At 34.6% G+C, this 288,358-nt stretch overlaps 1 protein-coding gene across 9 annotated transcripts; it reads right to left on the bottom strand.

Annotated features, from left to right (window-relative positions):
• Positions 1–92,148: 92,148 nt before the first annotated feature.
• On the bottom strand, positions 92,149–237,275 carry LOC128677636 (zwei Ig domain protein zig-8-like). 9 transcript variants are annotated; one of them, XM_053758621.2, is made up of 11 exons: positions 237,076–237,275; positions 203,295–203,319; positions 183,639–183,664; positions 146,619–146,668; positions 122,533–122,632; positions 119,587–119,771; positions 112,968–113,084; positions 112,118–112,211; positions 109,400–109,527; positions 100,058–100,226; positions 92,149–96,775 (listed from the first exon to the last, which is right to left on the bottom strand). In XM_053758621.2, exons 5-11 carry the CDS (start codon positions 122,588–122,590, stop codon positions 96,675–96,677), a joined length of 852 nt encoding a protein of 283 aa, XP_053614596.1. In that variant the 5' UTR covers positions 122,591–122,632; positions 146,619–146,668; positions 183,639–183,664; positions 203,295–203,319; positions 237,076–237,275; the 3' UTR covers positions 92,149–96,674. The 9 variants fall into 9 exon arrangements, with proteins under 9 accessions (XP_053614596.1, XP_053614587.1, XP_053614593.1 ...); XM_053758612.1 differs by having other exon boundaries at positions 109,400–109,530; positions 237,076–237,262; XM_053758618.1 differs by lacking the exon at positions 146,619–146,668 and having other exon boundaries at positions 109,400–109,530; positions 237,076–237,262.
• Between the last annotated feature and the right edge of the window lie 51,083 nt (positions 237,276–288,358).

The raw sequence follows: 288,358 nt of genomic DNA, 5'->3' as shown, positions 1-288,358 counted from the left end.
GAAATTTCCACGGGAGCGAAGCCCCGGGCAACATCTGTTTCTTCAAGACGATGGCTATTATGTACTAGCTATAAAGCGCCAGTGTTAACCGCGTATAATTATTTTCAAAAAAAACTTGCTTATGTCGTCTACTTTATAAAGTGCCGTTGTCTATCATACTTTCTGATCAATTCCTACATACTTTCAGGATAAAAAGTATCTTACAACCAAATAATTTCTAAAAATACTTTAAAACCAAATTTTAAAAAATGTCCCAGCCGTTGGAGCTTGTAGACAAACATACTCACAAACTTTGTATGAGATAGACCTGGAAGTTGTTTAGAAATGTTTCAATCTTACTAAGGTACACTAGCTATAATATAACGCTAAGTAATATAACGATATTTAGTTTAATTTGTCTTTGAAACTTAGTTTTTGTTAATTCAACGGTTGCCAGAAACTCGACAAATGTTCGGACTAAATTTAATCGTGACCTCTAAGTTCACAGCAGTTAGAACAACAAATTATCATGCTATGCAACTCGTCAGTACTCTAATGTTTTGGTATCATATACACTGTCTTTACCTAAGCAATTTGAACCTTTTGTCTAAGCGTTACAGTGCATTTTAGAATAATAGATGCATTGACAATAATATACTAAGCAAAATTCTGGAGTTGGTACAATGTATATAATGATGTAATATTGCGTTTTGAGGATTTACTTCTTATTTTTACATGAAGATGAGATCATGAATGCGAGTTTTTTTATTACATATGCTTTGTCAGATAGCGATGTGTGATTTTTTTTTAATTTGAGACGTAGGTATGGTTTTAGGTTAATAAAATTTACTTATTAGACAGGTTTGGGTTATCTGCCCTCCACGAAATAAGTATACCAAACAATATTAAATAATTTACAAGTAAAATCTACAGCAAGAATAAGTTAAGAATAAGATTAGCTATAATTTTTGAGTACTTTTGATTTTTTTAATAAATAAAAAAAAATACAAACAAGAAAAGTGATAAATACTTGGAAAAAGAGGGAGGATATTTTTCCCACCAGTGGGACATGTTGTAGATGTTAAAGAAATACATACACCGCGAGAAATCAAAATTCATTATGTACTTATAATAATATTTATTTCGCAAATTTGGATATAATAAAATAAAATCGAAAAGAATACGTACGCAACTTCAAAAACAAATTTAATTATGCGTTTGCTACTAGTGTTTACTCATTGGCATCAACCGCAACTAGTAAATTTCCATGTAACAGTGTGAATATTAAGCCGTAGTCTGCCTGATTAAACTCCAACTCGCTCAGCTAAACAAATGTAGTGGACCACTCGGGCTCCAACTTTCCACTATAAATTCGGTTTAAAACAAAACACACCAAAACTTATAAAATTTAATTCTTTTTCATAGTTGTATTCCTCATGGCTGAGGGTCGTGGAATGAAACACACGTAACAACTTTCTTGGCATTATTAATGGAGTGGTTTGCCATTGCCTTTTCAGTTTCACACTCAAGATAATAATCAACCAGTGTGCAGGTTTATTCACGATGTTTTTCCTTCACCGGAAGCAAGTGGTGGTCGATGAAAACTACTATACTCGTACATGAGTCAGATTGGTATACAAACTCATGTGGCACAAGTAGGATACGAACCTGGGACCTTTCGATCCACAGGCGGGGGTCTTAATCATTCAATTTCAAATTCCGCTTCAAATTTACTTACCATTCCTTGTTTGTTCATTCGTTTTGCTGAAATTTTACGCGACTATCTAAAAAGTGATGTTATAGTTTCAGTGTAGCGTAGTCTAGCTAGCGCCCCGACTCGGCTTCGCACGGTATGTATATACCTTGTAAACCTTCCACTTGATGACTAACGGTATGTGTCTCAGTTCGGCGACATTGCCGCATTGTGTTTTGTACAAATATATTTGAAAACAATAAATATTATTCTACAGTAAAGTATTGTCCAATGACCTTTGACCCCAGATTACAATGGTCAAATCACCATATACATGAATCGTAAGGGTAAAGCAAGGGCATCAAAGCTAATTAAACCGCAGAGCCGGAGCCGGTATGTGATGATCGTGTCACTCTGATTGGTTACCGCTTTGATTACATGCTCGATTCTGTGCCCTTAGGATGAGTTGCACTGGACACACTCAAAGACATCTTATGAATTTTCAATCAGGTCACTGGTCCTGACGAGAGTTTAACATTTTTTACCCATCACAAAAAGTGCACAATGCAGCTAAAGATTTTTTTTACTTGTAAATGTTGTAAATAAATTTAAATACAATATCGTAAATACGTTGGGACACGACTCACTAGACAGACTCTAGCTAAAATTTTTTCGGAATAGAATTTTGCCACGGCCAGAGCATTACTTGTATCGTTCAAAAACTCGTCGCTATTACCGCGCTATAGAGGTTGCAATGCAGAGTAACGTGATGTGCAGTTGACTGTACATACAGGAAACGTTAAAGTGTTTCCGTGGTGTGGAAAAATGGCGCATTGTTACATGTAAAAGTAATAGAATTTCATGTAAGTGTAACTGAATAGTTGTGGTTTATATTGCGGTTGGTTTGTATTTTCAGTGTCGCACACATTCATTTTATTTTATTTATTTATTTATAATATTTTATTGTTCCAAGTAAAAACATACTTATAAACAAATGGCGAACTTAATGCTATAAGCATTCTCTCCCGGCTAACCATTAGGAGAAACAGAGAAAAGTTGTGCGGCGCAAAAATATCTTAAACACAAATATGTACTACCACATACTAAAATACAATAATAACTACATATATAAAATATAAATATAAATAGCAAAGCATATATACATAAGACTACATATATATCAATATATGAATAAATAAAAACCAAAATAATAAAAATTATGTCCAAGAAATACAGATAAAAGCTAAACAGAAAAGAGAAAATCAGGAGGAAAAGGAGTCCAAAAGATGAGCATGAACTCTTTTCTTGAAAGAAAATTTGCTGTTTAAGATGGTAATGTCAGCGGGCAAAGCATTCCAGAGCCGTGAAGATTGGAGGGCGAAGGAATTAGCCATGAACCATCATTTTCATACATATATTTATATATCATACATATAATTATAAATGTGTGTCTATAATAACTCTCGTGGATTATTATGTTTGTTTGGTTGGAATCTTGCAATTGAACTTTTGTGTACATTTCTTTAGATGACGATGTATGATATGCTTGACATGATGGTGGATCAGGATCGGCTTCCGACGAGGGAGCTCCTGTACGGTTTACTGCACGGACACTTTTTTTTGTATAAAAATTATTAGCGCTTACGTTTATTCCACTATATTCTACCCGTCTACCAAATTTTATAAAAACCTGTTTAGTAGAATTAGAGTGATCGAGTGAAAAACGTGCTCATGAACGTTCGTTTTGAAGTAACTTTATGATGACGACTGTATTTTAAATTAATAATGTTTGTTTCCCCGCCCTATAGGAGGACCATTCCAAATCCTCCCGCGAAAGTCACCCCAATAGCTGAGAGGCAACGACAACATTCCTAAAGGTAGTCTACTATTATAAACAGAAAATCTTCAAAATTTAAACCGCGGGCTTACATTACAGCAGACCAGCAGACCATTGACAGATAAGTTGACCAAATATACTGATTTATCAATAGAAATTAAAACACAATGGCGTGCAGAAATCGTTAAAACCATCCCTAAAATAATTTCGCCACTGGTGTCATACCCACATCCTTACACACAAGTCTCGATATATTAGATATACATCCATTAACTTTCACCCTACTGCAAAAAGCAGTTATACTAAACACATGTCGTATAGTTCGCAAATTTCAATATTCAGACTCATAATTTATTTTTTCTTTTCAATTGGTTACGTTAGGCCACGAGCTCGCGTATCCAATAATAAAACTCCTCAAAATTAATTTTGAGTGATATATAAAAATCCAATAAAATAAATAATAACAATATATCTTTATTCACTCCACAAGTTAAGGAATAATATTACACATAATACATATATAACAAACTGAGAGCTAATAAAATCTAACTTGCGCGAGCACAGACCAGGCTAGGCCGAAACCTGTATCTTGGCCCACCTGGTCGCCATTATAGTTTTAAAATATAAGCAATTATTATTACAATTACAGTGACTATCAGATACATAAATGCCATTATTTACTTTACAATTTCAAAATTTTTTTTCAGTTTCAATGTTAATAAAAATATTAGCGTTTCATAATGAATCTCTAGTATTTTTATGGTATTCTTCAATTGAAGTTTTAAATAGTTTATTGTCTGTGTAAATAGCACAAACTCTAATCCAAAGAAGTGCTGAGTTTTAATTGCATTGTTATCGGCATTTGCATTTTAAAATCGCCATTTAAATCCTATACTGTTGTGACGGTAAGCGCTTAATACCCTGGACATCCATTTCTGTTCACAGATAGGTGTGAATCCAAACAAAACTACTATTTTTACAAGCTTAAATAACATTATTTAAACGAAAATAATATATTTGGTTAGCTAAAATATTTAATTGGTCAGCAACTTATGGTCAGCAAATAATTGTAAAATGGTTTGCAATTTATATAATTTTGAGAAGCAGAATATTTATTTGGTCAGCCGAATAACTAATTGGGCAACAATTTATGGTAAGCAAATATGTCTAAATTGGTCTGCACCTTAAATAATTTTGAACAGCAAAATACTTATTTGCGCGGCAAGATATGGCCAGCAAAATAATTATTTGGGCAACAACAGTTGATGAGCAACATTTGGTAACATTTCGAAATGCGGAAACGTCGATTTGATTGGTTTCGTGGTGGCACGAGTGAATTAAGAATAAATTGAATAGTAACAGGTTGTGAGCGTGAGGTGATGAGCAACAAAAGCATCCCCAAAATGGGTTAATGTCAGGTAGGCATCCGGTCGTTTTTCATTGTGTTTCACATCGATATATATATATATATATTATAATCAGCACTCGGATCACAATCATAACCTGTTTTGATATACCTTTTGACTTTTATATATTATTTACTTTTATATATTATTAGAAAAAAAAAACATTGTAAGAAACAATAACGGTAAGCCAATCTGGCATGATAGGGACCAACACTGTTCAAATGAGTTTCTTTCGGCATTTCTTCTCAGCGGTGGTCGTTCCGAAATGCCAGTAGTTTGTAGCTTGTGAGAAATAACTATAAATATAAAAATTGACGAGAAAAAGTGCCAGTGAAGGTCTAATTTCTGAATAAATGATTTGAATTTGAATTTGTCGTAAAAGCATAGCAAAGTCTTTAAAATGCGAGGACGAGAGAGAGACTCCGATATACATTTGTAAACAGAAATCATGTTTCTCCATATAACGTTTGTAATTCTACCTGAGTGTGTGAATTATAATCTTAGCAACAAACTTCTTAGCCCTAGTCTTAAGGAATTTACCTACTTTGTTAAACGAGGCTATGTTATTTTGAGATTGCATTCCGTCCCCAACAACAAAGTTACTTTACTGACTTTTAGTTGAGCCGTGTTCCGCGTGTAGGTAAGGTCCCAGTTTCGAATCCTACTCGTGTCACATGAGTTTGCATACCAATCCGACTCAGGTGTAATAGTTTTCATAGACCACCACTTTATTCCGGTGAAGGAAAACATCGTGAGGAAACCTGCACACTGGTGGACAGTTTAGTTCACTAGTGTGTATCCGACTGACAACTGACACTAGATAGACTACGTACCCCATAGTCGTAAATATGTATGTTTGTTTGTATTATGCAAAAACAATTGGATATAATTAGACGCGGCTTCGCAGTTGTATAGCGTATGGTCTAACTTAAAATCTGGTATAGGTTTCATTGCGATACGTTGCTTAGAACACGAGATGTTGACAGTATGAGCGCAAAAAATTTATAGTAATATTTAAAAGAAATAAACAAAAAAAGCAACATTTTAATTTTGAAAAGCATAAGACATTCTTTCACAAAACAATTGTTAAATGGCAAAAGGAAATAAAATGCAAAACGGACGTTTAAACTGTTGCCAAGTAAAATTAATATCTCAGATTCTACGGCGTAGCGTCGTAGCGCTACGCCGTAGACGAGCTACGACAGACTATTAACCTGTCCGTTTTCGCCCTAAAGACGCTAAACGGTAGTTTAAATTTCGAAATTGTTACTGTGTCTGAAGGCTGACAGATTTATATTTTAAAATACGTTACTGGCCTGTTATAAAAGTAATTTTGAATTCAGAACTCAACAGACTGTTTTAAAGATGTTTAGAAAAATATCATTTATTAAATTTAAAGCAATTTTTTTAAACATTATTTTTAGTAAATTATATATTTTTATAAACTAAAAAATAATTAAATTGATATCAAGTCAGATGCTATACTTTTCGTAATTTATACATACTAATATCATAATTTATCTGTAAAGTAAATTATAAATCCAAGAAAGCAAAGAAAACGCGGGTGAAGCCGCGAGCGCAAACTAGTGACTAATTAAACTCTATAGAATCTGACAACTGGGTCAAGTCTTATAAAACTTGGGCTCGCGAACTTCGCCTATCTACTTACTTTAAATTTTAAGTAAAAGTATTCAAGCCTAGCTGTTTACCACAAACAAATTTCTTAAATACTTCGTTAATTTATTCACAGATAGTGTCAATAATGTACAGCGTGAATTAGCCAATGACTATTTTTTGTACAGTCAACAGCACATCAAGTTAGCCTGAATCAACTTCTATGGCGCGGTAATAGCGGCGATTTTGCAGTTTACTTGGGTAGTTAATGTTACTGTTGACAGTACTAGGTAGATTTGTTTTTTGTTTTTTATTTATTATTTATTATCAATATCATATTTGACGACCTCGATGGCGCAGTGGTAAAGTGCCTGCTTCTGAACCGAGAGATCCCGGGTTCGAACCCTGGTCGGGTCATGATGGAAAATGATCTTTTTCTGATTGGCCCGGGTCTTGGACATTTATCTATATATGTATTTGTTATAAAATATAGCATCGTTGAGTTCGTATCCCATAACACAAGTCTCGAACTTAGTTTGGGGCCAGCTCAATCTGTGTGATTTGTCCTGATATTTATTTATTTTTTTTTTATTTATTTTATATACCTATATGCATCAGCAGTCATATCAATTCTATCCAGATTCAGAACTTATTTATTGCAAGTGATAGTTTTGAAGTTATTACATAGATTTAAATTACCAATGAGCTTTTAGCTATAAATTATTATTATTATTTTTTACTATTAGTTTTTTTTATGTAGCTCTCAGGTCCCACTGCTGGGCAAAAGCCTCCCCTGTTTGTTTCCAACCACTTCTATTCCTCGCCAGTTGTTGCCAATCCTTATCGAAGGCCGACAGTCCGTCGGACCATCGCACCTTCGGCTTGCCTTGCGATCTTTTCCCATCAGTCGGGACCCAAGTAGTCACTCTTCTGGGCCATCTTTCCGGCGCCATGTGGCTCACATGACCCACCCAATCCCACTTCAGTCTCGCACTATTAACTATTAGCTTAAAAAGTTTACATTTCCCGAGCTAAAATGCTGTACAAATAAATATATAGGGACAAATCACACAGATTGAGCTAGCCCCAAAGTAAGTTCGAAACTTGTGTTATGGAATACTAACTCAAAGGTACTATATTTAATAACATATACATGTATATATAAACATGCAAGACTCAGATCAATCTGAAAAAGAACATTTTCCATATTGAGCTGACCGGGCCTCGAACCCGGGACCTCCAGTGTAGCAGTCCAGCGTGATGACCTTTAGGCAGGTCGTCAATGATAATATGACTTAATTGTTTAGTCAATGTTTCCTTTTTATATGTGTTATTATAACATACGTCACTTAGTTAAAAATGTAATTTTTAATTTATATTTTACTTTCATTTGAGTTAAAAGTAAATTAATCTTCATAATTGATACAAAATAACAATTTAACAGAGAATTTCACCACTTAACAGTAGTCCAACTCAAGTCGAACTTAACCGGCAATATTACATGGAAATTGTATGCGATTGAAACCGCAAACTTTGAGATGAAATGGTACTATATTATCATGAAGCAGTTATACTAAGAGTGGCTTGCATCAGTCAACTTTAACATTGAATTTAATTAACCAGCGCAGAAAAATGCAAAGCCATTCTGTCTAAACGTTATCGGCGCGCAGTTTCAACGTCAAAGTTGATTGGTGCAACTCACCCTAACATTACATATTCGTACAGTTACCCATTTTGAGACCACCTTACGCTTGTCCAGTATGTATGCCGTGGACTTGCTGTTACATAAATACAGATAAGATAAAAGATATTATATTTATAAAACACGTGTAAATTGATGAAGAAAATGTTAAAAAGCTTAAACTCAACACGCCTTATATCATAGAATGGTGTGCAAAATATAGTCACATAGTCACAAAAAAAAAACAATTTAAATACGATAAACACGAATGCCTTTGGATTTTTATGCCCACAAAACTAAACTTTACCCGTCAAAAAATCATTATTTTCATTTGCCAATTCAAAAAAATGTTTTAGTTCTTTATATTCCCTGGGAATTTTACATGGAACCAAATCAAATCAAAATAAACAAACGCTATTTCTCTGCGCGCTCGTGTAAAATTTACAAAAGCAATCTTTGAAGCAATATAATATGAGTAGTTCATTATAAGTTCAAAGTACGGTCTTATCAACAAATAGGGATGTCCCTTTAGGCTCAAATGTGGTGTAAAACCGTGAAGCGAGCCCGCATCGAATCTGCGGTGAGTTATGCAGACAATAGTTGTGTGGTTTATGGTACGCGAGACCGCGATTTTGCATCTATATTCTGTCTATCTATATTCTGTCTTTATCTATCTATTTACATATAATAAAACTATAGGTGGGCTATGTTTGTTCGCGCAAAACGCAAAAACTACTAGTTGGAATTTGATGCGATTTACACAGTTGTATAGCGGATGGTCGAACCTAAAGCCTGGTATTGGTTTCGTCGCGATACGTTGCTTAGAACCCCAGTAATTGACAGTAATAAGTTATGAGCGGATGCACATAATAAACGCGGGGCGAAGTCGCGGGCAAAAGCTTGTTAAATATAAGTTGAGTAAAAATAATCTTTGAGGTTTTACACAGGATGGTTTTTTTGATGATTTTTGTAGACAAACAAAAAGTTCTTCAATATGATAATATTGAAGAACTTTTCATATTTAAGTAGGTATTTAATTTGATATAGAACAGCTCAATTTTTTCGCGATTTCGGGGTTATTATTAGTATACAGTATTATGGAAAAAGCATATATATTAAAGCATATAAATTGAATTAAATAATTATAAATTTAATTAATGTTTAGCAAATATATATTTTTACTAGCTTTTGCCTGTGACTTCGCCCGGGAGCAGTCATTTTCCTATATAAAAAGATGCTTATGTCCTTCTCCGTATTTCAAATTATGTATGTAATGTATGCAAAATTTCAAGAAAATCAATTGAGTAGATAGAGTGTGAATATGTAACAAACAAATTTACTTTCGCATTTATAATATTAGTTAGAATATTCAATGGGATGCAAACAAAAGCAGTTTCAGTTTGTAACTTGCACCACGCCACCACTCTTCAAAGTTTCTCTCTCGCTGAGAACTTGTTGCTTTGACGGAATGCTAAATGCGTGCCTGAGTTAACAGCCAGGCTTTAACTTCGTTTAATTTCTAACTTTCAATTGATTCCTACCTTCTTCTTGTCTACATACTTGTTAGGGCTTCTTCGTCAGTAGCTGTGTGACTGCAGTGCATCTAGCGTGAGAATAATCTTTATTTGTGAGACATTTCAAGGGGTAGTGATATAATAGTGAAGACGCTCGCCTGTGAACCGAAAGGTGACAGGTTCTCTTCTCTTACTGGTGCTACATGAGTTTGTACACCAATCTGACTCATATCTAGTTTTCATAGACAACCACTTGCTGCTTCCGACACTTGCACCCGCACACTGGTTGATTATTAACTGTGTGTGAAATGGAGAAGGCAATGGTAAACCACTCGAATAATAGTGCCAAGAAATTTGTTGTGTCCGTTTCATTATTCGCAATTAAAACATTACTCTTAGCCATGATGCGACTATAAGTAGTAGACTAATAGTAGAAAATGATCTTTTTCTGATTGGCCTTACTACTTACTTTACTTAGTTACTTTATATATATATGTAAGTTCGAGGCAAGTATATATATATATATATGTATGTATTTGTTATAAAATATCGTTGAGTTAGTATCCTATAACACAAGTCTCGAACTTACTTTGGGGCTAGCTCAATCTGTGTGATTTGTCGTATTACATTTTAGCTTACATATTTTTCAATCAACTTATTTATCAAACATTGATATTACACGCTATTTTTTCTATATATAGCATACAAAAATAATGTTATAAATTTAAAATTTAGTGGCGTGGTCATGCTACAAGTTAAATCTTCAATATTCATAATATTACAGTAAAACTTTATCCCATTTTTTCGAATACATAACGCGAGTTCCCATAAAATTGAAATACGTTGGCCTGGTTCCGAGTTTAATGAGTAATTAACATTTAATTGGTCTCTGCCATCCACAGTAATTGAGCAATGGAAAACTTGTGACTACATTAGTTTGAAGTAAAGATTTAATAAGTAGCCGTTGTAACAAACTGTAGCTTTTCTGACGTTGATAACAAAACATTTAAAGACAGCGTTGTGATGATGACTCAAACTCGCTCCCAAGAGTATTAAACCTACTGAGGTTATAAATGCCAAATTTTGTGAGGGTGTATGTGTGTGCATGTGTGAAAGAGTACTTTCACGCAAAATCTACTAGACAGATTGTTGATATCTGGTACACGGGTAGATAGAATTTTTTTTTATTTTTTTATTTTTTATATTAGGACAAATCACACAGATTGAGCTAGCCCCAAAGTAAGTTCGAGACTTGTATTATGGGATGCTAACTCAACGATACTATATTTTATAACAAATACATATATAGATAAACACCCAAGAATATAACCTGGAATAATCCTATTAATATTATAAACACGAAAGTTTGTGAGTATCACCCTTGAATTCTTTGCTTCCCATCTGACTATAGAATTATGTCACTAAAATTATTAAAAAAGTTAAAGTTTTATTGTGATCTTATCTCTCTCAGAGAATTTCCATCGCTATACAGCGCGGCAATGCTGCCAGTGTCTTGGGGACTTTTAGCTTTTAGGGGAGCCAGGTACGATTAGATTTGGCCTTTTAGAGTAATATATCTTTTTTCTTTCGTTTTTAGGTATAGCAGCGAAATATATTAAAATAGAGCAACGATATTTGGATATATTTCAATATACGTTATGACGAAGCATCTTGTGAATATTCTTATGTAAATTTTTTTCAAATAAAGAATTACTGTGAATGTTTTTTTTTGCTTTGGGTCAGAAAATTTTCAAGATATCCAAAGTTTTCAGAATCAGAATTACTCGTTAATCTGCATTTTATACAATTCCCAGCTTTATCCTAGGGCCATAAAGAAGGCCATTTAATTTTTAGTCTCCAGACGCTAGGAGTAATGTGGTTCTAATGCCACTTGGGGTTCTATATTAAATACATAAATTTCCTCGGGTGCTAGTTATATGGCTTTTGAATTAGGTGAATTTTAAATCTTGAGCGACAAAATGCAAATAATTTACGACTTTCAAAGCTTTATTGTTGAGTGTGTTATTCAAATGCTGGTGTCGAATTTAGTGTGTATTATAGTCGCCTGAAGGCGTATGATATGACTTTTGAGGTGATTCATAACTGCACACTAGCGTCCATCACATTTTTACCAATTTATTTTGTTCATTATTAAAAACTAAAAAAATCCTCTTTCCAAATTATTCTACACTAGACAAAGGAATTTATTGCAAAGTATTATTGTTTTCCGTTACACAATTTAGGATTTTTCAACCTTTGGATTTGTCAATAGAATTTTGTAGGTAGCAACGTGTAGCAACATCAAATCGGTTAAGTCGTTTTTGAAATATTCACAATTTTGTAAAAATTCATCAGAAATTTATTGTGATCGCCGGATCTAAGTTCGCGGCGAACAACTTTTATTAGTCAGGTTTCTCAGTTATTGAATCTGTGGTGCTACGAGCTACGACATTTATATGAACGACGTCGTAGGCGCGCTACGAAGCTCGTAGATACACGACTACGAAATTGATGGGTGTTCAAACTGGCCACGAATACATTTGACGCGCAAGATATCGCTCCTTCTCACTCATTACCATTGATCCGAGTGAACTAGAACATCATTGATCTTCTCACTCATGTAATGGAATGATTCTTACTCGTAAGAAAATTTTATCCCATTTGGTTGTAAAATATAATTTACCATTTCAAAAATCATTGCATTTTTAGTTACCAGATTTTATTACTACTATGAAATAAAAAAATATATTATATGCTTCACTATATATTGTTAAGCAAAGCTTAGATCTTTTAAACTGTGACAACGGATTTTAATGCAGGTGATTCAAGAGAAAAGTTTAAGAGTATACTACTAATAATTATGGTTTTACCCAAGCGAAGCCCGGACGGGCCGCTAGTTATATGTATAAAAACTATTTGTACTAGTTTAAAATCTAATCTTTCTGTTTAAAATACGAGTATCATGTTTCAGATTGCATTTGAAATTGTCCCAAAATAACTCCTAACATATATTCACCCAGTAGTTTAGTTCCAACAGACATAAAAAAAAATCAAAAAGTCCCTACAATACACAATTCTAACCAAAAGCCATTCTCACAGACCTTTATGTCCATAGAAATAGAGCTCATTATGTATTAGTTTAAATCGCGTGCAAGCATTCAATGAAAGTAAAGTTCCTTGATATTTGGCCTTATCGCTGATTTCTATGGGCCCGTTTCACGGATCAAGCCGTATTACGAAATTGAACTTTAAATTGGACGTAGTAAAGTTTTTTATTGATTGTGTTTGTATCCACGAATGGATACAGATAAAAGTTGGTAAATTTGAAATGTAATATACACAATGTTTTCGGCCATTTTTGTTAATCGTGTTCTGAATTTATGTGTTTGTTTAATTTTTTTTTACAAAGGCTTTTAAGATTATATCTGAAATATTAATTAATTTTCATTGTTAGTTCTAGTACTTACAAATAAATGTTATGTTATACACATATTTTTAGACCAAAAATATATAGGGACAAATTCATAGTTGGTGTCGCGAACTTGGAACTAAATTTGTTTTTACAAAATTGTGAATATTTCAAAAACGACTGAAACGATTTTGATGCCACACGAACTTAAACATTCCATTGACAGATACTACATACCTTTTAAATTTCATCAAAATCAGACCAACGTTTCGGAAGTTATCGCGCTACAAACGTACATACATAAAATATATTTTTGCCCCAAGTTGACTTGTAGGTCTCGCTCGCTTCGCTCGCTCAGTCAATTATTATTAATCGAAAAGTCCGTATGTCTGTCTCAGCAGTTCCTTTACTGATAAGATTATATTTACTGGCAAAATAACATATTATGTCACTCTTGCTATACGATGAAAAGCTAGAGCGAGTCACATGGAGATATGGGAGTAGTATATGCTCCGTTTTGACGTGAGAGACGGACAAACAAACACTTCATTTGGTTATAAGTGTTCTTGATAGATAAAAAAACGTATATGACTTTTTTATATATATAAGCTAAAAAATTCTTATTGTATGACTTCGATAGTATGGCTTCGATCATTTCTTTTTGGTGCCTGAAAGAAATCCGAATAAAAAAGGAACGACAAATTCAAGCATTTCTATAGTCTGTCTATCAAAATTTTCCAAAAAATCCAGGTCTACTTTCTGGGGCAGTATGAATATAAAGCGGTGGTGGTGTAATGATTAAGACCTCCGCCTGTGGATCGAAAGGTTCGAATCCTACTCGTGCCACATGAGTTTGTATACCAATCTGACTCATGTATAGTAGTTTTCGTCGACCACCATTTGCTTCCGGTGAAGGAAAACATCGTGAGGAAACCTGCACACTGGTTGATTATTAACTTGTGTGTGATATGGAGAAGGCAATAGCAAACCACTCCATTAATAATGCCAAGAAAGTTGTTGTGTGTATTTCATTCCATTTAATAACCACGACCCTCAGCCATGAGGAATACGACTATGAAGATGAATATAAATTAAAATTCCTTTAAATAAACACTAATTGTGGCACATTTTGAAAACCATTAACAACTTTAATAACTTAATATTTCAACCCCCAGATATCTTATCTGGTGAGTAATTAATAAAAAACACATTACGTGTCAGCACGGCCATCTACACCCATTCGTAACATTCTGGAAATTTTTTATGAGACTTAAGTTCGCGGCGAACAACTTTTATTAGTCAGGTTTCTCAGTTATTGAATCTGTGGTGCTACGAGCTACGACATTTATATGAACGACGTCGTAGGCGCGCTACGAAGCTCGTAGATACACGACTACGAAATTGATGGGTGTTCAAACTGGCCATGAATACATTTGACGCGCAAGATATCGCTCCTTCTCACTCATTACCATTGATCCGAGTGAACTAGAACATCATTGATCTCACTCATGTAATGGAATGATACTCGTAAGAAAATTGTATCCCAACTGGTTGTAAAATATAATTTACCATTTCAAAAATCATTGCATTTTTAGTTACCAGTTTTTATTATTACTACGAAATAAAAAAAAATATATTATATGCTTCACTATATATTCTTAAGCAAAGCTTAGATCTTTTAAACTGTGACAACGGATTTTAATGCAGGTGATTCAAGAGAAAGGTTTAAGAGTATACTACTAATAATTTATTACGGTTTTACCCAAGCGAAGCCCGGACGGGCCGCTAGTTATATGTATAAAAACTATTTGTACAAGTTTAAAATGTAATCTTTCTGTTTAAAATACGAGTATCATGTTTTAGATTGCATTTGAAATTGTCCCAAAATAACTCCTAACATATATTCACCCAGTAGTTTAGTTCCAACAGACATAAAAAAAAAATCAAAAAGTCCCTATACACAATTCTAACCAAAAGCCATTCTCACAGACCTTTATGTCCATAGAAATAGAGCTCATTTTGTATTAGTTTAAATCGCGTGCAAGCATTCAATGAAAGTAAAGTTCCTTGATATTTGGCCTTATCGCTGATTTCTATGGGCCCGTTTCACGGATCAAGCCGTATTACGAAATTGAACTTTAAATTGGACGTAGTAAAGTTTTTTATTGATTGTGTTTGTATCCACGAATGGATACAGATAAAAGTTGGTAAATTTGAAATGTAATATACACAATGTTTTCGGCCATTTTTGTTAATCGTGTTCTGAATTTATGTGTTTGTTTAAATTTTTTTTTACAAAGGCTTTTAAGATTATATCTGAAATATTAATTAATTTTCATTGTTAGTTCTAGTACTTACAAATAAATGTTATGTTATACACATATTTTTAGACCAAAAATATATAGGGACAAATTCATAATGTTTATATAGTTGGTGCCGCGAACTTGGAACTAAATTTGTTTTTACAAAATTGTAAATATTTCAAAAACGACTGAAACGATTTTGATGCCACACGAACTTAAACATTCCATTGACAGATACTACATACCTTTTAAATTTCATCAAAATCAGACCAACGTTTCGGAAGTTATCGCGCTACAAACGTACATACATAAAATATATTTTTGCCCCAAGTTGACTTGTAGGTCTCGCTCGCTTCGCTCGCTCAGTCAATTATTATTAATCGAAAAGTCCGTATGTCTGTCTCAGCAGTTCCTTTACTGATAAGATTATATTTACTGGCAAAATAACATATTATGTCACTCTTGCTATACGATGAAAAGCTAGAGCGAGTCACATGGAGATATGGGAGTTGTATATGCTCCGTTTTGACGTGAGAGACGGACAAACAAACACTTCATTTGGTTATAAGTGTTCTTGATAGATAAAAAAACGTATATGACTTTTTTATATACATAAGCTAAAAAATGCATATTGTATGACTTCGATAGTATGGCTTCGATCATTTCTTTTTGGTGCCTGAAAGAAATCCGAATAAAAAAGGAACGACAACTTCAAGAATTTCTATAGTCTGTCTATCAAAATTTTCCAAAAAATCCAGGTCTACTTTCGGGGGCAGTATGAATATAAAGCGGTGGTGGTGTAATGATTAAGACCTCCGCCTGTGGATCGAAAGGTTCGAATCCTAATCGTGCCACATGAGTTTGTATACCAATCTGATTCATGTATAGTAGTTTTCATCGACCACCACTTGCTTCCGGTGAAGGAAAACATCGTGAGGAAACCTGCACACTGATTGATCTTATTAACTTGTGTGTGAAATGGAGAAGGCAATAGCAAACCACTCCATGAATAATGCCAAGAAAGTTATTGTGTGTATTTCATTCCATTTAATAACCACGACCCTCAGCCATGAGGAGAATATGAATTAAAATTCCTTTAAATAAACACTAATTGTGGCACATTTTGAAAACCATTAACAACTTTAATAACTTAATATTTCAACCCCCAGATATCTTATCTGGTGAGTAATTAATAAAAAACACATTACGTGTCAGCGCGGCCATCTACACCCATTCGTAACATTCTGGAAATTTTTTATGAGACTTAAAATGTATTTTTATAATTTACTGAACACAGGAATGCATTGAGTTGTAATTTTGTAGACAGTGAATTGTTTTCCTCGACCATTTATTTACATTAATAAATTTGATATATTATATCAAAATTATAAATGTATATGGTCTAGAAAAAATCAAATTAGGCAAACATTATATGTTTGCCTAATTTGATTAATCAGTTGGCTAAATAGTTTATGATATGTCGTAATGAGCGAGTATTTAAGTGTTTTCAATTTTTGTATATATTACGGCTAGCCGAACCTAGATTTACCCGAAGATGAGCAAGAACAAAATGAGGCTGGCTGTACCTAGTTTCAGCCGGGTAAACCTAGTTGTAGCTGCACTTTCGGGTTGAGCCGTAATATATATAAAGTTATACATACAAGATATAAACATTTCAGACTGAACTAGGCCTTCTCATCTGAAAAATATCTAAAAATCTGTCCGGTGATCAAACCCGGTGTGTCAGTTTGGTGATGAAAGATATTCTCTCTCTATCTCTCTCATCGGAGCCTTTTCGTTATATAAATACTATTTTGACCACAAACTGTTGTGAGTTTGTCAAAGTTTCTGTAATGCTAAGAACGAAAGAATGATATTATTGAAAAATGTTATTGTATCTATATAGAAATTAGTCACTGTTTTTAGCCTGTTTTTGGGCTGTAAATCAGTGTAATCAAGCTCTGTAATGCCTAGTCGTCACGCCATGTTTGTTTTACGAATTAAGACCTAAAGTTTTGAACTAGCACCTTCCTGTTGCAGTGTTCTTTTTTATTGTGTATAGCCAACAGCACATTGAGCTTCCCAAAATCATTGCAAATTCAGCACATGTTATACGACCAGTTTGACGTCAACTCTTTGGGAATGTCATTATTGCCTTAGTTGCCTCGTATTACAACCACGATACGAAACTGGCCTCATTTTAGGACGGGAAACTTGTACTTTCTATTTCCTATATCCATACCTACATCGATTATAAATGGCAAATATCTAAAACCCTTATTGACGACCTCAGCGGCACAGTGGTAAAGTGCTTGCCTCTGAACTGAGAGGGGTTCGATCCCCGCTCGGGTCATGATGGAAAATGATCTTTTTCAGATTGGCCCGGGTCTTGGATGTTTATCTATATGTGTATTTGTTATAAAATATAGTATCGTTGAGTTAGTATCCTATAACACAAGTCTCGAACTTACTTTGGGGCTAGCTCAATTTGTGTGATTTGTCCTAATATATTTATTTATTTTATTTTTTAATCTGAAAATCTCCTAAATATATCATAACTGACGTACAATTTTACAAAAGAATCGATAATTAATTTCTATGTGGGAAACCGCAAAAAAAATTTGACACATTGTGACACTGTGGACGTTTTCGGTCCGAACGCTATGGGACACTGGACCCTTGAATATACTTTTCCAGTACGAACGAATGTTTTCACAAAAGGAGTGGAACACAATTTTTGATACCAATTTTCATCTCCAATCGTGAACTCATAGTTTCAGCTTAGAATTGGTAATAACCGGAATTATATTCGACAAGCAAACGTGCTGATACCCAATGTTTATTGCGACTATAAACGTAGATATACACTTTACGATGCTGGAGATATCCAGTTTGGTATAAACTATGAATATTGTATTAATACTGACACCTGGATTCTGAGATGCAATAAATTTGAGCAGAAATCATGAGGTTTGATTAAAACTGACGTGACCATTGGATAGTTATTGATATGTGACGTTTCACCGGTAAAGGAACGTTATGGCAGCTTTTTAGCAATGCATATTTCTGTGATCTGCTACCCAAAAATTATTTAGTTCGGAAATAAAAACACATACAAAAAATCTGAACATAAGATATATTTTCCCATGCTACGTCACGTATAGCCTATAGTATCGCTAAATTTATTTATATAAAGCTTTGATAGCAGACTTCATAATTTTAGGTTAATTATTTACGCACAGGGCTAAATACGGGTTTGCGTTTCACTTCTCATTATCGAATCGATTCGAACGCAGCGAACCAATCACATTTCGATGTGGTTGTCGTTACGTCACAATGGGGCACTGTGATTGGTTAGCTGCGTCTCATTGCGAATCGACTCAATGGTGAGATGTATATAACAAAGTCGCACTATGCACACATATTTCAGGTGTCATAGTCAAGACTTAAAAAAAATCGTGTTAAATGCGTTTAGCCAAATTAAATTTGACGACCTCGGTGGCGCAGTGGTAAAGTTCTTGCTACTGAACCGAGAGGTCCCAGGTTCGATCCCCGGTCGGGTCATGATGGAAAATGATCTTTTTCTGATTGGCCCGGGTCTTGGATGTTTATCTATATATGTATATGTTATAAAATATAGTATCGTTGAGTTAGTATCCCATAACACAAGTCTCGAACTTACTTTGGGGCTAGCTCAATCTGTGTGATTTGTCCTAATATATTTATTTATATTTATTATTAAATTTACTTTATAACTAAGTAGTTGTTCGCCGGGAACTTAGACCTCGCGAACGCATTAAATTTTTGATGAGTTTTTACAATATTGTGAATATTTTCAAAACGACTGAACCGATTTGATGCTCTACGAACTTAAAAATTCAATTGACAAATATTACCTTGTAAATTTCATCACAATCAGAGCAACCGTTCGAATGTTACAAACATACAAAAAATTTGAATTTTGCCCCAAGTTGATTTGTAGAAAAAATGAAATAGAATGTAACCGATGAATGTAATGAAAAAAAAACAGTATCAATATTATAGATTTGAAAGTGTTTGTCCTTATTTCGTGTCAAATCGAATTACTGAATTGTGATGATTTTTGGTGTGGAGATAGTTGGATAGATCTGTATAGTGACATAGCCTACTTGCCGCGAGTGGGACCGTATGCAACAGCTAGTTCACCATAAACCCCGGAAGCGAGACGGGCGATATTTGAAACTTTATGAATATTTACATTAAAATTAGTGCTAGGAATACTTCAAGCATCTTAGTTGCGCAGTTTAAAATCCTCTTAAACGACTGCTCGGTCTTAAAACAACAGAAATAAGGTTTAAATTGAAAATTCCATATTAAATTTCGTCACAGTTTCCATCCGCGCAATATTTGAGTCGGGAATTCAATTTCGGATCCTCGCAAACTAACCGATAGCATTCGAATATTTTAATTCCGCGTCTAAAATTGAGTCGTGGAAATTTAAATATAAGCTGATTTTAATATATTAATTTATTTTATGCTTGCACCTGTTTCTATGCTGTAATGTCTTGTTCACACGGACCGAGTGACTGGCGATATAGTGATTCAGGACGTCGTTGAAGCATTACATTGTCGGGGAAATTTTCGAGATAGTTGTTCGCATTCTACTCTACAAGAGTTACTCTCGACATATATACTCGACATATAATATGGACTTTTAATTTAAAGTATAACCTGCCTGTGAAAGCCTAATTTCAAATTTGATTTGACTACTGCTTAATAAACCTGATGCTTCGGTCACAATGCTGAGTAAACACCCCACTCATAGACAGTGGAGCATGCTTGTTATAATTGTATCAGCACATTGTATCGTGAATTAGTTTTTGGTTTCCGAATTGTTTTAAATACAAGGTATAGCTTAATACTCGTATCAAATTCATCAAATAACTTGCAAGTGTACTTAGCGAAAACATAGCATGCACATTTGTTTGCACACGCTTTAAGTCGACTTTTTGACGACCTCGGTGGCGCAGTGGTTAAAGTTCTTGCCACTGAACCGATAGGTCCCGGGTTCGATCCCCGGTCGGGTCATGATGGAAAATGATCTTTTTCTGATTGGCCCGGGTCTTGGATGTTTATCTATATATGTATTTGTTATAAAAATATAGCATCGTTGAGCTAGTATCCTATAACACAAGTCTCGAACTTACTTTGGGGCTATCTCAATCTGTGTGATTTGTCCTAATATATTTATTTATTTATTTTATTGATTTAAGTCGTTCGAAATTCAAATGTATTTATTGACAATACGTTAATATGCTGAATATTTATTTTTAATCCCCGATGCAAAAAAGGGCACCGTAGCTCTTCAACGGGTGTACCGATTTGGATGCTGTTTTTTTATTTGATAGCTAATTTTTATGCGGTGATTCACAGATATGTTTGATCAAAATCGGTGTAGCTGTTAAAAGTTGTAGCGGAGAATATTGAAAGTCAGAGGTTTTTTAATTAGTCTAACAAATAAAACTTCTTGCACTAAATGTGTGAGTATCAAAATACGCGAAAAGTTACACGCCTATTTTACTGTATGTATATGGCGATAAAGCGATAAACATTCCACTGTCTCGATTACTCGATACTTGTGATCACGACATTACGTCTAAATAGATCCGATGAAATCTGATTTGGATTTGTCAAAAGTCTCGCGCACATTTTAAACTTATAACAGATCTCTTTGCATTTGAGTTAAAAAGACGTTGAAACATAAATGGAACTTTTGACAAATGGTAGTTTAAATGACGTTGGATTCGAGCAATTTCATTTGAGGAACTTTAGAGTTATAAGCGGATTCCTGGAAATTCAAGGAGCGGCGTGCATAAGTCTAGTTTCCTTATAAAAATGCGGCGCAAACGTTGAAGACGTTCAGTTTGTGTTGTTCAGTTAGCTAAGTGTTCGCAGATTTGAAGCAAGGAGGTAAAGGTGTAGTGCCAGTGTTGGCGTAATTTATTACTGGTATTCAACAAACTAATAGGTATGTATCTTCAAAAAATTAAGATTATAACATATTCTAGAGTTATTAAATTGTTATGTTAGACATGTCACACACGCTTTAATCACTCGACGTTATAGCTAGAAAATAAAATTGATAATACTAAAAATAAAAAAGACAAGCCCAAGGATTTATTTAAATTATTATGTTTGAAACGAAAATACATACAGAAAGTTTCATTTCAAGCATAACTCAGAAAAAATGTCTCAAATGCTTTTTATTTTAGTCTTTTTGCTTTCTAGCATGAACGTTCAAAGAAAAGTACAACAACTGATAAAATTTAGTTACTTTTATTTGTTCGATTTTGTTTTGTGTTATGATAGCATGCTCTCCATTTAAATTTGCATACTCGTGGACGGTGAAACATGTAGGATTAAGTTCTTCTTTTAACAACACATTGTAAAAAAAATGGAAACTCATGTTTTTGCAAATAAATAATCTTTGTCTTTGTCTTTGCAAAAAAAAAAAAAAACTATTTTTATCAAGATCCAAATGTTTGCTTGCCATAGCTTAGAACTTAAAAACATGTTTTCATACAAGGAGACGAAAAATCTTGTAATATCGCTGTAATAGAGTATCCGCGGGCAAGTTAAAAGATATGTAAGTAGGTCAGGCGGACGACATGACAAATAATGTAGGGCTCACATACACGTAACACGTTGTATAAGAACGTGCGAGCTTAATAGCGAGACAGCTGCACAGCAGCACTTCAACCAACATTTGTATAATCGTGTTTAGCTACACGTGGTTTAAGCTGAAACTAATTGACAAATTGAAAATCCCTTTATTCAACGTGAGATGATAAATAAATACGATTATTTTTAGTTTAGTTGTTAGACAAATTAAAACACCCCCGATTTTCAATTTTAATTTCGCTAGTACAACTTTTGAACGAATGAACCGATTTTGATCAGACATATCTAAGAACCATCGCATAAAAATTGGCTATCATATAAAAACCGCATCTAAATCGGTTGCCCCGTTGATGACGGAGTGACGGTGCCACGTACACAGACAGACAGACATACTTAGCGGTCAAACTTATAACACTCCTCTTTTTGCAGTCGCTTCCCGCTGTCTGAAAAAAATTACGCTAAAACTACGCAACGGATTTTGATGCGGTTTTAAATAGTGTGATTTCTGAGGAAGGTATAGGTGAGTGTATAATTTATTATGGTTCAACCGCCGGGACTGGTCGCTAGTTTAAAATATTAAGTTAACTAGTATTGAATGTCTATACGCCTTCATATGTGTAGGACCTTATTAAATTCAAATTCTTCACCAATACTTCGGCGGCTAACGTGGGATTCTCGATAAATTCTCTTCAAAATTGAGTCGGGAACTACTTGGAATACTTGTAAGAGTACTTAATGATCTCCATACATAAAGCTTGTTTGACTGAAGAATTTGAGGTTACTTTGATATACCGAATTTATGACAACTATAGCTTGTTTGGACTGACATCAAGCGTTATACATAATCATAAAAATATCATATTGTAATCTGATAAATCTGCCATAATCATGCTAATTGGCCAAACATATCAATGTTTGGCCAATTAGCCGTATCCAACAATTTTGAAACACAATTTTAACGCTCATCGTCATATCGGGTGTGTTATGGCATGGCGTACACTCGTGTTAGATTTTATTCCAGTCGCCTTCAAGGCTTCTGACATGACTTTTACGACTAACCACCGCCATCTAGCGGCAGGTACTCGCAAACAAACTAGTGAACTGTCAATCAGTGTGCAGGTTTCCTCACGATGTTTTCCATTACCTGAAGCCAGTGGCGGTAAAACAGGCCCTTAATATAATGGACTACTAAGAAAGAAAGACGCTGCTCAAATTCAAATTCAAATCATTTATTCAGAAATTAGACCTTCACAGGCACTTTATATTTATAGTTATTTCTCACAAGCTACAAACTACTTGCATTTCGGAACGACCACTGCTGAGAAGAAATGCCGAAATAAACTCATTTGAACAGTGTTGGTCCCTATCATGCCAGATCGGCTTAACAATAATGGTAAGCCGATCTGGCATGATAGGGACCAACACTGTTCAAATGAGTTTTTTTCGGCATTTCTATTATTTCTTTCTCACAACGTGACATATGCTGAGCGGAGACCGTTTTGCATTACATTTGTTTATATTTGTACTGTGCTGTATGTACTGTGTGCTGTAATATGTTAGGGCAAATAAACGTCTTTTCTTTCTAAATTAATCCGGTTGACGGTTTAAATGTGAATACTAATTAACACCTTTTCTTAATGTAATTGTTAGTTTTATTAAACTGTAACTGTATTTAAAAAAATGTAGCATTTATTGCTTATATGAAATAATTTTCAATTGTATTTTTTTTTAAATTTATTTTGGCACATAACAGTATATTTAACATACAGGATATTTAAATTCAACAAACAAATTTTATGTACTAGACAAAAACGGTGCCGAATCTTATTTACCTAAGTTATACATAGTATAATTACGTTAACACGGAATAGTAATACGGACATTTACCTATTTATATAAAGTAAATATAAAGCGGCGAGAGGTACAGACAATCGAAGAGAGAGCTATTGTATCGCTAACAATTTTGTATGGAAAAAAGTTGATAAGAACAATAGATGAGCATATTAGTTTTGGCAGTTTAAAACATAATATATATTAGAAAAGCTTGAAAAATAAACACGTGTTTGTGTGCGATACGATCTATAAAAGATTTACAAAAATAAACTTTTAAAATAATTATATTAGACCTTTCGACAATATATTATACTCGTTAGTCCAAAATCAATACATATAATAAAATTGAAGAAAGGTCAAATTTGTACATTGGATGTCTTTTTTTTTTAATTCTTCATGGAATATACTTAGTTACTGATATAGATGACGAAAATATAGTTTTGGAAATTTTTGTCTGTCTGTCTGTCTGTCTGTCTGTCTGAACGCGCATCACTCGAAATTTACTGAACCGATTTGCTTGAAATTTGGTATGTAGGTACCTTATATACCGGGTTAACATCTTGATACATTTCATCCTGGTAAATGGTCAGGTTCCCGTAGGATAATTGAAAAACTAATTATGAATCAAAAATGCCTCGGAATCCCGGGCTAACATCTTATAGACATTTCATCCCGGAAAATGAGGAGGGTCCTGTGAGAAAATGAAAATAACAATCCACGGAGCCGATTTACTTTAAAATTTTGTAGTAAGGTGTAAACAGAATATAAACAATTTTTTTTTTATCGATTAAAGTCTGATATAGATATAATTAGAAGCTATCAAGGTGGGCGCATTGTGGCCGCAGTATGTATCAGTATATAAGTGTATAAAACTCTTTCGTTACTGAGTGACTGACAGACTGACAGACAACGTACACCCGAAACTGCTGGGCGGGAAGCTGAAATTTGGCATGTAGGTGAGTGTAGGTGAGCACTAAGATTCTTTTTTATACTTTATTATACTTTTATATTTAAAAAATGGTAAGCCCTTCTGGCATAATAGGGACCAACACTGTTTGAATGAGTTTCTTTCGGCATTTCTTCTCAGCAGTGGTCGTTCCGAAATGCTAGTAGTTTGTAGCTTTGGTAAACATCATTTAATTTAGATTATGTCGTGAAAAAGTGCCTGTGAAGACCTAATTTCTGAATAAATGATTTGATTTTGATTTGATTTTGAAGAGGAGCTTTGGAAATTCTACTCCGAAGGGGGGGTGAAAAACTATAAATATGAAAGTTCTACACCGTTGAAGTTAGTGACTTGAAAATTTAGAGTTTAGTTGTCAACAACAAAGTAATGAACACGTGTTTCAGATTTTTCTGAAAATTAACCCTCAACCCCTTCAAAAGGGGGGTGAAAGATTGTATGGAACTTAATACAATTTTCAAGATAAAAACCTGAAAATTGGCACACTTAACTTTGACGACCTCGGTGGCGCAGTGGCAAAATTCTTGCCACTGAACCGAGAGGTCCCGGGTTCGATCCCCAGTCGGGTCATGATGGAAAATGATCTTTTTCTGATTGGCCCGGGTCTTGGATGTTTATCTATATATGTATTTGTTATAAAATATAGTATCGTTGAGTCAGTATCCCATAACACAAGTCTCGAACTTACTTTGGGGCTAACTCAATCTGTGTGATTCGTCCTAATATATTTATATTTATTTATATTATTTACTTACTTTTTGTAGTAAATAATAGTAATAGTAAATACAACAAATGTTTCATTTACGTTTGTGGTTAATAAAAAACTGGGACGTGAAACGTCATGGAAAATGCGGGAGTTGGAGTTGGAGCGGGAAATGGGAAGGAGACACGTGGTGGGAAACGGGACGGGACACATTGCGAAAAACATGATGGCACATAATATGTAGGAAACGGTACGGGATATCTACATTACAAGCAGGAAGCAGGATTGGACAAGTTTGCGGGACGAGACACGAAACGGGAAACAGGAAATTGAACTAAAGATGAGAAAAAATGAATTTGAATCATTTATGTTTACCAGTCTTACAGAGTACGCGATAAGAAAATTATTGAGATTTTGCTATGAAACTCACGCGGGCAAAGCCGCGGGCAAAAACTAGTAAAAAATAAAACAAAAATCTTTGTCTAAATTTTACAGGTAAGTACAAAGTTTCTTTGAAGATTTGGTTCGTTCAACTTTAGCTATTTACCTCAACGTTGTCACAGCCTTTATTAAAAATAGACATTAAAATCGGTGGTGTCTTCTACCGCCCTAAAATAGCACCACTCTATATGTTCCTAGCAATAGCAATATCAAGGAGAGTTGACGTCAGCCAATCTGCCAAGCAGTAAAAAGTATTGTAGAAAAATTTTAATTTTCTGATAAAATTCTTTATTTAGTGTGTCGTAATATGTTAAATGTTTATTTTTCGCCAAGAAGTTGATAAACATGTGATGGTGGCGCCAGTGTGCGGGCTCAAGGCTCCTTAACTAAACCAGCATTTTGAAATTTAATATCTCCATTGCCTAATTTGTCTATACCTCAACATAAATCTTCGGTAAAAATTGCGCTCATGTTTCTTAAGTAATTAAATTTGATTGGAGCGACCGACTTCAAAGGCTCTTTGAGATGTGTGTAGATAAGATTATATATATAACATTAATTAACACGACTCGAGCGGGAATGCGCTGAAGATCATTTTAATTAGGGGTTTTAGAGCATAATGCAAGAGGAATGGGGAGAAAGCCTTTGCCCAGCGTTGGGACAGTTGGCATATATGGATGAATTCATAGATAGATAGATAAATATTTTTTCTATTTATTAGGACTGAATACATACAGGCGACAAATTTGACAAATGTTTACACAAAGTTAAAATCTGTGGTTAAAACAAACATAACAGATATCAATACATACATATTACACTAGGTTTACACGAACTTATACCTAAAATTCAGGAGGTCAAATCCTCGTGTATGTGCTGCAGTAGTGCAAAAAGGCTAAACCTCAGTTTTCAAAAAGAAATCGCAGACAACTTTGACGTTTACTTTAACCTGCCGACGTTTAGACAAAATGGCGTACTTTGCGTTTTTAAGTTAAAATTAACGTCAAAGTTGACTAGTGCAATCTACTCTTTGTATTATTAGTATTTTATATATCTATTCATCGAATTTGTCTGTATTGCTCGTTTCATTTTCCGCTTTGACGTATGAAGCCATGAAGCCACGAAGCTGAAGATTCATCTGTGGTTTTACCTTGTTCACTTTTTGCCTGCTTTATGTATGGGAATGCGTTGATTCTTGTCTGCTATCAAATATTTTAATCCCTTAATCGCTTCGTACGATATAAAGTGGTCTTAACATACGACGCCACGTATATATAAATGTTTGATTTATCTCTTTTACTAAACATTTATTTTTATGTTAGAAGATTCATTTAGTTATATTGAAACGTCTGTCAGAAACATAAAGTCTAGAACACTTTTTAAATTCGCAATTTAAAGGAAGTATAGTATAGTAAGAATATTAACATAAAAAATGCGAAAGTCTTTCTGTCTGTTACGCTTTCACTTTCGGAAATGTTCAAGCTATTCAGTCTTGAAGCTTGTGGGACACACTGTATTAATTCATTTAATTCCAAATGGACTGTAGACATAGGTTATTGGGCGGCAAATAAAATATGCGATTCAACTTATCCAACTTTAATATTACATATATTAGCTATATTTGTATTACTCACAATATAAGTACAATTTTACGACGTGCAAAGTTGACCACAGGCAAGGGTTGGCGGAGAAATTTTCAATTATTGTGCGTCTTGCTAGACGACAAATTTAATGTTCTTCTAAACAAAAATTTCCGAAAATTTTCCACAAGTTTCATCTTTACTATCATCTGAGCATTTTCCCGAATGCTTTCTATCCTATTCTTATATATCAGTGCATCTCTTTTTCCTGACCATCCTTATGAGTTTTTATACAAGTTGACTGACCACAAACAAATGTAATGACAAAGAACAATGTTTCCTTAATGGTTAATTTATATTTTCTTAAAGTTCAACGACATTTTGTTAGCGCTTCCTAATTTTGTCTTTTACAAAGTACAATAACCCGGTTCGTCGTTGGTACAAGAAATTTAATTATCTCGTTATTCAATATCAAACGACTGAATGTTTTTGACGTCCGTCTAGCCTGTAGTTAAAGCTACAAACTTTTGTACCTGTTTGTAATTACTTACAAATACTTCCTGGTAAATAACCAACTAAAATCAAGAGTATTATATTTTCATTTTTCTGTCCGATTCGGAACACTCCCATGATTTTTAACAAGCGCTTTTGCTCTGATGAATTTCGTAGTGGAATTAAAATTCCACGCACGTGTCGAGCCGCCATATTAATATAGTTATTGCAAGTCACGGACGCACGTGATATATTGTTATAAATATAGATGTTGTGTAGTTTAGTGTGTGGTCGTGTTTGTCACTATAAAATAGCTTTTGACTTGCTATGTAATTAAGTATGCCTTTATAACTATTCGAGTGGAATCATACAACTCAATTTTAAAACAGTAATCTTCAACCGATCGAGCTGGAATTTTTACACACGTTTAGTTCGGATGACGATTCATTATTATGACAAGTATTGCCTGATGGTGCACCCAGGAACGGCTCCAAACGTTGGGGCTTCTCAACAGTTTACAGCACGAACATGATTTGTTTCACACATTGAATACAATAAGATCTTTCTGACAACAATAAAAGCCAAAGATGGTATTTATGTAAAAAACTTGGAATATGATGTACATTGGAATTACAAACGCGTTTACTCAGGGCAATATTGTGAGCGGGCTGAGAGGAGCACATACTAGCAAACTAAATCGTCAACCAGAGTACAGGTTTCCTTACGATATTCCTTCATCTATAAATAAATAAATATATTAGGACAAATCACATAGGATGAGCTAGCCCCAAAGTAAGTTCGAGACTTGTGTTATGAGATACTAACACAACGATACTATATTTTATAACAAGTATATATATAGATAAACATCCAAGACCCGGGTCAATCAGAAAAATATCATTTTCCATGATGACCCGACTGGGGATCGAACCCGGGACCTCTCGGTTCAGTGGCAAGAACTTTACCACTGCGCCACCGAGGTCGTCAAAGTAAAGTTAACATACACGAGTCAAATTGGTAAACGAAACTGAATTGTGGCACGACTAAGATTCAAACCTAGGGCCTTTTGATCACAGGTGGGCATCTTGACCACTGGATCACCACAGTTTCCATTTTCTGTGTCTAATCACTTAAATCTTAATATATATTAGTTCACAAGTGCGTATGTGACTATTTACCACTAGATATCGGTCTTAAAAGTCATATCAGATGCCTTTAGGCAAATTAAATAAAAGCAGCAGTATTAGTAATAACATAGGTATTCGATAAGAAAGAATGAATCCCCTTTAATTTATTAAATAGCATTATAAATATTTGAATTTGATTTCTATTCAAAAAGACAAAGGCCATGGAAACAATAACCGTACAGATACGGACAGGGATTCAGGACCTTTCCGGGTCATTTGTGGACAGAAATGGGCAACTGGACCTAAACTGGATTAAAACTGGACAATAATAAAGCGAACCGTGTGTCATTTTAACGGTCACGCTTGCGAAATGGAAATTTCTCGAAATGTCAATTTTGCAAAAGATTATGTTATTTAATTAATTAAATTACATATTTATAAAAAAACAATCGAATAATTGGCACTATATATATATATATATATATATATATATATATATATATATATATATATATATATATATATATATATATATATATATATATATATATATATATATATATATATATGTATATAGTGGTTAGTGTGAAAATTTAAAATGATGGCGTTATCCCAAATAATTGATGTCTTGATATATTAATTTATTATTCTGTAAAATTTTAATTAAGCAACTATTTTATCAGAACGACATTTTGCATTTCATTTATGATATCTTTTTTCCAAAATCATATTTTCATTTGGCAAAACTAGAATGATATTATTTTAACCATTTATTAACACCTATATGCTCCTATGCAGATTATTCATAGCGATAGGGGTATTGTATATGAAGTGATGCTCAGTGTTGGTGGAGTATTTGTTATACCTGTATTCTCAGCTTGTTATCAAGACCTGATACATTCGATGCCTGCCTTCTTTCAGTTAGTTCGTATAACCTTTTCTTGACCTCTCCCAGACCTTTTCTTCCCAATGGTCTGAAACAGGACAAAATGATCAGTCTGGCCGAGTCTGTACCATTAACAATTTGTAGGTTACCTTCGTCAAATTTCTGGTTGAATTGAAACCAATGTAGTTTTGGTCCCTGTATTTTCTTCGAGATATCTTTTATCATAACGTCTATGATTTTAGTATTTCGGATTTGGGTCGGGTAGTTTTAATATCACTGGAAGCAGTGGTAGTCTAGTGGTTAAAACGTTTGTCTGTGATCGAATAAACCAAGGTTCGTATCCTTCCATATGAGTATTTATATACGAATTTGAATGAGTATTTATATACGAATTTGAGTCATGTAATGTAGTTAGTTTTAATTCACCATAACTTGCTAGGAAATTATGAGGAAACTTGAACAGTGGCAGATAAATTTCACTAGTATAATGTATGCGACTGCTGTATATAAATGGCTGTACCCGAAAGTAATATCAGGTGCCTTCAGGCATTTTTACTAAAATGTCCTCTTTCTTAGGACTACATAAAAAAAGGCCGGATTTATTATCAAAGGGTTCCGTATCATATATTGCACGGCACGCATATGCATGCAAAACAAGTTTTTTGTTGCTACGGAACCCTTAAATTTTCAAAGTAAACGAAAACACAACCATAGCGACATGTAATTTGACGCGTGGCGCCATCTATTAGCAACAGATGGCAGCATTACATATTACTGTTTCTAATTTTCCTGTGGGAATTTCTTGTGTGAAACCTGATTTGTTTCGGAAATTAAATGCCTAAATTCTAATATAAAAAATTGAAGTTTTAATTCAGTATTTGCCATTCAATTGCTCAAAAACATAGGACCAAATATAATGGGACTGAATCTGGACGTGTAGAATTAATATTTGGCCCGATTCCCATCTTAAAACAGTGAGATTCAATTAATCAATAGGTCGACGCGCTGTTACAATCCAATTTTGAGATTTCATATTCAAATATACGGCTGGAGTTTAATTTATCAGCTATTGTGCTGGACATTTCGTTCTATTGCGGTCACGTATAGTTAAGGTTGGTGCAGATCAGCTGTGTATACAGGAGATATGTGTAATAATACGCATAGTGACCTTGATTATAATAATACTATCTGGGGCGTTGATTCCGTGGGAATACCGTATGTGTTAGTCCAAGTTATATTCTATCCGTGTACCAAATTTCATAACAATCCATCCAGTAGATTTTGTATGAAAGAGTAACAAATATAAAACATACGTACACACATGCTCACAAACTTTCGCATCACACAAACGAGCATTTTTTAATTAGTCTTTAGATAAAAGGATTGTAGCGCCGCGCCGCTTCTTCTTCAGGTGCACAATGGAATTCGGCATTCTTGGCGTATCGAGTCGGCGAATATGACGTCACCGATATAGCAGATTTTAATGTCAATAAGTGTTTTATGATGAGAGTTATCTCGAGTAACATGCCCTTTCCCTTGATTAACTTTAACAATAAACACGGGAATTTTCATTGGAACGGGATGTGAAGCAGCTGGCACACTTTATGCTTTTCTCATCTTTATAAATTCATAATAATGATAGATAGATAAATTATGTATAGCTATGATCAGTAAAATACAATTTGCATAATACGAAATATACAAAAAACACGAATAAAATATTTAAAACCGTTGTGTGGCATAGTGCACAAAGGGCCTTAGCTAAATGCTAACCACAAATGTTTACCACCTTCAGCTTAGTTTTAACCGACCTTAGGTGTGGTCGGGGCACCATGTCAAGTCTCCTCCACTTCTCCCTGTTTGATATTAACCTATCTGTTACTTCTTGGTTACAACTGATTTTCAGCTTGCATCCTGAATTTGCAAGTATGAGATTCCAGAAATGAAATTCTCAAATGAAACAAAATCGCAACCATAGCGACATGTAATTTGACGCGTGGCGCCATCTATTAGCATCAGAAGACAGCATTAAATCTTATTGTCTCTAACTTTCCTGTGGGAATTTCTTGTGAGAAACCTGATTGTTTTCTTTTAAATGCCTAAATCAATAGGTAGGTTTAAACATAGGTTCTAATATAAAATGTTGAAGTTTAATTCAATTATTTACATAGGCGGAATTTATAGTGACAAACATGTAAATATTAATATTCGACGACCTCGGTGGCACAGTGGTAAAGTTCTTGCTACTGAACTGAGAGGTCCCAGGTTCGATCCCCGGTCGGGTCATGATGGAAAATGATCTTTTTCGGATTGGCCCGGGTCTTGGATGTTTATCTATATACGTATTTGTTATAAAATTGACTTGAGTTAGTATCCCATAACACAAGTCTCGAACTTACTTTGGGGCTGACTCAATCTGTGTGATTTGTCCTAATATATTTATTTATTATTTCAGTTATTTTAAGCTAAGCTTTTAGAAAAATGCCTAAACCTTTCTCGTTTCTTAAAATTCCCTAATCGCAAGATAGGTGCCTCGTTATGAGCGCTCTGGGAGGACATTTTGTTAAGCTTTAGTCTCGATATTCTTTTATGCGAAGGCCAACGATCTGTCTGAGATGAGGGGATTATTCTGAAATTTTAGTGTTTAATAATTCGAAGTGGAAATAGCATATTTTAAAGTGAACACAATACTTGTCACAAATAATTATTTTGGAACATTTGCATGTATTCGTTGAAAATTATATAAGAATAAAAAGTAAATAAAAAATTAAAAGAAAACCCTCGACTCTGAACTTGCTGGCATCCTTTCATCTGCTAGAAATGAGTTGACAATTTCTTAATGGCTCAACACATTTTGCAAACATAGCTGAGAACGTGATCGATGAAATTCTCTTTCAAAGTAGAAAAAAAGCTATTTTCACTGCAAAACACTCGTGTTTTAAGTCTTAAAGTCACTTGTTTACATATAAGCGCTTGATTCCCTAGAGCGTCCTGTTCGCGATCAAACTCAAAAATACTTTTACGCTGTCAGTCCCTTGGGGAAATTATTGAAGAAAAATGCACAAAGTTTACCTTCTTGTCTCCCTTTCTAATTTGATACATATTCGCTCTTATTTATATGTATAGTAAATCACACAATTTGCTCAATGGGGGCACACAAAAAGGCTTATAAACTATTATAATAATTACTAGCGACCCGCTTCGGCATCGAACTAGTGCAATATTATGCATTTATATTCATATAAACCTTCCTCTTGAAACATTAAAAAACCCCGCATCAAAATCCATCGCCTATTAAAGATCTAAGCATACATAAGGACAAACAGACAGTGGGTAGCGACTTTGTTTTATACTATAAGTAATGATAATGTGTGACACATGCACTCTGTACTTAAATGTCTTGTGTCTACAGTTTCACATGAAAGCGCACAGCGTTACGCTACACGCTCATAAACTAAAGCTAATGTTCTTTTGGTACCGACGCAAGTTTAAACCAGCTACGTATGCTCCAGAGAACTTTCAGAAAAGTATAAAATAGATTTTTCATGAATAAATGAGTTGACGTTTTTTTTTATTCGTATATATTTCAACAAAAATAAAAGCAAGACTTAATGTTCACGTGTTGGTATGGCTAGTAGATAAATATTTTCTGGTTAAGAATATTTTTATTCATCTATACATATAATAATAAAACTATAAGTGGGTCTGTATATGTACTAATATTAAAGAAAATTAATAACGGGGATCTTTATGGGACTAATAGAATGCGAAACAGTTTTGTTTTAGAATGTTGTCCGTCTGTCTATATGCTTGTTCGCGCATTACAAGAATGAGAACTTAAAACTAGCTTAATTTATTAAAATTAACGATGTCGTTGCGTGCAAAACAAGTAAATATGAATAATTAAAGAAGTTTAATATCTGTCAGATTACAATATGATATATAAGAAAGTGATGAAACTGGCTCAAAATATTACCTACATAAATCTACTTGACGGATTTCGATGAAGTTTTTACATGGGTAAAATATAACCTAAAATATATACTCAAAACCTATTTATGTACCCAAACAAGCTTTTGCGCGCCTTCGCTCACGTGAATTCTCTTCCGAGAGAAAAAAATCCAAAGTAAATCTCCGTCATTCTTTTAACGCGTATCCTTAGTAGTGGTAAATTTAATTAAATTTGTATCGGCCTCTAGTTAATCGTTATATTTTGTATGTATTACCCCAAGGTTCGCTGTTTTCAACGAGCAGTTGCTTGTACTCATACACCTGAATCTAACTAGGTCGCCAATACGTCACTGTAAACCATAGCGACCGCTGTCCGAAGACGTTGCACGAAGGTTAATTTATTTTACCCTTATTTTCTATTGAAACCATGTCTTTTTTCTCTCATGTTCGTGTGTAGTATCCGGGGACGTCACCATCTCCAGCAATCATAATCTAAATCTTCACCGTTTATATTACTCAACCGATAAACATTATATTTCGCATGTAATATGTACTTTGAAGTGATGGTGTAATGGTTAAGACGCCCGTCTGTGGATCGAAAGGTCCCAGGTTCGAATTCTACTCGTACCACATGAGTTTGTATACCAATTATGGATCATGTATAGTAAATTTCACCGACCACCGCTTGCTTCTGGTGATAGTAAACATCGTGAGGAAACAAACTGGTTGATTATTAACTTGTGTGTGAAATGGAGAAGGCAGTGGCAAACCGTTCAACCTATCGGATGTTTTGGCTTGACTTTAAGCTATTAATTCTTCTTATTTGTTCTTTTCAGTCTTGCTCAACCAAACTCTACCCTTCAGACCCATATGGACGTTATGAATTATGAAGATTTTTGTTTATTCTCTTTATCCCTTTTCCTAGACCTCGATCCAACTAATGATGTTGAGCCTATTAGTTTAAAGGTCTTGGAACCGTTCGCAGTTGAAATTTACAATAAAGGTTTATTTATTGAAGTAATTTCGAAACGTAACAAATATTATCATGAATAATAAATTTCGTGACGAAGGGACGATTGTACCTACCCTACTAGACTGATGAGAATTTACGCCCTAATATGTCTGAATCTCTCGCTCAGTTTTCGTTTTGTTAACATAAAAGTGTGTCTTGTACAGACGAATTAAAACTCAATTTTCAATGAACGTTATCTTGCCGAGTGGGAACGGTCCGGTAGAAGCACAATATAATAAAAATTACTTTACAGTAGGGCTTTTCTCTATAAACGATATCCAGCCGCATAAATTCAGTCGGATTTCAGTTGATGTTTTAACTCACGCACACTAGCCCATTGCGTTTCTTACACAAGAACTTTGGCCATACGCATTGCTCATTCGCTTAATAAAAAAAAATCCTGGGTATCCGGTATGTGGTAGAAGTATGACCTTTAGTTGTGATAGCGGAAGAAATTATCTGAAAACATTTAGTATGATAATGTCTAGTCTCCTACAATGGCTAATGTATTAAAGCTATAACGTCCAGTCTCACAATGTCTAGTCTCCTACAATGTCTAATGTATTAAAGCTATAACGTCCAGTCTCACAATGTCTAGTCTCCTACTATGTCTAATGTATTAAAGCTATAACGTCCAGTCTCACAATGTCTAGTCTCCTATAATGTCTAATGTATTAAAGCTATAACGTCCAGTCTCACAATGTCTAGTCTCCTACAATGTCTAATGTATTAAAGCTATAACGTCCAGTCTCACAATGTCTAGTCTCCTACTATGTCTAATGTATTAAAGCTATAACGTCCAGTCTCACAATGTCTAGTCTCCTACAATGTCTAATGTATTAAAGCTATAACGTCCAGTCTCACAATGTCTAGTCTCCTACGATGTCTAATGTATTAAAGCTATAACGTCCAGTCTCACAATGTCTAGTCTCCAACGATGTCTAATGTGTTAAAGAGTCCAATATCCTATAACGTTCAGTCTCACAATGTCGAGTATCTCAGAAACCCCATATGGGGTTTGAAGGCTACTGTACCTAAGTTTAAGATGCCTTTAGTTTAAATCGGAGGTAATTCAGAAGTTCTCGTCGATACATCACCAGCTACCGTAACGGAAGCTGTCTCAAGATCCTGTCTATAAATAGTTAGTAACAGGGAAACTAGACACAGTGAATTAATGTTTTGTTTCACCTCTCCAACTAGTAATTCCACAGGAATATATTTTTTTAATACTCTGTTCTTAAATATTCTTGGGGTCCGTTTAAAAAATAGCTCCATTGCATTTTTAGTTATAATAAAAACACATACATGACTAGTTGTACGCATGGCTAGTTTTAAATAAGAACATTCAAATAAATGAGTAAACAAATGCTTGATTTTGAGTTTTATCCAAAGTTCTATAAAAAATCCAATAAGATTTATAGATTTATTGACTGCATCTACAATCAACAGCTCACATTAAGCTACTACATAAATTTATTTCAAATTCTTTGCTATTGTTGCTGCCGCATAGAACGAATTAAGGTTATATGATTATATACACTTGACAGTACAGTGATTGAAAAAATAGCGCACCGTTTTTTTTAATTCAAAGCGAATTTACTCTTTTTCACCTTATCTCTCAATTTCTAAAAAAGTACGCAGATTAAATCCGATGGTAGTTTAGAATTAAAATCTAGATACTAGGCTAAAATATTGGACGAATTTGAAATGTGAATAGAATAGAATTGGAAACCAAGTTTGTCGTTGGAAACCAGTCGATTTCATTGAAATATTTTTGCTATAGTTAAAATTTTAGCTGTATTTTAATAACGAATGCATGTTTTTTCTAACATAATGAAATTGACTTGAATATTTGTAAGACTAAAGGTCTGTGCACACCGAATCCCTTTGTAGGTGTTTTTTGGTCGTACAATAAAAATTTGATGTAAAATTAATCATAAACAACGCTTTCTCATTATTGTAGGAACTTATAAATGGTGAATGAACTTAAAAATATACTTATAAAGGTATAAATATTATAGCATATTTACTATTATTTTGTGACATTATCTATTTGTGTAACTATTGTCAGCGAAAACTTGAAATTGGCCATATTTTATCTCTTCTTAACCACCGACGCAAAAAGATATGTTAGTTTAACGTGTCTCTCTGTGTATCTGTGTGTGACGTCGTAACTCCCAAAATGATGAACCGATTTTCGTTTAGATTTTTTTTTGTGTCATAGATAATTTTATCCTGAGTGTTTTTAGCTATGTTTCATGAAAATCTGTGCAGCCGTTCAAAAGTTGTAGCGAAATTAATATTGAAAGTCGGGGGTTTTTCAATTTATCTAACAAATAAGTTACTTATTTGTTAGACAAATTGTTTGAAAAACTTACGTTTTTCAAACACAAAATAAGTAAGCACTTTTTCTGTACGGATCATGACGTATATTTGCGTATATTATGTATAAGCGCACGTTCTGTTCACAAATATTAATGCCATAAAATTATTTTGTGTCATAAAAACTGTCTTAGCTACAAAAAAAAAAGCAAAATCTATTAGGAAAATAAACAAAAACACTTCAGTAGATTTAATAAATAATTATTTAATTACACAGATTTAATAATAATTTCATAGATTCCGTTTATATGTTTTTGTATATATTTTTTCCATTTCATGATAAAAGACCACAACAGCTATCACAACGCGAAACAAATTGCCAGCAGTAAAGGTAATAGAAATAATAGCCATTTATCTAGTTACTGATGTATATCTTTTAATTAATTAAAGATAGATTTAACAAATTAAAGATCTTTATCGCGTTGGATTTGGTTAATTAAGTAACCGATATCAATTTACATATTAAAAGAATACAGATAGATTTTTATGTTGTCTTTCAGGGTGGGTTTCATCGACTTCATACTTAATTGTATTTTCGAAGGCTTTTCCCCACCAGTGGGACATGCTATAGCTACAAAAAATCTATACATAATTTACAGAGCTTATTAAAATTAATGACAGACCCACACTAGGTACATCAGATTATTCCCAAACCGAAATCCGTCTTAGAAATTGTAACTATATGCAAATAGAATTCTGAACTGGGCCAAGTCTCTATAGGAACTTGACGCTTGCTAATTGAATTGATGGCATTTGGAATCAGTGCACGATTCATTATGTAGCTACTACTGGTTTTGAAAGGATTTACACATATTATTATTATAAAGCAAAGTCCTCTTTCGCGTCTGTCTGTTCGCGATAAATTAAATAACTACCGCACGGATTTTCTTGTGGTTTTCGCGAATAGACGTTGACATTCACCTGCCTTAAGCCAAAATAGCGTACTTTACACTGGTGTACGCTGGTTAAAGTTAACGTCCACACTGATCGGTGCAACCCGCTCGAAGTCAAACATTCTAAACATCCCTTACTCAGCGTAAACTAACAACAGCGATTTTTAAAGCTGGCTATTTCTCAGAAACATCTGGCGATTGCCGCGTGTTCCCGGGAATATAGCGAGGCTTCTTTTTAAGTTTCATCCAACCCAAACTCGGCTTGTCAGTTCCGGATAAGTACCAAGTTTATTGAATTAGACTTCCAAGGTTTTTCTATTTTCCTTTTTAATCTGTAATAGGTATAAGCTTTTTCACATAACATGTGATTTTCGCACGGCCCTCGCTCGATTTGAACCTGTGATTTTCACACTTATACAGTACTAAGATATCAGCAAAGCCGCCTTCGTATCGATAAAAAATTTATAACAGTGTCAGGTCGCTTTGAAAATTTAGAATATAGGATCTATTATATTTTTTTAACAATTACGAGTATCTACTTTCCATCTGGTCAAATCAAATACTTTTTTCTAACGTCAAAAACAAAAATATATGGAGCTTGTACGATGCTTTTATAATCACATCCGACGGCCTCGGTGGCGCAGTGGTAAAGTGCTTGCCTCTGAACCGAGAGGTCCCGGGTTCGACCCCTGGTCGGGTAATGATGGAAAATGATCTTTTTCTGATTGGCCCCAGTCTTGGATGTTTATCTATATAATGTATTTATTATATAATATAGTATCGTTGAGTTAGTATCCCATAACACAAGTCTGGAACTTACTTTGGGGCTAGCTCAATCTGTACGATTTGTCCTAATATATATATTTATTTATATACTGTACCGTCACAATTTTGGGCTAAAAATCATTCCTAACACATTGATCAGATTAAAAAAATAGTATACTGCTTTATTAGTAAAGCGAATGGATTAATGTGACATTTAATTATCGTGTTTGAATATTTAAATACCATTGGGTACCCTGTCAAAAAGTCATTTATAAATCGTAACAAAAATTTATTTTATAAGCCTTATTATTCAATTGAATTACTACATTATGTACATATATTTGTAGAAACACGATATATTAACTTTCATGCTTAGATTATAGAAATTTTACAGCACAAAAATATTATTCAAATTGACCACATCAAACCTGATATTATAGCAATGTCGAAATACATCAAAATAGAACCTTTCAAAAATATGCTAAATATGGTACTTATTTCCCTATAATTTATAATTTTTTTATGTGTTATCTTCACATCTATAATTTTAGGCCTAACTATTTGTTATCTTCACATCAACTAACAACTTTCAAGGTTATTTTTAACAAGAAAAGTTCCGTTTACTATAGCATTTTCCTGTTAACTTTATTGTTTGTTTTCTTGATCAAGTTTTGAGTTTCATTACTTTAGTTGTCTTGGCTTTGCACACGAGATCTATTAGATTAGCGGTTGTTACACTTAAAATTGAACTGTTGAATTTTTAAATTTTTTTTTCTGGTTCTGATTTAAGTATGTACCTTGTTAATTCTCGGGTGTGACGCCCTGAAGCCTGGAATCCACATATTTGAATATTTGACTGAACTGTTTGGTTTAACGCCCGGCGTTAAACCTCTATATTCCTCTTCTCTCGGAACCGGGTTTTTTGTCACTTGGACAAATAACGCAAAATAATTATTTTGCGTGCGCAAACGTCTCTGAGATTTTAACACGCGCATGCCAAGGCCTACTCTCTTTTGTGTAGGGTTTGGTGAGTCGGGGCAACGTGCAGAATCATTTTCGGCTTAATTGATAATGCAAACAGAATCGAATCAAAAATGCTCTTTGATCAGAAGTCGAAAAATAAGGGTTCTCTCCGAGTTAAACCGTAATTAAAACGCTCTATACATAATATACAAGTATGTGCGCGAACTGGTTTCAAAAATTAACCAGATAAATAAATAAATACATAAGAACAAGTCACATAACCTCAAAGTAAGTTCGAAACAAAGTGTTATGAAATACTATATGATATTTTATACTGTTTTTGACGACCTCGGTGGTGCAGTGGTAAGGTTCTTGCCACTGAACCGAGAGGTCCCGGGTTCGATCCCCGGTCGGGTCATGATGGAAAATGATCTTTTTCTGATTGGCCCGGGTCTTGGATGTTTATCTATAATATGTATTTGTTATAAAATATAGTATCGTTGAATTAGTATCCCATAACACAAGTCTCGAACTTACTTTGGGGCTAGCTCAATCTGTGTGATTTGTCCTAATATATTTATTTATTTATTTATTTACAACATGTGCCTACAATAACAAATATACATCCACGATAATCAAACTGAAAAAATAATTTTCCATCATGACTTGACCTGACTGGGGTTCGAACCTGGGACCTCTAGTGCAGCAGACCTGCATGATGACCATTAGGCCGCAGAGGTCGTCATGCTTATCAAGTCAATTGAGCGATGGGCTACATACCTGCTTACGACATCCACGGAATGGCACTATTTCAGGGCGGGAACCATCTATTCTATAATGCAAATCTCGGCATTGTATCGTCGACACCCACTCTAAGTCCATGTATAATGCCGCATAATCTAGCTCAGGCCGGATTTGTACTGCAATCTATTAACGGAATTGCTTGTTTGCAACTAAATACACACGTAAATATGTTATTTTTATATATATATACAGGACAGGTATTAAACGCGTACACATACCTTTTTTATTTCTCAGACCAGATTATTGAAATAAAAAAGGTATGTGCGCATTTTATACCAGTTCTATAATTAGGCAACGCGAAAGCTTTAAAGTCTTTTTTATTGTTCAGTAACGATATATCTACGGAAAGGATTACCATAATTAGATATATAGGTAGATCGGCTACTTAGTTCATAATTCTTTATTGCTTTCATTTGGTGTATATTAAATAAAACCTTATGCTAACATTTTAAGTGCACAAATGAGTCCTGGAAGGCCGTTGCAATTTAATTGACTAGATAACCACTTACTAATTTTACAATCTGCAGCACCTAATTCATGTATAAATGCTTTTATCTTGACTGCCAATAAGTTTTTTAATGTATATGCATGAATTCTTCGGCAAGTTGTTGTGTAATATAATTTTGACATGATCATTGTTTAATTTGACTGGAATTTTGGTTAAACATTCGCAGTATGACAACATACATTTATTTCTTTGCATACGTATACGTATAATTAAATACATACGTAAATATAGGCCGACGCATGGCGAAAGATGGCCCAGAAGAGTGACTACTTGGGTCCCGACTGATGGGAAAAGATCGCGAGGCAAGCCGAAGGTGCGATGGTCCGACGGACTGTCGGCCTTCGATAAGAAATGACAATAATTGGCGAGGAATAGTATTCGTTAGAAACAAACAGGGAAGCTTTTGCCCAGCAGAGGGACCCTTAGGTCCCTCTAATTTATATTTAAAAAATGGTAAGTCCTTCTGGCATGATAGGGACCAACACTGAATGAGTTTCTTTCGGCATTTCTTCTCAGCAGTAGTCGTTCCGAAATGCTAGTAGTTTGTAGCTTTGGTATTATCATTTAATTTAGAATATGAAAAGTGCATGTGAAGGCATAATTTCCGAATAAATGATTTGATTTTTATTTTAATAAATACAGGATTTGGGATATAATGTAAAAGTTTGAAGTCACATATAAACGTCGAATCTTTGTCGATAATGTTTTATAATTAATTCTTCTACCTTGTGATATACTTACAAGCTTGCAATGTATGTATGTTCGATTGGAATCTTGTCAATATTCAAGCTATCTTCAACCGATTAACCTGAAATTTTGTAGGATTAAAACACACGTTTAGTTTTGATGGCAATGTATTATGATAGGCCATTTGCTATACAACTGTGAACATTGTGCTATATAGAATAGTCTTTGCATGATGCGCGAACAAACATACAGATAGAAAGACAGAAAAAACATCTAAAAAAGTATTGAGTAATTTAACAATTGTTAGTTACAAATTGGCATTTATTGTGTAAAGTATTTCTGTACCATTTCAGCTGTACATCCCTAAAACAAAATTCGAACCATCCATCTCACAAATCCAGAATAAATCCGTATCACTATGTAACGCAAAAACACAATTCGTCAAACGCCATTTTTATATTGTACACGGAATGTTTGATTTCAGAGATGTCGTGTTTAATTACTTTGACGCGTTCAAAGCAATCCGGTATTTCATATTCATTAGTGCATGAATATTGAAACTGTTCTGAATCCTATGTATTTACAAGACGGTTTAAGTTAGAAGCGTAAGCAATGATTATCTCGAGTGAGTCTCGATATGGCGTCTACAACAACGCGGAGAGCACTAAAATTAGTAACAATTAAAACACAACCTTTGTAACAAAGTTCGAAACGTCTAGGAAATAAAAAAGGCATGTGCGCGTTTTATACCTGTCGTTTAGTATATAGTTGCATATGCAACGTGAAAGTTTAAAAGTAATTAAAACACAGGTGGATTTAAATCGGAGTACAATCAACAGCACACCAACCTACCCAAATTAATTGCAAACTCACCTCTATTAACGCGCTATAGAGGTTCATGCAGGGTAACTTGATGTCCCCCCGACGGGTTCCCATCTTGTCGCGATGGTGGGGCTTAGTAACCGGGGGGGCTGGTCTGACACAACCAGCCATCCCGGTGAACCAAGAGGAACCCAAGGCCAGAGACTTTGGTGGGCCTGGTGGACGGTCCCCTCGGTAGTACTGCCATTGGCTGGTGACCCGCTACCAGCCTTTGGATGTGGAAACCAGAGGGGACCAGAGGTGGGATCGCGGGGATATGTCCTCCGCGACCCCGTGACGTCCCCCATAACGGCAGCGTGGAAACGCCCCAGGAGTTTAGTGGGTAGACTGGGCCGACTAGCGGCCCAGGAGTCCCACACTCAGTGCGTAACAAGCATTCCCCTGGGTAAACAAAAAAAAAAAAAAGGGTAACTTGATGTGCTGTTGGCTGTGCGAGAAGAATAGTGTAATGAAACTTATACTTACAGGGTCCATGATTGTGTAATTCATATACTTTTAACATAAATTATTCGATTTATTTATTCCTGCTCACTCCATAAATAAATAAATTATATTCATTTCAAATTAAATATGTTAATAAATAAAAATAATCTTCCAATGCGCTTGCAAAAACGCTCCCTGTGGCGCGTACACCGAGGAAACTGCTAGTATCTTGGACTAACAGTTTCCTCGCTGTATTGCAAGACTTACACGATGAGCAAATAAACTGCCAGCTCTCAAATCTCCTGTTGTCTCCATCAGGCGAGTTGTGATGTTTGTTAAAAATAGTTAAGAGTTTGACGACCTCGGTGGCGCAGTGGTAAAGTGCTTGCCTCGGAACCGAGAGGTCCCGGGTTCGAACCCCGGTCGGGTCACGATGGAAAATGATCTTTTTATGATTGGCTCCGGTCTTGGATGTTTATCTATATATGTATTTGTTATAAAATATTTGAGTTAGTATCTCACAACACAATTCTCGAACTTACTTTGGGGTTACATCATCGTCGTCACCGTTCTAACATAATTCTTTTATTTTATTTGTTTATTTTATTTCCTTGTTCAATTTTTCTCTTCGTTTATTAATTAATTTGTCACTAATGACAAATTAATTATTATTGTATAGTATAGTAAGATATTAATGGGTAATCCATTTGTGTCGGTAACTGTAAATTTGTATTTAATTTATATTTATTTTCTTTCGCGTGGAACACAAGTTAATTTATGATCCTAGCTCAGGCACCATTATTTAATATACTTTTTCTTTATTTAATGGGCTTACTTAGCCATAAGTTATTTGATTAAAAAATAATAAAAATGATCATAAATTACAATAAGAAATAAATAAATATATTGGGACAAATCACACAGGTTGAGCTAGCCCCAAAGTAAGTTCGAGACTTGTGTTATGGGATACTAACTCGGATACTATATTTTATAAGAAATACATATGTATATAGATAAACATCCACGACCCGGGCCAATCCGGAAAAGATCGTATTCCATCATGATCCGACCGGGGATCGAACCCCGGACCTCTTGGTTCAGTGGCAAGAACTTTACCACTGCGCCACCGAGGTCGTCATTATATGAGTCACTTAGCCACCACCACCCAACAATCCTAGAATTCGTATCGTATCGGCGCTGTACTTCAATATAAGCTTTATGCGTGGTGTAAAAATCTCATCGATTCCAAAAGCATAACTCATTGCATTTAAATGCTATTGTCGAATGTATTCGCAGCAGCAGAAATATGTGGAAATTTCGTAACTGATTTATTATTATCGAGTTTTCTGAATACTGTCCCGGTAGATATTTTGGCAATGTATTAGAATGAATGTCATCAACAGCCATTTAAAACGTCCCACTGTCGGTGCGCCGGTTGAAATCAACGTCAAATTTGACGGTGCAACTCACCCATTTTCTAAATGTTGATCTATAGCAAAAATTCTTATTTTTTTCGTTTAGCTCCCAAATATAATGTGTTTTCCAGGATTACATTTGTGGAAGAATTAATACAAGAATTTTCGAATTTGTCAATTATATGAATATCTCAGTTTTTAAATTCTTAAAACTTTCAGTTTCAATCATATTTATTAACTCTAATATAAAATTGTAGCTAATTAAGTTTAAGGCCCAACCTTTATCTCAGAAGTAGCTTTTGTTTGACTCCGGATCATGAACTATTTAATTATATTCCAAATTTTATCAAAATAGGTCTAGACAGCGTGACAGACAGAAAGACAGCGTCAGCAAATGTTGGAATAATCTAAAGTATGACAGTAAAGCAAACATTCCTGTACATTTCCTCAGAAGCATTTATGAAATAGATACGAATATAAAGGAAAATATATTTCATCACCTGCAACGTTTTCAAATGCAATTTCTCGATGGAACATTGGAAACTTGGGATGTATCTTTCAATCTATTGTCAGCGTAATCTCTTATAAACCGCGACTTTTCTATTACTCCAACTAAACATGCGCAGTGTGGATAGCCCTGAATATCCTGGATTATCGAGACTATCGCCTCTCCCTGGGTGGGGAGCGTCAGAGATTTATAGCTATGAGGGTACCCAAGTGTATGTTGATATGTAATTTATTGGTCGGAAAGTGGGCTTTTTGGATTTCTTTAACGATTGGTTAGTGAAGCAGTTTCAGCTTTGGGATTTGGAACTCATTAGCTTTATGGGCCTTAGGTTAATTGAGTTATGCATTTCTGAAAAGAAATGAGTCGGTATATTTTAGAATAATTTACATTTGACGACCTCGGTGGCGCAGTGGTAAAGTTCTTGCCACTGAACCGAGAGGTCCCGGGTTCGATCCCCGGTCGGGTCATGATAGAAAATGATATTTTTCTGATTGGCCCGGGTCTTGGATGTTTATCTATATATGTATATGTTATAAAAATATAGTATCGTTGAGTTAGTATCCCATAACACAAGTCTCGAACTTACTTTGGGGCTAGCTCAATCTGTGTGATTTGTCCTAATATATTTATTTATTTTATTTACCCTACGCAACGTATCGCGATGAAACCTATACCAGATTTTTTTAAGTTGGAAGAAAATTCCATACGTTTTCCATGATGCGCAAACAAACAAAGTACACAGACAGACAGACGAACAAAATTTTAAAATAGAAGTATTTGGTTTCTATAGTTCCATAATTATAATCCCTATAATTATTTCTTATTAATATATCATATGTACACATATATCCCATTTATTTACTTAGATATAATAAAATTGCATTGGAAATGAAATAAAAATAAAAAAGTGCTCTGAAAAGCTTCAAGATAATCCAATAAAAGTTATTCCGAATACAGAATACATAAAAATAAAGTAGTTTTAAAAGGTAAACATGCAGTTTTCAGTGGATTACCAAAGATTTAGTTTTCCGGTCGCCACAATATATATGTTTGCATACGAAATAAATGGCGTTCTTTCGTGTCTTGCAAAATAGCAGTTATGATGTAAAAATGTTCGGTTCTTGTTGATTCTCGAGTGTATTTCTTTTGTAAAATGACGTAGAGGAATTATGATTAGAACATGACTAATGAGTGATATCTTTATAACCGTGATAAATTATTGAAAAAGCTTTTTTTTTTAATTACCAAGCAGGGCAATAGTCATGCGGCCCATTTGATGGGAAGTTATCACCAGAGCTAATATCGTAACATGATATTTATCATTGTATTCTAATTTTTATCATATATGCCCGGGGCTTCGCTTCGATGGGAATTTTGAGATATAATATAGCCTATAGCAATCTTGAATAATCTACCTTTCTAATGGTGAAACGATTTTTGAAATCGGTTCAGTAGTTTCGGGATTACCCGCCTCAAACATACAAACTCACAAACGCTTACCTCTATATAATACTAGTAATAGATTATAATTATTATTGTATTATTATTTATTCGAATTTCAGACACAATTGTAAAATTGTTATTGAATAAATAAATTGAAATAGATATATGACTTTATTTTTCAGTGGGATCGAAACAGTAGCTCCAAAAGGAATATACCAGCAGTATGTCTGAATCCGGTTCGTTTGTTTTAAAATATTTTGTTATTCTGTGCCACAATGTTCCTAGAAATATTGTTTCTTGTAAAAAAAAATTACACTGTCTCATTGTTTATACTTTTTGCGATTGTTTCGTTGCAGTTTTACGAGTTACGTGGTGCAATATATTCTTGTCTCAATGATAACTATTAAAGTATCTATATATATTCATGATGCAATAGCAAATCATACTCCATCCATAGATAATTACTCAACGTTCCATTACATTATATACTAATTAATTATTTGTAATCACTATTAATTAATATAAACTTTGAAATGCAATCTTTAAACACATACTATTCTAAAGTGATTATTGCAAATTACTCAAATGTTCAATGATTGCTTAATTTTATAAAATTACATTTACAAGTGGAGGAATTCCTGAGGAAGCCTTAGGAGTCACTCTATTAATTGGTGAAAACCGTATGAAAATATATGCATTAGTTTTTAAGTTTATTGCGAATAGGCAGACATACTGACAGACAGGGAGAAGACTTTATTTTATAATATCTAAGTAAGTATAAAGACGAATCCCATTTTATAAGCGCTTAATCTAGGTTCTATTATAAATATCCACACAAATCACGTATCTTAACGAGTTGCACTCCGCGAGTGCCGGCAGAAGTGAAAACTTGAATATTAACGTTGTGCATTTTTGACGTTTTACGAGTTTTCGATCAAGTCACGTGTCCTGACGCGAGTTAAACATTTTTTACCCATCACAAAAAGTGCACAACAGAAGAAGTTTCCACTTCAAAAATAACACGAAAGCTATAGGAATATGTATACTAATATCGCCTCAAAATTTGTCTCCGAATTCTAGGTGAACCACAGATTTGAGTCTAAAATTCAATTCCGGGGCTGCGCCGACAGATCTTGTTAAAATTCCCTATAAATCCAGCTCAGCTCAGTATGTTATCGCTGATGTATGTAGACGTCATAACAGGGGTGCGACGTGGCCTAGCGTCTAGGGATATTTCTAGATTTTATTACACCTGTTTCTGATAGGGTTGCCAACACTAAAATTAAATTTATATTTTAAATTTTACTAACTAGATGTTAAAGTCTCTTAATAACATAATATGGACTTGTATATGTGCACAGTCTGAAATAAATAAATTCATTTCATATCCCACTAATATTAAGAATCCCGCTAATATTATAAAGGCGAGAGTTTGTGAGTATGTTTGTTACTTCTTCACGCTCAAACGGATGGGCGTATTTTTATGAAATTTGTCATTGAAGTAGTTGATACCTTGGATTAGCACAAAATATACTTAGTTTCGGGATCATAATCTTATATACATACAGATTATTATCTCGAAACTACGCGAATCCCGTAGGATTTCGTCAAAAAGTCTGATAATTAATAGCACTTTGTAAGGTAGATGGCGCTATTGTGCATAACAATGTAAGTATTTGTTAAATTATTATGCGAGTAAAACCGCAGGATGCAGCTAGTCATAAAATAAATGTTACTAACTGTAATGCTCGAAACACGCTATCGCTGAACTCAGATGCCGACGCGAATGGACATGGCGTATTTTGTATAAAAGTTTTTATTTATCGCAATGAAAAACCAGCAATGTATACCGAATCCGCAAACCATTGCGCGATAATGCGTAGATAGGTATAATATACATTAATATTTACCTCTTCTCGTCATAGTCGTATTCCTCATTGCTGAGGGTCGTGGTCATTGCGTGGAATGAAATACGAGTACATATAACGACTTTCTTGTCACAATTAACGATGACGGTTTGCCATTGCCTTCTCCATTTCACACACAAGTTGATAATCAACCAGAGTGCAGGTTTCCTCACGACGTTTTCCTTCACCGAATGCAAGTGGTGGTCGATGAAAACATGAGTCAGATTGGTACAGAAACTCATGTGTTACGAGTAGGATTCTAACCTGGGACCTTTAGGCGAAGCCACGGGTAAATTTTTATTTTAAAATCATAGCAGTGACAACCCTAAAATGTGGAATATGTAGCATGCCTACCAACCGTCGTTTATTTGCGAGGCTCGAGCCGTCTGTTGCAACACACTAACTATAAAAATATTATGGCTGTAACAACATCACAAACGCAACTAATATCCTAATATTATGAATGCGAAAGTAAGTATTTTTGTTAACACTTCACGCGTTATCTACTCAACCAATCTTCTTGAAATATCGCATATATATAAATAAGAGTATGGAGAAGGACATAGGGTACCTTTTAACCCGGAAAAAATGTTCCCGTGGGATTTGCGAAAAACCTGTATTCTATTATAGGTGGCACCAAATATAAAAAAAGATGGCGCTCTGTATATTTTAAGGAGGAATAGCCATTTAAACGTCCCCATTGCTGGGGCTTATACCTTCCTTCATTCTATTTTCCTTATCATTATTCCTGGATGAATAAGGAATATGGACCCACCACGCGGGCGCATCGGGGATTGTAGGGTTTTAATATAAGTACCGACGGCTTAACATGCCTTCCGAAGCATAGTGGAGATTAGGATAAATAAATAAATAAATATATTAGGACAAATCACACAGATTGTACTAGCCCCAAAGTGAGTTCGAGACTTGTGTTATGGGATACTAACTCAACGGTACTATATTTTATAACATATATAGATAAACATCCAAGACCCGGGCCAATCAAAAAAAGATCATTTTCCATAAATGACCCGACCGGTGATCGAACCCGGGACCTCTCGGTTCAGTGGCAAGCACCGCGCCACTGAAGTCGTCTAAGTAAGATAGTTCAAAAGCAGGGAGTAATGATTTGACTTGGAATATTCTAGATAGACCTCGAGGCGGTCTTTTGGCAGCAATTCCGATCCAGATGTTTAAGCTAAGGATAAGAACATACGTGCTGTAACATCAATCCTACCTAATATTTTAAATGCGAAGTTTGTGAGGATATATGTGTGTTGTGTATGTTTGTTACTGTTTCACGCAAAATATACTAGGCCGATTGTTATGAAATTTGGTACACGGGTAGAATATAACCTGGAATAATACATAAGGTACTTTTTAACCCGAAATTCAAACGGGAGCGAAGCCCTGGGGCGCAGCTATCATGTTTATCATTTTAAGTTATTAAAACGAAATAATTAATCCTGTCGAATAACAATGTAGAATTTTCAATATGAATTCAATGTGTTTTCAAAATGTGAATTCGCTAAATTTTTGATTTCACGACCAAAATTTTCACAAGGAAATTAGTATAATTCCTCTCTATTTAATAAAAATAAAATATTTAATATTTTTTACGACCTCGGCGGCGCAGTGGTAAAGTGCTTGCCTCTGAACCGAGAGGTCCCGGGTCATGATGGAAAATGATCTTTTTCTAATTGGCCCAGGTCTTGAAAGTTTATCAATATATGTATTTGTTATAAAATATAGTATCGTTGAGTTAGTATCCACGTATGGGATACGTACCCAAGTCTCGAACTTACTTTGGGGCCGGCTCAATCTGTGTGATTTGAATATTTATTTATATTTATTTATTTACAAAGCCGTGGCGGTGATCTAGTACCAGTTCTTTTATGATAGGTCCACAGTTCGAATCCTACTCGTGTCAAATGAGTTTGTAAACCAATCTGTTTCAATACTTGTTTCCAGAGAAAGATAATCGTGAGGAAATTCCTACTGTGAATGTTGACTTTAAAAAAATCATGTCAAATTCCTTTACGTGACTTAAATACAAATCTGACATCAATATTAGCTTGAACACACTCGATACGATGAAGATTTATATAAAAATAAAATCCTGTGGTTTTGCCAGTCCATAGAATAGTCCGTTGTTCTAACTGGTATAATAAGTCGGTAGGACCATGGGTATAATATTACAGTTTTCCGGCCTCGGTGTGCCCCTTGCCTTGGAACAATACATGTGGCAACATCAGGTCTATGCCGCAGATGTTTGCTTCAGATTCTAAGATTTGAGTAGCTTTTTATGATAGAGTAGCTGCGCCCCGGGGCTTCGCTCCCGTTTGAATTTTGAGAAAAAATTACACTAGGTTACAGTTTACACGTGTACCAAATTTCATAATATTCAGTCCAGTTGATTTTGCGTATCGTATTATAAAGAATAAATAAATATGGAAAGCCCACACCTTTGGAATCTTTACATATAATAAAACAAGGTCCTGTGCCGCGTCTGTTTGTACGCGATAAACTCAATAATTACTTCACGGATTTTCATGCGGTTTTCATGAAGGTTCATGTGTATAATTCATCATGTTTCTACCCTAGCTGTAGTTCTAGTTGCTTGTAAACCTCCATGAGTGAAGCACGAAGACACGGTCTCACGTCAGCGTCATGCGCCAACAACGAATCTACCACAAAATAATTTCCCTAATCCAACCTCAACTGAACATTATTCACTGAAAATTTCAAAGTGAATAGTAAAAATCAACAGCCCACATAATAGCAGTGCATTTCCTTAAACCAGCTCTCGGACGTTGCATAAAACATTCTGAGGCACTTGAGCGGACACTTGCACATGCAATATGGCGTCTGACGGCATATTTTAAATCTGAATGCGCTTATTTTCCAAATAAAAAGTGTATTTTCTGAATGGACTTTTTAACTTATGGATAATATTATGTGTGGAAGTGTTTTGTGCTTTTTGAATTTAACTGGAAATTTATTTTCTTCTAGCGGTCCCTACTGGCTAGGTCCGCGTAAAATTATTATTTATTTATTACTATTTAGATTTGTAGTGGATAGCATGCTCCTCTTTATTTATTTATATTTGCATACCTATATTCGGTAAAACGTGTAGGTCTAATTCATTTTGACATCAATTTGTCTATTTGTACTCATGTTATTGGCAAATAAATGTTTTTTTCTTTCTCTTTCTCTCTCTCTCTCTCTCTCTCTCTCTCTTTCTCTCTCTCTTTCTTAGGAAGACTAACAGCTAAGTAACAAAAACATAAAGATAAGAGTAGGAAACAGAGAGCCAATTAAACATAAAAGTAAGAAATTGTGAAATCCAGAAGCCAGAAATAAATTACCCAGAAGTTATATATAGACTAGAAACTGCATACTAATATTATAGAAGGAAAAAAGAAACAGGAAATAGGGAGTCGAAATATATAATACTGAGTAATCAATTGTAGCGCCTATAAGAAATTTACACTAATATATCTAGATCAGACAAATAATCATTGGCTAATTCACGCCGTACCTTATTAATACTATCTGTGAATAAATCAATGTCGAGGACATTGCTTAAACTGTTAAACATATCGTCTGCTCGCAATGCGAAAGAGTTACTCCGGTAATTTGTTGCTACATTGTTAAGACCAAATATAAGTTATAAACTGAAACCTTGCTCAGAAACCACACTATCCTATTTAAAAACCCGCATCAAAATCTGTTTGGCTGTTTTAAACATCTAAGCTTTAATGAGGATATAGACAAAGGGAAGCATCTTTTTTTTTACCCCCGACGCAAAGAGTGGGGTGTTATAAGTTTGACCTCTAAAGTGTGTCTGTCTATCTGTCTGTCTATGTACGTGGCACTGTAGCTCATTAACTTTACACAGACAGATAGACACACTTAGCGGTCAAACTCATAGCACCCCACTTTTTGCGTCAGGGTTTAATAACGAAGACAGAAAATAAAACAAGAACCAAATTCTATATCGACTAAACACTAAGACCGTCTCATAACTATATGTATAACTATTAAATCTACCAATAAAGAGAGCGATATATTTAATAATTTCGTTCACAAAACAGTCGCCATTTTGCCTTAGGAAAAACCTGCCTGTAATATTTTGCTTTTTCCTTCGCCGCACAGAATAATAATGATCGCTTAGAGTAAACGATGATGTCAGAAATATATGGAGTCAGCGAGCTCCGTTAAATGAATACCAAACTCTCTAAGCGTCACAAAAACCTCCATATAGTTACACGGCCAGCTACAATCGTATAAATTTAATGGAAGTGTCAAATACTAATATTATAACAGCATATTCTTACTTAATTACTGAATATAAAAGTACTAGATATGTATTTATTACACAATCTACAGTTATAAAGGAATGATTAACCTTTAGGTTAATTGAACTGAAGCCTAAGGCGTGAGGTAATCCTCACGCCTTAAGCTTAGCTTCCTAATGGAAGCTGACACTATATGAACTGCAAAATGAAAATTTTGTAAATCTGATTTCAATAATAAAATGCGCACGTAAAATAAGCACTGTAATTTAATTTATTTTTTCCCCTACAAGACGATACATACATAATAATGAAATTAATAGTAAAGTTTGTTTTACGTGTAAGGAAAATAAGTCAGAATCTACATACCACATATTTAAGCTCGAACTTGACAGAAGCTGTGCCGCTGTGCTAGCTCAAACAAGTTTCGAACAACCAATATAATTTTGTTATCGCAGTTTCAAAATTCAAAAAATTCAAAATTCTTTATTCAATTTAGGATGATATACATCACTTATTGACGTCAAAAATTACTTAAACTAAGTCTACTGCCGGCTTCAGCGCAGGTGAAGAAGAAGCGGCGCAACAAACTTCACCGCAGCCTTTTCTCCAAGGACGTCAATTAACAAATATAGGTCTTATACATATATTAAAAATTAGGAGGACGAATTTACATCATTATTAAAAATGTCAAAATTTTAATAAATAAATAAAACAAAAGTTGTATTTCCAATAAAATTATTGAAAATTGTCACACAAAATATATGTATAAATAAAAAGCTAAATGTACAAAACGTACGTAATAATGTCATAAATCAGTTACATATGTTATGAGGATACTGCACCATGCTTGGGCCAAACATTATTGTCGTTCACATAATCAACAGACTTGTAATATGCCTTTTTACAAAGTACATCTTTTATATAATTTCTAAATTTATAATTTCAGTAATAATTTCAGTTTCGTCATTAATATAATATCCAATATATTATCGTATTTTTTAGTTATTCCAAACTTAACTACAGTAAACAAAGCATCTGTACAGACCGTAGCACACATGACGGCATGATTACGGCAAGTGTCAAACAAGTGTCATAATGACAGCTGACATTTCTATAATGATGTGTTTATTTACACTGTTTCTTCACCACAATGCTCATTCACCCATCAAAAGCTGCTAAACCGCTTTACTCGGTAATAATATAGTACGTATGGCACCGAAAATTTACAACAAAATTCCAAATCAATAAAAGATTTTAAATTTAAATCTATTTAAAAAGCACCTGAAGTATTCAATTAAGAAAAAGATCATTTTCCATCATGACCCGACCGGGGATCGAACCCGGGACCTCTCGGTTCAGTGGCAAGAACTTTACCACAAAGGGGAACAGAAATGATTTTCATACCAAATTTCACCCCCCCAATATAATAATTTTAAAAATATAATATAATAACTTTAAAAGGAATCATCGAGATATCTATCGATTATGCATATTCACCCATCAAAAGCAGCTGCTAAACCGCTTTACTCGGTAATAATATAGTACGTATGGCACCGAAAATTTACAACAAAATTCCAAATCAATAAAAGCTTAAATTTAAATCTATTTAAAAAGCACCTGAAGTATTCAATTAATTAATTCTTTTTTTTTTTGTTATTTGTATCGACTAAAGCAGTTTATTTATATTTGCATACCTATATTCGGTAAAACATGTAGGTTTAATTCATTTTAACGTCAATTTGTATGTTTGGACTTATGTTTTTATGACGATCTCGGTGGCGAAGTGGTAAGGTTCTTGCCACTGAACCGAGAGGTCCCGGGTTCGATCTCCGGTCGGGTCATGAAAATGATCTTTTTCTTATTGGCCCGGGTCTTGGATGTTTATCTAAATATGTATTTGTTATAAAATATAGTATTGTTGAGCTAGTATCCCATAACACAAGTCTCGAATCTACTCTTACTTTGGGGCTAGCTCAATCTGTGTAATTTGTCCTAATATATTTATTTATTTATTATTGTTGGCAAATATTTTTTTTCTCTCTTTCTTTCACAAAAGATCTGTACAGTCGGCATTTCCAGTCGCCTTCACATCGGTGTAGTAACGTTATAATGTTACCACAGCGATAGATCACTGGCTGTGACAAATAAAGATAGATTATGTGGGGATATTGAACGTTTGTTTCCAACAGCTCTGCATAATATGAGGCCAGGAACCCACTCACGTAGGTGTGGGTGTTTTGCCGGATTTCCTTTAAGCTACATTGACCGTGGTTTCTCAGTAAGGACAATAATAGAATCAGGACAATAATAGAGTTTTTCAGTAAGGAGAATAATGCTGTCAGCACTTTTGGGTACGCTACCTCAAGGTAACGAATCGCAGGTGCTGGCATTTTTGTAAATATATAAATAATTCTTTTTTATTTTTTTTTTGTTGTTATTAATTAGCTGTATATGGTAGCTTAGATTAAAATAAATAAGTGTATATATTTAGTATAACAAATTCTATTTCGAAAGAATGAGGAGATTTTTTTTTAGATTTCAATTAGTATTTATTATTAAAAATCAACATTATTGTACTAACACAAAATAAACACATAAATAATTGCAATGTCAATCAAAAATGCCCCGAATTGTACCCGGTTCGAAAGTACCCATAACGCTAGCTGCGTTTCCTCGTTGGATAGCAATTGATAGCCTTTGAACCAAGTACCATCCGGAGCGGTAGTCATATCCACTTCGAGAATAATTAAATTTATTTTATTCTAGCTTTTGCCCGCGGCTTCGCCCGCGTATTTTTACAAAGAATTAAAGAATTAAGATTATAAATAAATAAATATAAATATATTAGGACGAATCACACAGATTGAGCTAGCCCCAAAGTAAGTTCTAGACTTGTGTTATGGGATACTAACTCAACGATATTTTATAACAAATACATATATAGATAAACATCCAAGACCCAGGCCTAATCAGAAAAAGATCATTTTCCATCATGACCCGACCGGGGATCGAACCCGGGACCTCTCGGTTCAGTGGCAAGAACTTTACCACATAGGGGAACAGAAATGATTTTCATACCAAATTCCCCCCCCCAATATAATAATTTTAGAGTAGATTTTAGAAAAAGTAGCCTCTGTTTGAACTGGGATCTTTAAATATATGCATGTCGAAATCGGTCTAGCCGTTTAACCGGTATAGCGGAACAGACAGACTTGTGAATTTATAATAATGGATTTTACTAGCGGCAACCGGAACAACGCACAGATAAGTGAGACAGACTGCGTTTCATCTTTAAAATACATATGTTTCACACATGCAGTCTCAAAAGTCGACGACCTCGGTGGCGCAATGGTAAAGTGCTTGCCTCTGAACCGAGAGGTCCCGGGTTGGATCCGTGGTCGGGTCATGATGGAAAATGATATTTTTCTGAGTGGCCCGGGTCTTGAATGTTTATCTACATATGTACATGTTATAAAATATAGTAATCGTTGATTTAGTATCCCATAACACATGTCTAGAACTTACTTTGGGGCTAGCTCAATCTGTGTGATTTGTCCTAATATATTAAAAGTGCAATAATATAATACAGAATCATAAACGTGCTTGCATGGCATTGACGTGCATGTGCACAATGTAATAGAGAGCAGTTTGCTACATGTTACATGCACCTACATGCCCCTACATGCGCAGCGATGCAGCCCGCGCGTGACTTGAATCTGACCCGGTGTCCTAGATAAGTGAAAATAGCAGCACGGCAGTGCGACGCGGCGCGATGTAACTAATGAAATAAATTTAAGAGATGGTTCGCGTAGACGGAAGGAGGCCTATTCATCAACGTCATATGCTGCCCTTCTTAACCCAGCAGTGGGTTAAGAAGGGCTGCATGTGACGATGATGAAGACGGGCAAACACAGACTTATTCGTGGGAATAATTCATATTTTCATAGTTTTAATGTTATCTTCGACCCGTGCTCCGCGGCGGTCATGGCACTAAATACACTCGAGAACACGCGAGGATAAGAGAAAGAGAGAGAGTTGTCACCGTAATAACTCATATTCACACAGAATTGCATCGTGTACAGAATGACACTGAATACACCCTGTACAGTACACGCGAGGGTGAAAGAGAGTTGTCGCTGTAATTATTCATACACACACAGCGTCTAATCGTGTACAGCATTTAATCCCTCACCTAGGACGGCGGGTGACATGCGATGAGACTATAAATCTACTGCTGAAAAGTTGGCAATGCTTCGGACGTTTTTGATTTGAATTGTGGCTTTATTAGGCTTCTAGCTAGTTCGGACTGCATCTGTGTCTTTCAAATACATCGTAAAATAGTCGCTATTCCCTTGGTACAAGGTGCATGCAGGCTCACTCGATATGCGGTTAAATTTATAAATACATGATTTTAACTTATCATTTGAACATTGAGCAGAAACAATATTTCCTATATATCCTATCTATTTTAAATACATCTTACCTAGTGTGTTATTGCTTATTCTGGTGTTCTGTATGTCGCCAAAAGATATCCGACTTCACTTTTACGAATACAAAACAAAACTGTAGCAAGTGGTGGTCTATGAAAACTGAAAACAACAAGAGTCAGACACAAACTCATGTGGCACGAACAAGATTCGTCCTTTCTGTCACAAGCGAGCGTCTGTCATCGCTTCACGCAAAACACTTATTCAATGTAATTTTAGATTGATAAATTAATAAATAAATTTTAGAAAGCCAATACAAAACGTCATACAAAAATTGATATCTACTACAACTCTGGAGTGTTGTAAACATAAATCCGAGTTTTCGTTGAGACATAACAGCGTGACGAGAAGCGACGCGAATATATATGCGAAAATTTAATGGACGATGTTTAATATAATACAATCTATACATTCATATCAAATCATACTAATGTTATAAATGCGAAAGTTTGTGAGGATGTACTTGTCTATGTGTGTATATTTGTGACTCTTTCACGCAAAATCTACTGGACGGGTTTGTTATGAAATTTGGTACACGGGTAGAATATAACCTGGAATAACACATAGGGTACTTTTTATCCGAAATTCCAACGGTAGCGACGCTCCGGGGCGCAATGAAATATAAATGCGAAAGTTTATGAGCATGTGATTGTGTACGTTTGTTACTCTTTCACGCAAAATCTAGCACTAGTTAGAAATATTCGCGTCGCGTCGCGTCGCGTCGCGTCGCATCGCATCGCGCCGCCTTGTCTCAATCCTTATTGAGACAAGGCGGCACGATGCGACGCGACACAACCAATGCATGGTGGTCTATTTGTAACGCATGCGCTTGAGTGAACGTAAATAACGATACAAGTCTCTGTTTATGTTGCATTTCAGTTTATTAACTTAAGTATATATCACCAAAGGAAATTGTATGGAAAGCTTTTGACATTGGATTTAGGGTAAGATTTAAAATTCTATGAATTTGGTACATCATTAAGTTGTTTCGCACCAGAATAGAAATACTGGATATCGTACGAGGCGACTAAGGGAAGAAATGCTATTTTGAGGGCAATAATGGCATTCTCAAAGAGGCGGGTTGTAAAATCTTAAAAGCGGCAGGTTATATATATTTTTTCTTTGAGCTTTATATATATATATATATATATATATAAAAGAACAAGCGCTTTTTACTAATCAATGCCCAGCCTAAACCATAGAAGTTATAAACGCGAAATTTGGGCAGTAACTTTAGGTTATTACGTAGTGCTCAGATAAGAAAGTAATTTTCAAAATTCGACCCCTAAAGGGGTAAACATCCTTATATATGAGTGCGTGCCACTTTGACCTAAAGCTCTTTCGAGTCCACAATGCCTTGGAGCCCAGAATCCCCTTTCCTTTTGAACTATCCTAGACTAATATACACTTCAAAGGCAGTAGTCTTTAAAGTGTATATTAGTCTATAGGATGCCAGAGACAGTTCGAAATTGAGAAGTGACAATAGGAAAGGGGGATTCTGGGCTCCAAGGCATTGTGGACTCGATCGTTTTAATGACAATCAAAATATCTAAATAGTTTCGAATAAGTCAAAGTTAAAACGCTCTAGAGACCTTTGAGATAAAGTCTAATATTGAGAGTCGAATTCGGAACACAATATATACCTAGTCTACTTTCGTTACAAAAAACTAACAGTGTAGACTCCTAAAACCTACCAAAAGTACTTTTAACAACTCCTTTATAACATATCAACTAAATATATACATCCCACATAAAACAAATTAAACTTTATTGCATTCGAAATAGGGGTTTACGAAACGCAAATGTAAAGGAAACTTCTTTAAGGATCGACAATTTTATTTGTATGTTCAATCAAAGCATTTTGTGTTCTATTTTGTTGGTGTTAAAAATGGTGTACGTGTGTTTTCGGGTTTGTCAACGTAGATGACAATAGTAGCAATTGAGAAAATTCATGAATATATGTATGAATGGTTTTCGAAGGCTGGTCCGAGGTTTTTTCTTTCGTATGAATATTGTTTGTTAAGTGATTTATAGGTTTGAAATGATGGGTGTCCGGCCGCATACTGATGTTGTATTTATTTCGCATTATATTGCTAAAGTTTAATATTATGACATTTAAGATCGGGTCACGTATTGGGAGGACAAAATTTAAGTGTTCGATTATGGGTCGCCAGACGGCTATGAGATCTTTACGATACTCATGTATTAATATCAATAAGTTGAAACCTGAGTTGAAATATTTTTGATTTGATTTGCTGACTTCGATGGTTCAATGATTAAAAAAGAACTGGAAGTTTCAACAATTTCTTATTTAATTTCTTTTTCATCACATTGTTATTTTCAAAATTAGAATGACTTTGAAAAAAAATAATATATTAGTCTAAATATTCTCGCAAACTGGACAAAAATAAATTTGCTGATCACAGCACGGGGCGGCGCCTAACTTGACAGGTTCAATTTATGGAATTCCTGATACAGTATGTGATAACTTGACCATGGCATGTTGAAGGATATTTAGGCAAAACTACGCAAAAATTCTAATCGTGTTTATAGAGATAGTGTTAAGAATTTTTGACGTTATTAACTTGACGTAGTTTAGTTTATATTTCCCATATTATCTTAGTCTACAATTGAGCTAAATTCGATTTCAAAAGTCTTTACTTATAATACATCATTTATTGACATCAAAAAATCACTCAAATCTAAGTACTCCGCTGACTTCGAAATCGGAGATTAAGGAGCGCCGAAGCAGCAAACTTCACCACAGCCATTTCTTCAAACGACAACAAATATGGGTCTTAACTCATATTTTACATACCTACCAATATGTACCATTACTCATATACATATATAAGCATGTATCTCTTGCCTCTAATATCAGATTCAGATCACGATTCAGTATCATATAAGCAAGTATGCATAAGTATGTATAAAAAGGATGATAGTGCAAGCAATGATATTAAAAGATATGAAACTAATCTGAATATGGACTTGGAATATGGCCATAGAAACTGTGTTACAAAACCGCAAACGGAATGAGCTAGTCTAATTCAAGCGGGAGTAGGTCATATGATAACAGATAATATAGAACACTAGGAAACTTCTTATTGTTGAGTCGAAATGGCTATTGAAAATTTCGTCCATTTCAAAAATATATCACATTTTTAAACATTACCCGTTGTTGTCTGGGGCTTCGCTCCCGTGGGAATTTTGAGATAAAATATAGCCTATAATAGTGAATAGCCTAATGGTGAAAGAATTTTTGATATTGGTTCGGTATTTTCAGTGATTACCCGCATCAAACATACAAACTCACAAACGCTTAACCCTTTATAATTGAATACATATATAGTCTTTTGGTCAAGTATATCTATCTCTAGAAATAAAACTGTAGGATATCCACAAATTTTGTAGAATTCCTTACACATTTTCCCGATAAAATGCAGTGTGTGACAATTTAAAATCTACCTGGGGCGTCGCCAACTATTCTTTATAGATTTGTCTGTACGTTAGTAACGTAATGCGGTTTGGTTCCATATCGGGAATTTAAAATATGTGAAGTCGTACGTACGCCGTGCGGCACAAAATATTGAATGAATGAATGAATGGTTGAAAATTCAGTATTCAGTAATAATTTATTTTAATCGATGTTTCAGCAAAGCTTTAAGTACGAGATGATTTAAAAACTGATCATGTAATGAATTACTGGTCCGTCCTGGCTTCGCTCGGGTAAAACTATTATACTTAAATTGTATATCTGAATCTTTCTCAGGAATCTTTTTTATTTAGTTAAAATCGTTATTGCACAGAATAAAACATTACTGAGAGGTGGTGGAAGCGGTGGTGGTGTGATGGTTAAGACGCCCGCCTGTAGATCGTAAGGTCCCAGTTTCGAATAGTACTTACTCGTGCCATATGAGTTTGTATACCAATCTGACTCATGTTATAGTAGTTTTCATCGACCACCACTTGCTTCCGGTGAAGGGAAAACATCGTGAGGAAACCTGCACACTGGTTTTTAATTTTAAACATTATTATTAACTTGTGTGTGAAATGGAGAAGGCAATGGCAACTCCACTCCATTGATAATGCCAAGAAAGTTGTTGTGTATGTTTCATTCCACGTAATGACCACGACCCTAAGCCATGAGGAATACGACTATGAAGAAGAGATTAATGTGTTACATGCCACGACTCGAAATCTGACCTAGCAACGATGACAAAACGACTATTAGACTAGATAAAACGCCTCGATAAAATTTTATAGTTGGACGCATGCTAGCCTTGGTAAAATGCCTAGTATAGAGTTTTCGAATTTGTTGTCAAGTGACATAGATTGTTAGATGCGTATTCAAATCACAGTCGACATATAAAAAATGCTAGTTTGACGCGGGTCTGAGTTGGCGGGAAGTTTTTTGATTTATTGCCGTGGGATGGGAGTTTGAGCCCCTCCTTGGATCCAGTAAGAAGGGTTTGAAGTATTTTCATTACGGAATGGGACAGGAATACTAAACGTCTTCTTTAAGAATGAAATGTTATTGCTTCCTTGTTAATATTTCACGTGTCTTAATATTGTGACATGATTAATTATTATAACTAATTCAATGTTGTATTGAAAGCATGACTAATATTTGTTAAATAGGTGTAAGGACTTATTTTATACAACGTTCTGTAAATACTCTATGACAAGAATTAATTTCATTAGCCATAACTAAAGGTAATTGAATTGAGCTTGGTCGTAAATCATTACCTATAAAGTTTGCTTTTAATATCCCTTATTCGCATTCTACGGCGAAATATTTATTATCAAAGCAGGAACCTCACGCCAATTCTGTTTTGAGAATATATATTCTATTATTACGTAAACGTTACGAACGATGGAAAACAATACAAATATATAAAATCTGGTTACTGGAGCTGGATGCATTGTAAATTGATTCGCGTATATTAAGTTTTCATATGTCGACCTGAATCAGACAATACTGTGTATATTTCGTAAAATTATAGTTATTGATTTCTTCTAATCGTCCATACAATGTATTTCTATGAATAAATAATGCCCAGATTTAGTTTCATTACACGTATAAAGATATTTTAATTTGACAACGATTACTGTCATAATTAATTTCGAAACGGCATATGTTATTTTAAATATGAATATTTATTTAATATTTTACTTGTATGGAGCAATATTTTTATATTTTAATTATTAAATACCATCATTTTGCCTCTTTGTATACGATAATTGACTGGCAGATAATACATGTCATAATATTGTTGACTTTTAGGGTGGGTTGCACCGTCGTTCAATTTGGCGTTTATTTTTACCGGCGCACCGCTAACGTTCAGACAATGGCGTACTTTGTGTTTGTCTGCACACGTTAAAGTTAACGTCAAAGTTGACGGTGCAACCCACCCTTAGTTGTGCAAGAAAAATAAATGAAATGCGTTATCAATGCAAGAAGCGTAGAGAGTTCAGAAGTAGTAAGAGTTCAGAGTAAGTGGAGGTGAAAAAGTAGGAAAGCGGACCCTGGGCTCCGACGCTCAATGGCCGCAGAAGAAGCAGGGCAAACGCTCAGACGAGAGACAGAGCAGATAACTAGAACTAGCGATAGTTCAGTGGTTAAGACGTCCGCCTATGAACCGAAACGTAACATCACAGCGGAGTCTTAAAAATTTTATGATTTGCTTTTTGACCCCGCGTCACAGCCGGGAATACAACAAGAAACAAGTGAAGACAAGAGATACATGAATATGGTACTTGGGAGAAAATCCGAAAGATTTTCCATATTAGCACATTGCCAGTTAACGAAATTCAGGTGGCTCTGGCAACAGCCCAAATGTGCTAGCTTTTATTTAAGCTTAGTAATTTCATACGAATATTGTGGTGCGGGCTCCCTGCCAAACTGCTTAAATTTGGTTGTTGGTTTTAAATTATTTGATCACATTATATTCTTGTTGTTCTATTTGAAATTTTCATTGAGCAATTGTTGATTTACCAACCCTTTCATATCGCGTGCCTCTATAAGCAGTGTGTTTGTTGTTTTGTTTTGTTGCGCCGCTTCTTCTTCACCTGCGCTTTGGAAGCCATCGGTTTTTATTTGACGTATTGATGTCAAAACAATTACTTGAACTAAGTCTACCGCTTTATCTACTAAAATTCTTTATTCAATTATAGGATATACATAACTTATATTGGTAAGTGATTATCCTAAATTGAATAAAGACTTTTCATAATCAAAGTCAAGTCACGCATTTGATTCAAATAGTAAATGGTTGCACCATCAACTTTGACTCTAACTATAACATGCGCAGAATAACGCCGTGTACGCCATTTTGTCTAAATGTCAGCAACGCGCCGGTTAAAGTCAACCTCAAATTTAACAGTGCAACTCACCCTAAGTTTTTCACAAAAATGTCATTTGTGATATAAGCTCTTATTGCATTGAATGTGTGATAAAAAAAATTTTGTTCGTGCGATAAACCATGAAGGAGTTTTCACGTCTGGAGTCCTTCCTGGGCGCACAACAGGTCATGCTTATCAAAATATTATCTTTTCATCCAAACTAAACGTGTTTACAAAGTTTCAGCTCAATCGGACAAATAGGTATCTGCTTCAGTATTGAGTAACAAGTTTCACAGAGATGTAGTTTCATTGCAAGTTAAATAAAAAACTTGTAAACTTGGATCTTTACAGGCACTTTTTCACGTCAAGATTTGTCAAAGCGTAACACTAGCATATCTGAATGAACACTGCAGAGAAGAAATTAATTTTAACAGTATGCCATCAACATGCCAAAATGTAAAACCCTTTTTATTCAGATATAACTATTGTTTTTTTAATACACTTAGGAAACAGTTTACAGAAATTTTTAAATTCATTCCTAAAACAAAATCGGAACAGCATTACTTATCAAATTAACATTCTGTGTTATACTCGTATGGTGTTCCACAAGGTAGTGTGCTTGGTCCCCTTATTTGCATAATCTATATTAACGATCTTCCAAACACTGCCAAACATAATATGACTTTATTTGCGAACTATAGCAGAGCGACTTTTGTAAAGACATATTACGTTGTGATCGAGTGCTGATAAAAATATATTTATAGGATACACAAATGGCAAAATAGAAAACTTATAACTGGCTAGAAACGAAAGTAAAAAATGAAAAATAAAACTTCTCAGTCAACCCCTCGGGATAAAATCTGAACTCGGAGCATAACCGAGCTTAGTCAGGTTGTTTACTTAAAGTAAAGTATAAAAATTGCTTTCAATATACTTTTTATGCATCGAAGTTCGTCTTTTAAAAGTTGGTGACCAATAACGAATTCAATACACTGGTGTAGAGACGAGCGCCTTTTAACCAGTATTAAATTTAATAAAAACACAAACTTTATGTATCCTTGTAAAAAATCTGCCAAGCGGGAAACGAGCGGCGACGCGTGGTTTCGTTAAAAGTTAAATCATTTATTCAATTAGATCTTCACAAGAATTTAGTGTATTCCAAATACAATTATATTTCTGATAGCTACAATTAGTATTTCAAAACGACCGCTGAGATGTCAAGAAAAATGCCGAAAGACTCAATGTTGTTTAGTGTTGTTTAATGCTTGAAGCACGTCTAAAATTTAAATACAAATAGTATGTACATGCATTTCAAGATACCTATTCTTAATCAATATAATAAATGAGAAAGTAAGTTTGTTTATTTCATACGTTTTCATACGCCACTTTATCTGCTCAACCAATCTTGAAATTTTGCACACATGTTGTTTGAAGTATGGAAAGGGTTACCTTTCATCTCGGAAAAATAAATGATCCCGTGGGAAATTCATCAATAAATAAAGAAGTACATGAATTACGTATGAAATTAGCTTCACGTAACAGCGTGCTAACTGAAGTATTTAGTGAATGACATATCTATTCTATTAATTATATATACTTGACTCTTGACTCAAAGTAAAGACAATAAATATCACATCCTATTTGTTTGTTTTATGGAAAAAGTATATCACTGAGGAACCCTAAAACAAAAAGTCTGCAGAGTCTTCCTTTCATCATTGTTCTTTTTTTAAACTTTGTTTTTGGGGTGCCCGAAAATTATTTGGTATATAAATTCAAGAATTATGTTTCACTTGAGTACACCCGAAATATTTTTTAATAAAATTGAGTTGATTTATTATAATGTTTTTATCATACAAACCTAGATAATAACTCACATGTCATGTGACTTTCCGTTTGCATTTTGCGACTCTGACGCCACAAGCCCAAAGCGTAACATTTTACATTTTGAAGATTTGGTTCTAATTTTGCTTGCCTGGCCTCACCCCTCCATGGCAATGCGATTTTGGATATAATCTGCTTATCTAATTGATTTCCCGGCTGTTCCCGCCGCCATAGAGCTTCGGAGCCCAGAGCCGCTACCTATACTCAAGGTAAGTTCGAGACTTGTGTAATGGGATAGGTACGCACTCAACGATATTATATCATATACCTACTTAAACAGGTAAATATCCAAGTCCCAGGTCAATCTGGAAAATGTAATGATCTTTTTCAGATTGACCTGGGTTCTTGGCTTTCCAAGATGGAAAATGTTCCATCTTGGAATATGATCAGATCGGGTATCGAACCCGGAACCTCCAGTGTAGCTGTAGGTCGTCAATTATTATATCATACAAAGCAAGTCATCACCAAGCATTTAAAAACTTCGTTCTTATCAGTGGAGCTGCTTCCATTTCTGCCATTGATTTTACGGAGTATGGAATAAAACACCTAGATTATTAAGTTTCAAACAGTCAAATTCAAATTTCTTTATTCAATTAAGGATGATCTAGATATCAGATAATTATAATTCAAACAGTCAAATTCAAATTCAATATTCTTTATTCAATTTCGGATGATATACATCACTTATTGACGTCAAAAATTGACCTAATCTAAGTAAATTATCGACTTTCAAAGCGCAGGTGAAGAAGAAGCGGCGCAACCAACTTCACCGCAGCCTTTTCTCCAAAGAAAGACGTCAATTAACAAATGTATATCTTATACATGTATTAAAAATGAAGTGGACGAATTTACATCCTTAAAATTATTGAAAATACTAACAACTTTTTTTATTTATTTAAATCATTAATAAATTAAAAAGTTCCAAAGAAATAAAGTCATTTTATTTCTTCAGATGCACCACATTTAAATGCGGTGATGAGAATATTATGTCAATGTCCCTACTATTGGTCTGCATAAAACGAAACAAGATTAGTAGTTGCGCAACGTTCGCTCCATCGTTAAATCTATGTGCTCTCGGTTACCAAAGTGGGGAACTGCTCGAAGCACGAACGGTTTCGAAACTGCTAAAGTTTTATCGGACATTTCGCTTTATAGTTCTTACTTTTGAATTAAATCGTTTATGTCGGTTTTAGAGGATTGGTCGAATATATTATTTGGATGGTCTAATGGATAAATATTGTAGTAATGGAAAACAGAGCGTTCGATATCCTGCAGCTAGATAAATAAATAAATATATTAGGACAAATCACACGGATTGAGATAGCCCCAAGTAAGTTTGAGACTTGCGTTATGGGATACTAACTCAACGATACTACATTTTATAACAAATACATATACAGATAAACATCCATTTTCCATCATGACCCGACCGGCGATCGAATCCGGGATCTCTCGGTTTAATAGCAAGAACTTTACCACTGCGCCACCGAGATCGTCAACTAGATATGGATGCCCCAGGACAGAGATGGTTGGCGTAACTCATTAGATGTCCAAATTAAGTCAATCCATGACTCCTTATATTTCATGGTTCCGTACAAAAAAATAAAAAACGCAATCCTTATAGAATCACTCGTGCGTCTGTCTGTCCGTCCGTCTGTCATTAGCTAATTTCGCAGGTTTTAGAGGTGGTTAGTGCGTGTTTGCATTTCACTTCTCACCATTGAATCGATTCGAAGTGAGACGCAGCGAACCAATCACATTGCAGTGTGGTTGTCGTTGCGTCACAATGGCGCATGTGATTGGTTCGCTGCGTCTCACTTCGATGAGAAGTGAATGATATAATGCAAACCCGCACTTCGCCCAGAACCCTTTTCTCACGCGTTCAACTCACAGTTGACAAGTTTTTCAATTATTGGCGCTATCTTTAAACTTGATATGATAAACTTGTTTTGTCCATTCGTTCATTCCATTACAGCAGAGACGTACATTTTGAAACTTTATTCCTATCCTCCCGTCGTATGTATTTATTTTGTCGCTGGGAAGAGAAAGTTTGGAGGAAGGAAAAAATCTTGGCTGCGGAACATCCGAGAATGGACCGGGATAGCGAGCGCAGCTGAGCTGTTCCACCGAGCTAAGGACAAGAAGGACTTAACCATGCTAATCGCTGATCTTCACTAGTTGGAGAGGCACCCATAGAAGAAGAATTTTCTTTCATACACAAATTAAGCCCACCGTTAATAAGATTCAAGGGAGATCCGATATAACCGTTTTAATCCCATTAAGAAAATGTCGAGCTAAAGCAACATCTATCTGATTAATTAATCTTCACAGTGATAAGGAAGTTACGACATGGGGAAGTGAAAATGAGATAGGAGCGATTTCTCAGGGCGTCCGTGACGCATTGATTTTTAGGGGCGTAGTTAATGGATAATGCGCTGAGTGGAGTATTAAAATTTGGGGGTTCAATAAGTCGCAAATATGTATCATTTTAAGACAAGTTTTCACTATGATATGGTTGACACAAGCTGGGCTAAGTTTCTCTCTTTCAATGCAAAAGAAATAATTGTGCTATTAATTTTCCTTTTGAAAATGTTGTTGCTAACTCTGGTGCCAGATTTTATTTAAGTTGTCTGAAGGCTGTTGTATGACTTTTACGAAAACACCCGACAATAAGTCTAACAGTGTGCTGGTCTCGTCAAAATGTCCTTGAGACAGAAATCTTATGAAGGAGTCAGTTGGCATGGAGGCTTAATACAGAACTAAGCTAATTCAGGTTTCAGCCTGTATGAGTTTTTGTGTATTTACTGGTGTGATATCGTATTTTCTTTCATTCAAGTGACTGATGTGAATCTTTTCTTAAGGTTTTCTATAAACAGCTAAATATGAAGTAACAAACAAGATCTATTGGCATGCTATTTCAAGGACATAACGGAGCATAGCCATATGAGTGGAGAACAGCCAATGAGAACTCATATTCAGATTTCTGTCGCACAGCAAACACGACAGACATCACTTGCAAAGGTATTCGCATCGTGTCAGATTGTTGCCCTGTCGGTAACTGGTGTATTTCCACCTTAACAAACTGGTTAAGTTGTAACATCACCTATTAGCTCCTTGACTTTTTGATTACCTAACTGGATAGTCTACGTAGTTCACTAATCGAAGCCAGCTTAGATAAGTGTAGTTCAAAACTTCGGCAATTTCAACTTCGGACGTCCAAACTGCCTAACTAGATGTGTAGGGAAACAGAAAAATCTATGCGAAGTCTAATTAGCTCGAACTACGACTTCCATTTTCAACCCTATAAGTTTGCTAATTAGGTCGAATTTGGAGTATGCGGTATTGAAAAAATTTTTGAAGCTTATTTTGAAGTTCCTAAGTTATCGTTATTTTTTTATTACAAGAGTATACTTAATTAATTTAAAAACTATTTTTTTAGTTCATTATACAGTTTAAAAAGTCATAAATGAACCTCTACAATCGTGTTTGATGATTTTGCTACGTCACTTTTTAGCTTAGTTAGCTCAGCTCATTTTTCCTATGAAATTATAATAAAATTACATTTCTGAAATATAAATTCTTTAAATAACTAGCGAATGACCCGCTTTGAGATTCTAAATGATATTGAAATTTACATGTAAAAGATGAAAGAACGCAGGAAAAGATTTTCGTTTAATTTATTGATTAATCGAATATGTGTTGTACAACGCATATTTCTGCAACTGTGGTCAAAAGGTTTTAGGTTCAATTCCTCGTGTTACATGAGTTTTTGGTGTGGTGGTTTACATTAAATCTGACTTATTTATTATAGTTTTATAGAACATTACACATACATGCTACCAGTGAAGGATAATATCATAAGAAAACAATTTTCTTATAAACTCAATATGAGATGGCAGAAGTGACGGAAAACCACTTTATTAATGTTAACAGGAAAACAATTAGGTGTATAAGATTACCTACTTTTTGTTCAAGAGAATTATTTATAGAATTACTAGCGGGCCGTCCCGGTTTCGCTCGGGTAAAAACATAATAAATTATACAACTAGACCTTTCTCAGGAACCACACTATCTATTGGTGAAAAGAGCAAGAAATTGTTTTTGAGTTTATCGCGACAGACGCGGCAGTTGACCACGTTTTATTATATGTAATGATTGGGAAAAACGACTTTCAAATATACTAACTAAAACTTGTATATTTTGAACGTAATTTAATATGCAAAGTTACTTTATTACATCGGCCATCCAATATATACTTGTAGTCTATGAGAACGCAGTCACGGGTGCAAGCTGTGCAGATAGATCGCGAAGATGTAAATCAGATAGCGCGTCCTGACCACCACATGCATGATGAATGAGTACTACTGACCGCGTTCTATATCCAAAGTGGATTGTTTGCCATTTGTGCTACATAGAATTGAGAAACGATATATAGAAGTGGCATCTGTCTTTGTTAACCCCCGACGCAAAAAGTGGGGTATTATTAGTTTGACCGCTAAGTGTGACTGTCTGTGTACATGGCACCGTAGTACTAATTTTTAAAATCGGCTCAGCCATTCAAGAGTTGTAGCGAAATGAATATTGCAAGTCGTGGTTATGAACGTAAAAGTATAATATAAAGTTTATTTGTTCGACAAATTAAAAATAATTTGTCGAACAAATAAACTTTATATTTAGAACTAGCTTTACTTACGATCTTGTACGGGAAATCCTCTTAGAAGCTGAATATGCTGTGTCTTTTGTTTTCAAATCGCATCACATTGTAAGAGTTAAATAATTTAGCTCTTATAACATGACGCTGCAGCGATTTTTTTTCATTATTTATGAAATTGATGTACATATATTAATTCTAATAATTAATTTTATGTCTACGGATATTCTGAACAAGTATGACTCACTCTCGCGGGCGCTTTATTTTCCATTTGATCATTACTTTATATTATTTCCTTGTTTACCATTCGAATGTTTGAGTTTAACGTCAAACAGAAAAATGAAACTACTCTCATTTCTGAAAGAAGGTAAATATGTGTCTTATTTTATGTTACAGGTTGAAATTGATTTTTGATTAAATAAATAAATATAAACATGTTAGGACAAATCACACAGATTGAGCTAACCCATAAGTAAGTATCGAGACTTGTGTTATGGGATACTAACTCAACGATACTATATTTTATAACAAATACATATATATATAAGATCCGGGCCAATCAGAAAAAGATCATTTTCCATCATGACCCGACCGGGGATCGAACCTGGGACCTCTCGGTTCAGAGGCAAGCACTTTACCACTGTACCAACGAGGTCGTTATGGTTGTTTTCAATGTTGTGGTATAACGTTAACATTTTAAATTATTTAGTTAGATTCTAGTGCGTGTGGATCGATTCTCGAATTGGACCGCTCCAAATTCTCCCGTGGACATCGTACGAGGCGACTAAGGGACCCATAGCCTTGGCTGTTTATAGGCATCAAGGGTTTGCAAGGGTTAGCGCTAAGATTCAATTTATAACCCAAATCGAAAACGAGAACACGCGATGTTGGGAGACAGGTATATACAGCATTAATATTTGAATTATGTAATAGAATATTGCATCGTTAAGTAAGTATACCGATAATAATAATAAATAACACATAAAGTACATTACGTAAATTACATAACACAAGTACCACAACATACTCGCGCATATAGGCGCGTATAGGCGCATATCGCGCTATAGACGCAACTCAATCTGTGTGATTTGTTCATATTTGTTTATGTATATATCAACAGTATTCCCAGGGAGGATTAGTGTTTTTTTATTAGATTTATAGCCCCGAACGAAGTTGAGATACAGTGTATACCTGACATTACACGAAAGAAGCGTTATCAATCAATACGTTTTTATACGGAGTTCGTATCACGGAATGTAAGCAATCTGAATCTATTCCAATTACAGAATTTGTTTGACTTTCAGTACTGGTTTTAATTGGATTCTATTTATCGGTTGCAATTTTCACTCTATCCTTTAGGAACTATGGGACTATGCCTAGCTATGAGGGTATAGTACGGTTAATAATATACTTTTTACGATACCTGCTCGGATCGAATCGTTTCAGACATTTGACCCTACCCTACGCTACTGGTCTGCACTACTAGTAGTGCAAAAGGTATTTTTTAATCAACCATATTCTACTTTAAACTTATAAATACGTAATTGAAGTCGAATAAAAAGGTGGACGGAAAAGTTGTATGAAAATCCATTATTCCATATTGGCATAATGTAAATTATAATCTAACGGAAAAAAATGTGAGCCTCGCAACAAACGCCATTTAGACAGGGACTGATTTAAAGCCATGAGGAAATATGACTATATGAAATAAGATTATGTACTTATATATTATTATCAAATAAGATTACGAAAAAGATGTCCATAAAATTCCAATAATCAGGTCACGCTAACTACAAACAAGTAATTATATTCAGCCAAGGAACCTCACAAAGGTTCGACATTAATTGGAATTCTAATTTGAGCGAACCTTTTAATTCAAGAATACCGAATTTGCATTGCCTTTGCGGCAATCGGTTAGGAAAGGATTTGAAGAGACCTCGAAATTAAAATTTCAGTAGAAAACGAACTTGAAATTGGGTCAATCTGAGCAATTATATCATCAACATCCATTTAAACGTCCCCACTGCTGGGGCACAGGCTTTGCTTTTGGGTGGATAAGGTCGCGCGCCATGGCCCACCACGCGGGCTCATTGCGGATTGGCGGGTTTTAACGATTGCAAATATAACCGGGACCAATGGCTTAACGTATGCCTTCTAAAACACGAAGGAGCTCAAGGTAATATTTTCGGTCATCCATCCAATGACCGACCCTTGTTGGAGTGTTTTAACAGGTATGGTGTCTGATTTCAAAAATATGTAAATATAGGTAGCTGCAGTTATGACGCACGCCAGTCATTTTACCATAACTTCTCGTTAGTTGATCCTAATATTATAAAGAGGTAAGCGTTTGTGACTTTGTTAGTTTGTATGTTTGAGGCGGATAATCTGGGAAACTACCGAAACGATTTCAAAAATTCTTTCACCATTAGAAAGGTGGAACCAAGATTGCTATAGGCTATATTTTATCTCACAATTCCCACGGGAGCGAAGCGCCGGGCAACATCTAGTTACCTATATTCTTGGGTAAAAACCATCTCTAGTGTTGTTTATATACTAACTAGTTCGTTCTAAAGGCAATCTCCCCAAATCTGTGTTACCCCGGAAATTACTGCGTCTGCGGGCGGGAAAAATTTAACGACCCGTTTGTCTGACCGCCCCCTTTCCTTTTCCCCCTTTGTGTGGGCCCTTGAATTAAGGCAACCCATCACTTTTTGCAATTCACTTCAACGAAGCAATGCTAACAAGAGCTACAAGGTAGGTTAGACGTTTCAACAACGATTAGTTTGTATTTTTGAAAATAATAATGAAATGAAAAAATTCTGGAATCGAGCGATTAGTTGATTAGTTAAGAATACCTACTACCCTCTAATGAAAATACTGTACGTCGGCGTAAGACGAAAAGAGATGAATTATTTCAGCCGGACTGGCACGGTCTCGATAGCTCAGTGGTCAAGAGCACTGTCCCGGATAGACAGGGGCGCGGGTTCGATTCCCGCTCGGTTCCATATTCATTATTATTTTCAAAAATAAGTTAAAAAAGCATGTGTGACTTGTATAATAAATCCATTTAAATATTAGTTTGTATCTATATGCGAACGCTAGATCTAATAACATATTAAATTATGGAGTTAATGGGTAAGGTCGATGGAATGGGAAAGAATCTTTAACGCCATGACCATTAATCAAAACACATTTTATTTTTTAAATGACACAGTTTGAGTTAGCCCCAAAGTAAGTTCGAAACTTGTGTTATGGGATACTAACTCAAAGATATTATATTCTATAACATATACATATATAGATAAACATCCAAGACCCAGGTCAATCTGAAAAAGATCATTTTTCATGTTGACCTGACCGTTATTCGAATCCGGGACCTCCACAGGTAGCAGTCCGGAATGATGACCATTAAGCCACGGAGGTCGTCAACCGGTCAGGTCAGGTTTTGTTATCAAAGTATTATTTATGTATTAATTAACACATATATACATCCTATTTTCTCTTACGAAAATAACGGTAATTAATAGTTATTTATATTGATACAAACTAAATCGCTTTTTGTTAATTACATTGCTTACAATTTTATTTTTTTGTAACATATTGAAACATGTTATGTTACATATAGGTATGTTTGTGACATATTACCTATGAAATGATAGTTGGATATATTATTTCTAGGTATATACATTTTTTTCTGTGAAAAACCATATTAATAATTTCTTTTATAATAGTAAAATAAATAATTGGGAAACTGGGTCCTCGAATTCGGATAATCGCATATCTAAATCAATTGAATCCGAATATTTCGCGTCACCATACGTACACACTGCTTCATAATATCCAACCAATTCAACATTTTCATTTCTATAAAATAAGTAAATATCAAAATAACAGAAAAGTATATCCCAAGTAATATTACAAATGCGAAAGTAAGTTTGTTTGTTTGTTATCTATTCACGCATTATCTACTGGACCGATTGTTACGAAATTTGGTATACGGGTACAATATAACCTGCAATAACACATAGGGTACTTTCTATCCCGAAATTCCCACGGGAGCGAAGCCCCTGGGCGCAGCTAGTTAAACTACTAAATTGCTATAACTCTCTCGAGCTATCTGTTGAACGTTACGATGATTTATTAATTATTCGGATAAAGGTTTTTGATCACTTGCAATCTAATCAATTCGCTTTCTGTTTAGCATTTACAGCTTTTAATTAGACTTTATAGTAATTTTTAGACACTTCTGGTTAAGAAGCAATATGTATCGTTCTCGTAATGTTCGTGAATGCATGGAAACCACATATGCAAAATTGACAAATGACACAAATTGAGTCCGCTCCACAAAGTAAGTTCGAGACTTGATAGAGTGTTATGGGATACTTACTCAACGATACTACTATTTAACATATACATGTATATATAGATAAACATATAAAATCCAATCATTTTCTCTCTTGACCTGACTTGGGGTTCAAACCTGGGACCTCCAGTGTAGCAGCCGAGCATGATAACCATTAGACCTCAGAGATAGGTAGGAAATATTCTTGGAAATTCTCTCTAGAATTTTCTTCAAGACTGATAACAATTTCTCTTGAAAATCTGCAGCAATTCTCATGGGAGAAAATTTCCGTATTTCAAACCGAAGATAATTTGGCCATTCTTTGGCTACATATCCTACAAATATTATAAATCCGAAAGCTTGTGAGGAGGTATGTACTGTACATATGTTTGTTAATGTTGTTCAAACAAAATCTACTGCGCCAATTGTTACGAAATTTGGTATACTGGTAGAATATATCCTGGAAAAAACGCACAGAAATGAAGCCCCGGGCGCAGCTAGTATTTTTATATTTTCCTTCTTCTTCTTGTCCTCCAATGGTGCAGGACGTCAATATATATTTTGCTGTACAGTCAACAGCACATCAAGTTACCCTGCATGAACGTCTATGGCGCTGTAATAGCGGCGAGTTTGCATTTAATTTGGGTAGGTTGATGCGCTGTTTACTGTACCTAAATAAAATAAATAAATGTATTAGGAAAAAACACACTGATTGAGCTAGCTCCAATGAAAGTTCGAGACTTGTGTTATGTAATAAATAGTATTTAAATTACTTATTCTGTAACCAAATAAATATATCTTATTATATATTAATGATGTTTTTATATAATCACAGACAATAAACATATGGTAAAGCTACATAAAATACACTAGAATCTTGATGTTACTATTCTATTTGGATATAAAAGTTCTTAACTTTTATTTCGTATGATTGTAAGAGTAATTTGGTGATCATGTGATAGAAAAGTAGCGGATTATATATATTGCTCAGTCGTGCTCCGTCATTTGGACGTCCGACGACACACAACGCAGAACAACGCAGGAATTGAATTGAAGTTTCAACGTACATACGTCAAACGCATGTCAGTGTCAAACCCTATAGAAAACAGCGGAGTAGCGGAGTAGTCCGTTGCTGCGTTTTCGCCATATAATAGTACAGGGCTTGGCTCTTAGCAAGTCCGTCAATCAATATTCTGCCATACAATCTGACAGTTGAATGCATCTACTTCGCCAATAGATAGGGTGATTCCCTGGGAAGGTTTCGGGTTGTCTATACTATTATTATAAAGAGGTAATAGTTTGTGAGTTTGTATATTTTTTGTGAGTTTACGGGTAATCTCCAAATCTACCGAATCGATTTCAAAAATTCTTGCATCATTAGAATGGTGCATTATCCTATATTGCTATAGGCTAAATTTCATCTCAAAATACCCAAAATTTGTAATATCATACCCGGGCGAAGTCATGATGGGCCTATAACATGTACCACAACACATAGAGAACCTGCTCGTATAGTTTCTGACAAGATATCCAGCCGTTGCGACCCTTATCATCCAATATTATTTAATTATAAATACCAAAGGGCGATCTGCTATCATCATGATTTATTCCATATCAATCGGGCATGTCAGCAGCAATCGTAATCATATCCCAGCCGATGGAGTTTCTTTATATTGATGATTGCTTTCTTTCTATAAGAATGATATAATTTACTTTTATCTAATGCTGATGACAAGATCAGATAAATTGTATATAGTATATATTAAATATATGTAATTTGTCGTAACAACCCTAGTGCGTAGTGCCCGGCAAATACATGACTCTGAAAAATGATCAAAAATAAATTCAAAATGTGCTGGCCCGAATAGACAGGGTTACACTAGCGCTCGAGAACTGTTTTTTATTACTGTGTATTTATTAAATTGTCTTTTTATATGATTATCTATATTTAGTTTTAAAAGATAGCATTTGTGACGACGTGCATACACCATATAAATACGTTTATTCAGTCCACAAAATGGCATTACTAGTTGACTAAATCGTTGTGTTGCTGCCATCAATTAGGGGTACGATCTCAGACCAGACATTCGTTCTAACTTGAGACTTACTCCCAATTTAATATACGTCCGGTGAGTCACTATTATCATGGTCGGTTTCGAGATAATCTCGTGTGCGACCACTGCGAAATATGCTTAACCGCGCGCGTCACAGGGCTACCGTCTCCTTATCTGGGTATAACTTTACGAACACCGGCATCTAGTGGCATTCGATGAAAACACATTACACAATTTTCTAGTGAACTTATCAGATTATAAGTTTTCATCGCAATGTTTTCCCTCACCGAAAAGTGGTGGTATTTTATGAAAACAATAAAAAACACGCGAGTTTGATTTGACACGCAGCAAAAGATTAGTCTTAATGCTAAATTTAGGATTAAACTAAGTCATTTTATACCAATACAGTAAACGAAAATGAAGCTAATTCGTCACGTTCGTTTGTCGAAATAAGTTGGTAATTACATCGTTTGTTTCTACACTGTGGCTCGGCTAGAATAAACAGACAATAATATAATTATTTAGGGAAAATTGAGACGTGTAATGTTAATGTGTGGCGCGTATTGTCGTTTGTTTGAATTGGTTAAATTGCTTAATTAAAGGAAATTAGATAGATGTTAAGTTTATTTACATCAGTTGAGTCACATACGATACGAAAAATGAATGTTTCTCAGAGCGTTACGACCGCTGCGGCCGCGATGGCATTACGATCTGTCGTAATAGATGCTTTGTGACACATCTAGTGATTTATATAATTTGGATACAGCTCACAAAGTCACCCTTATTTTTCATGCCTTAATTAACTAAACCATTCATTATAATCAAATCTTGGTGACGACATATTAATTAAGACTATCTTTGATCTAGAATGGGCTTGGGCGTAGCTTTATATTCATGTATTTTATTATAAGCAATAATCTGTATTCTTATATTTGAATGGGCTTAAGATTATTAACTTATTTTTATAACTACAAATTTTTAGCTACGATTTCAACCTCGTGAATTTTCCATTACAGGGGTACAATTTTAAGGTAACTTTTGTTCTACTCAGTATTTCAAATTGTAATATGTACTTAAACGATATTATTTTCAAGAAGATAAAACGTAATGAGCTCACAAATAAGTAAAGCTGACTTCATATCCATGAGATAGCAGACAAATTCCAAAATTTGTCAACCTCGGTGGCGCAGTGGTTAAAATGCTTGTCTCTGAACTGAGAGGTCTCGGGTTCGATCCCAGGTCGGGTCATGATGGAAAAATTTCTGATTGGCCCGGGTCTTGGATGTTTATCTATATATGTTATAAAATATAGTATCGTTGAGTTAGTATCCCATAACCCAAGTCTCGAACTTACATTGGGGCTATCTCAATCTGTGTGATTGGTCCTAATATATTTATATGCCTGCGCAGATACGGCCATATTTTGTGGTCTACGCAACTTACGTAGGGAACAAATGTCTGGCTATGCCGCTTCCGCCCGGCCCTGGCAGTAGGAGGAAACACAAGAAATTCTTGGCTTGATATCATCAGGAATGATATGCGTGGCATGTCGACGACCGTGCGAAGTGGAGACGAAAACATAAGAAAGCGGACCCTAAGCGCGGACGCTCAATGGTTGGGGAAGGAATGGGCCAATGAGAACAAGAACTCAGTTTTTTATGAATGACTAGATGTTGCCCGGGGCTTCGCTCCCGTGGGAATTTTGATAAAATATAGACTATACGAGGCAGACCGCGTAAAAGATGGAGTGAGGACATAGAGGGATTTCTGCGGGGGTAGCATCGTATTGAACCCGATAGACATCTATGGAAGCAGAAAGGTGAGGCCTTTGCCCAGCAATGGGACACTTGAACAGGCTATTAAAATGACTATAGCAATCTTGGATAATGTACCTTTCTAATGGTGAAAGAATTGTTGCAATCGGTTCGGTAGTTTCGGAGATTACTCAAACATACAATCTCACAAACTCACAAACCCACAAACGCTTACCTTTTCATAATAATAGTATAGATATATTATGTTGATGAGATCATTTTATTTCGAGAATGGAATTTCAAATAAATCCATTTCTCGAATTCAAATTTAAATCATGTATTCAGAAATTAGACCTTCACAGGCACTTTTTTCGTCAATTTTTATATTTATAATTATTTCTCACAAGCTACAAACTACTGGCATTTCGGAACGACGAACACTGCTGAGAAGAAATGCCGAAAGAAACTCATTTGAACAGTGTTGGTCCCTATCATGCCAGATCGGCTTACCATTATTGTTTCTTACAATGTTTTTTTTCTAATGATATATAAAAGTACATAATGTACATAGTCAAAAGGTATATCAAAACAGGTTATGATTGTGATCCGAGTGCATATATATATGCACTCGGATCACAATCATAACCTGATCAACACAATCATAACAAGATCCGAGTGAGTATATATATATATATATATAGACTATATAGATATATATATATATATATATATATATATATATATATATATATATATATATATATATATATATATATATATATATATATATATATATATATATATATATATATATATATATATAGATATAGATATATATATAAATAAATAAATATATATACATAACATAACATATATATACATAACATACATAAACATACATAAAATATATGAGAAACGAGATGACCAGTTCCCTCTGGCAGAACCCGTTCACGAGTTGACGCATGGGACAGCCATCGCGTAGCTCAACCATAATAAAGGGGACCTCACGACCCGGCCCACGAAAATAGATCGATTTCAAATCATATTTCTATCGGCAAAACTGAAAGTAATGATATTAAATACTTCGAAACTGAAATACTACATTATATCTAGATTTCGCCTGCAACTTCGCCAGCGTTCATTTCGTGCGTCCACTTATAAATTATTATTATCGATATCTCGGGTTCTAATCAACTTATGACGATGAAATCTATACCAGATTTTAAGTTAGACCTCCTGCTATACATCTGTGAAAACCGCATCTAATTCTATCTGGCAGTTTTTTTGTGATGTGCTAATAATCATACAGACAGACAAAAATTCTAAAAATAATTGTTATGACTTCTAATTAGTCCCATAAAGACATATATATATATATATATATATATATATTAATATCTCCTATGTATGCATAGCTACTTAGAGTTTATATTTATATCTTCTTCATAGTCGTATTCCTCATGGCTGAGGGTCGTGGTCATTACGTGGAATTAAACACATATAACAACTTTCTTGGCATTAGTAATGGAGTGGTTTGCCATTGCCTTCTCCATTTCACACACAAGTTAATAATCAACAAGTGTGCAGGTTTACTCACGATGTTTTCCTTCACCGGAAGTGGGGGCCGATGAAAACTACTATACATGAGTCAGATTGGTATACAAACTCATGTGGCACGAGTAGGATTCGAACCTGGGAATTATTGATCCAAAGGCGGGCGTCTCACCCATTACGCCTCCACCGCTTCTTATTATATTTATATGCATAGATTTATATGAATTTCATCCATTTTAATCGGATTCAGAGCGATTCATGTGTAGCTCTTTAAGCGGATTAAAGGCAGTAATATAATATTTTCATATTAATAATTCATCATATTAAATATATTTAATATGTGATAGGTATGTTAGTTGTCTTACTCTTAGTGAAAGGCTAATGTTCTGAGATACAGGCTCTGCTTAGTCACTCACAATCATATTAAATAAATAAATAAATAAATATATTAGGACAAATCACACAGATTGAGCTAGCCCCAAAGTAAGTTCTACACTTGTGTTATGGGATACTAACTCAACGATACTATATTTTATAACAAATACATATATAGATAAACATCCAAGACCCGGGCCAATCAGAAAAAGATCATTTTCCATCATGACCCGACCGGGGATCGAACCCGGGACCTCTCGGTTCAGAGGCGAGCACTTTACCACTGCGCCACCGAGGTCGTCATTTTCTATTCATGACAATATTTGTATTAATTATATTTAAGAACACTGTTTTAGAAAATCTGTGGCCATAAATAAAGACTTTTGAATTATGAATATAATTATATTTTAAAATAATCAATTCTGGCGAGCAGGTAAACGGATTTTGGGCTCCAATGCTGCGGAAGTAACCGTAAAATGCTCAGACGAGACGGAGAGAGAACATAATCTGGCTAGTGACAAGATATCTTTATATTAATTTATGATATTGATATTTTTATATTAAACAGTTGTTGTTTTTGTAGCTTGTGAGAAAATGCCGAAAGAAACTCATTTGAACAGTGTTCGTCCCTATCATGCCAGAAGAGCTTACCATTATTGTTTCTTAACAATTTTTATTGTAAAAAGTATTAATGTACTATATGTTTTATTTTTCATGTTTGACAATTTTATTGCAAGCAAGTGATAATATTTTTTTAATATTTTATTTTTTGAAAGTAGATAACGCAAGATTTAATATCGTGTAAGTTTATGTGATATATTCTGTAAATTACTATTTTATTATAGGTAGTACTGGTATGGGCAAAAGCTTGTTAGAGCATAATATTCTATATAAAACATGTTTTTTTTAGAAAAATGACATTTTCGCCAAAAATTGTCATCAAATATATCTTGTTGCATTCAAGCTCGTGACGAATAATCCATGTGCGTGCTGTAAATCGACGAGGAGTTCCCTCGAGTAAGACAATCCTAGTTGCACTATACGGTCATGCTTATCACAATAATTGCCATATGGAAACTGAAGCGACGTGGGAACTTTCAACACTGGAGAACAAGCGGAAGTTTGTTCAATAACTTGCAAGATTTACAGACAGACATATAAACATAGGTGAAATTAAATAAAAGTAAAAAAAAACAGATGACTAACACAAAATCCACTTATTGCAAGTGGGTACTCAACTTAACCGTGTGGGTAGGTACCTTTTTCGGGTTAACACCCATGAATTCTTCAACGAGTTTAATATTTATGTGAACCTGTGCTAAAGAGGGTTAAATAAGAGTTTAGATTCCGGGAAAATGTAAATTTGGAAGTAGATTAGGCCTAATTATGGTTCAAAATGTAACTTACAATATTAAGTTGGGAATTATAATTGGCGAATTAGCAGAAATTATTTGAAACTAGGTCGCAAATTTTCTTATGAATTATTTAAAACGATATAAAATCAAAATCGAACGTTTATTAGTTTCTTTTTTTGCGGCCAGTGTCTTCCTATATTTTACAGGCTTGCATAAAAGGTGAAATGAAACTGCAGCTAACCAATCATATAAATAGGAAAAAAAACAATATTCCCAAAAAAATTACATCTGGCAGGCTGCCGGTTGTAAAACAAAGTCGAATCTTCAAAATTTGGTTTTTGGATTTGGAATTGGATTTTAATGATTTGATATTTATAATATATAAGTATATAATGTGTTTAAATTATATAAAAGTTATCAGTTATTATTTTTTATTAGAAATTTGAGTGAGTTTTACCTCAATCTAGTTTAATAGGAAGCAGATTTGAGATCTAAGGTGTTACACGCAAGCTCATAATATAAAGCCCATTCACTCTTCCCTTTAATATACCTAAATTATGGGTTTCGGCAAATGTTAATATTGGGAGGGAATTCTCAGAACATTCAAACAATATTGGCTAATCATCATCATATCGAATGTGTTATTGCCAACACTGGTGTCAGACTTTATTCAAGTCGCCTAAAGGCATCTAACATAACTTTGACGACTATTAACCGCCATCTAGTGGCAGTTAGTCGCGTACACCCTAGTGAACTAAACTATCCACCAGTGTGCAGGTTTCCTCACGATGTTTTCCTTCACCGGAAGCAAGTGGTCTATGAAAACGACCACTGCTGAGAAGAAAAGCCGAAAGAAACTCATTCAAACGGTGTTGGTCCCTATGTTATGTATATTTTTTTATCAGTAATATAACAATGTAAGTACACAATAAAGTACATAGTCAAAAGGTATACTGAAACGTATTATGATTGTGATCAAGTGCTGATGAAAGGAAAATATATATACCTATATATATGTATAACCAAACAAAAAAACTTTAAGTAAAAGATCGAGCTGACCAGTTCCCCCGGCAGCACCCGTTCACGAGTTGACGCGTGAGTCAGCCATCGCGAAGCTCATCATCAGCCATAATTAGAGGAATTAGAGGGAGCCTCCCGACCCGACCCATGGCCAAACTAACCAGACCTACTTATGTGTTCAAGCAGATCCGCTAACGACAATCCTGGGTGGGTCCGTGCTGTTCATCAACACGGGTAGCACCATTAATCTGACGTGTGATCGCGAAGCTCAACCACAATAGAGGGAACCTCCCGACCCGATCCACGACGCCGCCACCGGTTTGACCATTTAAGTGTGCATGACGTACTCGATCTCCATAGTCTAACATAATAGATACCTATGTTGCTTTCAGACACTTGAAGATCACAAATCACGTATATGTTTTACAAGTAAATGTCAAAATATATGCAGTAAACATGTCAAAAGAGTATATAACTTCGATTTTTTAACAACTTTTTAATATTTTTTGTAGCTGGAATATTTTATTTTAAATTCGAACAGGAAAAATCAGCGCCCGCTTGTCGTACCACAGCAATCTCCGCTAGAATTATTGAAAACAAGCAAATCGTCTGTCGCCATATTGAAACGTGTCTAAAATGTATTCTGCTTAACCAATCTTCATGAAATTTTGCATACATATAGTTTGAAGTACGGAGAAAGACACATCCTTTTCATCCCGAAAAATATATGTTCTCGTGGGAAAATCACACGGGCAAAGCCGCGGATAAAAGCTAGTTTTCCACATAAATCTCGAAGCGCAGTCATGTCGACCCGAACTAGTTGATGAAACTAAATATACTAACAACAATATTTGAACAATGAGTTCAACATATAATAGTATTAAATTACAATAGGCTATGTGCCCCTTACTCGTCTCTTACGACACCCACGCGAGAATATGAAGTACCTAGTCCTGTTCTAGGACACCACAACAAATTGGCGTGCTGTCCATCAACCAATAACGTGTTTCTAAGAAACAATATTATAGAAAATAATAATAATAAAATTCTGGAATCGAGCGGAAATTGAGCTCAGTTGTCAAGAGCACTGTCCCGGATAGACAGGGACGCGGGTTCAATTCCCGCACGATTCCAGAATTTTATAAATCTCATTATTATTTTCAAAAACAAGTTAAAACGCATATATTGCGTGTATAACAAATCCAAAGATTATAGAAAACTTCAAGTCAATGACATTTTAACCTCTAACGAAGTGGTTTGCGTTAAGGTGGACCTTTTAAGGCCGTTCATTGCTGCATTATTTTATTTATAAACCGCTGTACCCACTCTGCGGTCAATGGGGATCCAAATGAGATGGTGACCATGCTACATGGAATATTTTGAAACAATTGTTCGTTTCTTTTTTCAAAATGTTTTACTACGAAAAATTTCGAAATTTTTTTCTAAAAAAAATATTTTGAAACATTAAAACTTTACTTTTTATAACAATAGATTTTTCTAATATATTCCAATGGCACAAATTTAGTTTGAACAAAAATACTTTTTGCAACAATACATTTTTGACGTGACAACGTCTTAAATTAGGTTGCGGCTGGGAGTCACTTATGAAAAAGTGTAACGCCCGGTAACGTTACGATGAGTCACCGAACGAGAGAGAGGCCCGCCGAATGCCTTGCGTCTCTCTCCCACTCAACTATGATCGGTCTGCCGCGCGCGTAAAAAGACGTTGTCACGTAAAATCTTCGCCCGTAAAACCGACTTTACAGGCAACCATTTTTTTTGTTAATCATTTAATTAGCACATTTTAATAACTTTTGAGGTTAATTTTTTTGGGTGACACTGCCTGGTCATGAATGTGGTCAAATGATTGAATTAAAAAAAAAAGACGATTGCAGCGATCCTCAGCCATGAGGAATATAACTACCTAAAAGAGAACTTGTTCTTAAAAACAATTGTCAAGTCCTATTTTATTACTTTTCTATGTATATTAATTCTTTTATCACTTAGAAATGTTCTCAAACTTATCTAAGCAATAGTCTGCTGCTATAAATTAGATTTTTTTGAGCTCTAGATGCAAAGTTTTTCGTACTTGTGCGAGATCGAAATTAAAATAAAAGCGAATTCTAACATTATTGTGATGAGAAAATAAAAGTTACATTTATATTCTTGTATTTTACAGTTTACAGAGACTTAAACGGTTGAATGCTGTTATATTCTATTAATATATTTAATACAAGATGTTGCCCGGGGCTTCGCTCCCGTGGGATTTTTTAGATAAAATATAGCCTATAGCAATCTTGGATTAAGTAACTCTCTAATGGTGAATGAATTTTTCAAATCGGTTCGGTAGTTTCTGAGATTACCCGACTCAAACATACAAACTCACAAACGCTTACCTCTTTATAATAATAGTATAGATTTTGCATTGTTCTTAAATAGTCCGATCAATTCGTTGGTGGCAGTTGTAAAAGTCATGTCAGATGCCTGTAGGCGACTTGAATAAAATCTGACACCAGTATCAGCAATAACACACTCGATAAGAAAGAAAGAATAGACCGGTAATCATGAATTTTACGATATTATATTTCTAGTATTAAACACATAGCCACCCTATCGAACCCTTCTATCGGACAAAACTCTCACTTGGCTAACCGAGGACGATGGAGTCTTTCCTGTTATTCGCTAATGAAATTAAGCCGGTATTATTCAACTTTGGAAAATAATGGAAATTATTCTCCCTTCCATCTGAGGCTGAAAATATTTTAGTTAATTAATGTAAATAGAAAAATTACTTATTTCACAGTTCGGAGTGATCGGATTTCGGTTCCTCTAACGACTTCTGTTACGCTTTAAGGCTTTAGGAAGCGTCGAGGTCACTCACTATCGAGTCGATTCGCAGTGAGACGCAGCGAACCAATCAGATTGCGGTGGTGTTATCGTCGCGTCGCAATGGCGCACTGTAATTGGTTAACACATTTTGTCCTCTGATGGTCAGGACCATCAGACCAGGTTAGATTCACAAAGTGAGCAAATATTTGTTTTTGTTTTCAAGGACACTTTACCTGGGGTTCTGGACGTGTAATGGTCGTTTTAGTATTTATGTTCACTTTGAAGTGTAGTTTTGGTTGATGATAGCCTATTTATTTATATGATTGGGTAAATTTTATTGTACAAAATACAATATATAAAAATAGCTTTGTCTAACCGTCAACCTTTGGGTCATAGCTATGGAGAAAATTGGTTGGCACAGAAAGGGTAGGTACCAACTTTAAAACGTGGAATACACAAGCGTACTTGTCTCGTAAACTTTGATATCCGTACATAAATCCAATTTTAGGTAACCATTTTAGATATTTAAGTAAAAACAAATATCTGCAAAAACAAATTGTTCCACATATTCTTCCCATAAAAATCTTGTAACATTATTCAAACAGCAGTTGCGAGCAACTCGTGCTCCAAGGCTCTGACACGCCGCTATTCTCTAGACGTGTTTTTCCCGATCATTAGCAACCGTTTAGCAGCTTATCAAGCCCAACACGAATGGCCTTTATAACTCGCTTTAATGAGGGGAGCCAAACCCTTATTACGATTAACTAAGGCTATAAGGTGAGATACGAGTGGCTAACTTGAAAATATGAAATAGTGGTAAATTTTTTGACGTTTGTAAGCTCTCAGTTACAGTGTTTGAATAATTAACTTAACTACCTATGCATGTTACTCCTCAACGATTTATTTCCTCAATCGATATTCTTGAATTATTTGCAAACATATAGTTAGACGCACACTGAAAAGAACATAGGCTACCCTTTATCCGTGAAAAACAATGCGAGGGAAGCCGCGGCCGCCAGTGAATTAATAAATGAGTCTTCTCATGACAGTCTTCAGGAATCACGCTACCTATAAAAAAAAAAACTCGCATAAGATCCGTTACATAGTTATTAGTCCCTTACAAAGTTTTTTTTGTTTGGTTAATTATACATATATATATAAGTATATATATTTTCCTTTCATCAGCACTTGATCACAATCATAATGTGTTTCAGTATACCTTTGGACCATGTACTTTATTGTGTACTTACATGTTATATTACTGATAAAAAATTATATATAAATTTATATTTAAAAAATGGTAAGCCCTTCTGGGATAATAGGGACCAACACTGTTTGAATGAGTTTCTTTCGGCATTTCTTCTCAGCAGTGGTCGTTCCGAAATGCTAGTAGTTTGTAGCTTTGGTAAACATCATTTAATTTAGAATATGACGTGAAAAAGTGCCTGTGAAGGCCTAATTTCTGAATAAATGATTTGATTTTGATTTTGATATTAAGATACATAAGTCTGTCTTTATCCGCTGTGTGAACAGCGGGAAGCGACTTTGTTTTATACTAAGTGTTGATAGTGACAGTGATAGTGACGATAAACACTACAATGTAAAAAAAGAATTATCTAAATAAGCACCAACTCGAGATACTTACGAGTAATGGCCGGTCATAGTCCCTCGGTACGAATCGCTCTCGCAACGTCGTGTGGAGTCACGCTATATTTGATTATAGATGAAGTTGAGCAGAAAGGACAAATATACGGACGTACCTACCTACGATATTTTACAATTTACGTTTCATTTTTTATATTAATATAGTGTCGTTGAGTTGGTATCCCATAACGTAAGTCTATTAATCCTAACTAATATTATACATGCGAAAGTAAGTTTGTTTATTTGTTTGTTATCTCTTCACGCTCTGTCTACTCAACCAATCTTCTTGAAATTTTGCATACATATAGTTTGAAGTATAGAGGAGGACATAGGGTACTTTTTATCCCGGAAAAAATATTCCCATAGAAAATTCACACAGGCGCAAACGCGGGCAGAAGCTAGTGTAGTATATTTGAGTTTGTTCGAACTTACTTTGGGGCTGACTCATGTGGGTTAACCTTATGTATTTATTGTGTTTATTATTTTTCGTAGCGTATATTGATTGACAGATACGATATCGACATCAAATTCGCCAATTTAGTATTAGAAAAGAACAAACACAACCGCACACGCGGATGAAAGAGAAAGTTATTTTACCCCTTGGATCATAGTGCTCATTGTGCGTAGTGATACTAATTCTAATAAAAAAATTCTAATAGAGTCGATTCGCGGTGAGACGCAGCTAACCAATCACAGTGCGCTATTTTGACGCGACGACAACCGCCCGCAATGTGTGTGGTTCGCTGCGCCTCACTTCGAATCGACTCGACAGTGAGTAGTGATATGCAAATCCCCTCTTCGCCTTTATTTTGAAGAAGACAAGAAGGTTTGCCGAGTCGATGTGTACGGAATAAACTCTCTAAACATAATAATCTATGTAAAATTGGGTTTTCTGCAAATGACTTCGGTCATTGTGCAAATGAATGATTATATTATTATTCAGTGAGAGTTCAAAATGGCTCGTCATTTTGTGACTTGCGTTTTGGTACCGCCATTTAGTTGCGAGAAATTTTTTAATACTAACTCAAATTGGGTCGGTTTTTAGATATTAAATTTTACCTTGCATATTAAGGAAATGACATTGGCTCAGTGGCCAAGACCCTGCGATTGAAAAGTGCCAGGTTCGAATCGTACTCGTGACACATGAGTTTGTATATATAAAACTCATCTAACGAAAAAAACTCTCCGAACAATAATCAAACAAGAACGCCGATAATGTGCTCAGAATGGAGGCAGCATTTCACCGCTGAACCGCTGTGAGGATAAGTTAACGAACGCTCATTTGTTATTATTAAATCGATTAGATGATCATTTAGTGAATAACCTCATTTTAGGCCACAAATTGAGAACACCAATACAAATATAGGTTGAGATCGAGTGAGCAATCCATGTTATCGCGTGACACATTTTGATGGCCGATAGGGTGAAATTGCATGCCAAATAACCGGATTGCAATGAAATTCCATATCTGATTCGATGAATTTCATGAATATGTATGAAGGCTGGTTTACACCGAGCGAGCGAAAGCTAATTCTATACCTAAGAGCGCTTACACACAAGCAATATGATGCTGTCTTCGGGAACCGTCGACAGCCCGCGAACCTCGCAGTTGACGCGGCAGTCGACTCGTAAATAGCGAGCGTTGATTGGACCATCAACCTCTATAGTACAAGGGATTACTTTACAAGCATTGCGCGTCCACAAAATCGTCATCGACACTGTCGACACAGTGACACTCGTCTGAAAGAAGCCATATCGGCCATACTAACTGGTCACAGGCTCGCACTAGTAATTTTAGCTCCAGAATCTAATACATTTCGATTTTTTACCGTTTTGTTTACAAGATTCCCTTAGAAACCTATTTTGACAATGACGTTTGTTTACGATTCAGATTTGATACATTAAAAGTAAATAAATATATAAGGACAAATCACACAGATTGAGCTGGCCCCAAAGTAAGTTCGAGACTTGTGTTATGGGAACTAACTCAACGATACTATATTTTATACAACGATACTATATTCATATAGGTATAGATAAACATCCAAGACCCGGGCCAATCAGAAAAAGATCATTTTCCATCATGACCCGACCGGGGATCGAAACCGGGACCTCTCGGTTCAGAAGCAAGCACTTTACCAATGCGCCACCGAGGTCGTATGATTTACTAAAATTCATAATTTTCGCAGTAAAAAATAGCTCAACGTTTGATGTTCGATTTGGATCCAGCGAAAATGTTCAGTGCGATTCAATGGCCGCCATTAGTTGGACAGCCAGAGTGCCAGAGTGGAAATAGAACTAGTATTCGATCGCTTGGTGTAAATGCACCTTGGGATAAATTTATGAGGAGCTCAACCAGTCAAGTGGTATGCGTTCACAGCGCTATCAAACAAAAATATGTATATACATATGAACGGTTAGTTTAAGACTGTTTACAAAAATATAGGATCATATTATCATTAAACATTTTAATTGCAGCGGTGGAGTGCAGTCATTAGATCGCTTTTGATCGAAATGTCCCAGTTTCGAATCCTACTTAAGCCACATAAGTTTGTTGTAGGGTCCAGATGGTCCAGATAGGTTCTCGTTCTACGACACCAATGACCGGAACACTCTCGAATTTTAAAATTTATCCGCTACGCTCATGGTCGTGACGGTCACGTTTAGATCTTTTTTCGAATTTAGATCTATTTAAAAAGCACCTCAAGTTATTTTAACTGATAAATGTTATTATACTTTAAATGATTTCTTTAATGATAGACTCGGATAGAATTTAGGGCTAGTATACATTATAATTCTTTTTTGTTTTGGATTTGTAGTGGATAGCATGCTCCTCTTTATTTATTTATATTTGCATACTTATATTCGGTAAAACGTGTAGGTCTAATTCATTTTGACATCAATTTGTCTATTTGTACTCATGTTTTTGGCAAATAAATGTTTTCTTTCTAACCGTCCGGGAACGATACAGTTTAAATGTTTTTATCACAATTGGACAAGACATATTTTTGTTCACCCATACCGTTTCTAAAGCGAAAGTTGCTTTGATCTCCTCCCAAAATGTATCTCAGTTAGACATATATTTGAATATAGTATATACTTTATTGGCATGCTAATTAGTTACTTGCATATGCAGTTAAAACACATGCATGAAATTATACAACATTTGCTAAGCACGCTTCTCGTTTATTAAAGATTGTTTTAATTAGATGTTAATACCTTTAGATGGTTGTCCACTTCACCTTCAACCCTTTGCTCACTGCTGAGTATTGAACTTGGCCCAACTTCTTCAGGAAAATCATTTATTTATTTTACAGACAATCATTACATACAGCTACCCAAGTCGATGCTACTTATAAAACTACTAGATGTTGCCCGGGACTTCGTCCTGTGGGAATTTTGAGATAAAATATAGCCTATAGCAATCTTGGATAATAAGCATACATTTCTAATGGTGAAATAATTTTTGAAATCAATTCGGTAGTTTCGGAGATTACCCGCCCCAAACACACAAACGCTTATCTCTTTATAATAATAATATAGATTTATGCTCAAATTACGATCTGTTCCCATTTATCTCATCAATAAGTAGCAGTGTTTTCAGATTTGTTTAAGCTAAGCTAATTTTGAGACGTAAATAGTAAAAATCGGGATTATTTCGTCTAACAAGGGATAATAAAAAAATAACAAATAACACAAATTTATGGTAGTTTTTTTTTGTGATAAAAACACAAGAGCATAATATATTTCTTTTAACATTTTAGTCTGTTGTTTTGTCCCATTGCTGGGCAAAGTCCTCCCATTCTTTCTTCCAAGACTCTACACTTGCCCCCGCAGGAAATGATCTGAGTATGAAACGGTTCCCCGACGATTGCTTCGTCTACGAACGTGTCGTCGACATAATGTTTCGACATCGGGCGTTTGAACGACAGAGCCCTTCGTTTACGAACGATTCGCCGACAGAATAGAGGCGACATTCTCTCAAAATCAGAGACTCAAATAATCGAAATCATCTTGCCACCTCTTGCGCGGTCTTTCCCTACACCTTTTTGACACCCAGAGATTATTATCTTATTGTATTTTATTTTTTGTATACATTTTTCTCTCACTTCATTTTAATACTGTAATTATAATAATAGTACATATACCAAGCATTATACTATTTTACTATTGGCTTTATTTCTAACGAATTCTGTAATTGACCTTAATTTCTTGTAAGTTCTTAATAAGTTTCTTATTGTAATTACCGAGTTTGAAACAAGATAATTTATAAAAAAAAATGGTTGCCTGTAAAGTCGGTTTTACGGGCGAAGATTTTACGTGACAACGTCTTTTTACGCGCGCGGCAGACCGATCATAGTTGAGTGGGAGAGAGACGCAAGGCATTCGGCGGGCCTCTCTCTCGTTCGGTGACTCATCGTAACGTTACCGGGCGTTACACTTTTTCATAAGTGACTCCCAGCCGCAACCTAATTTAAGACGTTGTCACATCAATAGACATACTAATGACATATAGATTATTAACTTAAAGAAAAAAAAAAAAGAAAACTAACACCAATTACATTAACAAAAATACACACACTTTGGTCCAACCATTCAACTTGTCTAAGCACCTGACAATCTACATTGAAACCAATAAAAATTATGTCTTTAACAGGTATTCATAAATAACAAAACAGATCTGTAGAAACAGATGGTATTGCTTGTTTTTAATTGCCACCTAAATTGTAGCATTTCTATAGTACAGGTATCATTAAACATGGTGACGTTGTTGAATTCGTGAAATAAACAAATAAGCAATACCTTTCACAAGGGTCCTGCCCGTAGACTGTCTCTAGTTGGTATTATTTATTACCATCACGCAACCGGAACGATAGTTTTCACACGTGTAAAAAAAGACGTTGTAGACGATAACTTTATTTATTTTCTTAAATAACATTTCACCTATTTACACAACCGTATCGTTTATTTAAAATCTAAACGAAACAAAATTTAATAACTATACAACTTAAACTTACTTAAGTTAATATTTTCTATATTACATTTAGCAATTACAGTTCATACTTTTAAAGTAATAACCATTATTCAAATGTTTAACGTACACTAATCTAATAGTTTTAAATTTATAAATAAAATAAATATATTAGGACAAATAAAATAAATATATTAGGACAAATCACACAGATTGAGCTAGCCAAAAAGTAAGTTCTAGACTTGTGTTATGGGATACTAAACTCAACGATACTATATTGTATAACAAATACATATATAGATAAACATCCAAGACCCGGGCCAATCAGAAAAAGATCATTTTCCATCATGACCCGACCGGGGATCGAACCCGGGACCTCTCGGTTCAGAGGCAAGCACTTTACCACTTCGCCACTGAGGTCGTCAATGCATAAATAACAGAAATAATTTGTCTATCGTTACATAGTATTTACAATTGTTCAAATGGTAAAATATAAAATATTCGTCCAAATATTGAAATGAAGCTCGACTATTTATGAGATAAGTAAGAACTATAATTCCTCGTTCGCATGGGCGTATAAATAACTTCAAGCTTGTCACGTGCAAGTATTGACAATCGGCATTCAACACATATCGATTGCGTATCCATTTCGTGATCAGCAAAATTGTATGGAAATTTAACGCACGTGTACACAAGTAAGCGTTACAATTCCAAACAATCGTACAGCAAAAATGCTACTCAAAAATTTGGTGTGTGCTGGTCTATTAGACGGAAATACACATTGCAAGCTGCTCTAGTTGGCATGGTGCGTTTACATTTGAAAGCTAAACTTACAAGCAATCTGTATTCGTATGCTGTTCAGCCACCATCGTACCCCCCTTCATAGGATTTAGAAATCCCTGCGGCCTCTCCTTCATATTTTATAATATATAAAATTGTTTGTCATTTAGCTAGAACACAAGTGTGTATACTACTGGTATTTATTTCCGCCTTATAATGCACAGCACTCAATACGTGATAAAAACACATTGCCATCGAACGGACACACCACCTGTTCACATTGTTTCATTCTAATCTATTTTTACGCGCGTTGAAAAAAGCGCTAGTGCGAACGAGGCTTAATGCTTCATGCGATCGAAAAACTCTTACCACAAGAGTTGATATAGTTGATATAACAATCTTGCTTCGATTAATTATAATATAAAGCATCGCAAGCCAGATACTGTGTTTTTACTATAAAATTCTTACATATTATAAAAGTAAGTTACTATGTCCCGTCTGTCCATATGAAGGCGATAAATGCAAAAACTGCCTAACGGATTTTTGACGGTTTTTATCTGTAGATAGTGGGGTTTCTGAGGAAAATTTATGAGAAAAAAAATTATCTTTAATGGGAAATATAAAATGATCACGAATTTTCCAGATACAAATTGAGTTAATAAATAGAATATTTATTGGGCATCGAAAAATATTTTTCCAATTCACATAAAGTATACAGCACCGGAGATATTTTAATTAATGTGCAATAAAAACAGTATTCTTTCAAAAATTTTGGATTATATTTTTTTATCAAAATGTTAAAACTTTTACGTTGATTTTAGATTTTAATATTTAGGTAATCGGTTTTATCGATCAATTACAAATACAATGGAATCCTCCTACGAAGCGACGATGTAAGACAGTTGAATACAAAACAACAGCATTTCCAGAGAGGATTAGTGAAGCAGGCGATCGTTAGTAAAAAGTACCTAGTTGATAATATTTTGATTTTTACTTTAAAATATTATGTATATTTTTTACCAATCAGATATTTTACCAGTCTTCTTAAAATTTTGCATACCTACCTGTAGTTAAAGTACGGAGAAGGACAAAAGGTACCTTTAATCCCAGAAAAATGCTTGATACCGTGAGAAATTCATGCGGGCGAAGCCGCGGGCAAAACCTAGTTGTTATTAAATCCTGCCTTCCCGTTAAGACTATCCATAGTTTCTCGATCGTCATTGAAGCATCGACAGTGTATAAATAATTTATAAGAATCGGTAATCAACACCACATCAAGTCACCTTATAATAGATCCTATGTGATAGGTAGTAGCGGTGAATTTGCTATGTTAGGTAGATATGCCGCTGACTGTACCAATTCCCGTCAGCGTTACTTGTGTACAAAGCGACTGTTACCTCAGTTGTGTTTAGAGAGTATTGTCAATATTTTCTGATAACCTCTCGAATAAAATTCAGCTGAAATATATTTTTTTTAACAAATTGTATATACAAAAATGTAATTAGCTCGTTTCTAGTGGATCCCCTCTCATCCAGAAAAAAGCTAATGGTTTTCAAACGGCTGGATATAGGCACCAACTTCGCAATAGTCGAAAAATTCTTACATTTTTCGTGTATTTTTTCCAACTTGCTTAACTAGTGTTTGTTATGTAGTTTTCAGTATCTAAGCAGACAGCGGGAAGCGACTTTGTTTTATAATATTATGCAGTATAACTGCATAACATATCTCTGACTCATAAAATTCGATATTGTAGTGTCATGAAATTGAATAATTACTACTAGTTGACATGGTGACCGTTGGGATAAAATTTATGACACCACATCTCAACATAACGCCAATATGTGTCAAAAACATTTTGCGACAGATCGCGATGTAATTTTACACTGTTTCCGTTATATGAATGGGATTAATTTGTAAATAACTACGTGTCACCAAAAGCTGTGTGTGATTCCCGCCCTAGAATTGAAGCATATAAAAAAATTGATTGACAAACAATTTGATAATAAAACGAGTAAAACAGAAGAATATTGGAGATTGTCGCCTGATATAGGCAAAATATTGCTAAGCCTTCGGTAAATGTCGTGGAAGATGATTAAAAATATAAAGCCTTGACAGTTGACAGTAACAGCATTCGCAAAGAGGGTCGACGTCAGGCACGCGGCCGGTCTTAATAGCAGAGCCGAATCTTGAAAGAATATTTTATTCGTCCAGCAAAAGGACGAGAGAGATAGAGAGAGTTTTTTGCAAAAAGCTATAGAACATTTTACTATGTTTTATAAAATTAACATTTCGAAAAAATAATGTGTTTTTAGATTAAGGAGATTGTTTTTGTATTCTTTCAAATTTTATAGTTGTATCATAGCAAAAACACAGTTAGCCAGGACATCGTACACTTATTTTTGGACCAAAAACATATCGAAACACAAAATAAAACTTATTTCTAATCATGATTCAATAACATTAATGAACGAGCTGAAAGCAATGCGATTGTCTTACAAATATAACGAATATAATAATCGACACATTTAATTATATTTTAAACTTTTTTTGAATGGAATCGCCAGTTTTGATTATAGTTTTTATTCTACACAATAAGTGACGTCTATCCATGTCTACCTTATAGACGGTTTTTTTTGTTGGTGTTTTTTTTGGATCAGAATAGTTTTTGAGTAAGTACACAGTTAACAGAAATAAAAAAAATAATTATAAATAGACTATAAGGTCCCTTTACCTGTGAAATGGCATACTTATTTAAATTAACGTAATTAATTTTACGTATGTACGTAGTTTAATTTTACGTACAAAAAAATCTAACTTTACTTAGTGTGCGTTTTGCGGACTTCTTCAACTTTCATATTCACTTTCTTCTCCACTATTTCTTAATGTATCTATTGTGTACATCTAAACTATTTTTTGGAAATCATACGACTAAAACTTAAATTTTCACTTTAAATGTTTGCAAGACAAAATCGCGTTGTTTTCCGATAAATATTATATATTTCAATACAAAACGAATTTTAAGTCCGTAAATCGACTTTTCATTATTTTATAATTACCAAATTTTGATACACTGTTGAAGATATCAAAGCCTTTTTACGATGCTTTTCGCAAACATTTTGAAATATTTACAGTAATAATTAATAATTATATGTGTATTTCACAAAAAATAGGAGCATAAGGTAAAAACCGAAATGTTAAAATTCCTCATAAGGATCCAAATGTCAAATATGCCTTTAGCAGGGACGTCTTTCTCTATAGTGCAGGTGGTTCAGTGCACCCGGACGCCGGTTGTTAGGGGGCGCTGATAAGCCGCTCACAGCCTTTAAGGCGATCGTCACATTTTGACATCAGATTGTGCCAGTGATCGCTCACAGGATCGCTAAAGCCATCGCTGTCTTTTAGGCGGCTTGAATACAATTTGACACCAGTGTTAACAATATAAGAGCTAGATCTATCAAAAAGATCCATATAGTTATTCTATGGCTTTGCTAAAGGCGAAACTGTCGCCAGCGTTAATACAGTCAGAATTGTCACAAAATATTAGTAAAACTATGAATAATTAATTTAATTTTAACACACTCGATGAAATAATAAATCCTTTGTAAAAAGAACAAGATACCTTCAATAGCATATACTTAACGCCAATAGAAAACATCTAGTTGTTACTAGCACCCCATCAGGGTCACGATGAGGCTGAGGAGGGCTGAGGAGAGTGGATATTGGAGACGCAGCTGACCACCGTGCTGCATAGCTGCTGGGTGCTCACCTGGAACGAGGACACATTTTAGTATCATATCAGTAATTGTGACGTGAACGAATGGTCCTTCACGTCACAATTGTTGACCTTTAATGGTAAAGATAGCCAATGACAAAGATTGCAATAGCGTTAAACATGTACACTTGGTGCCCCTATGGAACATTTTTCTAGTTGTATTGTTCAAATTTGTATCTTGAGTCTTGGCTTTGGTGGAATAAAATACCTTTCCATGTATGTCTTACGTAGCGACTAAGAGCCACTAAATCTAGACAGCTGATAGCAGCAGCTATTGCTATACCATACTGAAAGGGCTATCAGCCGGCTGGTTGTAAAATCACAGCAGAGTTTTCTAAATTTCAAGGTATCTCGCGTCATAGCTCACGACCGCACCCGGGAATTTACTTCGATGAGACAGGAATACATACATATAAAGATTATAGGTAACTCAAATATTACCCGCTCGCAAAGTCGTGTTAAATCTCACTCAACAAGCGAGAGTTGAGCTGTGTTACATAACCTAGTAATCTTTAAAAGTTGTACGCCCCGTCCCGAAATTAGATTGGCGTTGTTTGCCGAAACCCTAATTACTCTGAGCTTATGTAGGATTATTTTCGGTGTACCCAGCGGTGCGGTGGTTAAAACGCCCGCCTGTGAAATGAAAAGTCACAGATTCTGACCCATGTATAGTGGTTTTCATCGATAACCACTTAGACACTTCCAGGGAAGCAAAATTACAAATGCGAATTTACTTTTTCTTTTCTCTTTTCTTCTTAGTTAATATCAACCCAATTACCCGCCATCGGGTAGGTACCATATTACTGTTAATAAAATAAATTATCGCGTTGAGTAAAATATTAGTGAAGAGAGAATACATTTATCTAACAGATAAATGTATCATCTGATTTATCCAATAGTAAAGTTTTAAGGATGAGTTGCACCAGCCAACGTTGACGTTGACTTTAACCTATGCCTTATACCTATATTTATTGGTGTATTCTTAGACTTACAAAAGGCTTTTGATACAGTTTCAATTCCAATTTTATTATCTCGATTAGAAAATCTAGGTATCATAGGTAATCCTCTCAAATGGTTCTCGAACTACCTCTACAACAGATGTCAGAGAGTGCAAGTAGACAATCATATTAGCAGCTCTGCTTTCTGCTCCTTTGGTGTACCACAGGGCAGTGTCCTGGGCCCAGTGCTCTTCCTTGTGTACATCAATGATCTCTGGAGAATGCAGTTACACAATTGTGATATGCTAATGTTCGCAGATGACACTTCAATCGTCTTTCATGGTTCGTCCTGGAACGAAGCACGGTTAATAGCGAGTCTGGACTATCAAAAGTGACCTCCCGGCTCGAGAATAATCTACTCACAATCAATATATCCAAAACGGGTACTTGGGTGTCATGATGATGTTCTGTTTCAGCCTATTTCAAGCGCCAGTCTTCACAAAATATCTAGCTTAAGTTTTACATTATGTTTTATGTTACTTGTATGTATATTTTGTGAGAGAATAAATAATTTTTACTCTTTTTACACTTACTCTTATGCGCCGTTGCCATTTAGAAAAAACTTTTAAAAATACTTTGCGTTGTTCTGCGGAGGTTAAAGTTAAGGTTAAGGTTACAGTTGAGTGGTGCAACCCAAAGGGATAATAGAAGACCCTTGAACCTTTAACTTTTATCAGTCGACTCTAGAGGATTCTAATTAATAGTTACTTAAAAGTTAGAGGTCAAAATTAATATATTTAACAATTTGATTCCAACATGTCCGATGCATGTTAATATTTGATAGGTTCAAAATAAATTTGAACTTATCAAATATTATAATATGTTATAATGAACAAAAAGGCATTTATAATAACAATTCTATCACGTCTAGATTTCGGTGCTTTAATATCTGACGTCACAAGGTGACCTATTTGTCATTTATATGAATCATACTCGTATATTTAAATGGAAACCAACATTGTATACTCAAATGTAACTATGTAGTTCTTAATATCCTTTCGAAATCAGCCAGCAAAGTGGAAATACACGTTGATATTATTTATTCGAATATTTTATTAGTTGTATAAAATGTTTCTTCTATTTTTAGCAATATAAGAGATGATATAACTGTAAAGTACACTACACAGCCACACAGGCATAACATCTTTCATATTACTGAAAGTAGAAGAAATGTTTTATACAATATAAATTTTATTTAAAAGCCATATCCTCCCGTGGATGTCGTACAAAGCGACTAAGGGACAGATAAAAAGCAATGCTTGCATTGTGGTCTTGCCGTCATGATAGATGAAGTGTAATTATAGGATGTGGCAAAAGATCCTAGGCCACAAACTCACCCATGTGTTTCAAGTATCCATTAGCTATAATTCTTATCACTGCCTAATATCTGTTAGCTCGCTTCTTTCTTCTTTTAGAGTGTGTTATTATATACACTCGATTAAAAAGGAAGAAAATCTGAAAGCAGTGTTAGCAACAGCACTGATTTCATGTAAGCTGCTTTACCCTTTGCAGGACACTTTAGGTATACAGAAGTTATAACAACTAAACTTCTAGCGCGTCTCGTTTAGTGTCCGTGAAAGGGTTAAATGTATTTAACATTACTTTAACAACTGCTCAGCAACATGAAGTGGCGTTTATCTTCACCGCCATTTTGCTTTCCATTCGAATGACATATACAAAGGTGTATAAGAAAATATTGAAAAAAATTACCCATAAAATTGTAACTTTTTTAATGAATGTCCTGTTTTGAAACCCCGACGTAAAAAGAGGGGTGTTATAAGTTTGACCGCTAAGTGTGTCTTTTGTCTGTCCGTGTACATGGCACCGTAGCTCATCAACGGACGAGCCGATTTGGATGCGGTTATTTTTACTTGATAGCTAATTTTTATGCGGTGATTCTTTCTGCGGTGTGGTGGCTGAACCGATTATGATCATATATATATAAATATGTTTTATCATAACCGGTTCAGCCGTTCAAAAGTTGTAGCGAAATGAATATTGAAAAGTCTAGGGTTTTTTTAATTTGTCTAACAAATAAATATATAAATATATTAGGACAAATCATACAGATTGATCTAGCCCCAAAGTAAGTTCGAGACTTGTGTTATGGGATACTAACTCTACACATATATAGATAAACATCCAAGACCCGGGCCAATCAGAAAAAGATCATTTTCCATCATGACCCGATCGGGGATCGAACCCGGGACCTCTCGGTTCAGAGGCAAGCAGTTTACCATTACGCCACCGAGGTCGTCCAATAAATTTGCTGACTCACCACTCAGTACATGGACGAGAACAGACTTGGGATTTGCGTTGACCGGGCCGCAGGTATATCGGCCGGAGTCCGGCGCCCTAGCCCGCTGGACCAGAAGGTGGGAGGTGGTAGTCTCCCCCTTCTCCGTAATCACTGACACGCCCCCTCTGGGGGAGTCGTAGTTAATCTCCTGTTGAAGAAGAGGATGAATCAATAATTTGATTGAAACTAATCTAAGATGTCCTATAGACAATAGACATTGTTGATGAAAATTCAAAATATTTCATTTCATTTATTCCATTTTGACAATATAATTGTCGTAATTAACATTAGCGCCTAATTAGGTCAAATACAAAATAAATAATGAATTACAATTTAACATTTAGTGAATACTTAATGTCGACATTCATTTACATAACATAATTAAAATTAAAATTTGTCATTTACTATAACATTTAAGTCTAAGTAGGTATGCATTAAATTTGTGTCAACAAGTTAATTCATCTACCGCGTAAAAGCACTTGTCCAATACCTAATTAAGCCCTCAGTCGCACCTTAAATATATTGACATAAGTTTCTTTCAAACATGACACTTTTGACACGAGCTTTTATTGTTCTCAGTGACAACATGATTAAATTGAACGTCATAGTTAATTATAGTACAACCCACTCTATCTTCCAAAATTACACAGTCAATTCAAAACTTTCAATTTCTTAATCGAAAAGTGGGAGTGGGAGTGTTGATTAGAATAGAATTTACAAGCAACTCTAAAATTTCAAACATATTCTAAAACATGCACATAAATATAGAATTATATTGAATATTCATGAACTATTTAGCTTTCATTACAAATAAGTATACATTCAGTTCCAAAAGGTCAGTTGAATTCTTTTATCCCAAGTATCTCTAGAAAACTGGAACAAATCCTAACATACCGTTATAGATGCAACTCCAGTACAAAACACATCGAGAGCAGATATAAAGCCCAAATATTGAATCGTTAAAGAACAGTTTTAATTGCATGCCAAAATTACTTTGATATTACATTTTTTCCCATTTGTCAGTGTGGTTTCGGCTCTGCCCGCGTCAGTGTTTCACGAGAACAGACGTTTTTCGGAATAAAAGGAAGTTATGCTCTTTTATTGTAAACCTGCTTTAGTGTAAACCTCCGCAGTTCTAACCGTTTGTATGCAAATATATAGGGATAGGGAAGCGGTAATGAGAGTTGGGTGAATCTCCGAGCGTTTCCACCGCTGCGGTCGCGCCTTTATTATTATCCGTCTATTCTTGAGGAAAGAATAATTTCCAAAATTTATAAAATTGACTACAGTACAGATTAATGATTTTAAAGTCAGTAATTCAGTAAAATTGAATCATGTATTTGTTAAGATTTACAATGACGCGCAGCCGTAACGGTCGAAACGCTCGGAGAACCACCCATAAACTGCCTCAGATCAAATTTATATATGTTAATTGTGATCAAAAAGGTTTTAAGAACTTCTTAGTATTATATTTCTTTTTGTAACCATCTTATATACTAATTGTTTGCCTTTTTTTTATTCGTATTTGTTTTTCTTAGCTTTGCTTTTTCTCCGTACGTATTTATTTTGTTTTTTATTAGGCTTTTAAATGACTTTCGTGTCCTATAAGATGGGCAAATATTTAGGTACTTTTCATCCCAAAATTCCCACGGGAGTGAAAAAAATGAATTATAAAAAAAAATATATAAACTTTCAAGAAATATATTTTCTGTTCATTTCATATTTTGTGAGTGCAGCAATGGGTACAGTGCTAATTAGTGCAGTGAGTATCAGCGCAAAATAGATTGGATTTCGCATTACTACCACTGGTTTCACAGATGAATTCTCTTTCATGTAGAACTGATGCGACTTTGTGCTACAAATTATCGCGATTGAACTAAAAAGCTGGCGTAAACCGAGTTGCAGGCAGCACAAAATGTAACTTTTTAATTTTCAAATTGTCAATCTCAAAATTGACAACGTGCATCTTCATTAATAACCGGTGTGCAATATGCTTAATTTTCTCTAAATACATAATTAGTCAACATGGAAGCAATTTACATTTTACTAGCTTTTGCCCGCGTCTTCGCTCGCGTTAATTTTCCGGGATAAAAATGTTCCTCTCTGTCGTCGGTAAATTGTTTAATTTATTTACTTACTAGCTTTTACCCGCGGATTTGCTCGCTTGAAATCCCACGGGAATGGTTTTTTCAACGTATTAAAATGGGATTGGGATAGTTCTATCAGAATATCCATAGCGCATTGAAAATACACACAGCGCCATCTAGTATTTTTATTTTTGGCGCCACTTAAAATAGAATATAGGTTTTTCGCAAATCCCACGGGAACAATAGTTTTTTCCGGGTTGAAATGTATCCTATGTCCTTCTCCATACTTCAAACTATATGTATGCAAAATCTCAAGAAGATTGGTTGAGTGGATAGAGCGTGATGAGCTAACAAATAAACAAACTTGGTACTTTCACTTTTATAATATTAGTTAGGATTCAAAATAGTCCACAAGATCCTAACATTTAAAATTACTTTAGAGCACTGAGTTTTTATTGGAATAATGACCGCTCGTGACGTACAATTCAATATAGGTAATACATGTACACTGATACGCATTAGGTCTGCAGTTGCCTTAATTCATACACGTATTAGTGGTTCTAGGTGTTCACTTTGTTTAAGTTCCAGAAAGTACAAAATGTCAAAGACTATCATTATTAAAAGTTTATACAGTTTACAAGACGAAGGCAGAAACCAATAATCCGTCTTAGTAGCGTAGTAGACAGGTATTAAACGTAAGACGGGCACAAGAGTATACAAAGATACAAATTGCAGCTTTAACAAATAAAAGGACAGGCAAAACTATATAAAAATTAAACTTATGTAGGTATATAAGTTATTGTATAGCCCATTTGCTTCGTTGTCTACATAACCTCTTGGTTGACTGACAGACAAAACCTTAAATCCTCTTAAATGATTAAGCCTAATTCAATCCACTTTTTACTTTTTTTGTAATAAAATTAAATAAATTAAAATTATTAAAAGAATGTTCGCAAAGTTTCCTTGTATTATAATCACAGCCAGCCATTTTTGACGTCTCCAAGAGAACACTGGACTTCCTTATGGGTTAATAAGGAAATATTTTTTGTGATATTTGATGCATCAGCCATTTGATATCCTCACTTAGAGAACTCGCCTTCTTTTTGGATAGACAAAGATTATCATTAATAATAAATAAATAATAAATCACATCAAAAACATGTTAATATTCAAGGACAATCAGATGGTTTCCTCTCCGAGAATCGAATTCAGATCTTCCTAGGTCCCGTCAGACTTCAAACCTGAGTCACAACAGCCTACGTAGTTACCCTACTACGGATACAGATTGAGTTCAAATTAGTTCATTCCAGTTTTGAATTGAACTGTTCAATACGCTATTTGAGTCTGCCAATTGACTGTCTATCGATATCTATATCTAGGAATATGTTTGAGTATCACAAATAATGTTTATGAGCTGTGACGTCGTGAAGCTCTATTTATACCCATTTAAATATATTTTATCGTTAAACTAAGTTTTCATTCAACATTTAAGAACAACATTATCGTGGGTAGGAGTTGTTTCCATTTCCCTCTATCCTCAGCCATTGTTTTGACCTCTCTGTCTTCAGGTTTTCTTTTTCAAATATTATGAATTGTGACAATAACAAAACATACTATAATACGCTTCAACTTTTTTATGATAGGGGTGAAACCAAAGTCAAAAATGTGTCATTAATTACACTATGAGTGTTATATAATTATAATAATGTATGTATAGCATTAGTTATATTAAAATTATAGTGCACATCAACGGACAGGTAGAAATGGAGAAGACATGCTGTACTGAATCCACATAAAGTGGAATAATATCAGATGATCTAAGCACTGCTCTTTGGCGGCAAAATTAATCAGATTGTTGTATCCATGTGGACGATCATCAACGAACATCTGGTATAACTCTAGAGATTGTGTATTTACTCAAGCATCCGAGGCAAATGTGCAGATTCATTGGGAAAGTTAATGAAATCTCCGCAAATCTATTCATTTGGATCCAGTCCAAAAATGCAAATGTGAACATTGATTGTGATTTACGAACCAAACTGACGAAGAAGAGGCCGAAAAATTAATTTGTATAATGTTTAATTATCATCTTCTTTTTAGATACTTTTTTGTGATGGCGGAGTGTTTGTTAAATCGAGAAATAGTTAGCCTTTTTTACATTTCCCGTGATATTTATTGATTCCGGACCCGACACAAAACCAAGAAAGTACGTTTGTTTGTTTGATAGTATTCACCTCTTCACACATTGTCTACTCAACACGAAGAAAAGCAAACAAAAATTAGTATTATTCCTGTGGGATTAACTATAAATGACTCTGCCTTGCGTTATTTATACATTCATACAATCATAGATACAGAACAAAGCACTTATATCTTCCAGCCCAATAATTCCCACTGTTTGTTATTGCTAACACTGGTGTCAGATTTTATTCAGGTCTCCTAAATGTATCTAAATTTCACAAGCTGCTGACGTAAATGAGACAAGTAGTCGCATACGCCCTAGTGAACTACGACGGGTGACGACCTCGGTGGCGCAGTGGTAAAGTGCTTGCCTCTGAAACGAGAGGTTCCAGGTTCGATCCCCGTCGGGTCATGATGGAAAATGATCTTTTTCTGATTGGTCCGGGTCTTGGATGTTTATCTATATATGTATTTGTTATAAAATATAGTATCGTTGAGTTAGTATCCCATAACACAAGTCTCGAACTTACTTTGGGGCTAGCTCAATCTGTGTGATTTGTCCTAATTATAAAAAAAAAAACCTAAACTGTCAACCAGTGTACAGGTTTCCTCACGATGTTTTTCTTCACTGGAAGCAAGTGGTGGTCTATGAAAACTACTATACATGAATCAAATTGGAATACAAACTTGTTTGTAATAACTTTATAAACAAAAATAAACTTTAAACAAATGCAGGCATAATACCAGGGGAAAATATTGATACGAAAAATGAATAAAATATTTCGTAAACTATGCTAGTCTTTCAGCGGCTTGCTCAATTGATGCCAAACTGTAGTATTCATGTGTTTACATTCAATTATTCTAAAAATTCTATAAAATGTTTTTACGTCAGCACTCGATCACAGTCATAATATCTTTTAACCATGTACTTTATTGTGTACTTAAGTTGTTCAATTACTAAGCAAAAATTATATAAATATTTATATTTAATAAAAGGTAATCACTTCTGGCATGATAGGGACCAATAATGTTTAAATGAGTGACTATTGCAGTGGTCGTTCCGAAATGTTATATTACTTCATTTAGAATAAATGATTTGGTATTGAGTCAAAACAAATCCAATCGTGATTGGCCACTGGTCTATCGAACTACTTAAACGAAACCTTCCTTAGATTTATTATCTCAATGATATACTTATTTACTACCCTGCAGTCTATAAAAGAAAAATAAAAACAGATAACAAGGGAGCTCTAATCAGTGATTCGCTGCGGGGGAAATGAAAATAGAAAAAAAACAAAGACAAGAAACATCTTTGTTCCGATAAATAATGTCCTGATTCTTTGTACATGAGTAATTACGGTATTTACAAAGCGAGATTTGATTAAAATTGATATGAAAATAGACAGACGTACGTCTCTCTCATCTGAGCATACTGCAGGTTATTTACTCAGCCGTTGAGCGTCGGGGCCCAGGGTTCGCTTTCCTACATTTCGTCTCCACTTCGCACGGTCGTCGGCGTCCCTAGTTGTCAGACCATTGGCACGCATATCATCCTTGACGACATCAAGCCAGCATTACTTGGGTATGTCAATATCCACGGGAGGATGTGTGATGTGAAGATGTGATGAGACGGAAGCACATGTCACAATAAAGATACAGTATAAAGTAACCACTATTGACCTACAATAATTTGAGTTTAAAGATATTAGAATCGATTAAGTGTTTTGTTCTTGGTTGTTATTCAGATGGGCGTCAAAATAGCGCCTGATTGCATCGCACTTTTATCGCTTTCAACATTAGACAGATATACAATTTACCGTCGAACTCATGTACTCAAGGCCCGCTCAAAATATGACAGAATACGCACACAAAATAATTAACAAATATACATATGCTTATAATGTTCTGTTCTAATGCATTTATAGCTTGTGAATAAGAACTAAATGTTAGTATATAATATTATATATATATATATATATATATATATATATATATATATATATATATATATAGTATCTATGAAATTAAATAGGTACATCCTACAAATATTATAAATGCGAAAGTTTGTGAGGATGCATGTGTGTATTTATGTTTCTAACTCTTTCACGCAAATTTATTGGACGGATTGTTATGAAATTTGGTACAAGGGCAGAATATAACCTGGAATATTACATAGGGTTCTTTTTATCCAGAAATTGGAACGGTAGCGAAGGCCCGGAGCTCAGCTAGTGTATAAAAACGAATCTATCTCGTACTCGACCAACTTCCGTGGACATTTCTAAAAGTACTCCACTTTTCTTTGGATTCGATTGGTGACTTTTAAACTGGGACGCTGTTAACAATGGGAAGAGATCTTTTTTATCTGTTGGCACACCATTGAGGTTTTCTGTTGGCATTTGTTCAAATGTTAGAAAGCTGGTGCTACAATAGAGTTAGCTTACAAACATAATTGGGAGCCGGCCATTAACCACGTGATGTTATTTTTTTTAAACATTTCTAACTTCAGAGGGGTTAGACGGTGTTTTCCTTTGGTGATTATGTGGTGAAATTTAAGACTTAAAAAACAGCGTATTGAGCTTGGCAGTAAAAAAAAGAACGACAATTTTTAGTACCTATAATAAGTAATCATATTCTTTTAAATAGGTACTTATTATCTTTTAATAAAGGTATAATTTATACTTATATAATAATAATATCAACACGTCTTCAGGCCGCTTTATGGTTTAGAAATATTACCCCCTGTCTCCCCTGATGATAATTATTTCGTATTTTTTTTCTGTACACTTTTACTACATTACGATGTTTGCTTTAGGGTGTGTTGCACCGTCAACTTTGTCGTTAACATTAACGTGAGCAGAAAAACGCCGATTAAAATCAAAGATCAAATTTGACGATGCAACTCAGCCTAAAAATGTGATCGTTTTTTGGCAGTGACAGCGACGTATCCCGACACTTCCACATCATGGCTTCGGCCTTACAAACATTGGGTACAAAGTTGCCAAATTTTATACAACTACATTCTCGATGTTGCTAGAACACTCCAACAGTGAATGCTACACTACTTATTTGGAGAGGTCGTACCAGGCCGTCTTTTGTTTCTGTATGCGTTTCTACTTTATTTGCCTGTTTAAACTTTAACCGTTTGGCTTGTAACCTTATAAGTTTGTTGGTAGTTGCCTATTTTGTTTAACTGTACGTACAAGATGGCTATTTGTTTTGTAAATTTGATCCTATTCAGTTTATCTTTTATAAGTGTATATATTTATGTTTTGATTTAAAGGCCAGGTTTCTCTCTTATATTAGCACCGGTTTATTTCCAGTTTGCGTTACTTTCTCTATTCCATTTTGCGGCGTCCTTAATTGTCATACATAATTATCCCTAAAGATATCAGGCAAGCATGTTATAGGAATGCCCCTTCGGCCGGGGCCATTTTAAAATGATGTTTATCTACAGAATTCATCATTATCATCAGCCTCCCCTTATCCCACTTTATGTGTGGTCGGTACAGCATGTCAGTCTCCTCCACTTCTCCCTGTCTGATGTTAACCGATCTGTTACTTCCCTTTTAGCCATATCCTGCCTGACGCACTCAATCCACCTCTTCTTCAGTTTGCCCCTAATTAATTTCCCATTAATTATTCAATTTCAAATCCATAACCTTTCTTACATTATTATTTACCTCCCTTCTCATAACGTGACCATCCCAACGAAGCCGGTTACTTTCCAATTTTCCTATGATTGGTGCTACCTTGAGACTTCTTCTCACCTATTCGTTCCTTATCTTATCCATCCTTGTCACTCCACACATCCATCGAAGCATCCTCCTCTCCGCTACATGCAGTCGCCCTTTCATCCGTCAGAATTAGTAGTATCTAAATCAAATGAGAATCGAACCTACGTCTTGCGATTGAAAAAGCCATAAATTGATTGAACCACCACACAGTTTTATACAACAAAATAATTGATTTCACGCATTACCTGCAAACTGAATTACGAAATTGATCAGCATAAAATTTGTCATGAATGAGCCACCGCAATTCAACTGATTGAAATATTAATTCAGATACTTTTATAGAAGTTTGAAATTTGTACTATTATGTGTAATGATTATCTGATGGGAAATAACGTATTGAGCTTGACAGTAGAACAGATGACGTCAAAACATATGCATTTGGGAGGTATTAGATACTTGTACAGATAATAATAGCGGTCACACACAGTGCACAGTGGGTTGCACCAGTCAAACTTTTAACTTTAACAAAACGCAAAGAACGCCGTTTTGTCAAAACGTCAGCGGCGCGCAGGTTAAAGTCAACGTCAAAGTTGACTGCGTCTGTACATGTGTATGAATAGAATAGAATAGCATTTATTTGCAAGATTTACATAGATCTTAAGTCAACTGTAACCAACCTGCATGCATATTTGCATAACAATAAAATATATAAATTGAATGTTTATCGTTCATATACTCTTTAACACTATAAAATCTTTTTCCATTCAATCATTCCGTCAATGTTTTTTTGAAATTCTTTCGATCAATCAATTTAATACTATTTGGTAGCTGATGAAATAATTGTATGCACATGTGGTATGAATTTTTCTGTATGTGTATGTCTGTATGTTCGCGATAAACTCAAATACTAATGCACGGATTTTCACCCACGAATATATAGTGTGGTTCTTGAGGAAGGTTAACGTATAATTATGTTTATAAACGAGCGAAGCAGCGACGGATCGCTAGTAAGATCATCGTAGTATTTAAATGTATAAATTAATATGAATATTAACCTTTCGATCCTGGAGATAATAAAAACAATTGAACAACAACAGAATCGATCAGATCGAACCGCGCATCTATAAATACAGATAAATGAACACTTATTTTTGAAAATAATGATGAGATGAAAAAATTCTAGAACCGAGCGTGAATTGAACCCGCGCCCCTGTCTATCCGGGACAGTGCTCTCACCCACTGAGCAATCGAGACCGTGCCAGTCCGGCTGAATTTGTTCATCTCTTTACGTCTTACGCCGACGTAGCTTATATACTTACCTCATCATTGTGTGTCCAGCGTATGGTCGGCGGTGGTTCAGGTGAATGCTGAACCACACACGTCAGGTTGATGGTGCTACCCGTGTTGATGAACAACTCGGGCCCACCCAGGATTGTCGTCAGCGGCTCTGCTTGAACACATAAGTAGGTCTGGTTAGTTTGGCCATGGGTCGGGTCGGAAGGCTCCCGCTAATTATGGTTGAGCTTCGCGATGGCTGACTCATGCGCCAACTCGTGAACGAGTGCTGCCGGGGCTTCATCCAATTTTAGATTTTAGATTTGACATATTCTATCTTCCATATTATGCATACTAATTTTAGAAAGAGAAAAGATTTGTATTACTTTGTATGTTTGTATTTGTATTGTACGGAGTCAAAATAAGTACAGGAGTAACATAGACTGCTTTTATAGTTTTACCCGAGCGAAGTCGGGCACGGCCGCTAGTCCTACTAATATTATACATGCGGAAGTTTGTGAGGATGTGTGTATGTACTTTTCAGCAAAATCTACTGGACGGATTGTCATGAAATTGGTACACGGGTATATAATCTTTTGTCCGGAAATTATCACGTGAGCGAAGGCCCGGGGCGAAGCTAGTAAGAAATAAATTGCTACCATTCTATATTTAGGTTTACATTCGTCAGCGAAGAGGAACATCGGGAACATATTTTCCATCTGAGCCTGGCAGAAGGGGCAAATAAAAGAAATGCTGCCTTGATGTCGACAAGGAAGTTATGCGTGACAATGGTCTCACAACCAGGGATGCCGACGACCGTGCGAAGTGGAGACGAAAATATAGGAAAGCGGATCCTGAGTTCCGACGCTCAACTGCTCAGGAAGAACCGGGAAAAAGCACAAGTCCAAACGCACAGAAACAAAAATCGTGTAGACTGTAAACGCACAGAAACTCAATGAGAATGTTGTCACTGCATCTTCAATAAACAGTTTTAAAAACAGATTAGATAAGATTTCAAGCTTCAAGCTATGTAAGAATAAGCTTAATTAGCTGCTTGTGTGATAAATGCTACTATAATAATATATAAATGCGAAAGTTTGTTAGGATGTTTTTGTGTATGTTACGGTAAAGGCGACGACCTGGGTGGCGCAATGGTAACGTGCTTGCCTCTGAACCCGGAGGTCCCGGGTTCGATCCCCGGTCGGGTCATGACGGAAAATTATCTTTTTATGATTGGCTCGGGTCTCGGATGTTTATCTATGTATGTATATGTTATAAAATATAGTATCATTGAGTTAGTATCCCATAACATTACTTTGGGGCTAGCTCAATCTGTGTGATTTGTCCTAATTATATTTATATATTTATTTATTTGTGTTTATTACTCTTTCACGCAAAATCTACAGGACGGGAGCCACGGGTAAAAGCTAGTTAAAATTAAGAATTTGTGAGGTACAGTACTCCAAAGGGATAATCTAGGATCTAACAAAACAAAATAAAAATGAACTAAAGAAAAGATTTCAAGAAAAAAAGGATTTCTTACTGAATTAATCAATATAATATCACTTTGGGAAATGTCATCTGTATTATAGGTAAACATTATACAGTTATATGACTTGCTCCTTTGAAGATTAGCTTTGAAATTACTCTATGAATGTTCCGTGAGGCGTAAATAAAGAAATTTAATTCACTGCCGTAACCACGAACGTTTTATAATAAGTCAACTCATATTAGACGTGAAGGTTTTTTTATTAAACCCCATTCATAAGACTTCAAATGACATAAAGTAATTAATCGATCTCGCATTAACGCTGTTATAGTCAAATTGTTAAGTGGTGGGATGTCGACATTCTTTGGCTGTGACCTACTGTCACGGTGGAACGTCTACCATCAAGAAAACCATCTTTATTTCCACAGCTGAAAAAATGTTTTAAGGAATTTCTAACTGATGAGATATACAATGTGATTGTGTGATGAGATATGGCTAAACTGTGGCGTATGGTACTGACCTAGGCGACTAAGGGACACACAGCCTAGGCAGCTGACAGGCAACAAAAGCATTCCCAAGGAGGATTGACGTCAGACAGGCGGCCGGTTGTAAAATCACAGCCGATTAAAAAAATTATTTTTTTTTTATGCTGACTATGGGCTTTACGGCTTCGCCCTTTGCTCGATGTATACCTATAATGCAGTGGGCCTAAATCGCATTATACTTAGACCAAACCACATGTGGGCATATTGAGATTCAAGGTTCATTGAGTTTTAGATCAATAGCGAGGTGAGCTTAGTGAGACAAAGTTTTATTGAGTTTCAGCTCGTATATCTCTAATCGCAATATATTGATTAGAACCTTAGTTATTGACAATAATAAGTTACGGCTAGTAAATCCTAACGAATATTATAAATGCGAAAATAAGTGTGTTTATTTGTTTGTCTGTTACCTCTTCACGCGTTGTCTACTCAACCAATCTTCTTGAAATTTCGCATATATATATTTAAGAGTATGGAGAAGGACATAGGATACATTTCAACCCGGAAAAAACTATTGTTCCCGTGGGATTTGCGAAAAACCTATATTCTATTTTAAGTGGCGCCAAAAATAAAAATACTAGATGGCGCTGTGTGTATTTTCAATGCGCTATGGATATTCTGATACAACTATCCCAATCCCATTTTAATACCTAGAAAAAACGATTCCCGTGGGATTTCAAGCGAGCAAATCCGCGGGTAAAAGCTAGTAGTAAATAAATTAAACAATTTACCGACGACAGAGAGGAACATTCGATGGCCAATCGGAGGCGTGGTGCCAACCTGGCACTCGTATACGCCTGAGTCCCGGCGCTGTGGGAATCTTATCTGTGAACAAAAATCATTAACATTAAAAGAAAAATAATCTTTTGCCAGTGAAAATATTTTATTTAAACTCTTTCTGTAGGATCTTGTCTGAGTATATATTTATAAATAATTATACTCGGTATTTGACAAAGATTATTTATTTAGGGCTGGTAAATCACGAGCAATACATTTAAAAAACCAACAGCCAAGAATCGTCCATGACAGCATTTGTTTTTTAAAGAAAAGAAACATCGCGCAGGCGCGAGCTCGTCGTCACAGCGCATGCGCGTAGACACTTTCACAATATTGAAATAAATTAATATAAATATCGTCGCTTTTTCTTTAACTCTTTTGAGTCTTTACTCGACCCTCATACAAACTTTGTCAGTAATATTTTAGACATATCATAATTAAAAAATGCTATCTAGTATTTATTTATAATTCTTCGAGTTGAAATTACGCCATTTTGTTTAAATGGCGGCGAATATTTATCTATATTATGTTTTTATTATAATATATTGTATCGTTAAAGATTTATACTTACACTGGGGCTAAGTCTGTGTGAATATAAAATATAGTAGGACAAATCACACAGATTGAGATACTTTATTTTGTAACAAATACATATTCAGATACATAATCAGAAAAAGATCATTTTTCCATCATGACCCAACCGGGGATCGAACCCGGGGCCTCTCGGTTCACAGGCAAGCACTTCACCACTACGCCACCGAGGTCGTCAATCGTCGAATTGTTCGTATATATTTATATTTTTACCTTTAAAATCCAATCCTCAGTGTGAGGGTTGTGGACGCTTATGAACCTCTGGTCGGAGGTATACGTCATACGACCTGACGTCAGCAGGTGTATGTCACGGTGTCTGATCCATGACACCTGGGGGGAAACACGTTTATTAATAGTCAGTAAGTATATCTTTTTTTATTATTGTATGAAAACATGTATTAACATCCACACCAGGTCCGTCCGCTATCTGAAGGTCTTTGGAGCGATTCGTTAAAATATTTGTATTTTTATTTCTTTGATTGTGATGACTAAACTGAAAAACTACTGGGCCGATTTTGATGAAATTTGGCACAGAGATAGCCAAAATCTTAAGGAATAACATAGGTTAATTTTTTTTTATGGTTTTTTACCCGAGCGAAGACTACACGGGCCAGTAGGAACATAAAGATACACTTTCCTTACGTTTCTGTTATTTATATGTCCTTTCTTATAAAAATAAACCAGCCATACAAAAGATAACCCTAAAAAAATAACCGTAATACAAAACACCCTTTGTAATAAAGAAATACGCTCAGAGGATTACTTTCCGATTTATGATTTTTCCAACACTTTTCTTTGTCATAGTAAATTGTACGTAGAACCTTTGTTCGTAGATATTCCCATATGTGACAGATCCGTGGTTGTACATGTATAATTAATTAATTTAATTTATGTATTTATTCGTCAATAATTTATTTTAAAAGATTATAATTCTACTTATACGAAAATGACATACGTCCATTCAGTAATGCTGATTGAAGGAAATAAATAGCTTTAAAATTATAAGTTTTAATATAAACTTTGTTTATTTCCAGTAATCATTGTCTTTTCAGATCAGAAGCTCAGTTTTCAGTCTCTGTCTACCCCAATGGGAAACAGGCGAGACAATATATATTTTAGAGACATGTCTCTAAAATATATATTGATGCACTACAACTGAAACCTAGACAAAGACAAAGAAAATACGAATTTAACAAATAGATTATGATGGCGATAAAATTTACGTATTATGTGCCTGTCTGTGCCATCTAGAAGCGTTGCCCACAGAATGTATATTTTCAGAAGCCGAAGTCTACCTTCTGCCTGTACACTTTTACTATGATGGTGAGCTAAAAAATAATATTTTAGTTGTACACGACAAACACAGAAGGACATTGAATCCGCTTATCCTCAACAATGGATCGTAGTTTCACGCACGTTTACATTTGCTAATGGTGACAGAAATTTCTGAATGCCTATATTTTTGAAAATAACGAACTTTTTCAAAGAAACATTCTCTGTAATTTAGTACTTCTTCATTTAATTTAATATTTATGTGGGGAAATGGAACGCAGGGAGTGAGAGAGAGGGATGTAGAAATGAAAGGGATGGAAGGATGAATGAAAAAAAGATGGCGGATTCTGTGGAAGCGATAAGACGCATTTTTTCTATGTGAAAGTTTTAAATTAAAAGCCTAGCCTTGGTAGATGATAGATGACAACAGCATTGCCAAGAAGGGTCAGGCAGGCGGCCAAGTAATCACATGACAATGTAAATATTCAACATTGTAAGCTTTGTTTTTGTGCCGATCTTCGGTCTCCCGACGTTAAAGCCTAGAAGAACTAGGATTCAACCGTAATAGAACTAAGATGATAGACTCTCAACCCCGTACGAGGTAAAAATGTGTCAGTTTCTTCAACAATGCGATCCATCAAAGTAGTATTACCAGCGTTGGTCCGAGATCTCATGTCAACATGTGATGGATAGTATTGTAAGTGCTCCATCAATTCCCTGTCTATAATTTGAGCTTTTAGTCGCAACTAAAGATTATAATGTGAGCATACTTCAACATAATTTCCAGGTTTTCTTGAAACAAAATGACGTGGGGTCCCCTTTTTCGCATGCTTTATTTTGACCTTTGGTAAATCGGTTTTGCCATAAAGTATTTCGGTATAAAAGGTCAAATCGACATAGCAAAAGGCGGCAAAGCTTTTGTAATACCTAACATACAGTGCTGTACTCTGGCGGGATAAATGTGAAGTAATACTCCCTATTCCAAAGCGTAGATGAAGAAGAAACGGAGCGCTACAAACTTCACCGCAGACTTTTTGAAAGATGCCAGTTCAACAATCGGGTCTTATAAGAATGAAAATATTACAATTAAAATGTCATAATTGTAATGTTGAAAAATGTGGAACAACTAAAACACTGAGATATTTTAATTAGGCAGTTTCAAGCCTTTAATACCCACTCTGCAATATCAACAATTAGCTAAAAATATACACGAAGCAAATGAAAATGATAATAATGTAATCACTAGAATTAACGTTCTTCATGACAAATTAATACTACAATTACTGTCATTCGATAAATACGTATTACATTATAAATGTTTCCACATTAGCGAATATGTTAATGACGTAAAAAGCATTTTGTATGCCAACTCAAATTAGTATTAGAATAAACACCAACTTTTACGAATGACCCTTGATTCCAAATGGTACGCACACCCAGCCTATCCAAATAGTTTTGTTAAAACATATTCGGTTACATTTAGACATATACAATTTTTTCCCACGGTAATATTTATTTTTCCGGGATGAAGTGCCCATTGATTGAAGTGTCCATCAAACTACATGTATGCTAGATTTCATGAGGATTGGTTCAGTATATAAACGTGAGGAAGTAACAAACTTACTATCTCATTTATAATTTTAATTGGGATAATCAAATAATTTTGTAAGTTTGTGAATTTTTGGTAAAACACGAAGCCTGGCAATCCAAATAACAGGAAACATCACGTTAACACATTCGCGCTTGGATTATTATTTTTGTATAACATTTGCATGGGAAATCGATTTTGCTTCCGATTACTAGAAATCATTTTGTGGACGATGAACGATTGTAGGTATCGTGCCACAAAATAAACAGAATTCATAGCAGAAAATACTAATCCGTCCATTTACATTCAAAATCGGAATTAAGCGAAAAAAAAAGAAAAATCCCTCGCACATAATATTTGAAATGAATTTCACATTCAACATGTGAATATTTTTACTTATAGGTCACATAATGTATTGCTTTCAATAGACCAAAAGCGAGTGATATTCGCGTGGAGAGAGTTCCCTAACTTGATTATTGCACGCCACATTAAACTTCTCATTTTTGTGCGTCTTTCTGTCTGTCGGTTCGACCTTCACAGCTAGTTTGCTCCGAAACTACTGAACCGATTGAGTTGAAATTTTGTACACATACATATTATATAAGTCGACAAACCAAAGAGAGACAAGTAACTAATACACCAAAAATTTTTAATTGTGTTGGCTTAATATTAAAGACCATTTAATATTATCATTTAGCACCAAAATTGATATTTTGGGATAAACGCAAACCTCAATAAGGTTTGCGTTTATCCCAAAACATCAATGAATTTATGGACGTAGTTTGAAACTCCAATTATTCCAATTCATAGTTTATCGTGTTCTCTCGCTCTCGCGTGCAATGACCCTGGCATAGGTAAAAAATAAACAAATAAAAAAGAATCGCTGCACTGAACCTTTGACGACCTCGGTGGCGCAGTGGCAAGGTTCTTGCCACTGAACCGAGAGGTCCCGGGTTCGATCCCCGGTCGGGTCATGATGGAAAATGATCTTTTACTGATTGGCCCGGGTCTTGGATGTTTATCTATATATGTATTTGTTATAAAATATAGTATCGTTGAGTTAGTATCCCATAACACAAGTCTAGAACTTACTTTGGGGCTAGCTCAATCTGTGTGATTCGTTGTATATATATATATATATATATATATATATATATATATATATATATATATATATATATATATATATATATATATATATATATATATATATATATATATATACAACGAATAATATATATATATATATATATATATATAATATATATAAAATATCAACCTACCTTGGTACCTTGGTACCAGGATCGGATACATACATTGTTTGAGTACTGAATACAGAACAAAATGTTATCTTGCGCCATCGGTTCATGTCGAAGGCCATCGAATGCCACGATTTTTTACTGTCAATATATATAAATTTGAGTGCAGTATTTTATGAAGAGAATTCACATTCTACCTCAATTTTTAAGTTTAATTTAATTTTTTTGTATATTCACATTGTGCCAAACAAGCGATTCATTTTCCCATATATTTTTCTTTTCAATTCGTAACAATCAAAATATTACAGTTGATTATAATATGCTGAAGTTTCTGAAATTATGGACGTCGAATTATTTACTAGTGTAATAGAGCTATTACCACACAAGCTTTCGTAAATGTCCTTTTGTTCCATCCGAATATTACTTATCCCTTCATTCCATTTTCAAAATTTAATCAGCCATGTTGTGCATTGTTTAAAATTTATCTAAATTAAATCTACGTTAAGTATCTCAGTAGGCACTCATTCTAGAAAAACCCTAATATTTAGAATTTCAAAACAATTTAAATAACTATGAATATTCCTCTGTACATTTTCTGCAGCCGAATTAATTCATCTGAAAATGTGTTTACATTTCAGTTTCAATAGAATTTTATTTTAAACGTACTGTTTTAATAATATGTTTTTTATTTTTATTTTTATGTAAACGACACGGCCATTAAAAATACAGGTATATTGTTTTGTTGGCTTTGTTCGGTGTTACACTACTCTAAAATATATTTCAAGTATATTAATGAGTAATATATTGTTGTATGTAAGTACAACTAGGTATCCATTTACATAAAACAAAAGATAATAAAACAGTACGTTTAAAATAAATTCCATTCAAACTAAAATGTAAATACATTTTCAGCGTTAATCACGTAACAGTATATATATATTTTTTACATAAATATTCTTAATTATACAAATGGTTAACTATACTTACAACCATTTGCTATAAATACAAAATATATTAGGATGAATCACACAGATTAAGTTAGCCCTTAAGTAAGTTCGAGACTTGTGTTATGGGATACTAACTCAACGATACTATATTGTATAACAAATACATTTATAGACTATAAATATACTATAAATATCAAATTTATTTATAATTCTTCGAGTTGAAATTACGCCATTTTGTTTAAATGGCGGCGAATATTTATCTATATTATGTTTTTATTATAATATATTGTATCGTTAAAGATTTATACTTTCACTGGGGCTAAGTCTGTGTGAATAAATAAATATATTAGGACAAATCACACAGATTGAGCTAGCCGCAAAGTAAGTTCGAGACTTGTGTTATGGGATACTAACTCAACGATATTTTATTTTGTAACAAATACATATGAAGATTAACATCCAAGATCCGGGCCAATCAGAAAATGATCATTTTCCATCATGACCCGACCGGGGATCGAACCCGGGACCTCTCGGTTCAGTGGCAAGAACTTTGCCACTGCGCCACCGAGGTCGTCATTTACTGCATATTGTTTGTTCTCCCAAATTAATATTGTCGAGAATATTTGGTTTTATTTATCCATTGAAATAAAGAATGAAACACTGTTTATTCAGTATCACAAAATTAGAATTAATTACATTTTTTTTTTCATAACTGAACATACCAGAAACAAATTAGTTTAGCATTGCTATTATCTTCCAGTACACTACACTTCTGGTATCTAAGAGCAATGGATTCGCCCCTGCATACGTTTGACTCGTAGAGATATATTGAGAACACACATAATATGTGTGTTAATGATGATATTTTGTAAAATGAGTGCATTTTGCGATTTCACAAAGGAATCAATATCTACAGGGTACTTCTCGATGAACTAAAATCATGTTAACTATGTAAGAATATTAGTAATATTCCTATATCTGTGGTTGAGAAGAAGGTACTTACAGTTGGCCCTCGACAAGAGGCTTTCGCAACATTCTGTGGAGTTGAAGAGGGTGATGATAATACTAATTGGATAACTCAACGCTCCATGCGATACAAACACGATGGAAACAAACATACAAACGGGCATAACACACCCAGAACCGTAGAATACTATCATCACAAGAACAAATATTGCCCGCACTTGGAATCGAACCTTGGACCCATAGATAGCGGACGGTCATGGTGACCACTATGCCAGAGGACGTAAGTGAGATTTGCCAGGATCGTGACAAGTTTAAATCCCTACTCTCTACCTACGATATGAGAAACAGGTCAGAAAAATAGGTATATATTACAAGACAATCGAATGACATAACATTACAAATATGTCGAACCAAAAATGGCAAAAAAAACTGTTATGTATGAATGAGCACAGCTGTTTATTATGTTGGCTTAGAATATTAAAGAAGTACAATCACATTCGTTATTCAAAAATAATCTCAAACATACATCTTGAGAGAATATGTTAAAAAATAATTATATAATTATTAAAACCTTTGTTACACATTCGCAAAACTAATCCTTGTGTCCTTCATTAATGTATGCCGTCATACCTGCACTTTTAAAGTTAAACTTAACGTATGTCCGATACTCACTCGTGAGAATAAGAAATTTTATATTTTGTATAAACACATAAATGAACTTTGTATTTCTCATTAATTGTATTCTTTTTATGGGAAATCAATGTCTTAAACCGTAAACCGTATGTATATATTATACTTACAGTTCTGTTACCAAGGTCATGAACCCTGCAGTTCAGCTGTGCGGTCTTGCCCACAAGGGCTGTCACATTCTTGGAGTACGCCACATCGAAATGAGGCCCTCTCTGCGTCAAGCCTAGGTCCACATCCGAATAATCTATTTCTGGTACTCCGTCTGCTCCAAGGCTGTTCGTGTTATCTGTGCAGCCTGTGAAAAAAAAAAATCGTAAATGTTACGTAACAGCTAAACGAGCCTTTCGGTTTTTGTGAATCTATTCGAGTTGTCGGGTTTCTGGTCTCGATCTACAAGAATAGAAATTTAAGCCATAATGTAATATAGCATACTGTTTAATGGTATAATGATTTTTAAGCGTAACGGTCTTATGCATAACTATTTGAAGCATAACTAACCTAACCTAAAAGTTACGCGAACAAAATAAATTACGCGAAAAAATTGTACTCATCCCATGTAGGATATAAAATAAGGAGCAAAGGACCTAGGGCTCCGAAGGACTGAGAAAGAGAGAGAGTGAGAATGTTTTTTAATTCTTTAGTAAAGTTTCATTACGTTGTTAATTACTAAAGACATGGCTGTGTACACGTGACTTTTGTCTTTGGCACCCATTCAGAGCTCCGACACCCATTGTAGTCCCAGTGAGTTATATCCACGATATATCTGGCTATTATAAAGCTGGGGGCTGCTGCAACTGTGATTTTTGTTCTGAAATAATTTATTATTTCTTGTATAAAAATATTGTCAACAGTACGAAACAAAAGGTGACCGGACATGGTATGTGTCAAAATATGCAATATATATTATACTAGATGTTACCCTGAGCTTCGCTCCCGTGGGAATTTTGTGATAAAATATAGCCTATAGCAATCTTGGATGGGGTGGTGGTGTAATGGTTAAGACGCCCGCCTGTGGATCGATAGGTCACAGGTTCGAATCCTACTCGTGTCACATGAGTTTGTACCAATCTGACTTATGTATAGTAGTTTTCATCGTCCACCACTTGCTTCTGGTGAAGGAAAACCGTGAGGAAACCTACACACTGGTTGATTATTAACTTGTGGGTGAAATGGAGAAGGCAATGGCAAACCACTGCATTAATAATGCCAAGAAAGTTGTTATGTGTGTTTCATTGTACGTAATGACCACGACCTTCAGCCATGGGGAATACGACTATGAAGAAGAATCTTGGATAATGTAGGTTCCTTTCTAATGGTGAAATAATTTTTGAAATCGGTTCGGTAGTTTCCATCCATATCGCCCGGGTTAGCCAATATGGATAATGCCAACCACGCGGGGAGAGAAGCACCAGAGAAGCGTAGCGGAAATTGCAGTATACAATATACGGCAATTTCCGCTACGCTTCTCACTGCGTTGATCACAATAGCTAACTGACACATTCACAAAGCTATTTTTATATTAATTATAAAACTATTTCCAACTGAAAGCATAGATTTTATGAATTCAAATAATTGAGAATTAAAATATGAATATTGGTATTTATTGCAATTGTTGTTTAAACAACGAACAAACAGCGTGCTAATTCTTAACATGATTGTTGTCAAATGAACAATTTATTACAGTGAAAATTGTTGATTTATTTCTGAAAAATAAAACATACAGAATAAAAATTGTAATTTATGCCAAAAATGTGGCATACTCCAAAGGCATTTTTGAGGTAGTGTAAGTTCAGCTTTATGCGGAATATTTTTCATCAAATATAGAGAAATCTGTGAGAGGAAGTTAATGTAAGCGGCTTTGATTAAAGTGGACAGACGACAGACCGTAATTTAGGGGATTTCGACATAATACAACGTTGGTAACGTTTATAGGGTTCCGCGAGAAAAATTCATACACTTGGCGAACCTTTTTCTCTGTATAATCGTCCAAACGACATTAATTTGAATCTTCGTTTAACCAATTACACAGACTTTTAAATTGGGCCGTACCAACCAAATTTGATGTTAACATTAAACTGCACAAAATAATTTAAAATTCTCCATTTTGTCTAAACATCTGCGGCGCGACCGGTTGTAAAATCACTGGTGAATCTTTAAAATTTTTAGGTTTATTTCTTTCTTCGCTGCATCACAGCCCCGAATACAACTGAGAATCCGAGCACGTGCCCATTGAAAAATGAAAGTTAGAAATATTATTTTCAATTGTCTATAATCATAAATATAAATATATATTTATAATTATAGAATAATTATAATTATAAATAATATTGTCTATAATTATGAGATAAATTCGCCCAACCCATTTTGTAACTTATTTCCAGTTTTACCCTAGTTATCAAGTTTTATCTAGTCCATTCTGACAAACTTCTATACTTTGCTTTGGCTTTACGGTACAGCAAGTTAAAGCGTTACTCCCAGCTATTATTAAAAGGAAGTGAGCAAAGTCAGATTCGTTGATTCATCACAAAAACACTGGCATAAAAGCTAGCTATCGAGCATAACAAAAAAAAAAAAGTTGACTGGTCACTTAAATACATGAAAAAGAAGAAAAATCTTGTGGAACCCTTCGTTCGTAATTTAAATTTCATCTTAGCTGGTTTTATTTTTCTTTTTCATTATCTTTTAAATGTCAACGACGCCTTGGTTTATAGCGCAGCTAAGCGGTTTCAAGAAAAAATAATAAGTAATGGAAACCCTCTTGGTGTAATAACCTAAACGAATAAAGGAAAGTATATTTTTTTCTTGTAATTATGAGAATTTAGTATCCTATCGCAGCAGCATTTAATAAATTATATTTTATCTTTGTTTCCGTTAAGTAGCTACATAGTGGTATTAGGGTTTTTCGACTCTCAACAACAAATAAAAGTGATTTTGAAAAATCAGGCAACGGATTTTGATTCAGTTTTATTTCGTATTTAGACAATTTACTAAGGTTTATACGTACTTACAAAAAAGCCTATTACACTATGCTATTGAATAAATAAGTTCTGTCTTACCCGTGCGCGTGACCAGCGCCAGGGCTCCAAACGCACCGAACAAAAATGCAACAGACATTGCTACTTCACACCCGGCATAGTCTGCTCACACTGTCCTCTCCTGCGAACAAAATAAATAAATATATTAGGACAAATCACACAGATTGAGCTAGCCCCAAAGTAAGACGTACGAGACTTGTGTAATGGGATACTAACTCAACGATACTATATTTTGTAACAAATACATATTTAGATAAACATCCAAGACTCGAGCCAATCAGAAAAATATAATTTTCCATCATGACCCGACCGAGGATCGAACCCGGGTCCTCTCGGTTCAGAGGCAAGCACTTGACCACTGCGCCTCCGAGGTCGTCAAAATATGGGCTAATAGATGGATAAAATGTGGGCTTATCCATAGCTAACTCCGCGGTCCCCAATGCGGATTGCAAATACAGGAAGACTATAGACTTGAGATGCCTTCGGAAACACTCCTCAGTGCTTCGAAGTACTCTAGCTGCTACCCATTCAATCACCCGACCATTGCCAAAGTGGCAGTATCAGAAATATTTCAACAGTTATAAATGAGAAGTAAATTTATGAAAAAATTTGAAACCAAAAATAAAAATCCGCTTTTACTTTCCTATCATTATGACGTAAAAGAGAATTGATGGCAGGTATATGATAAAGCTGTATATAAATAGACACTAGAAATTCCAATTGATGACGAAGGCAATTTACCGTCTTTTGTATAGCGTTGCTCAGTTACCGACACAATAGAGCGCTTGTAATTCCCAGAGGAATTGATTAAGTGTTCAGCCTATAGATGAGCAAATCTGGGCTAAAACTTGACTATTATAAAAAGTCTAGCCAACTATAGAAGCGGTTCAGTGTTAGGACACGCGTGAGTTATAAAAGTCCCTGGTTCGAATCATAAACATGCCACATTATTTCGTATATCAATCTGTTTCATGAAGTTTCTATTTTTTTTCGGTGAAGGAAAATGCCTTTACTTCTCCACCTGCCCCTGTCCTCGTCAAGACTGGCTATTCTTCCGGTTGAGATCGTCTTGCCATCTCCTCCTTGGACTGGCTATCAGGTACTTTTACCCCCCTTTCTGGCCACATCTATAAGATGTGTGCCGTCCAGCCCCATTTCATCCTGGCAGTTCCTTTGTCACTAATCCATCCATCAACCTTCCATGTTTTGGCAAATACTCCCTGAACTTTTACAGCATTTATAAGAAAATTAAAATTGGAACTAACTATTTAATATAAATAACCTGTTCCGGCGGCCATTAACCTTTCAAATGATGCTCTATATTTTTAAGCCTACAAAATCCCTTCGCCGTTCATGATTGTCCAAATACTGTTCCTTTTCACGCGGGACTTTTTGAAAAAGACCAGTATTGACCATCTCTTTCAGCCTGAATACTATCAGACATTCCAGTGGTTGCGCTTTATTGTATTGGAGTGTTAATTGGATGATATAGATGAATCTTCAGTCGTTAACTTTACAAATCAATAGTCCTCCCCTTATTGACTCTGATTTATTATTAACATCTAAAAGTGATCTTTGTTTTTTACCATTTCACCTTCGGGGTTTAGCCGTAACAACAATGTAGATTGTAAATGATACGTCTACAAATCAACTTGGGGCAAAAATAAATTTTTTGCATGTATGTTTGTAACGCGATAACTTTCGCAACCGTTGGTCTGATTTTGATGAAATTTATAAAGTACCTATGTAGAAACTATCAATATAATTTTTAAGTTCGTGTGGCATCAAAAATAGGTTAAGTCATTGACGAAATATTCACAATTTTGTACAAAACTATTGTGTTCGCGAGGTCTCAGTTCGCGTAACTAGTATTAGTAGTATAGTATAGGGCATGCGGTGCTTGGGATGTCAATGAAATATAGAAAGTACGATCTGGCCTAGGGTTGCGTAGATAAAGTTAAGATTGTTGCTCCTACATTCATAAATACTTCCTACATCCATTATTATGGATACAAATAAAGGCCGATGATGATGCAATTTCAATTGTGGCAATTGAACACGAGATCACTACATTTATTACAAATAATATAAGACGTGATAAAATCTTGTATTTTCTTCTCCATGGCAATCAATATATCAAAACGGTCTGCATCACGATGCTTGATGATGTCACGGTTAATTTGAGGCTTGACGAATTATCATCGTTAGTACAATCTTAATCATAAATCACGGGACAAGTTGCGCAATTATCGTGATAAATATCACGATCTTATCTTACAAGACTATTTGGTCCGCCCATCATTTATTCGCCCAACGACTTGTGAGCACTAATTATTACTGGATTATAACACGCCTTTACTGTCTGCTTATTTTTTTTATTAACTGTCGATTAAAGAAATCGAAGGTTTTGAGAAAAATAAACAAAATGTATTCATAGAGTAAGTACATAATCTCTATTAAGTATTTAGCGAATAGTTTTCGTGAATTGATTTTAATCTCCTAAAAACATTTACGCGATGTACAGAGCCAAGAGTAGTGAAACTCTAAAGCTATCTTTAGCTTAATGGCGGGATTAGCATTAATTATTTCTATAATTTTATTATTTTGTCTTTATTTATTATACCGTGAAACTCTCATTGTAATTTGTAGAGAGACGGTCAGAAAAGTAAACGTACAACAAAAAGCATAATTATAAGCAAGCAAAGTTTTTCTATTATAATTCTTTCTTCTTAATAATAAATTAGGTACAGTGAACACCACATCAAGTTATCCTGCATGAATCTCTATGGCGCGGTAATAGCGGCACAGTAATGAATTTAAGTAGGTTGATGTGCTGCTGACTGTACTAGTAGTCCACAGATGGAAACAAGAAATGCTGGTTTGAATGCCGTCAAGGATGATATGCGTGTCAATGGTCTGACAACTGCCAAAGACTGTGCGATTTGGAGGAAAATACGAGGGAAAGTGGACCCTGAGCTCTGACGCTAAATGGTAGTGGAAGCAATCGAAAAAACGTTAAGATGAGACAAAGAGAGTATGTGACATAAGGTCCTACAAAAGAATCACTCCATATCGTCATAAGAGGCGACTAAGGGATGCAAAGCCTAGAGAGCCGAAATTCCCAACAAACATAATTTCTCCAGAAAGTTTGATGTTGCCAGGCAGCCGGTTGTAAAATTACAGCGGAATACTCGAAATTTCAAAGTTATTATTTACGCTGTACCCGGGCTTCACGGTATCACAACCCAGAACGCAATCGTGAACATGCTAAGAGATGAGAAATAAAGCATGTCATATTTCATTGCGTGTGGTTATGTGGTTTTTAGTGGGTCAAGGCACTATATTTTGGCTCCGGTTTTCAATGACCCGATGGACGAAAGGGAGAAAAGATACGGCCAGTCTAGTACTTTGCAAGTGCAAGAAGGCCATGATATATAGTTTACTTAATGAATCTATATTGTCCCTTGGCGGTCTTCCCAACATTTTTGGTTCGTTGGGGCGATGAAAATTGAAACGTTAAATTTTATTACCAAAAAATTTCAATTGAAATTTCCATGCTATATCTGAATATCAGATATAATTTAGAACGAAAAATTTGTCTAAGGTGAAATTTTGGCCGAATTGCAGATATTAATAAAACACATAGACCCATAGATATAGAAGGAAAAAAATGTGTATAGATTAAAAGTATAGTAACATAAGGAGCTAAGAGAAGGATAACGGAGAGTAACAGAAGGATACACGTTGTAAAGAAAATCATTAGAAACATTAGAAATAACTGAATAAAAACCTAGGACATAGAAAGTTGGTGCAGACAGACGGAAAGAAGCCTTTATACCTATACAGCAGTGCGTTACGGAGGGCTGAAGATGTTGTAGAAATTAATATTTTCTGTCTGAAAGGTAAGAGATTTTTAAATAATACATAAATATTTACAAAGACATGGAATTTTCGTGTAAAAATTTATTACATTATTATTATTATTATATATTAGGATCACACAGATTGAGCTAGCCCCAAAGTAAGTTCGAGGCTTGTGTTATGGGACACTAACTCAACGATACTATATTTTATAACAAATACATATATAGATAAACATCCAAGACCCGGGTCAATCAGAAAAAGATCATTTTCCATCATGACCCGACCGGGGATCGAACCCGGCACCTCTCGGCTCAGGGGCAAGAACTTCACCACTGCGCCACCGAGGTCGTCGAAAATTTATGTTAAAGTTATTTAAAAAGTTATGTAAACAACGTTAAAGAGTCACACGAAAAAAAAACAACTTTTCAAGAATAATGATCACAAAAGTGCCAAAACAAAAGATTTCTTCATAGCGACGTTGCAACAAGATCCGTCTGCAGCAGCTAGTCATTTTGATTAAACAATGAGTCGTCTCAAAGCCAAGATTTTCAATAAAACTTGTCCGTCTCTCGCAAAGTCGCTGTTTTTGATCGCCGTAGCGAAATCGATTCTTTTGATGCATCGAGTAACTATTTAGTTTGTTTCTAGATAAGAATATAATACAAAATAATCGCTCCTTTTTTTTCTTAATATAATCATAATGTAGATTTTGCTCCACATTAACAAATATCAGTTGAAAGCACTTTCAGTCCAGTCCAGCACCTTCCTGTGACTTTGACGATATCAATCGGTCTTTGTGGGAGTCTTATTTTTTGTGGAAGTTTGCGACATTTTCGTCAATAGGTGGCCGTAACAGTCACATCAGGTGTCTCTAGGCGACTTGAGTAAAATCTGACACCCAGCGTTAGTAATAACACATTCTAAAAGATGAAGGTATTGAAGTCTTTAGAAGTGCCCTGTGTCTAGTAGTGTAATTTTGTGGCTAAGTTCATGATGTATATTGTATTTTACATTTAGAAGATAATTGAAGAAGAATACATTTTCTATTAAGAATAACTCTTTAACTTCTGATATTGACAGCGGCCCCGGTTACGTTTCCAGCTGTGACTTTTGTACGTCCGGAGTCTGATAATTTAAAAGGTACCTTATTTACCCTAAAAATTCCAAGAGTCGACTTTGGATTTACCTACGATCGGCCGTTGTCTATCTTTCTTTTCGTTTTTGTTGATTTGTGCGCCATCCTCTTAGGAAATGATGTTGTTGCCTCTTCGCTGTCGAGACAACAACATCATCATCAATATTTGGTTGCCTCATACAATATGCACGGGACGATATTGAGTGTTCCCATTTTACGAAGAGAAGCGTTATTATGTCTTTCATAAACATACAAATTCTTTATTATATTATTCAAAACAATTAGTAAACCAACGGGTCTTGAATGGAACTTAACTAAATTCAATCCCAGATATCTTATTTTCATTCTAAACTAAGATCTAGATAAAAGACTTCAATACAGAACCTGGTACTGATTGCTTTCGACACTCGAGCCGACGGGAGATTAAATTTATCTGTCAATAGTTTTCATTCAGTATACTAGTCGAGTTCTTTTCTATTCAGGATCGAACGCAAACTGCTTTATAATCTTTGAAAGTAATATTATAGTCTAGGATTATGGATGCGATTTGTAAGACATTTCGTGAAATAAATTAGAATCTATCGTTTGCTGTGGTAAAGTAATAGAATTACACAAAAGGGTTAACTGTCGTAGTTTCGAAAAATAAAAAAAACTCACGTCTGATATACTGAATTGAACCGAAGACATTAAGTATTACAACGTTTTATTTTATTAGGTTAATAGTGTTTTATATCTATGTTTTGTTATGCACTTGGATCACAATCATAACATATTATTTTTTGTTATCAGAAAAAATAAATAATTATATGTATGTAAGAAACAATAATGGTACGCCTGACTAGCATGATAGGAACCAATATTAATTTAATGAGTTTCTTTTGGCATTTCTTCTCAGCAATCAAATAATTTTGAAACGATCACTAGTTTCTTCACGACGACCTAGGTGGCGCAGTGGTAAGGTTCTTGCTACTAAACCGAGAGGATCCCAGGTTCGATTCCCGGTAGGGTCATGATGGAAAATGATCTTTTTCTGATTGGCCCGGGTCTTGGATGTTTATCTATATATGTATTTGTTATAAAATATAGTATCGTCGAGTTAGTATCCCATAACACAAACTTACTTTGGGGCTAGCTCAATCTGTGTGATTCGTCATAATATATTTATTTATTTAGTTTCAAAATTATTTGATTTGATATTATTAAATATTTTTTCTGATAGATTTAGAAAAGATTCTAATATTTTGTAAAATAATAAACAATACGAGATGATAAATCTCACAGAACCAGAAGTAAGCATTGAAAATGCTGATGTACAAAAATATCATATACTTTATCATGTACTCAAATTCAACGCGTATTTATTTAGGCACATTTCAGCGGAACCAAAAGGGGGTGGATGTTATAACGAAATTTCGCGGCTTCGAAAGGGTTTCAAGTAATAAAGAACTAAAAATACGACCTGTTTCGTTTACACCGACCTCGTTTCTCATCAAAGGTGCAAAATAGAAAACAAGTAATTGATGTTATTTCAATGGGAACTTCAAAGCAACTGTTTTATTCCTGTATAACTTGAAAATAGAGATAAATATCATGTTTTAGTGAATTAAGTACTTATAAAAAACGTATCTATATACATTAGACCCGCGTGGGGATACAAGTTCAATCCTTCTTCGAACAGTTTGACAAATATTGGCGGAATCACTATACATTGCTCGTGTTTTGAGGTAAAAAAAGTACTCATACTGACTGCGCAATGTTGTGTGCATGAATTCGACGACAGTGTGGAGTGAGACACTGTCGGATAACACTGGTGTCAGATTTGATCCAAGTCGCCTAAAAGACATAATTTGCCCAATCTTGGTCGATTCCTAAGGCGACCCAATGCCTTAACAGTGGGGACATTAAAGGGCTGACTATTATGAAGAATACGACGATAATTTATGATGATGTCAGTCTTGTTTTGAACTGGGTTGATAGATCCAAGAGTTGCAAGCCAGAAGAACTCGTTTACCTGGAGTTAGGATTAAGAAATAGTATGCAGTTGCTTGCTCACCGCGTATGAGAACCACCTGTTTTGACTGACAATCTACGCGTGACATAATACAGCTTAAACATTCCATTTTAGTTTTATTTGGTCTTAATTCAGCATACCAGAAACGAATCATGATATTGATCTATTTTATCTAATAAATAAATAGCACAATAGTATCACAATCAAAAGCGACGGGCGAGCGCAAGGCTCTTAATAGAAATTCCTAACATTTAATTTATTGCTATCGGGGACGAGATTCCTTCATTGGATATCGATAAATTCTATTTATGTAAGTAACAGTTATTCTTCGAAATCAAATTTAACATTAATTAATCGTGTAACGTCGTTTGAGAGATCAATGTTTTGATTGAAGCTCTGGATGGTATCAGACAGGTACCATCTAGACGCCCGTGAACCGAAAGGTTTCAGGTTCAAATCCTACTCATGCAACATAAGTTTGTATATCAATCTGACTGTAAATTCGTCCTCCTAATTTTTAATATATATATAAGACCTATATTTGTTAATTGACGTCCTTGGAGAAAAGGCTGCGGTGAAGTTTGTTGCGCCGCTTCTTCTTCACTTGCGCTTTGGAATCCGGCAGTAGACTTAGTTTAAGTAATTTTTTTGACGTCAATAAGTGATGTATATCATCCTAAATTGAATAAAGAATTTTGAATTTGAATTTGACTAATTGTTAGTTTTCATAGACCACTTCCAGTTCCAGTCTTTTTCTTTGCGTGTCGACGGCTTCACTCAGGGTGTAGGATTAAAATTGTGAGGAAACTTGCATTGTAGTCGATAATTTTCAAGTGTGTGAAATAGAGAAGGCTATGGCCACAAATCATGGCTATGGCCATAAACCACTTCATTAATATTGCCAAGAAAGTCATAATGTATCCTTTATTCCACCTAATCCACCACAACTGAAGGAATAGTACAATACGACTGAAGGAAGAAGAGAATATAATAAATTGTAATTAGTGCAAAATTTAAAGCAGCGAAGAAAATAATTCGCGCAATAAAATGTTACAAGGTTTACAAAGCTGGGCTAGGATATTACCGTTCGATGAAACAAACTAAACTGGTTTTAGCTCTCCTAACTTTCCCCCAACTGTTGCTGCTAAGCTGTATATAGGTAACAGTTAACTTAACTTTTGACAAAGATAACTGTGATTTGTGCACTGCATTGAAGTAATGCAATCTGGAGAAATTTAATTTTGAAAACTCACTGTCTCATCACCGTATGTTCCTGCTTGTATCAGTGACGTTTGTTGATTTTGGTATGTATTATTGTTAGGTGGTAGGGTAATCTCAGGTAGGGTTGGAGTAGTAATAGGCAAAGGCAGACAACTGTCTGATAATATAATTAATAAGTAAAATACAGACCTGTGAACACTAATATAAAAATTAATAAAGTATAGCACTGTAAAATTTAGAACACTTTTCCGAAACATTAAAACCCTTCAAGGGTCTATAAATAATTTAAGATATTTTATTATATATATATTTATATATTCTTACACCGTACTGTGGTACGTGCCGATATCGTTATGGTAATGAATGAGTCAAAATGTGATTTCAAAATATTAAGTGGAAAAATAATTTTTAAAATTTTGAATTTAGAATGAAAGAAATAAAAATCATGCCAGCGCGCACGCGATATGACTAAAGAGGTCATAATGCGTGGCGTTACATTATATTGATAAATTGTGGTATAGTCAATTTTCTTTGTTTTTTTATTTGCACTCACCCCAAAAATATTATGCAGAGAGATGCATCACATTTGGTTATCTGGAAGAAAAAGCTTAAGGCTGTTACAATATTCCGTAAACGCATCAAAGAGTCTACTTTATTGCGGCAAATTGAGGGCAATACATTGAATTATTTTTAGGTTCATATTTATACTTTATATATATATATATATATATATATATATATATATATATATATATATATATATATATATATATATATATATATATATATTTTCCATAGCTTCCATGTAATTTATCTTTATTCCTTTTTTTACATTTTTTCCTAAGTCATATGTTTAATCCTATTGTTTGCTGTTGTTTGTTTCTGTTTCCGTACATATTAACTTGTTTATTTTGCCACCATACCTACTTTTGTACTTGGTTCCAGCTGAAAATCAGCGCCTTGGCTTGATACCTTGGCACCATGCTGAGCTGGTCGCCATTTCGGCTTACATATTTTATTCGATCTATATTTGTTACTCTTTTGTATGTTTGGATTTTATGTGTTTGCCGAATAAATGATTTCTTTCTTTCTTTCTTTCTTTCTTTCTTTCTTTCTTTCTTTCTTTCTTTCTTTCTTTCTTTCTATACCAGACTTTTATGTGTTTTAATAAGGAAATTAAGTAAATAAATAAATGGATGAAGCTGTAAATGAAATGGCACAAGCATGCTTACATAATTCTCTTGACGAACAAAACGAAACAGGTTTTACTTTAAATTCTCGTTAGTATTAAAATTGGGTAGAAACGTATATTACGAAAGGAAATTACAAATTTAAATTAATCTACTTTTAAAATATTGTGAGAGATCTGAACATCGGGAGTCTTCAGTGTAATTAACGATTTTAACTGGAACATAAAATTTTATATACATTTGATATACATTTTTGGAAGATAGAAAAATAATCAGCCTTAGGTTTTGAGACAGTACGTACATTATCATAACTTCTATATTTGGTAAATATTAGCTTTTGACCGCGCAATACAAGTAGTGTTTTGTGTTTCTAAAAAAGTACATAATTTGAAGTGCCTGTGAAGCATTACGCTCAAGAACAATTTTGACATTGAAAATGGAATAAAAACAGATACAGAATAGACAATATCTGTTTTAGGTACAGTCCGAAAACAGATATTGCTCGAACTGAGGCTCTGAAACACAACACTCCAATTTGAAGTCTATGATAAAATCGAGCAACATACTATATATATATATCGGTGGATCACTCCAATCCAGTAAAGTGAGGGTGGCATATAATAAATGAAATTTATAGCTGCCATCTTACACGATAAGTTTTTGCGGTCGTAACTTTGATATAGTACGCCGATAGTTCCGGGAGACACATTTTGTTTGATGCATCACGAGAAACGGCAAAGAAAAAGTTTTAGCTAAACAAATTTGTTCCTGTGATTTATAGAATTGTGAGGTTATGTGGTCAAACCGTTTAATGGCGGCGAAAATTGTGATGTCACAATTTTCGTATTACAGTTATATTTCGTATTACAGTATTTTTTAATTACAGTTTCAATAAAAACACATCAAAACTATGTAGTTTTGATGTGTTTTTATTGAAACTGTAATTATTTTTACAGTAATTAAAGCATTTTTAACTCATGCTAATTATGTTGGTACATGTGTTGTTAACAACTAGCTTTTGCCCGCGGCTTCGCCAGCGTTAATCTCGTGCGTCCGCTTATATCTTATTATTGTCGATATCTCGGGTTTCAAGCAACGCATCGCGATGAAATCTATACCAGATTTTATATTAGACCATTGTGCTATACAACTGTGAAAATCAAATTAAACTTCATCCAGTATTTTGTGTCTTTTACTCCATTAAGGAACCCCATAATTATTTTTCTTTAATATCTCCTATGTACAGACTACATACATAGCCCGCATACCGTTTTAATATTTATGATTTGTACAGGTTCTAATTGCATGAAATTCTCACCAGTTTTAGCGCTAAAAGGTCATTAAAAAAGGTTTATAGTTATTTAATTATTGTGCTAGTCATTATTATAAATGTTTATGTTTTTTCACGTCTTTTTTGATTCTTTTTAAATAACTCAACATCAGACAAAGCATCTTCTAGAAACTTCAAACTCCAAGAATGCCACAAACGCAAGTTAAATCTACTTCATTGCGAATTAGTAAAAACGAGCACTCGCCTTTATTCTTCCCAATATGTACTCATTTTTGTTAATAATGGAATAGGTATATATTTTTTCTCAATAGTTCCACCTCCACCTGATCCTTCAAAGAGACTATTGATACATTTTTCCTTCAAAAGGACCAAAGAAACCACACAAAATCATTTGTTCTCAGTATTTCCTCCTCAAGTTATTAAGACCATCAATTAATCGTTTGAAGAGAATATTTATAATGAGAAATATTCATTCTCTTAGAACTATTATTATTATTATTATTTACCTTTGTCGTTTTTCTCAGCTATAAAAGCTGGTATAGGGATACTAACTATCACGAGCATAAGCCAAGTGAAGTAGTAGATAACTATTGGGGATCCAAGATGATATCTGGGGCTTCATCACCCTGCATTAATTTTCGAACTATTCTGCATGTGTTCAAAATTTGCAGCTTTTTGCATACTGATATAAATATTTGGAGGAAGGTCTAACAATTTTAGACTGTGATGTAAGTGTTTGGGAATGACTCCGGTTGAGGATAGGACTATTGGGACTATGTATACTTTCTATATTATTATTATTATGGTTGGTTTTAAGAGGTATTAATTATTAACATTTTGTGATTATAAGCTTCCTCATTCATCATCAAGAATATTGGTACAACACAAACTTTGCCTTGTTTTATTTTCTGTTTACTTACAACGGTCAATTTTGAGATTAGGTTTTGTTTAACTTTTGTGTTTGTTCCGAAGCGTCAAAGTTTCCACTTAGCTTCAACCCACAATAGGCTTTGTATCTTTCGTAATAGAGTTTGTATCAGCTTGAACTCGATGTTGATTGACTAGGCAAGTATCAACCACTGTTTTGGGACAAAGCTTTTGTCTTATTTTGTTCGTATGTGGGGAATTACAATGGGGAATAGGCAATTACATGTGGGAAATGAAAATGGGTTACGTTAAAATGCTTTTGTTTATTGAGATCAAAGAATTGTAACCAGCAATGTAATTGAAGATGATTCTTAATTATTAAAACGCTACTTAACTGTGTAATGTATCACATATTTTACCTAATATAATGTTAATACATAATGCGAGTAATGTTTTGGCATTGACAAACATTAAACAAGTCTTTATAAAAGTCGTAGAATTGACAATGATTTAGCAGTCGCTGGCAATTCTGTATTTTCTCCACTTTTTAAAGCACTAAATGATAATTACGAAATTACCAAATTAGACCAGTTTTCTTCCACAAAAATTTTATATATTCTATCATTTATCGCGAATAAAAGACGCTCAGAGTGAGCTTTTTCCTTAATTATGTCGTGAAAAGTTAGAAAATTAGCTTCGGGGGCTAATTATGAAAGTGGCACTTTCCTCAGAATATGTATAAAAATAGAACGTGACAAAAAATGTGTCCCCTTGTGTGGCTTGAAGAGGAAAACATATTCTAAAGATTTTATGCTCCGTTTGAGGTGAATTTAATGTAATTCATTTTAGACTGATGGACATTTTGTTTCGGTCAAAACTTGCCTTAAACACAGAGCTCGAAACTGAGGATATTTTTTTTAACTGGCTAATAACGGGCTAACCAAGTTCTTCATATATATTTTATATAAATAAACAGATCGTTTCGACCGCTACGGCCGCGCTTTTATTACGATCCGACAATTTTCTTGGGAAGGAATCGTTTCCAAAATCAATAATTGACATTACCATAGTACAGATTAATTACTTTGAAGTAAGTAAAGTAATTCTTGTCTTGTTGTTAAAATTTGAAAACACTCTGAGAACCACCTACTAAGAGTGTGTTGCACTAGTCAATTTTGACGTCGACATTAAACTGCGCGCCGGCGACGTTTAGAAAAATTTACTGATGCAATCAAAGTTGAAGGCCTTTTTTCGTGTTATTGCTATCACTGGTGTAAGATTTGAATTCAAGGCACTACCAGACGTAGACATTAAAATTCGCGCCGGCGGCGTTTACAAAAATTTACTGATGCAATCAAAGTTGAAGGCCTTTTTTCGATTTATTGCTATCACTGGAGTAAGATTAAATTCAATGCACAATACAAGCATCTTATATAACTACCTCCCGTCATCACGTAGCAAGAACTCATAAGTCAAACAGTGTCCAGGTATCCTCATGATGTCATAATCATAACAATAGTGTATTATGTTATCTACCACATAATATTCGTAACCACTTTTAAAGCAAATAATACTGATATATATATATATATATATATATATATATATATATATATATATATATATATATATATATATATACGAATGGATATTTTATATAGACATAGTGTACCTACCATTTGATACGATTAAGTATTGAAGCCTCGCTGCGCCTCCCTAACTCGGTTACCCGGCAGTGGACTGAATCTAATTTCCTTTAACTTGAAAGACTTAACAAGGGCAAATGGAAAACTTGGATATACATCACTTAACCCCACTTTCAGAGTTTGAAAACAGTTATGCTGTTATGAATTTTATGGTGAAAATTTCGTGAAATAAATTATACGAAATGAGTATTATGATTTTTGATATTTGAATAGTCTTTGGCGAGTTTTTTTTTTCATTTATTTATTACAGTTATAGTACATTGTTGTAGAAAAAAAAATACAACTTGTAAGAGTTCAACTTTTTTTACCTAGCTTTTAGATGTTGTGTAAAAGTCCTTCCCCTTTTAAAACAATAAATGTTTTAAAGGTACAATAGGCGGAGTAAAAAGCGGAACAGAAAAAATATTTTTTTTTTTCTACTCCGTGGGCTATAAGTACCTAATTTAACAGTCAACTAGCAGCGCTGTGAAAACTTATAAAATAGTTTGTCTTATGAGCGTGGCTCTCCATCTCACCCTCGTGTTTATCTGGTTTCATTTACGACAGCGAAGCCCAGAAGCCTGGTGTATATATAATTAAGATTAAGCTGTGTTTTTTCGACTGGACGGCTGTCCACTCTTTTTGGGAAAGCTGTTGATGAAAGTCAATTGTCAAGGCTTATCATTCCTCAGGTCAATCCTAATCCCAGGACTCGGGTGTCACAGTCGAATATTCAACCAGGAACACGTATGGACAGAGTACATTTACAAATGCAGAATTTTTGTTTTTAGTTAAGTTGTGTTTAGGTTTTATGTATTTCCTGTTTGCTTCAACTATTATTAACAACAAAATGTATTTATGTAACATTTTGTGATATGATTTTGATTTATATATTTTTACATCTAGTATACACCGGCAAACCACTGCATTAATATTGCCAACAAAGTCGTTGGGTGTGTTTCATTCCAATTAATCACCAAGACTCTCAGCCATGAGGAATACAAAAATATGGCGGAAATGCAAACGTTTATTTCGAATCTTCTATAAATATTGTCCGGGAACCATAATAGATAGAACTTCAAACTACATCACTTACGCCACACTCAAAAGTTAGGCCACAATTCTACTTTCGCAGTTAACCCATCGCATTATACAACGTTCAAGTTTCGAGAAGAATTGCATTTAAGTACAGTCAAAAGTACATCAAGTTAGTCTGCATTAATCTCTATGGCACAGTATTAGCGGAGAGTTTGCAATGAATTTGGGTTCATGTGCAGTTGACTGTACCTAGAAACTTTCACAAAATTACATTGCACAGTTTGAATATCGCTTTAAATATAGCCTGTGAAATGTTATGGAAAATTTTAAACGTTGTTATTTTGAAGCTGTAGTATTTTGGGTAAATCTAAAGCTATATTTGTAATTTAACTGTAAGCGTGATATGTACAGACATAGAAAATATTGAATACATACTTAATAATCCATGACAAGCAGCCAGCAAGTGCACATCGCGGTGTTATCGCGTGATTATATAAAAAAAATACTTAGGTTATGCAAAGAGAGCGCCATAGATTCTTTACAAAGCTATCCGTTATCCGACTTTATGACCAAATCCTAGGAAAATTGTGTACTTTTGGAATAAAAAATACCCCATGCTATTTGTTAATCCAAGGTTTGACGACCTCGATGGCGCAGTGGTAAAGTGCATGCCTCTGAACCGAGGGGTCCCGGGTTCGATCCCCGGTCGGGTCATGATGGAAAATGATCTTTTTCTAATTGGCCCGGGTCTTGGATGTTTATCTATTTGTTATAAAATATAGTATCGTTGAAATGAAATAAGGTATCAGCTGCCTCGATACCAAATTTCATAAAAAAATGACCCAGTCATTATAGCGCTAAGAAGTAACAAACTTTATAATATTAGTGGGATAAATCCATACTTCCAATAATATATGTTTGTTTGTTCTTCTTGCACGTCAACGATTTTTGGTATAAGTTGAGACGATTGGGGAATATGAAAAGTGACTGGTTACTTTTTGCCACGAACGGAGCCGCAGACATATATATATGGGATTATTTAAGATAGTCGCTGAAATGTCTTTCAGCAGCAAACTCAACTAATCTCATATAATATTAAGTATATTATTATTGTTATGAATGCGAAATTAAGTTTATTTCTTCACGATTCATCTGTAATCAATTTTTTTGAAATTGTTAGTTACATATAGCTCAATGTTCGGCGAAGAAAACAGGGTTTCCTCTATTCTTTTTAAAATGAAAGGTAAGAAATCCCGTGGGAAATTAACGCGAGTGTAGCCGCTGGCAAAAGTTAGTTCCCTATAATTTGAATCCCTAACTAAATTGAAGCCGCATAAATTCCTTTGCCAGTGAAGTATTTTATCTCTTAGTTAGACTCGACGGGGAACTTGACAGAATAATTTAAGGACCGCTAAAGAGCCCTGATTTGTGGACATTTATAATGGTGATTTATACCATCATTCCAACGTCGGAATTATTTCTGAGATTATACAAAGGTGATAAGAGAGGATTATACAACATTCCATTTATAAATTGGGTGTTACCAAGCTGGCTAGCTGGAAAGAAAAAAAAAATATAACGTTCCATTTTTATACCACGAATATATTTTTAATGAATATTAAAAAAAAATTGAGCTGGCCCCAAAGTAAGTTCGAGACTTGTGTTATGGGATACTAACTCAACGATACTATATTTTATAACATATACATGTATAGATAAACATCCGAGATCGAGGTCAATCTGAAGAATTTCTTCCAGTGTAGCATAGTCCGGCGTGACGACCTAATGGTCGTCGTCTAAACAGACGACCTCCGTAGCCTAATGGCTACGCAGGTCGTCTGTTTGTCCATTTGTTGGCAATATTTAATGATTTATTCAAAACAAGATTTTAAAAAACAAACAAATACATAGTTACCGAACCGCGGAAATAAATTTTAATAAAATGTTTTTTTAACGTCATTAAAAAAAAAAGTAGTTTTAGGAAGTTTATTGAGCTAATTAAGTATATAATGTATTTGATAGGTACTCCTGATCTATACACAAATTTGGGGAGACAAGTGTTTTTAAGTTGGTAAAAATCAATCAAAGGAACTGGGAATTCTTCACAAAGATGATCAGCTATTGGTAACCCATTGTTTATGAGAAAAATCTCCCAGGGTATATTCTGGCATCAGGATTTAGATCGGGAAAGGGTGAAATACTTATAATATCTAAAAAAATTCTAGAAAACGTCTTAAGCTACGGTAAGCGCAAGCATCCACTTATTCTTATTATGCAATATTAATAATGTTGAGGGTTTTTACATTTTTACATTATTCGGGATAGTGCAATAATATAAAACTAGACAGAAAATACAGGGTTATACAAATGAGCTAATTTTTGAAAACTTGAATGAATGATTGAGTTTTTTTCAATAAATTCTACATACATTATTATCATACATTGTAACTACCTAGGTATAGGTATAGGTATAGGTATAAATAAATATATTAGGACGAATCACACAGATTGAGCTAGCCCCAAAGTAAGTTTGAGACTTGTGTTATGGGATACTAACTCAACGATACTATATTTTATAACAAATACACATATAGATAAACATCCAAGACCCGGGCCAATCAGAAAAAGATCATTTTCCATCATGACCCGACCGTGGATTGAACCCGGGACCTCTCGGTTCAGTGGCAAGAAATTTACCACTGCGCCACCGAGGTCGTCAAATATACATTATTTTATTTATTATCTATAACACACTGGACTACATATACTTTGTTTCTTATCGAATGAATTCATAGAATTTTTGAGTTCGTGGGGCATAAAAATCGGTTAAGTCGTTTTTAAAATCCTCTTATTCCAAATTTTTGATGAGTCTTTACTAAATTGTGAATACAATTTAGTAAAAGTAACTCTGGTGTCAGATTTTGCTAAAGACACTTAAAGGCATCTGACATGACTTTTCCGACTACTACGCTAATAATAGAAGACATATACGAACGAAATAGTGAACCAGTGTAAAAGTTTCTTCGCAGTATTTTATGTGCGTGTGGTCTGAGAGCACACTTCTTGAAATTCTATGAAATTATGCTTGGGATTTAGTGGACATTCCAGAAGAATTGTGAAAGTTGGAATTAGATTTTGCGAAAGCCAAATAAGCGTGTTACGATGTTTTACTTCCTTCAAAGAAAAATGGTTGTCTACGAAAACTACAAGATCCATATTGGTTTAACTCACATATGGCACGAGTATGTGTATTCGAATAAAATAATAAATTCAGATCCCAGTTTAGTAACTACTTCGTACAATAGTACTTACTAATTCCATGGGTAACATTTCCAAAATCAATTATTCATAAAATTAACATTACCGATACGATACAGATTAAAGCCAGATAGTAAAAGTAATTATTGTCTTTGTTAAAATTTGAAATATTGTAATGACAGTAATGTGACACTGTGCAGCGGTCGAAAAACTCTGAGAACAATCATCAAACGAGCGAGAGTTAAAGCAGTAACTTCGCAATTTAAAACATCAAATTACAAGTCACGTCCCCCGAAATGTTAATCAACATACAAATATTTGCTAAGCCGGGAATCGAACGGCAATCTTCATCTTACATTATATTAGCCCCGGAACTAATCGAAGCCTACGTAATTTCCCTGCGGAATTTTGTTCGTAGAATTTTTTTTGTCAAGCTTTTTGATTACGGTTAGAGATATATTTTTCTTATGGAAATGTAGTCATTTAGCTCGCGGCCAAAGGTCTTTTTCTCTCTCTCATCTGTGCGTGTAAGAATATAACCAAAAATTGATTAGATATATCGATATCTAATCAACTCTGAGCATTTCAAAAGAGGCCTCAAGAAAATCCAAGACAAGTGTTAAGACTTACATTAATCTTAAGCTGTCAAGTCATGTACTCCTATATCCATCCATAAGGAACGCCTGTACCCCAGCAGTGATAAGTACTCGTATAGAATAAAATTATCATACTGCCACGAAAGCGACGCTCTGAGGCTAAACTAGTAATGAGACAAAACAAACGACAATCGAGATACGAACTACATCGCAAATCGAGTAACATACCCAGTTGCACAAGTTCACTAATGGACGATACAAAGTTTCGCATATTGGGATAATTAAGAGAATATCTGCAGTTAGAGCTGGCAAAGTTTATTTGCTCAATGCTTTTAGTTAATATTTTACTATAACATTGAGTGATTCTGCTTTAAATATTATTTTATGTACATAGTTTGTTTGGGTTTTAATATCATTATAATGAATTAGAAACAAAAAATGGTTTAGATTTTAAGAATTATGCTACAGTGAGTCGTACGTATTTATAAAATAAAGTCCTTTGCCGCGTCTGTCTGTCTGTCTGTCTGCGATAAACTCAAAAACGCATTTTCATGCGATTTTCACGAATAGATAGTGTGATTCCTGAGGAGGTTTATTCTGTTTTATCCGATCGAAGCTGGGACGCGCCGCTAAGTATTTTGATAATTCCTGCTAATTCCTATAACTGTTTTTTATTCTTAACGTAAAATGCGCGATACGCAAACACAGTATACCTGCGCCAATAAACGCAGTTTCAATAGTTGAATCTAGAAAGCAATATACAGTGACGATCAAAGGAAATAATATTTCAAGGGAAAATTTCCATACGGTTAATGTAAGTGATACACAGAAAGGGACCAAGGATCGTTCCTTGAGAGACCCTTTTAGTGGCTAGCAATAAATCAGGCCCTAATGGAGTGTGTAAGGATCTTGCCCGGCCTGTACGCATAATATTTCCAAATTTTAGACTGACCAACCGATAGATCTGGGGTAAAAGGGATATTATTGATGAGAATGGGTAGTTGACACTGTCGAAAGCATTAGTTAGAATTATGGGGTGAATCTGTCGAAGTAGGTCACAATTTTATACTGATACGTGGAATTTGTGTTTGTTAACATAATAAATTATATAGAGTAGTGCTAAATTTTTTAAGATAAGAGAATAATTTTATTTCGGACGATAGCTAGGAGGTGTGAGCGTGAGCGTTATTATAAAATATGTAAAACTTGAAAGACGAGAAATACAATACACCTGAAAAATGAGAACTTTATAAGTATAAAGGCTGCTCGAGTAGGCTGGAATTTAAGTTTATGATATATATATAATGTTATAGAATAATAAATTCGAATCAATTAATATTAAATTGCAATAATGTGTGATTATTACAAATTAACATTACTGTTTGTTCACTATAAATGTTTACGTAACAGCGAGCGCACATGGGAAAATATAAATATGCATCAAATTAATTTCGAATGACGAAGTTATTCCAAACTTAGTTCCAAAAGCCACGGAAACACCGAGAAATGCCCTAATCCAAACTCTAGAGGAATTTTGTTTCTAATCCAAATCTAATTAATGCCACTCCAAGCGATTTAGATCCATTCACAATTAATATTGAAAAGGATTTGGGCCCAGTTGTTTTTTCTGCTAAGTACATCGTTTTAGAAGAAAAAGCTCCATTTGGAAAGGGGACTATCCCTTAAACGAGTTTAAGTTAAGTAGATGTTCCTCATAATACGAAAACTTTGGTACTTTAGGGGAGAAAGCAAAAAATTGTACTTAGATAGGTAATGGTATTAAACACGGTAACACAAAATGTTATTTTTAACCGCCGACGATATAGTTATCAGTTTAATGTGTATCTGTATGTCTGTCTGTGGCACCGTCGCAGTTAATCGGCTCAGCCGAATTTGATCATTTTTTTATTGAAAGATAATTTAATCGAGAGTGTTCTTAGCTATGTTTGGAAAATATGCGTGCAGTCGTTTAGATATCGTCTGCTCTTTTCTATCAGATGATGATGACAGCAATTTCATAGACGGGGTTTTCTTAAATGTTTTATTTAGTTTTTTCACGATAAATAGATATTATGATCCGGTTAATCCTGTCCGTATATCCTTCGTACTTTATATAGGTATACTGTATTTCATTTTCTATATTATATGACTTCTAATTCCTACCATTCTGGCTTGGGAGCAGTGAAAATTTAGAGAATTCTTAAAAAAAATATATTGTGGTGAAGTTTGTTGTGCCGCTGAGAGTCGGTAGTAAAGTATTTTTTTATCATCATTTAAAGATATATCATTATTGTTTAAAATAATTTGATTTCATCTCTGTTTTTCGCTTGTCATCTGGCATCTATCGAAACAAATCTGCTGACGTTTTCTGTTAGACATATAAAATGTTATGCTTCAATGTACTTTTAAGAATGTACGCGTGTTACGATCGCAAATTGGTTACAGGACACGTATATAACGTGTCATTTAACCAATGTCAACAGCAAACAGATACTCAAATAAAATACGTATTTATCTTTCATGGTTTACATGGCATATTGCCAATATATTACATTACATATTTCAGTTCTACAAAACATATACCTACATCTACAAATATCAAGTTTTAAACTATATCTCTCTTTGATCTTGAAACTATTTCCTTCTATGACATTCGAATATGATTAATTTCCTCTATATATCACAAGACTAGCAACAAAATATAGCATTAAATATAGATAAATTATGCTCCATCTGGCTGTGCGTATTTTAACATGAACTTGTCACCTTTAAAATGTCAAACCCATATCACAGAATAACTAAAATCTAAAAGGTATAATAACCGTTGCTAGTTCAAATACAACTTTAAAATAAGCGCGTTAAAGTCGAATATTGAATTATGTGACACTGCAAACGGCGAAAAATATCTTTATAATGACACAGCTGAATTTGGGACATTTTGATAATCAACTACCATTTACATTACGGATATTTTGTTCCCAAATTATTGTAAAAAAGTTATTTATCACGATTTGTAATTACGATTAGTTCACAAAAGCTTGTCTGTTTACCTTGTTTACGTTACAAGGTAAACAGACAAGGTTTTGTGAACACAAAACATATCTTCTCTTAAACATTCTCAATTGATTGTATAAATGCATTTTTTTCGGCATTTCTTCCCAGCCGTAGTTACCTATTCCGAAATGCCAATAATTTGAAAAATACGATATACCTAGTTTAAAACTTGACGTAAAAAGTTACTGTGCAGATCTCATCCATATTAATAATTATTATAAAGAGAAAATATTTCTTTTTTTGTTTGTAATGGATAAACTTAAAAACTACCAGGCCGATTTTGATGAAATTTGGCACAGATACAGGCGAAACCTTCAGGAGTGACATAAACTACTTTTTATTATGGTTTTACTCGAGCTAAGCCGGGGCGAGCCGCTAGATTGTGATGAAAAATAATTTGACTTTAACTTCAAAATCCGAACAAATAACTAAATTCATAAAATATACTTAGCTAACCATTTAGCCCAATAAATTCTTATCCAAAATCGCGCTATTTCTAAGCAATTTATTACATCAAATTACTGAAAGCAATTTGGTCTCCGTTGAACAAGTAAATTATTTGGTAACCATGCTTGACGTTAAACAAAGTCACGATGAAAAGACTGTTTTGCGCACTATAAATCAGTGATAAGAAGACCTATTATGTAACAAGCAAGCGGGAATAAAAGGGTGGTACATAAAATATATGGTAGTAGGTACATATTATATTCGTGGAGTTTTATAGTGTTCCTATAGTTAAGATGCCCGTCGAACCGAATGGCGCCTCATAAATTTGGCCCATAGTTTTCTTGATAGATAGATAGATAGATGGATGGATGGATGGACGGATGGATGGATGGATGGACGGACGGACGGACGGACAGACGGACGGACGGACAGACGGACGGACGGACGACGGACGGACGACGGACGGACGGATGGGCGGATGACGGACGGACGGTCGGAAAGATAGATAGATAATTAGTTTGATTTGCCACAGACACCAAAGAAATAACATACTAGTCTTATAATAAAAAAAAAACTTGCTTCCGATGAAGGTGAGAAACACGTGACAAAACGTGCACTCACGTGTAATATCGCAGGGCGCAGCCAGTCGTCCATATATTAGTCTGCATATCAATCTCCTAGTGTGAACAGGGGCTAAGTATTTGATTGTATCGAACGGCACGTAACAAGACTCATGGGAGTTGAGAGCAAATGCTTTGTATAAAACGGTGTGTATCGCTATAGTGCTATAGTCTAATGGGAAGCTACACGCGTACATTTATTGGGCGGCATAACGCTAAACGTTAACATTAAACTGTAATATATACATATAAAACTGCAATTGGGCTATTTCTTTACATAGGGGATATTAAATAGAAATAAATATTGGGTCTTATGGGACTTATATGAGCCTTTTTTGTCTGTCTGTCTTTCCGTCTGTCTGTATGTTTGTTCGATCATCACGCAAAAACTTTTGGATGGAATTTGATGCGATTTTCACAGTTGTATAGAAGATGGTCTTAAAGCCTGATATAGGTTTCATTGCGATATACGTTACTTAGATCCGAGATATTGACAAAAAGGTATGAGCGGACGGACGCAATACATGCGGGCGAAGCCGCGGGTAAAAGCTAGTTTCATAATAATTAAGTATCTATTTAAACCACGACAATTATCAAAAATAAACGACATAAATCAGAAGGATAGTTTTTGTGAAATAGATCTGTATAATATTTACTTATAATGTTTTTTTTTACTATTAATGAATTTTAGACTTAGTTAAAATTTCAACTCTTTCCAATTTTATATGTCGTGTGAATCCACATGAGGAATTTTTGATCCTATAATATTGTTTTTCTGGCTTTAAGTTGTCTTTTTTCTTTAAAATAGATTCCTTGGCTTGGGGTCATCAAGGATGATATGCGTGACAATGGTCTGAAAACTAGGGATGCCGACGACCGTACAAAGTGCAGGCAGAAAAATATGAAAGCGGACCCTGGGCTCCGACGCCTAACGGTTAAGGAAGACCTGGGAAAACGCCCAGACGCTCAAGTTAATTTCATACCAGTTATGTAACCATAATGTGATTCACGAACACAGTCCGGAAAACTTGTATTGTTTATGTAATAAGGCTTAAGGGGATTATCGAGGGACTACGTTTTGCATAAACCTGTCCTTTCGATTGCCCGTAGTTGGTAATAATCCGTGTTTATCTTAAATTTTGCTATTAAGTTTTATTAAAAGGGCAAGAGTTACGATAACTGTAGAATTCACCATACGCTTAACTGTGGAGGTCGTTAATTGCAATATAATTATAAAAATCGACCTTCTAAATAAAAATATTTTCGAAATAGGCTTGGCTTGGATTAATTGTTCTTTGTTTTGGACCTCTCTCTCTATTTACAGTATTTGACATTAAAATAATGAGAATTTAATGAATTTCATTTAGAGAAGATTCATCAAAATTCACATTAGAATAATAAAACTTGCCGCTGCCAATTTGTAATGAATTTGGATAAGTTTATATGTTGTATACTGACATGTCATTCACACAGACCAATAAATTGTAGGTCGGTTAATAACAACTTCATTTGTTAGACAAATCAAAAAACCCCCGACTTTCAATATTCATTTCGCTACAATTTTTGAACGGCTGAACCGATCTTGATCAAACATTTGACAATATTTGGATTGGATTTATGCGGTGGTTCTTATCTAAAAATCGGTTCACCCGTTGATGAGCTACGGTGTCACGTACACAGACAGACACACTTAGCGGTCAAACTTATAACACCCCTCTTGTTGCATCGGGGGTTGAAAATAGAATGCATATATTGTTAGATCGTGCTCACGCACTGAACAAGTGCGTCCAAATCGCGAATTAAAGCTTGTAACTTAATAAAAGCACTCACGCGAATCAAATACACGAAGCTCTGCGCTCCGAAGCTGCCGCAAAGTTTACCTGAAACAAATCACGTCACACGTTAAACGTGAGCTTACAATTTAGCGGGAATCAAAGAAGTGGAAATTGTTAGAAGAAATTATTCGTCTTGTAAATGATAAATGGGTAGAGTATATTCTATTTTGCGGTGAGAACTGGGTAATGAGGTGAACTGGAGTCTAAACTAGATGATAGCAGTGTGAAGTCTTTAACTTTCTTAGAAAATGATATGCCCGACATAGGTAACATTACAGATAAATTTTCTGCTTATTAAAGAAAATTAATATATAATTTTAACCTTTTTATTTTTCGTACTTTCGGGACAAAATGTATACTGTGGGTTAATCCAAGCTATCAACTACCTATGTATCAGATTTCATAAAAAATGGTCTATGAATGAATGAATGAATGAATGAATGAATGAATGAATGAATGAATGAATGAATGAATGAATGAATGAATGAATGAATGAAATTTATTTGCTTAAATGTGGTACATGAGGTGAAATACATAAATTTTAGTTCTAGCCGTTTGAGCGTGAAGAAGTAACAAATATAAACTTATAATACCCCTCTTGTTGCGTCGGGCTTAAGTCTAATGAAAATTATATCAATAATTTATCCGTAAGAAGGCCAGTGCCCCAGCAGCCCCATTTTAATGTCCCCACCATTAAAGTAGTTAATAATACTGTAGGTACTTTATATGTAGGTATGTGAGTAAAAATCCGTTACCCGTGGGAATTTCACAAAATCCCTTAGTGCTCCCTTACAATGTCCTAGGAATGTCAGCTTTCTACGTCCAGTAGACGTCGGCTGTGCGTTGTCTGTCACTCAGTAATGCAAGAGTTTTATTATATATATAGATTTTATAAAGCATCAACAAAAGTTTCCTTTATTGCGTATTGTCGTGCATACACGCTTAGGATGCTAAGTTGGGATACTATTAGTCAATAAGAAACCTTGTAATATTATTACTGTTGCCTTATAAATAAATAAATAAATAAAGCTTTTCATTGTTGATGTAATCCTAAGAAGGGTCAAGAATCAAAGATCCATACCTTCGAACGCTTATTTAAATTTCATTAGCTAAATATTATGTTTACCTTTGCTCAATGCCCTTGTTTGTGCAATAATATCAGAGATACTATTTGAGATAAGGACTTATAGGATTTTCATAAGTCTAGTTAGCAGTATTGTGTATATTCATTAGGTAATTTCACTGTGTTTAGAAAGCACATACTAAAATTCTAATTGTGAGAGCTCCAACACCGCTTCAAATTACAAGCGGTTAAGACACACCCGCCTGTGGATCGAAAGGTCTCAAGTTTGTATCCTACTCGTGCCATATGAGTTTGTATACCAATCTGACTCATATATAGTAGTGAAGAAAAACATCGTGAGGAAATCTGCCACATTGGTGGACAGTTTAGTTCACTAGTGTGTATGCGACTACCTGCCACTAGATGGCGGTAAGTAGACCTAAAATTCATAAGAATAAAATCTGACACCGGTGTTAGCGATAACACTCTAGATATGATGATGATGAATTGTGAGAGTGTGTTTGTTTCTCCTTATTTCACGTCAATATATTGTAATGTATTGATTTTAATTTTAGGCTCGGTTGCTTCAGTTAACTTTAACGTTAATTTTGTAAATATCCGACGCGCAACGTCAATAAAATCTTATGGCAACTAATGTCATTTAGTATGTTATCTCACTGACAACAACAAACGCCTCTATGAATATGGATTCTCGCGCGTAAATCATTAATGCCAGGCTAAAATTTTATAAGCATGAGATAAGTCGTTATATAATAGGTAAGTAGCTAAAATACATAAGCCTACGTGCGTTTGATGACAACTTAAATGTCCTATGACAACAATCTTCCAGAGGCCCAAAGAGCTTTAGTGAATTTACTATGTCCCGTTTGTATTTATGTTTGCATTGTAAACCTTTTAATGTTGACAATTCCTTGAATTATAACAGATTAAACTGTGTGCGAATCTCAACCTGGACTCCTTCTGTTGTTTGTCAAATGACTGCTGAATTTGCGTGAGTATTTTGTCGAGGTTGCTCATGTTGGACGAATTGAATAGTTTTTGTCCTTGTTTTGGAGTTTGTTATTGTTAATTGATGGTCTCAGATTTTAATCACGGCACCTTACGACCTACTGTTTATTCCCAAATGTATGGTAAAAGTATCTATAACATCTGTATTGATATACAGAACAATTATTCGAATCATTATTTGATGTCAAAATAAAAAACTTGCCGGTAAGAAATTTAGGAAGGCAAATTAATTTATATTAATGATAATGATGTCGATTTAAATGTAAAAAAAAAAAAACAATGAAATGAATAATCCAAATTAAATGTTAATTAATGTTAAATTATGAAGTGTAAATGTTTGATTTAATTATGAAAACGAATCGTTTAAAATAAGCTTGAATAAATATTGGATATATCCAACACGATTTGTTTTGTATACTTACTGCAAAACCCATTCAGCAAGTAATTAACAAATATTCTTGTTTATATTGTAGAATTATGGCATAATATATACTAACGTTATGTTTTTTATCTATATTTGCATTTTATTTACAGTTTTAATATATAGATGAGCAGCAGTAAAAAATACTTCAATATAAAAAATTGAATATAGTCGAACCTTTTTTAGGCCTTCACCCAACATCTTTTTATAGTCATAATTCCTTGTGGCTAAGGAACGTTTAATATACAAGTATGTGGTTATATTCATTACGTGGAATTTTCATTCCACACACAACAACTTTCTTGGCATTATTAATGGAGTGGGTTGCCATTGCCTTCTCCATTTCACACACAAGTTGTTAATCAGCCAATGTGCAGGATCATTTCCTACACCGGAATTTTTGATTCAATAATTCAGTTTTCAAACTAATAAACTCACAAACGCCCGTTTGGAATATTACTAGAATAGAATTAGTAAGAATTCTAGGAAAACATTCTGCAAATCTGACCGTGCAGATAAGAAGAACAAACATATATTCTCCGATGTAAAGATATCTATAAAGGATTTTCAGTAATATGAATTCCAGCAAAGTGCTATTAAGATATGAAAGGTACGCTTCAGACTATATTGTACCAATATATCTTTTGGATATCATCCAAATAGTATACTCTACTCAACTAATAAATATCTCTCAAGGTACCCACAATGGAGAAAGCGTTGTAGGTTACAGTGTGTTTATGTAAAGCACAATAGCATTGCGATTCTGTAAAACACGTCAAAAAACTAACTTCTGAATCCGCGCCGATATGGTTAATTGGTATTCCGTAAACACACACTTGCGTGTTTCTCGGCGAGCTGAATTAAACTCACTCCGGAATGTTGGCAAATATGTATGAGATGACCTGCAAATTGGCATTCTGTAACAGGCAGTCTGTTCACATAATGAATCGTCGCGGAATCCGACGTGAGTTTTATGAAAGATCCACTAGCGCTACACAAGTGATCGCGGTGCGAGGTGTAGAACTGAGAGAGTGAATTCGCATGTCAACCGTAGCTAACCAATCACATTGCGGTGTGGTCGTTGCGTCATATTGGCGTACTTTTGCTATGTCTCACTGTGAATCGACTCGATAGTGAGAAGCCAAATGCTAACCCTTACTTCGCCCTCTGACAATAGGGTCACAGTTTATTTGATTTCCTTTAACTACTGCTGTTTACAGCCGACCAACTATTTTGTTCCCACAGTAGAATTTCAAACTAAAATTAAAATAGGGAATTTTAAAGTGCGAGGAAGATAGGTATATTTGAATACTTATGAATTTACCACGCCTTTATGATGTTGTGATAAGAAATCATCGGGATATTTATAGACTATGTTTACACCCTTCTAAAACGGCATTATTCAGTAAAAGTTTTGTATGTATGGCACCTAAAATTTATAACAAAATTCCACAACAATATAAAGATCAGAATTTAAATTTATTTCCAAAGCACCTCAGGTCCTTATTGATTGTTAAACGTTATTATAATTAGAGCGATTTTTTTAATGATATGCTCAGATAAAAATTTAGTTCATTTAGTTACTTCTATTTGTTCGATTTTGTTTTGTGGGATGTTAGCATGCTCTGCATTTAAGTTTGCAGACCTGTGGACGGTGAAACATATGTAGAATTAAGTTCTTCTCTTAACACAACATTGTAAAAAAATGTAAACTCATGTTTTTGCAAATAAATAATCTTTGTGTTTTGTCTTTGTCTATGACGCGTTGGAAGCTAAATCAAGGGCTGTAACTTTTGAAACAAATACAGATACAGTATCGCCTTCAATAGGTATTTTGTGAGGATCCTACTGTCAACGTTGACTGCTGTTTTCCCTTAGAATGGCCGTCAAACTATATAAATCTCATTATACTATACTATCTTTCAGTAGTAGAAGAATTAAACAGCGAAGTGCATACCTATTACTATGGTAGATTTCCAATCTCATTTTCCATGTCATTAAGCCTAAAAAAATACATTTTTATTTCATCAAGAAGAGATTACTCACATGCCAATCGCTTCATCGCCAGGAGTAGGACTAGTGCCTAAAGGAAAAGCGCAAATTGTAAATGTGACACTATAGTTGAAGATTGATTTCTCCCCGAAGGCTTTTACAAATTAATCTATGTTGGAACTGAAGACTGTTATCATAAAGCTAAAATCTGTATATAATCTCAATATATTCTCCAAGTCTTCACCACACTCATCAAAGTCTTACAACGTCACAATTAGAATTATTATCGTCTTAAAGTGCCGTTTTTGAGTTTCGTATGGCCCATTATTACATCCAATTGATGAAGCAATAACAAAAGCTCAATTAAGGAACCAAAGATTTGAACCATTCATTCTTGACGAACCGAAATTAATCCGCTTTCTGTTCGTCTGTATTCAATTCTCGTTTGTACAATCTTCCTTGCACCTTTAATGGAAATTGTATTTTTAAAGCTTCTTGCTTCATTAAGTAATAAAATTGTTTAACTGTCATATACGTAATTTACCTACCTACCTTTTTATATATTGGACTGTAATCTTCTTTTTTTGCTTAATTAGTAATATTTAACGGTCTATAGTTTTGTGCCAAGTGTATTTATCAACAAACCAAATTGTACTTTATGAAACCCATTCTTGCATTAACAGTTGTATGATTTTTGTTGAAATTCAGTGCTTGGAGTATGATGATTCTGAATAAGACAAAGACGTGAAGTCGTGAAGTGTCCTTAACTTCTAATAGAAGAGCCACTACTGCTGGTTTTTATTCTTAAAAGTCATTCTAGTTAGATTCCTAAGCGACTTAAATAAGTCTATCACATAGCAATAACACTTTGAATGTAACAAATTGTGAAGCTCCGAAGTGCTACAAATATAATAACAAATATAAAACTGTATTAGTAATATCGCATAATCAGAAACATCATGGCAAACTAGGGTTGTTAAAACTTACATGAAAAACTAAGCACATTAACCCGTCGTCGAGTCAAATTAAAAATGACTTAAGCAACATTAAGGGTAAAATAGTGGAAGTTTTCAAGTAACTTGCCACGACATTGTCTAAGCAAAACATTAGAGAAGTCATTAAGAATGTTACAAGCAGAATAGTTATGCTTGGTAGATACTCAAACGACTGTGTCAATGGCCGTCCTAAAAGAGCAAAGTATTAAGTTTGGCCCAAATTCAAAATAGTTATGTCCTGTGATTGTGATTAAAGTTTTAGAATTTTGTGCTATTTAATTCTGTTTCGCTTGCTTTTCATTATAAAAGTCAATACAAAACAATGAGGTAACGACAGCATCCTCAAAATGAATTGGCATCACGTAGGCCGGAGATACAATTAAACCCGAATTCAAACGATTTCTTGTCTATTATTGTTTGTTCAGTAGTATAAAAAAATACATTTTTCAAGCAGGCCTTAGGGTTTTAGGCCTCACAGCCGATCCAATCGAGAGGTCTATTTATTTATGAGTACTGTTAAATAATATTTTATACAAAGCTTCACTCCTAGCATCTATCTAAGACACTCTTTTATTGGCCAAAATTGGGAATTATCAAAATAAAATGAAAAAGAAGCACAAAATCAAATAATATTTCAAATTTTTAATGAATAACATTACTACTACTTTACTTTTATTACTATCTATTGAAGAACATGACAATGATAAATATTACAAATTAAATGCGACTGAACTGTTTGTGGCACATTTAGATTTACATTCAAGTGTTCAAGTTACTTCAACAGAATACGCGTTTTCAAATAAGAGTTGTGACAAAACGAAGAAACATACAATTCGGAATGTGTTAACAACTCCGTGAGTTTCGGTGACAAAGCAAACTCACGAATACGAGGAAATAATTGAAATACCCGCAATATTCCCGCGAGAGAACTTTTAAAAGCATTAAAATTTGTAGCAGCGAGGCTGATGTTAACTAAAACATATGAAGTTATTTTTGTTACATATAATGTGACAACTTTATTAATTTTCTTATCTAGCTGCACCCCGTGGTGTTACCCGCATAATTATTTAAAAAAATATTTACGTTTTTATGCATATTGGCGCCAGTTTATAAAGCGCCAATGATACCGTTATATCTTACGAGAATCGCGTACTATCTGGACAAAAACTATATGTGTCAATCAACTATATTATCTACCTCAATACTAAATTTCATAAAAATTGATCAGCCGTTTAAACGTGAAGAAGTAACAAACATACTCACAAACTTTCGTCTTATAATATAAGTGGGATGGGATTATATAAAATTTAATTTAGAGCCAAAAATCGAAGCACGTTTGACAGGCAGTGCTTATCTTATTCAAGTTGCCTAAAGGCATCTTCCATGGCTTTTAAGACGACCTATCGCCATCTCCCCAAGAGCGTGACAAGGAGTCGTATGTGCACCAGAAAAAAAAAGCCTCATTATTATAATTTTATTTACTTAATACACATTTCACAATAATAATTCACAAAACGCTAATCCAATAAATCCGTGATTAGATTATAAAAAATATATAAAGCAAAGAATGTTTTTACACAAACGAAATTGAAATATAAAAAAAGAACAAAATTATATTTGATTTAGGGAAAAAAGCAATAAGGAATTGAACAAAACTGGACAATAACAAATAATGCGGAAGATTTGATTTGTTCCAATCAGATTTTTAATTTACTCCTGCAAAATTCACCTTGGAAGTAATAACAAAAGACAAATAAAAAATATGAAAGAGGCTTCGGCACAATTTGTTTTTGGTTGAATAAGAAATTGGCTATTATTGTCCAACAGTCGAGAAAAACGTACCACTTTTATTTTTCAAGAGAAAATACAGATTCATCATTTCAACCCGTGTTTCGTTTGCATTGTGGGGCATGCGAAGGTAAAATATTAATTTTTGAGTTTATTCTGCGAGAAGATACATTCATTTGTAATAATAACATTACAACGCACAGCTATTTTACATTAAAAATAAATAAGATTATGATTTTGTTCTAGTTTTTCAAAGATTTATATTGATGATATTCTAATTGTCTAAAGTAGCAAATCACTCCTTCCTATTGATAGATGTGATTTTATATTGTTCCGTTCACTATCGAATAATGTTGTAATACTTATAGACCATCAATAATGAAACCCTGAGCAATAGTATCGACAGCTCACAATGAGGCATATTGCTACTGATTGGATCGTATAATTGTTTCATGTGAATGAAAAAACTATCTATAGTAGTACACTTATTGGACTTGAACTATCACTATTCTAGATTATGTCAAAATTTTCAAAACCAGTAAATCGTTAATGAAGTTCATTCAAGTGTAAATTTTAATTTAAGTAAAATGAATGTAAAAAATATTACGCACCTAGTGCCTTCTGGCCGCCTGCGCCGTTATACACCGCAAGCACTAAGTATACTTAATTTTAGTTAATGCTCTTTGGTGGATAATATTTGACGAACTCGGTGGCGCAGTGGTAAGTGCTTGCCTCTGAACCGAGAGGTCCCGGAATCCATCCCCGGTCGGGTCATGATGGAAAAAGATCTTTTTTGATTGGCCCGGGTCTTGGATGTTTATCTATATGTGTATTTGTTATAAAATATAGTATGGTTGAGGTAGTATTCAGTAACACAAGTCTCGAACTTACTTTGAGGCTAGCTTAATCTGTGTGATTTGTCCTAATATATAACGGTTGTTCATTATCGTTATCATCTATTATAACCTTCCCACTGCTAGAGCATTTGCCTTTCTTATTGTCTTAACTATTTATAATTTGAATTATTTAAGTCTTACGTGTTACATAGGTATTTTGATATTTTCAATCTAATTTATGTATAGATCACAGCGTAGTCGCTCTGTCATAAAATTTATATCCACGTTATACTAATTACTAAAATTGTTAATTACTTTGAAACTTTGAATATATAGTACTCGTATACGTGTGTGAATGAGGATGATTGTAAACCAAATTCAATTTATTTGGTTCATAAAATTTACTTAGTCAAAATCATAAATCCTTAAACTCGCAAATAGCTCAAGAGAAATTCTAATAATATCTTAATAGAACAATGTAGGGTACGCTCGACGCGAGCCCTTTGCATACAAACAAGGCTATTACTTTTGTTATTTCTAATACCTTCAACTTCATTCATAATTCTGAATGAAAACTTGTTTTTGTTCACAAAAATCAATTAACAGTCTTGTTTTCCAAGTATTTTATAAACAAAACCCACTCTATAAAATTTAAAGTTCTCAACTTCATTATATCGTGGATATTTGTATAAGTCTTTCAGTCTATATATATGCATCATGGAAAAAAAAAACATTTGACATTTTTGTCTTGTCGTATCTGCCTTGTTAATTATTATTCTAAGATATACTATTTTTCTTCTTTATAATATACTGATTTTATACTATTTATTAGGTATTGAAATATTACTTTTAAAATTTTACAAAATTCAAGATTTTACTTAGGTAGGTACTATGGCTTAAATCTTGAGTTTTATAAAATTTTACCAATACTATTTCTAGTCATTTTACTAAAAAACATTTTTGGAACGCAGTCTTCGAAGCTTTTAAAATTATGCAAAAATAGACGCATAGTATTATTATATGCGTTTGATAATAAAGACCTATGCAAATTCCTCAAACCTGTAGAGGTTTCAACAAAATACCATCCTGTCTGTTTGACGTTATCCCCCAAAACCTCCCTTTGACTCAGTAAAAACGTGACTATCATTACGAGTTGATTTATTGCGTTTCTACTAAAAGGGGTTCCTCAAGGGTCCGTACTTGGCCCTTTACAGATGTTTTCGGATTTGGGCAAGGCGCGACACATATTAATGTATTTTAAACTAAAGTAGAAGACATACGATACGGTATAAGAAATAGAGAGACAGTGACCTTAATTATAACATGGTTTTACGTAATAAATTTTAATTAGTAATATTAATATTATCATCTCCCATCTTGAGTGGACTTAGAACTGAGACTATCTTAGAATTAGACTTGACGTTTTTCTCATAGCCTTAAAACCATGTCATTCAGCAAAGGGCGATAGCCCTTTCCTCTAATTATACTTTTACAGAATATAATTATGTACCATCAATCGTCGACGAGCTATTTAATAGTTGTTTATAGACTAAGCAATACTGTGGGAATTGATCAAAGTAAGCTTAACTTAGACCAATGACTGAACTAATATTTAAAATTGTTGATGATTGATGATGAAATGATACATCTCCAATTAGTATAAAACGGTTGGGCAAATCCTGATTACGAGATATAATCGAGTGAAGATTCAGCACCAGTTAATAATGACGTTAACTTTAATCTACACGCTGCCGTAGATAAGATAAAATGGCGTACTTTGCGTTGTTGTGTGCAAGTTAAAGCTAACCTCAAAATTGACTGGCGCAACCGAACCTAAATGTACATGGTTATCTTCATAGATCATATCCCTTAAGCAATTACGTTTGCAAGACGAACTGACACATATAATACAAGCTATGCCTAATCTAATAAGCGGGTTCAGATTGTGTCCCGTGTAGTGAAATTGAATTACTACACGTCATTGCATACTGATCAGATACGAAATGCTGGTAATACTGGTGGTTTTGGTAATATCACAAACGCAAAATATAGGAAACGACAGCTTCGTTTGCTTTGTTATTAAAAATATTCAGTAGATTTTTGAATGGTTTGGTTAAACGAGTTATTCCAGGCTGATCCCCAAAATCTGATACCCTAGTGTACCTATCCGTTTTATTTTAATTATTTTCAATTCCATTGTGATCCCCCGTCCAGGGGATCAGAATAAATGATTTAATATTGTATTCCGGTCGGATACCCAAGCATATTTTTGGTACAGTGAGTAAGAAAATATTTGTACTGGATAATATTTTTGATACGTGTCACAAATGCTTCGAAACAAAAATGAGATGAAAAATCCTGGAATCGAGCGATAAACTATTTAAAAAAATCTGAAAGTACATGAAATCCAGTCCTGAAGGACTGAACCAGGTTGTGGAACATTAAATTATTTTTTTTTGCGATTTTCCGGAAATGTACTCCGTTATTATACTCAAAGTTTTGTATAGAAGTAGGAAAAGTATAAAGTAAACGAATATTCAATGATTACTTCCTAACGTATGTATTTATTCTTAGGTTTCTCTAAGATTTTTTTTTTAACTTTCCTGATTCTTTTTATTAAGTATTCCACTTAAACTTTAAGCAAAAACTCATATTCTGGTGTATTTCAGCTTGAGCGACAAAAGCAGTAAGACAGTGCGTCAACAGTTGCCTCAATATCAAATAATATGTAATTGGCTATAAATACTAATAAAATAAATACCTACTTTAATAAAACATAATAAGTAGGGAATTGGAACAGAGGTATAGCCATAATTCGTCCAAAATAAAACAATTTTGGATGCTCATTACTCTCTTTATATTATCTACTATTTCTTTTCGTAAATATCTCCTATGCACAGATATAGTCCACTTACAGTTTTATTATAAGTATAGATGTCAGTTACTAAGTTAGTTAGTTTCAGTTACTAAGTTAGTTAGTTTCAGTTACTAAGTTAGTTAGTTTCAGTTACTAAGTTAGTTAGTTTCAGTTATTAAGTTAGTTAGTTTCAGTTACTAAGTTAGTTAGTTTCAGTTACTAAGTTAGTTTCAGTTACTAAGTTAGTTAGTTTCAGATACTAAGTTATTTAGTTTCAGTGACTAAGTAAGTTAGTTTCAGTTACTAAGTTTGTTAGTTTCAGTTACTAAGTTAGTTAGTTTCAGTTACTAAGTTAGTTAGTTTCAGTTACTAAGTTAGTTAGTTTCAGTTACTAAGTTAGTTAGTTTCAGTTACTAAGTTAGTAATTTTAAAATTAATTTAGAGGTAAAGTTTTTGAATAATAATATATGCTTTAACTTTAACTTCGTTGTCGTAATGTAATCATTGATACACTCACAGCGTCGTATTGAGCTGAGTAGTGTCGTATTACGCCGCTTAACCAGGACGTTGTTCGGATTGGGAAATAAGCAAAGAAATACTCAGATAATATCTAGAAAATCAAGTCGGGTTTGACAAATTTACTTACTAATTAAGACTAATTTAGATGAATTTAAATCAAGTGTCGTTGAACATCTAATACATCCTGATTGTTTTCCCTTATACTCGAGATGTACCTTCAGAGTTTCGTATTATTTTAATAAACAGTCATGTTGATACTATAGGATTAATTATTAATTGACGACCTCGGTGGCGCAGTGGTAAAATTCTTGCCACTGAATCGAGAGGTCCCGGGTTCGATCCCCGGTCGGGTCATGATGGAAAATGATCTTCTTATGATTGGCCCGAGTCTTGGATGTTTATCTATATATGCATTTGTTATAAAATATAGTATCGTTGAGTTAGTATCCCATAACACATATTTTATATTTATATTTAATTATTTTTAATTTTAGTGCTGTGTGTTTTACTTTAAATATTTTAATAAATTCTATTTTTACTGGAGCTTAATGACAAAAAACCTCGTTATGTTCTGTCTTCTATCGATTTCCAGATTTTAATCCTATTCCCGACCAATTCTAACTAATATTAAAAAAGCGAAAGTAAGTTTGTTTGTTACCTCTTCACGTTTTATATGGTTATCCAATCTTCTTAAAAATTATCATATCAAATTATCACATGTAGTTTGAAGTACGGAAAATGACGTACCTTTTATAACGGTTAAAATAAATGTTCCCGTGGGAAATTCACTACGCGTGGGTCTAACTTTCACCCTCCGTTATGGTAATTGTAGTGTTCATTTTAAAAAAATAAAAAGCCTATATTTGGTGTGGTTTCTTCAACTATAAGTATACCAAAGTTTATCAAAATCAGTTCAGTGGTTTGGCCATAAATGCGCCATAAGGCCTTTCGCATTTATATAATACATTAGTTTGGATATCTTTTTAACAAAATTACGAACCACAATATTTATCGGACATGAATGCAATCAAATACAAAAATTTACGTGTTCATTATAGAATTCATATTCAAGATTATTTTCTTCTATGAATTATAATATATCTCTGATAATAAAAAGAAATATATTATAATAAACAAATCAAATTCAAAACCCTATCACAAATAAATTCCTAAGATTCCCCGAAGTGACGATAACCGTTAATAAACTAATTAAATTCGACATCTTAATTAATCCCAGGGGCCGAAGATTGAATGTTCTTTAATCAAAAACATTACAGCCCAGATCAATTTCCAAATAGATAAAAGTTTTATGGATATCAGTGTTCTAATCTAAGATATTTTTAACTCCGCTTTATCACTGAAGAAAAAGAAAACGTGAAAATATCAAAATATATGGACGCAGGACAATGTTGATGATGCGGAAAATGCATCACGGTGCGTTTTCCGTGAAATCAGATAGTATTTTTTCTTCAATAAATTATCAAAAAAGCCCAAAATCCTTAGGGACGTTACTGTGTAGATGATTTGTATTTATTTTTTTGTGTTTTGGAAATATGCAAAGCTATAATAAAATTAATATATTAAAAGCAAACAATATTTTAGTTTTTCCATAATTAAAAGTCCTGAACATTTATGAAATAATTTATTATATCTGAAATGAGTCACCCAGTATCCAAACAGTATGGGAAATCAAATTGTTTGATAAAATAATATATTGTCGATTGCCATCGCTTTACTTCGTATTTATGTAATTATAATATTATTTTGTTAACAGTCCAATTGCATAATTGTTTCAAACAAATATTTTGTTGCCCGCGGCTCCACCCGCGGAAAAAGGCCTTTGTTGAAAGTACAAATAATTATTTCTAAAAATTGTATTGTTAGGTAATAATCCCATTCCTACGTCTAATCACCTCACTCAAAGGGCATTAAAGATGAAAGTAAAGGGTTCCAGGAATAGAGGAAGACCTGAGAAGAAATGGATGGAGTGTGTCAAGGATAGTATGAACAGGAAAGGAGTATCAATGGATATGGCAAATGATAGAACAAAATGGAAGGAACTTACAATGCCGACCCCACATGAGTGGGATAAGATCAAAAAGAAGACGAAGAAGAATCCCATTTCTATGTTAAAGTAAATAAATTCTTACTCATCTAAGCGTATTGCTGGCTTTTTCATCAGCCATATTGCGTTGGAGCCTAAGGTCCGCTTTTGAATAGATTCATCTACTATTAAGCCATAAATATGTTACGAGAGGACGCACGTAATAAACGCGACCGAAGCCGCGGCCAAAAGTTATTCATTTATATAACTTGTACTCTAGTTATGTTAACAATTTCAAACGCAATGTAAAAAAAATTTTGAATAAAACTAAAGGTAAGAAAAAAGCGTAGAAAATATAATATTATCTTCACAGACCTCTGTCAAGCTATTGTCAAGTTTTTTATATAACGTGGATTACTTGTTACGTTTTTGTCAATGTCATATAAAGTGCGTAAGCAAATTCACCCCTTTCATATTTGTTTTCTGTCTACTTTTGATAAAGCCAGTGTTACACTTCTATTGCGATAGAGCAAGATAACACACACTCGAATGGGACACACACATATTTTTGAAGTGAAAACTTCTTTAGTGGCATTGTGCACCTTTGTGATGGGTAAAAAAATTTCAACTAGCGTGGACTCGTGACCTGATCGAAAATTCGTAAGACGTCAAAAGTGCACAGCGTTAATATTCAAGGTTTCACTTCTGCCGGCACTCCCGGAGTGTAACACGTTTTTTTAAAAGTAACTATCAGGTCCCACTGCTGGGCAAAAGCCTAATTCACTACTACCCGTTGCCAATTATTGTCATCTTCATTCGAAGACAGACAGTTCGTTATAACATTGTATCTGCCGCTTGCCGTGCGTTTTTTTCCAGTACCCAAGTAGTCACTCTTACGGACCATATTTCCAGCGCCATGCGGGGCTTACTTGATCCACTCAATCCCATTTCAGTTCCGCAAACTTCCCACCCGCACGTCAACTATTTGAGTGGTATTTCTGTCGCGGTCTGTGCTCTTTATACCTTAACTAGTTTAATAGATTCCCACAGAAACGTTTATTTTTTCTGGGTGAAAGGTACCCTATGTCCTTCTCCATATTCCAAACTATGTGTTTGCATTCAAGAAGACTGGATAAGCAGGTAAAACGTGAAGAGGTAACAAACAAACTCAGTACTTTTGCCTTTGTATTAATTAAGTATGATACTATTAATCTCTCATTATCTTTAGAAAACCTGTCCTTGTTTCCTGAACTGTTTTTATCTAATTTTTAATTGGAAATCCTATCATCCTTATCATTACATATTATAAAACAAAATCCTCTGCCGTGTCTGTCTGTCTGTTCGCGATAAACTCAAAGTCTACTGTACGAATTTAACTTAAAAATCTTGTAAAATCTTACATATATATTTCTCAATACGCAATAGTCCTAAACTATGCATAACCTTTACCGTAATACCAAAGAAACCTATTTGCTCCAAGTCTCATTTGTCATGCTTACCCCACCCCTGTTACATCGGATAAACAAAATTAACTGCTTCTTACTTTTGTTGTTTAACTTTTGTCGTTTTGCAGCTACGATGTTATTGTTTTTGGCGTGTGGTCCCGCCCTAGAATATAACCACAATTTATTTAAACTTTATTGCACAAAATACTATAAATAAAATTATAAAAGGTGGACTATGCTAAAAGCATAATCTGACTGTCAACCAATACATGAGACAAAATTCCACTTTAAAAACATTCCCAAGTAATCATTTCTTTCAAATAAATTTTCTTTACATTATCTGTTTCCGTCTAAAAAAAAAGGTCAAGCGAGAGTTGGCCTCGTGAACTTGAGGGTTCCGTTTTATTTTTTGTTATGTTTAGTTTACGGTTTTCAGATATTTGTCTCTAGCATGTGTTGTAAAATATAAGTTCTTACTAAATTTCACGATTTAAATTCTTTCATCACATAATGTCGTCAAAATTTAGGTCAAAGTGGTATTTAAAGCTAAGTCTACTGCCGACTTCCAAAGTACAAGAAGATGCTCAACAAACTTAACCGCTGCCTTTTCTTCATAGATATCAATTAACAAGACGTGTAGGCCTGATTATAACAAAATGGACGAAAGTAAATATTAATATCCTATAAGGGTTGGTACGGATCTTATTTGACTTTATTCTCTTGTGAAATCCCGTAGTATGTGAAGTAAATTATATTGTATAATACACATTATATAATATTTTCTATTTGTCTTAATATGGTAAGTTAGGAAATAATGCTTTTTAGTATTAAGTTCTCCAATTGTTTATGTGTGTGTTTCCACTTGGAACAATAAAGATTAATAACAAACAAATAAATATTAATTTCAACTAAACTCAGACAATGAATTCCATTAACTTTTGAGTTAAGGTACCCTAAAAATAACTTTCCATTTACCGCTAAAGATTCCGCGGCATAATTATGAAACGCTCGGCAAACAAATACGAACAGATGGTCCTTAATTCCCGTTTCCCATAGAATTTGGAATAATATAAGCTATTATATAAGTAGGTACCTATATAGATGGGGTCGTTGGAATGGCTGATGATAAGTAAGTAATATAGACAGAAGCCGAATAGATGCTGATTTTGACACTTTGACATTTCTTTGTTCACTTGTCCAGTCGATCAATTCGAATTTTCGACACCTCAAGAGGGGTCCCTTGATTGGAGCACCTATTCAATTGAACATCATTCTAGCATCAATTTTGTAAGACGTAACGAGCTTGTTACAGATATTTTATAATATTCAAATGATTGCAGTTCCATCTGTTTTGTCATTCCAAATTCGGCGCCATGTCCTAATGACATCCTTCAAAATACAAGCAATTATCCCGAGTCCTCCTGTTAGACGTAAACATGAGTTGTGCCAAGGTTTTTCCTGTAATTAATGAGGTTCTCAGGTAGACTTTTCCACTCGACATTTACGTTGATTCAGATACTGGGATAATAGATTTTCGATCGTGGATTTTTCGGTGAATTATATCAAGACTGGACTGAATGGTGGCACTAGTGCGCACTAGTGAACACTAGCGCCACCATTAAAGTTTAATCAATTTATTTTATGATATTAATGGCGTAAACTAAAAAAAAATATATAATCACTAAATATAGAATTTTGTTAGTATGATAGTACAAAATGTAGTCACAATGTGAAGGAATTTGCTAGCCACTGTTTTAATTTTTAGTGAATTATGACTATACTTATTCAAGAAAATGAATATAATACTTTCTAATAAAATCAATTGGCGTAAAGTCCACCTTTTGTTAACTTTTAGAGTAATGCAATATTGTTTAAATAAAACATTTGTTTTAATACAAATTAATAATGACGACCTCGATGGCGCTTGCCTCTGAACCGAGAGGTCCCGGGTTCGATCCCCGGTCGGGTCATGATGGAAAATGATCTTTTTCTGATTGGCCCGGGTCTTGGATGTTTATCTATATATGTATTTGTTGTAAAATATATTTGAGTTAGTAGCCCATAACTCAAGTCTCGAACTTACTTTGGGGCTAGCTCAATCTGTGTGATTTATCCTAATATATTTATTTATTATTTAATAAAAGTATTAATGTTTATGGTGTAATAAATTAAATTCATAAAACGATGGTTTTATAACTATCATTTTCGAGAAATATCAGCTCCCTTAAATGTTCAAGGGAGCTGATACTTCTTATCGCTTTGGTTTCTCAATTTCCATGAATGGATAATTGTTACGATTCTTAAATGTTTGTATTTGTTGTATAACTGATTCATTTACTTCTGTCTCATTACTTATTGTATGACTGTTAATACATTTTTATAAAGAAGCGGTGGTGGTGTAAGCCTGTTGATCGAAAGGTCCCAGGTTCGAATGGTACTCATGCCACAAGAGTTTGCATACCAGTCTGACTCATGTATAGCAGTTTTCGTCGACCACCACTTGCTTCCGGTGAAGGAAAAACATAGTGAGGAAACCTGCACACTGGTTGATTATTACTGTGTTACAGCTGTATTACTAACTTGTGTATGAAACGGAGAAGGCAATGGCAAACCACTCCATTAATGATGTCAAGAAAGTTGTTACGTGTTTTTCATTCCATGTAACAACCACGACCCTCAGTCATGAGGAATACCATTACGAAGTAGAATACATTCTAAACAATGACAAATTAACTACATCAACTTCTACTAATTCAATATTTGGTTCTTAAGTTGTGTATATCATAAATAAGACCCTTATTTGCACATAAATACTAAGGCTTTGCCCTAACACTATGTGACTAAGCACATAACTAATCGGACTCACATATAAGCTTGTTTGTGATCAGTTAAAATAGTCAATTTACACTAAAAATTTGTTGGTCCTAAACCTTGTGGCGTAGTCGCGCGTAAACTTATTTCCCAAACCATTAAACTACCATATTGCTTAGTGGTAGAAATTACAGAGAGAACAGAGTTGTTTTGTACTATATACTACAGCGAATCTGGGAGAAGATTGGACACTTTCGACATAATGTCTCCACCCTATGGTCGACATTCCACCTCATCGCACCTCTCGATTTGAATCCCCTTCCCTACTGACAACTGCTATGGTTTGGAATAATAATTATCTCCTCGCGTCGTGAATACTTCCTGAATCCTAAATTTTTAGAATTTTCAGCTGGATATAGGAGCAGCGCGGGCCGAGTCGCACTCGTCTTGAAAAAGGTTTTTTATAAGACTAAAACTATAGTCGACTTTTCTGACGATGTTCATGTATTTAATTAAGCTTCACTGCACAAAAATTTGATTTGTAAAAGTACATTAGGCGTTAAATTAACAGTCAACCTTTGAGTTATACAGACAATGCTACATTTACAATAAAATTTGACTACAAGTTACATTCCGTCCACCTCGCTATTTTGTAATGGCTGTTTGAAGACATAAAGGTCGTGGGTTTAGGAACATACTATAAAAGGGAACGAGCTATAAACTAGGATAATGTTTGATGAAACATCTGGGGAACGAAAAAAGTTAGATACTTTTCAAAAAGTATGCTTAAGCCATGTTAAGGTAGCCTGAATGAATATTATTTTCAAGTTTAAATCTTCTTCTTCTTCTGTCTTCGAAGTCTGATCTTAGAATTGTGTGAGTCGTTGGAGTTTGTGTCCACAATATATAACTGTAAAAATGGTATTTGACTCCAGTCAATTTGAAATAAGGTTTAAGGTTTAGGATAGCTTTATTCTCAAAAGAATTACATAAAATAATATAGTATATAGTAAGTAATTACTGAGAAAACTGATTATTTAGAAAAATATTACGAGCATGCAATAAAAGTAAATATCACAAAAACATAGATTTTAGCTTCGACACCATCACACAATCAAAGGTATAATATAAAACTGCGCGATCTCTGAGTGGTTGAATCGCATGACGGTACCACACATCCAGCGTAGCATTGTCATCTACGTGACCTGCAACTCTCAAACTTACAAAAGGACACGTCTTATAATGGTTTCTAAGAATTTGTTAATAGAAGTTTAATTAGTATTCTTAGATCAATAAGTTCATAAATGTGTTCAGGAAAACATTTTAATGCACAATCAACCGCACCTCAAGTTACCCTACATAGAACTGTTTGCGATGGCAATAGCGGCGAATGTTCAATGATTTCGGATAGCTTGATGTGATGTGCTGTTGACTGTACTTTTAAAATTATAAAACCTTTTTTACTTGCGCACCATATTTATATCCCTGTAAGCTTCATTATTTATTCAAAAACAGCAGGTTTGTGCGTTTTTTAAACGACGAAAAATCGCCTCGCTAATCTTTAATCCTGTAGCCACCAGCTTAGGAAACAAGTAAAAGTAAACGCCGATGAATAATAAAAGAGTCCCGTTGAGTTTACCCCTCCTTTTCACATTAAATATTAAATGACATGGAGCTTCTACCATCTCCGTTTTAGCTACAACGCTGAATTAACCATTAAAATCACCGTTTTTAACCGACTCAGGCAACTTAATGTAGTCTTTGTCTAAGAGTGCGCAGAAAACTTATTATTATCTATAGCCATTTTGTTTAGAGATCAGTGGTTAAAGGCAAAGTCAACATTGAGGGTGCAACTAGCCTTAAAGTCTTCTTCTTGTCCAGCGTTTTGTTAATGCAGTCGTCCACTATCTTCAGGTCCTAGATTAGACTTCTACTACAGACAAGAAATTGTGCTTGAGATCACGGATTGTCTGCAATTTTAGATGTGTCCGTTTCTATATTTGTGTCCGCTGTGAGCACTATACTAGCTTAGTGCTTAGTGTGTGCCGTTGAGCGTTGTTCATTTATGCAAGCCTTTATTTATTTTTATAGGTCGTGATGTTTGTTTATCTGCAATCAAATCTAGCAAGTTATTCACCTACCTTCGCTTGTCTTAAAGAGTTGAAATTTTCCTCGTTGCTTTTGTTTTCATAACAATGTGTATCATTATGAGATAGTGTACCCAAGATCGGCTTCCAACGAGGGAACTCCTCGCTACATGGAACGCACATGACTTTTTGTCGCGCGCTGATTGCAACAAGATCTCTTTAACGATAATAAAAGCTTGTGGTAAAAATTATATGTTTGTAAAAAAATTGTTTCCTTATTTTGTCACGTCGTTGTCCGTAACATTGCGACGGCTGACCATTCCACATGAGTGGGATAGTTGTCTAAAATGGATCGTAAAATCAAAATGGATTGGCTTGGTTCTTACCTACCTGCAATAGTGTGAGATATTGATTTTGTAGCGGGAGCTAGGTGATTATGCTCGACCGCCACAAAGGGAAGATCTTCCCGCCAGGCTAGGTGTTGCGCCTGGGGAACCGCACGGCTACGACGGTGTCATGTCGGAGGTTGTATTTATGCTTCCAATCGAAAACGCACTGTCTGCGCGGTCTAGACTTGTTAGCTGTCCATAGTGAGTCGACCGTCGTGCCATCTGTCCGTAGTGTCCTGGATCACTTGTGTGGCTTGTTATTAGTTGCGTTTGGTCGGCTTTTTACATCTGCGCTGTTGTGCATGTGGCGTGGTAGATGTCGCCACAATTTAATTCGTTATGAATTAAAAAAGAGCTAACCGATTCTGACATTTTACTTGAAAGTACCACCAATCAGACTCATGTATTACGAATATATCAACTACCACCTGTAAGCGAAAAAAGCATCGTGAGGAATCCAAGTTTGTTAATGATTATCAGCTAGTTATGTAAAATGGGAGAGTCAATGGGAATTCTTATCATTGATATTGCCAAAAAAACTTTGTTTTGTATGTTTTGTATCATGACCACAATCATCAGCTATGTGAAATGCAGCTAATATTTGTAATAATAATAAAATACACTTACAAATGTTGAGTGATTGCGTAACAAAAATACCCACTCACACACATCCAAAATTTTTATTTTTAGCAATATATTTTGAGTAAAATCTGACAACATTTTTGCAACAACCAATACACTCGACAAAAAAAAAGAAATTCTGATTCCACAGACGTTTTGTATTAACAATTCCATTTTACCCTAAAAATTACTTACATAACCACTGAAGCGTCCACACGATTTCTATTAGAATATATTCCACGACGTTGCTATCCGACGATTCTAAGAACGAATGAACGGTATGAACGAACCCTTACTCAATACTCAATACTCAATACTTTATTGCGAACCATAAAGTACATAAGATCACAACAATACATTTTAGAACATTTATGGACCCTGTCGGGCACAGCAAATGGTTAGAAAAGAGGAGGTCGCACTCAAATAATAATATTAAATTAAATAATTATTTCAGTATTTATCTTATATTTCATTTGATATTATAATTAAATAAGTAAATAAATAATTTTATATATCGAACCTACATATTTGTTTATAATTTTTCATTTAAAAATTCATTGACGCTATAATATGCTTTATTTATAAGGTATTGTTTTAATTTGCTCAAAAATAATTTATCCTTTTTTTCCTCTGTCAGTTGTTTAGGCAATTTATTATAAATTTTTATAGACATTATTAACGTACTTGTTGAATTTAATCGAAGACGGTTTATTAGCATTACTAATTTATTTTTATGTCGTTGTGGGTATCTCCTTTCTAGGTCACCTAGTTTTGTAAAATATTCCGGATAATTCCTAACAAATTTAGCTATTTCAAATATATACACACTAGGTACTGTTAGCACATTATATTTTTGGAAATATGATTTACAGCTTTCATATTGTGGGATATTTGCAAGTATTCTTATTAATTTCTTTTGCATGGTGAGTAGGGTGTGCGCGTCTGGACTGTTTCCCCAAAGAATAATACCGTAATTAAGCCAGGCATAGGCATAAGCATAGTACATCGTTAAAGATGCATCGATATTAGTTGTTTTCTTTACTTCACGAAGGGCGTACGCAAAACTGGATAATTTGGAATGAATTTTTTTTATATGTGTTTTCCATGTTACGTGATTGTCTATATCTAAACCGAGCAAAGTGAAATTATTTACGCATTCAATTTTAGTTCCATTAAATTCAAAGTTTATATTTAGTGGCTTTTTTTGGTGAGGGTGGAAGCACATAATTTTTGTTTTTTTGAAGTTAATATCCAAGTTATGTTCGTTCAGCCATTTTGAAGTATTGGTAAGTATGGAATGTAATTTATTGTGAATATTAGTCCCATTTTTACATGACGTGAGCAAAGAGATATCGTCTGCAAAAAGGACGCACGGTTCTTTTATAACTTTTGGTAGGTCGTTTATGTAAATGAGAAACAAAAGACATCCGACTACACTTCCCTGAGGGATAGATGCATTCACAGTTTTACTTTCTGAACGAATTGTTTGTATTTCCTTCGTGTTATAGTCATAGTACTCGATTTCTACGTACTGCTGTCTGTCTTGTAGGTAGGATGCAAACCAGTTTAGTGCAGTACCGCGAATTCCTATTCCGTATAATTTATTCAATAGTATGTTATGCTGGACTTTATCATATGCCTTAGTCATGTCCAATAGTATTCCAATGCCGTATTGTTTATTTTCTAAAATCTTTATTATTTCCCGCATATACTTGTATACAGCCAAAGTGGTGGACCGATTTTTGCGAAAACCATTTTGGCACTCATCAAATAATTTGTATTTCTCACAAAATTTATAAACACGATCGCAGATAATTTTTTCGAATATTTTCGAAGCGGTTGGAAGAAGGGCTATCGGACGATAGTTATTTAGGTCGTTTTTTTTGTCCTTTTTATGAATTGGCCTAATGATTGTTTGTTTTAGAAGGCTAGGAAAGATACCTTCGCTATAAGATTGGTTTATAAGTAATGTTAGTGGTTGAGTTAATTCTTCATAGCATTCTTTAAACAAACAAGGTGGTATTTCATCAATTCCGAAACTTTTTTTGTTTTTTAAGTTCTTTATGGCCTTTTGTACCTCTTGCGGAGTTACTGGGGCGAGGAACATGCTATTTTCGGATGGACTTATAACTGAGCGACCGCACGGGCGCGGGCGGCTGCTGCCTGGTGTATGGTCAGGGTCGCCTATACTCGCGAAGAAATTATTAAAAGAATTTGATACTTGTTGTGGATCTGAAAATTCCGCGTTATTGATTTTTAATTTAATGTTTACTTTCTCTTTAGATTTATTTTTATTCGTTCGCTCTTTTATTATATTCCACATTGCTTTCGTCTTATTGTTTGCTAATTTAATTCTATTTATATAATGCAACTTTTTAGAGTAAGTAATACATTTTTTTAATGTTTTTTCGTATGATTTGTAATGTTGGTTTAAAATAGGACTATTCGTTTTTTGAGTGAGTATTTTTAATAACCTTTTATTTTTGCAAGATATTTTTATACCTTTTGTTATCCAATATTTGTTAAAGTTTGTTCTTAGTTTTATTTTTATTTTTGGTATATTTTCGTTAAGTAATTTATCTAATATATTATGGAATATTTCATAGTTGGTATTTATATTTACATTAGGTTTTAATACGTTCTTCCACTCGATCGAACTCAATTTTTGTCTAAAATTTGATATGTTTTTCTTATTATTATATAACCGTTTTTTGGTATACCAGCATGTTTTGTTATTTATATTTTGCTGTGGAATTTTTAGATTTATACTTGTAGATGCGTGGTCACAAAAACCTAACTCTTCTACAGAGGTTTGAATAATAAATTTATCGTCGAAGTTGGTATATATGTGATCTAGACAGCGTGAAGTTGTCTTTGTTATACGCGTTGGTTTGTTGATGTGTTGTTTAAAATTATATTCTGACATTAGATTTAAAAGTTTGAGACATTTATTGTTACGCTTTAGAATATTTATGTTAAAGTCCCCGCCGACGACTATATTATACTTAGAGTATTTTTTATTTATAAGATTAAGTATTAACTTTAAGCGACTGTAAAACGCGGCCTCATCTAATCCATTCCAATATAAAAGAATTATAATTAAATTTTCCTTTACAAGTTCGACTGCGCATACTTCCACTCGATACTGAAGAGACAGATTTGTGATATCTCGCTTTTCTTTGTATTCAATATGATCTTGCAGCAGTATGCATACTCCTCCTCCTGCTTGGTTTTTCCTTATAAAAGATCCTGCCATTTTATACCCGGTGAAGTGTATTAGGTCTTGTTTTTCTTGGGTTATCCATGATTCCGATATACATATTGCTTGGTAGGTCGAGTTACTGTCTATGAAAGCTTCTAGTTGTTCTTGCTTATTGCAGACGCTCTGCATATTCTGATAGATAATTTGAAGAGGTAGATTGGTATTTGCGAAAGGAACTATTGCTATAGATTTGAGACGGAAGGTTGTCGTCGTTGTTGTTTTTATGCTGATGTTTCTTTTGATCTATTCCTTCTTTTTCCGTTCGTATTTTCAGGGTAGCTGAGGTACTTTCCTTGGCGTTAAGATTTGTGTGAAGTCTATGTTCAAGGTTTATTTTTTCGCCATCTATAAATAGTTCGTTGTTTCGTATTATAGCATGAGATCCCCTTTGTCGGGCTAGCATCATTTCTTCACGCATGAGTTTTCGCTCTTTCCTCTTATTATTGTCCAGATAATCCGAAACTGATAGACCTGTGCCTTGAAAGTAGTGGTTGTTGTCCAGTATATATTTGACCATACGTTTACTTATTAATTCTACTACAAGTGGGCGATTTCCGTTTCCATTATATCTGCCGATTCTGCGTGTTTCTTCGATATAGCCGGTCAGGTTGACATGCAGCAAGTCTTGAAACACTCTGTGTATTCTATCATGCAGGCTATGTTCTGGTTCTTTGTAGTATTCCGCAAGTCCGTATAAAACAAATTTTTTACAGTTGTTTTCAGATGTGTGTTGTTACCCAGCGAGCATTAGGAGATTCCTCGAGAGATAGGCTGTATTTACAGTTTTGAACAATGGTCTACCCTTGTTCCTTATTGTGTTTTTATGGCGCACAACAAACAATCCGAGATTTTTTAAAGGTTGACCTTCTTGTTTTACATTATGCCTTATAATAAATAGGTAGCTTTTACCAGCGACTTTGCTTATTTACGCTAATAAATAAGTTACTTACATCAAGTTTTACTGCTCGCTTTTTTTTATTTAAATAATAAATAAATAAATATATTGGGACAAATCACACAGATTGAGCTAGTCCCAAAGTAAGTTCGAGACTTGTGTTATGGGATACTAACTCAACGATACTATATTTTATAATAAATACATATATAACATCCAAGACCCAGGCCAATCAGAAAAAGATCATTTTCCATCATGACCCGACCGGGGATCGAACCCGGGACCTCTCGGTTCAGTGGCAAGAACCTTACCAGTGCGCCACCGAGGTCGTCATTTAAAAATAGATTTCACAGGTTGCCAAATTGGGTTGGTTCTCTAGTCCAATAAGGGCGTCGCTGCTGTTAAACAAATGTAACAAAAAACAAACGTTTCAAATTTATTTTCGATTCGATTTATGACAGTTTCAACATTTTGGTTAACACACATTTTGTCAAGAACACTTTTCTGAAAAGCAAAAAATTTGAACGAAATCTTTTTCCATTTCATTTTCATTCTCAAAAGTGAGAAGGGAAATATCTTTTTCTTTATGATTAAATTTTGATGTACCGACTGAGATTTCTCTCGGGAGCGCTCTAATATTTACGTCTGACTATTCTAAATTAACATAGTTTAATTAAATGAGTCTTTGTTAAATGTCAAGTTTTAATTTTATCGTCATGTCACTGTGGCTTTCTTTAGATGTCTGTTGATATGATGTCTTTAGATGATGATTAGTAATATTAGGTAGATTTTTAATGTCTTTTTTAATTACTTTGTATGGATCAATATTTATGTGTAATTTTTTTTTTAATAACCTTATTTTCATGTTATTTAGAAAGAGACCTTTTTATTACGATGATTTTAGTCGCGAGTTATGCTTCCAATCGAAAACGCACTGTCTGCGCGGTCTAGGCTTGTTAGCTGTCCATAGTGAGTCGACCATCGTGCCATCTGTCCGTAGTGTCCTGGATCACTTGTGTGGCTTGTTATTAGTCAGTTACTTTGTATGGATCAATATTTATGTGTAATTTTTTTTTTAATAACCTTATTTTCATGTTATTTAGAAAGAGACCTTTTTATTACGATGATTTTAGCCTCGAGATAAATTATTGTTGATTACATATATTTTTTGAAATGATTATTTTTAAAAACACTGAATGAATGACTTAGATAGACGATCTCGGTGGCGCAGTGGTAAAATGCTTGCCTCTGAACCGAGAGGTACCGGGTTCGATCCCCGGTCGGGTCAGGATGGAAAATGATATTTTTCTGATTGGCCCGGGTCTTGGATGTTTATCTATATATGTATTTATTATATCGTTGATTTAGTATCCCATAACACAAGTCACGAACTTACTTTGGGGCTAGCTCAATCTGTGTGATTTGCCCTAATATATTTATGTATTATATATCTTTTAAACTGCGCAACGGATTTTGATATTGGTTTTTTAATAGATTCTAATGATTCCTAAGGAAGGTTTTAAACGAGCGAATTTAAGCCGGGACGAACCGCTTGTCGCTAATAAATTTGCTAACCACGCCCACAATTACCAATTTGAGCTGGATTATTGAACTGTCAGCTCAAGAGGTCATGTCAGAATAACAAACAGGGATATGTTTTGATTTGACATTTAATCTTAAGATCACTACCCACTGGGTGGTCAATTAATCTACAACTGTTTGGGATTTCAGAGAACGTTATTTATATATAAATAAATATATTAGGACAAATCACACAGATTGAGCTGGCCCCAAAGTGAGTTCGTGACTTGTGTTATGGGATACTAACTCAACGATATAACAAATATATATATAGATAAACATCCAAGACCCGTGCCAATCCGAATAGATCATTTTCCATCGTGACCCGACCAAGATCTAAGCATACATAGAACGGACAATGGTAAACTACTTTTGCAGTGTTTTTGTACTTGTTTAGGTATGGTTTGAATTGACGGAATATGATAACAATTTACAACACTTTAGAAATTAATAGTCTCTGCGGTTTTTTGACATACGGTACTCCAATAAATTGTCAAAGAAAACAAAATTTAATTTAACTTGAGATATTTAAGTACAGTCGATACTTATACGCATTTCGATAGAACGGCAGCTCAAAAAACAATACTATTTGAATTGATTTCCCATTTCAATCACTGTAAACAAGGTCGATAAAGCTGAACACTGTGTCCATGGTTACGACATTGCAGGTACATTCTTGGACAACAAGGCCATTACAAGGAAAACATCGTTAGGGTGTCCAGCTTACCTGGCGGAACGGGACACATCGGGTCTAGTCAGCGAAAGGTATTCCGTTTATCTCGCAAATGTTTCTATAGTTTCTGTTGTAAAATCTAATGGAGTCTTGGATCCTATATCCGTAGGATACATATCCATATAACAGTAGGTATTTAGCAATTTAGGTTCGCGTTTATGCTATGTGAAAATGTATTTGAAATGTTGTATTAGTTAAAAAGGGATCATCAGAATCAAAATCAAAATAAAATCACTTGTTCAGAAATTAGGCCTTCACAGGCACTATTTCACGTCATATTTTAAATTAAATGATATTTACCAAAGCTACAAACTACTAGCATTTCGGAACGACCACTGCTGAGAAGAAATGCCGAAAGAAACTCATTCAAACAGTGTTGGTCCCTATTATGCCAGAAGGGCTTACCATTTTTTAAATATAAATTTATGTATAATTTTCTATCAGTAATATAACAATGTAAGTACACAGAAACATAATATGATTGTGATCAAATGCTGATGAAAGGAAATATATATGTACCTATAATTACCAAACAAAAAAAAAATTAATAAAAGATTGAGTTGACCAGTTCCCCCCGGCAGCACCCGTTCACGAGTTGACGCGTGAGTCATCGCGAAGCTCAAGCACAATAGAGGGACCCTCCGACCCGATCAAAACGTTGATATATTGCACTTTATCATTAAATGAACTTCGAATAGATAAATAATAGTTGAAAATTGTAAAATAGGTATAAAATTAAACATATATAAGGATGAACTTATTTAAAAAAATCGTTGACGTAAATCGAATAGGATTTTTCACTTTGACAATAGAAGTAAAAGAAATGGCGCACTATTCCTTTTTTAAATTCTTTTTTTTTATGACAAATATTTTTCTTTGTGGCCAGGGTACAATGAATATAAACTATTCTTCTTTTATCATTCGGACATGGGGCTATAGAAGCGAAAAATAAAAATATCCGCTTTTTGAGGCTATGGCAGTAATAACGATTTATTTTATTTTGCGTTTTGTTCACTATCATACAAAGTGAAATGGCATGATAGATTCAAATTCAAAATTCTTTATTTAATATTGTAATGTAACATTATTATGTATGTATACAGTATCATTACAATATATACATATAATAATAAATATTATATACATCACTTATTGATGTCAAAAATTTACTTAACACTAACATTGCAGAAGTAAATCTTTTGACCCATATTAAAGAAATTCGGAAACGAATGATTCAAGTATTTAAAAAAAATCTATATTTCAGAATTATTATTTGAATGGGTAGAAAAATATATAGGGTTATTAAAATATTTTTATGATAACAATGAATTGTTTTATGAGAAAAGTAGTTACAAATGCATAGCTCAAAACCTTTGCTTAAACAAAAAATACTTCAGTCACATTTTTAAAAAAATCATGAAGAAGAAAGAAGTGCTGGAGGTAATACAAAATTAAAGGTTTCAGGAAAGCTCCTTAATGTTAAGCAGTCTACTGAATATGTAGATTTTACGTTCAGCCTAAATTGACATCGGCTGAATCCGTAACAGTATAATTATGACAATCTGCCTTTCCTACTTAAGCCTCGTCTACACTGACAATATTTTGTATATTCGTTTTTAAATATTCCCGAAAATAAAAATGTTATTCAAATATTATTACACTCGAATCCACTGAATCTATCTCCTTTTGAAAACTGACTTTGGGCTCAGACGCATTTCGGCCGAAGAAGTAAAAGGACAACGCTCAGATGAGAGAGAGAGAGAGAGAGAGAGAACTATGTCTTCTCTGAGTGTGAAGTTCGGGTTTGCGTTTCACTTCTTACTATGGCTGTTGTGACGCACCGAAAATCAGGCTGCAATGTGATTGGTTCAATAAATAACAAAGTCTCTCTTCGCACCCAGTTTAATACATGCGTGATAATACTGCGTGGATTTTTTCATCGATGCGGCGGTGAAAGTAACGAATTTTCAATAAATTTTGATAGCTTGATATGCCGTTGACTGTACTAACACATCCAATGCTGATCATTTGAAATTTTAACAGAATAATTTATCATGATTATTTAAATTAATTATTCAAAAATCGACTCGAATTGTGAACGCATCTTTACAATATAGAGTCACGTCTCATTGCCGGAATGTTCACGTTAAGTCGTTTGTGTAATTCGTTTCGTTCAGGATTTACATATTATTATTATTAAGAATATAATAATTCTAATTGAAATATTACTCAATTTCCTATATAGAATTGAAAATGTTGAAAAAGTTCTTACATCGACTTGAAAATTTAAGAATGGGTTATACCAGTCAACTTTGACGTTGACTTTAACCTGCGCACCGCCGCCTAAGCGTATAACCGTAACCGCGTAGGTTAAAGTAATGTGTTTACTGAACGTCTGTGTTTGGGTCATAAGATTTCACCATATTACCAAATTTCACCTGTTTTGGTACCAATAGATTCGAAGCTGTGACAGACGGACGGATAGACATACACACGAGTGACACTATTCCTGTACGAGGGACCAACCCTAAAAGGAATGTTCGCCGAAGCAAATATTGATGCTTTTTGTGCCATTTTAAGAAAAAGGGTGGCCTAGAAAGGATTTTAAGAAAAAGGGCTCCTTGATGCCTAGAGTGCGTGACAGCAGTAACAGACTCCTTTGGGTTATTGTTATAAGTTTGATAGGTATATTATTAACTGGCTTACAATAAAGTGACATAAGTTTGAATGTAAAGAAAAACTCTATTGATCTTGTCACGATACATGTCTCGACAATTATGAAGGAATTCATCTCAAACTAATTTATTTAATATAGTACCAGTGTTTATAGTTCTAAAAGCGTTTACTCTGTTCATTTTAAATAGCTTTTACAGTTATTACAGGCTTGTACCAGGGTCCCTTGCTGGTACACTGAACCAGACACCATATAAACCCTAAAACAAGCACATATTTGTAATTTATATAATCACTGATACTATTCGTTAAGTTATTTTAACTAATACAGATATGGGTGTGTATTTTCCGTATAGTATTTGAATTGAAAAAAAAAATTGTTTAATAAAAGTTTTCATTCTGCAAAGTGCAGTAAATGCAATGAAAAATGTTATTCCATTTAGCTTTGCCAAAGGCACACTCTACAGCACTCAGTCTCGTAACAGGATGTTTGAGGTAGTGTTGCCTAAATTCCAAAACTTTAGCTTTGAAAAATGTATTCAAGGACGGACTTTACAGAAGCATGGCTGTACTGTGCTAACTGTAGCAAATTAACATAGCACAGCATACTTCCATAAAGTCCGTCAAATTCAAATTCAAAATTCAAATCATTTATTCAGATATTAGACATTCACAGGAACTTTTTCTCGTCAATTTTTATATTTATAGTTTTTTCTCACAAGCTCCAAACTACTGGCATTTTGGAACGACCACTGCTGAGAAGAAATACCGAAAGAAACTCACTTGAACAGTGTTGATTCCTATCATGCCAGATCGGCTTACCATTATTGTTTCTTACAATGTTTTTTGCTAATAATATATAAAAGTACTTAATACACATATTCAAAAGGTATATCAAAACAGGTTATGATTGAAAATATATGAGAAACGAGATGACCAATTCCCTCTGGCAGCATCCGTTCACGAGTTGACGCATGGGTCAGCCATCGCGTAGCGCAACCATAATAGAGGGAACCTCACGATTCGGCCCACGACACCACCACCAGATTGACCATTCTCGTCCTTGAATTCCCTGAAATCCGTCATTGTTCAGCTGTACAGATGTTGAATTTGACTACAATTTTTTTATGCCATTTGTGTTCAAATCCATCTCAAACTAAGTTATTTATTTTAATATAGTACCAGCGATTATAGTTCTAAAAGCACAGCTTTTGTCAAGTCCTAAAGCTCCCAAAACCGCACACTAGCGCCATCACATTTTCATCAACTTTTTTTATATATTAGCGATAATTAAAAAGGTAACTGTAAAGATTATGAATACAACTACACATTTTTTTAGGCCATGTGTGTTAAAATCCAATTTCAGATTGCACATACATCTTTTTACGCCCGTAGTTACCAGTAAAATGGAACTTGGGGATATACGTGAAATAATAAAACGCGCCTTATTCATGTGAATTGAGAGTAGTGATGGGCGGTAAATACCGGGTAGAAAAATTTATATAGAAAGGTTAAATTTATATATTATTAGAAAAAAAAACATTGTAAGAAACAATAATGGTAAGCCGATCTGGCATGATAGGGACCAACACTGTTCAAATGAGTTTCTTTCGGCATTTCTTCTCAGCAGTGGTCGTTCCGAAATGCCAGTAGTTTGTAGCTTGTGAGAAATAACTATAAATATTGATTGACGAGAAAAAGTGCCTGTGAAGGTCTAATTTCTGAATAAATGATTTGAATTTGAATTTGAATTTTAAAATGGGTAAAAGTATAATAACATAACTCCTAAAAATATGAATAGGTTAAAATTCAATGACTCCTTTATACTCGACGTACATGTACAATATTTTATATATGTATATATATGATGCATATAGGTATATTATTTTGTAAGTGACGATATTTTTTTAAATCGTATATTTTTCATAAATTCGGCTATCCTTCATAATGATTTGTAAAGAATAAAACTGTCGCGTGCATTCTTCATCGTGTTGTAGGAAATATAAGACATTGCTGGGTAAATATTAATATAGTATGACTCGGGTTTTTACCGGACAAATCCCATCATTAGCTGAGAGCAATCCTTTCGTTTCCATGTTCCCTTTTGTTTTTCTTCCACAAATCTGCAAAATCGCTAACCTACTTTATGTCATGTTTCAGCCGAGCCCCTCAGAAGGAGCGCATAAATATGTATTCGGGAACTGAGCCTAGGAATGCGGGACGCCATTTTGAAAACACGTTTTTGGTATTCACATAGCAAAGGAATTGGTCCTGATCTATATTTTTTACGTACCTAATAGAAAATATAATTTATTTTTACATAATTGTGCAAATAGTGATATTTGGTTGTGTAGAATGTAATGTAAACTTACAAGTATACACTATCTAATTGGCTATGTGACACCCTGAAGAAGTCATATCCTGCTTGACGTCAATCTTCTCTGAATATGTTATTATTTTTTGCCTTCATCTTTCCCATAGTTGTAGGTATTATAGTATAAATTATATCGTGATCATTACTTGGAATGAAAAACACAATCACTTTTTCGCCACTATTAACATAGTGGTTTGCCATTGCCTTCTCCATTTCACACACAAGTTAATCAACAATTGCGCAGGTTTCCTCACGATGTTTTCCTTCACCGGAAGCAAGTGGTGGACGATGAAAACTACTATACATGAGTCAGATTGGTATACAAACTCGTGTGGCACGAGTAGGATTCGAAACTTTCGATCCACAGGCGGGCGTCTTAACCATTACACCACCACCGCTCCTTATTGTTGCTTATCATCTGCGTACCTATACATAGGCCTTTAAATCAAATAGTATTCGAAATAATAGAAACCGAATAATGACCAAGAGATCTTAACGCATATGGTCGTATAATTATTCCGTTTTTCACTTTACGGGCCCCTAAAACAGGAATTCTAAAGGGAAATTTGGCCGAGGGCACATTTAATTAAGGCCCTCAGTAGAGTAAGATATTAAAATCCCAATTGTAAGGGATCCCGAAGACTAATGGTAGGCTGAAAGGAAAAACAAAGGAGATAGCCAAAGCAATTTGGCGTTTGATTAAAATTTATTGTTCTGTCACTCACCATTCTTGTCGCTTCGTCAGATTTCAAACAGATTTGCGTATAGTGAGATCCAAATCTGAGATTCAAGTGTTTTCATAATAAGGCTCTCACTGGAATATTTTCTTTAAGAATATTTTAAAAAAGAAGTTGGCACCAGTCAACTTTCACCTGCATGAAACGCAAAGGTCATTTTGTTTGTGAGTATATAGTATTAAGGTGAAATATTGTAACTCAATTTTGAAGCAGATATCTTCAACCGATTGATCTGAAACTTTGTACACACGTTTAATGAGGATGACAATTTGTTATTATATATTAAGCATGTTCTTATGATGCATCCAGGATTGGCCCCAAACTAGGAAAATCCTCAACGATTTACTGCACGGATTTTTTGGTCACGCATTGAATGCAATAAGATCTCTTTGACAACAATAAAAGCTTGTGAAGAATGTCGTTTTTACAAATACAATACTATATACCTTTATCGCCCATAAAAACAGTATCAATAAAAATAATACAACTGCTTAATATACTTATACATATGGACCAATAGCGGGCTTATTGCTGAGCAATTTCTTCCAGCCAGCCTTTGGGTAGTGAGAGAGGATAACAGAAGAGGGTGGGCACAGCATGTATGTATCAGCGTAAGACGAAAGAGATGAATTAATTCAGCCGAACTGTCATGGTCTCGATAGCCCAGTGGTCAAGAGCACTGTCCCGGATAGACAGGGCGCGGGTTCAATTCCCGTTCGATTTCAGATTTTTTTTCATATCATTATTATTTTCAAAAATAAGTTAAAAAGTATGTGTGACATTTATAACAAATCTATTTAAATGTATTTATTCAAATAATGTATTATGTCAATTCTTTATCGTAATTATAGCATAACTTGATGCTCGTGTTCAAAACTCTACATACTTGACGGTAAACTAAAGTTTGTGAGGATGTATGTTTGTATGTCTGTTACTCTTTCACGCAAAATCTACTGGACCGATTAGTATGAAATTCGCTACACGGGTAGAATTTTATCTTTAAACGTTTAAATTTTTTTTTATCTCGAAATTCCCACGGAAGCGAAGCCCCGGGGCGCCGCAAGTTACTATACAACCTGCAAATTTACCTCACATATTCAACACAAAATATTTACTTACTTAAATAGTTTAGGCTTCAGTTATAGCCCTGCTTATAAACGGTGTACCAAAGCCGAACAATTAACAAAGCTTTCTAATTACGGAGCTTACAAAAGCCTTTGATTTCAGACCATGGATCATAAGACGCCACGTAAGCGGTTTTTCGCTCATTATTGCGATTTTGTAGACGGCAAAGGAAATTATTTTTAGCTGTTAAAATTGCAATGGATATTACATTAAAGTGTGCGTAGTTTTTTTGTCATAACTAAGGCGCGAGTGATCGATTGACCATCAGATAAGGTTAGCAACCAGGCGCGGTAGTCCATTGACCAGCCAACCATGTATATAAATCAGAACATAAAAAAAGTAAAATCTATTTGAATAATTGGCATTCTAACAGGCTGTGGGCGAACAGCTAAAATTCGCTTAATTACGACTTAAAAAATATCGGTACAATTATTGAATTTACTTCGTTAACAAATAGCAATCTGTTACAAATGGAATTGTGGAAAATGTATATATTCCTTAAACTTTTCCGCTATCACAACAATGTAATATATTTTCAATATGAGTATATCCAGTATAATTGCTATTAGTATCAAAAAACACTCGATTGTATAAGAAAAAACCAACTTGTTTGCTAAGAGTGAGTAATGACGAAGACCCGAAAATACATTGGGAAATAAATCTTTTCTATTTCTTTTCCCCGCTTCACCATTGTCGGGGGAAAATATATCGTTGAGGTTTTAGACGAATCATTGTAATGTTAATATGTCTAAGTGCTTTAATATCTCGCGACCATGAATTAATAAATTGCATGTAAAATTTTATTAGAAGAGTTCCTGGAATCTTCCAATTTGCCTTAATAAAAAACACGTTTACATAAATTTGCAAATAAATAATCTTTGTCTTTGTCTTAATGTGTATTTGTCCGCTCCTAAGTTATGACGCCCAATTATGGGTACATGTTAAAAAGCAGCGCTTTAATTTGAAGGTGTGCCAGCGACTTAATGGAGCTCAGCATCTGACATAAAACTGACTATGTTATTAGGAATACAAAGGGCGAGTCTAGTTGAACACAGTCTATACAGTACAGTCAACTTTAACTTTAAAGTTAACGTCAAAGTTGACTGACGGACGTTGAAGTTCCGTTCTATGACAAACTAACAAATAAAATATATAGAGACAAAACACAGCCCCAAAGTAAGTGCGAGACTTGTGTTATGGGATACTAACTCAACGAAACTATATTCCTGTAACATACATAAACATCCAAGAGCCAGGTCAATCTGAAAAAGATCATTTTCCATGTTGACCTGACCGGGTCTCGAACCCGAGACCTCCAGTGTAGCAGTCCGGCGTGATGACCACTAGGCCACGAAGGTCGTACAAATAGGCGGGTCACATTTTGTCGTATGCACCCCGAAAGATCTCGCTCTAATTCTTACCACCTGAGGGGTCACTGCAGGTTTGCATTTCACTTCTCACCATCGAATCGTTTCGAAGTGAGACGCAGCGAACAGCGAACAGCTTTTGACAATTACAGCGAAAAAAGAATTAATTTGAATATCGTAATATATGTGTAAAAAGCGTTGATAATCTTGACTGGTATATTGATAGTACTTTCGACAGGTGAATGTGGTTGTGATTAAACATATATAAGTTTCAATCATAAACTATCGCTGACTAAATACACAAGCTTAGCCCATTCTCCTGCAATAACGCTGGGACGTGTTCCGCATCGTGATGTGTTAATATAACTGATGGTATTGGATTAATGACGATTATTACCGCTTGGGTAACTTCGTGTAATTTGTTATCGTTAAAATTTGATTAGTAATATAATCTCTAATTTTCATAAAAAGTGATGGAATAATTATGTTGCAATGGACAAATTGACTAAAACTTGGAGACATAATTGGCCCTCCTGAGTGCGACGTCTAAAACGCAAACTGAAATAATAACACATTTTCAGTCTATCGCCTTTGAGTTGAATATCCATTTTCTCTTGATTTACTTTTGAAATCGTGGCAGAGAATAGAATAAAAAACCTTAATTACTATAAAATATAACATGATAACAATGATCGCTATAGTAATTGGCTATTAGTCAGACCATAAATAACACAGATTGAGCAAGCCCCAAAGTAAGTTCGAGACTTGTGTTATGGGATACTAAGTCAACGATACTATATTTTATAACAAATACATATATAGATAAACATCCAAGACCCGGGCCAATCAGAAAAAGTTCATTTTCCATCTTGATCTGACCGGGGATCGAACCCGGGAAGCGTAGCAGTCCGGCACGATGACCATGTGATTAGAATCATACCACGGAGATCATAATCAAGAGTTAGTATTTTATTTAACAACATACAAACAACTTATCGTGCAATAGAGGCCCCCACTTCAGGTCTTGCACTCATAAATACATTTTTCCAACTAAACACCGAAAAAAAGTCCTGTACGAACAAATCTAAAGGAATGTCGGCCATTTTCTCAAATGGGACATCATTCCATCTTACTGCTCTATAAAAACACTCAAGATTATAATATTAAACCTCCGGATCAGACGAAAACAGACTTCAGCTAAACGGTATAAGGTTCATTTTCGTTTTGGCAAAAGTCCGTTGTGTCGTCATAACCACACAGTTTCAAAATGAACCCTATTTTTCCTCCAGTGGTGGAAAAAGTCTAAAAGGTATATCTTTTTGCGTTTTATTTGTTTGATATGACTTTGAGTAATAAATTACAATCGCTTACCGTATTCATATTGTTGATTTTCATATCTGAAAATAAATAAAATACCGTTTAATAATTCGGTATAAAGTTTCTACAAAAAACATTTTGAAATGTGAATATAAAAAAAAAGTTTCTGTGAAAATATAGATTCCAAATACATGTTTCTTTATGTTGGACATATAAAAAAAAAAATACGCTTTATTTTAACTATCTAGGTACTGTCAATCTTTCTTTAATTCTTTCTGAAGCTTCACCAGTCTGAATATCGATTGTTATCCCCTAAATAGTCCTTTCAAAATTCCTTTTCGTTCATATATATGAACGAAAAATTATGAAGTCAACTTTCAAAGCCACGAAAATATTAATATTTCGAATGAAGTTTACCGCACAGTGCCGTATTTACAGTCTTTAAAACCAAATCTGTGTCTGTTCACCTTTCACGGCTAAATCACTGGACCGATTTTGATGAAATTTGGTATGCGTGTAGTTAAAGACGCCCGTTTATATATAGGCTATATTTATCTAAAAACAATTTCAAAATGACTATAACGAGGTTGAAACTGTGTATGAAAATCGTGTGAAAGTTACGGGGGCGAAGCCGCGGGCAAAAGCTAGTTTTAAATAAAAGAAAGTTAAATTAGTACATTTAAGAAATCTCCAAAATTGCTGCCTTCTCCTCATCTGCTAAAAATGAACTAGTTAAGAACACACTCGATTAAATTAACTTTCGAAGGAGCTAACCAGCTATTGGTCTGTTACGATGGCACATGTACACTGAAACTTTATAACTTTCCTGGTGTCGTTGAGGGTCAAAAACAAACCGATACCAGAGGCCTTCGTAACTTGACAAATCAAGAAAAAACAATAATGTATGTGTTTATGCAGTCGGTACACCGAGCTACATCAAAGTGTTTTATATTAATATCACTGTATTTAGTGTTTCCGCCATAAAGACTACAGAGAGCGGTGTCCACAACATATATCTGCAAGAAAGTCAACATCACACGTGTTCCATTAAATGTTAATAATAATAATAATAATAATATAAATATAGTTAATATATCATAAAAATGTAAGTAAAAATTAATCATAATAATAAATAAAATGTAATGTAATTTTTTTATTGTCTTAACATGGTATGACTATGATTTATATTTGAGTGAAATATTATTACGTAAACTGTATTATTGTTCGAACTGTCGCCCAAATCTTGTGCCAGCTCCACACTATCGCAGAACTCGGACACATGCAGTTGGTATGAGTGCTTTTATTTGCCGCAATGAAAAACCAGCAATGTATATCGAAACCGCCATAGTTTGGCGAACTGTTCGACGATATTGTGGAGTCGGTATTAGAGTGACTTGCGGTATAATAAGCGCTGCAGTACACACAGCCGTTGCATTTTACAACTAACGGAAATTACATTCCGTCAGAAACACTATGGAAATATAGAAATAATACATTAGATTTTAATATTGAAGCCGTAGTAACAAAACGAACATTCTTTGTTATGGCAATTGTTTGTTATGGCAAAAGGGATCCAGTTTTATGTAATTTGAATGAAGGAAGCAGTAAATGTAAGATATTCAGGGTAATCATTCGAGGCCTTGGAATAATATTACTATTCTGTGACGGATGGAGACGAAACGTCAACCTTATTTTAACTTACGACGGTAATTCTTGAATGCTTCTTTTTTTGCCGGAAAATTTTCTTTTAGATGAAAATCATCTGAATAATAGCTAAGAGCAACGTACTTCAACATACCTTCTGAAGTACGGAAGAACTAGATTTAATACATACTGTTTTTGGTCATCCATCACTATGTCCTATGATGTGGCTTGACGTCGTCACAATCAAGGAATTAGTAGGTACATTGTACGAAGTACTTACTGAATCCATGGTCAAAATTGATATGTGTGCCTCAGTATACGATTGCAAAAACCACAGTGGTGAAAGAGACAGAAAAACGGATGACGGTTTAGAACCTTTTACGGTAGAAAACGGGAAAACATTCAGATAAAAGATAGAGAACACCCTTAGACAAATCGATAACTTAGCAACAGCACTAGTCTTAGATCTTATCCTCGTCTAGTCTAGACTGACAAATAGATCTGAGCTCGCTGGCTACTCTCAGAGATGTTTCTCGGCTTTTCTTCGTACTTGTAAATTCTTGGATAAAGTTTAGACATTGCTAACAAGTTTTATAATGCTACTAATTCTTATCTAAATACCTATATAAGATATAAAACAAATACTGGCAACTACTGAAAGCATTATCTTTCGGCTAACGATTAGGAAATACAAAGAAATATTGTTATTTTATGTAACTTTTAGTAAATTTTTAGACATTCGGTTGATTGGAAGAGGTACCTTTCTAGGACAACGTCCACCATTGTTCTTTTTTCGTTTAAAAGTTTGATTCTATTTTTCATTTTATTTGTGTACAAATAATACTGTAGATATCTGTAGCTGTTGCTGTAGATGAGACAAACAAACAAATGCAGAAAATCAAATGACATAACTATGAAGCTTTTCAAAATTCAAATCATTTATTCAGAAATTAGACCTTCACAGGCACTATTTCTCGTCAATCTTTATATTTATAGTTATTTCTCACAAGCTACAAACTACTGGCATTTCTGAACGACCACTGCTGAGAAGAAATGCCGAAAGAAACTCATTTGAACAGTGTTGGTCCCTATCAATTTCTTAATACAATACGGTAAGTACCATTATTATTTCAGAATGCAAAGCGATTCACAAATCCATTCTCAATTTATTGCAAGTGAACATTGAAAGTATTTTGATTGGGAATGAAAAGATTAATGTAAAGCAGACGCAAGTTAAAAGAACGAAGATATAGCTAAATTGCATTCACTGAATAAAAACATGAGTTAAAATTACTCACACGTTACACCAGACGTGAAAACTGAATATAAATATGCATTCTTTAAAACACTGGCGACCAACATGTGGAATAATATGAGAACTCTTTTGTCTTTCACAAATTAAAAACGTGATGAAAATAAAGCTTGAAACGTGGTTTTATTCTGCATTTTGTTGTAATAAAAATGCAGAGAGATGGGTTTATGTCGTCTGCACATATTGAAATTAAACTTTTTATTACAATACACTTTTAACTTTAATCGCGGTTATCCTTTTGCGTTCGTATATTATAACAATTCGTCCTTCTATAATTGTTCCCAAGAACCTATTTTGAGATACGATCATCAGCCTCATGCGAAACAGGGAGCAAAGTAGAATAGCTGAATCGCTCAGATCCCTCGCTCACTTTATATATTTATGTATATAATATATACTACTTAGAACATAAATGCGGGATCATTTAGACAAGTTTCAGCGCGGTTGGCAACAAATATTTAAAGATAAGATTTGGAAGACAAAAGGGGAGACCTTTGCCCAGCAGTGGGGCATATAATATTAGCTATTACAAAAATACTAAGTACTTAGTAAATTTCACATTTGGAAACAAGGCCCCTAATCCTAGATTTTCTCACGTGGTCGAGCCACGTAACATCAGCATTGATTGTCACCTACCTGGTTGATGCGCAACTCTCTCGTTTCGCTCGAGCACTGGCCACTTTTCATTGCCATACAAAAAGTATTCAACGTGAACTTCTTTTCAACTTGATCATAATAAGGTGAAGGAGACGGTGCTAAATATATTTTATTCTTCAGTTCGGCCGAATTAATTCATCTTTTTACGTCTTACGCCGACGTCAATTTGTTCATACGAGAGTGGGTGTTTCTCAGAGCGTTTTGACCGCATCGGTCGCGCTGTCATTACAATTTTTCAAATTTTAACAAAGACAAGAATTAATTTGCTCTGTAGAAATGTCAATTTTACGAATGATTGATTTTGGAAATTATTCCTTCTTCAAGAAAATTGACGGATCGTAATGACAGCGCGGTAACAACGGTCGAAACGACGGTCAACAAACAATTACAATGGTCCACATACAAATTTCCAAAAAAAAATTTCAAATTCTCATTTTCAATTCAGATTAAGGTAATCAAATTTCTTGAAAATTTGTATTACCTTAACCTGAGAAGCATTACATACATGTATAAACACGTTTATTATACAGACAAAAGCATTATTAACCCTGTCATATGCAAATAAACCTTTGTTTACCTCGAAGCTGCATCGCCAGATATGTAAATACTAGTTAATTGCACGCAAGCATCTAAAGCATTGTTTTTGGGTTTATTTTCAGTAGAATTAAATTAAATATCTGTGTTATTGTTATAATGTTACCGATTTGGTGGTGCAAAGAGAAATGTAATTATTTACATAAGGATTTATTTTAAACCCTCCAGTGTTTTTATTACTACGGCGCTGAAAACCATTTTGTATGTTGCTTAATTCTCAATGAAAATATTGCTGTATACTTTATCTCCCGTGCTGTTTGGAAGCAAAAATATTAATAATACAGTTTTATGACTTCAAGAACTCACAACTGAATTCCAAATCAATATAAAAGTTTACATTTATTTAAAAATCACCTCGTGACTTTTGACTGAAATACATTTGTTACTTAAATGATTTCTTAATGAGAAGTAAATAAAAAAAAATGAAATTTTATGAGTTAGTATTCCACTTTTGTCTGTTATTTTGTATAGAGGAGAATAAAAGAGACATTCTGTCGGCGAATCGTTCGTAGACGAAGGTTTCTGTCGTTCTAACGCCCGATGTCGAAACATTCTGTCGACGACACGTTCGTAGACGAAGCAATCGTCGGAGAACCGTTTCAGATTCATTTTATCTTGCTAAATCATAGTCGGTAAAGCACTTAAGCATTTTTTTAACACACACTTGTATGTACTTTTTGCAAATATTCTTTCTTTCTTATAATATTCGAATTGTAAAATTAAATCAATCTCAAGGCGACTGGAGATCTCATATTACAAACTTCGACCATCAATACTGCTTGGCAGATGTAAGTTCTATCGCTGTGTCAATCAGTACGAACTTGAAAATCAAATTGGGGAAGTAATAGAGAGGCTTTTACTTAGCAAAGTGACTCGGCAGACATAAAAATTTGAAAATAACATATGCTATGTATTTGTTTCTGTCCACGGGAGTTGTGAAGCGTTATGAAGCTAGGACCTAATGTCCGACAAGAGACGGGATAATGTATAAAAAAGACACGAGACAACATTTCTTAAATTTGAACATTATTATTAAAATTTAAGAAACGCTAATTAATTATTAATTAAAGTTAAGAATATTCTTGTTACAACATTATTCGTGTAACATGAATATTTAAATGGAAAAGTTCTAGCATACAGCAATCAAAATATACATTAGCAATTTTCGTAAAAAATTAAAGGCATTCATGGGATATACTCTTGTCTTCTATTTATCGAATCGGGATTTTTCATCCGACCCTTTTTGTAGAAAAATCGACGCGGTAGGTCCGCGTGACAGGCGAATCAGGGATAGGGATCGAAATGTATTTACCATCCCGTGTTTAAAAGCTTTTGAATAAAAAATATGGGTAGTCGTATCAAAGAAACAGTTTATAAAATGGCAGCCTTAAATATTTTTATAACGTAGTAGACATCCGAGTATCAGGGATGATATGCCGACGATATTGCTAAATGAAGACGAAAAATTAGGAAAGCGGACCCTGTGCTACGATGCTCAACGGCTGCGGAAGCAACCGGGAAACGCTCAGATGAGAAAAAGAGAGAGAGGTAAAGGAGTATGCAGATTGCGGTTGCTTGATGTTAAGCAAACACTACAGCCAATGGACTTCAGTAACCCGATTTGGGCATGAATGCTATTACCCAAACATGCAATTTTGAACCTAATCGAGTAACACATATTTTGAAGTACATAACCACCATCGGTTAACCACCACGGGCAACAAAAGCTAGTACATAATAACATAGTTTAATGACGTATGGAACTTTATGAAAAATACATTTTTTACTGCATAAGCATATCATATAATGAAAAATAGTAAGGATCACCGAGTCATTTGTCCGTTCACGTCTGAATACCTTTATTGTCAGCGATTTCTCAAAACAAAATATATTAGAATCCTTATCCCTTTTCCCCTGGATTTATGCGGGAACCCCTTAATATCTGTTCGTATATTACCTTCGAGTAAGCTGGTTTCTTTGATTAATTCCAATTTTTCTTACGAAATGTTCTTTTTTAGGAAAATATTTTGTTTTGTGTTTTTAGGTGTTAAGAAATATGTAATAACTAACGGCTCGGCTTCCCTCGAGTAAATAGATAATTAGTTATATACTAAATCCTCGACAGGAATGACACACAGTAAGTTTTGAGCAGATACACGAAAGAAACGCGGGCGAAGCCGCGGGCAAAAGCGAGGCACAAATAAAATTATCAGGAAATTGTTCAAATCATAATTACCTATATTATTATTATTATTTTCGTTTATCTGGAAATAGTTGTTTTTACTTAGTAATAAAATTACTTACTTAGATTGGGTTGCACCAGTCAAAGTTGACGTTAACTTTAACCTGCGCAGAAAAACGTAAAGTACGCTATTTTATTTAAACGACTGCGGTAAAAATTAAGGACAAAATTTAATTTGAAATTAGTTAATAAAATAAAAAAAATATGCATAATGGTACTTTTTATGAATACATATAAAAAAAAAACAAAAAAAATATCAAAATATTATATACTTATCTGCGATACTCTGGAGCGTGCACGATTTTACAATATAATTTAAGTATAGTGCATTATAAAAAAATATGTGTCCATATACATATGAAAATAATATAATGAATTAGATAAGGCAACAAAAAATTGTTTCAAAAATAATATAATATTATAATTCCTGCCTATAATTATAATAAATTATATATTGTGTAATAAATGAATAATAAAAGTAGTTATATTGAAATGAAATTAAATAATTACAATCATAATTAGTGATTGCATACTATATTCTGTATACATAGTAAGTTACAATTTCCCCTTCATGAAACTTAAACTCATAAAGCATCCGTTCTATAAACAATAGTTACTCTATGTCCTACCATTTTGCGAGCGGCCATTTTATGCTGCACGGAAACACGTAATGGCGGTGCGACCTTTGTGTTTTAGTTGTCTTTATGCCTATGTTAATAGCTCTGGATGTTGTAAATGGGTCGAAAGACTTGCTATTTATATGTGTTGGTAGTTTGTACCACAGACGATAGTTTGAACTATTTCTCAACTAGCGGCATTGCTAGACTTTATTTTCGTAGGGTTTTGAGATACGTATTTATATTTTATCTTAAATTTCTCAGGATTATATGTGGATCTCAGGATTATATTCAAAGTCTTATTACTCATGGCTGAGGCTCGTGGTCATCACATGGAATGAAACACATACAATGGCAATTGATGGAGTGGTTTGCCAATAAATATAGGATCTATAAAAATATTTTATTTCAATACTAGTGAATAATTATTATCGCTTGTGAGATAAGAGCAGACGAGTGTTGGTGATGAACGTCAATACAAGTTGTCAATCGGTCGAGTATATCTGAAGATTGCCCCCTACAGACAAACCTATAAATGCTTCCCCTTATTTATTTATTTATCCTTCTTTTTCTACGAAACAGAGCATTGGATTCAGATGATTTTTGGTGTGGAGACAGCTGAAGAGCTGGAGAGTGACCCAGGCTATTTGCCGGGTGAAGCCACGGGTAAGAGCTAGTAATAACATATATCTTCAATCACATCAACATTTTACGTTTCTTCACAATTAGAAATTTTAAATTTTAAAATTAAAACTGCCAAAATTTCCCCAAAACATTCAACCATCCATGCACTTTAATCTCTAAAAAGATAATTGGCATAAAAATAAACGTGTTTTAACATTACGTATCTTGACGAGACACGCTATATTGCATCTACCTTTTATAAGGGCCATATACAGCAGTTTTATGATCCGGCCGCCATTTTGTAATTTGAGCGTGATATTCTATGGTAGGTGCTTCCGGTTTAATCAAGTCAAACTTACTTTGAAAGGATGTAACATTGTTATACCTAAAAATACATAATTTATTTCAAGTCTCGCTTGTAGAACTGTGCGGAGGGAACCGGTCAGCTCGATCTCTTATTGAAAGTATTTTTCTTTTGGTTAATTTTTTTTTCATCGGCACTCGATCACAATCCTAATATGTTTCAGTATACCTTTTGACCATGTACTTTATTGTGTACTTACATTGTTATATTACTGAGAAAATATAATATGATTATTCAAGTTTATATTTAAAAAACGGTAAGCCCTTCTGGCATGATAGGGACCAACACTGTTTGAATTACTTTCTTTCGGCATTTTTTCCCAACAGTGGTCCTTCCGAAATGCTAGTACTTTTTAGCTTTATCTGTTTTACCTAATATTTGTAAAATTTTGCATAGGTCATGTAGTTTTAACTACATAGGGTACTTTCCATCCCGAAATAATAAATGTTCCCGTGGGAAATTCACGCGGGTGAAGCCGCAAATAGTAGCTGTACAAATCAAGATATCACATTTTATCAATATGAATACAATGTGAACTGATTAATATTTGCATATTGAACAAATCTAGCTTGATACCCAGTTATGCATATTATGTTACAGTGAACAATAGACACACATATATATTAGAACAATTGTCTGGAACCGTCTCACATTCAAAAGCTAGATTGCCAAAAGACATTACAAACTTGAGTAATATCTGAGACGCAACTTGGTTTCATTTATAACCTCAAAACGAGTGAATAAAAACAAAAGAATGAGTGCGTAATGCAATAAATAACATAAGCATTTTATTATTGAAATATAGAATATATTAAAAGTGTAAAAAAAATTGATGACACGAAAAGTGATTTATGGTCACAATAAATAGATACATAACATTTATATATTTCACTGTTTTCTACACAGCTTCGTGCGCATGAAAATGTATCGGATGCGTTCATCATACGAATGTCAAACTCATAGGTCCCACGGGGTAGACATTCGATAAAAACGTGGCGTCTGTTTGAACTCTGAGCATTAAATAAACTACAGTAAAAGTGTAACATACAGACAGATTTTCCCATTCTTTATATAAAAATGGAAGTATTAAGTATACTTTCATAAGGAGGTATGGATTCTTCGGATTGACACATTGCGCCGCTGCGTCGATTTCAATCCTGACATGTAATATTATAGGCAATCTGCTCTTCATTCAATTAACAAACTTATGTATTGGAATGTTCGGTTACATTTGCAATGACATATCGAATTTTAGGTACCTATACTTCGCTCATAATTGGAGCTGCGTTTCCCTGCTCGTTACTCTTCGCGACACTCTGACTTTCTTTTTTATTTCGACTTGGTTTATTACCGAGTGAGATCACGAAAATGTAACATTATCGTACAGAATATTACATACCGGGATTCTAATAAACTTCCATATTGTATGTGCTACAAATGTAGATTTTGTTTACTGTTACTTAAAAGGTCACTAACTTTCGCCCACTTATGTGATATCCATTGTAATATACAAACTCATTAATAACAATATAGATATTTTCAGTAGTGGTGTTGTTTACTCTGAATATTTCCAACGAAAACAAATTATAATTATTAGATAAGTTGCCTGAAACACAGGTGATTTATCATCCTAGCTCATTTTGTGTAGGTCTCCCGCCAAGACCCGCTCCCGGATATACCAATGAAATGATATGCCCATGAGCAGGTCTCGGCGGGAGTGTGAACTATTGCAGAATAATGGATAGAAATACTGGTCTATAGAATGAAATTTGGATGAACTGAGAATGGGCTATTGCAAACAGTTCGGTCACCTGCCATAATCATGATATCTGACTGTTCAGTGGCAGGTGGTTATTATTATTATTCTTTATTTTTTGCTTCTTTTTCTCAGCATGAGCTGGTATTATCATATCATTTACGGGCGTAAACCAAGTAAATGATAAGTTTTTATCTATTTTATGATCCTGATAGGTCAGTCTGTCCGTTTTCGTCCATTTGGAAAAACTTTCGGACAATACGACATGTATTTAAGATGGCGGCTTTTTGCATAGGTATGTAAGTAGAGGGTCTCAGATCAAGAAGTTGGAGGCTATGGTGTAAATACTTAGGAATGATTCCAGTAGTTGACAGCACAATGGGAACGACATAAACTTTATTCTGTTTCCAGATTCCGGTGACTTCATCCTGCAGGTCAGTATATTTATGATTTTTTTCGGATATTGTTTTCTTATTATTATTATTATACTTTTATAAATGTTTTCTCCTTTTTTTAAATAAAAAAAAAAGGGTATACACCTATATACGCGGGCCGAATCCAAGCGTAAGAGGGAAAAGTTTTATATGCTGAAGGTAGACGTGAGGGTAGACGAAGTTAGGAATTTACATGTGATTCGGCATGTATTTAGTATTACCGCCTTCTGGATCAAGGAGAGTGTATAATCTGGTATTATTATTAAAAGTACTAGTTTTTGTCGGGGGGGCCTCAGCCTCGGGAGCAGTTATTTTTCCGGGATTAATGGTAACCGACGTCTTTCTTTGTTCTTCAAACTACATGACGTATGCAAAACAAAAAAGATTAGTTGAGTACTAAATACTACATATAGTTGAGTATACATATAAAGCGTGAAAATCGCAAAGTTGCATATCTGGGACATGTCTTGCGTCACGACCGATATCAGCTGCTTCAAAGTATTATCATGAGTAAAATATTAGGCTAAAGTCGTGCTGGTAGACGTAAGAAATCATGGCTGAGAAACATAACGGAGTGGACTGGAATCAACAGAGTGGAACGCCAATTTCGCCTGGTGATGACAGGGAGAAGTTTGCGGAACTGACGGCCAACCTCCAGTAATGGAGAGGCACAAGCACGTGAAGAGGTAACAAGCCATCAAACTTACTTTTCCATTTATTATTAATTAGGATAGGATAGGATTTAGATGGTTACTATTTGCATAAAGCGAGAAAAGATCAAGGTGAAGCAATATTTGCACTAACATAAATGGACGACAATCAACAGCCTACACTTTTTACAGCAAAAATTAAGATTTAACCCTAAATTAAAATGATGAATATAAGGAACACAGATCTTATACAGGACTTATCTAATACTAACTCAGAAAATGCGATGGCGGGTCATATATGCGGCACAACATATCAATACTTCAACATTATTATCGTCATTTTTAGGAAAGCTGCATTTGTAAATTTATTGACTGTTTCAGTGCAACGTATTGTCTATTTTGTCTTGGTTGTCTGTAAGTATGAACAGTTCTTCGCTGTCCTAATCTAGTTAAGTGTAAGCAAGAAATCCTTAAAGATATTTATGTTATGGGATTACTGACAAACAAACGTCTGGCAAGTGAATTAGGTCCCTAGTTCAGAACTCTTTCATTACTATTGAGTGGGTTATTGCTAAAACTGGTGTGAGATTTTATTCAAGTCGCCTAAAGGCATCTGATATTACTTTTTACGACTACCCACCGCCAAAAGAACTGAAAAACAAAAATGTTTCTTATCGCTTTCTGGGCTGTGACATCGTGAAACCTCTGGGTAAGCATAGAAATACAGTTAACCCTACACACTCATTTTACTAAACAAGCTATCTACTAATTGTACTATGCTATATGTATGATATTTATCTATTACAAGACGTAAAAGTGCTGGCTTTTCTGCCAGTACTGGCGTTTCGGCTGGCAGTAGTTATACAAGTCATGTCAGATGCTTTTAGGCAATTCGAAACCATTCACCAGTGTTAGCAATGACATACTCGATAAGAAAGACTAACTATATAAATAAAACGTATAAAAAATAGATCTTTTGCCAACATTTTGCACCCACAGAGCAATCACGTTCAAAGAAAATCCCAAAGCAAACAGTAGATGTAAAATCGAAGAATATTCACCTTTATTTTTATGTTTGTTTAAGCCTTTATGTATGATATTTATCTATTACAAGGCGTAAAAGTGCTGGCTTTTCTGACAGTACTGGCGTTTCGGCTGGCAGTAGTTATACAGATCATGTCAGATGCTTTTAGGCAATACGAAACCATTCACCAGTGTTAGCAATGACACACTCGATAAGAAAGACTAACTATATAAATAAAACGTATAAAAAATAGATTTTTTGCCAACATTTTGCACCCACAGAGCAATCACGTTCAAAGAAAATCCCAAAGCAAACAGTAGATGTAAAATCGAAGAATATTCACCTTTATTTTTATGTTTGTTTAAGCCTTTATGTCATAACTAGTTGTTTATCAAAGACTTGGAATGAGTAAGGAAAATACGTATTGTAATGAATTCTTGATCCTTTTGTGGCTCTTTCGGTAACACTCAAGCATGTAAACACACAATTCTTATAAATAACACATTATTGAATGCAAACATGACAATTGAAAATGTTTTGAAGTTAATAACTGTGGTCTCTATTTAACTGAAAAATAAATAACATTTAAATAAGTAGTAAGTTTTAAAGTAGTAGTAATATTAATTTAAATAATAAATTAATTGATAATAAATTAATTTTAAAAATTCCAACATTGAATAATGGCTAAAAACACTCTTAAATATTCTACCTTTCAACAAAACAAAAACGGGTTGCACCTCGGAAGAGATAATCATTTGCTCGGATCATGGATTGAGTAAGTACTTCGTACAAGTAGGTACCTACTAATTCTTATTGGACTTGACAGGGATGAGAGATATCTCTCTCATACAGTCTACAAATACGTCAAATGATGACACTCTTTGAGTCCGGGTTTAAAAATGTAAGTTGCAAAGACGCAAAATTGAATACCATAGCGGCTATCAGGCGAAATTCATAGGTACACTACTGTCCACAGGTACAGTGTGGATTACACCACCATTGACCTACCAATTCACTGGAAATTAACTTCTATTGCCATGGCATAGAGGTGTTTGCAGCGTGACCTGGTATGTTGTCAACTGCGGGCCTACCATCAACTATTACAAAACGATTCAATTGTAGGGCAGTTCAGTTTAGGAACCAAAAATGAATCGCGTTATTTGGCACCACCAACTTATCTTAACAAAGTCGCATTTGAATCGTAAGGAGTGAATGAAATCAATTAAAAAAATAAAAATTGTCTCTGAATCGTAAACCCCAGTGACAGTAGCCAAATGTAAGAAAGAGATAACGCTATACGATGTCGATATATTTTATCTCGTTGCAAGAGTTGCGTTCCGATATCAAATTCTTACCATTTTGGGCAAACAATACGCACTTTTTTGTTACTTAAAATTAAAATGTATATTATTATCTTGCTGTTACATGACTATAGTAAATACAAAACACAAACAAATATTTCAATTAAAATAAATGCAATATTATGCAGACAGAAAAATTTGTCGGTCATAACATGTAAACACAAAGTTCGGAACATAGAAACCGTACCACGAAAGAGTTTCCGTGGCAAAATTAGGAACTATCAATAACAAATAGACCACATCGTTGGTTTCAGCGACAGTAGCGCCACGTCTGTGGGACTTCTATCGTGGAAACCTATGTGAAATAGTAACTTTTATTGAATCGCCAATTTTGACAGCTAAGCGATCCAGTTTACGTTCTCAATGCACATCATGGTACGGAATTATATGCAAAATGAGTGAATGACATCGAATTGGCGTATTGTTTTGGTCACTACCTATAATGGATCGTTATATCATCTTGATGGTACGAATTTGCGATGCAGGTCAGTTTAGGTCGTAAAGTGGATCGCGTTAAAATATGATGGTAAGCCCCCTGTAAGGGATAAAGGAATCCACACTTTTTGCTATGGATGCGGAAAAACCCCCATCGCACTAGGTTATGGCATTCCAATGAAGAACGGATAAAAAATGGTCAAGCGTGTGTTGCATTAGGTATGGGGCTATATTTATTTTTGATGGATTTTTTCCGCGGGTATCGAGAAAACTCAATGCTGATCTAATATTTTTTTCAAATCAAATATTCTTTATTTCTCCAATATTTAGAGAGTACAAGAAACACGTAAGGAAATTATTATTATTAGACATTCAATTATAAGTATGATAATATTTTGCATTAGGGTTTCTGGCATAAGCTATGTAGAACAAACGTAAATATCTACACACTAATTACCTCACCTGACTATATAGCGTTAAGACCACAATTTGTAAATTATTTTTTATAATTTTGCACCGTAGTTTTTAAATAAATAAAATTAAGTAAAATAGCATTTCTTTTTGTTGCATATTTACACTGTTTTCGGATAAGTCTGTCTTTTTCTGTAAAATTGTAAATTAACCGACTAAAATGGTAATTTTGTAAGATTGCGATGACTTTTATTGTGTTTACAGCGTAAAAAGACCGACGACACAATTATTTGATGTGATTATATATACTTAATTTTCAACTTGATAGATCTTCGCATTTTTGGGAAATAGGTCTTGACCGACAGACGGACAGACGAATAACAAAGTGATCAATTATAGGTTACGTTTTTACATTTTGAAGTACGGAATTCTAAATACGCAATTGACATGAAGTTTGTTTGCAAGGGCGTACGGTTGTCTGATCCCAACTTATCTTTTACGAGGACGATTATACCCTTAATGACTGCATATGACAGAGAGCGGAATTTGCGCTAACTTCCACGGAATCCCGCCATCTTGGATTCTGTTGACAACTTATTATAATGGAGTTGGAATTTTTATTATTACTTCTTTGAAATGATCAACATTTTAATTCATTTCTCTACATATCTACGTACGTTCTACATATATACTTGGTCTATGTAAGAAGTAGGTAGGTACTTAACTAATGATTATAAAAAAGTAAGTTTTTTTTTCTGTCTAAATTTTTGTATTATTTATATCTTATTGTATATTTATTATATCTCTATTTATAGATAACATAAAGCCGCCGATATGTACAATATGACCCATCTGGTGTTGCACAGCGTCCATAGGCTGTGGTGACCACTTACCATCAGATGGGCTGCCTGATGAAAATTAATTTTATTTTATTTGAACGCAAATATTCTAATGTGTAATTTTTTGTAATGCCGACGACCGTGCGAAGTGGAGACGAAAAAGTAGGAAAGCGGACTCTGGACCCGACGCTCAATGGCTGGGGAAGAAACCGGGAAAACAATGGCTTAAATTTTATTACACTACGTCTAGTGCCTCTTTTTCTTCTTTGCGTATCGAAGGCAAGTCTGCAAACGCTCTATTGTAAGCTATATTTTCTAGCGAGAACCGAGCACTTTGATGGCTTCATCAAAAGCGCCCCTAAGTATAATAAAACTGAAAAGTATGTACCATCATTATATGAGTTTACGTCCAATATTTTCCGTGTGTCTCTCCAAAAACCCATCTTCAATTTGAGTCCCACAGTTTGGGAATAAACTGGCAGAAGCTGCAAACCCAAGCAATGCTGGCTTGATATCGTCAAGGATGATATGCGTGCCAATGGTCTCACAACTAGGGAAGCCGACGACCGAAGTGATGACGAAAAAATAGGAAAGCGGACTCTTGGATCCAACGCTCAATGGCTGAGGAAGAAACTGGGAAAGCACTCAGATGAGATAGAGAGTTTGGTAATAAACTGGGTAAATATTGGGCGTAAAGTCATCTATGTTTCAACTAGAGTACTGAACAATGTCATTTTTTGTTTTATGTAAGTTAATTGTGTTTCACATCTATCTATATATTATAATCAGCACTCGAATCACAATCATAACCTGTTTTGATATACCTTTTGACTATGTACATTATGTACTTTTATATATTATTAGAAAAAAAAAACATTGTAAGAAACAATAATGGTAAGCCGATCTGGCATGATAGGGACCAACACTGTTCAAATGAGTTTCTTTCGGCATTTCTTCTCAGCAGTGGTCGTTCCGAAATGCCAGTAGTTTGTAGCTTGTGAGAAATAACTATAAACATAAAAATTGACGAGAAAAAGTGCCTGTGAAGGTCTAATTTCTGAATAAATGATTTGAATTTGAATTTAGTTACTTTTCAGCGGTTTCTGAATTTTAGTCTCCGTAAGGTCAATTTATCCAGTTGGATCTTTGTGGTACAGTGATAGGAGCGAGTTTGCGATGAATTATCGGTTGAGTGTTTTGATGACGAGTGTACACAGCCATCCAATCCACCCACTTTAATAAGTCACCTATTTGGTCAAAGCGAGTTATTTAGCAAAAAATTGTTATCAACTTAATGTTAGACAAAACTAAATGTTATGTTGTGAATTTGTGGAAGACCGTATGAAAATAACAAACACGTTACTAACGTCCAGATTCCGTCCACGAGGCGTTCAATAAAAAATAACGTGTGGACCACAGATATATTAACATGTGGTATGGACACATTAACGGCTGTGTTTCACATTTCATGGAAGACCCCCAACACTTACACTTGCCTTAATTTTATGAACATCTTTCGTTATATCTTTTAAATGATTAACTTGTGAGTTCTCGACAAATCCTGTATGTTCTACATTTCGTAATAAAAGGATAATTCAAGGCTTGTTATTAATACATTCTTAATTATGGTGTGCGGCGTGTTGTTTGGAAACGTGATGTGCAAACAAATTTTCTTTAAATTACTACATTATTATTGTATGTATAGGTTAATTGATGTCATGAAGCAGTTGATCATTGTTGGTGTAAATTATTTATCAGGAAATTCCGTACCTATATTCTTTTCATTTTTACTACCTTTTTGCCCGTGGATTCGTCTGCGTGATTTGCACACGGGAACAGTTATTTTTCTTAGGTAAAAGCTACCCTATGTCCTTCTCCACACTTCAAACTACAAGCAAAATTTCAACAAGATTGGTTGAGTAGATTTTTTTTTCTTTATTGATCACACACATGCACACTGCGTGACACAACCCTTAAAGGGGTTGTGTCACGCAGTGACTATGTCAACCCCGTAAGTTTGTTGAGTAGATAGAGAGTGAAGAGGTAACAAACAAACTTACTTTCGCGCAAATAGTATTAGTTTTACCTATTATATAGTGTGATTTGTAATGAAGGGTAAGGGCCTAATTTATTATATTTATAACGCCAAAGAGGAATAATAAAATACCAAAAGTGAGATAATAAAATATGAAAAGTGTTCACTTTTCTTTTTTACATATCTAGTAGTTTTGATTATTTTGACTTTCTCTTTAAATCCTATTTGTATAAAATTATAATTTTTCAAATCTTGTCCGTGCACACTCAGGACGCCAGCTGAAAATCGGCTGCTACTCCCAGTGGGTAGCGCGTAGCTGAGCTGTAGCCTGTTTGTGCACTGCGCCACACAAATACATGTCAGTTTTGTGATATATTTAGTGTAGTTAGTTTTTATTATTAATATGTTAATTGTGTGTTAAAGCAGAACAAATAAATAATTATCTATCTATATATCTATTAACTATCTCAATACCAAACTTTATAAAAATTTACAGTTACTGTTGTGAGTTTGGTACTTTTGCGCGCAAGACACATGTGCAAAAGACACTTTGGCGCGAACTGAACTTGCGCGTGAACAACTTGCGCGAAAGACTAAAAGGTTAAGGAATTAAGGCGTTGCGTTGTGTTGCGTTGCGTTGTGCGTTGGGTCTTACGCGCATGGGTCTTGCGCGCATGAGTCTTTGCGCGCAAGTGTCTTTGCGCGCAAGTGTCTTTGCGCGCAAATATCTTTGGCGCATGAGTCTTTCGCGCAATTTTTTTAGCGCAAGTGTCCTGATACGAGATGTTGTAGCGTGAAGAAATAACAAACATACTAACAAACGGTCGCCTTTATAACATTAGTGGTATTTTTGCCTTCTTTTAATCCAAAAATTCCTTCCGGAGTGGAGCCTGGAGCTCAGCCACTATTACATTAAAGAAAATCACATTTTGAAGTCGAATGTGAACAAACAGAAACGCAGATGGAATCCCACCTCTAATAAATCTTGTAACACAACGCGTGTGGCAAGTTTTCTCCCTTTTGCTCTCCTTACAAATAACAAAAATTCTGCAATCGAGCAAGGTCTAACATTCTACTTGGGACGAAAATACATAAATACATAAATTTTTGTATGTTTGCAACGCGATAACTTTCGTTGGTCCAATTTTGATGAAATTTAAAAAGTATGTAGGATATGGCATCAAAATCAGTTCAGTCGTTTTTGAAATATTAACAATTTTGTAAAAAATTATTGTGTGTGTGTGTTCGCTAGGTCTGAGTTCGCGGCGAACAACTAGTAAATAACTAATAGCTATGAAAAGAGAATAAACATATTTTTTTAAATTTATTACTTAATATGTGCGTTAAATTGTTTGCTTTCAAATACCTCCATGGTTGACTTGTTCGCACGTAATAGTGAACATCTTAAAGGGAACTTTACTAATGTTACTTAATACGGAAATCCAACATGAAACATTTTAAAATGTATAAACAATACAAAATACATTCTGTAAGCGTACTAATTTCAGAAGATAACTTTTGAGAAGAGATAAATATATCTATACATAAAACCGGAGTAGGTAAAAAGAATAATAACAAAACGTGACAAAAGAAGTAAAGAAAGAGTTAAATTCGACAAATTAGCGCCCGTTGACTATCATTAAATCGTGCCAAGTTGAAGACCAATCCATAGAAATAGAATAAATTGTTAACTCAATAAATTTACCGCTTATTTGCATTAAAAAGGGCACTGACCGGAAAGGAAATAAAAATTTAGAATAAAATTAAGGTCTGCAAACTCAATTTGGCGAAAATAGCTTATCGAGAACCACAATAAGGCCGAATGAAATGGAATTAAATAGAGGCCAATAGAGTGTTACCTAATAGGGTGGTAATATATCTTTTTCGGCTGTCTTCGATGAATGTCTGTTTGTGTCGAATTTAAAGGTTGCACGGCTGATGTGTATTGCGTAACAGTACACGTTTACACGGACCCATTTATATATAAACTAACTAGATATCGCCCGGGGCTTCGCTCCCGTGGGAACTTTGAGATAAAATATAGCTTATAGCAATCTTGAATCATGTACCTTTCTAATTGTGAAAGAACTTTTGAAATCGGTTCACTAGTTTCGAAGATTACCCGCCTCAAACATGCAAACTCACAAAGTCACAAACGCTTTATAATAATAGTATAGATTGTAAAGATTTTTATGTAATAAATATATCATATCATACCACTTTTATTTTATGGAATTCCAATTGCTGCTTATTATTATAAATATTACTGACATTACTGTTATCGAGAATGACACTTTTGCTGGAAAAAATCTATGTAGACATACTCCCTTTCATATTTACTATTACTGACAATAATGTTTGCTGTGTCCTTGCAGGGCGTCATTTGTACTTATAAATATATTTATGTAACAACTACGAACTTGTGGATTGCAATAAATCTGAGCCTGACTACCAACCACCTACTGACTGAATATCTGTTTTCGAAAAGAAATGTAAAATGAAAATTAAAAATTACGAATTTTTATGACTGTCGTAAAAAGTGTTCCATTCGGTTAAGATGCTTATTGATACAGTTGTTATATACATGGAATTAGTAGGTACTCCTTAGTACCTACCAATACCATGCATACGAAAATGACCTTAAGGACAATATAGGTAATGCTCGCTATACGTAATAATATACGTAGGATTTTCAAAGAATGACGACTTACCATATTGACGGAATTTCTATTAGATCTGTAACAATAAAACATAACTTTAGATATTTTTCTTATTAGATTATAAATAAATGGGTATAGAGACAAATTATACAGATTGAGTTGGGTAAGTTCGAGACTTGTGTTATAGATACGATACTATATTTTATAACCTATACATATATAGATAAACATTAAAGACCCAGGTCAATGTGAAAAAGTTATTTTCCATCTTGAGCTAACCGGGGATCGAACCCGGGACCTCCAGTGTAGCAGTCCGGCGTGATGACCACTAGGACAAGGTCGAGGTATAGGATACGTAATACTGAACATTACATTTGTACAGAAGCAAGCGTGTGGATCTATTTAATTGTGAAATAGTCTAAAAATATTTGTTCTCGGATGAGGGTAGCATCTGATTAATTGATTGTCAATCAATCAGTGTCGGCAACTTGAAACTGTAATTAAAAGAGGGAACCGGACAAGTGAGCGTGAGGACGAAAAAAAAAATGTTTTTAGTATATTTGTATAGTGTATGCATCATTTAAAAAAAGGAAGAACGTGTGGACGCAATGACGTGTTAAATAAATAATTAAATATGACAAATCACACAGATTGAGCTAGCCCCAATGTAAGTTCTAGACTTGTGTTATGGGATACTAACTCAACGATACTATATTTTATAACAAATACATATATAGATAAACATCCAAGGCCCGGGTCAATCAGAAAAAGATCATTTTCCATCATGACCCGACCTGGGATCGAACCCGGGACCTCTCGGTTCAGAGGCAAGCACTTTACCACTGCGCCGTTCATGATCTCTTTGTTGTCGTATTTATTGCGTGGAATGAAACGCGCAACAACTTGCTTGGCACTATTAATGATATGGTTTGCCATTGCTTCCTCCATTTCACACACAAGTTTGTAATCAACCAGTGTGCAGGTTACCTCACGATGTTTTCCTTCACAGGAATTAGGAGGTGGTCCATGAAAACTACATACATGAGTCGGATTGATATACAAACTTATGTGGCATGAGTAGAATTCGAACCTAGAACCTACAAGCAGGCGTCTTAAACATTACAGGGTGGTTCGAAGAGCGATTCGGTCGCGCTGTCATTACAATTTTTCAAATTTTAACAAAGACAAGAATGAGTTTTACTATATGACTGTACATTAATTACTCTGTACTGTAGTAATGTATCAATTTTATGAATGATTGATTTTGGAAATGATTCCTTCCTCAAGAAATTTGACGCTCCTGCGAACCACCCCACACCACTACCGTTTTTACATTTTAAATAAACAATTCCAACGTTAGACTATACTGACGGTTGAAGACTGATTATATGTCTACTAAAAAGAAATGAAAAAACGTGTCTATTTATTAAACATAATGAAGGCGAATCAAAGCTGGAAATCATCAATTATTGTCATCAACAAACAAACACGAAACACCGCAAAATATAGACGAAATCTTTGTTTCTTAACCACGCAGCTTCAGGCTCGCTACAGTTATTTATTTAAATTTTATTCATGAGTTTACTTTGATCAATGGATGCTTTATAAAATATTCAAATGCCAGAAATTTCTTTGAATGTTGCGACCTAAACGCGATTACGTACTTCTCGTGATATGCCCAAAAAATTTGTCATTTTCTAGAGAAACGGCAGCAACTCATATTAATGAATGATTTGTAAATTATGCAATAAAGAGTTTATTTATTTATCTATCCATCTAAACATGTGAAATTGTGATGGTTTGTTTGTCCCTTCATGTCAAGGATCGATGTAATTTTTGGCGTTGAGATAGTTGCGCTGAGGAATGAAATAAACTACTTTTTGCCGCAAGCGGAGCCATGTACGACGCCTAGTTGCTTATAAACTTTGTATAGGTCATTATTTTTTAATTTAACATTTAAAAAAAACATGTTGTTCATCCATATTATTATTATAAAGAGGTAAGCGTTTGTGAGTTTGTATGTTTGAGGCGGGTAATCTCCGAAACTTGTGAACCGATTTCAAAAATTATTTCACCATTAGATAGGTAACATTATCCAAGATTGCTATAAGCTATATTTTATCACAAAATTCAAACGGGAGCGAAGCCTCGGGTGACGTCGACTTACTAATATTTTTGTATTGCCCATCCAAAATTGATGCTTGAATTCTAATAAAATTTACACAGTATTTAAGTATCTATTTAATATTTTTACAAGCTAATTTAACTTGCAATATATGATTATATTGCTAGTTAAATTGTATGTCCCTCCCTATGTCACTGTGGTGGAGACTAGCAACTCAATTTTGAAGCAGATATCTTCATCCTGTTGAGCTAAAATTTTGTACACACATTTAATTTGGATGACAATGCATTATTATGATAAGCATGACCTAATGGTACACTCGCGAACGGCTCTAGAAGTGGGAACTCCACAATGGTTTACTGCACAGCTGCACAAACAGTGTTTTTGTCACAGACTACAATAAAAGTTTGTGTCAAAAATGACATTTTTGTAATAATAATATTACGTTAAGTGTATTGGACATTTCGAAAATATTCACCATTAAAAGAAAGCTACACACACTTTCCTCCAATAAGAGCAATGCACGTCACAATATTTAATGTATCAAAAAAAGCTGCTAAAGAAACACACACATCAATTTACGGTCCAAATCGCGCTAACAAAGGTGAAGACAAATGATATAAATCAAGAAGACATTTCCCAGAACGGAATGTGTCGAAGCGTCAATTAATTGAGTGTTTCAGATCAATAATATTTAGATTGCTCTTACACAGACAATGATTTATTGGCTTTGATGTTCGATTACCACCATAATAATAATAATAATAAAGGGCAGCTTGTGGCGAGCTGTTGGGGAGTAGCGACCCCACGGACCTGAGTGCTCCCAGGGGAGGCCCCTGTTCCTCACCTCCGCCTTCCTTCCCCAAGGTCGGAGTGGAAACCGAGAGGTAACAGGACCCCTACCTCTGGCTTGCCTTCATCGGCCGGCCAGAGTGGAGTCGCGAGAGCTATATGCTCGAAGGGTGGAAGTGTAAAATGTCATAACGCCGGGGGCGTCTGACTGGATCACCACGATTTCGCGCCCCGCAGACTCACCTCTCTACACCCTTAGCCGCTCACGTCAATGTTGCCCCTTTGGCGCCAATCGCGGCGACTGATTTGAGGGGCCCATCCAGTGAGCGGCGAGTCACCACCTGCCACTGAATAGTCAGTTATCATGACTATGGCAGGTGACCGAACTCTTTGCAATAGCCCATTCTCAGTCCATCCAAATTTCATTCTATAGACCAGTACTTCTATCCATTATTCTGCAATAGTTCACACTCCCGCCGAGACCTGCTCATGGGCATATCATTTTATTGGTATATCCGGGAGCGGGTCTTGGCGGGAGACCTACACAACATCAAAATTCTCCAAAGGGCCTCTACGTGTTGGATCCATATCCCCACGCAAGCCTCTCAAAGGACCGGACTTAGTACCGTGAATCCCAAAAGGAGATACAAATAATAATAATAACCACCTGCCACTGAATAGTCAGTTATCATGATTATGGCCGGTGACCGAACTCTTTGTAATAGCCCATTCTCAGTTCATCCAAATTTCATTCTATAGACCAGTACTTCTGTCCATTATTCTGCAATAGTTCACACTCCCGCCGAGACCTGCTCATGGGCATATCATTTTACTGGTATATCCGCGAGCGGGTTTTGGCGGGAGACCTACACAACATCAAAACTCTCCAAAGGGCCTCTACGTGTTGGATCTTTGGAAAAAATTTATGCGGTGGTTCTTAGAAATGTTTGATAAAAATCGGTTCAGCCGTTCAAAAGGTGTTTTTTTTTTTTAATTTTTCTAACAAACAAACTCGTCTTACAATAACTCCTACTTGAGATTTCAGAAAGAGAAATTTATGTTCTTACATACAGTACCAATTATTCTTTATCTCATATTATGGGGTAGCCAATAGCCAAAGAGGAGAGTATCGAAACTCAAAGTCTCCAATACCAATTATTAAACTCTTACCGTTATCTGCACATGAATCTTAACTTCTTAACTGATAATATAAATGCGAAAATAAGTTTGTTTGTTGCCGCTTCACGCTCTACTTACTCAACTATCTTCTTGAAATGTATGTAGTTTTTTTTTGTCCCCATAGAGTTACTTCACTCCCCAGGGTATTGCACATGAAAATACTTAAAAACTAGTTTACAATATTAGAAAAAAATGGAACAATGTTGCAATAAAGTCCTAATGGGCAATTACATTTTTAACCTTCTGTTTGATACAGGTTTAATTTTTGTATTGAAACTTAATGGTAATTGATAGTTGGGTGAATTTCACGAATGTTTGAACGCGGCGTGTAGCGTTTCATTAGTGTCGCAATTTTTTTAAAAAAACAGAATCTTTTTAATAAAATTAAACATTCATAAAATTAACATTGTACCAGTACTTTACTTATTTATAAAATAGGATAATGAAATTGATCACTGTGTATGGTACAATTTAATAAACCACACGACGGAGTTCAATACGCTTGTGAAATTCAACCAGTTGGTTATAATTTAACTTATACATGTTACATTGTATATAAATATTGTAACCATATGTATTGTTACATACATAGGGTACCTTTCATCCCGGAAAAATCCCGTGGAAAATTTACACGGGCGAAGCCCCGGTGTAAAGCTTTTTTGTGAATAATTGAACGTCAAATCATATTTAAAACACTTCTGCACTTTGTCTTTCTTAACAACACAAAGAAACAGGATAATCAAAAATGATTTGAGTAGGTAGATACAAAATATTTTGAAACCAGAAGTCTCTCTCTCTTTCTCATCTCCACGTTGCAGGTTGCGTCCGAGGCTGTGACGCCACGATAAATATATCGATAAATATATATTAAATAACCTAAACAATTTAAAGATTCGGTTGCGATTTTACAACCGACCGACTGGTTGACGTCAACCTTCATCTTCGATTTTTTTATAGCTCCAAGACTTCTGTACATGTGTTTGTAGTACATAAATATGTACTAAGAATTTTCCATGAAATTATATTTATTTGTGGATCTTCTGCCGTGTCATCTCAACCGACAGTCCTTATTTATAGAAGGAACTGTAAAGCTATACTGACGTCTTGTCATAACTCGGCGAAAACAGAAGAAAAACGGAAGAAAACTTTCATATTAAATTGTTGATGAAAAATCTTTTCGTCAGTTTCAATTACGTTTTAGTTGTCCCATGGAATTAGTAGGCACTACGGAGTGCCAACTAATGGGTTGTCCATTGAATTATTTGTGAAACTAGCGGCTAGTCCCGGTTTCGCTCGAGTAAAACTATAATTATAACTAAAACTTCCTCTTGAATCAGTCTGTCTATTTATTAATAATCCGCATCAAAATCCGTTGCGCAGTTTAAAGAGCATACATGGGTACAGATACAGTCAGCGGGAAGCGACTTTGTTTTATACTTATTAATTATTGATGAATATTATATCATTCACTCGATGATTGAATAACGTTTTCTTTTAATAGCATTTCTGTATAAATATCTTTAAATGAGACCTCATTATCATTGTGTCATTATAAAATAGCAATTTGTTGCTATAAAAAACAGTAATTCCATTAGAATTTACGATTGCTGATCTAAATAAAGATAATTTATTTTAAAAAATTCAAAATAAAGGAAAATACGAATTTAAGGAAAATTTTCATGGACTGTACGGTACAGTTAACACAAATTAAGTTATACTTACTCTTAATAAAATTTATACTTAGATTGGGTTAATCTTGGATCGAGGAAAATATGAAAAACAATAAACGACTTTATATTATAAGGGTAGGTTCTGTACGGTATTTTTATTGGTACTGATTGCAAATAAAAGTAGAAGAATTGTTATACAAATTTCACCTTTTTTGCTATATGTATAGTGTCATATATCATTTATCTATGTATAGCGTGAAGATTAACTTGCAATGTAACTATGAATGTATGACGCTATGTATATTCCTATGTCAGGGGTGGAATTTTGCAACTCAAGTTTGAAGCAGATATCTTTAACCGACTGAGCTGAAATTTTGTACACACGTTAAGTTTGGTCTAAATTAAAATCTGGTTTCATCGCGATATTGTTAAGAACTCGAGATATTGTCAATAATAAGTTATGAGAGGACGCATGAAATAAACGTGGGCGAAGTCTCGGATAAAAGCTAATATAATATGTAAAACATATTTCAATTATTTTAATACTGAATCGGTTCATCAATCTATTCAGAGTAAAAGATTTGTTTTAGATCAACTGACAGACAATACAATTTAAGATCCTACCATACTGTGAGGGTTCTTTATTTTATAGTTGCGGGACCCTAAAACAGTAGATTTTTATCGTAAAAATTTATATAACAGTGATGCTAAGTAATAATTCAGTCGTGCGAAAATACCGACAGAATGATTTTGCTTAACAACTGTTAATGGACAAATAATCTCCAAGCTTGATTCGAAGATCCTTTTTTAATGCTTGACAGACATTTTATTTGTGTAAGTCCTACTTGGTAAGATGAGACATTTGTCTAAAAATAAATGTTTACTCACGCCATAAATCGCTTTCACCCACACACTAACACCACATTTTTATTATGTCTTAGACTATGTAATAAAAATTATTCGTATATTTACTCGTATTTTAATATATCAACCCGGCCCTTTGCCTAATCAATACTAATTAAATAGTCCTTTTTGGACAAATTAACTGATATATTTCAAGCACCTACCCTTAATAAACCGAGCGCCAAGATCGCATTCCACTCACGGTTTCCCGTTAAACAAAATGGCCGTCTCAAAAACGCCATGTTTTATTAAATTCTCCAATAGATGGAAATATTCCGGGCGTTTGCACCACTCCATTGGATTATAAAGCCGCGGTCTATTTGATTGAGACTTATTTTTCCCCTATTGTTGAGTTTTTAACTAATTTTAAATAATTTGAGTATTTTTTGAGATTATCGTCTTTTGATACGAACGGTAAGAAATGACGAATACAGATACAAATAGATGTGTAGGTGGAGCTATAAAAAATGGTAGATTTTGGGCAGTTATAATAATGATGATGAATTATTAGTCAGTCATCTTGAGATAATTTCCTAATATTTTTCTTTTTAGGTTTTCCGTGTGAACTACCTTCTCAAGTATTTCATTTACTTTCCTTCTAGTTTTTCTCAGCTTTGAGGTGAAGCTTGCTTTATTTTTCAGTTGGCTCATATTATAATCTTTAAGTTTTTTTATCAATTTATTTTAGACCTAATAAGCACATTTTCAAGTTTAATTAACTTGCGTCCTGTAACGGCTTCGCTCGGGTAACAATATAATAAATTACATACCTTAACCTTCCTCAAAAATCACACTATTTATTTAATTAAAACTACACGAAAATCTGTGAAATTATTTTTGAGTTTATCGTGACCATGTGTGGTCATTTGCCGCATTTTAGATTACTTTATAATATGTATAAGGATTTCTTAAAACTACTAGCTTTGAAAATACTATATCTACTTTTATTCTGTTGAATTAATTTATTTTTTAAGTAGTTTTCTTCGACGACCTCGATGGCGCAGTGTTAAAGTGGTTGCCTCTGAACCGAGAGGTCCCGGGTTCGAACCCCGGTCGTGACATGATGGAAAATAATCTTTTTCTGATTGGCCCGGTCTTGGATGTTTATCTATATATATATATTTAATACAAAAGATAGTATCGTTGAACTAGTAACCCATAACACAAGTCTCGAACTTACTTTGGGGCTAGCTCAATCTGTGGGATTCGTCCTAATATATTTATTTATTTCAAATCTCAATTCGCGGTAAGTAAGACCGAAGTTGAAGGTCAGTCTCTCAAAGTAAATGGTCCTTTAAATCGGTCCATATGCGACCTGCTTCTAGTAATGGCCACTCGATTATGACCTCTATCAGAAGGACCGTTAGTTCTATTGTCGGGAGCTGTTAAATATATTAATTTTGGGTTAGGATACGTGTGATGTTTCGGAAATTCGGCTAGATTGTGCGGTGTTTTAAAAAAAATACAGGTTTTCTCTCTGTCTCTGATCTAAGCGGGGGTTTCCCGTTGGCTTCCTTAGCTGTAAATCGTCAGATCTTACGGTCTGATTTCTTACTGTTACTTCTCCAAATCGCACGGTCTTTATTAAACAGCCATTAAATAAATAAATACAAGGATAAATTGCACACAATTTAAGTTAACTCCAAAGTAAAGTTATAGACTTGTAGTGTGGAATACTAACTCAAAAATAATAAATTCTATGACAAATACATATTTAAATAACCATCCAAGATCTATATTCATTTCTTTTGCTCATACAAGAAATATATGAGAAACTCTTGAATAGAAACGAGAAAACGCGCTAATATCTATAGTCCCTTTTACCATGCATATTAAACATGTCATTTTGTATGAGTTAGGCAGAAAATTGTATGGAATATTCTAACGCCATTTCGTGGTGCAGACAGCGGGACAGCGATTCTTGGACTCCGACGCTCAACGGCTGAGGATAGGACCGGGAAAACACTCAAATAAGAAAGAGTTGTTTTCAGACAGACAAACGGACGGACAGACAGACAACGGAGTGATACAGGTTTTTTTTACGGTAATCATAGAAATTCAGGGTTAACAACCTTTATTTTATATCTTCTATAATGAATAATACGCCAGTTTCATTATGAAGCTACACGAGCGAGAATTCTGATTGTCTTAGTCGTCACGTCTTGTTTTCATATAGTGCGTAAATATTAATCAAGACTGAATAAACTTCTCAACAATAACGATATTTTTTGTTCTTCATGATAATAGTGATAATATCAGTCTATTTTAGCCGTTTAAGGTTGTGACATTGGGGGCCATGGAGTTCCTCAGTCCATAATTACTTCTACAAAATCGAATCTAACTACCTAATAATTATTATAAATACTGATGATTAATGACGACCTCGGTGGCGAAGTGGTAAAGTGCTTCCCTCTGAACCGAGAGGTCCCGGGTTCGATCCCCGGTCGGGTCATGATGGAAAATGATCTTTTTCTGATTGGCCCGGGTCTTGGATGTTTATCTATATATGTATTTGTTATAAAAATATAGTATCGTTGAGTTAGTATCCCGTAACACAAGTCTCGAACTTACTTTGGGGCTAGCTCAATCTGTGTGATTTGTCCTAATATATTTATTATTATTTATTTATTATTTATAAATGTTTACGTGTTCCCGCTTTATCTACCCAACAAATAAAGGTGAGTTTTGCCATCACATTTGACTTTAATTTTATCGGTGAGCCGCGTTGACGTTTAGACACTATGGCGTATATTAAAATTTTCTGCACACGTTAAGTTAACCCTTAATTTTGCATTATGTGTTTTGAAGTTGGGACACGGTAGTTTTTACCCCGGAAAAATAACTGTGCCTGTGGGAAAATCACGAGGGCAGAGCTGCGAGAAAAAATAATAGTAGTATATACCAGTGTTAGATTAAATTCATATTATGTCATGCGCAGTAAAATACGTCAGGTAATGTGCAAAGAAATTCTTTATTTATGTGTAAATTTCATTCTACAATCGTACTGTGAATCAGTCACTGTGTGACCATACAACGGAAGGTAAAAACCTACTACGGTTATAGCATTAAACGCCTAGGGATATAACAACTTTCACAGAACCACAAACACTCGATTCATTGCTGTTTCAAGATAAAGCTCGTAAAACATTTGCAACAAAACGAGCAAAGGATGCCGAAATTTTCGATTACATCCCAATTTCACAGTTTCTCGGTACGCGGTGAGTCGATTTTGTGAATTTTTCGCAGAGCGCAAGATTCTATCTATGTGGTTGGATGATGTAATAGGCTTTTTGTGACAAAAATTCGAGCCGACAAAAAGGGACGTTTTGTAACGTTTCGCCGGCGTTGCTTTTTGCTATATTCTAATGTAAGGAAAATAAGGAGAAAAACGAACGTCTTCTTTAAAAACATTTTTAAGTCAAATTTTAAAAATAATGGTTTGATTTTGCTATTTTATCTATACCCATTTTATAGGTATAAAAGATAGTATAGGTAGGTATATACTAGTACTTGTTAATTCTTCACGCTCAGATGTCTGGGCCATTTTTTAAGAAATTTAGTATTAATGTCTGTCTCAGTTAATATTAACACATAGTGTAGGTACATTTTATTCGGAAAGTAAACTAATATTTAAGCAGACGTCGATTTTTCATTTGAAAAAACAAATCTACGGTCTTTTTTTCTCTCTGGGTCATCAAAAATGGTCTTACCCTTCACTACCTAACCAGCCAGCTACCGGATAACAATTATTTAGACCATTTCGTAGCCACAGTCTTCTTCATAGTCGTATTCCTCATGGCTGACGGCATTAGTAATGGAGTGGTTTGCGGTGTGTGTTGCGTTCAATGCAATGCCTTTTCCATTTCACACACAAGTTAATAATCAACCAGTGTGCAGGTTTCCTCACGATGTTTTCCTTCACCGGAAGCAAGGTGGTGGTCGATGGAAACTAATATTCATGAGTCAGATTGGTATATAAACTCATGTGGCACGAGTAGGATTCGAACCTGGGACCTTTCGTTCCCCAGGCGGGCGTCTTAGCCATTACACAACCACCGCTTCGCTACAGTCAGAGTCAGCCTTGTTATTGATCTCAATAAGGTATTTTATAGTGCAAGAAGAGGGTCAGTTTGGACATGACAAAATATCAGACCTGGACCGACTTACTGTGCAGTTACAGAAATTATTAGTCGAAAAACACCACTTAACTCGGTTGTTGGGTGAAGGATGCTTTATATCTTTCAGCTTAAAAGTACAATCCTAACTAATATTATAAATGCGAAGGTAAGTTTGTTTGTTACCTCTTCACGCTCTATCTACTTGACCAATCTTCTTGAAATTTTGAATACATGTAGTTTGAAGTATTAACCTTTCACGCCGGAAAAAAATGTTTTTGTGGAAAATTTTACACGGGCGAAGCCACGGACAAAAGCTAGTTATTTGTATAAACTGAATTACAGGAAATAAAATTAAAGTCCATAAGTCATGGTGCCTTTAGGCAAAGCTTCAGAATAAATGACGGAAAGAAAACATCAATCTTTCCTAAAAATTCTGAATAAAACTCGGGATTCGGTCACGTTTTAAGAAATTAATGATACTTTTTATTCCAATAAGCGACAAGATTTATGCAGGTCTTCTTTTAAGCTTTTAATTCTTCCGATTCTAGTTATTTACATTGGTATGTTAAACTAACCTTAACTCTTTTTTGTCGAGTTGTATACAAAAGCATTACATTCCAGAATTTATATCTCGTCCTTACACTCTGAGACTGGTGTAAAATTTAACTGCAAACGAGACGTGAGCACGGGCAAAATTCAAAATTCAAAATTATTTATTTTTTTCTCCGCACAATCTATAAATACATTAACAAATTAAACAATATGTTGCAAATTACATTTAAGATTGTGAGAGACTAGTGCCTAAACTAAGCAGAGCTTGTATCTCAGTACACCAGCCTCTCCCCACTTGGTGTACACTGTACATAGTGTCATATTGTTATTAAAAAGTAAAAGTTCCCACATCATATAACAATTATGTTATATGATGTAGCCATTAGGCTAATACTATAATGAAGACATAAAACATAAAAAGTACAGACTAACCCCATTCGTTGAGTAAGCCCTGACAATAAACTAGACGATATATAGGCACTAAAAAAGTAATTCCCTTTGATCTACGAGCCGCCATGTCCGAATCACCCACATTTGGACAGTATATCGGCTAATATTAAGACTGTGCACATTATTTAGGGTTTATTTATATTTTCCACAAAAGCCGCAACGTTATATTGTATAGCAATTCATATTTCTTTTTTAAATTCTATGATCAGACAACACAAAAATAATTTGTGCTAATTATTATTGATTAGCTTTTTCAAACAGGGCCGTCCGCGCCATGACCAATTATTTTTCCGGGATGAAAGGTAACCTATGTCCTATCCACACTTGTACACATTCCACACGGGAACATCTGTTTTTCTGGAATGAAAGTTAGCCTGTGTCCTTCTCCGCACTTCAAACTATATGTATGCAAAATTTTAAGAAGATTGGTTGAGTGGATGAGCGTGAAGAGGTAACAAACAAACTTACTTTCGCATTTACAATCTTAGTTACTATTAGGACGTGTTAGAATTTGGCCTGGCCTTTTGATAATAAGTATATTGGATATAGATATAGTACCAGCAGATTCACGTTTTGTAATTTTTATCAAAACCGGGCTAGCGTTTAAGCCGTGAAAGCGTGACAGAAATACAAATAGACGAGGCTAGTTATAGTTAATCGTATCGCCTCTAAGATATGTGCAGTCTATAGCATATTAAGTTATCCAAATTAGATGAAGAGATTAAAATTATTGAAATCCACGTAGGTACGTAGAAGTATCGATTTAATGTTAACATGACTAATTGACCTATCAGTCCCCGATGTCTCGTTACGCACAAATTTGTTTTATCCACAACACTAAAAAGCGTAGTAAAATTCAATTTTATAGCCGTAACTGAATACAATTTACTTGTAATATACTCCTGGATCGTAAAACGGGTGGCATTTGGCAATCTCTCGTCTCTCACCTATAATGTAGAAGAAATATGATACAGAAATACAGGTATGCGTTTTATTTTTCAACGCGTCAAATAATTTCAATTGCTTATTGGACATTTGCGCTATTAGCATTTGTTTATTACTAAAACTAAGGGTGAATGAGTTGCACCGTCACATTAAGGCTATTTATATTCTTCATTGATAAGATCATTGATATATAACTCAATCGTCACGGCTTTTTTATTGTCTCATTTCTTGATTTTTTATACAATGAAATAGCTGCTTATCTGTTAACAAAATAATTGAATTATTTTTACACACTTAGTTTAACTTCAAAAAGATTCACGGTTCAAAAGTTTTTTTATAACTTTTATCATTTTTACAGCACCTTTTACCGGAACAAAATTGAAAGCAACGAACTGTAAACTTTGATTCTGTGTTACTGGATCTTTTCCCTAATTAGATTACACTTGCTATGTTTTATAATATACAAAACGAAGTATCACGTCTTTATCTCTGACGGAGTAGACAAAGCCAAGAGTTGAGAGAATCAAAGACCACTATTAGCTTGAGAGTGATCTTATTGATGGAATTGAGATTTTGAAATAGTGATGGGCTAGCGTCCGTGTCTGTCATGCTCTAGCCGGTGAAGTATTCGCCACACCAGACTTTATATCCTCGGCTTTACTTACTATTGATATGATACGACTCCTGTATTATCTTTCAAGCTCGCATAGATTTTCTTCGGTCTCCCTGGACCTCTTCTTCCTTTGATTAACTATTATAATCTAGAGAAGAAGCAGCTGGGATATTCCCTCTTTGATTCGATCCAAAACCAAACCAATCAAGATTAGCAAACTAGTTTCAAGACAAGTATTTTCTTTCGCTCTTTGTCAACTGAGAGTTTTTTCTACGCAGCTTTATATTTATATTCTCGTTGATTTAAGCATATGGGATACAAACAAGGCGTTTTATGGATCGGAAAGATTTTTGTTACTCAATCACGTTTTTGCAGCTTAACGTATCTGGTTCTGCTAAAATGGCTGCCCGTGGGAGTAAAACAATAGTAAAACAGCGATCGTTATTAGGTATGTCTAGTCGATAGACAAGATATAGACAAGGTGATTGAGTGGTTCGAAAGACAGGCAGACTATTTAATTTTACGAAAATATAACGTTAATTTACTTTAGTGTACTTTTCTTTGATAACAATTTTGAAGACCTCGGTGGCGCTGTGTTATGATGATGATGGAAAATGATATTTTTCTGATTGGCCCGTGTCTTGGAAGTTTATCTATTATATATGTATTTTTTATAAAATATAGTAACGTTGAGTTAATATCCTATAACACAAGTCTCGAACTTACTTTGGGGCCAGCTCAATCTGTGTGATTTGTCCCAATATATTTGTTTATTTATTAATATCGGTAAATTGCGTTTTTGAGGCTGTGAATTTGCGCAGAAAAACTCAATGTACGCTATGTTCTAATCATCAGCGGCGAACAGGTTAAAGTCAACGTCAAAGTTGACTGGTGCAATCATCCTAATTAAATATATAAATAAAACTGCGATTTTACATTAAACATTATAAATTATATGATTTAATTATTTTTATTTATTTTCTCTGAATAATATTTTTTATGAAGATCCAATATATTGAGTCCAGATTTGATGCGTGTGCGGCGTTTTATTAAAATAAGAAAAAAAAAAAACAAAACTTTTCAAATAATTAAAATGCTATTTTCAAATATAATGTTGTACATATTTAAGATAAATATATATTTTTTTAACTTCAAAAACTTAGATCAATACTTTACTGACCCGACCTTCTCCGAAAGGACACAAAATCGACTTACTTTATGGAATAACTTAACACTTACACGAATCTATCCCGAAGGGATAGGCAAGGTGACCCTTGGATTCAAGCGACAATTTACCTTATTTTCAGGCAATACAGTCGAATTCATATTTTCAAAATAACAGTACAGCAAGTATCGGTGAATTGATCCCGATTCAATCCGAAGGTCTTATTGGGTCCTAGTTCATTAATATACACTTAAGCTTTAGATTTTAGGACATTATCTCGACCTGTTGTATGGAATAATTGAAACTGATAACATATATTACATAAAAGTATTTGGATTTAGATATTTATCTAAGCGATTTCGATTTGTGTTTAATTTTTGACCTCTTCTCTTCATTCAGTCATATTCCTCATTTCTGAAGATCGTGGCCAAATCACACATAACGACTCTTTTGCCAATGTTAATAAAGTGATTTGCCATTGCCTTCCCCAGCTCGCGGTGGTGGTGTAATGGTTAAAACGCCCTGTGGATCGAAGGGTCTCAGGTTCGAATCCTACTCGCGATTTTGTATACCAAACTTGCATCCGATGAAGCAAAATACCGTGGAGGGAACCTGCACACTGGTTGATTATTAACTTCTGTATGAAATGGAGAAGGTATAACAAGAAGATATAAATGAGAAAGGAGGCAATGGCAAATCATTCCATGAATAGTGCCAAGAAAGTTGATCTGTGTGTTTCATTCCACGTAATGACCACGACCCTCAGCCATGAGGAATACGACTATGGAGAAGTACGCGAATTCTTTGCTCAAGTAGATCCAGTAATGACCACGACCTTCAGCCATGAGGTATACGACTATGGAGAAGAATCGCGTACGCGAATTATTTGCTCAAGTAGATCCAGTACTACACACACGTGTATCCTTATTATAATGAAAATAACTCATTAAAATTAAAATAAAACTTCACAATCTCCGTTCAATCTCTATAAAATAGCTTATTCTTCGAATGTCATTAAAGAATATGGCATAAATTAAAATATTTCGTCAAAAATTCCCAATTCCCAGGAAGATGGCGTTTTAATAGCAGCTTTAAGTGCAGATTACCCCGACATTGCTTCGAATTAGGGATAATACGTTTAGAAAAGGCCTATTAAGTTTCGGTTGCACCAATCAACTTCGACGTTAACTTTAACACCTATTTTTGGGTCTGAGGTTAAAAACAAAATACACCTAACGCATTTTAACGCATTTCGACCGGAAATCAACAACAATTGTTGTCATCATCAAATTATGAAAATAACTTCATGTATATACCACCACAATCTATTAAAAGTCCACAACAAACCCGAAGTAAAAGTTTCGTTTGCGTCGGACTTTTCGGGAAGAAATTGGGAAAATACTTGATTATTTTCCGTCTTTGTCCCAAACAGAATTAAATTATAATGGAAATTTAATTATATTGCTTTATCACGAAGAAATTTCCGTCGCAACATTAGACAGGAACAATGTTTTTGTAACCAAATCTGTGGTTTTCTTTAAAATTTGGTGTACCTACTTGCCAAATAATAAATAAATAAATACATTAGAACGAATCACATAGATAATCACAAGCCAGTTTATATCCATTATCCATACTAATGTTACGAATGCGAAAGTGTGTCTATTTGTCTGTTCCGCTTTCACGGTAACCGCTGGATAGATTTTGATGAAATTTGGTATGCATGTATGTATTTAAAGACACCCCGTTTAATCATAAGCTGTTTTTTCAAAAAATCAACCCCCAAATATACTATAATGAGGGGTACAAATTTGTATGAAAATCATGTTTGTTCGGCTTTCGCAAAGATAAATTAACGCGGACCAAAGCTAGTATATCACAAGAAAATAAATTAGGTACTTAAAATATGTTATCTATTAAACAAACACTAAACTTGCGAATTGCTAGCTGCATTCGGAGCTGTGACGCCAAAGTCCACGGTTAGTGTAACAAATTTTTTTTTTTTTTCGAAGATTAGCCAATGAATTCATAGCCGGCCGCAACCTGTCTCATGTCAATTAATCCTGTTCTCGCCTAGCAGTTTGCAGTGTCATATAATTAAGTGTTTGTATTCTAAGGTTCAAGCCAAATTTGATTGACTCAAATGACTGACTAAAATATACGAGACATGAAAACATAGATACCCCGAAATCAGATCTAACTAATCAATCTACTAACCTATATATACATAAAACTCTTTCGTTACTGAGTGACCGACTGACTGACAGATAGACAACGTACAGCCGAAACTTCCGGGTGTAGGAAGCAGAAATTTGGCATATAGGTTCCCATGGGATTATAGGTGAGCACTAAGAGAGGATGTTTGAAAATTTTATCCCGAAGGGGGTGATAAGGGTGAAATACTTTTATATGAAAGTACCGTACACCGTTGAAGTTAGTTAGTGACTTAAAACTATTTACAATTTATTTTGAAATACACGCGGGCGAAGCCGCGGTCAAAAGATAATCTTTTATAAATGTGAATATTTACGAGATGAGGTTATAATCCTTTAATCATTTATCGGTACTCGCAAATCTGGCTCTGGTATCTGGCATAATTCTATCATTCAAGTATTTGCGCGGCTTTCGAAATGTCGGTCGAATCGAATCCCACATGATTGGACTTTGGAACGAATTGTTGAGAATATAGAAGTGTAACATTGTTATCGTGTCGGCGGCAAAGACTATCCTGGGCTCTGAAGAATTATGGCTGATACCCGGAAAAAAATTAGAAAAGCATTTGATGTTTATTGAAATTTGTGGGCAGGCAGGTGCCCGATCTTAAAATCACAAGTTAAAAAAATAATAGGATTTAACATTTAACTAGAAACTTGGGGCTTCGTGGTCTTACAGCCAAAGCAACTCAGCTGCGTGCTTCCGCAGCTGGGAGAAAAATAATAAGCAGAAAAGTATAAATTAAACAAAATAAATTAGCTCCAAAGTAAATTCGAGACTTATGGGATATACTTTATGGGATACTTATTTTATAACTTACTAACGTCATGTCCCGGCTTCGATCAGGTAAAACGATAATAAAAAAGTAGCCTATGTTGCTTCTGAAGGTTCCGTCTATCTCTATGCCAAATAACATCGAAATCGGCCTGGAAGTTTTTGAGTTTTTTCATTGCAAACAAAAATATAAATATTTTCTCTTTATAAACTTAGTATGAATACATATTATATAGACAATTCATAATCCAAATTGGAAAACATATTGAGCATTATGTTCTGTACACTATATAATTTGTTATTTCATATAATACGAGTCCAATTCAAACGGTTTGCAAAATGGACCAATAAAATGTAAACTGTGATCATCTATTTCAGTTCGCAAAATGGAGTGCGTTTCTTTGTTGGTTTTAAAGTTAATCTTTGAAAAAAGAACGAGAACACATTTTTCGACGTCCTCTCTTTTGTTTTTGACCATTACTATGAGGGTTATTCAAACTGTGTGATTTGTCCATGTTTATTTATTTGAAGCGGTGGTGGTGTAATTGTTAAGACACACAGACACAGGCGGGCGCCTGTGAATCGAAAGGTCCCAGATTCGAATCCTATTCGTGCCATATGAGTTTTTATAGCAATATGACTCGTGTGTTATATTAATCTTATAATTTTATCGACCATCACTTGCTTCCGGTGAAGGAAAACATCGTGAGGAAACCTGAATACTGGTTGATTCTTATTAACTTGTGTGTGAAATGGAGAAGGCAGTGGCAAACCACTCCATTAATAATGCTAAGAAAGTTCTTGTGTGTGTTTCATTCCACGTATTTCATCTCGTCATTTTTGAATTTGAATTTGATTTGAATTTGAATTGTTGTCAGGTCTTATTGCATTCAAAGCGTGACAATAAAATCTTGTCCGTGCAATGAACCGTTCAGAAGTTCCTCATTGGAAGCCGAACCGTTCCTCATTGGAAGCCGTTACTGGGCGCACCAGCGGATCATGCTTATTATAATAATGCATTGCCATCCAAACTAAACTCGTGTACAAATTTTCGACTCAATCTGTTGAAAATATTTGCTTCAAAACTCAGTGAGAAAATTCCACCCGCATACATTGCAAGTTAAATAAAAGCTTGTCAAAGAGATCCCTGCGATACTACTTAATTATATCTATAAGTAGGATTTTCTGTTGCACAAAGTACATAAACTTTTAAACATTCTATACTATACAATATTTGAAAAAATTTAATCGTTTTCATTTTTAAATTACTTTTAACTCTAAATAAATTATGTATTATGATATTTTTGTACAAAGCAGCTAAGGTTTCAAGGAAGCATTTCAAAGCTTGTATCAGTAAAGGCTCGGTCTCACAAGACTGATCAGAGATAAGCTGATATCAGGGAACGAGGTTACCACTTAATTACGGTTCTTGCCTTGTTACTTTTTTATTCTAAAACTACAATATTTGGTAAAAGTTTTGTGTGAAATCTATAACAAAATTCCGCAACAATATAAAGATTTTTATCTAACATTTATATAAAAAGCATCTCGGGTATTAATTGATAAATGTTATAGGTAGTAACATTTGTGTAGTGATGTTATAGTAATATTAATACACATTAGTGTAAATAATTTCGTTAGTGTTTAGGATTTAATATGGTAGAAATTATCAATGAGTAGGATAATTTAGAAACACAACACTGGTTGTTATTTTCTTTATTAATATGGCAACTCAGTTTGACACTCCCTTCGGTTCTACCGGTTAAAATAGACTTCACTTCAGTTTTTGTCGTGTCGGAAATCATAGCTAACTTCTTGGCGTTCTCGTTTTTCGGTGATGAATTCATAATGCGAGTGCATCAAAAAGGTTTTCGTGCGAAATAAGGCAAATAATGAAGCTACCAACGGTAGTAAAACTAACTTTCCAAACGCCATTACTGCTGGTATCATCATTTTGTATTCGAGAGGTCAACCGGCACAGTGAGTTATGGTGTTCTGTCGTGGATCGGGTCGGGAGGTTCCCTTTATTGTGGTTGAGCTTCGCGATGGCTGACTCACGCGTCAACTCGTGAACGGGTGCTGCCAGGGGGAACTGGTCAGCTCGATCTTTTATTAAAAGTTTTTTTTTGTTTGGTTAATTATACATATATATATATATAGGTATATATATTTTCCTTTCATCAGCACTTGATCACTTTATTGTGTACTTACATTGTTATATTACTGATAAAAAAGTATACATAAATTTATATTTAAAAAATGGTAAGCCCTTCTGGCATAATAGGGACCAACACTGTTTGAATGTGTTCCTTTCGGCATTTCTTCTCAGCAGTGGACGTTCCGAAATGCTAGTTGTTTGTAGCTTTGGTAAACATCATTTAATTTAGAATATGACGTGAAAAAGTGCCTGTGAAGGCCTAATTTCTGAATAAATGATTTGATTTTGATTTTGGGTGAACACCGGTCGGATCCTGACGGAACCGTGATTCGGTTGGACCTGCTGAAGCTGTCGACGTTTTCAAGATCAGCCCAAAGGTAAGCCAAAAGTAAATATTTCAGCTGTTCATATTCATAGAAGTAAAAATCTTGTAGGGTAGATCGTACTGCGCAACTAGGGTGTGGTTTCGTATAGAAATCCTGTCTTTCGTTTCCTAGAAAAAGCTACAGTCCAAAACATTTAGAACAGTGTTACTTTTATTTATTAGTTTTTGATTTGTGTGATAATAGCATGCTTTACGTGTATCATATTAATGATTATGTTATTTATGCATTATCATCAACTAAACGTGTGTACAAAATTTCATATCGATCGGTTGAAGATATCTGCTTCAAAATTGAGTTGCAAGATTCCACACGAATAGACAAAAGAACATTCATAGTCGTATAGTTAAATAAATATATGAGGACAAATCACACAGATTGAGCTAGCCCCAAAGTAAGTTCGAGACTTGTGTTAATGGGATACTAACTTAACGATAATATATTTTATAACAAATACATAATATAGATAAACATTCAAGACCCGGGCCAATCAGAAAAAGATCATTTTCCATCATGACTCGACCGGAGAACGAACCCGGGACCTATTGGTTCAGTGGCAAGAACTTTACCAGTGCGCCACCGAGGTCGTCGAGTTACATTGCAAGTTAACTGAAAGCTTGTAAAAATTGGTCCAGTTTTGCAAAGCTATATTAGCTAGCACTGAAGAGTTTGTCTTCAGCTTTATTTTCGCTACATTGCTGAGTAAATGTAAATAATCTTAAACGCCCACTTGACGTTAACATCGTCAGTCGTTCCTGAATAAATTTTTGCTGAACATCTAAAAATATTCCTCCCGTACCTGCCTGATATTAAAATTAGAATTAGTTTTCCTATATAAAAGCGTTTCACGTTTATTTTGGTTTTATACTTTTTCAATAATGTTTTTATAATAACAGCGTTTGAATCACTTATTCATGGAAAAAATGTGATATTGACATTACCACAGTACAGATTAATTATTTTAAAGTTACACTAATACTTTGTCGTTGTGAAATTGTAATGACAGCGCGGCCGCTGCGCTCGAAACACTCTAAGAACCACCCCATCATATAAGTATTTATTTTAGACTTAATAATTATTAATTTTTAAATTAATTAATTAATTTGACTTAAGGTTAATAAAAGATCGGGACGTAAAACGTCATGGAAAATGAGACGGCACGCGTTGCGGAAAGCGGGAGTGGGAGTCGGAGCGGAAAATGACGCAGACACGCAGTGAGAAACGGAACGGGACACATTGCAAAAAACATTATGGCACAACATGTAGGAAATGGTATGAGATATCTACTTTATGTTACATAGCAGGATACGGGATTGGACAAGTTTGCGGGACGGGACACGCAGCGGGAAACAGGAAATGGAACTAAAGATGAGAAAAAATGCGAATTTGAATCATATATGTTTACCAGTCTTACAGAGTACGCGATAAAAAAATTACTGAGATTTTGCTATGAAATTCACGCGGGCGAAGCCGCGCGCAAAAGCTAGTAAGCTTAATAAATTTGAATGGAATCATCTTTTCAAACTAGAACAAGATAAGAGTTAAATGATTAAATTTATATAATTATACTTTTTTTTAGCAAAGTTTAACTAAAACTCATTGATGCACGCGAGGTTCGTAGCTGTGACGCCTCACAGCCTTGCGTTAGTTTAACAAGTTTATTTGTTAGACAAATTAAAAAAACCGCTGACATTCAATAATTAATTATGCCAAAACTTTTGAACGGCTTAACCAAAATTTTGAATAAACATTATCATTATCCGCGTAAAAATTTGATATCAAATAAAAGAAACGCATCCAAATCGGTTCATTCGTTTATGAGCTACGGTTCCACGTAAAAAGACAAACAGACAGACACAATTAGCGGTCAAACTTATAACACCTCTCTTTTTGCATCGGGGGTTAAAAAATAAACCATCAACACTTTCGGGTGTAAGTTTACAACTTAGTTATTTTTTTATAAATGGGAATGTTTGTGAGGATGCAATTATGTATGTACCTATGTATGTATGTTTGTTACTCTTTGACGCAAAATCTAATAGACCGATTGTTATGAAATTTGGCACACGGGTAGAATATAACCTGACACAACACATAGGGTACTTTTTATCCCGAAATGCCCAAGGGAGCGAAGCCCCGGGCTGCAACTAGCTTTCTGTAAAGAAAACACAGTAACTCATTCCACGCCACTTACGCGAGCCCTGTGCTATCTCCAGAGAGCATCACATCAAAAAGAGTTGGGATTCCCCGAGAAATGAGCGATAAATTTAACACGGCTGAAGTTGTGTTGAGAAGTTTCTAAGAAATTCGCCCGGGTGGAGATTTTTTTTAGGTCCCACAGCGCAGTGGGTACTATTGCATGACATATTTTTTTCTCGCAAGTATTGTATACTTAGCAGCCCGTCCCAGCTTCGCTCGGGAAAAACCATAATAAAAATTCACAGAAATCATCCTATAGATAATCAGTTTTAATTTAAAATAATTAAAGTTTAGGATTCGAACCATCAACAGTAACAACGTGAATTCAATGGTGTTTACCGCTGTGCTGCTGTCTACTCATATCTTTAGTTGATGAAATTTTGAATGGGATTATTCGTCAATTAACTACACTATAGGTAAAATTTAAAAAAAAACCTGAAACACGGGTTTTATTATTTTTATTGCATAGCATTTTATGCCAAGTTTCAAGTAGATCAGTAAAGATTTTCGTTATTTTTCCTACAAACTTTATCCCCAATGTTTACCCCTTTAGGGGTCGAATTTTGAAAATTCTTTTCTTATCTGTGCACTACGTAATAACCTAAAGCTACTGCCGCAAATTTCGCGTTTATAGCTTCTATGGTTGAGGCTGAATGTTGATTATTAAAAAACACTTGTTCTTTTGTATAAATATATTGCTTTTGTGTTAATGGTTTCCTTGTTATTTTATAATTCTTTTAAACCCTAAGCCTAGAGTAGGTTGCACCAATCAACTTTGATGTTAACTAAACCTATCTAAACACTCCATAATAATTATATCTTGTATACTAGCCGCTCGCTTTGGCTTATGTCACTCATGAAGGTTTCGCTTATCTCTGTGCCAAATTTCATCACATAGGCCCAGTAGTTTTTGAGTTTATTCATTACAAACAAAAATACAAATATTTTCTCTTTACAATATTAGTATGGATAATAAGCAAATTGTGTTTTCTTCTTCTTTATAGCCGATTCTTTGTAGCTGAGGGTCGTGGTCACATGGAATGAAATACACACAACGACTTTCTTTGCACTATTAATGGAGTGGTTTACCATTGCCATCTCCACTATACACACAAGTTGATAATCAACCAGTGTGCAGGTTTCCTCACGATGTTTTCCTTCACCGGAAGCAAGTGGTGGTCGATGAAAACTACTACACATGAGTCAGACTGGTATACAAACTCATGTAGCGCGAGTAGGATTTAAACTTGGGATCATTCGGTTCGCAGGCGACGACCGTCGCTTCTTTCCGGCAAATTGTGTTTAATAATACGTAATTATACATAATCTACAATAATTATTATTGTATACTTGTGATAATTTATGTACCTTGTCCGATCCGATGTTGAAACGATGTAATTTTTAAATATAAACTAGCCGACCCGGCTACGCTCAGATAACACCATAATGTTTACTATTATTATAAAGAGCTAAGCGTTTGTAACGACCGAAACTACCGAACCGATTTCAAAAATTCTTTCACCAATATAAAGGGAATCGAAGATTGCTATAGGCTATATTTTATCTCAAAATACCCACGGGAGCCCCGGGCAACAACTAGTAACCGGACAAATTATACACGCAAACTTTCCTCTTAAATCATTCTAGCTATTAAAAAAAAACTCGCTTAAACATCTGTATCATAATGTTTAAAAGTTTAAAAGTTTTAATCATAATATAAGCATACATAGGGACAGACAGTTTATGTCATGTTAATGTGAACTTCATTTATCTGTGAACATTATCGCAAAAGCTTCAGTTGTTGAATATTTACGAGTACTACTTTCATTTAAATAGAACGCGAATCATTTACATTCAAAAAAAAAAACGTTATGAAACCGATCTTGTAGATTGCCAGTTACTTTGGAAATGAAAGGCGATGTTAAATTTATTTTCTTTGAATGCTACCAACAAGGCTGTTCAGTCGTTGCTTTAAACAAAAAAAAAAACTAAATATTTCTCTGAGTTATTTCATAGTAACCGAGCGAAGTATATTTTGTAGGTTTCTCACAAATACGTGCATTGAAATGCTTTATTTACATATGTTTTTAACTTTTGTTTACCTTTGTGCTAAGTATGTAGAATTGTTGGAATATTATTTCAATTGATTTAATATTATGTACGCTTTTTTACTACGTATTGTTTTTCATGGAAATGATGGGAAAGGGACACATTAAGCTTCGTACGAGGTCTAAAAACCTTCGAAAATAATATTGTCTAAATAACAGTTAAAACTGCATTAAAATCCGTTGCGTGGTTTTTTCAAGAACGTGTCGCACTCCGGGAGTGCCGGCAGAAGTGAAAACTTGAATATTAACGTTGTGCATCGTTGACGCCTGACGTGTTTTCGATGTCACGTGTCCTGACGCGAGAACCTTTCTTACCCATCACAAAAAGTGAACACGCCACTGAAGAAGTTTTCACTTCAAAAAAGGAAGCTTACAAACAAAGGCAGTGGACGATTTTGTTTGATACTGTATAGTGATAGTTGATAAAAGAAATAATAGTAAAAATAGATATAATTTAAAATACTTTTAGTGTACCTATGTAACAATACCTTGACACTACAATAAAAATCTTATTATTTTATAAAATACAACACTTAGTTACTAGTTCGTAGCTTGCCAAAATTTACCAAAATGTCTCATAATGATAAAATGTACTATTTTATCATTATGAGATATTTTGGTATTTTTTATCCGAAATATAATATACATATCGTTCACTTGCGACGACAATGTGACATCTCAAAAACCCCAACTTTACAGGAAACAACTTTTAAACTTTTGAACGGTCTTATTTTTTAAAATACTGTTCGAACGACCTAACTCTGTTAGAACGTATTATAGGTTAACTAATGAACAAATTAATTATGTATAGTCATCGTATGTTTACAAAGAGAATACCCATAATTTATACGTTTAAAAAAAAAAGAGAAAACTTATCACCATTTTCCTGAAATATGCAAGATTTTTGATGTGTTATAATGAAATGTAACGTTGAAGATGATAAACTAAGTTACATCGTATTGAGTCATGAAATGATAAAACGTTGATAACGAAAATGTTTCTTTAATATAACAGCAATATGAAATATCAAAATAGTGGTAACTAGTACTTAACAAGTTTTACTTAGAAATATATTTATGATGAGATCTTCAATTACAATTAAGACATTAAAATAAGGCACATATTTAAATCACATATAACTTCTTTTCGTCTTTATTCAACAGTCAATCAATAACTAAGCTTGGCCTAGTAAAAAAGCTTACAATAATTATCACAATCATGTATGGCACGTTAGCAGAATCATCAAAGATGAAAAAATACTGATATCAAAATTAAAAATTCTAATAATAAACTTTTAACAAAAACTATATTAATTCAGTCTTCAGACAAAAAAAAGTACTCCTTATCTTAATTAATCAGGTTAATAAAAAGCTACAAACTTTCAAAATATGATCTGTAGTATTCAGGAATGTGATTACTATTCAGCAGAGAAAATATATCTTCTTTCTTCTTTTCAGCTAAACCAGGTTTTCTGTCAAAAGCCTTCTTGAGGGGAAAGTTAAGATCAACCTTCTTTTTTGTTATGATAGCTCTTTTGAATTCTTCAGCGTAAGAAGTTTTGAAGTATAATGTATCAGGCTCATCTTTCAGGAGCTTAAACACTTTTATCTCTGAAATTTTAATGGCATTTTTATCTTCATCCTTTTGAAGCACGAAATTTACTTTACTTATTACAGCTTTCCAATCGCAAATATCACTATAACAGATTTCGTTGACGTGAATCGGCGTAGATTTCTTTCTGGCAGCTTTTATGGCGCCTATGAAACCTTCAGGGGTATATATAGGTCCAGATCTCAACTGCCTTTTCACTTGCCGTTCAATCTGAGAGTGAACTGAGTCGCCTTCGTTTTGGGTATGCCCCTTAATGAGAAATTTATGAGTGATAGACTTTATATTTGGATAGTTCTGCACAGAATAAAGATACATAGCCATCGTGAACTTATTCTTCTGCTGTCCAGCAGCATTATCAGAGTAAAAACAACGTCAACTGGTTTGCCACCCTCTGAAATATTTTTTATATATTTAAAAACGCATGTGGCAATCTCGTTGGCACCTCTATGAGCCTGTGATTCGTCCCATACATAACATTCGACAAAGTGATTTTTAATATCGTAAATTGTCAGATTCAGTACGTTCAGTTTTGATTTGTAATAGAATACAGATATTTCTCCTTTAGGGCACTGAAATACTGCCTGTAAATCATAAACTGCAACAACTATATTATCATCATTCTTATCCTTTTCCTTCTCATTTCGTGATAAAAGTTTTTCTTGGTGGTGTTTTAAGTAACTTTCCTTCTTCATTTCTTTTTCTTCTTCAGTGCTATTTTTGTAAGCCTCACAAAACTCACAGGTGTCTTTTTTAGGGATAAAGAAAGATATATTGAATTCTTGTGTGAATATTCGATAAAACATAATATAATTAACAAAACCAACATTATTAGTCTTGCATTGTTCTACATAGTCTCTGTGAATATCCGAAATAGTCTTACTTCCGTCAATGTAATGTCTTTTTGAATTAGCTCGTAAATAGTGAGATTCAATTTTAGGGATAGCTTCAATGAAACCTTTTGCACCATTCTTCAATGCGACATCTACGTGGGCATGGTTATACTGACACCCACGTTTATCTTTGATTAAAGAAATGTTTGTATCTTTATTTTTCTTCTTTAGAGCAGTTTCTATAGGTCGGTTATTTATTGCCAGAGTGTTTCGAAAAAAGTCCTTGCAAACCCTTATTTTTACGCCTTGCAATGTAAAATAGAATGCATTATTATTGTCTCTGAATTTTCTGAAATCGATGAATAAGTATAATAAAGTTTACACCGATATTTTAATCAAAGACTTTACTCTCGATGCAAAACCAATACACGGACATCCTTCATACAATAGACTATCTATTGTAGGATGTCAGTGATAGTGGTTTCTAAAGCCGCAAAGTACGGAATAGTCGTGAAGCATACTTACCGATCATTTCATTCTCTTCAGTATCGGAAGAATCCATGTTACGAGTATCATTTGAAACAACATCGCAACCATCATCATCCTTTTTTTTTTCTTGCTAACTCTAACATCAATTTGGTCCTCGACCCCATCTGTAAATAATATTATTAGCACATACAGTGTAATAAGTGGAAATAAATATTTAAGCTGACTTAAAATTATTCGGCAAAATCAGCACACCTACAAATAACCCAAATTAAATTTCGCTAACGTTTAATCAAATTATCATCTTCAATGTTACAATAAGAGTTATCTCAGTGAAATTAATATTTTTTACAAGAAAACTGTGATATCAATAACCTAAAATTTTAATATTTTTTAAAAATTTCACGAACACTGTGATAACAAGTTGTACAATGTTATTGAAGGAAGAAAGAAATGATATAAATACTTACTTTTCACACAAAAACGCTGATATTATCGTGATGTCACGTTTTTGGCGAAAGCCGGGAGCACTTCACACTAGCAACAACAGACAACAACTGAGCTGTCACAGTCTTGATGCTAACTGCATCGCCGAGTGAGATAGTGCTATACAGTGATATTTGCATCTCATTCTCTCGTAACTCGGCCATTTTTAAAGTAAAAAATACCGCGATTTTACCGAAAAATAGATCGCGACATCGCGAGTTTGAATTTCAATAAAACAAAAAATTGAATATTTATAAATGTCACACTGTTGTCGCAAATGAACGATATATAGGGTCACTGGTCTCTAACGCATAACTTCCAAAGGTGCATAAGGTACATAGAGACTAACATCTTTTGTTCTACGACTTTTGTCTAAACGTAATAAATACAAAATTTTTCCTTTTTTTAGTTTTAATATCGTTTCTATAAAACGTTAACTCTATGTTCGATTCCGCTACATAACGCTACTGTACTGTCTCGCGTTGCTTGGCTATTACATAGAGTTAAGATGTGTAGAATCGCAAAATAGATTGTATCGACGACCTCGGTGGTGCAGTGGTAATGTTCTTGCCACTGAACCGTGAGGTCCCGGGTTCGATTCCCGATCGGGTCATGATGGAAAATGATCTTTTTCTTATTGGCCTGGGTCTTGGATGTTTATCTATATATGCATCTATGTATAAAATATAGTATCGTTGAGTTAGTATCCCATAACACAAGTCTCGAACTTACTTTGGGGCTAGCTCAATCTTTATGATTTGTCCTAATATATAAAAAATATATAAAAATAAAATATCTCTTTTTATTAGAAAAAAAAAAAACTACGAATCACGAAAAGTCATAGAATAAAAGTTGCTTGTTTTGATGTACCCAAGTAGTCTTTAGGAGGTTTTGCGTTTGATACCAGTAACCCAACTTTGTAGCTTAGATAGAAACATACAGATATAGTATATATAGTAAGCTACAAAGTTGGGTATATCATTAGAATAAATCATTATTTGCAATGAAATCGACATGTGTGTTCTGAAACTATTTTTGGAATATTCCACGAACCGTCGCAAATCTGTAGATAATCTGCGTCAAAGAGAATTCTAAATTTAGCCAAGATCAAAAATTTACCCTTCATCAGATATTTGCAATGTTCAGAAATTATAATCAACACTTTATGTAATAGAAAAAAAATGTAAATATCTGATGAAGTGTAAATTTTTGTTTTCTGCCATACTTAGAGTTCTTTAATAATTTATAACTGATTTTGACTAAAATGTAAACATTGTAACAACAATTAACAACACATGATAACAAATGTAAACAAGTTTTAAAAATTATAACAAGTTTTTTACAAAAAATATGATTTTTACCACAAGCTTTTATTGTCGTCAGAAAGATCTTATGGCATTTAACGCCTGAAAAAGCACTCGTTTGGAGCCGATCCGGGCTGCACCTTCAGGTTGTGTTTATCATAATAATATATTGTCATGTAAACCGAAGTGACGTGGGAAATTTCAAATGCCATCAAAAATATGCTGTAAAAAACCCAAGTCGCGCGGCACAGTTTTTCTACCGTAAAAAGTTGTGAGATCCATGTAATACCAAGACGATTAATTTATTTAGTCCCTACTTAAAAGACCTTCTGTCTTTATTACGCACTACTGTCGTTATTACGCAAGTTATTATTACATCAATATTAAAAATCTTTTAGGTTTTAAATAAATAGAACGACTTGGCCATCGCATGAAAACACAATGTATCTTACAAGCAATACATATTAAATTAGATTGTTTAGTTTGTGGCGCCCCACACGATTGAAACTCTCGTCTCCAAAACGAATGTATAATTTTCAGTACATGAAACCTGAGTTATAGGTATATAAGACAGAAAAGGGTAGTCCATTCTGTTACCTAGTTATTTTGTAATAATGATCAATCAAAAAGTGTCGACAGTCGGCCGCCACGCGAATGTTACATTAAATGACATTATTTATGGTTGCGTAATAGATTTATGATTGAAAGTATATAAAGCTTATTTATTCAGCTATTTTGAGGGTAAATATTGTGTTTTCTGAACAAGCAAGGGGCTGTCAACGTGTCAATTAACAGTTGCCAGAAGGTCGAATCTCGTTGATATATGTATGATGTCAGTGTGACAATATACTAATTATTTTGCCACTTATCATACTTTTTTTACTTGGTTCCAGCTGAAAATCAACGCTTTGGTTCGATACCATGGCACCGTGCTGAGCTCGGTCGCCATTTCTGCTGACATATGGAATTCGATAGTCTATGGAATATTCCTTCGATCGCCCTCGTCTCAAGGGATCACAAAGAGCCAGCTCTGAACAAATAATGTCTTCGCAAAATATTTGGTATGTTCTTTCTTTTATTTAGATCTTTTTATACATGCATTAAAGAAACCACGCACTCAAAAAATAACGATTGTAGATAGGTTGCACCAGTGAAATTTAAAGTCAAAATGGCGTACTTTGCGTTGGTATTATATTTACAAAAATGAAATTTGGCACAAGATTTACTTTCTTAAAATACATCTTGTTGTATTCAAAGCGTGACAAAAAGTAGTCATTTTAATCTGTTGTGCAGCTTCCTCGTTGGGAGCCGATCCTGTTTCACCATCAGGTTTTGCTTATCACAATAATGCATTGCCATTAACCACCAAACATCGGCTCCCGATGAAGGAATACGGTCATAAAATCTTACACATGACTTTAGTTCCGTAAAGTCATATGTAAGATTTTATGACCGTATTCCTTCATCGGTAGCCGATGTTTCATGCGTAAATATGGAAATAAATTCCACTTTTTACATTTTATTTATTATTTTATTAGGTAGTTCATTTTATGAATGAAGTTAAAACTAGATGTTGTCCGGCCTTGCGCTCCCGTCGGAATTTTGAGATAAATTACAGAATTAACAATTTTGGATAATGTAACTTTCTAATGACGACCTCGGTGGCGCAGTGGTAAAGTTCTTGCCACTGAACCGAGAGGTCCCAGGTTCGATCCCCGGTCGGGTCATGATGGAAAATGATCTTTTTCTGATTGTCCCGTGTCTTGGATGTTTATCTATATATGTATTTGTTATAAAATATAGTATCGTTGAGTTAGTATCCCATAACACAAGTCTCGAACTTACTTTGGGGCTAGGTCAATCTGTGTGATTTGTCCTAAAAAAAAAATAAAAAAAAAATAATAATGACGAAAGAATTTTTGAAATCGGTTCGTTAGTTTCGGAGATTACTCGTCCCAAACATACAAACTTATATACTTACCTCTATATAACAATAACAGTATAGATCAAAGACCACATAATTCACATAGAACATGAGACAGTGGAGTTTTCTCCGCTGCTTGTTCTCTATTTGCTTAGAGGAGATAGTTAACATTGTTTCAAGTAATTATTGTAATTAACTAATATGTAATTACAACAGTCTTGCACACCTAATAAGTAATGCCTGCTTGCCAATAAAATACTTTTATTATTTCTCTCAACTTCGACGCATTAAAACTTTACTACTGATATTAAACATGATAAAAGTATAATAGATAGTGTTCCATTATTGACGATGTTTAAATATGAAGCGCAAATGAATATATATAATGTTAAACTACTTATATTAACACGCTATGAATACGTCAGTGGTTAAAACAAACAACAGCAAACCCATTAAACCGACTGGTTAATCCCAAAACACAATCAGTAGATTAAATCTTTCAATATACCAGTTCCAATAGTTATATCTGGGATTAACGTAACCTCGGAACATGAAGAGGAATGAAATGAGTTACAATCAAACCAAAATGGCTGATCACTATGAATTTCGTTATTGATATCGGTGACCGAGTTTATAACATACCTATAATGACTGTAACTTTTTGAGAAATTACTATCCTTCCTCCTACTTATCGGTTCGCGATAAACTCAAAAATTACAGCTAGGGTTTTCATGCGGTTTTTGACAATAGATTGTTTGATTCCTGAAGAAGATTTCGGCGTACAATCTATTATATATCTACCCGAGCGAAGCCATAACTACTAGCTACTAGTATAACATAAAATTTGACATGAAAAATTCCCTGTGAAAGTCTTATTACTGAATTATTGATTTGAATTTTATTTTTTTATGACTGAAAATGTCTATTTTAATTTACATTTCTGTAAAATTATAAAATATTGTTTACACTTTTCGATTCAAAATCACAATTTGAATTTTTTTAAGAGCTAAATTCAAGTGCCTATAAAGCTGTATAGATCTGGGAGTGTCGTTTAAATTACTTAAACTTCAAACTAAGTTTACCATAGACAATAGTCCCATAGACAATAATAGCCCCTGGCTCACTTATTAAGGCAACCATCACATTTTTACCAATTTATTTTATTTCTTAATGAAAAAAGTTTTTACAGGTACATAGATAAAAAAATATTTGAAATTTTTAAGTTTTCCATTACACAATGTACCTACCTAGTTAGAATTATCTAAATCGAAAACGGTGGCTACCAAATTTCATTTAGTTCAACTTATTACTTCTTCTTCTCAGCCGTATTCCTCATGGCTGAGGGTCGTGGTCATTACGTGGATGAAACACACACACCAACTTTCTTGGCATTATTAATTGAGTGGTTTGCCATTGCCTTCTCGATTTCACACACAAGTTAATAATAATCAACCAGTGTGCAGGTTTCCACACGATGTTTTCCTTCACCGGACCTTCTTCCTTTAGCTTATTACTAGTATAAATAGTTATTATAGAATACTTTCTATTAAAATTCTTAATTTATTATTCTCTAAGAAATAAAATAAATTGGTAAAAATTTGATGGTGGCGCTAGTGTCACAATCAATGAAGAAGCTAATTTAGCTACGCTGGAACTTTCCTAATATTTTCCATCAGGCGTATTTGTTAGACAATAATATTTTATATTTTATTTAGAAATTAAACAGTCATACCTTATTAAGTGCAACATTATTATTATTATTTCTCGGTTGGGGACAAGACTCCGAGACCCCCTGTTTGGAGTGTGGGTTAACTGGTAGCCCTATGGTGTCGGCGACCCGTTAACCTGTATCTTTGCAGAACCTAAGTAACTGCCCTTGTGTAGTCGATCGTTTTCAGATAAACTATTCCATGATCACTCTTCTAACTGCAGCTTAACCTCACATAATAGTGCACCTTAACGTGAGTAATCACGAACATGTTATCGCATATTATGTTACAATATGCGTGTCAATGGTCTGACAGCTAAGGATGCTGAAGACCGTACGAAATGGAGTAAAAAAAAAATGGAAAACCGGTCTCTGGGCTCCGGTATTGTGTGGCTGAAAAGTTACCGGAAATCCCCGCAGACCAATACGACGGGAGAGATATTTCAGATGCTAAATTTTAAGGCACAATATTGAATGATAAATGGGACAATCTCACCTAGCTTTCTCTAAAGTTTATTTCATTTTGATCTTTGATGTTCTTTCCCGTAAATTAAGGTTTTTGCAAAATTAATGCTTAGTTTGATCTTTGAAAACGGATTACGCTTTAAAGATTTAAGACTTATCTACAAGTTTATGAATATTAAACATTTTATATTCTTCTAGTATTACAAATACGTCTGTTCGAAGTGGAAATGAAAAAGTAGGAAAGCGGACCCTGAGCTCTGACGCTCAACGACTGCTCCAAAGAAACCAGTAAAATGTTCAAAACAAAATAAGTATTAAGTTTACGTATTTAAATCATTGTAAAATAGTATTGCGAAGCTAAAAACTGAACCTTTAGGGCTAATTTCAATTGTATATTACCGATATTTTTAAATCAAATAAAAATAAAAAAATATATGAATCGCACCTAAATTTATTTTTAATTAATAAATGAAAATTAATTTCACAAATTACGATTTAATCCCTTAATTTTACAGTTTATTGCGCGCCATAATTCCCAAAGTTTCGTGGTAATTGCTTGCTCTTCCGTGAAATTTCAATTTATACGAGCAAGCGTAAATTTATACATAATTATAAAGTTCCAAAACTTATTATAAAATTGCAATTCCGTATTTTAAAAATAAATACTTACGTAAAAATCATCCATCCACGTGAACAGACGCCGCCGGTTGCGAAAAAAAAATTTGTCACAACACTATCGCACGTCACAATTTGAATTTCGAAAGGGGTCACTACACAACACACACAAGTCACCACAACACGTTTAAAAATCGATGTTTTTTTTTGGCGGGAGAAATACGTGCGTTCGACGCGTTGGTTCGTCGCGACTGCGGTAAAGAGGCGCAGCGGCGCTAGTGTCGCTGCCCGGGATAGTGACGTGCTTTTCAATATTTCCCTTTTTCGCGAGTTTAACGCGGTTTACGTTAGATTGATTTATTTTTTGAAGTATTTGAATAATGGCTTTATTGAGACGTTCCTGTTTCGATAAGGCGGTAGCTTCTTGGATGAAAAATAAACAAGACGAAGCCAGGAGGAACTTGGTTAGCTCTTTTATAATTTTGTCTGGTTAATCGCAATTTAGTTTTGAGTACTTGAAAACAATCGTAACATTTATTATATTTATAACATCCAGTTATAATTGTCTATAAAATCCAGTCCAACCAATTTCGACCATGCTTTATGATACTAAGAAAAAATGTAACTACTACTATTAATCTTTAAATTACGTTTTTCTACACGCTTGCACGACGGGAATCGTCTATTCAAGACATGTCAAGATTAATTAACAAGCCGGAATTAGATGGGGTTAGACTCCATAATCAAATCAACTAATGTCAAAATAATGTCGTTATTATCATTAAGATTTCAATTAAAGTGTTGAGAATGGAAATGTGTATTTTTATGTTTGAAATAAAATTTATTTACTTTTCTGTTAAAAAAATAATAATAATTGTAAAACAGTGTATTGCGTAGCTAAAAAACCGAATATTTACCGGTAATTTCAATTGTTACTTATACGATATTAAATTGTTACTTATACGATTTAAAATTTATTAATTTTTTCCTTTTTTTTTTCACCCACCTTTTTATATAAACTATTTGTTCGCCGCGAACGTAGACCTCGCGAATACAATATTTTTTTATGAGATTTTACAAAATTGTGAATATTTCGAAAACGACTTAACCGATTTTGATGACCCAAGAAGTTGAAAATTCTATTGACAGATCCTACATACTTGAGACCAACGGTTCGAAACTCATTTACTTATACTTTCATCTCATTTTTCGGTTAAAATTTTATATATAGTGAAAAATTACGTGGAATGAAACACACACAATAACTTTCTTGGCATTATTAATGGAGTGGTTTGCCATTGTCTTCTTCATTTCACACACAAGTTAATAATAATCAAACAGTGTGCAGGTTTCCTCACGATATTTTCCTTCACCGGAAGCATGTGGTGGACGATGAAAACACAAACATACATGAGTCAGATTTGTATACAAACTCATATGGCACGAGTAGGATTCGAACCTGGGACCTTTTGATCCACAGGCGGACGTCTTAACCATTACACCACCACTGGTTGATTCTTATTAACTTGTGTATGAAATGGAGAAGGCCAAGACCACTCCATTAATAATGCCAAGAAAATTGTTATGTGTGTTTCATTCCACGTAAAAACCACGACCCTCAGCCATGAGAAATACGACTATGAAGAAGATGTACCTTAGTATGTGGGAGGTAAATCCAATTCCGTCAATATCTATATTTGTCACTCAATTACGCCCACGGGAAAATAAAACTTTACAAAAAGTTTTTTGGAAGTGATCGCTTTCAGCGATAAAGCCTTTTGTGTACTTTAACATGTTTATTTCTCCAAAATGCTCATTGTTATAGATATTTCTCTCCCTTTCGCTCTTTTCTTTGCTCTTTTGATTCGCTTGTTGTTTGTTCTCAGCCTAGGCGTTATTTCTGTAATGTTTTTTATATGTATGTGGAAGAGGAACATTATTAAAATTGTTAATTTGTCACCCATTTTATACAAAAATGGTTGCATTCAAAGCACTGGCGTTATGATGCTCAGTCTCCATTTCCACTGGTCTTTTACCGGTGAAGAGTGCGCGGTTGAAGTTAGTGGTAAAAATGTCCACTTTATGATGACCCATCGCGTTCCGAGCCTCGATTGTTTATGTTAAAAGTATGGATCGCTACCTAAAAAGTTTTGCAGATAAATTGTTGATTATCCTTCTTCAGATACATCTTTTACTTTTTCAGCTGTGATGTTCTCAGAGTGTGTATTTTCCTATTGTTATATATATAGTAAAACTAGCAGTCCGTCCCGGCTTCGCTCGAGTAAAACTATGGGTAAAACCATAACAAATGTTTCTCAAAAATCACCCTATAGAGATAATTAGATTTAATTCAAAATAATTGTAGTTCAGGATTCGAACCATCAACAGTAACAACGTGAATTCAATGGTGTTTACCGCTGAGCTGTCTCCTCATATCTTTAGTTGACGAAATTTTGCAAGATTATTTGTTATTTGTTTTCACCCTCATTTATGCCAATTTTCAAGTAGATCAGTAAATATTTTCGTTATTTTTCATACAAACTTAATTTACCCCCATTTTTTACCCCTTTAGGAGTCGAATTTAGAAAATTCCTTTCTTATCTGACCACTACGTAATAACCTAAAGCTACTGCCCAAATTTCGCGTTTATAGCTTAAACACTTGTTCTTTTATATGTATATAGGTATAGATATATAGATATAGATATAGATATATCTATATATAAATATATATATATATATATATATATATATATATATATATATATATATATATATATATATATATATATATATATATATATATATGGTATATATATATATATGGTATATATATATATATATATAGATAGTAGTTATATATATATATATATATATATATATATATATATATATATATATATATAGATAGATAGATATATGGATATATAGATATATAATTATTAGTAATTCGCTAATGGTGTGTTATTTGTTCATTTTATTTTCAGAATAGAGATCTTAGTCCTGATGCGGTGTTTACCGCAACAGTTGCAGCTGAAATGTTGTACACTCAGGAACATAATAGTTGTTCCAGTTTTGCGACAGTTTCTACTTTAGTAATTGTTAAGTTTTAGTGTTAGATTTTGTTGTTAATGTCGCTGAAAATACTAATCTGAATCGTGTATCTTTCTCTTTCATAACGCATATTTCGGTCGCGTTGGGGCTGTGACGCAACCAATCCCAGAGTCGACGTCAAAAATAACCTTAAAATCTTGAAAATTCGGCTGTTATTATACACCCATCTGCTGGCCTGACGTCAACCTTCCATGGAAATGCTATTTTTGCCTACCATCTGCCTATGCTATGAAGTGGTCTTAATTTAGGGCGGAACCATTCGATTACGTAACTCTCTTATCTGAGCGGTTCCCTTGTTTCATTTGCAGCAGGGTCCACTTTCAAGTTTGATCCCTAGTAGTCAGACTATTTACGCATACGTATTATCCTTGAAAACATCAATCTACCACTACCCGAGCGAAGCCGGGAAGGGCGCTAGTTCAGAATATAATGAAACGATGTCTGGTAGATTATACACTTATTTCATCCCATTCTTTCAGTTTTTCAAATACAATTCTCGGCAAATCTCTGAATCCGTACCTAAATCGTAAATCGGATTACCAATGATATTGAAAAAATAAAATAAATTCCAATACAAGCTGGATTAAAACAATTTCTCATCGAAGTATTTTATTGTATACAGAAGCGGTGATATAGTGTGGAAGACGCAGGTGGACTGTATCCTATAGTTGAAAGTTCCCTCTCAGGCTTTTACGTCGCGAAGCCCGGATCAGTGTTAAAAATAAACTTTAAAATTTTAACAGGTCTTCTTGTGAATGCTATTTTTGCCACCAAGGTCGTGTCCTTTACGCAATGACATTCACCGGAGATTATGGAGCCAGCGGTCCTTTTCTAGGGCCGAAGAAATTGCCGCAGCGGGGTTAGTTGCACCGCTTCTTCGTGATTTCTACCTGTGTATATAACAATATCATACATATTATAAAACAAAGTCCACTGCCGCGTCTCTCTGTCTATTTGCGATAAACTCCAAAACTATTGCACGGATTTTCATGCGGTTTTCACCAACAGATAGTGTGATTGACAGAGGAAGGTTTAGGTGTATAAATTATTATGTTAACCCGAGCGAAGCCGGGATGGGTCGCTTGTATATATAAATAACTATATACCAAGGTATCAGCTACGTCAATAACAAATTTCATAAAAATTGGCCAAGGCGTTTGAGCGTTAAGAAAACATACTCACAAATATAGCCTATATAAATATTAGTGGAATTTTGTGACGGACTTTTCTGCTATGTGACTGTACCCAAGACAAGCCAGATTTGGTAGGAGATCATCAGTTATTCCATGTAATATTCGCTGTAGTATTATTCTAGTCTAAACTAATGGTCCTATCTCTCCGCATACTAAGCACCCTGGCACATCTTGCTAACGCTAGTTTACAAACTGATTATCTTAGCCGATAGATTCTGTCATTACTATGTTGAATTTTCAAGTGAACTTGCTAAAAATTGAGCTCTTGCTAGAGACTAGAGAAAACTGAGTACGTCGCGTTAATCTGCGCTGGTTAAAGTTAACGACAAAGTTGACTAGTGCAACCCACTATAAGACTATAATAGTCTAGCTTTTACCCGCGGCTTGGCCCGCGTTTATCTCTTGGACCCAAGATGCTAGGTTTCGCATATGTAATGTTAGTATGAAATCTATATGTGCTAAATATTTTATCGATACAATAAATAAATAAATAAGATAATTAATAAATATATTAGGACAAAACACACAGATTGACCTAGCCCCAAAGTAAGTTCTAGACTTGTGTTATGGGATACTAAGTCAACGATACTATATTTTATAACATATACATATATAGATAAACATCCAAGGCCCGGGCCAATCAGAAAAAGATCATTTTCCATCATGACCCGACCGGGTATCGAACCCGGGACCTCTCAGTTCAGAGGCAAGCACTTTACCACTGCGCCATCGAGGTCGTCAGCAAAAATGTTTATATAAACGCTAATATACCTGTATTAAAAACAAAAGCAGAAGATTAGTAAACAACGATAAAAAAAAATCATTCGACGCATGAAAAATGACGTACACTCTATTCCTCTAATTGCCGCGTAAATAACCGGGAAACAATATCGGGTATCCGAGATCCGAACCGGATAAAAAACCGGATTAGACAGGTTGTAACCGAATATCCGGCTGTTGGGGCTTTTGCCGGCTTTACATTTTTTTGTTACGTAGACACGATCTGTGTGGGCATCACATCACATGATGGCCGCTGGTACATCGGAGGTCCTGTATTCGATCTCCGGTCAGATCAAAATGAAAAATTTGATATACAAGCCGCGCCTCGGGGCTTCGCTCCCGTGGAAATTTCGAGATAAAAAAAAGCTTATATGTTGCTCCAAGTCCTACACGTGTACCAAATTTCCTAACAATCCGTCTTCCATTCGATTTTGCGTAAAAGAGTAACAACATACACTCATATAGCCTCATTAAAATTCACATTTACTTACCTGTTAATAAACACTGTGATTTTCACGGGAAATTTAATTTAATCTCCAATTTGCAGCACGTGTTATCTCATAGCTCCATCTCAAGATATCACCTTAAAACCTTCGGTTATTAATAGATATTCGTAACTTCTATCCCTCAAACTCCCCTTTTAATAGCCACCCTCATAGCGGCCATTACAACTTTCTCACTTAATTACTGTTAGCAAAACTCGATTGTTTTATATGTTGTTACTATTGTTTTTATGAAGTGATATTAGTTTTCTTTTTTCGTTTATCTTTTGCTACGAAAAATTAACTGGTTTCTTTATAATCAGCTTCATACTCAGAGGTTGAATAATTTGCTCCCTAATTAAATAAGTATATAGTGACAAATCACATAGGTTAAGTTAGCCCCAAAGTAAGTTCGAGAATTCTATAATTTATACATATATATAGATAAACGTCCAAGACCCAGGTTAATCTGAAAAATATAATTTTTCATCATGACCCGACCGGGGTTCGAACCCGGGACCTCTCGGTTCAGAGGCAAGCACTTTACCACTGCGCCACCGAGGTCGTCGAAGAAAACTGCTTAAAAAACAAATTAATTCAATTGAATAAAAGTAGATATAGTATTTTCAAAGCTAGTACTTTTAAGAAATCCTTATACATATTATAAAGTAATCTAAAATGCGGCGAATGACTAGACATGGTCACGATAAACTCAAAAATAATTTCACAGATTTTCGTGTAGTTTTAAATAAATAAATAGTGTGATTTTTGAGGAAGGTTAAGGTAGCAGTGTAGCAGCCCGCCATGATGACTATAGAGGTCGTCAAAAGTAGTACTTATCATACAGGTATACCTATAGGTAAGTAACAGGATTCGAAATAATGTGTTTTCGGGTTGCTTCGGTTAGAATCAGAGCCAAGGGTCTGCTTTTCTACTTCTTCTCCTCCACTTGGCACGGTCTTCGGCGTCGTTTATGGTAATAGTAAGCCCTTCAGGCATGATAGGGACCAACACTGTTCAAATGAGTTTCTTTCGGCATTTCTTCTCAGCAGTGGTCGTTCCGAAATGCCAGCAGTGTTTGTAGCTTGTGACAAATTAGTATATAATATAATAATTGACGTGAAAAAGTGCCTGCGAAGGTCTAATTTCTGAATGAACGATTTGAATTTGAATTTGTTAGTTGTCAGACCATTCAATCAATAAATAAGTATATTAGGACAAATCACACAGATTGAGCTAGCCCCAAAGTAAGTTCGAGACTTGTGTCATGGGATGCTAACTCAACGATACTATATTTTATAACAAATACATATATAGTAACCCGGTATAGAATATAGTAATACCCGGGCCAATCAGAAAAAGATCATTTTCCGTCTTGACCCGACCGGGGATCGTACCCGGGACCTCTCGGTTCAGTGGCAAGAACTTTACCACTGCGCCACTGAGGTCGTCATTGGCAAGCATATTTCAACATAGGTATTATTCGATAGCAAGTTCAAGATTATGTGATATTTTACGTCTCTTTAAGCTGCAGCCAAAAGAGTGATCATTGGATACTTTATCCGAGTATAATCTCAAAAACTAACCTAGGGTAGTTAGTTAATTAGGTCCTGCAAAGGTTAAAATAGATTTCACGTGTCGCCGTCAACATTGATAGGGCTACCAGTTAACCAACACTCCGAAAAAGTCCGCGAATCTCATCCCCAACCGGATCTCTTAGATTTGCCCAAGCGTAAGTAAAGAAAATACTATTTTAGTACAACATTTATATAATACTATTACATGTCCAGTGTTATCCATGTCATTGTTATCTTTTGTACTAAATAAACGTTTTTCTTTCGTAATTTTTTTTTTTTATGAAACAAATGTTTTGTTTTGAACAAAACAAAACATTTGTTCCATACGTAATTGGCATAAGCTAAGTCTTATTATATTGCAATTACCGTGACCTATCTAGACTTGGACAAGTTCGGAGTAAGACTTTGTAATACAATATTCCGACTTGAAACTTCCTGCCAGTATTAACTCTCAGTTGACTCAAAGTGTAGACTTTCTGCCCTTTCCTCAGTATTAGTTTGGAAACACAACAAAACCGCATCAAACCAGTTCCATCGATGCAACTTCTTGTGACTTTGCAGAGTTCATTATTGAGTAACTTTTGGAAAACCTGCCAACTATCGGTGACGATCAATTTTTAACTTTAACGGCTTATTCTTAAGATTCAATTCACATTGTAATAAACTCTAGATTGTATAGCGTGTATTAGTTAACAGTTCTAGTAAATGTCAGAATCAATTTTTTTCACAAAAGGAAACCTGAAATAAAATACAATGCATTTTAAGGGCAGGTTGCATCGTCAACTTTGACGTTAAATTTACCGTGCGCAGCAAAACACAAAATACGCCATTTTGTCTAAACATTCGCAGCGCGCCGGTTAAGATCAACGTCAAATTTGACGTTGCAACTCACCCTAAGAACAATAAACTGATATATTTTATATGGAGATAATTAGAGGGTGAAGAGTGACATAGGTTTGTTGTTGAAACGGGCGGGACTAAATTGTATTTAATAAGTATGAGCGAATATAAGACGTTTTGCAAATTTTTGTAAGCTATTTATTTCGTTTCATTCTATGAGTGAAATGCAGCATTAAATTAATGTCAACCGTCAAAAATATTTGCGCCACTGACGATTAGACAATATGGCGTACCTACTTTGCGTTTATCTGCGCAGATTAAAGCTAACGTCAAAGTTAACGGAGAACTCTAGTGTGGCTTGACCAATTCAACAGCTAACTGCACAGACATTGTAGATTAGTGTCATAATTCAAAATTAATAAAGTTTAATCTCACAAAATATTTATGACCACATTTAAAGGTTGAGTGATTTTTCAATTTTGTTGTATTATTTTTTTTATTAAGTGATTTTAATAAGTACATTTTTTGATTTCGGGAAAAATATTACACAACCGAATCTTTGGCCTGATCTGAGTAACTTATTTATATATAGACACATACAGATTAACAGACATAACATCCAAAACACCTGCATGCTAGTCACTACTAAATTATAAACTAGAAATTGTGATTAGATTACAATATCGAAGTGGTTAGATATTTTATAAAATAATTATTATATTTATAAAATGTTAGTACAATAAAGTCATGATAATAATAACACTTCATACAATTAAATTAATAGTATTTAAATAGGTTAATACATTACAGTACATAATACGTTACAGAGCTATTGCAGAGCAATAGCTCTGCGTTACTCAGAGCTATTACAGAGCAATAGCTCTGCGTTACTCAGAGCTATTACAGAGCAATGGCTCTGCGTTACTCAGAGCTATTACAGAGCAATGGCTCTGCGTTACTCAGAGCTATTACAGAGCAATGGCTCTGCGTTACTCAGAGCTATTACAGAGCAATGGCTCTGCGTTACTCAGAGTTATTACAGAGCAATGACTCTGCGTTACTCAGAGCTATTACAGAGCAATGGCTCTGCGTTACTCAGAGCTATTACAGAGCAATGGCTCTGCGTTACTCAGAGCTATTACAGAGCAATGGCTCTGCGTTACTCAGAGCTATTACAGAGCAAAGGCTCTGCGTTACTCAGAGCTATTACAGAGCAATAGCTCTGCGTTACTCAGAAACTAAATTGGTTGTAACTTGACCAGTCTGCGGATTTGTCTCAACAATGATATAGAGATACAAGAAGAAATAGTATTACCAGAACAGCTATAGGTTGCAAACAGACAATTTTATAGATATATATCTTTGCTTTTCTCAGTGATAGTATATTAGTAACACTATATGTATGGTACTCAAAATTTACAAAATTCCAAATCAATATAAAAGCTAAAAATTTAAATTGATACATGTTACTTTGAACGAAGATTCTTCTATTGTAAATTGCAACAAAGCTTGTGTCGTTACAAATCTGTAAACTACTAGTTGTTCGCCACGAACTTAGACCTTGCGAATACAATAAATTTCTAATAGGTGTATCCATAATGTATTTTTTCCCCAAGTTGATTTGTGTAATTAAAATGACACCTTTGAACAATAAAAAGGCTAAACAAAGTAAAATTGAAGATCCATCCAGTACTTTATCTCATGAGGATCTAGCTTTCAACGTGAAGTGGGTCAGATCTTCCCATTCTATTGATCTTGCCGATATTGGCAATACACCTCGCTTTATCACACGTTGCCTTATGGGGCCTGCGGAGCATGGATCACACATACAAATGTAATACCGGCTATTACACTATACCGCCTAATGAATAAACATTGCGTTGTTTGTATGAGTAAATAAATATATTGGGACAAATCACACAGATTGAGCTAGCCCCAAAGTAAGTTCTAGACTTGTGTTACGGGATACTAACTCAACGATAGCTATATTTTATAACAAATACGTACATAGATAAACATCCAAGACCCGGGCCAATCAGAAAAATATCATTTTCCATCATGACCCGACCGGGGATCGAACCCGGGACCTCTTAGTTCAGAGGCAAGTACTTTACCACTGCGCCACCGAGGTCGTCAAATGAGAGTATTTATTTTCCGCAATGAATAACTGTAATACTACCTACCTACTATAATGATATACTACCTATATCTGAGATCCCATAATAGCGTTCCCAATCGTGCGTCAAAGAGCGGACCGTTGTAAAACCATAAAATTAAGGTTTATTTTTTGAGTTGGCTTGCAGATTTGGAACATCATAGTCAGGAATACAACTAACAACTTGAGAGAGAGGTAGCCTATATTTAAGCCCGGGTCTACAACTACATCATCTATAAGACAAAACATTTTTTTAAATTATTTTTGTCTGTCTGTATGCTGCCCGAACAGGGCATCACGCAAAAACTACTTTCACTGTTGTATAGCAGATGGTCTAACTTAAAATCTGGTATAGGTTTAATCGCGATACGTTGCTTAGAACCCGAGATATTGACAAAAATAATTTATGAGCGGGCGGACATAATAAATGCGGTCAAAGCCGCGGGAAATCTTTTGATATGACCTATATTCTAATTCACTTTCAAAGTCATACTTTTTTCAAAAAAAAAAAACATTAATAATAATGTCATAAATATTATGATTGTTGAAACCTACAATACAACAAAGAACCAAGATAATACGAATCAAAATCATACTTAGGTCTTGTAAGAGGATTAGTGAGAAGAAACTTATTGACCAACATGGAATAGATGACAAAGTATTTATTGTATGCATGGTAATTTTGTGCGTTGAGCTTTAGAGCGTCACAGCCTTGAATGTAACCGAAAATAAATGAAGATAAAAGAGATATTACTGTTACATATACAAGTGTATTTTATATAATGAATTTAAATACATAAAAACAATGTTTTCAAACGATGACGCTCCAACGGGCGTCATCTTATCGCTTATTGTTTAAGCAACATTATTTTGTAGGCTTATCTATTTATTGAATATTATATAATCTTATATAATCTACCATAACTTAATGTAATAAAATCTAATTCTAATTTACTTACAATAAATTATATATACATGTGTTTTAAATAAAGTTCTATAACGATGACACTCGGTCGGGCGCCATCTTGTTTACGTCTCACAATTTAAAACTAAGAACGCGTCGTCCAAGCGTCATTTATTTATTTATCAATTTATGTACACCACAAAAAACTTAAAATATAAATTACATTATAAAAATGAGTACAAGGTAGCTACTTATTTCAAATGAAATGTCTTCCAGTAGACCCGTGAGAGGATATATGGTACATAGAGGCAGACTGTGCGTGCATAAAATATATTTAAAAAGAAAAAAAAAAGTCATTCGTTCCTTCGTTGTCGGCCTGTGCACATCGAAAATACTATTTGGTGAGTTATTATTATATTAATTACCTTTACTTATTGTTATTGTTTTATGTTTTATTTACTTGCCATTGTCATATTTACTATTGCTTACTTATACTCAGATTTGCTTAAATTGCTGAAGTGTTATTTCATTAAACTGCATACAGAAATATAACTGTTGTTTTGCTTAAATACCGACAAAACTATAATTAGGCTATTTAACATTACATTGCTACTTCCTATTGTGTATTAACGGCCGACGCGTCACTCGGGTTAAACCATAGTATCCAAATCACACTATCTATTTAAAAAATCCGCATCAAAATCCATTGCCTAATTTAAAGATCTAAGCATACACAGGGAAAGACAGCGGGAAACGACTTTGTTTTATATTTTCTTACATGTATATAAAATAAATAAATAAATAAGTAAATATATTAGGACAAATCACACAGATTGAGCTAGCCCCAAAGTAAGTTCGAGACTCGTGTTATGGGATACTATAACTCAACGATACTATATTTTATAACAAATACATATGTAGATAAACATCCAAGACCCGGGCCAATCAGAAAAAGATCATTTTCCATCATGACCCGACCGGGGATCGAACCCGGGACCTCTCGGTTCAGTGGCAAGAACTTTACCACTGCGCCACCGAGGTCTTCATCACATGTAGTGATAATGTTTGGTCTACATCTATTACTATCTGTGGATGAAAACTTAAGCTTATTATTCTACCACAGACAATGTTTGCAACAACTCGTATCTCCAACAAAATAGTTTATTCATGGAAGTAAGTGCTGATTCCAGCAGAACTATATACGCTTTGAAACCAAAATATAATACGTTTTAATGAAAATTAACTTAAATTTCAGAACAAATCTTGGTTTCTTTTTTTTTATTTATTTGAAAAATAATTATATTAAACAAGCCAATGAGATATAGTTATACAAGTTGCACTTCAGGGCGCGGCTCTATTAACAATTTTGAGATAAAAAGTACCCTGTCCAAAGTGTCCCAAGTTGTATATTCTACCTGTTTATCAAGTTTCATACACACATAAATCCTCACAAACTTTCGTATTTATAATATTAATAGGGTAATATAATTTAAACTAGTTTTTCTTTTTATTAAAATATAATTTTAAAAAGTCTATACAGGTGCGTTGACGACATTTTCTGAAGAATGAACAAAAGTGAAGAATTAGTATGAAAAAAAAATAAGCACATTTCGCGACATAGAACAAAAAAGAGCTAACATTAACTTTTAAATCACACCTTCTCAGTCCTGGATTATAATGACAGATATTGCCCTAAACCCCGCCACAAATATCAAGCGAGCATACCTCAAAATATAGTGGTTACAGAAAAACGTTTCCCAACAGATATGTAATTATAATTATGATCAAACATTAATTTGTATTTGGTGAAACGATCTGTAGACCAGTGTTTTATAAAAGTTGCAGATTGCTGACGACCTCGGTGTCGCATTGGTAATGTGCTAGCCTCTGAACCGAAAGATCCAGGGTTCGATCCCCGGTCGGGTCATGATAGAAAATGATCTTTTTTTGATTGCCCCGGGTCTTGGATGTTTATCTATAAGTATATAAGGTATTTGTTATAAAATATGTAATAAAATATAGTATCGTTGAGTTAGTATCCCATAACACAAGTCTCGAACTTACTTTGGGGCTAGCTCAATCTGTGTGATTTGTCCTAACATATTTATTTATTTATTATTTTTTACTTTTGACACATTCAGAATGCGAAAAAACTACAGATGAATTTTATAATCGTATTCCTTATGGGCAGTGATCATTATGTGGAATAAGACACATATAACAAATTCCTTTGCACTATTAGTGGAGTGGTTTGCCATTGCCTACTCCATTATTTCACACACAAGTTGATAATCGACCAGAATGCAGGTTTCCTCACTAGTTTTCCTTCACTGGAAACAAGTGGTGGTCGATGGAAACAACTATTCATCGGTCAGATCAGTGTACAAATGTGGCACGTACAGGATTCGAACCAGGGGCCTTTCGGTTTACAGGCGGGCGTATAAACTATTACACTACAACCGCTTCTTTATATTTTGTGCTAGACAATGGATTTTTTTTGTTCCGTGGCGATTTGACAACCCTTTATGACCCCCTTTATGTTCACCACCTTTGGTCTTCTGTTAAGAATACCCGTCTCTATGTCTTGTCTTGGGTAAAATTTACTTTTTTTAATTAGCCTGTTGTGTTCCACTGCTGGGCAAAGACGTCCCCTCCACTTCGCCATCCATCTCTGTCCATTGCGTAACTCCTCCAGTTTTTATACGTCTCATCTAAATCGTCCAAGCATCTTATTCTGGGGCGGCCTCTTATTCTATTATATTATAATTCTGGGATTAGAATAGCCACAGAATGGGTCCTTGCTGAAAATAAACTTATATTTTCCTCAATTCATTAGATAATTTTCTATGTTCACTTTATTTTGTGAACGGGGTAACCTTTTATCTTGTCCACATCATTTAACCCTGGATAAATTATATTGCTTCTTTCGCTTTTTAACCCTAATTGTTTGTGATGTTTGGATATATTATCATTTGTACTGTTTTATCAAGCTTTTATTTTATTCACACCTATTTCCGTGTTTGTCTTGATTTAAAATCATATTTTAGTTACAGAGTTAGGAAGATTGTTTAACAGTTCATTTAATTATGTCAATTATATTTAATTACTCTTAAAAAGTAAGAAACAAGTGGTTCTTGGTTTTCTACTCAAGCTGACAAAGCTATATAAAATATCCCTCAGTGGTATTGTACGGGATCCACATCGAGTGATTATATTCTAGGACGGTACCACACGCCATGTTTTCGCCAACTAATATACCATCCTGAGGGGATAGTGCGGGTTTGCATTTCACTTCTCCCCATCGAATCGATTCGAAGTGAGACGCAGTGAACCAATGACATTGGCGTGTGGTTGTCGTTGTATCAAATGGCGCAATGTGATGGTGCTGGTGAGAAGTGACATGCAAACCCGTACTAAACCCTCAGATTTTTTTTGCTAACCCTTATTTGTCCCACTGCTGGGCAAAGGTCTCCCCCATCCCCTTCCATTTCTCTCTATCTTGCGCAACCTCCGACCAGTTCTTTCTGAATGCCCTCAGATCGTCGCTCCATCTTGTTCGTGGTCTTCCTCTGATCATGTGTCAAAAAAAATGTAAGTGATAAACAACAGGAAATCTCATCGCATCATAAATAAAAGCTAACTGTAGCTAAAATTTCAATTTTGTAACGCAGCCACAATCTGTGGTCGCGTTCTCCTCAAAGCCGATTTTAAGCCGCATGTCTACCGGATTTAGCCGCGTTATATCTGACGCGTCCACCTAGGATCTAGGATAGCGATGTCGGCTTTAGACAACTGGTTTTAGCCGATATTATATCTTCATACCACCTCAATTTGAATCTACCATGGATTTAGTAAGTAATTACGAAGTACCTATTAATTCCATGGAATCTACTAAGGGTGGGTTGCACCGACAACTTTGACGTTAAATTCAACATGCGCAGAAAAACTCGAAGTACGCCATTTTGTCTAAACGTCAGCGGGGCGCGTCGGTTCAAATCGACGTCAAATTTGACGGTGCGCCTCACCCACCCTAATATTCTGCAGCTTTTTTAAAAAGTCTGTAACACACCGGTGACCAGTATCGGGTTGCCGGTGTCCGTGGGCTGCGGTGTTTGCTTACCATCAGGCGACCTGCATATTCGTTTGTCCACTATACTATAATGAAAAAAAATTACGAAAGTTCCCAGCTTAAGGCGTGTTTCGGAGAATAGGACCACTCCATATCCTCCCATGATTGTCGTTCGAGGCGATCAAGGAACACATAGCTAAACATCCAAGATTATGTGTCTCTTAGCTAGTGTAGCTGATAGGCAACAACCACATACCCAAAGAGGGTTGACGTCAGGCAGACGGCCGGTCATAAAATCAGAGCTAAATCTTCAAACTTTAAAGGTTCATTTTTACATGGACCTGTCTGGCTTCGGGCGCCACAGCCATGAATGCAACCAGGAACACATGAACATAAGAGAGAATGCTATAGTATAGATTGTATATAGCAGTGTAACTGTACATATAGGGATTGGTGCGATCATTATATAAAAAAGATACTCGATGTCAATCGAATAATGATTTCCAATTAAGTGATTGCTCCCTGTTTTCCCAAGGATTACTAAAGATTATTCAATTTCCGATATAACAAATGGGGAAGAAGCAGAAATAACGAATCCAAGGCAGACAGGTAAATCATGTGAGATATTAGCAGTAAATCAACGATTACGGAGACTTCAGAGGGGAAACATTTTTGGGGCCACAAACATTATTACAGTTCAAAAAATATTCTCGTGTTGCTGGCAAGCGGAACGACGAAAGGAAAAGACGAGATGGTCGGACGACATCAAAAAGTTTCGACAAAGAATGACAAGAGAACACAAAGGGTAGGAACGCGTGGAAGAAGTTAGGGGAGGCTTTTGCCCAGCAGTGGGACTCAAACAGCTAATAAAAAAATATTTCGGGTTCCGAGTTAGTTTCAACGTCATTCAAATGTAATTGGCTACATTTTTGCTGCAGATACATTTTTGTAATGTGTATGGACAGTGATGACAGTAAGACAGTGCTGTATTGTGACGTCACGATTTTTGGAGTCAAAACGTATTCCTAACGTACTTTAATGAGAACAAAAAATAGTAAATTACACAATTAATAAAACAATGAAACTGAAATTTGGTTATTATGTTATATTTTATAACAAGTACATAATAAGATAAACATCCAAGACCCGGGCCAATCAGAAAAATATCATTTTCCATCATGACCCGACCGGGGATCGAACCCGGGACCTCTCGGTTCAGAGGCAAGCACTTTACCACTGAGCCACCATTTATAAATTTCAATGTGTTCAAAATGTTCGCTTGGTTCGTAGCCACACGCCTTGTTATGTAACCAGCGATAGATACACGAATGTTAACAAAAGACACTAAACCACATTTATTCTCGCAGAGGAAGACATTTACAGTGTCGAACAATACGTTAACCAGCCTATTATATGATACATGTATATAATAGTCAAAATCTTACGACATACATTGATTATACGACTGGGTAAAAAATAAGCAGACACGTTAATTAGATGTCACTTTAATTGATATATTAAATAAATAAAAAAAATAAATATATTAGGACAAAATACACAGATTAAGCTAGCCCCAAAGTAAGTTCTAGACTTGTGTTATGGGATACTAACTCAACGATACTATATTTTATAATATATACATATATAGATAAACATCCAAGACCAGGGCCAATCAGAAAAAGCCTGCGCCTGCGCCACCGAGGTCGTCAAATTAACTATGAGAAACTTAACTATGAGCTTTAGTATTTTTTCTTGGTCTTATTAAATTATAATACCCTTAAAAACGCTTCTTGATTCTAAAATTTGTGACGTCACATACATTACGTACATTACTGTCATAAAAGCTCCATATAAAATTTTGTTTTGGACATATTAAAAAGTATCTGATTTAACTATTTGGAGAATTTTTGATTTAGTAATTAATATACTATTGGTGAAAATAAATGGGGGGGCCGCAAGTATTTCTGCAACATCGCCTATGGAGATCTAGCTACGCCACTGGAGGTGCCTTTGAATGAAACGTTATGCAATTAGTCATAGTTCCCAACTGACAGCAATTGGCTAACTTGCACTAAACTAATACAACTTGTCCAATCAAAATCATTAGTGCATTTCTAAGTCTCTTCACTAGGTTTGTTGAGCTAATACGTTTTCCCGTTCAATTTGGGTATTTATTTGATATTAATATTTAATTGTAATGTCTCAATTTTTTGTACTGTATTTTTAATTTTAAATTACGCGGTATACGCGGAAGACCAGCGTCGTGGCCCATACGAGTACCATGGTCCACGTCATATAATGAACTGAACGAAGGCCATTTTGTGTAAATTTTATGTAAATTTTAATTATGACATTAATGTTGGCAAATAAACGTGTTTTCTTTCTTTTTTTTTTCTTTCACGTTATTAATATTGAAATTAGAATCCAATTCATAATCACTACATAGTATTAAACAGAGTCGCCATCCGCCTCAGTCATTTTCTATGATTTCTTTTAGGCAACTGAGGCAACAAATTGTAATGCAGCTTTTAATGCTCACTAATAGTAAGCGTTTGCCTGGGGCCGCTGCAAGGGTGGCAGCTGAACTTAAAATGGCCAAGTATTCTGTTTTATCCAACTAGTACGAGTTTGTTCCAGTTGCCGTGGAAACGGCTGGCCCATGGTGTTCGGAGGCGAAGCGCTTTGTTGGTGAGATAGGACGGCGTTTAAGGTGTCGTGGATATGACTACCGCTCCGGATGGTACTTGGTTCAAAGGCTATCACTTGCTATCCAACGAGGAAACGCAGCTAGCGTTATGGGTACTTTTGAACAGGGTACAATTCGGGGTGGCATTTTTGATTGACTTTGCAATGTTTTATTTTGTTTTATTATTTGTATTTTTAATAAATGAATTTAATTAAAAGTGAAAAAAAAATGCAGTTTTTAGTGTGAAAAAATTTGAGAGACACAATCTTTTTTCCGAAGCTACAACTAAACATTAAAAAAAATGTGTATATTTGATAAATCAATCGTAAAAAATATGGTTATGGGAAAAGTAGCTTTGTATAGTAATGCACTCATTCGACATTAATTCTCAGCAATGGCTGTTTGCAAATGATCGAATGAAATATGAACGAAGGAAAATTAATTACAGTTCAAAAATCGATGTGAAAATGACCATTATAATTAACAACCAAGTTTTGGCCAATTGATAAATTAATTATCAATATAATAACACACGACAAACCGACAATCCTGCTCAATTGAAAACTTTCCAGGCATTATAACAAACGTCATATTTCGTTAACTAACAGCAGAGTTTTGAGGGTATCTGCGAAAGACGAATGGCTGAAGCGAAATATTGTTTTGACAGATTCATTAGTCAAGAGTAGTGAGCCCACTGGTATAATATTACATGCGAGATATATAACAGTTTGTATATAGGTTTCAGTTGTACCCATGTCCCTTTTATTTCAATATATTATATTATTAGGTATATTTTACTACCAATGCATGTATGTATGAATGACGTTTGCATTAAAAGCGGTTCTATATCTCTCACTTTAAAGTTAAAAGTGAGATACGTATTTGTGATCTTAAGTATTGCATGTTTAGATACGTTATAACTTTTAACTGATTAGATTAGATATGCAAAACTTTCAGTTTCACTATCACTACATCAATCAATAAGAATAGAAGTAGAATCTCAATCTAATATTAACTATTAATAAAAAAAAAACGAAGCTGAGACATTCCTTTGTCAATCTGTTATTACAACATTTATGTAGCTCTAAAACTAAAATAAATATTAATATGTTGAACAATGTTTGGCAATAATATGATTTTTATTAATTTAAGTTATCACACAATTATTCTTTGACTGATAATAATAAAAACAATATTATTGTACCTGTGTATATGTCGTTGTTGTCTAACTGGTCGACATTGAAAATGTCATATAATGATAGTACAAAACAACGGGTGTGGGTGTGACAAAAGTTGGATATGCGCCAAATACTTGCATCTGCCGCGTGCTTGCAGTGCGGTTCAGGTGTGTGTTACTAGTGTTACACGAAGTAGTTACTAATGTTACACGATCGAGTTACACACACACACATCGCCAATCAAACATAATGGAAGATGAAAGGGGAGATCTTTGCCCAGTAGTGGGACACAATGCAAGCTTTCCTTACGGATGGATAAGGAATATCGACCTTGGTGGCGCAGTGGTAAAGTGCTTGCCTCTGAACCGAGAGGTCCCGAGTTCTATCCCCGTCGGGTCATGATGGAAAATGATCTATTTCTGATCGACCCGGGTCTTGGATGTTTATCTATAAGTATATAATGTATTTGTTATAAAATATCTCTCGAACTTACTTTGGGGCTAGCTCGCAATCTGTGTGATTTGTCCTAATATATTTGTTTTATTTTAATATGATCCATGACCCACCACGCGGGCCCATTACCACTGCAAATACAACCGGGACCAACGGCTTAACATGCCCTCCAAAGCACGAAGTAGAAATTTATTCTTTTTTGGTCACCCATCCAATGACCGACCATTGCGAGGTCGTCTTAACGGCCATTATGACAGGCCAAGCGCGCTAACCACTGCGCCATAGAGCTCCTCCTGAGAACAGGCTATCACTATTACTACATACCTACTTATTTATTTATTTAGTTGATACACAAACACAAGTTGTTACAATTCTGAAATAATTCTGGAAATCTTCCTTCTCTTCACGTAACTCTCTTACTAAATTCACTTGTGATAAACGCTCTCTTTTTGTAAGCCAGTTCTTAACCCACACTTTTCACCTTCGTCTATTGTTTTTAGTTTTTGAAATGTAATACGATATAATTCCTAAATAACACAAAGCTTATTACGATATGAGTAGATACGGTATGAGTAAGTTGGCGCGTGTATCGCCGACGTCGAGCCAAGTAAGTTCGCGATCTTAAAAACCGCAGACTTTAAGTTCGTACGTCTATCACCACCTTTAAGTATAGGTATAAAGTGAAGTTAGGCATTAGATCGTATTCCAATTTCATGTGTATACAGAATCAACATATTTATGGGCAAAATCACAAAAGAGTTTAAATGAAAAAAAAAAGAAACAAAAAAAAATATAATATAATAATGTTTTATAGTCTTACCCGTGCGAAGCCAGAACAGGCCACTAGTATACCTACTATAAAAAGTAAAAAACGAACCAGTAGTAGTGTATGTCAATCTGTACGGCCAATACTGTGATCTGCTTACGACTTAACTGCATATATTGTATGTAGAACCAAATAAACAGTTTATTTATTTAATTATCTACTTTTCTAGTATCGTTGTGTATCGTAGTATCCCAGTATATATTTTAGTAGGTACATATTTTAAGCACTATATTACTGCACTCATGTTTCGCACCAGCACCTACTTAGTAGTAAAGGCTCCAACTGAGAATCAGTGTATTGCTCCTAGAGTAATAACATCACTGAGTTGTGGCCTGTTTAGATTACTGCAGCAAACACACACCCATAATCACTTTTTGTACTTACCCACGTTTTGATAACTGTTTTTATCTCATTTTTTGGGTTATTATGTCGTGTGTGTCTGTAGTTTTTGAATAAACTTTATTCTAATCTACTTATACGCGAGTTGAGCCACAGAGGTGAATTCCAAACACCGATTTTGTACAGTCAACTGCAAGTGAAATTTATACACTCGCTCATAATGACTTCGCCGCCATTTTGATTTTAATACACACTTCCAGCCAACCTGGATAATTTATGAAGCAATATCTTCTATTATTGTGAAAATAAAGTACAAACCCAAAGAACTTTAGCATGTTAACTTGCCTATTCAGACTAAGTCCGCCAATATTTCAAATTTCTCATGAAATACGTTGTGGCAAAACAAATTAAATTTTGTTATTATGTAATATCTTCATATACTGAGGCGCACGGCTGTGTCATTGCCAAGTAATTATTAATTAGGTAGGTTTCATAGTATAATTTGTATAATACCGACTTTTTATAAAAGCGCGCAGATGTGTCGCGATTTTATTTGTTTTTCTATGATTTTTGCCTCCATTTGCTAGAACGTGTTAAAGTAAAAGTATAGGAAAGTATCGTGAGGAAAAATTGATTATTTATAACAAGACGCCTAGCGTCTTGTCTTGGCTTCGCTCGGGTAAAACCATAATAAATTATACACACTTGTTAATTGACGTCCTTGGAGAAAAGGCTGCGGTGAAGTTTGTTGCGCCGCTTCTTCTTCACCTGCGCTTTGGACCAGACACAAACTAAGTCTAATGCCGACTGGCGTTAGACTTAGTTTGTGTAATTTTTTAAAATCAATAAGTGATGTATATCATCCTAAATTGAATTTGAATACATAAACTTTATGCTCGAATGACCTATATAAAATAAAATAATATAAAACCTATATAAAAATCTGTTCCGTAGTTTTAAAGATCTAAGAATACTTAAGAACAGACAGATAGCGGGAAGCAACTTCGTTTTAAATATAGTTCATTAAATTATTAGAACAGATTACAGAAAAGCGAGTCAAGATCTAAAAATAACGTGTGAATTTTCTTTGCCTTTTTACCTGGTGACTTGAGCATTTTCTATATATAGACGTTATGATATTTAAAACATTTCAGTATTTTCAAATTATCATCAAATTTACCGTCCCAGAATTTCTGAACAATTAATTGCTGCACGTAATTATTTCAACAATGTTCCTCTCTAATAAAAATCCAGGAAAATGCCGGTAATTTCAACACAATCTTCATCGGGTCAGTAAGCAAACAGTACACGACAAAATATTTTAAAATTCACTTAAGTGTATCTCGTCGGAACTTGGCCCGTTTCACTTCACTGCACTTATTGAGACTCTATGAAGCTTTAAAGCGTTGCTCATTATTTACGCTCCTGTGGTCTTTATTCCCATAGCGTAAGGTCGTAAATCGTTTATTCTTTTGACAAATTTTCAGCATGTTTAAGCGTTGGATAGTATGGAATTAATATTTTAGCTCGTTGAATGTTTCACTTATGTTTAAAACTTTTTGTTAAATTGATAAACAATTTTAAATTTAACACAATATTTTCTCATTATTTTACGGCTAATAGGTACTTGAGACAGATTTTTAAGCCGCTTATAGATATAAATAAATAGCTGACTTACAATACGATTGGACATAAAATACATTTTTCATCACAAAGTAATTATTACACACTATTATATGTTTGTGTAAATAAGGAACGTACAATTCGAACGAAATATAAACAAACAGGAAAAATAATTACACAAGAAAAATTTTTAACGAATCCAATTTACACCATCAACAACAACACTAAAGCAACGCATATAAAACTTGCCACTAATTATATAAAAAAGAAGCCCATCCATCTGAGAGTAGCACTCGCCCCATTTATTCATAGACAGATTCTATAGACGTGCGGCATGAATGGTATGTCACCCGTGTCGAGGGCGGCGTATTGGACGCGGGTGTATTCAACATAAGATTGGTGCGATGAATAGAACCTGCATTCTAGTTGCGGGCCATGAAACTTGGCACGAAACGATTGTACACTCCTGTCTACGCCAGTACACCACAACACTAGGCACGTCCCGCCCGCGACCCCTCGCGCGGCAGCCAATGGCTATCGAACACGACAATTTAAATTTTATTCCTGCGCGCGCACTACAAATCTAGTTTTTCTATTGTTTTTTTTTCCTGTGATTCAATTCGATTTCTGTTTTTCATTATATCAATTTGTAAGAACAAAGAAAAATATAATTATCTAATTCTTAGCTCCAAGTATTTTATTTTAACTACCTATTAGTTCCGTAACGAACAACTCCTATATTATAAGATTTCGAAGTTTTACCCAATAATATTGATTGGAAGTGATTGATTTGGCTGTGGACCGCTTATTGGTTAAATTTACGTTCCAAGCTACATTTTTCGTTACAATAATATATTCGATGAATACAAATTAAAATACAATGTTCTTAGTCGTATTCCTCATGGCTGAGGGAGTCATCTACCTCATTAGTAATGGAGTGGTTTGCTATTGCCTTCTCCATTGCACACACAAGTTAGTAATCAACCAGTGTGCAGGTTTCAGGTCACGATGTTTCCGACCTTCACCGGAAGCAAGTGGTGGTCGATGAAAACTATACATGAGTCAGCTGATTGGTTTACAAACTTATGTGTGCACAAGTATGATTCGAACCTGGGACCTTGAAAGTACTACTCTCAATTTAGGTTGCTTCATATATTTATTGTCATTCCATGACGCGCGACGTGGATAATCCTTATATTTATATTTTTAAACCATATATCTATATATATAGTTAAAAATATTTGTACATATTTTCCGAGAAATAAAGTAAAATAAAACAATTCGATAGTACCTCAATTTACTGCTTTGTAAAAAAGTTGCATTCTGCCGATTTCCTAGCCTCGTTCTAAACATGGGTTCATATCCACATATCCAACATCCATATTAATAGCAGACATTCCTATAAATAATCGGAATTCATGCCGAATTTATCAGATAATAAGTAGATAACTATGTTCAAGAATTAGAAAAAAAATATTGGAAGAATTTTACATGGACGGAATTGTTGCAAAGTCATTCTTAACTTCTCCGCAGTACTCAAATAGGATTCGTTGCAAATCAAATCTATACTATATTATTATAAAGAGGTACGTAAGCATTTGTGAGTTTGTCTTTGAGGTGGGTAATCTCCGAAACTACCGAACCGCTTTCAAAAATGCTTTCACCATTAGAAAGTTACATTATCCAAGATTGCTATTAGGCTATATTCTATCTCAGCATTCCTACGGGAGCGAAGCCCCGGGTAACATCTAGTAAATAAATACATTTACGTGGTACACCCGGTGGTTCTCAGAGGACTACCCCAGTGCGTTTCGACCGCTGCGGCCACGCTGTCATCACGATCCGTCAATTTTCTTGAGGAAGGAATCATTTCTAAAAAAGTTCATAAAATTTATATTACCACATTACAGATTATTTTAAAGTCAAATTACAAAACTGATTCTTGACTTTGTTAAAATTTGAAAAATTACAATGACAGCGAGGCCGCAGCGTTCGAAACTCTGAGAACCACCATCATAACTACTATATGTAGTATATAATACCATATAACACCATATGTAGCATAATATAGTAGATATTTATAATAATAATGTAATACCATATATTATATACTACCCCAAAGTAATAGTTATTTATTGAGGTATATATTTCGAATTTGATATTAAGTAAGATCGCATTAGTAAATATAATTATATTTGAAATATCAATAGCTATAAAACCATATTTTTTATGAATAATTTTGTGGTCTGTACCAAAAACTAGTTTAAAAAGGCGCTTTAGATGTTAGTATTTTTCACTTTTTACTAATTGATTTGTTGAACGACTTGGTAGATATATTTAATTTCTATTTACAGACTTTTTTAAATTAACAAGCAGGCAGAAGATTTAGCAAGTTGTTTAAATAAAAACGTACAGACAACAAAACTGTCACTGCGACTGATCAACGCAAACAGGAATATTTATTTTTTAACGTTTGCGAAATTTTATTCCGACATTCGCTTTTAAATTCTATACGGAATGAAAAATATTTAGTCTTCGGTTTCATGAAAAGCCCATTTTTCTGACAAATACACATATACATGTCACTTTATAGATTCGTAGAATTATTTTGTATGTAAAAAAATTGACTCGGCAAAAAATTTAACTTCGGTTGAAAAATTGAGTTCGGATATTTTGACTGATAAAAATACCTATCTTAATCAAAGATTATTGTTACAATAAGAACATTACTGTTCTTATCTAACCTAATATTATATATTATGTTGTTATATAATATAGATATGAAATTTGTATATAAAATTTGTAATTCCACGGTTCATATCTGTGATTTTAATGGTCCATTTTTAGTAATATCTATACATTATTTTAAAATCTGTTACTCAAATGTTACCTAAATCCTCCGCAAATGTAACATTATATTCTTATTAATAAAACGAATTATATTTTTATTTTAATAGTTTAGTGTATTAATATTTTCATTTGCTTATCACTAAGATTGAGATGAAACATAACAAACTTGCACAGTCCGTTTCGTGTCGCCAGCATTTTTTTAAACGCGAGAATTTCATCTCGAGGTGTCTAAAATATTTTGTTTTGCATGAGCGCCGTCAGCATTTTACGAAATTGGAGACGCTAGGTCTTAAAATATAAATTCCCGTCTAGATTTTATCGTCTTGCACTTTTTCCGCTTCTCTTGCACAATTTTAAGGACTACGTTTGAATAAAAACCACAACCATACTTTTGAATACAATCAAAGTTGTTTATTCCAAACTAGATGTTGCCCATGGCTTCGCATCGATAGGAACTTTTCTTTCTTTTTTTTTTTATTCAAGAATTCAAGAAAATGGTCCGATTACCAAATCGCAAACACGCCCTTATTACCGTGGCATAACATTGCTTTTCACATAAAAAAAAATATATTTATTTGATAGACTAGCTGAAGCCATAGTCGCAGCTTCATCCGCGGGAGCCTAAGTTTGATCTATATTATTATTTCATCAAAATCAGCTCAGCAGTTAAGCCTTAAAATCGGCACAGACATACATTCGCATTTATAATATTAGTGATGTCCGCACAATTTCAGTCACTTTTCAGTCACTTAACATTATACAGTCCACGGTACTGACACATTGGTACGAACTCCATTTTAATCTTGTAAAAGCTAACAGTTTCAATAAAACAGGTTGAATCCACAGTATGCAGACGCCGACAGTTATTGCACTCGCTTCAACGTTGAGGCTTTTAAGATTATACGATGCTATCTTGACACACTGCAAGCGAGGGAGATAAACGATACATTAATTCGCATGTATCGTTGTATTATAACCTTCATAATATTTTACACTGTTCAAATTCAGTTAAAGTATTGTGTTTGGCATCAAAAATTTATGATATTCCACAATAATACAAGGATTAGCCTCATAATATAATGATTTGAATTTAAATTTAAATTTATTTTAAAAGTGCCTCAGTGCCGTACTGATTGATAATAATTATATATTATTGTATTGTGGAACCTTGGGCTCCGATGCTTAACGGTTGAGGAAGAAACTAGATTTCTTTGATTACACATCAACATTATTGGTCTCACTCTGAGCGGCGGCCCGGCGCGCAGGTTAAAGTCAGCGTCAAAGTTCACTGGTGCAACTCACCCTAAGTTCACCTTGCTTGACCTTCAACCCCTCAGAACCACCTGAGTGTCAATTTTTGGGTAAAATAGGATGTCTCTGATATAGCTAAGCAAATTCCATTTCAGATAAAACGTAAATACGCTTCCATTATGCAATGAAATTGGATTTAGTTCGGGATATTTCCGTTTTCAATCGTCTTTTTCTATTATTTTCTATGGAAATACAATTTTTTGACCCTCAGATGTTCCTGAGAATTTCATTAAATATATAATCTAAAATAATTTTTATAATTTATTTTTATTTTTAACTATATGTAAATAGTTCTTTTAGGATACATTTTAGAAAAATACGGTTATGACGAGCTGGGTAACTATTAATAAATAGAATTAATAAGTAGACATTTTTGACATTAATTATGGCTATATGTCCAAGTATGTGTCCTTTTGTTTGTTCATCCCATATTTTATCTAACGTCCCTCTCAGTCCATCCATATCATTTTTAAAAGTATTCGACTCCGACAGAGGACATAGGTTTTTCTAACTAAATTTTAGACCAAGTTAACCATCGTGATGTTAGAATTTAGTTTTTGAAACCAAACCAAACGGAACCTAAAACGCAAATGCAATATTATAGGAATATATCGCGACTTCTTACAAATGCAATCGTTTCAAAACAGTTCAGCTGTTCATTTGCAATCTAAATCAGCTTTCCAAGCCCCGGAAATGAATTTACATCGACTGCCGTCGTGCCAAATAGTTCGGTGACTACAAATAAAGCTTATTTCCGACTGAGCTTCAACCTGAAGCTTTTGAAGCCGGATCACAAGTTTTCAAAACTGAATTGGGCTTGCAGCTTCGGCCGTTTACTTTTGAGCGGTATTGTGACATTGTTTGACGACCTCGGTGGCGCAGTGGTAAGGTTCTAGCCACTGTACCGAGAGGTCCCGGGTTCAATCCGCGGTCGGGTCATGATGTAAAATGATCTTTTTCTGATTGGCCCGGGTCTTGGATGTTTATCTATATATGTATTTGTTATAAAATATAGTATCGTTGAGTTAGTAACCCATAACACAAGTCTCGAACTTACTTTGGGGCTAGCACAATCTGTGTGATTTGTCCTAATATATTTATTTATTATTTATTATTGTTGACAATCTCTGAGCCATACAACCACAATACAATAAAGAATACTACGTACGTTTCTGATACTATCTGTTTGCATGATGCTTACATTTTCGATCCGGGTCTTGGATGTTTATCTATATTATGTATTTGTTATAAAATATATTTGAGTTAGTATCCCATAACACAAGTCTCGAACTTACTTTGGGGATAGCTCAATACAGATTGAGCTGTGTGTGACTTGTCCTAATATTTATTTATTTTTTCTAATATTTATATATTTATTAAACCACATATAAACTATTAGATTACATAGATTGTGTCCGGGCATGGCATATCCCTACCATCTATATACACGTGTTGCGTTATGAAACGTACGTAGCCGGGTCAGATCGCTAGTAATATTAGAAGCTGAACGAAAAAAAAACAACTATAATCACAAAGCCTCCAGGCAGGGCTAGATATACAGAATAATATATTCTAAGTATATGTTAAATATAGTACAAAATGGAGCTATGTTTTAGCAAACGGGCACCCTGGGGCGAATCGACCTTTTTGTTTTGGTGATATGTAAAAAAGGGTGGATGTTCTCGAGATGTGGGCCCATTGGCTGTAAAAGTAGTTTTCACGACATTTGGATTGCAAGGACCCTTGCACAATAAAGATATTGCGACTTGTAAAACTTTAAAAAACAATTTATTATTCTTTCTCTTTTCTATATTAGTTCTTTCTTCTTCTTTTCGAAATAGCAAACATGTTATATTAATTTAGACCAGTGCGTAGCCACGGCAATTGCCTTGCCATTTTAATTTTGAATGTTATTCAGATTTATCTTATTTTAGCATATGTAAACCCGAATATAACGGTTATCTGCAAGTACCTAATTCATATCTATTTCTGCTACCAAATAATACAAGTTTGCATTGTAGTGTTCCGGTTTGAAGGTCCTATGGCATAAAACCCCAAGTCACAGTGTACACAATGCGAGTGTTTCACTCTTAGTACATAGGCTGTGGTGACCACTTACAATCAAGTGCCTATTTAACTGCTTGATTGTATACAAAACTATTATTTTTTCAACAAAATTTCAGCTGAAACTGATAAATATGTGATACATTATAATTTTTCTAGATTTTTAAACTACTTGTTTTATGGTTCCAGCAAAAACATGTCGTATGAGAAAACGCAACCTTAATGTATTTGTACATTTAAAACGTATATTGTACTCTCAAATATAGGAACTCCCTCTTTTTTGGGAACCGGTTGAAAAATTGGACTTTGTTTCAGGCAAAGCATTCATTTAATTCGGGAATGTTCGATTTTGTTGCTGAAATTGTCGCTATGTGCTTTCACCCTAACTGTGATACACGATTTTATTCAGTACGAAATAGGTAGTTTTTATGCCGCACTGAATTTTTGATTGTTTGAAAATTCGCCGACTTTGTGATATTTGGAAACCTGCATTTATAACTCTTCAGTTTCACTGGACCTCGTCTTCCCTTCACTTTTCCTTCCAAAGTTCAAAGATATTGTCGTATTTTTACAACACAAAATTTGTGTTCACAAGAACACAAGTAAGTACATGTACTACCATTTTTATAAGTTACACCGATGTCTTAATACTACACGACGCTCACACCTCGTATATCGCATCTAATATTACAAATGCGAAAGTAAGTTTGTTACCTCTTCACGCATTATCTACTGGACCGATTATTATGAAATTTGGTACACGGCTAGAAAATAACCTGGAATAACACATAGGGTACTTTTTATCCTGAAATTCCCACGGGAGCGAAGCCCCGGGGCGCAGCTAGTGCTACCCATACAGGCAGGCATTCGGTTTTAATATTACAGATTGAATTAATAGAATAAAACTATATTAAAGTCGCTTCCAGCTATCATTCTGTCCTTATGTGTATTTAGAAAACTATGCAACAACTCTGTTCTTGATTCTTGAGGAAGGTTTAGGTGTAAAATTGCTGAACCGAGAGGTCCCGGGTTCGATCTCCGGTCGGGTCATGATGCAAAATGATCTTTTTCTGATTGACCCGGGTCTGTCTGTGATGTTTATCTATATATATATTTGTTATAAAAATACAGTATCTTTGAGTTAGTGTCGCATAACACAAGTCTAGAACTTACTTTGGGGCTAGCTCAATCTGTGTGATTTGTCCTAATATATTTATATTTATATTATTTATCCGTCTGATGTTAACCGATCAGTTACTTCCTTTTTTAGCTATATCGTACCTAACGCACTCCATTCATCTGCTCTTCTTCGGTTTTCTCCTTCTTCTTTTCCCACAAAATTTAAGTGATAATTCTGCACCATCAATATTTAGTCAGTGTTTGTTTTATTAAAAGATCTGAACTGGAGCGAAATTCATTAAAATTGTATATTATCGTGACATTCGTCGAAATTGTAAGAAAAATATTCAGTTGGGAAATGTTAAACAGTATGTTTTGAGTCGACTTTTTATAAAATTTTGTATATATAATAAAGGGATTTAATTTAGCGCGTACAGTCAAAAGAATTTAAAGCTGAAATTTATAGCAAATTCGTCTCTATTATCACAGCTTAGAGTTCTGTACACTGTAATTTAAAATGTGTTTAACTTTACAGCTGTTAATATAAGATGAAGGGAATTAAATTGATATTTTAACAGACATAATGTTTTTTATTTCGACATTAGTTTAGTTATTTTCTAATTAACCTAAATTTGTTCCACTGCTGGGCAAACGTCTTCTCCCCACCCCCCTCCAAAGGTCACTTTCCCTGTCTAAAACTATACTTAACCATTTTTTTCTTACTTCTTCTTATTATAAGAGCTATGCTCTTGTCGGTGGAGTATACGCCACGCCTCTCTATCCTCGGCTTTGCTTTTAAGGTCTCGATACGACACAACGCCTGCCTTCTCTTTCAGTTGGCTTGCATAACTCTTTCTCAGTCTCATTTCCTTCACCTTTCCTTCAAAAATAGTTTTACAAGGCGTCAAAAATAAAATAGATTCAAAAATAGTTTAATTTTTTTTTTATGTGAGAGGGAAAAACTTGTTGTCATTTAATATTAAATAGGCGTACCAAATTTGCCTCCACTTATTCTTGTTTAATAATAAAAAGTTATTTTCTATAATACAATTTTACTAAGAACAATTCGCGGGCAAATGCTAATAAGTACATTAAAACGCTCGTTCAACATCACAAAGCGTTTGTGTATTTATCACAAAAACACGGTATAAGGCAATTTATGCGCAAACACGGCGGCGGTCACATTGAAATTTTTATTTCAATTTCAAAGGCAAGGGTGTTTATAGGAAGCTAGATGTGTGGCCACGAAGTTGAAGATACAGCGGAGCTACGAAGCCTGTGAGTGGTACAAAATATTTGAAAGAAAGAAAGAAAAAAAAAGGTTTATATGCTCAAACATATTAGTACATACAGCACAGTGCAAATAAAAACAAATGTAATGCTTGAAACAAAATGGTCTCCGCTCAGAATGTGCCGTAGTGTGGGCCACCGCGCTGGTCTTCCGCGGATGCCTTAAATAAAACAAACAAAAATTTTAAAACAAAAAAAATGTTTTGTAAGGTTGTGTCGAGAGTCGAGAGTTTCCTCTGTTATGCTTTTTACATGCTCGATCATGAGCTTAATATACATATAACTGTGTGCTCGATGTATAGGGTTCAATTTTTTTCTTACGTCGATACAAAGCTTATCAAAAATAAACAATATATGTACCTATGTATCTATAGTTACGTCTGAACCGCTGCGGGTAAACCTGCGCGGAAGTCGACATTGTGAGTGGACTAAACTTTAATTCGTTTTGTTTGACGTTAGTATTACGTCCATTGTTGAAAAAGTGAAATTTGTAGACAGAGAAAATATTACACTTCGTCATATCTTCTGTTTCGTACATACAAAATGACAAATACACGAACTTACTTTCTTCTCTCATAGTGTGCTCGGATTTGCAATGATTTGTACGAGTATATTATGGCGCGAAAATAATTTTCTATCTCATTTGACTACGCTAGCTCGTCGTCTTAATTTTTCTTTGCCTCTGTCGAGAACTAGCGTTGCCGAACGATAGTTATCGTAGCGTAACGTAGCGTTATCGATAGTTTTACAATCGAAACGCAATTAATAGTGACTAACGAGCGGCAACACTATTGAAAACATAGACATTCAAACTTTCCGCACTGAAACGCTAAATTCATGGCCACAAAACAACCACTGGGGGTTTTACCATTGTGTATTGACATTTTTGTGAATGGCCTTGACTTGAAATGTATTTAATTTGGCCAGAGATTGGCTCAAATGCTAAATGAGGAGCATAAGGTAAACAATTCTATTTACTTAACGTACTTTTCTCCAGTCAGTGGTTTCGCGTGTTAAACCTGTGATATTTGAGATTAAGCAACTTTCGCAATGGTCGATCACGGGACGGGTGACCGAAAATGTATTGGGTCTAACTTTTCCGTGCTTCGAAAAGCGAGCTCTTGGTCCTGACTGTATTTACAGTCGTTATAACCAATGCGCATTAACTTTAGGCCCACGTGTTACATCATAGCCCACAGATGGATGGATCTTGATAATACTTGATATTACTCGTAGTAATGAAAACTATCCTATGTCCTTCAGAAATAATATAACTTTCTACTGGTGAAAGAATTAAAATTCTGTCCTTCATAATTAATGTAACTTTGCACTGGTGTGAGAATTGAAACTGGTAAAAGAAAGAAAAAAATGATCTTATTTATTCTATTAGCGATCAGTTCAAACGAGGAATGACTGTCGGAGAACGTCCATCATCCACCAATGGAGATAACTTATGCTAAGAGTGTGTTGCACCAGTAAACTTTGACTTTAACCTACGTGCCGTTGACATTTAGACAAAATAGTGTACTTTATTTTTTTGCTGCGCAGTATAAAGTTAACGTTAAAATTAAATGTTGCCGGGTTACACCTAGTAAATTTTGACGTTAACATAGTTTAGTATCTATATATTATTCTAAGTATTATTTAACCTTTGGGATTACTGCGAAATATTTAAGTTTACCTTTTTCTTCTAGGACTGTTCAACTTTATTGAACCAGTCGTATATCAAAAACAAGGATAATTTCAAAATGAATAATTAGGTACCTACAGGAGATGACTTCGGTGGTGCAGTGGTAAAGTTCTTGCCACTGAACCGAGAGGTCCCGGGTTCGATCCCCGGTCGGGTCATGATGGAAAATGATCTTTTGTCTGATTGATCCGAGTCTTGGATGTTTATCTATATATGTATTTGTTATAAAATATAGTATCGTTGAGTTAGTATCCCATAACACAAGTCACGAACTTACTTTGGGGCTAGCTCAATCTGTGTGATTTGTCCTAATTATTTATTATCAACAAAACACGAGCAAAATTTACATTTTTTTTAGTATAAGTTATTACAACGGCCACGGAAATACATCATTTTGTAAAAATGTCAACTGTCTATCATGATGAGATACAGCTGGCGCCGGACAGACAGCGAAGTCTGAGTAAAGGGTACTTTATTTAAGGTGTAAAGAGACTTTTTAGGGTGTAAAGAGAAGGTTAAATTCGGTCGAACTGGCATGGGTCTCGGTAGCTCAGTGGTTAACTGTCGCGGATAGACAGGGGAGTGAGTTCAATTTTTTTTTCCAAAAAAATGATATTGACCTAATAAGATAGGTTCATAGTATAGATTTTGATTAATAAAACTATTAGTAAAAAGTCATGTACCGTGGAACCTTTATTAACCTTATACAAAAGCGTTTTGTACGTAACCCTAAAAAAATCCTTTGAATAATTAATATGATATGGTTATTGGTTATAAAAAGTTCAAAAGACTCAGTGCATTGAACACCATTGATAAGATAAAACATACTTTACAATATTTTCCGTATACAACAAAAGGTAAACGACCCGCCAGTGTGTTTTTTGTTTGGGATTGAATTTTGAAGGAAGGGACTTCGACGCATCGCTTAGAGGATTGTGGCTTTTTTAGGATAAAACGAATTGAAGTCTTTATTATTTTTATGGGTTCAATTGCCTTTTATTCAGGATAATATAAGGATAAGTATCTTAACCAAATGGACATAGGTTGTTTGATTTTAGAGGCTTCTCCTCATAGTCGTATTCCTCATGGCTGAGGATCGTGGTCATTATGTGGAGTGAAGCACACACTACTTTCTTGGCACTAACAATGGAGTAATTTGCCATTGCCTTCTCCATTTCACGTACAAGATGACTTAATATCAACTACAGTGCAGATTTCCACACGATGGTTCCCTTCACCGGAAGCAAGTGGTGGTCGATGAAAACTACTACTATACATGAGTCAGATTGGTATACAAACTCTTGTGGCAAGAGTGGGATTCGAATCTGTATCTTTCGGTTCACTATCGAGTAACCATTAAATAATTTTAATTTTAAAGTGGGACCAATTTAATAGATCACATTTGACATCTGTCAGCCTACTGCTAGAACTGTCAAAAAATGTATTTTTTGATAGTATTATTATTTCTTTATAAAGTATTTAGTATGTGCTCCGTACGGGGTTTAGTAGCATTAAGAAATATTTTAATAGTATAACATTTGTGTAGTTCTGATTTTGGAACAATAAATATTGTGTGCCCTCCTCACTCTCCGTTACAAGTTTACAAGGTCTGTTAAAAAAAATATAAAAAAAAATACATTTATGAATTTTGACGAAGTGTCAAATGTGATCTATTTATTAAATTGGTCTTACTTTAATTAAATGTTAAGGTTTATTTTTCCGCTGTTTCCTGGCTACTCGGCGTCAAAGCCCGTAATGCAACCGGAAACAAGCGAAAGTAATAATGAGATAAGCTAAAATTTAGTTGGTTTTCAGCTACATATAACTGCGCGAGGTCAAGGGATAAAATAAGCCCGGGGCTATACCCAATTAACTATAAACTTCAGCATCCATAGATTAACCAAGTTAGTCTAGTTAACTTAATGAGGTCATGGAAAAATATACATCGTAAATCATGCTTCGAGATTATGTCCTGAACTAACACAATTCTTTTGAAATGTTCACTAAATCTCAAGCATAATTTCATAGAATTTCAATAAGTGGGACCTCAGACCACACGCACTTATTGTAAGGATTTTATAGTAAGTACCTTTAGTTTTATATTTTTACTAGCGGTCCGTCCCGTTTTCGCTCGGGTAAAATCATACCTACCTAAGATAAATATATAATTACACAGCTTAAAGTTCAAGTATTTTAGCTCCAAATTACGGCACTTGTGTGGCATCGCAACCGTGCCGAGCATCACAACCGCGGCCGCGAAGAGTCAGTGTTGTTTATTTCAAGGTCACTCTGAGACACGAATACAAATCGGGATTTAGACCAGATTAATGTAAATACAGAAGGTGCGCGCGCCAATTGTCCGACAATTGGGGATACCGACTACCGTATCGTATTCGGTCGATGCTCAACGATAGAAGAGCGCGCGGTAACGCTCAGACGAGAGAGGGAGACACACAAATGATTCAAATTGTTAAGAGAGATACAAAACACAAATATATAATATGTTGCTTCTCATTTTTGACGTTTCGTGTAGATGGCCCAGCAGCTTTCGCTTGTATTAAAGGGTGAATTTCGCGACTGTTTGAACGCGGCGTGTAGCGTTTCATTAGTGTCGCAATTTTTTTTTAAATACAGAATCTTTTTTTTTTTTAATTAAACATTTATGAAATTAACATTGTACCAGTACTTTACTTATTTATAAAATAGGATAATTAAATTGAGTAACTGTGTATGGTACAATTTAATAAACACTAATGACAACCCACGACGGCGTTCAAAACGCAGGTGAAATTCACCCTAAAGAGTTTAATGTCGTCCACGTGGTTTCTATGACAATAATCGTGCACCTAGAATCTGCTCTCAGGGAACTATTAAATGGTTTATTGCACGAATATAATTATTTGATCACGCGTTGAGTATAACAAAATCTCTGTGATGACAATAAAACAGTCCAAGCCGAAATAAAAATAACAAATTGTTGTGAATAGTTAACTTCTGTATTATCTTTATTTTATCTTCAGTGGTGTGAGAATAAATTATAATATACGAAGTAATGCACGATCGTGCGTTTGTAAAGTGCTACTTTATTGTATGATTTACATAAAGCCATTTGTGGTAAATAACTTGTTATATTTTGGATGCAATATATTCTATACATATGCTAAGGATTCTATATATTCGGGACTGTGACGCCACGAAGGTCGACGAGGTCAACGTACAAAATAAGCTTAATAAAATATGTTTATAAGATATATTTATCGACTTTATGGCAAATGGCAACTACTACTTACCTTTGTTGGATATTATAATTATAGTTTTGTCGATATTTAAGCAAAACAACAGTTATATGTTAAATACAGTTATAGTTAAATATAAAACAGTTATAGTTATATGCATTCTTTATACAAAAATATATAAATTATACATGTATATGCTAACACCTTTTTGTATAAAGTAATAACATGATTTTCATACAAACATTGACTCTCCCCCGCCCAATTACAATCATTTGAAGGTTGATATTTGAAAATAAAAGTAGCCTATGTTTAAACGGGGGTCTTTATCATCATGAATACCAAATTACATCAAAATCGGTCCAGCGGTTTAGCTATGAAAGCGGAACAGACAGACTACAAGTCCATTCAGTCTCACATGAGCAATAGTTGAAGTATAATTGTTATAAGTAAAACCGGCTTGATATGCAGAAAACTGTACATTAAACTGGCAGAATATTTCACCAAACTCTCTCGTTATGAATTCTCGGTTAAAATGCGTCCAAAAAACATTGCACTTTCAAAACAAAAGCTGCGCTCAAAAACACTGGGAATTATTTCACAAAGAAAAAAATAGTAATGGCAGCAAAAACAGTAAACAGCACTCTCTAATTACTATCGCGGAAAATCCTCGCCGGCTTTTTTTTGTTTAAGGAAATTGTTGTATTCCTAAATGGGGTGAATTCCCGGGTAAAACTGGACTGGCATAAATATCATAAAAATAAATATAAAGCCTGGTCTACTTGACTAATAAAAAAATGGATGCATTATTTTGCTGCCTAACAAAGCCGGATAAACAGCTTCATTATTGTAAGCTCCCTCACTCACGTCTTTTACTTTTAACTTTTACAATATTTTAAACAACGTCACAGAGAGATATATTTCAATGTTATAATTTTTCCCCGCGCGCCGCCGTCGCTTAGGTGGATATTTATCGAATGACTCACAAAAACTTATTTTCACATTATTATTCAGGATTTTGAGATTTTTCTTTCGGGCCTTTTTCAAGAAGACATTTTTCAGCCGTTGCGATGCAAGTACGAATGATAAAGTTGGACTCTGCTATATATCACTTTGTTTCAAAAAATCTGTGTTTCAAATTGTCACTTTACATTTTTAACTATGTTGTTTTGCAAATTTTACAACATGTTCAGTTATTTCTCGCTCCCGTCGCAAATTTTGAGCTAAAATATTGTCTGTATTCTACCTGTGTACAAAATTTTATTAAAACACGACGAGTGTGTTGCGCGATTGAGTTAAAAATATTCAAACACATCGAACCGTGAGACCGTGGCCCGCGGCGCGGTCCCAATCGCACAAGACCCGAAGGAATTGATCGATTGGGACCGCATTCTTCAAGAGAAGACATGTCATATAGGTAGTTTAATTACAAAATCTAACCCTAACTTATTCCTAAATCAATTTTATGAATGCGAAAATATGTTTGTTAACTCTTCATTTAACTACTCACAAATCATGTCTTTTCGTAAGCATTTTCGTAAGGGTGTGTTGCACCTTCAACTTTAACGATAATATTAACGTATACGGAGAAAAACGCAAAGTATGCCATTTTGTCTAAACGACAGCGGCGCGACGGTTAAATTAAACGTCAAATTTGACAGTGCAACCATCTGGAAAAAATGCTGTTATATCTTTTGAAGTAAAGATTGTCGATTATATTTTTTTTATTTCTAATGAATGAATACGAAAAACCAATATACGCGTTGATTTGAGCTCATAACTTCTCATTGTACAATTTTGACCGTAACCTTAGTTTTTCAGAAGCAATATGTTACAATCCTAACTTTAACATTAAAAGCGCATCAGATTTCATTACGCTAAACTCACAGAGCGAATCAGTTTTAATACATTCAACTCAAATCTAACTAGCTTAGCTAACTTTGCAAGTAACATATGAGTAAAAACTTTTCACCGTTTTTATTTTATATGCCCGAGTTTTTGTATTTGCTAACGGTAGGTATATAGTATTTAAAGTTTTTATATAACCTTTAATGTAACTACTAATTGACACATGTCACTTGGGTTATTGTTTTGCGTAACGCGAGTCGAGTTCGGCTTTATTCCGCGGAATTTGGAATGGAGTGGGCTTTGATGAAAATGTAACTACTTATTATGGAATCTTGTAACTCAATTTTGAAGCAGATATCTTCAACCGATTGTGCTGAAATTTCGTACACACGTTAAGTTTGGATGACAATGTATTATTATGTTAAGCATGATCAGATGGTGCACCCAGAAACGGCTCCAAACTAGGGAATTCCTCAACGGTTTACTGTATGGACATGTTTTTTTGTCACGCATTAAATGCAATAAGATCTCACTGATAAAAATAAAAGTTTATTACTTAGTAATAAGTAAATTATTTGAAGAACTTTTATTTAACTAATATTAATTACTGGCTTTTGCCCGCGGTTCGTCCGCGTCAATTTCTCACGGGAACATTTCAGAGATATATCATTTGTTGCACTATTTCACGAATGTCGATTGAATAAAAGCTTAAAGACAATACAAACTCACTTTAACATTTTTACTAGATATTATTTATGATACTGTGTAATCGGAGTTCCGCTCTCGTCTAGATATTGAGATAAAATGTATCCATTATACAATTTCGAGTTATATTCAGTCGGCGTAGCATATTCACCTGTAACAAAATCCTATATAGATATCGATTTCGTTTCTAAAATTTTGCGAGATTGAATTCGTGATAAACATTATTTCCAACCAGATACGAGTACCAGATATCTGTCCATTTGTATCACATTTTATGCGAAATAAACTATTATATTCATTACTATGATCACTTAACGAAGCGGTGGTGGTCCTGTGGTTTTAAAACCGTCCGTCTGCGTTCGAAAGTTACCAGGTTCGAATCCTATTCATGCCGTATAAGTTTGTTGCAATCTGACAATGAATTAAATAAATCTGTTTTTAAGCATAATATTTTAAAGCATTTTGGCGGCTTATGGGTGGCCCAATCGTCATTCCGGCGCACCCTAACCTACTGCTACACTATAGCTTTATGCAAATCATAATTATGGTAAAATACATTAGCCTAAACTATAATTATGCTTATTAAAAAGGTATGCCAAAAAACAAAAATATTCGCCTAACTTGTTGTGCTAAATTAAAAATTTGTGCGAAAAAAAGGGATCCCTAATTATCAACCATATTACAAATTTCCTCACGATGTTTTCCTTCACCGGAAGCAAGTGGTGGACGATGAAAACTACTATACATGAGTCAGATTGAACATGAACAATTTGAACCATAACTAACCTAACCCAACCTAAAAGTTAATTATGCCACAATTACCCGTATGCCAAAAATCAATTATGCCTTAGACTTATCATGCCAAAATATTGTATGTCAAAATCGTTATGAAAGAACAAAATAGTTTATGCGATAAAAAGTGGCTTTGTGTAACAACAAACTACGCGGCGTCACAGGCCTATTTTGAAAAAAAAATCTCTTCCCAGGCATTGTAAAAGGCATTTAAAGGTTTTATGTGTACATGTAATGTATGAACTAGAGATAATTCCCAACAGGCGATTGGCTAACAATTTGCCACTATCTACCTATATATACTATTATTATAAAGAGGTAAGCGTTTGTGAGTTTGTATGTTTGAGGCGGGTAATCTCCAAAACTACAGAACCGATTACAAAAATTATTTCACCATTTGAAAAGTTACATTGTCCAAGATTGCTATAGGCTATATTTTATTTCAAAATTCCCACGGTAGCGAAGCCCCGGGCGATATCCAGTTTAAATAAATTCCACCAGTAACATCCTGGCTCTGTCTACCTCGTAAGGGATAAAGTCGTGATTTGTATCTGTACAAGCTGAAGAAAGTTAATACGAAAAGTTTTAATACTCCCAATTATTCGGTACTTTTAACTTCAACACACCATTCGCAAAGATTAACTTTTTATTTGGAACCGTATGAAGTTGGACAGTTAACAAGATATATTGGTTTAACTTTCCACCGCTCATTATCTAGTCGACTGTACTGTTAGTTACAAGCTATTAGTCAAAGAGGACGAATATTCATGTCTATTGTATAAAGTCATAGCATTACTTATGTTGGGCTTATATTTTTTTGAGCTTAGTTTTCCTGTGTTTCTTTTTCATCCACAAACTTGTCACACTACATACTGGAATGTACACTGATTAGATGTTAAAATTACATAAAGTAAGTGTTTTAAGTGACCAGAAGTCTTTGCAATATAAAAATGTACCAATGGTCGATTTGCAGTGAGACGCAGCTAACTAATCACAATGCGCCATTGTGACGCAACGGCAACCACACTGCGACGTGATTGGTTCGCTGCGTCTCGCTCCGAATCGACTCGATAGTGAGAAATGAAATGCAAATCCGTACTCCCTCTGTCCTTGTCTCGCAAGGTAATCCAGACAAAGAAAGCGAATAGATACAAATTCATGTAACGTGTAATTGTCCCAAAATGAAAATCCCGTAACTTGATATGGCATTAAAATATTCAGGCTTCAGACGCCCTAGTCGGGGAGCCAAATGTTCAAACGCGCCAGATAAATATTTGAGCAGAGCTACACTTCTTACAAATTCGTCTCATTTACTCGTAGGCTTTTAAGGCCGATGTCTTTAAGAATACATGTAGCGACTTTTCCTTAGTTTTGTATCGAGGCTAATAAATTACCTGATTGAGATATAAGAGATCCCTTTGTGAGATAAGTCCGCTATTGGATCCGTATAAGTCCGTTATCGTATTGTGTGTGTATATTCCTGGTTGTGTTCTGAGATGTAATTCTGTGAAGCCAGAGATCAGCGTAAAAAATAACCATACAATGTTGAAGATTCCTTGTGAATGATATAGTTTATGGGCTGTCTATATTTTAACTTGTGTTCTTTGTACAATAATGTAATGTACAAAATACGTCTTGAGGAAACTGGCAAATTACTGGAACAAATCTGTCTGGCTATGCTGTAGCCTGGTCCTGACAGAAGGAGCATATCCATGATGTGCTTATCAATAGTTCAACAAATAAATATGACGAAGACCGTTCGAGGTGGAGAAAAAAGTTTTGAAAGCGGACATTTGGCTTCGATACTCAACGGTAGACGAGAAAACCGAGACACGTATTTAAATAAGACAGAAAATGTGTTACTTGTATCAAAAAACAACTGAACTGAAAAACAATAATACACACGTGTATTATTGTTTTTCAGTTCAGTTGGTTTTAGGTGTCTTGAATTAAATCTGATACTAGTATTAGCAATATCACAATCGACCTATTCTAGAAAGCATTTACAAGTTCACAAGGTTATCTGGCTCGTGACGGTGACTGTTTAGTAAATTTGACAAAAAAATGATGACTTTAGAATTCTTTCGATTTCGATCCCCGGACCAAAATATTCTTGTCTGTGTGTATGACTGTGTGTTGACTTCGCTTCGTTTATCACGCTACGCTGTATATTAGGCAACGTGAATACTGAATTCCTGAATCAGATTGTATATGTAGCGAGCGTTTTCGTCCATAACTCTTTTATTTTGTACTTAAGCCTGCTAAATGTTTGCGATTGGCGTTATCGGTGCTACACGTGAGTTTTAAACCTCAAAATATAATAATTAGGAATGCATTTTCACATGTCTTTGTTATTTTCAACTAATAGCGGTAGACATCGGGAAAACTCTCAGACCATACAGAGTTACGACGGGATAAAATTAATTTTAAAGATAATGCTTTACTATTAGCGTAAACTAAGAAAAAGAGTTGATATAATACTGATAATATTAGGGATTTCACAGTTAATTTTCACCTGCGCAGAAACGCTAAGTATGCGTTGCACAAAAGCTGCGCCCCGGGGCTTCGCTTCCGTAGGAATTTGCAAAAAGTACCCTATGTGTTATTTCACATTATATTCTACCCGTGTACCAAATTTCATAACAATTGGTTCTTCAGTAGATTTTGCATGAAAGTGTAACAAAAATACATATCCAGATACGTCCTAACAAACTTTCGTATTTATAATATTAGTGATTAATTACAATAGAATACTTAGAAAGCATAATATAAAATATTTTCGTTTATACATTCAGCTAAAAAATTAAGAATATAGTAATAAAGCTAAATTAAAAATTTTAACAGTAGCCTATGTTTGAACAGGGTTCTTTAACTACATACACACCAAATTTCATTAAAATCAGTCCAGCGGTTTAGCCGTGAAAGCGGAACACACAGACAGAATTTCCCATTTATAATATTAGTAAGGATTCAAACAAACTATGGAAATAATATCTGAAGAGCCGTAAAACAACAACACGCATATATTTGTTGTGACCCACTTAACTTAAGATTACAACGCACTTATATCGAAAGGTTTAATCTCGCCTCCGTGTCACAAATTAATGACAGATGCAGATAAAATACCTTGTATTGCAAGATATACAAATTGCTTACAAGCTTACGAATTTTACCTTAAATTGTGGAAAAATCACATAATAGGGAATATTACTGCACATTTATCCCGTCAGAGTACAGCACTGTATGTTAGGTACACAAAAGCTTTGCCGCCTTTTGCTATGTTGATTAAAACCTTTATTTTAGAGTACTTTTTTAATCCTTTCATTGTGTAAACATGCGTTTGTGAAAATATACAACAATGTAACATATTCTGGTGCCGATATATTGGGAAAAATTGTTTTCCATTAGATAAAAAAACTTCGAAAACTGTGTCATACGCCTCACGCTGTAAAATTTTCGAGCCAGTTATCGGTCGAAAAGAAGCTCGGACCACTTCACACGTGAAGAATTACTAAAACAGTTTAGGTATACACCACAGTTGACCTAATAATGCAGAACATAACCTAAAATAGTGTTAGGTATTATTTTCAGGATAATCCACTAAATCCTTCCTTTTTCCTTTAAACTCGCACCACGATTGCGTAGAAGGTATTCTTGGTCGTAAATCTGCATCAATATTGAAAATTGGCGCTTTTTGCCTCCGTTGGCAATATTTGTGTACTTTAGTTGTACCAGTAGCGCCATCTGCGCCGAGCTTTGCGTAGTAAAATTTCGACAATTTAAGCTATTTGTTAGATTTCCTTTTTTAGCTAAGCTTGTTAAGGAAGTAATATATATATATGTATATTTGTAAGACATTCACAGAAGAATATAGAGTATTATATATAAGTGGTTCGTATTAGTGTCCACGTGAGCGAAGTCGCGGGCATCAGCTAGTGTAACTATAAAATGCATAACTGATAGTGCTATTTAGTATTATTTTGATTTATTAGAAATCGGTTCATTTTTTATGAACAAAATAATAATTTAAATTGTAAGTTTTTGGTCAAATTGTGTCAAATTTTTACCTGTAATGTACATCTGTATTCTAGATATTTTTCGCTCAAGACGTTGATATATAGGGTTGTCCCTTGATAAAGGACTGTCCTATATTTTTATTAAGGGCTGTCACCGCGATCGATCTTGTTCAGACCTTTTGTTTAGTACGACGGGCGTCAATACATTCTGGGCAGCGAAGTGCTTACGATAACCTTATCAAACTGACAGCTATGCCCTTCAAGAGCTGTGATGGAGTGAATTAGGACTGATTTATATTTGTTTGATATGTTGTGATTTGACGCGTCCAAATGGTATCGCTAGTATACAGATATCTACAGCAGCGATAATTTATTATTTGTGTATTTGTTTCTAGGTACCGCTGAAGTCATAAAATACCTACTGAGAGACACTGCACGTTATGAAGTCAACTGCTGTTACTAAATCATTGAGAATTTGTTGTGTCTTCTTCGTTATCCTTGTGCAAGATCCTCCTTGGGTCATTGAGCCGGTAAAGTAAGTACTTAAGTGTTATTTCACATGCAATGAACTAGTTGTTCGCCGCGAACTTGACCTCGCGAGCAAAATATTTTTTTTTTTACAAAATTGTGAATATTTCAAAAACGACTGAACCGATTTTGATGCCCCACGAACTTAAAAATTCTATTGATTGATTTTTAAATTTCATCAAAATCAGACCAACGGTTCAAAAGTTATCTCGCCTGACAAACATACATACAAAAAAAATATTTTTGCCCCAAGTCGATTTGTATGATAAACAAAAAAAAGAGTTAAACCCAATATATTACGTCATTGTCTGGGTTATGGATCTTCTTAATACCACCTTCAATAGGGTAGTTGACAAGAGAATTTTGAAAGACATTTATAATCTATATAATAAAATAGATATATTTAGGATCATTGTGATGATAATTCATAGACTGTAACAATTCAGTTGGGTCAATAAACGAAGATTTAAACTGGTTGGAAACTTCATTTACAAAAAGTATGAAATTATAAAAATAAACGAAGACCATCATAAAAAACTAAAATTTTGTAACAACTTTTATTAAGAAGTCATCACCGTAAACGTAATATATAATGTAGCTGTCGAACAAACATATTATATAACTTCGTGAAAATTTTAGCACGTTGTGACGTAATTGTTCGTGTCATATAGTATGGAGCGTTTGGAGTCCAAAAATGTGTGATTTTATTTTTGTCATATCTTTGATAGTATTGTCATTATCACAGTATTTTTTCACTGGTGTTTCTAATGATAGAAGGGCCTTCGAATAGTCATCAAAACAAAATTTTGTCAACTTGCCTAGGTATTGAGAATAGTGGACAAATTTATAATTGACGAACTCGGTGGCGCAGTGGTAAAGTATTTGCCTCTGAACCGAGAGGTCTCGGGTTCGATCCCCGGTCGGGTCATGATGGAAAACGATCTTTTTCTGATTGGCCCGGGTCTTGGATGTTTATCTATATATGTATTGAGTTAGTATCCCATAACACAAGTCTCGAACTTACTTTGGGGCTAGCTCAATCTGTTTGATTTGTCCTTTTATATTTATTTATTTATTTAATAATATTATTATGTCTGTAAAGTGCAGCTTACTAAAATTTGTCCACTACTCAATACTACGATTTTGGGTAGATTGATGTGCTATTGGCTGTACAATAATTATTTTTCGTCTTAACATGACCAGGGATCGAACCCGGGACCGTCAGTGTAGCAATCCAACTTGATGATTACTAGACTAGGTCGTCAGAATGAGACTTGTTAGCCTTTTTTAACGATAAGTTGCTAATTAGCCTCTATTACGAGCGTGGTAGCGGCGAATTTGCAAAATATCGTTTACGTGTTGCCTGTGTTGCCGAGGTATTCTCTTGAAAATTCGGGATTATAAGCCATTGTTGCGTCTCGCGTGACTCTAAGATTCAGTATAAATATTGTCGGGACCAGGCATTGTGTTTTGTACTTTGTATCTCCTTTGTAGTCTTGATACATGGTTTAGGTGTTTACTATCTAAATATTATATACTTACACTAATATTATAAAGAGGAAGATGTTTGTATAGGGTAATCTTCAGAACTGTTTAACAGAATTTCAAATTTCTTTCACAAATTGAAAACTACAGAATTAATGAAATGAAATTAGGAGAGAGAAGCCCCGGACCGCCGCTGTAGATTCATAATTTGAGGTGTGTGGTTTCAAGAATAAGAACACTTATCCTACTTGATGCCGTAAGAGACGACCAAAGGACACATAGGGTGAGTTGAACCGCCATATTTGACGTTGATTTTATACGGCGCATAACAATAATAATCAACTTACATTAGATTTATTGCTCAACTCTTTTAGCCGCTTTTTCGACACACTTATTTATCGTGCACACACTGACGTACATTTCACAGACCCTTATCAGCGCAAACCAAATAATGTGTTGTTCAATGAACGACAAATTCCTTTTAGTCCCTCCAAGGGTGAGATGCATCAGTCAACTGTAACGTTGACTTTAACCAATGCGCCGCCGTTAACGTTTAGAGAAAATGGCGTACATCACGTTCTTTTCAACGTTCTAGTTGACTGGCACCACTCACCCTAAGGATGGATTGCACCACTCAATATAAACGACAGTTTAACGGTTAAATTTGAAGTAGACTGGTGCGACGCAACCTAAGTTTTAAGTAGTATTTTTTTGACGTTAATTAGTGATGTTTATCATCATAAGTTGAACACAAGATTCTTGAATCTTTTAAATCTGAATCAGGTGTTAATTACAGAGCTTCAATAACTCTCAGTTAGAGACAAATGATGATTAATGAGCTAAAATAATCTCATTTTGGATATAAATCAACTTTCAAAGCGTTCAATGAATTGAGATATTGGAGAAAATTCGCGAACATTATTTGGGGTATTGGTTATTAATACACAAATAATTTAAAGATAAGATTCATGTATATAATCTTATCTTTAAATTAAGTTTGTTTGTTACCTCTTCACGCTCTATGTACTCCAATCAATTTTCTTGAAATTCACATACATATAGCTTGAAGTACGGAGAAGGACTTTTCACCCCGAAAAAATGGGAAATATCTCGGGCGAAGTCACGAGCTAAAGCTAGTTTTGTATAATTTAGCTTTAGATTGGCGAACATAAAGTCAGATACATATCATTTATTCAGAGAATAAACCTTCAGGCACTCTGTTCAGGCACTAGGTCATAGTCAAATATTATGTTTCAAAGTTAAACTATAGCATTTTTGAATGACTCCTGATTTCTTCATGACATGCTATAAGAAACTCGTTTAAACAGTGTTGGTCCGGTATTCGCTTTTCCCTCTCTCTCACTCTCTCTCTCTTTCATCCACGCGTGTTCCTGGTTACATTTGGGACTGTAAATGGTCGCAATGCCAAAAATATTTAATCCTTTTGATACGCTAATGTTATTGTTATCTCTAAGTCTGTCTTACACACTTCTGCAGTATTCTGCAGTTATAATTTTTATATATAATATATATATAGCTTTATATAAAGCTCGTGAGGCAATATTAATTTAAATGAAAATGTATTTAAGTCGAATATATGTATACAACTTTACGTTTGACATTCAGCCGACAACAATGAACGTAAACAAAACAAATTATCATAACTTAGCGAGTTTATTTCCATTTCTGTTTTATCCCGAATAATAAACAGCGAATCCAATTTTCCCCCTGCATTGGTTACACCGCTTATCTCACGAACCACATGTAAATGCGTTTGCGAGTATTCTGGAAACTGATCCCGCTAAATCGGGCTGGACCCACAAAATTCAACTGACCCCACCGATAAAAGAAGGATAGTAGAACAAAAACTTTAATAACAAACAATTATAGGAATAAATCACAAGGATAGATTTGGTATTTGAATAGATTTTGGCATAACTAAGTTCGAAACTTGTGAGATACTAACTCAACTATACTTAGGTATATTAGGACAGAACATCCAAAACCCAGATCAATCTGAAAAAGACCGTGTTAAACACACTACAGACAGACACGCTTAGCGGTCAAACTTATAACACCCCTTTGCGTCGGGGGTTAAAAATTCAGAATATTTGAGTAACATCTGTCGGTAGTATTAAGTACAAATTTTTGTAGTACGGACACATGATATTACAATATTTTTACTGGAAGAAGACATTTTTACTTTGGGTCCAGTTGAAGTGGGGTCAGTTGACGGAATACTCCGTCTGCTATGCATTTCATGCACTGGAGAATTCAGTATGCAGTACTTTACAAATGCAAAAATCCTTTGATACTATGCTTAGGTGATCCTCGGGTCGATGGTTTTGAGATACAGGTATCGTACGGTGCTCCTAAAAGCAAGCCCAATACCAATAGATTTTTTTCTCCTTTTCAATTCCTATGAACTCATTTGATTTATTTAAATCATTTAAAGAATAACTCACATTCAGTTTTTCTTACTCTACTTTTTAGTTGACAAGTTCTCGGTAGACAAGTGTCTAAATGATACAAGTTATTTGTTAGACAGATTAAAAATTCCCCGACTTTCTATATTCATTTCACTACAACTTTTGAACGGCTGAACCGATTTTGATCAAACATATATAAGAACTATCGCATAAAAATTAGCGACAGACAGACACTTGTACACCCCTCTTTTCAGGGTTTAAAAACAACATACAATTGGGAAATATCTCAATAACCACAAAGTAAAAAAACGTATAATTTGAATTTGACTTAATTATGTTTGACAAGATCTTAAAAACCTTATTTTTAATTTATTTATTAAATGTAAACTAGCTGCGCCCCGGGGCTTCGCTCACGTGGGAATTTCTCACGGTCTATTAGTAACAGTTAAGTAGTAACATTTATTTTCCGGGATGAAAGGTACCCTATGTCCTTCTCCATACTTCAAACTACATGTATACAAAATTTCATGAAGATTGGTTAAATATATAATTGAATAGATAAAGGTGAAGGAGAGCTACAAACTAACAAACAAACTTACTTTCGCATTTATAATATTAGTAAGGATTCAGGTTGCTTTTTAAAACCACCAAAAACAGGTAATTACTAAAAGAAAAACCGTTAAATCTCTGTTTCTGAACATAATTTGAATACTTAATCCCCGAGGACAACTCACCCAAGGGATTGTATGATAAAGGTCACATAGAAATACGTAATTGGTATGATTATGCGGATGTATTAACCACTACGTTAGTCCCTTGTTCGGGATAAGCCTTTAACAGGTCCCGTTTATGTTTGAACATCGAGATTATAATGTACCAACATATACATATTGATGAGGTAATCGTAAATAAGATTACATTCTTCGTATATACATTTATGACATCAAAATAGAAAGCTGTGGTCTTCTGCGTAGACTATACTCCCACCAAACTCCGACAGACGGGCGTGCGATCACAACGGACCACTTTACAAAGATAACATATGTGATAAAAATTTATTTATTGCCCTCCATAATAATGTAACAAGAATAGGTGATTAAACAGTATAAGATATATAATAACACAAACAAAATTATTATAAGAATTTTCTAGACACATCCACGAAAACTTTTTACATTAATTTCGACCGTTTGATATGTCAGTTCAACTAAAATGGTTTGACTTTTTCGGATGAATAAAATATATTCTGGAGTAGCCCTAAAGGGAAGTGTAGTCGAATGAGAAAAACTAGACTCGTTAAGATTTTACTTAACAATTTTTACATTATAACTTTGTGATTTGTTATAATAATGTCCTCAAAATATTTGTCAACGGCGAACCTTTTAAAATTTAGTTCTATGTGCGTAGTGATAGCGACTTTGCTATTTACATATCACCAACGAGTCGATTGGCAGTGACGCAGCTAACCAATCACAGTGCGCCATCATGACGCAACGACAACTACGAAGCTATGTGGTTGGTTCGCTGCGTGTCACTTCGAATCGACTCGATAGTGAGAAGTGATATGGAAACCCACACTTAACCCACTGCTATATAGCGAGCTATGCAACTATCCTAAGGAGTTTTAGGTGTAAATCTATATTTAATTTTATTTTGTCTATAGTGTACATTCATTTGGTTAGGTTGTGATTTATTAAGTAGCCGTTTTGATCGACATCATTCATACGTTTTTCCTCAAACTGTGACACAAATTCCTTGACAGAGGCACACCAAAAAACTCTGAAACAACACAAATACAACAATGTATTAGTGTTTTTTAAACTTTCGCTCTTCAAACACGTAATAGATAAATTATGTTAACGGGACTTAGCACCAACCTTTTTTATTTGATGTTGCTGACGTTTCAACGACCTTGCGTCGCCGTGGTCGCAGCCAGATTGGAGTATTTGCGGTGGTGGATGCAGTTGCTCAACAATCACACTACCCGTAATAGTTTTTGTAAGTTGTTTATTTTTACTGTAAAATGATTTGTTACCCTAACCTATGCTTGCCACTACAGAACCCTGAATGGTCAACTCCGAATCGAACTTTAAATATAGCATTACCGGAGCAATGTAAAGATTTTTTCGACCAAAACAATGTTAACTTGTAGTCAGATTTGAAACGGCCGAAAATGTTCTCGCACGGCGTTATTGCATTCCGGACTAAACAAGTTTGTTTTCGAATCCACAGTTGTTTGCGGCAACTGGATCCCGGTCTAATGTGTGCACGCGCTCGTTCCGACGTGGTTTTGTTTAATTGGCTTTGACGTTTCTGGAATGTTCTATGCTATTCTGGTGCTCTTTTTCCACATTTAGTCCAATTTCCGCGATCACCTGCGTTTTTTTCCAATTTTTATTTTTGTATCATAAGAAGTTTGACAAACTTAGGCGGTTTCAATGTATATTGCTGGTTATTACTAGCGGTAACAAGCAGTATATGTGAATACAAACTATTCAATATAGGTTAATTCCCTATTGGCATGTGAATTGGCTGATAGTGTGTATGAGCCATAATATTTTGTCAATCGCCAGTTCGCACGGTCATACAATATTTATATACGATAGCTTTGAATGAGAGAGTTAGAGTTATTTTAACGCTAACTTAAGATCATACACATATTCAGCAAAATATACAATTTCATTTATTAATTCATTCAATCAAAACAAAACGTTATAAAATTATAATAATAATAATAAAAATATTAGAACAAATCACACAGATTGCATGAGCTAGCTCCAAAGTAAGTTCGAGACTTGTGTTATGGGATACTAACTCAACGATACTATATTTTATGATAAATACATATATGTATAGATAAACATCCAAGACCAGGGCCAGGGCCAATCAGAAAAAGATCATTTTCCATCATGACCCGACCGGGGATCGAACCCGGGACCTCTCGGTTCAGTGGCAAGAACCTTACCACTGCGCCACCGAAGTTGTCAAATTATAACGTTTTGTTTTGATTGAATGAATTAATAAATGAAATTGTCGTTTCTTCCCAAGTCAAAATGTTTCGCGAGTATCTGAAACAGTTATGTAGTGTACAACGTAAACAATTTCACCATTTACTTACAAACTTGGAGATACACTTCGCAATAAAATTCAGTATACTCTAGAGTGTAATTTTAACTGCCCATTAGTGTTAAAATAGAGACTATAAGTTTTGTGTAACGCGAAGCAAAACCTCATCTGTTCTTGAAGATAGACGTAAATTGGACCATGTGGCATGCAAGGTTGAGTTGAACCGTTAAATTAGACGTTAACTTTAACCTGCGCGCCGCCGACGTTTAGACTAAATGAGGTTAAAGTTAACGTTAAGTAAACGTTGACTGGTGCTCTAAGTCAGTACTACGAATATTAAGATACAAATCCTGTTCAATCTTATATACTGGTAAGTAAACGCCTACCTTTTACGAACCGATGTAAATGTGTCTATCAAACAAATGTTTATCTAATTGTTATCTTTTTAAATTAATAGTATCCTTGACCTTGGAATTGTATACCATGTAACTACTACTATAAACCTATTGTCGGCTACTGTTAACGTTATATTTATGGTCTATAACATTGGTTACCATAGGACAGGCATGTTGCCTAGTGTGGGACCAATTGTATAAGCAATGTAGCAAAGTTTTATTTATTTTAATTTCGTTTCGTTTCATTTCGTTTCGTTTCGTTTCGTTTCGTTTCGTTTCGTTTCGTTTCATTTCAATTC

Source organism: Plodia interpunctella, chromosome 18 (genome assembly GCF_027563975.2).
Source record: "Plodia interpunctella isolate USDA-ARS_2022_Savannah chromosome 18, ilPloInte3.2, whole genome shotgun sequence".
NCBI lineage: Eukaryota > Metazoa > Arthropoda > Insecta > Lepidoptera > Pyralidae > Plodia > Plodia interpunctella.
This window is presented reverse-complemented; position numbering and strand designations above follow the sequence as displayed.

Excerpts from the sequence above, each read along its gene's own strand:
- LOC128677636 (XM_053758612.1), bottom strand. The coding sequence starts at position 122,590 with ATGTCTGTTGCATTTTTGTTCGGTGCGTTTGGAGCCCTGGCGCTGGTC. Across the intron at positions 112,212-112,967 it reads CTGAGGATTGGATTTTAAAG|ATAAGATTCCCACAGCGCCG; the intron begins GTAAAAATATAA and ends TTTTGTTCACAG. Across the intron at positions 100,227-109,399 it reads GCTGGACACACAATGATGAG|GAGATTAACTACGACTCCCC; the intron begins GTAAGTATATAA and ends CTTCTTCAACAG.